General features: G+C 44.1%; 5 protein-coding genes and 1 pseudogene across 10 annotated transcripts; 3 read left to right on the forward strand and 3 right to left on the reverse strand.

Moving 5' to 3' along the window:
* The first annotated feature begins 17,832 nt into the window (after positions 1 to 17,832).
* Positions 17,833 to 40,917, forward strand: UBL4A (ubiquitin like 4A). The gene is made up of 4 exons (XM_073600398.1): positions 17,833 to 18,011; positions 23,965 to 24,070; positions 32,590 to 32,765; positions 40,725 to 40,917. The coding sequence occupies exons 1-4, from the start codon at positions 17,964 to 17,966 to the stop codon at positions 40,833 to 40,835; spliced, it is 441 nt and encodes a 146-aa protein (XP_073456499.1). The 5' UTR covers positions 17,833 to 17,963; the 3' UTR covers positions 40,836 to 40,917.
* A 5,697-nt stretch (positions 40,918 to 46,614) lies between these two features.
* On the reverse strand, positions 46,615 to 50,464 carry INVS (inversin). Its single transcript, XM_073600389.1, has one exon. It carries the CDS (start codon positions 50,106 to 50,108, stop codon positions 47,154 to 47,156), a length of 2,955 nt encoding a protein of 984 aa, XP_073456490.1. The 5' UTR covers positions 50,109 to 50,464; the 3' UTR covers positions 46,615 to 47,153.
* Positions 50,465 to 50,610: 146 nt separating this feature from the next.
* Positions 50,611 to 69,028, forward strand: LOC141108621 (selenide, water dikinase 2-like). Its single transcript, XM_073600397.1, has 8 exons — positions 50,611 to 50,894; positions 57,762 to 57,865; positions 59,830 to 59,937; positions 61,959 to 62,113; positions 64,736 to 64,826; positions 64,911 to 65,010; positions 65,888 to 66,100; positions 68,371 to 69,028. The coding sequence occupies exons 1-8, from the start codon at positions 50,681 to 50,683 to the stop codon at positions 68,592 to 68,594; spliced, it is 1,209 nt and encodes a 402-aa protein (XP_073456498.1). The 5' UTR covers positions 50,611 to 50,680; the 3' UTR covers positions 68,595 to 69,028.
* A 2,095-nt stretch (positions 69,029 to 71,123) lies between these two features.
* IKBKG (inhibitor of nuclear factor kappa B kinase regulatory subunit gamma) lies at positions 71,124 to 179,099 on the reverse strand. Of its 3 annotated transcripts, none has more exons than XM_073600391.1 (16): positions 178,947 to 179,099; positions 168,099 to 168,206; positions 147,961 to 148,139; positions 111,050 to 111,339; positions 105,170 to 105,283; positions 100,511 to 100,570; positions 100,361 to 100,422; positions 88,577 to 88,630; positions 88,282 to 88,384; positions 81,396 to 81,514; positions 79,664 to 79,804; positions 74,128 to 74,224; positions 73,902 to 74,051; positions 72,208 to 72,314; positions 72,062 to 72,120; positions 71,124 to 71,978 (listed from the first exon to the last, which is right to left on the reverse strand). In XM_073600391.1, exons 3-16 carry the CDS (start codon positions 148,106 to 148,108, stop codon positions 71,833 to 71,835), a joined length of 1,650 nt encoding a protein of 549 aa, XP_073456492.1. In that variant the 5' UTR covers positions 148,109 to 148,139; positions 168,099 to 168,206; positions 178,947 to 179,099; the 3' UTR covers positions 71,124 to 71,832. The 3 variants fall into 3 exon arrangements, with proteins under 3 accessions (XP_073456492.1, XP_073456491.1, XP_073456493.1); XM_073600390.1 differs by having other exon boundaries at positions 100,499 to 100,570; XM_073600392.1 differs by lacking the exon at positions 105,170 to 105,283.
* LOC141109071 (U2 spliceosomal RNA) lies at positions 119,769 to 119,939 on the reverse strand (annotated as a pseudogene).
* A 65-nt stretch (positions 179,100 to 179,164) lies between the features above and the next one.
* Positions 179,165 to 234,772, forward strand: G6PD (glucose-6-phosphate dehydrogenase). 4 transcript variants are annotated; one of them, XM_073600393.1, is made up of 13 exons: positions 179,165 to 179,425; positions 207,932 to 208,068; positions 219,612 to 219,649; positions 220,846 to 220,954; positions 223,056 to 223,273; positions 225,130 to 225,288; positions 225,367 to 225,492; positions 225,575 to 225,668; positions 227,494 to 227,680; positions 228,033 to 228,268; positions 228,818 to 228,894; positions 228,976 to 229,068; positions 231,199 to 234,772. In XM_073600393.1, the coding sequence occupies exons 1-13, from the start codon at positions 179,404 to 179,406 to the stop codon at positions 231,287 to 231,289; spliced, it is 1,587 nt and encodes a 528-aa protein (XP_073456494.1). In that variant the 5' UTR covers positions 179,165 to 179,403; the 3' UTR covers positions 231,290 to 234,772. The 4 variants fall into 4 exon arrangements, with proteins under 4 accessions (XP_073456494.1, XP_073456497.1, XP_073456495.1 ...); XM_073600396.1 differs by having other exon boundaries at positions 179,166 to 179,393; XM_073600394.1 differs by lacking the exon at positions 179,165 to 179,425 and adding an exon at positions 196,510 to 196,667.
* Positions 234,773 to 288,358: the final 53,586 nt, after the last annotated feature.

Below are 288,358 nucleotides of genomic sequence, written 5' to 3' on the forward strand. Positions count from 1 at the left end.
TAGGACAACAATACCACCTGGAGAGGATTTTAAAGTTGCGCTCTTGTGCTTTAGTAGATATGGACGTCTTATAGTGGCAGGAGCTTTTAGAGGGAGGAAAAAAAACCCACTGCCAATGCATCCAGGAGCAGCAGAGTTTGGGCAGAAAAAAAACACTTGATGCTACTAAAAGCTGCTAAACGCACCTAAACACTAGTGCTTGAGCATTAATTTATTTCAATGGCCAGAAGAACCCAGCAGGTTGAACGAAAAGAAAACTGACAGCTCAGATCGAAGCCGCTGTACTAACAATCTGAGGTTAGTACAGCAATCTCCTCTGCTGATCAAGATAAAACCAATACCAGCACTGGGACAACAATGTATATATCAGGTAAAGCAGCTGTATGCCAATCCCTAAACCATGGGGATAAATCAGTGTTTTGTAAATCTATATACAGCGTTAAAAACTTCACTAGGTAGCAAGGTAGCATCCTCCTATGGCACATGTGTCAATACCCATCTTGCGGCTCCTATCAACATTTTTTTGCATAGCACTATGAAACTTTATTGATTGAACTTTCACTGATTAGTTGGATTTTTTCCTTTCTCATGATTTCTTTCTTTTTACATTTTGCACTTTAATAAGCACTTTTGTGTTGTACCAGTGAGGGTGAGGGAATTATAGGATTGTCTGCTACCTAGTGAAGTTTTAGGTCAGCGCTGTATATAGCTCTCCTCTGCTGAGCTATTGACAGGGGCACATCCCCCCCACCAGAACACTCCGGTCAGTGCTCTCAACCATTGGCAGCCAGTTGGCAGACCTTTTTCGGTCATAAATCGTTCAGCTGGCTTCTGTCGGACCAGCTGCCATACACATGGGCCAGTTTCTAATGAACCAGCCGATGCCGGCCGACATTCGGCTCATATGTACTAGGCTTAAAGATGAAGGTGCGAGGGGGCACTCCCTGGGGCCCCCTAGTAGCAGGTATGCGATGCACTCTCTCCACCGTAAAAAAATGGGGAAAACCAGGCATTAGGGAGCAATATGGTCAGGAGCTGCTCAGTAAAGGCTGTAGAATCAATACCCTCAGCACCTTCAGGGAGGCCCAGGATCCGTAGATTATTCCTCTGGTTGCGGTTCTCAGAATCCTCTGCCAGAGCCTCCAGGGATTTCACTTTAATTTTCAATATATGCAGGTCCATGCTGTGATCTCTGACAGTATCGTCCACAGTAGAAACCCGCTGCTCCACCTCAGTTACTCGACTGGAGAAAGAGTCTAAGTCATTACAGATGAACTCTTTATTCGTCTGCAGATGGTCGTATCTGGTCGTATCTGTTAGAGCGGTCTGGCAGGTAGCGATAGCCTGTATGACCGCTGCCAGGTTGCCTGCTGTGGGCAGGGACTGATCAGGCTCCTCTGCATGTGTTGCCATATGTACAGCAATGGCGCCAGGATCCACGTCTCCTGCCAGGTCTGAGGGGTCAGTCACCATGGCCGTATGGCGGGTTTGAGACTGTGACTTTGCCCTTGTCATATCCCGGGGGCAGCACTGAGGCAGAGGGGCCAAATCCAGGGTTGAAAGGACTTACCACACCTAGTAATCAGCAGGATAATAGTGCAGTCTCAGGGAGCTCCTTTACAGAGTGACCAATCCATTTAGGCACGTTTAGACGCGTTTAGGCATTTAGTTACAGTTGGATTATGTTCTTTCCACCACATGGTTCCTCTCAAGTGCTCACCTGCAGCCTGTCTCTGATCACACAGGCTTTTTCCTATACTTGCACTTCATTTCTTTCTTATCTTTCTTTTTTCCTCCCTCTTCCTGTTCACCTTTTTATTTTCACTCATGCTAGTATCTGGTATCTCCTTACCACATCTCCCTACAGTCCTTTTGTCCATGCCATTCCTGGCTCTAGTCTTATATTTACATATAGATTTGCAGTGGCGGCTGGTGAAGTTTTAGGATGGGGGGGCACCAAACCCCGCCCTTCCTTTTTGACCCCTCCCACTTGATGAAAATTGGCGTGGTTTCAGCAAAACAGTGGGCATGGTTTTAAGGTGGTGTGGTTAGCGTCTGAGATGAAAGAGGGATGGAGGGAGAGGGAGAGAAGGAAGGAGGGACAGTAGGCCCAGATCCTACACAACAATAGAAATATGTGTACTCTAGAAAGTTTAACAATCAGCAAATAAAGATATTCCAAACACCTGGTGTTAGCACTTCAATCATCCCGGCATCATGGTTGTTTTGCTGTCAGGATGATTGAAGCACATTATTTCTATTATTACATTGTAATATAAAATGAAATCATTCAACTCACCATAATGCCAAATCATTGGGAGTCCTGAGCGTGTTGCCTGCCACCAGATGCCATCAGGTGTCCCCAGCGGAGTCCCTCCTTACATGCCTGTGTCACACAAAATGCAGCCTGTGTCACATCAAATGCAGCCTGTGTCCCACCAAATGCAGCCTGTGTCCCACCAAATGCAGCCTGCCTGTGTCCCACCAAATGCAGCCTGCCTGTGTCCCACCAAATGCAGCCTGCTGTGTGTAGAACATCTTATGTAGGACATGCCATGAATTACATGTTGTACATAGCATGTCCTACACATAGCATAGCTTCTTCACATACAGTGGGGACGGAAAGTATTCAGACCCCCTTACATTTTTCACTCTTTGTTATATTGCAGCCATTTTCTAAAATCATTGTTGACATTTTGCAGATTTACTAAAAAAGAAAAACTGAAATATCACATGGTCCTAAGTATTCAGACCCTTTGCTTAGTATTTAGTAGAAGCACCCTTTTGATTTATTACAGCCATGAGTCTTTTTGGGAAAGATGCAACAAGTTTTTCACACCTGGATTTGGGGATCCTCTGCCATTCCTTCTTGCAGATCCTCTCCAGTTCTGTCAGGTTGGATGGTAAACGTTGGTGGACAGCCATTTTTAGGTCTCTCCAGAAATGCTCAATTGGGTTTAAGTCAGGGCTCTGGCTGGGCCATTCAAGAACAGTCACGGAGTTGTTGTGAGGCCACTCCTTATTATTATTTTAGCTGTGTGCTTAGGGTCATTGTCTTATTGGGAGGTAAACCTTCTGCCCAGTCTGAGGTCCTGAGCAATCTGGAGAAGGTCCAGGATATCCCTGTACTTGGCCGCATTCATCTTTCCCTCGATTACAACCAGTCGTCCTGTCCCTGCAGCTGAAAAACACCCCCACAGCATGATGCTGCCACCACCATGCTTCACTGTTGGGACTGTATTGGACAGGTGATGAGCAGTGCCTGGTTTTCTCCAAACATACCACTTAGAATTAAGGCCAAAAAATTCTATCTTGGTCTCATCAGACCAGAGAATCTTATTTCTCACCATCTTGGAGTCCTTCAGGTGTTTTTTTAGCAAGCTCCGTGCAGGCTTTCATGTGTCTTGCACTGAAGAGAGGCTTCCGTTGGGCCACTCTGCCATAAAGCCCTGACTGGTGGAGGGCTGCAGTGATGGTTAACTTTCTACAACTTTCTCCCATCTCCCGACTGCATCTCTGGAGCTCAGCCACAGTGATTTTTGGGTTCTTCTTTACCTCTCTCACCAAGGCTCTTCTCCCCCGATAGCTCAGTTTGGCAAGACGGCCAGCTCCAGGAAGAGTTCTGGTCGTCCCAAACGTCTTCCATTTAAGGATTATGGAGGCCACTGTGCTCTTAGGAACCTTAAGTGCAGCAGAAATTTTTTGTAACCTTGGCCAGATCTGTGCCTTGCCAAAATTCTGTCTCTGAGCTCTTCGGGCAGTTCCTTTGACCTTATGATTCTCATTTGCTCTGACATGCACTGTGAGCTGTTAGGTCTTATATAGACAGGTGTGTGGCTTTCCTAATCAAGTCCAATCAGTATAATCAAACACAGCTGGACTCAAATGAAGGTGTTTTTCTGTCAACATGGGGTGCTGTGTGTACATTAATGAGGAAAAAAAAATAACTTAAATGATTTTAGCAAATGGCTGCAATATAACAAAGAGTGAAAAATGTAAGGGGGTCTGAATACTTTCCGTCCCCACTGTAACATGACATGTACATAGCATGTCCTACACATAGCATGTTCTTCTACACATAGAATGACATACACATAACATGTCCTCCACATAACATGACATATACATAACATGTCCTCCACATAACATGACATAAACATAACATGACATGTCCTCCACATAACATGTCCTCCACATAACATGACATACACATAACATGCCCTCCACATAACATGACATACACATAATGCCCCGTACACACGGTCGGACTTTGTTCGGACATTCCGACAACAAAATCCTAGGATTTTTTCCGACGGATGTTGGCTCAAACTTGTCTTGCATACACACGGTCACACAAAGTTGTCGGAAAATCCGATCGTTCTAAACGCGGTGACGTAAAACACGTACGTCGGGACTATAAACGTGGCAGTGGCCAATAGCTTTCATCTCTTTATTTATTCTGAGCATGCGTGGCACTTTGTCCGTCGGATTTGTGTACACACGATCGGAATTTCCGACAACGGATTTTGTTGTCGGAAAATTTTATCTCCTGCTCTCCAACTTTGTGTGTCGGAAAATCCGATGGAAAATGTCCGATGGAGCCCACACACGGTCGGAATTTCCGACAACACGCTCCGATCGGACATTTTCCATCGGAAAATCCGACCGTGTGTACGGGGCATAACATGTCCTCCACATAACATGACATACACATAGCATGACCTATACATAGCACAACATACACCTAGCCTGACATATACATTGCATGTCCTCCACATAGCACAACATATATGAAGCATGACATATACATTGCGTGTCCTCCACATAACGTGTCCTACACATGACATACACATAGCATGTCCCACATATAGCACGTCCTGCACATAATGTCGCCCACATAACATGTCCTATGCCTACAATTTTTTACCCATAGCATATCGTCCACAAATCATGAGTTGCACAGCAAGTCCTCCACATAGCATGTCCCATACACAGCATGTTCTACATAGCATGCGCTGTACATAAAATGCCATATAACATGACATACACATTAAGCAGCCCAAACATATGTGTAGTCATGTGTAGAACATCATGCTGCAGACACCCACTCCTGGCCAGAGACAACACCTCGGATTGTAAGCACTTGTTGCGGTCATTATGGGATGGGGAGGGATTCTCATTAGGTGATCAGACCATCGCTGGAAGGAAGGACGGCTTTAATTTGAGTGGGGTGAGTGGGGGGTGGGGGGGGGGCATTAGAGCAACTGATAAAACTCCTCACCTTCCCTGGCCGGCCATCCTCATCATTCTCTGCGTCCTCTGTCATGCTGTTGGTGTGGATGGAGGGATTACTATGGAGGCTGGCACCCCAGATTCCAGTGCCCGGCGAGTCAGTCTTCTCCTCATACTTCCTGTTTCCTCTCACTCTTGGGCGCAATGGGAGAGAGAAAACAGGAAGTGACATCAAACTGAGATGTCAATCAAACCGCCCGGCCGTAGTAATATATACTACAAGCGCCTAGCGGAAGCTAGTCGGCGCTTGGAAAGCGCCGCAAGGTGGGCTAAACGCCCGCAAATGCAGCCCCACGTCTGCAATCTTGTGATTGCATAGATGTGACGCTTCCCATAAGTGCACTGTGTCCGGAGTCGCACTGTGTCCGGCGTTTGAACACAGTGCACTTAAGGACCTTTTTTGTATTTTTTTTATAGTTAAAGGGCCAGTATTATTATTTTTTTTTTTTTTAACATTTTTTTTTTGACTGCCTGGAGGGGGAGCGGTGCCCAGGCGCCCCCTATGGATGGGCCGCCACTGTAGATTTGTCTATGTCATTACTCTTGTATTTTACCTTCTACTCCAGATTATCTGACATACACCTTTATGTTTATAGCCAATACTTACCTTGGACATAATGAGACCAATAGGGGTACACATTTTCCATCCATGCGATGCTTTCCCTCCAATCTGCCCTGTGTAGGGTTCCTTCTGGCTCTGCCTCCTCAGCTCCCTGGCGTGACACCTGCTGCCACTGTCTGGAGGCTGCACACCCATTGGTTTGGCTATGTGTAGTGGTAAGTATGGGGCCTTTACTCATTAGTCCTCTCTTACCCTCTGCCTTAAAATACCAATATCATGCCATATACCCAGTCTGTATCCTTTCACCTTAGGTACAATTGATACACATCTACCCCTGAAGAGCGAGCTGGGACTCGCGAAACATGTCGGGTACACCTGATGTTTGTATGCTATGTGATTGTTCATACACAAATGTACCATTATTACTATCATTATTTTTATTCTACCTATTTATATGTACTCTGTATGAATTGGCTTTCTCTGATGATATTAATGCATGTATTACTTTTACTGAATAAATATATACTGTATTTACTGTTGTTACTTATATTGGCTTAGCAGTGCCCACCTCATGTAAAGTCCCAGGGTGAGATTTTTCCTTTTTTTCATATTTCAGGGATGGAGATGTGTCACTGGTGACCCCAGACCTTTCTCTTTTTTTTATTATGAGATGCGTATCTTGCAGCGATTGCAAGGAGTTATGATGAGATGCGTATCTTGCACCGATTGCAACTGAAAAAAAATGGATAGCAGAAATTGTATGTGTAGGAACGAACTGTGACCCTGACCGGTTGTAATTGTGTCTTCGACATGAATCATTGTGCCACTGATGCGACTGGACCCAAACGGAGCGTAGTAGGTGTACAATAAACCCATGATGACTTGGTTAGACACGTTAGTGGCGTAAATCGACAGAACCGGTGTGAGCCACAACCGATGCAAACCATTGTGCCGCTGATACGATTAGGTTCGATTGTGATGTGTACAAATATAAATGTGACACAAATCGGTTAGTAGAGAAGACATAAGTAACAAATTGTAGGTTTATGGTAGGAACAGCTACGAATTAGCGTGCAGCAGGGCTTTTTTTCTCGGAGAATAGCTGCAGGAACTCCCACCGTCTGAGTCACCCCTTGTATCTGCCTCCTACCAACCTCTGACCACCGTCCTTTGACTCCACCCCCTACCCACCTACCAGTACTGCCCCTTTTAGAGAATACAGAACCAAGTATTGTTTCATGGTGCTAAATCATTTGTATGGAACATGTTGATGATAAAAAGAAAAGCAGTAAAATAGATCCCTCGCAGCCAGTCGGCAACAATAGAATCCCAGCAATAGATCCCCACACAACAATAGACTCCCCCAGCAACAATGGATTCCACCCCAACAATAGATTTCCTACAGCAACTGTGAACTACCCACAACAAAATATCACATCCAGTAACAAAATATCCACCCAAGCAACATTAGAGCCCACCCCCCCAGCAGCAACAACAGATCTCCCATCAGCCAGCATCAATAGATCCTCCAGCAGCCAGTAAAAATAGACCTCTCCCTCAACAGTAGATCCCTTCCAGCAACATAAGACCCCTGAGCAACAATAGAATCCCCATCAGCAACAATATACCCTCACACAAAATCAGATCCCCACCAGTGACAATAGATCCCCCAACAGCCAACATCAATAGACCCTCCAGCACACCCACACCCCATGCTATTACATACATTAAGTGCTGGAGGTGCCGTAACAGCGTTCCCCTGCGTTCCCGCTGAAAAAAGCCCTGGCGTGCAGGACACCTGTGATGCGAACCGTTGTGCCGCCGGTGCAACTAGGTTCGGATTGGACTGTGATGCATGTAGCTTCCAATGCAATCCGAATCGGTCAGTAGAAATGATATGAATATGGAATCGTAGGGTATGGTAGGAACCGATGCGAAACGATGTGTGGGATACGACTGATGCGAATTGTTGTGCCGCCGAGGCGACTAGGCTCGAATCGGACTGATGCGTATGGCATGAAAGTGATATGAATCGGTAAGTAACATGACATAAGAACGAATCGTTTGTAGGGTATGAGAGTGAGAGGTATGAATCGGTGCAGGATGTATCCGATGCGAACTGTTGTGCCGCTGACGTGACTAGGTTTGAATCGGACTGTGGTAGTTATGCGACATATCTGACTAAAACCGGGACTGTTGCCAACTGTGTGCTAAGTACTAGTTAGAGGAGACTGGAAGCAGAATATGGGTTTCAATCACAAAGAAAACCCTTTTTGTCTATTATATATAGTAATCCTCTAAAGAGCTGAAATCCCCCAGACGTAGCATTTCACTTTAATACATATAGTGCTGTAAATGGTATAGACATTTAAGCTTCAGCTGGATATTATTAGTATACTGCAAGGGGATTGAGTTCACCGGAAATCAAACAAGGCCAATGCACAAATTCATAACAACTCAAATATACAGACTGAATGGCAGAGCCTATTCATTTTTATAATAGAGCAGGCTTGTGACAGTCAAAAGCATAGCCATTATATTAAACATGGTCCTGTAGACAATGTTCTGTGCATCCAAATCAACAAATGTCAACTTAACAAAAAAAAAAACAAAAAACACGTCAGCTTTTTTTTTGGTAAAAGATAAAAAACCCAGCAGTGATTAAATACCACCAACATTAGATAGGATTTTTAATACAGCTTACCTGTAAAATCCTTTTCTTTGAGTACATTACGGGACACAGAGCAGCCATAGTAATTACTATGTGGGTTATATGCCACCTATAGGTGAATGGACACTGGCACACAAAAAGACAGGAAGTCCCCCTCTATATAACCCCTCCCATACAGGAAGTACCTCAGTTTTGTAGCAAAGCAATGTATATCCCAACAAGAGGGGAGGGACCTCTGTGTCCCGTGATGTACTCCAAGATTTTACAGGTAAGCTGTATTAAATATTCTTTTTTTCTTTATCGTACATCACAGGACACAGGGCAACCATAGTAATTACTATGTAGGATGTCCCAAAGCAATGCCCCTGAGGGGAGGGAGACACATATCAAAGCAGGCCTCCATCAGACGTGAGGACCTATACTGCTGCCTGCAGTACACTGTGCCCAAAAGCAGCATCCTCCTGCCGCCTTACATCCATCTGGTAAAATTTAGAAAATGTATGTACTGACTAGGGATGAGCCCGATGTTCGAGTCGAACGTAAGTTCGCCTGTTCGCCGAATAGCGAACAATTTGGGGTGTTCGCAGCAAATTCAAAAGCCGCGGAACACCCTTTAAAAGTCGATGGCAGAAATCAAAAGTGCTCATTTTAAAGGCTTATATGCATGGTATTGTTACAAAAAAGTGTTTGGGGACCTGAGTGCTGCCCCAGGGGACATGTATCAATGCAAAAAAAAGTTTCAAAAATGGACGTTTTTTCGGGAGCAGTGATTTTAATAATGCTTAAAGTGAAACAATAAAAGTGAAATAGTCCTTTAAATTTCGTACCTGGGGGTGTCTATAGTATGCCTGTAAAGTGGTGCATGTTTCCCGTGTTTAGAACAGTCCGAGAGCAAAATGACATTTTTTAAAGGAAAAAAAGTCATTTAAAAGTACTCGTGGCTATAATGAATTGTCGGTCCCGGCAATACACATAAAAGTCATTGAAAAAAACGGCATGGGATTCCCCCACAGTCAATTAACAGACCCTTTGGGTCTGGTATGAATATTAAGGGGAACCCCAAACCAAAATTTAAAAAAAATATTGCGTGGGGGCCCCCCAAATTCCATACCAGGCCCTTCAGGTCTGGTATGGATATTAAGAGGAACCCCGCGCCAAAATTTTAAAAAAAAATGGCGTGGGGGTTCCCCTTCAGATAGATCCTGACAGCTCTCACCACATCGAGAGAGAATGCAACAATTTTTCTTCCGCAGAGTGAGGTTCTGGGAAAAAGGAAGGCAGGGAGACATCTTGGTTCAAGTGAAAACTAGACACTACCTTAGGCAGAAAGGTTGGGAGAGGGCGCAACACCACCTTGTCTTTATGAATAATTAAGTATGGCTCTTTACAAGAAAAAGCTGCCAATTCTGACACTCTCCTTGCTGAGGTTACTGCAACCAAAAAAAACCCTTCCTTGTCAAAAGGATCAAGGGAATATGGCGCATAGACTCAAAGGGTTGTCTTTGCAAGACTGAGAAAAAGACTGATTCAAATCGCATGGGCACCAGGAGCGGCCTGACTGGCGGAGTTATACGAGTTACCCCTTGTATAAAGGCCAAAGGATCAAATAAGTCCAAGCAAGCGGTCTTTGAAAAAATACTGACAAGGCCAAGATCTGACCCTTGATGGTACTCAAGGCTAGCTTCATTTCCACCCCCAATTGTAGGAAGGCAAGAATTCTTCCTATGACATACTTTCGAGGATGCCAACTTTTGGCTTCACACCAGGAAATATAGGACCTCTAGATTCTATAATAAATAACTCTGGAAGCCGGCTTCCTTGCATTAATCAGGGTAGTCACCACTGAGCCCGAAAGCCCCCAATCCTTTAAAATTTGGGCTTCAATAGCCAAACCGTTAAACTTAGCGATTGTAAGGCAGGATGGAACAACGGCCTTGCGAAAGCAAGACTGGACGGGATGGAAGAGTCCACGGTTTCCCTACTGCCAGCCTTATGATCTCTGCACACCAGGATCTTCTGGGCCACGCCGGGTTTATCAGTATCACCGGCTTCCCTTCCTCCTTGATCCTGCGTAGAAGCCGCGGTAGCAGCTGAAATGGGGGGAACGCATAAATCAGTGAACACTGATCCCAAGAAGTCACTAGCACATCTGTCCCAAATGTGAGCGGATCCCTTGTCCTTAACACAACGCTGTCCAACTTCTTGTTGAACCTGGACACCAACAGATCTATGTCCTATGTCCGGGGTACCCCTCTGGTAGCAACTGATACGCATCAATATGGTGAGTTCTTTATTAGTGCAGAGGGTATCTAATGATACACTATATATACATATTTAATATTGTCACTTTTATCATTATCCTTCATCTGTTACGATTGTACCAAACACTGTGATGTGTTACATAACCATCCGTTGTTTTTGTGCATGGTAGCAATGTCCAGGCATGCATTTTGATACACATCATTCTTCATTTATTTCCGACCCATTTGGACATTCACTAGCCACTGGGTTCATAAATGAATGGGATGGATGTATGGGCGGTTCACTGGGGTTTTTTACCCAAATTTGTGCTGCCCATTTCCATTGCTAATTTCTGGTTGTCTAAACACTGTGATATGCTACATAACCATCCCCTGCTTCTGTGTATGGAAGCAATGTCCAGGCATGTATTTTTATATACATCCTCTTTTCATTTATTGCTGACCCATTTGGACATTCACTAGCCACTGGGTTCATAAATGAATGGACACATGGATGGGTGGCAATATTGCGGTTCATTGTGTTTTTTTTTTTTTTACCCAAATCTATGCCGCTCATTTCCATTGCCCCTTTGTGGTTGTCTAAATATTGTGATGTGCTACACAACCATCCGCTGTTTCTGTGTATGAAAGCAATGTCCATACATGCATTTCGATACACATCCTTTCTCCAATTATTTCTGACCCATTTGGACATTCACTAGCCACAGGGCTATAAATAAAGGGACAGAAGGATGGGCGCTAATATTGCGGTTCACTGGAGTTTTTTTACCTAAATTTGTTCCGCCCATCCCCATTGTCCGTTTCTGGTTGTCTGTCCTACCAAATTCATGGTGTGCTATATGCCATGGTGCCCCATCTGTCTTTCACAGATGGGAGCCACATTGTACATGAATGGATTTTGCAATATACGGTATATTTGTGTGTCAATTGTCTTTTCTGTCTCTTTGACTAGCCACAGCAAGGTAAGTATAGTAACAAGTCCTAGTTGCAATCTCCGAACAGCCAATACTATGTGGCATGTTCACCAATGCCAGGAGCCTGGCGGAAAGATGGGAGAACTAAAGATACTGTTGTACGAGGAGGATTTGAATTTTGTGGGAATTTCAGAGACCTGGTTCAACAGCTCTCATGATCGGTTGGCAACCATTCAAGGGTATACCCTTTATCGCAAGGATAGAGAGGGTAAAAAAGGGGGAGGGGTATGCCTATATATCAAGAATAATGTACAAGTGAATGTGAGAGATGACATCACTAAGTGAGCTAGGGAGGAGGTGAAATCCTTATGGGTAGAGCTCCAAAGGGATGAAGCTAAGGGGAAAATAATGCTGGGAGTATGCTATAGGCCCCCTAACCTGAGGGAGGAAGTGGAGACGGATCTCCTATCACAATTTGGATTAGCAGAAAGGATGGGAAGTATTATCATAATGGGGGATTTTAACTATCCAGACATAGACTGGGCGGAGGGAACCATGCATTCATCTAAGACCCTTTTCACACGAGGGCGTTTTGCAGGCGCTATAGCGTTAAAAATAGCGCCTGCAATCCGCCCTCAAACAGCTGCAGCATTGTCTCCAGTGTGAAAGCCCGAGGGCTTTCACACCGGAGCACTGCACTGGCAGGACAGGAAAAAAAGTCCTGCCAGCAGCTTCTTTGGAGCGGTGAAGGAGCGGTGTGTTTACCGCTCCTCCACCGCTGCTCCCCATTGAAATCAATGGGGCAGCGGCAGGATACCGCCGGCAAAACGCCGCTATTGCGGGGTAAAAGCGCCCCGCTAGCGGCGGAAATGCTCCGCTAATCCGACGGTAAAATGCCGCTAAAAATAGCAGCGATTTACCGCCGACGCTATGGGCGGCCCGGTGTGAAAGGGCTCTTAGGCTCACCAGTTCCTTAATGTCTTTTATGGGTCAGATGGTAGACGCACCAACTAGAAATAAAGCGTTACTGGATCTACTGATTACCAACAATACAGACCTGATCACAGATGTGGAATTACGGGGCAATTTAGGTAACAGCGATCACAGGTCAATTAGTTTCAGTATAAATCACACAAATAGGAAACATAAAGGGAATACAAAGACACTGAATTTCAAAAGAGCCAATTTCCTTAAACTACGAACCTTGCTAGAAGGCATTAATTGGGATAAAATCTTAGGAACAAAGAACACGGAGGAGAGATGGGTTTGATTTAAGAGCATATTAAATAAGGGCATTAGCCAATGCATCCTATGTATACAAAAGATATGCTGCGCTAAGGTGAAAATATCAATCAGGAGATTATTAATGCATATGAGGTATACTGAAAATACCGCATAAGCGGCTTATTCAGCCACAGCAAGGCACAAAGGATATATATATATAAAAAAACAAGTGATTTTAAAGTGCAATGTGTAAATAATATACTAGATGTATACCATTAGAATGAGAGTAGCGATTACTCAACTACTACCTGTATATATAATAGATGAAAAAATTATTTATATAGTATGAAATTTACCGTGTAAAAAAAAAATATATATAAATATATAAATATATCACAGTGATAAGTGCAAAATACAACAAAGTGCCAAGTGCCACACAATGAGTGTGAATATCAAATCCAAGATGTGGTACCTGATTATTAAAGTCCGATATATGAAAGAAATGCACATAAAGTCCATAAAAACAGTTCATAAAAAATCCAACGTGCGTGCATTAATCTTAGTGCTTAGTGCTCAGAATTCCATGCTCAAGTGCCATCCAGTGACCCCCCCCCAGCTGTGAGACTGAGTCTAAACACGCTTATGTGCCATATCACGGCTCAGTGATGGAATCCAGATGCACAGTTTTCAGCAGCAACTCCACAGTTAGGGATAAAGGAAAAGAAAAACTGGATAGTGTGATATAGTTTATAAATATTTATTAGAATAAAAGCTCCCTACATTAGGGTACTCACATTTATAAGATGCGTGAGTTTGCCTGTCAGGAGGGATAAGCTGTGCATCACATCTCAGTGGAGTGAAAGGCTCCGTGCTCCGTCCTGGCACTTCCCCTACGCATGTCCGACACAGGGTCACGTGTCTTCATCAGGGAGATTTTCAATCAGCCAATGCATCCCATTGAGTAATAAATTTAAAAGAGCGAACAAAAGTCCTAGGTGGCTTAACTCCCATGTAAAAATGCATATAAAAGCAAAGGAGAAGGCCTTCAAAAAATGCAGGGTTGAGGGATCATCATCAGCATTCAGACTTTATAAAGAATGCAACAAGAAATGTAAGGGTGCAATAAGGATGGCTAAGATAGAACATGAAAGACACATAGCGGAGGAGAGCAAAAAAAATCCCAAGAAATTCTTTAAGTATGTAAACAGTAAAAAAGGTAGGACAGATCATATTGGCCCCATAAAGAATGAGGAAGAACATCTGGTTACAAAGGATGTGGAGATGGCGAAGGTATTGAATTTATTCTTCTCCTCAGTCTTCACGAGGGAATCGGGGGCTTCAGTAACCAAAGCTGCAGTGTTTATCCTCATGACACGTCACAGGATGCACCTCCATGGTTAACAGAGGACAGAGCCTAACATCAATAGTATGTAAGCTCTTGGAGGGGATGATAAGGGACTATATACAAGATTTTAGTAATGAGAACGGTATCATTAGCTGTAATCAGCATGGATTCATGAAGAATCTTTCTTGCCAAACCAATCTACTAACCTTCTATGAGGAGGTGAGTTGCCAGCTAGATAAAGGAAGGCCCATAGACGTGGTGTATCTGGATTTTGCAAAAGCATTTTACACAGTTCCTAATAAACGTTTACTGTACAAAATAAGGTCCGTTGGCATGGACCATAGGTCGAGTACATGGATTGAAAACTGGCTACAAGGGCGAGTTCAGAGGGTGGTGATAAATGGGAATACTCGGAATGGTCAGGGGTGGGTAGTGGAGCCCCCCAGGGTTCTGTGCTGGGACCAATCCTGTTTAATTTGTTCATAAACGACCTGGAGGATGGGGTAAACAGTTCAATCTTTGTATTTGCAGACGATACTAAGCTAAGCAGGGCAATAACTTCTCTGCAGGATGTGGAAACCTTGCAAAATGATCTGAACAAATTAATGGGGTGGGCAACTACACAGGAAATGATGTTCAATGTAGAAAAATGTAAAATAATGCATTTGGGTGGCAAAAATATGAATGCAATCTATACACTGGGGGGGGGGAGAACCTCTGGGGGAATCTAGGATGGAAAAGGACCTGGGGATCCTAGTAGATGATAGGCTCAGCAATTGCATGCAATGCCAAGCTGCTGCTAAAAAAGCAAACAGAATATTGGCATGTATTAAAAAGGGGATCAACTCCAGAGATAAAACGATAATTCTCCCTCTCTACAAGACTCTGGTCTGGCCACACCTAGAGTATGCTGTCCAGTTCTGGGTACCAGTCCTCAGGAAGGATGTACTGGAAATGGAGCGAGTACAAAGAAGGGCAACAAAGCTAATAAAGGGTCTGGAGGATCTTAGTTATGAGGAAAGGTTGCGAGCACTGAACTTATTCTCTCTGGAGAAGAGACGCTTGAGAGGGGATATGATTTCAATATACAAATACCGTACTGATGACACCACAATAGGAATAAAACTTTTTCACAGAAGAGAGTTTAACAAGACACGTGGCCACTCATTAAAATTAGAAGAAAAAAGGTTTAACCTTAAACTACGTAGAGAGTTCTTTACTGTAAGAGCGGCAAGGATGTGGAATTCCCTTCCACAGGCTGTGGTCTCAGCGGGGAGCATCGATAGTTTCAAGAAACTATTAGATAAGCCCCTGAACGACCACAACATACAGGGATATACAATGTAATACTGACATATAATCACACACATAGGTTGGACTTGATGGACTTGTGTCTTTTTTCAACCTTACCCACTATGTAACTATGTGTCTTGTGCTGTTTGTTTTTTTCCCGTTCCCATGTTAGGAGATCCCCCCCACCCATTGATATACATGTGCTTATATGTATTGATCGTTGTTTATATCAGGGTGGGAGAGGATACTGTCATCTATCGGTTAGTTGATTTAGAGTATAAGGTGACACAAGACTATATGGTGTTTTATAATAATGTTTTTATATATTCTTTATATTTAGGCTTTATAGAACAACACTTTGTCTTGTTAGAGCACGTATACATTTTTGATTATTTGTTTCTTTTGTTTATATGTGTTGTATATAATTAAATATTCATGAGTCTCTTTTAAAAAAAGGTAATGACTAAGCGCACGTGAAGTGTGCGAAATGCGTCTACCCAGCATTCTGATTCCTGTAGTTTTTGGGATGTCCAAATAAAAAGGATTTTGATCTACAGTGGTGTGCGGCCATTTTTTCTACATTCATTGTGTGCAGAGGCAAGCCGAGACAAGCACCTACTGAATCATTAGGCTTCCTGTCTCCTGGTGTGTCTTTTTCCATTGTATAAAGGCAGGCCTCCCAATACTTTTGCTAATATAGTGTATATATCTCGTAGCACCTTGATTTCTCCTGATGAAGCCATGTACTGAAACATGTTGAGATTGGCCCTCCATCCTATGGACATACATCATGCGAACAATGAAGATTCAGGACTTTTTGTCCTCATAAATAGAATAGTGTTTATTGAGGGGTGGAGTGTCGTACACAAGGTGTAATGTAACCAATGAGCCCTTGCTAATATACTGTATATCCACATCTTTTGGAGTGCATTCATTTATTTGCATTTAACTTTGCATGGGTACCACCTGCTCCCCCCCCCACCCCAAAAGCCACTCGTGGTACTGATTTGTGTTTATGGTATTGACAGTAGAAGGGTTAAAGCGCCACCTATTGATGATTTTGGCTATTGTAGTTTTTTGCTGTTTTGCGGGTACATGCTGATTTGAGACTTTACATATCCATTTACTCGATACAACCAAATCTTTTATTCAGTACAAAAAATTGTGAATTATATTGTGCTTGTGTGTGATAAAATTAATTCTACAATATTTTTCCCCCCTAAAACTGATAAACAGTTGTGCAAGTATCGCATGACACCAAAAATGTTATATTCTACACGGTCTCTACTTTCAGAAAATATATAAGGTTCTGGGGTCTGTAAGCCATTTTTTTAAACCAAAAAAATACTGATATTAACATGTGTGCAGAAAATGTATAAATCTCCCTGGAGGTGAAGAGGTTATAGACCTGTCTGTGAGCTCAGGGACACTTTAAATCCAGCAGCTCCCTCTGGTGTTCACGATCGGCAACTGCGCTATACAGAAGGGATGGGCTAGAGGTACAGCCAGTGCTGGAGCTTTGGAGCTTGCGTACGTTCGGCTCCGCCCACATTCATCTCCAGGAGCTGTGTTCCGTCAGATTAGGCGACCCGTCAGAATGTGTAATGGAAGTGACGTTCCGTCGCCACCATCTTGCTACACCCCGCACTCGTTTACAGGCGTTTTTTCATTTTTGGCTATTTTGAAAAAAAAAAAATATATATTCTTTTTTTAAAACGCTTCTAAATGCAAATGCGGCAAAACGCCACCAAACGCGGCATGCAAAAGCGGCAAAATGGTCGTTTTAAAACGTGGGTTACTAAATCGTTTAAGAGAGGTTGTAAAAACGTGTACATTAAGCCTAACAATACACGGAGAAGGGGGCAAGCGGACATCTTGTTACACCCACCGGAGTTTTACATTTCACAGTTTATTTTTAACAGGAAACGGAGCTTATAAGGTGAAATACAGTATTTGGAAATCCATCGGAGTGTTTACATCTTGAATTATAAAAGCAGCTAATGCTCACATTAGCAAACCTGTGAAATCAGCAGGTTTGCCGCTGTTTTTAAAATTAAACACCTAAAAAGTTCGTCGGATTTCTATACACTGTATTTCACCTTATAAGCTGAGTTTCCTGTTAAAAATAACTGTGCAATGCAAAACTACGGTGGGTGTAACAAGATGTCCGCTTGCCCCCTTCTCGATGTATCGTTAATTGTGGAGGTGTGAGGGGTGTAGTAAGATGGCGGCGACGGAACGTCACTTCCGTTACAAAATCTGACGAGTCGCCATATCTGACCGAACAGCGGCCGTAGCTCCACGTGACAGCACTGTCATCTTGGAGGACTTCAGCGGTGAGCTGTGAGAGCCGCTCTAGCTCGCTCGGCAGACTCTATGGTGATCCCGGCTGGACCCGGAGATGCAGCTCACAGTGAAAGCGTTAAAAGGCAAAGAGACGAATATTCAGGTGAGAGGGAGGGTCTTGTGCGGTATGTACTGCAACGGTGGGAGTGAGACTCCCCAGGTCTCTGTTATTCTTAATATGGGTGTTCAATAGGCATCAGCAGCAATGTACAAAGAGCACCTGTCCCTGCCCTCCCATACAGTGCCATTGGAGAGATGTGCCCAGGCCTGGTGATGAGGTCTGGAACATTCTAGTCCCTGTTCATGTCCTGGGCCTGGTCAGTGCTCTGGGTGTGTTTGTATACCGATGTCCTCCCATCCCCCACCCTGTGTGGAGCCCTATACTATGACGGAGACACCCACATTCAATGATAAGATGACAAAAATCACATTTATGTACTGCAGTTCCCTGTGACTTTGTGGGGGGGCAGCACTTCTTTTAGTGGCCATATTAGAGTCCCACGGTGTGTTACGCACCCGCGCGTTAGTTCCCACAGTGTGGAACGCATAGTTTGTCACGCAAGTGTTAGGTCCCATGGTGTGGAGCGCAGGCGTTAGGGCCCGCTGTGTCGCGCGCACGTGTAAGGTCCCACTTTGTGTCACGCAAGTGTTAAGTCCCGCTGTGTCGCACGCACGTGTAAGGTCCCATGGCGTTAGGTCCTGCTGTGTCGCACGCACGTGTTACGCATGGTGTGTCACGCAAGTGTTAGGTCCCACGGTGTGGCACGCAGGCATTAGGACCCACTGTGTCGCGCGCATGTTAGGTCCCACGATGTGTCACGCAAGTGTTAGTTCCCACGGTGTGGCACGCAGGCGTTAGGTCCTGCTGTGTCGCATGCAGATGTTAGGTCCTACTGTGTCGCACGCAGGCGTTAGGGCCCAGGGTGTGGAACGCATGGCGTGGCACGCAGGCGCTAGGGCTCACGGTGTGGCACGCAGGTGTTAGGTCCCATGGTGTGTCACGCACGGTGTGTCACGTACGTGTTAGGTCCCACGGTGTGGAACGCATGGTGTGGCACGCAGGCGCTAGGTTCCACAGTGTGTCACGCATGGTGTGTCATGCACGTGTTAAGTCCCACGCGCACGTTAGGTCCCACAGTGTGGAACGCATGGTGTGGCACGCAGGCGCTAGGGCTCATGGTGTGGCACGCAGGTGTTAGGTTCCATGGTGTGTCACGCACGGTGTGTCACGTACGTGTTAGGTCCCACAGTGTGGAACGCATGGTGTGGCATGCACGTGTTAGGTCCCACGATGTGTCACGCAAGTGTTAGATCCCACGGTGTGGCACGCAGGCTTTAGGTCCCACAGTGTCGAACGCACAGTGTGGCACACAGGTGTTAGGTCCCAGGGTGTGTCACGCATGGTGTGTCACGCACGTGTTGTGTCCCACTGTGTGGCACGCAGGCGTTAGGGCCCACAGTGTGGAACGCATGGTGTGGCACGCAGGCGTTAGGTCCCACGGTGTGGCACGCAGGCGTTAGGTCCCGCTGTGTCGCACGCATGCATTAGGTCCCACAGTGTGGGTCCCGCGGTGTGGCACGCAGGCGTAGGGTCCCGCGGTGTGGCACGCAGGCGTAGGGTCCCGCGGTGTGGCACGCAGGCGTATTGTCCCACGGTGTGGCACACAGATGTTAGGTCCTACTGTGTCGCACGCAGGTGTTAGGGCCCAGGGTGTGGAACGTACGGTGTGGCACGCAGGCGCTAGGGCTCACGGTGTGGCACGCAGGTGTTAGGTCCCATGGTGTGTCACGCACGGTGTGTCACGTACGTGTTAGGTCCCACGGCGTGGAACGCATGGTGTGGCACGCAGGCGCTAGGTTCCACAGTGTGCCACGCATGGTGTGTCACGCACGTGTTAAGTCCCACGCGCGCGTTAGGTCCCACAGTGTGGAACGCATGATGTGGCATGCAGGCGCTAGGGCTCACGGTGTGGCACGCAGGTGTTAGGTCCCACGGTGTGTCAAGTACGTGTTAGGTCCCACGCGCGCGTTAGGTCCCACAGTGTGGAACGCATGGTGTGGCACGCAGGCGCTAGGTTCCACAGTGTGTCACGCATGGTGTGGCACGCACGTGTTAAGTCCCACGGTGTCACACGCGCGCGTTGGGTCCCACAGTGTGGAACGCATGGTGTGGCATGCACGTGTTAGGTCCCATGGTGTGTCACGTACGTGTTAGGTCCCACGGTGTGGAACGCATGGTGTGGCACGCAGGCGCTAGGTTCCACAGTGTGTCACGCATGGTGTGGCACGCATGTGTTAAGTCCCACGGTGTCACACGCGCGCGTTGGGTCCCACAGTGTGGAACGCATGGTGTGGCATGCACGTGTTAGGTCCCACGTTGTGTCACGCAAGTGTTAGGTCCCGCGGTGTGGCACGCAGGCGTTGGGTCCCGCGGTGTGGCACGCAGGCGTTGGGTCCCGCGGTGTGGCACGCAGGCGTTGGGTCCCGCGGTGTGGCACGCAGGCGTTGGGTCCCGCGGTGTGGCACGCAGGCGTTGGGTCCCACGGTGTCACAAGCATCCCCATCCCTTTCTGTACATGCAGTTTCAGGACAGGGAATTCCCTGGGTGCTACTGATTGGGCCAATGGGGATGTGATCATGTGACAGCCTCTCACGGGTTGTGCCCAAGTTTGCACCACACCCTGCTTTATCCTGCTCAGGACCAGGGATGAGCCCAGAAGTGTCTGAACCCCCTTAGCGACCCCACCAGGAAGCTGACAAAGCGGACAGCCAATCATAGGCAGTGGAGGCTTTCCCCGCCCCTCAGCCACACATCTACAAAAGCATACATGTGGCTGTGGGGCAGTGCATGCCTCTGTCGCTTATATTTGGCTCAGTTTTAAGGTAGGTTTGGGCCTGGTTTCCAACGGGCACAAGTACACGCCTTGTATACGTGCAGCTGAGGGCCGAGTAAGCCTCCTCAGACACCTCTGATTGGCTGTCTGTTTTGATACTTTCCTGGTGAGATCGCTCAGGTAGGTTTGGACTCACCTCTGAATATCTGAGCTCAGTGACAAGTCTGCACCTACCTGAGCAAAGAGGTTATTGCGGACAGCCAATCACAAGCAAGGGAAGCATGCCCCGCCAGACGCATGCATGCTCACTTGTATATATGCATCTGAGGGGCGGAGGCAAACCTTTGCCCTCTATGATTGTCTGGCCCCTTTTTGACAGCTTCTGTTGGGATTGCTCAGGAAGGTTTGGACTTGTCACTGAAATCAGACGTGCGTCCAAACCTACCTGAATGATCCCACCAGAAACTGTCAAAGCAGACAGCCAATAACAGGCGGTGGAGACTTCCCCCGCCCCTCAGCTGCTTTCACACAATGGGTTTAATAGGGCACGTTGACCTGATAGATCCTGCCAGAAAGAGCCAATCATCTTTGCCCTTCCCTGCAGCCCCTTGTACAGTGGTGCTCATAAGTTTACATACCCTGGCAGAATTTATGATTTCTTGGCCATTTTTCAGAGACTATGAATGATTAACCCAAAAAAGCTTTTCTTTCACTCGTGGTTAGTGTTTGGCTGAAGTCATTTATTATCAATCAACTGTGTTTACTCTTTTTAAATCATAATGGTAACAGAAACTACCCAAATGACCCTGCTCAAAAGTATACATACCCCAGTTCTTAATACCGTGTATTGCCCCCTTTAGAATCAATGACATCAGCGATCAAAATAACCAGGGTATGTAAACTTTTGATCAGGGTCATTTGGGTAGTTTCTGTTGCCATTATGATTTAAAGAGTAAACACAGTTGATTGATAATAAATGGTTTCAGCCAAACACTGGCCATGAGTGAAAGAAAAGTTTTTGTGTTCTCATTCATATTTCCTGAAAAATGGCCAAGAAATCATAAATTCTGCCAGGGTATGTAAACTTATGAGCACAACTGTATATGCGGGACTTGTATATGTGCGGCTGTGGGTTGGCGAATGCCTCGGCTGCTTATGCCTGGCCCAGTACAGATAACAGTTTTCTGGCGGGATCACTCCATTCACACCTGAGGGTATCGATTTACTGATGTTTTTCAGCAGTTTTTGTTCAGCTTTTTTTTAGCCATCGTTCATAATGAACGTGAGTTTGAAATTACGCAAGTTCAGCTGAATTTGCACGATTTTAAACCCGCATTTCAGTGCGAGTTCAGGGGCGATTTGAAAGACATCTGTGTGGGTTCATGCACAGCTGTCTATTGAAATCACCCCCGAAGTCGCCAAAAGTAGTGCAGGAACTACTTTGGAAATCGGGGTGGCGCCGCAAAGTCCGTGTTGCACTGATTGGGACAGTGCCATTGCTGGCAATAGGCTGCGATGTGGCATGCGATTTGACACGTCAAATCACGCCGATGTGAATGGGGGCTTAAAGCGTTTTATAAACATATTACAAGTGTTTTATAGCTTCAGGCTTTTTTGTATAGCTAATAGAAAGCACTAGGGGGAGGAAATTGGGGAGAGCGGCAGTTTGAGCAGAAAAGGAGCGACAAAACACTTGTAAAACACCCAAGTCAGGTATTTCTATTGACGTCTATGGGGCCAAAAATGCCTGTAATCTGCCAAAAAGAAGCTCATTTACTTTTTTTTTTGAGCTTCAGGCATTTTGCTTCAGGTAACAGGACGCTCAGATGTGAACAGGTGCCATTGAAATTAATGGGATTTGGCTTGTTGAGCATTTTAGGCCCCATGCACACAAGACGCCGGTGCAAAGTCTGCTGAAAGCATGTTTTTAAAAGCTGAAACCGGCGTTTAGAAACACCCGTTTAGCCGCGTTTTACCGCGTTTGCGTCTAGAATCGTTTAGTTAAGATAACATCAAGACCCCCCCCAGCTCAAAAAACAGTATTATTTAACTCTTTCAACCATTTTGTGAGACCAGAGTGAGTAGCAGCAGCTGAGAGAGCAGCAGTGTACTTGTATTTAGCGTGTCACCTGCCACAAGTTGGGGATTGTCATTTGCCACGTCACCTGCCACAAGTTGTGGATTGTCATTTGCCACGTCACCTGCCACAAGTTGTGGATTGTCATTTGCCACGTCACCTGCCACAAGTTGTGGATTGTCCACTTGCCACATCATCCGCCACAAGTTGTAGATTGTCCACTTGCCACGTCACCCACCACAAGTTGTGGATTGTCCACTTGCCACATCATCCGCCACAAGTTGTAGATTGTCCACTTGCCACGTCACCCACCACAAGTTGTGGATTGTCCACTTGCCACAAGTTGTGGATTGTCCACTTGCCACAAGTTGTGGATTGTCCACTTGCCACAAGTTGTGGATTGTCCACTTGCCACAAGTTGTGGATTGCCCACCTGCCACGTCACTTGCCAGAAGTTGGATTGTCATTTGCCACGTCACCTGCCACAAGTTGGATTGTCATTTGCCACGTCACCTGCCACAAGTTGGATTGTCATTTGCCACGTCACCTGCCACAAGTTGGATTGTCATTTGCCACGTCACCTGCCACAAGTTGTGGATTGCCCACCTGCCACGTCACTTGCCACAAGTTGGATTGTCAGTTGCCACGTCACCTGCCACAAGTTGTGGATTGCCCACCTGCCACGTCACCTGCCACAAGTTGGATTGTCATTTGCCACGTCACCTGCCACAAGTTGTGTATTGTCCACTTGCCACGTCACCTGCCACAAGTTTCTTGTTCAAATCTAACAAACATATGGGTCAAATTCCAATTATACTTTGGATAACAACAATGCTAGTGGTGTGGTGTATTGGATTGGATCAAGGGCTCAGGAAAATTGTATTATGAAAGGAAGGGGACTGAATCACGTGCTCCCCCATATCTAGAAGCACTTGATTTGTCATAGGCATCATGTAGGCTAACCATGAGAGCATGGGCATGGTAAGTATCAGCAGTCAATGGGCTCAGCAATGGAGCAGATCTTTAATGTTGCCAGATCTGGGCAATACCTAGAACTGAACAGACTGTAATTGTGCTGTGTCTGCATAGAATCTACCAGAATTGTGCCATGATTACATTCAGTGGTTTCTCTGTTGTTTTTCCAGGTCTCTGAAAATGACACCATCCTTACAGTGAAAAGACTGGTAGAAGACAAGTTACAGGTACCAGTGTCCCAGCAGAGGCTGCTGTTTAGAGGCAAAGCCCTCTCAGGTATAGTGTAGATTGTTAATGTGCGTTAAGTGAACCTGTTGGAACAAATTAGACATCCTCATGTAATTTCCTGGAATAGTGCCCCCATCTGTTTTATAAGGTGGAACGTTGAGGGGGGGGGGGGGGGGGGGACTCAGCAGGAAGGTTGGTGTTGTTTTTTTTTTTTTTACTGCAGAAAAAGCATGCCAGGTCTTTTCTACAGTAAAGACTTATTAACATCCTGTTCACTCTCTGCTTCAGAGTTGCACATGTAGAGCTGTGTGCACAATAATGGCATCTGCTGGCTGCCAGGATGAATCGGTTCCCATGCACAGGAATTGCATCAAATCATGCTGACCAATTAAGATAGCAGAAGATGCTGAACTCATAAGAAGACCCAACAAAGGTGTTGGCACTGGTGAGTGAGTTTGCAGCTATTGCATTTGTGACTCAGAGGTAAGTATACTGGTGTTTAGTTCTGCTTTAAAGCATTTGTTACCCTAAAAAAAACACAACAAAAAAAAATATATCCTGCTCCTTTAACCACTTGCTTACTGGGCACTTAAACCCCCCTCCTATCCAGACCAATTTTCAGCTTTCAGTGCTGATGCACTTTGAATAACAATTGCGCGGTCATACAACACTGTACCCAAATTAAATTTTAATCATTTTTTTCCACACAAATATAGCTTTCTTTTGGTGGTATTTGATCACCTCTGTGGTTTTTATTTTTTGTTAAAAAAAATGTAAAAGAACTGAATTAAAAAAAAAAAAAAAAAATTTTTTTTAAATATTTTGTTATTTAAAACAGGTAATTTTTCTCCTTCATTGATGTACACTGATGAGGCGGCACCGATAGGCGGCAGTGATGGGCACTGATGGGTGGCAATAATGGGCACTATCAGTTACACTGATAGGCAGCACTGCTAGGTGGCACTGATTGGCACTACTGGTGGGCACTGATAGGTGGCACTGTGGGCACTGTTATGTGGGCACAGATGAGGCAGATGTGCCTCTTCCACTTCGGGACCGATGTCCCTCGCATCCGGGCCAGTGATCGGCTTTTTTTTCTACTCGCGCTGTCAGCGCGAGTAGAAAAAAAAGCCGATTAACGATCTTTTGTTTTGATCATGTGATCAGCTGTCATTGGCTGACAGCTAATCACATGGTAAGGGGCCGGGACCGGCCCCTTATTAGGATCGGTGATCACCTGAGTCTCAGTGACTCGGTGATCACAGCGCGCTCCCTGTAGGGCGCGTGCACAGGGGAGGCCGTCATATGATGGCCTCCCGGGAATTCAGGTCCGCGGTGTGGCTGTCATTCGTCCATAGCGCGGATATCAAGTGGTTAAAGCATGTTATACAGCACAGTGCTTGTGCTGTGTAATTTGCCCCCCTGTATCACCTGGAATACCTGGCTGATCCTGCCTGGTTCTACCCTCCCCCCCCCCCCCCCCTGTAAACTGACCATGGTTTATCATGGCTGCTGAGCCCTGACACCGTGGCCAGTTTACTTTCCTCCGTCATCCGCAGCTCTCTTCCGCCCTCTCTCCCCTCCCCGCATGTCAACTAGTGACAGCGCCTGCGCCTCCCCTCCTGCTGCTGAAATAACTTATACATTTTTATGCTATCCTCTCTGTCTCCTAATGCTGTGTGCTCTTGTGTGTGATTTATAAAAAAAAAAAAATGCCATCTATACCTGCTTTCAGGGCGGCGCACACGTGACCGGCCGCCTCTCTCCTCCGGACTGATGTCAGTGGGGGATTCTCTGCCACTCCTGCAGCTGTCAGACAGGGAGAGGAGAGAGGCGGCCGGTCACAGGAGCGCCAGGTGGTGATCTGAAAGCAGGTATAGACTGCATTTTTTTTTTATAAATCACAGACACAGGGGCACACAGCATTAGGGGACCGAGAGGATGGTATGAAGAGGGCAGAGTGGATTAACAACCACTTTAAGGGACACATTTAGTAAAGTTGTCTCCACAAGGGCAGTCCAGCTGGGATAACACTTTCTTCCTTGGTCCAGTGATCATCTTCTTGGCTGGTTCCTCTTCATATATGTGTACTTTGGTCCCATTTATTCCTATGGGTTAGCTGTAGTCATGCGCCCTTAGGGTTGCAGAACAGATTACTCTTAGCAAGGACTGAGGCTGTGGCGCACACATGTGATATATAGAGGAGCTGACCTGCACTGTGGGAGGAAGATAAATGCTAACTGCTAAGATTAAGGGGGGATATGATCAACTTGTACAAATGCATAAGGGGTCCATGTGACAGACTCACCCGGGACAGAGGCTTTTGGAGGGGACTGAATGCTAGCCTCTTGCCTACCGACTATGGGCCCTGGCATTTGAGGGAGCTATGAGCATTTAGGAAGATATTCTGTTATGTAATGCAAAATGACATTATTAAGAAGGCCATGATGGTCTCTGCCAGCTTGGGACTCAGTGGACAGATGTATGCGAAAGGAATGCTGATTAATGAGATCTGGAAAGCCTGGGTCTTTCACCCAATAGTTTATTATGCTCATTAACACACCTTTGTCTCCTAGAAAACTATTGGGGGATGTGTTTATACTTAGGTGTATTGTAAGTTGTGAGTGAGGAGACGGCAAGTCTACCCTGAAAGGTCATATCTCTGAGTCACCAAGTCTGGGTAAATGATTAGATAACTAGCTCATATTAATTTATGTTTATGATTACAGGTGTATTGTATATGAGCAGGAGGTGGGAACCTCCTCTTCAACTGTATACAAGACTGTATTCTTGTTTTAATAAACAGCCCATGTTCAGCAACCAAACGAGTATTGTCTTGTTTGTTGTTGTGAGCGGTTGGAATATCTGATATCTATATTCAGACTGGGAGGAAGCGGTATATGACGAAAGAACTCAACCGTTCTCCTAGATTGTAAGCTCTAATGAGCAGGGCCCTCTGATTCCTCCTGTATTGAATTGTATTGTCTGCCCTAATGTTGTAAAGCGCTGCGTAAACTGTCGGCGCTATATAAATCCTGTATAATAATAATAATAAAAATAATAATAATAATAACCGTAGTGTGGGACGTTTTGTTACTGTCCATATAGTGAACATACATAGTTGTAAAGGTTGAATAAAGACAACAGTCTATCCTGTGTCTGTGTGTGTGTGTGTCTGTGTGTGTAAAATAAAAAAAAAAAATCCCATATCCCCTTATATTGTTTTTGAATAACTTGGTATTGAGTTATTCACTTTAAGGTCATCAGAGGACAAGGGGGCACTCTTTACGTCTAGAGGAAAAGATATTTCATCTCCAAATACGGAAAGGTTTCTTCACAGTAAGAGCCCTTTCACACTGAGGCGGTTTTCAGGCGTTTTAGCGCTAGAAATAGCACCTGTAAAGTGGCTGAAAACTGACTCCCATTCATTTCAATGTGACTTTTCACACTCGGGCGGTGCGCTTGCGGGACGTTAGGAAAAGTCCTGCAAGCAGCAGCTTTGGGGCGGTTTGGGAGCTCTGTATACAGTGCTCTCAAAATGCCCTGCCTATTGAAATTAATGGGCAGCACTTCCAAAGCACCTGAAAAGCGATTCGGAAGCGCCACAACACAGGGTTTTTAACCTCTTTCTTTCACCGCTAGCAGCCGGTGGTTGCGATATCCTATCCGGACGTCATATGACGTGGTCAGGATAACAAGCCGGGGGAGCCCATCGCGGCGATCGTTGTTGCCACGTGATCAGCCGTGTCCAATCACGGCTCATCAAGATGTAAACAGGAAGAGCCGTTTATCGGCTTTTCCTCATTCGCGTCTGACAGATGTGAGTAGAGGAGAGCCGATTGGCTTCTCCTCTGACGGGGGGGGGGGGCTGCGCTGATAGTTTATCAGCGCAGCCCCCCTCGGATGCCCACCCAGGACCACCAGGGATGGCCAATGCCCACCACTGATGACCACCAGGATAGCAATGTGTGCCCACACATGATGCCAATCAGTGCCCACCAGCAATCCCTGCCAGTGCCTCCTAATCAGTGATACCAATCAGTGCCATCTATAAGTGTCAATCAGTGCCAACCATCAGTGCAGCCTTTTAGTGCCCACCTGTGCCGCTTATGAGTGCCCATCAGTGCTGCATATCAGTACTGCCTATCAGTGCCCATCAGTGTCGCATATCAGTGCCACCTCATCCGTGCTCTTCGGTGTCAACTTATCAGTGCCCGGCCGTGCAGCCTCATCAGTGCCCATCAGTGAAGTAGAAAACTTACTTATTTACAAACTTTTTTAACAGAAACGAAGAAAAACTTCTTTTTTTTTTTTTTTTTTTTTTTTTTTTTACAAAATTTTCATTCTTTTTTTTGTTTAGCAAAAAATGAAAACTGCAGAGGTGACCAAATACCACCAAAAGAAAGCTCTATTTGTGGGAAGAAAATGATGAACATTTTGTTTGGGTACAGTGTAGCATGACCGTGCAATTGTAATTTAAACAGCGACAGCGCTGAATGCTGAAAATGGGCTTGGGCGGGAGAGGGGGGGGGGGGGAGTGCCCTGTATTGAAGTGGTTAAACAGCGGTAAAGTGCCCCTAAAATGAGCAGCGCTTTACCGCTAACGGCTGGCACTTTCAGTGTAAAATCAGCCTAAAGGTCCTTTCACACGGGACGGATCCGGGATGATCCGCCCCGTGAACATCCGCTTGCTCAGCGGGGATCGCTCCGTCAATCCCCGCTGAGCAGGAAGATGACAGGTCTGTCTCTGCACACTGTGCAGCGACTGACCTGTCAGAGCGCCGCTCTCCCCTATGGGGGATCGGATGACGATGGACCGTAGAGTCCGTCGTCACCCGATCCGAAAACAGATGGAAAAGTAGGTTTTTCCTCCGTTACACGTTTTCGGATCGGAGCGGGTCGGATGTCAGCGGACATGTCACCGCTGACATCCGACGCTCCATAGAGCTCTATGGAGGGTCCGCCTAAAAAACTGACAGGCGGATCTGAACGGATCGTTCATGTTAAAGAGGCCTTAGACCTGTGAAAATGTGCAATAGACTCACTCCAGAGGTGGTTCTGGCCAGCTCAGTAGATTGCTTTAAGAAAGGCCTGGATACTGTCCTAAATGTACATAATATAAGTGGATACTAACATTTTATAGGTATAGTTGATCCAGGGAAAATCCGATTGCCTCTCGGGGGGATCAGGAAGGAATTTTTTTCCCCTGCTGTAGCAAATTGGATCATGCTTTGCTGGGGTTTTTTGCTTTCCTCTGGATCAACTGTGGGTGAAGGATATTTTTTATTTTTTTTAACTAGTTAGACTTATGTCTTTTTTCAACCTGACTATGTATCTATGTAACCAACTGAAAGAAGTGCACAAAGGGGTTTGGAGTTGTAGAGAGGACTGCAGATAAACGGGTACAACTTATGTAGAAGGATTTGTTCGAAGTGAAGGCCATACACTTCACTGGGTAATGAAAGGAAAATCCGGATGGCTGCACACCAAACTGAGATCCAAATGCCTTTATTCGCATAAAACCATGAAGAACATGAAGAGCGCTACTTGTACAAGCAAGCGAGGAACTTTAAAGCAGTAGTAAAGTTTGTTAAAAAAGAAAATAATAATAGTTTCACCCTGCAAGGCAATGTCCTATGTGCTAATACGTATCGCATACTAGCACATTATGAGAGACCTTGCCTTAAAACGAAGGCCTTCAGTGGCATACTGTTGTCACTGACAGGGTTTCCATTTTTGCCCGGTTTTCCTTCCAGGTCCGCGGGCACCATCTGTCTGAAATGATGCACAAGGGAGTTGTGGTTTACGGCACAGAAGTAACGGCATGGTGTCGTCACCGGCTGCTGCTCTGTGGAATATCTTTTAACACATTTAGGAGATATTCATTTTACCTTCAGGTAAGATTGATTATAAGCTTACCTGTAGGTAAAAGTACCAGAAACCACTTTTACTACCACTACGTGGGTTGTGTTAAAACATCCTGTTCATTTTGAATGGGCTGTCATCGCACCTTGGCCCTTTTAAAACTGGACCTGACCCTTTTTTGGAAATGTACTGCATAGCACCCCACTTTTTTTCTAACGACAGCTGTAAAATTTTGGATTTTTTTATTACTTTCTTTTAGGGTGGGGATAGTTAATACAGTGCACATGTTCTAACCCTTCTAACAAAAAAAAGTTTTAGCAATGTATTATACACTTTTAGGAAGTGAAGCAGGAACAAGGATTATGTACAGTACACCTACCTACTGCTTTCACTCTAACCTTCAGGCTGGGTTCACACCATTGCGAATTGGATGCCGTATCTCCGCATCCAATTCACATTAGCAGGAGATTTTGACTGGCTTTCTATGGAGCCGGTTCACATATCTCCGCAGCAGGTCTGGTGTGTTTTGTAGAAAAACGCTGTGCATCTTTTGGTCCATTTCAGGTGCAACTTCAGCCCAAAATTCAGGCTGAAATCAGACCTGAAACGGTGACCCTGCACGCACCGAGCCCCTGCTGGGAGCCGAGCCTTATTCTCCTACTGCCCTTTATGGCTGCTGGAGAAGAGAGACGTCCTGTGTAAGCTCCAAGGTTATCTGGAAGTTTACACAGGGTTAAAGTGATTGTAAACAATCCCCTTGTAAAACAACCCATTTAGTTTAAAGCATGGATCTTCCCAGTGAATGGCTGTGCGGGGGGGCTTGTCTGATCATTGGAGGACAGCAGGCTGAGTTTCCAGCATAGCTAGAGAACTGAGCACGCTTTGCTCTCCTGCTCAGTGTAGTCAGTTTTTCATGTGAAAGTAGAGGGACTGGCAGGAACACCAGGAATTTCACACAAAGGAAGCAATACAAAAAGAACAGGATACTATTCATACAAGTACATGGTGCAGCAACCACTAATCAGGAATATGAAATGCTGGGGTAACGAATGCTTTAAAGACTCTCTCAGCCATTTACATGACATCAGTCAGGCATTGCAATTCGCTACTTGGGCACCCAGCACTACATGGTGGTAGGAAAGAGGGAATTGTATGTTCCCTTATTCACAGAAGGTGTATCACTTTACTGCAGAAGGCAAACAAAATGGCTGGCATGCAAAGGCAAGGTAAGTATAACCCATGTCCAGTAAAGTAAATATTTGTATTTGATATGTTTATTACAAGTCTTCTGTCCACCCAGATTACGGAGCTCCAGGCTTCTTTTTGATAGTTTCTTTTGTCTTCTTACCATCTGCTGTAAAAAAAAAAAAAAAAAAAAAAACCCTGTTTACAGAGCTCAGTAGCCAAAAAAAATTTTGCACACAAGGGAATGAGTCAGAGAAGTGACTCTTGTCTTTCTTGTCTTTGTTTCATGCCCTATGTCCCAGTATGTCAGACAAAACAATGCTCTGGAATTTTTCATGCTCCTGTCCCATTCCCCCTCTCACCTCTCATTTTTGTTTAGTACTTTTTTCCTTTTTCTGCTGTTGATCACGTAATGTTCCAGTTCTCCTTAACACCAATTCTGTCAGACGGTGAATAGTCCTTTAGGTTGGGTTCACACTGCTGTACGGATCAGCTCACAGCAGGGGGTCCGGTGTGTCCCCGTTTACCGTTTCAGGTTTCGATTTCCGTCCAAATTTTTGGTTGAAAACAGAACAGAAGACACTCAGGACTCCTGTTCAATTCGCTCCGCAGCCGCCCCGGTCCTGTGTGAACCTGCTCTATTGAGAGCCGGTCACAGTCTCCTGTCATGCAAATTGAATGCAGAAACACCACATCCAATTCGCAATAGTGTGAACACAGCCTTATACTGCAGAAAACATTGCTTACATAGTGATTTTAACAAAGTTCTCTACAGAATATTTTCTGTTAGCCCAGGGCAGCTTAATGATATCTCACACCCAGGGGTGGGTCCTTGAGGCCTGGGGTTCATAAAAACGGGCATCATTCGACCCACAAGAGGACCGGTGGGGGACTGCAGTCTGTGAGAGACTGTGTTGGAGAGGTGGGAATGTTGCAGCCACAGTAGTTTAACAACATTTAAAATATTTCATTTTTAAGGTGGTTGTAAACTTCTGAAATGAAAAATGAACAAAGCCTATATCTCTAGTATGTACTAGCCTCAACCCAAAGCACCTAGATTGGTTCCTATCTGACCTCCCTTCCCTCTGGTGTCTGCATGAATCACTTTTGAGGGATGGTCAGATCCTTGCCTGCTGGAGCTGAGAAAAAGCCTTTTGATTTGTGTTTTAGGAGGCTGTAGCGATAAGAGTGCTTCAGATAAACAGATACAACTTATGTAGGAGGATTTGTTTCATCTCTGTGTATCACCTGATGCTAGTCACCTCAGTGGGTATATGTAAGGGTTTACACCCACTTTAAGTTTTAGTTGAAGCTGAAGTTGGTTTTTCAATGTTTATTTGTAAAACAAAAATTGTATACATGGTGGAAAAATAGGTAAAAGTGAATGTAACCCCAAACCATCCCCTCAAAAGGAGTTTAGCCGAGTATTGGTTTACGTGTTAGTTTTGTGATTTCTTACTGTTCTTATATACTTTCACTGCATTGTTCTAATAAAGCATTTTATGATTCCCATTCAGATGAACATAGCCTATCCTTTTACTGCATCGGACCTGACTCCAGACTCAACCTGATGGTGAAAGAGCGAGCGTCCCCGGAGGCGGGAGGAAACCCAGTATGGAAATCACTAGCTGTCATCCTAGGGAGGCATTTTAGCCCTTCTGATGCAGAGAGAATTCTGGAGTATGTGCAGAAGGTAAGGCTGTAACAAAGGAGCCAACCCAAAGGGAATGTAAAGGCAAACACGTAGTTCAACAGACAGCACTTCACAATAAAGCCTATCTCCATGTTTCATTTAACTTTACCAAGTCAGTGCAAACGAACTGTTTATTTCACTGACAGATGCAGTGGCTAAGTGCATTCTATAAACTGTGTGTGGTCTCCTCTACATTCAGTATACAAGTGCGATGTTCTGACAACTGGGCGGAAACTTCCCATTCCGCTACCAGCACAAATTTGAGATGGGCTGAGCGCTGCTCAGCCATTCACAGGGTGCTTTGTATTCTATGAATGATTACAGAGCTTCCTCTGATTGGCTGAGGCGGAGAGGCAGGTGGAAGATGTCACAATCTTCACCTCAGCCAATGGGAGGAAACGCTGTATTCTTTCATAGAATACAAAGCTCCCTGTGAATGTCAGCAGCGTTCAATGTGACTTAATCTTTTTTTTTTTTTTTTTGTTTTTTGTTTTTTTTTTTTTTTTTTCCGGGAGCACGATTGGACATTCTCAACCTGCTGCCTGGCACACAGCCAATCATTAGTAAGATCTCAACTGGAATATGCAGTTCAGTTTTGGGCATCAGTTCTCAAAAAGGATATGGGGGAACTGGAGAAATTGCAGAGAAGGGCAACCAAATTGATGAGGCATGGAGGAGCTCAGCTATGAGGAAAGATTAGAGGAACTGAATTTATTCTCTCTTGAGAGTAGGCGATTAAGGGGGGATATGATCAACATGTACAAATATATAAGGGGTCCATTAACCCCTTCCAGACCGGCTCACGACGATATACGTCGGCACTTTGAAGAGGGTTATCGTTGTTATAGCAGCAGCTAGATGCCATAACCCCGAGATCCTTTTCAGTGAGCGGTCCGGTTTCAGAAAAAAGTGGGCTCAGTGGCAGGTTCGCCGCGTGATGACTTTTATTGGCGGCGGGAGAGGGCTCCCCCCTCCCGTCGCTCTCCGGCAGCGGAGGAGGCGATCGGATCCTTCTCCCTGTTAGGTATGGAAATGAGTGAGGGGAAGATGGCCCCCACCCATCTCCATACCATTGCAGGGCGGAAGCGATGTCAAAACGTTACTTCCGCCCATACCTCTTAAAGGGACATTTTTCTTTTTCATACAGCATGGGGATACAGAGTCAGGCTAATTTTCATTACCTGCTGGGTTATACTCCATCATTAGGTGAATGGACACTGGTAGACCAAAGTTCTTCAGACAGGAAGTGATCCCCTATATAATCCCTCCCTATACAAAGTACTTTAGTTTTTTACCAGTGTCTGCAAGGTGGATGGCACAGTTTGTCTCTAGTCGCACAAATTATTAAAGGCTTCCTTTTCTTTGGCCAGTTCAGCTATTCAGCCAGCTGTTGCAGTAATTGGTATTTGTCAGTCTGTAAAGGATCAGGTCAAACGGCCAGATAGGCCTAACCAGGAGGATGATCTGCCTGAAAGTAAGACAGATATTCCTCGAGCACTGTGTTTTACTGTTGATGCTTTAACCACTTAAGGACTGAGCCTTTTTTTGAGATTTGTTGTTTACAAGTTAAAAAACGTTTTTTTTTTTTTGCTAGAAAATTACTTGGAACCCCCAAACATACATTTTTTTTTCTAACACCCTAGATAATAAAATGGCGGTCGTTGCAATACTTTCTGTCACATCATATTTGCACAGCGGTCTTACAAGCGCACTTTTTTGGAAAAAATGCACTTTTTTTTAAATTAAAAAATTAGACAACAGTAAAGTTAGCCCAATTTTTTTTTTATATTGCGAAAGATAATGTTACGCTGAGTTAATTGATACCCAACATGTCGTGCTTCAAAATTGCGCCCGCTCGTGTAATGGCAACAAACTTTTACCCAGGTATCTGGACGACCTCCTGCTCAGAGATTACTCAGTACAGGCTCTAGAACAGAGCATAATATATACAGTGCGGTATTTGAAAAGCTTAGGCTGGATCATAAAATACCAAAAAGTCAGCCTTGAGACCAGCTCAAAGTCTAGGTTATTTAGGTCTGATTCTAAACGCGGTCCAAGCAAGAGTATTCTTGCCATCTGTAAGGATCTGAGCACTGAAGGATCAGGTGCAGTGGCACCAGACAACCCTACATTCGGCTCTCTATGAGTGCCCAGTTCCATTCCAGGCCTTTACAACAAGTCATCTTGTTGGCTTGGAACAGAGGAAGAAAAGCCCTGGATTCTCCAATGTGCTTATCTTCTCAGGCATGCTTAAGCCTAAACTGGTGGTTGCAGGATCAGAACCTACGAAAGGGAAAATCCTTTCTCCCGGTAACTTGGAGAGTACGGACTACAGATGCCAGTCTCTCAGGCTGGGGAGCGACCCTAGACTGCCTCACAGCTCAGGGAAAATGGTCAGGGACAGAGCAGACCCTGCCCATCAACGTCCTAGAATTACGGGCAGTACGTCTGGCCCTGCGGTCCTGGACGATGGAGCTTCAGGACTGCCCCATCAGGGTTCAGTCCGACAATGCCACGGCAATGGCCTATATAAACCACCAAGGCGGTACCAGGAGTCGTTTAGCTCTGAAGGAGGTGAACTACATACTAGCCTGGGCAGAGGGAAATGTGCCAATGATATCGGCAGTCCATATCCCAGGAGTAGAGAACTGGAAGGCAGATTATCCCAGCCGCCAGCAGATCTGCCCGGGGGAATGGTCCCTACACCCGGAGGTGTTCCAGGAAATTTGACAATGTTGGGGATGGCCAGAGGTTGACTACTGGCATCCAGGTTCAACAACAAGCTACAGCAGTTTGTGTCTCGAACAAGAGATCCTCTGGCAATTGGAGCAATGCTCCCTGGTTTATGCTTTCCCTCCGATCCCTCTCCTTCCACATTTGTTGCGCAGGATTCATTCATTCTGGTGGCACCAGCCTGGCCTAGAAGGCCCTGGTTTCCCGAGATTGTGAGATAGACGGGCCAAGGACACTTCCACGTCGCCCTGATCTACTGTCTCAAGGTCCTATATTCCACTCTAATTTACACCCTCTAAATTTGACACCATGGCTATTGAAGCCAGGGTGTTAAAGGACCGTGGTGTCTACTCTAGTGAATGCTAGAAAAGCTGTCACAAGGAGGATTTATCATAAGGTCAGGAAGACTTTATATTGCTTGGTGTGAAGCCAGAAAATTGCTACCTCAGAAATATGTGATTGGGAGAATTCTCTCTTTTCTACAGTCAGCTGTGGAAATCAAATTGGTTTTGAGTACAATCAGTATTCTACCAAAGGCCTTTAGCCTCCCATACACTGATCCAAACCTTTATGCAAGGGGCAACTCGCTTGCTTCTCCCCATTAGGTCACCGTTGTGTCTTTGGGACTTGAACTTGGTGCTGTCTGTGTTACAGAAACAACCATTTGAACCTATGAGGGAAATGTCATTCCAGGAAAAGGCCTTCCTGATGGCTATCACCTCGGCTAGAAGGGTGTTGGAGTTGATGGCACTTTCATGTAGGGAACCATACTTGATCCTTCACCATGACAGTCGTGTTACGAACTGTTCCATCCTTTTTGACAAAAGTGGTGTCGCCTGTCATTTAAATCGGAACATTATTTTGCCTTCTTTTTTCTCTGAGCCTTGTTTGGTGGAAGAGAGACAGCTGTATTCTTTGGACGTTGTCCAGACAGTCAAGGTTTATTTGTCTAGATCTGTGGAGATCCGAGGATCAGATTTTTTTTTTTTTTTTTTAATACCAAGAGGACCCAAGAAGGGGCAGGCAGCTTCTAAAGCTTCTATTGCCAATTGGGTCCGTTTGGTCATTCAGGCCTATGGTCTGAAACATAAAGCTCCTCACTTTATGGTGAGAGCTCATTCTAGCAGGGGTGTAGGAACCTCCTAGGCTTTTAGCTGTCGGGCATCTGTGGCTCAGATTTGTAAGGCTGCTGCCTGGTCTTCAGTGCATACGTTCACAAAATTTTATCAAGTGGATGTTCAAGCAGCCGAGGATTCGGCTTTCGGCCGCAGTGTACTGTGGGCTGCCGTATAAGTTCTGATGGCTATTGTTTGGCAGGGTGTCTCCCTCCCCTCAAGGCTATTGCTCTGGGACGTCCCAGCAGGTAATGAATATTAATTAGCCTGGTTCTGTGCCCCATGGTGTATGAAAAAGAAAATAGGATTTTTACGTCATCCTTACCTGTCATGCTTTTTTTTTCTGTTACAAGGGATGCTTACATTCCTTGTAATAGGAATAAAAGTGACACAATATTTTTTTTAGAACAGTGTAAAAATAAATAAAATAAATAAGAAAAAAAATCTATATATTTTTTTTTTTTAACACGCCCCATCCCGCCGAGCTCGCGTGCAGAAGCGAATGCATTCGTGAGTAGCGCCCGCATATGAAAACAGTGTTCAAACCACACATGTGAGGTATCACCGCGATCGTTAGAGTGAGAGCAATAATTCTAGCCCTAGAACTCCTCGGTAACTCAAAACATGCAACCTGTAGAATTTTTTAAACATCGCCTATGCAGATTTTTAAGGGTAAAAGTTTGTCGCCATTCCACGAGCGGGCACAATTTTGAAGCGTGACATGTTGGCTATCAATTTACTCAGTGTAACATTATCTTTCACAATATAAAAAAAAAAATGGGTTAACTTTACTGTTTTTATTTTTTAATGCAAAAAAGTGTATTTTTTCCAAAAAAAGTGCACTCATATATTCTAAGTAATTTTCTAGCAAAAAAACATGTTAAATTGTAAACGCCAAATCTCAGAAAGAGAGGCTCGGTCCTTAAGGCTCGATTCACACCTATGCATGTTGCTTTTGGGCGTTTTTGGAGGTTTTTTTTTCATGCTTGCCACGTTTTTGCCGCGATTTGCGTTTTGCGTTTTTTTTTTTTTTTTTTTTTTTTTTTTTTTTACAGTCTAAAAAAAAAAAAAAAAAAAGGCAAAAACGCATCAAAAACGCTGCAAAAACGGTGCACTTGCGTTTTTGATGCTTGTCCATTGAAATCCATTACATGCAAAACGCTGCTTTTTGCATGAAAAAAAGTCCCCGACCCTTTCCAAAAATGCAGAGGAACAAAAAGGCATTGATGTGAACATGTTCCATAGGAACCCATGTTAAAAAATTCCCGTGCATTTCTGCAAAATGCAAAATGTATCAAAAAACGCGCTAGTGTGAATGGAGCCTAGGTGAACTTGAGTTATTCACTTTAAGGTCATCACAGAGGACAAGGGCACTCTTTACGTCTGGAGATAAGGACAGGTTTAATCTTCGGAAAGGCTTCTTCTTCTCTGTAACAGCTGTGACAAGGTGGAAATAGACTCATAAAGAGCTGGTTCTGGCCAGCTCAGCAGATTTCCTTAACCATAGGATTGTGTGTGTGTGTGTGTAATATAAATATATATATATATATATATATATATGTGTATATATGTGTGTGTGTGTATGTGTATATATATATATAAAAATATAAAAAATTAGGGCTGGGAAAAAAATCGATTTAAATCTTGAATCGAGTTGAGAGGTCAAATCGATTCAAAATTTAAGCAAATTGATTTTTTTAGATTTTTTTTTTTTTTTTTTTTTCACCGCGCCGGTCCCGAGACGCTGCGGGCATGAGTTTTTAGGCGAGGCCACGGCTTCGGCCTAGTCCGCGGCTACCGCCGGAGGCCGCGGACTAGGCCGAAGCCACGGCCTCGCCTAAAAGCTCATGCCCGCAGCGCCTCGGGACCGGCGCGGTTTCCAAAAAAAAAAAAAAAAAATTCGAATCGTGAATCGAAGATATTTTTTTTTTTTTAAAGAAAATCTCCCAGCCCTTATATTAAAAAAAAAAAATATATATATATATATCTATATCTATATCTATATCTATATCTATCTCATCTCCCCCTTTTTTGGTTGAACTAGATGGACTTGTGTCTTTTTTTTAACCAGACTAATTGTGTGACAGCCGCTGCATCTGCTAACAAATTAAATAGTTCAGTTGGAATAGTTTGGTTTAAAATTCATCAACTGATTAGCAACCGCCCACCGTAGATTTACTGTGGCAGGGTGGCCGCTCTGTGCCAGATCATGTGCCTGGTACGTGATCTGTCAGGTCTGGGGCGTGCACCGCCGGCTGCCCACTCCACTGTGATTGGACACAGCAGGTCCGGCGAACGCGATGTCTGACAGAACCCGCCAATTGTTCGTGAGAATGGCAGACCGCTGTTCTGTGAGAGGGGAATGTGCTGATCTTGTGTTCCTACTAAGCTCTTTACACCCCCCCCCCACACACACACACACACACACACACACACACACACACTCTTGGCAATCGCTCATAGGGAACACATTTAACCCTTTGATTGCCCCTGGTGTTAACCCCTTCCCAGCCAGTGTCATTAGTACAGTGACGGTGCATAATTTTAAGCACTGATCACTATTTGTGCCACTGGTCCCATAAAGGTGTCAGGTGTCTGATTTGTCCGCTGCAATATTGCAGTCCCACTATAAGTCGCTGATTGCCGCCATTACTAGTAAAAAAGAAAAATATACCATAGTTTGTAGACGCTATAACGTTTGTGCAAACCAATCAATATACATGTATTGGGATTTTTTATTACCAAAAATATGTAGCAGAATACATATTGGCCTAAATTGATGAAGTAAAAAATATTTTTCTTTTTTTTCAAAATTGTCAGAGGTGATCAAATACCTCCAAAAAAAGCTCTATTTGTTGGAGCGAAAAAAAAAACAACATACATTATTTTTTGGGTAGAGCGTTGCATGGCCGGGCAATTGTCAGTTACAGTAAGGCAGTGCCGTATGTCAAAAAATGGCCTGGTCATGAAGGGGGGGGGGTAAACCTTCTGGAGCTGAAGTGGTTAAAACTTAGCGATCAGCTTTAATGAGGTGAGTCTTTCTTTCTTTCTTTCTTTCTTTCTTTCTTTCTTTCTTTCTTTCTTTCTTTCTTTCTTTCTTTCTTTCTTTCTTTCTTTCTTTCTTTCTTTCTTTCTTTCTTTCTTTCTTTCTTTCTTTCTTTCTTTCTTTCTTTCTTTCTTTCTTTCTTTCTTTCTTTCCCTCCCATACCTGCTAATCCTACCATACATACCTCTTGATCCTGCCAGTTTCACTTCCAAGGGTTTCCTCCTATTCAAAGATGACAACACTCTTATGGGCTTTTTAAAAGATAGAAAGCCTTGCCACCCTCACTACGGCAGCCCCACCACTGAATTACTTTGTTGTGTAATGATGCAGAATTACCATTGTCATCCAGAGAAAAAGACGCTGATCACATTCTCATAATCATGCCCAGTACTGCCCCTCCTACTAGGGGAATGGCAGCAGCGGCCTCCTGATGTCTGACTTGGGTGGAAGATGCAGAGCACTGATCATTTCTGGCCCATGCAAATCACCCTCCTTAAAAAAAACAAAAAAAAAACAATGGCATTCACATGACTGCCATTAAGAAAAAAAGTATTTAGAACTTTATTGCATATGCTCTTGGCAGTGGAACTTGTAGGTTATGCAAACATTGTACTTTTTTTTTTTTTAAGGTTGCTTTAAAAATGTCTCAACCTAGACCGTAGATTTGAATTCCTTTCCATAAGATAGGATTCTCAAAAATGTTACTTTCACCTGTTGAGGGTGGCAGCGCTCACTCCTCCTCTGTATCTTTGGAGGAGCAGTGTAGCCACCCTTGGACAGCAGTGTTGGACTATTAGATTAGATCCAACTTTACATACATGAACAACAAACTGAAGCCTTCCTCTAGCTAACACTTTTTAAGTAGTTACAGCAAGAAATATTATTCCTTTTTGAATAAAGGTTTGACCCAAATGAACTAAAGCTGACTAACTTAAGCACCTCCTGAGAGTGTTAAATGGTTTGTCTAAATCCTCTAACCACTACAGTTGCTGCACATGTAATGTGTATGTTGCTTTCTTTTATGTAAAAATGTATCCCCTTTTTTTTTTTTTTGCTTTTCCTTAGGACTATGAACGCAGCCTGTCGCTACTCAGCCTGGATGACATTGAGCGCCTGGCGACACGAATTCTTCACCCACAGCTACCAGAAACCATAGACCTCGGATTCCTGGACTGACACCTCTTCCTTTCACAATGTACTTGTTTCCCAGTCCTGTACAGTACCCAAATTGCATCACTATTGCAATAAAACACAAAAATGAGCAGGTGCTTAGTCACTGAGTTTATTTCCAGAAACCGGTCTGTTCTGCCTTTCCAGCCAAAAGAGGAACAAGTGATTTTCTGTATACTGATGATCCTTTTTTTTTTTTTGTATCCATTATTTGGCACCTGAGCAAAGACATAGGGGTTTACTTATTAAAGTAAAGACTGATGTCAAAATCTCTAGTAACCAATCAGCTATCTTTGTTACTTCACAGCTGTTCCAAGGGTGAAATTTGATTGGCTACCACGGGTCCATGCACTTGGCACAGAATCTTGCTGCTTTTTGTGCTGGATTATTACATTGAATCACCTGCAAGGTGTTTTTTTTTTTTTTTATTATATGGAAAGGTTACCTGTCAGGTTTTAACTGCTAACAACTAATGAAAGCCAGTGCTTGGAAGGTCACAGCCAGAGGATTTACAAAAGTCCCACATCAAACCTCCAACATTTCGGAGACGCACACATCTACAAAACGTTAAGTTTGATCAGGAATTTCAATAAATTCTCTAGATGTGACCTTATATTGCTGGCATCCATGACTTGTTGGATTTACATAGTACCAGCAGGTGGCTGTGCACCTTACATGCCCATTAACTAGGAATCCAGTGTGGGGTTGTTTGTTTGCATCTCCCTTTTCAGAACTGTGAACACAACTTGTCTGGTTTTACCTGCTTTCTGTTGATTACTTGAAAGGGATTTTTTTATTCCTGTGACACTGGGGCAAGAAATGAAGGTAAGAGGGTCTCTGGCCCAAGAAGGTACAGACAGTAAGGGGGATACTGGCATAGAAAGGTGCAGACAGGAACAGAAAGAAGTACACAGCAAGAGGGTAACCACCACAGGAAGGTACAGGCAGAGGAAGGTGTACATAGCCAGGGGGTTACTGGCAAGTGGCTTACCACTGTGAGAAGATGCAGACCGCAAAGCATTGCCAACGTGGGAAGACTCGTGGCAAAGGGGTAACCGGCACAGGAAGATGCAGACAGCAAGGGGGTTATTGGCCTGCAAAGGCGTAGACCGTAAGGGTAATGTCAGCACAGGAAGGTGCAGACAGCAAGGGAGTTATAAGCATGGGAAGGTGCAGGCAGCAAGGGGGTTATACACATGGGAAGGTGCAGGCAGCAAGGGGGTTATACACATGGGAAGGTGCAGGCAGCAAGGGGGTTATACACATGGGAAGGTGCAGGCAGCAAGGGGATTATAAGCGTGGGTAGGTGCAGGCAGCAAATTGGTTTCTGACACAGGAAGGTGCAGCCAGCAAGGAGGTTACAGGAAGAAACCAATTAAAGCAGAGTAGCAGCTTTACCCCATGGCCTTTGACTGACATTGGTAAGGACTGAGATGGACACAAAGAAGCTACTCACTTTGCATTGCATGTACTGGCATAACCACAACACCTTCCATCAGACACCAATTGCCTACAAGTATATCCTTATGAAATCGCAGACAGTTGCATAGTTTTGACCAATGGTGTTATAACCTTCATGCTCCTGCAGTAAATCAAGGTTATAGCTGGGCACCCTGGACATCACTGCAGGCAACATTTTGTGGCCTTAGATACTCTCTAACCACATATAGGTATAAAAATACAATATGGGGTTGATTTACTAAAGGCAACTCCACTCTGTACTACAAGTGCACTTGGATCCGCAGTGACTGCACTTCCAAGGGGAAGATCTGAAATGAGGGGAATCTCTGCTGATTTTATCATCCAATCATGTAGAAGCAAAAATGCTGTTTTTCTTTTTCTTGCGTGTCCCCCTCAGATCTACAGCGACTGCACTTCCAGTACACTTGGAAGCGCACAGTGGATTTGCCTTTAGTAAATAACCCCCTATATGTCATGATAGTGGTCTTTAATTGGGATGTTGCACAGAACAGCAATGTGCAGGAACCAGGAGAATATTGGTTTTCATTAGTGTGCTCACTCTATGCTGCTGAAACCTGACTTTTTGATGAGTTGCCATTACTGTATACTACTTTTCTTTGCACCTTTTTATTTAATGACGCAAAATGTTTCCAAATTAGATCTTCCTATGGTAACACATTATGTCAATCAAATATGTTTATTCTATTTTGCATATATATCTGAAGGCACATTTGAAAAATACTTTTTGGTATATAACACATTATATCAATAAATATATATACATGTAAACAATATAGACATTTGCATACAATGTACTTCTAAAATCGAATATATAAATATGAGGCTTTTGGCATAAAAACGGGTCTTCAAGGACATCTTCAGAAAAGCATTAAAGTCCATCTCCAGCTAAAAAAATGGTTTTAATCTTGGATAGTGTGGGGGAGGGAGGGGGAGTTTCACAAGGGTAGGAACGCAAGGACAGGAATACCTTCCTAACAAAGTGGGGGAAATCTCTCCAATGGGGACACGCTAATATAAACCTGATTAAAGCTCATTCACACCTGTGTATTTTTGCCGGATGTTTTTTTTCATTAACACCAGTAGACATGTATCCAAGTGCAAGTTGCAGTGCACTCAATATCGCACATCATATTGTGCATTAATGTGACTGAGGTGCGTGTTTATCTATTTTTTTATGTATTTCTATTTATTCCATTGAAAAATGCATCTGCTCTATAGAGGTCCATGGCAGTGTCAAACATGAGTTTTAATGCACTTACAACAGGTATTAACAAGGCTTGGCCAATAGCTGTTAACCCTATCCACTCCCAATTCTTAATGTTAAAAGAGTATTGAAAACAAGTCAACCCATAAAGAATAATCACATTGATGCCACCACCTAACGCTACAAAAGAACGCTCCTATGCCCATGCATAGATCGAAATGGACTGAAAATGTTTAGATTTCCTATCACTTCCTGTGTTAGTAAAAATGGTCACCAGGACCCAAAGAGAGGGGGCCACTTCTACCTTTTGAGGATACAACCCGCAATAAAAACTTGACAAACCTTCCCAACTTCATCCAAAACTGAAAGAGAAGTCTTGGCTATACATACGCTTTTAAGATTGATGACTATGGCTGCACCCCCATTGGAGAATAGCTCAGCCCTTGGCTGCCTAACCTATGGAAGTAGATGGGCTAAGAGTTGCCCTTCACTGAAAAGCCCCCACCTGCAAACCTTGTACGATGTAAATAAGGGAATATTTGTACACCAGGGTCTTTTTTTTTTTTTTTTCTTCAGATGAGAAACTTTTTTTCTTTTTATCTTAAATTAAATAATATCATTTTATTTGAAAGGTCACGGTCATTAAAATTAGGTGTAGCAGCCCATCAGTGCTGATCTAACAGGAGTTGTGCTGTATCAGTATTGATGGACTTTGTCATGCAATGCAGTGTAGGAGGGAAGTGAGGTATGTGAACTCTCATTTTTGCTGCATAGGGCGGTCACAATTGTGTGTCTATAATACAGTTTTGTATTTACGAAAAATATATTTAAAATGCAACTAGTAGAAGCACTGAGTTTATCCTAATATCCTGTACAGCAACACTCAGACAAGGAGAGGGGGGGCATCAGGAGGAGCCACTCCAGGTCTGATATAGTGCATATGTGCTGACAAGTGAGCAGAAGGAAGACTTCATCAGTATGCAGCTGCCCTACTGTCCAATCAGCAAGCTGTGGGTGTGTTGACCAAGCTATCCTGCTGAACTGAATCTCAGTGACCTACCTGGTAGGGATATGGATTATAAAACTTTCTGCACAGAACATAAGTCTTTTGGCAAGTAAAACTGTTCCTATTTATGTGTTTGAGCTGTGTATTCCGCTGCTTATCTGGAGTTCTGTTTAAATGTATATGCACATTATTCTCTGCACTTATCTCCTGAACTTGGGCAGCCTTCCCATGAATTCTGTGGGCAGTGAATGGGGGGTTCTGGAGATGGAAGCCATTAGGACACTTCTAGGTAGCTGAGGGATATTTGCTTTTATTCGCAGCCGGAAAGCCTCAGGTAGTTGGGATTTACACAGGATTCCCTTTGCTTTTCTGATTTGACCTTGGTAGAAGTTTGGGCACCTCTTTTGAATCTTGCTGTCAGTTTATTCAGTATACTGCTATTACTTTAATGCCCATCGCTGGAGAAAGGAAAAATGCTCCCCTGCAGTGGAGTAATGCCCTCATAGGCTGATGGCACAAAAAGCCATTTTACTTACCCCACCCTTCACTACCACAGCAACTCTCTTCTGGCAGTTAACTGTCTCCTTGTATTCTCATATCTAGTGCAGGGCCATAGGCGCTGCAATGTACTTGACATCAGAGGACCTGCTGAAGCATAGGGTAGAAGAAGCTGTGGGCACCGGTCTAGCAGCGTAGAAGGGGCCTGCAGGATAGGAGGATCAGACATGAATATGCTTTTTGTAGAACCTTAGACCTAAACGAGCATTTAACCCTTGCGTTGTAAGGGCAGCACCACTGTACTGAAGCATTTTTTCTCTATCTTCAGCTTTACGAATTCTACAATCATAGAGGCCTGTGTCTATGAGAATGTAAAACCCACTTGAAGCTGGTCATCTGTACCTGTTAGTGAATTCTAAATGATCTCGGAAGTATCTCAACCTGATGCCATCACCAACCCATAGACACACTCTAAGGCCTGTTTCACTCTGGCTTCAGCTTGGATAAGACTGAGGTGGACAGCAAGCTTTAAAAAAGCATTTGCAGAACTTTCAGCAAGCTTTGTTGAAGCTTTTAAAGTACCATTCAGCTCCAGTTTGTAAACATTAAAACACAGATACTAATGGGATTGCTGATTGCCACTTTAAACAAACTGCTAGCAAACTGACAAGGGCCCTAATTCTGGTAAAGCCAGTTATGCGAGTTAGGCACATCTACTATGCAGGTGAGACACTTCCTTTCCCGCTTCATCCATACAGCTCTCAGTGTCACTTCATTGCATCTTGGACAGTGAGTGAGCATCATCACCTTTGTCTTAGGAGCAGGAACCTGGCCCCAGAAGTAAGTTCAAAGCTGTAATGCAAACCTGGAAGTAGCAGACTGACTGTCCTACAGGCAGAGGTGTGCGTATATCACAATATAACAGCTGGCCAAGATGACTCCTTTGGCCGATTAAAATACACCATATGTATTTAGGTGTTTGCATCTAATTCCACTTCATGTTTTAGGTGGAATCAAGTTGGTATTGCTGTGTATGTCCCCGATGGGAAATATCCCATCACTTCCTTTCTTGCTGACCGGACAGACAGTACCCATTGCAACTACCATGGAAACCCCTTAAAATAGCTCCAGAGATTCTGCTCACTTCTTGTCCTTGTGACAATACAGGAAGTGAGGAGAAATCTCCACAGCTGGGAAACAGAATAAAAACCTAGCAGGGGGGGGGGGGTTACCTTTTCCCCTGCTCAATCTAGTTTCAGGTACAAATTTAGTAACAGAGGTAAAATTTTAGGATATAGAGTTTCTGTTGTGCTGCTTGAAGATCCTTCCAGGACCTAGGCTCACCTACTGCACATGTAGTTCCCCCCCCCGGATTCTGCAAGGATGTCACACATACAGGGAAGATGTAGAACCCGATACAGTCCTTGGATGTGGATGCACTGGAACTTGATAAAGACCTATCTGTATTTAAATGTATGTACTCTGTACGTTACTCCTGATCCTGTAGCTGAGAGCGGAGATGCCCTTTAAGACTGACATACATAAATAACAATTACTGAAGGTCCCAGTGTAGAGAAAATAAACAGCTGCACAGATTTCAATTGTGACACAAGGTTTGATTTAAAGACTTAGTACACCCAAAACGAATATTTCATGAAGTTTCATTTCTCTTGCTGGAGGAAGGTGACACTTTAAGGTTGATTCACTAAAGGCAAATAGACTGTGCACTTTGCAAGTGAAGTTGCACTTATTTTCCCCAGAGCTTAACGAAACTCTGCTGATTTTTCTCATCCAATCATTTTCAGTTTTTTTTTTTTTCTTGCACCTGATTGGGTATTCTTTACAAAGTAAAACTTCAACACGTTCACTAAGCTCTGGGGAAAATAAGTGCAGCTGTACTTGCAGCGTGCACAGTCTATTTTCCTTTAGTAAATTAACCCCTTTCTCTTTCTGCTATATTCTATGAAATATAAAATTGATATCTCAAAGTGCTCTAGTAAAAGAAGTAGCTGAGGGGCAATTCCACCTCCTGGCTTTTATCAAAAACATAATAAAAGTTTTTGGTGCACTAACCCCTTCGCTTTTTGTAAACACTGTAAAAAGTTAACTAAGTGTCTGCTAGTATTGCTGGGAGTCAGAGAACATGCACTGAGTGAACAGTCCTTGCAATGCTCCCCCTCTTTTTGCTTCTGTGCTTTCTCCAGGCCCTCTGAATGAGGACTGCCGCTTGGTTCTTGCGTTGGAAAAGTTGTTTTCTGGCTTTCTCTCTTTCTACTAACTGTAGTCTCGCCTCTAAGGGAATCAGCTCAATGTCTAGCTGCTGCCATTGAGCAAGGCTGAGACCTGCTCTTAAACTGTCCCTTGGAATTGCTGACATTCTGCCGGCATTAATATGGCTTGTTGGGGAGCAGTTTACGCCTTTCCTCTCTATATCTGCTTGTTTGCTATGTCTGGAACGTGAACTTGAGGTTCTTTGTCTAGTCTTTCTTGACCGTCTTTCTTCCTCACATGTAGTCTGTCTTCCAGAGGCATTTTGCTGTCCTGCTCTGGCTGAGCTACTTTTTCTTTCTGAATGCCGTCTACCAGAGATTTCTTTGTCCTTTGAAGAATTGTCTCCATTACTTGTCACCTGGATTACTATACCATCAGGTTCTTTGTTTATCCTGGGCGAGCGAGGCTCTGTAATACTGCAGGTAGCCATTATCTGGGTAACCATGTCCGTATCAGTTTTCTTTTTTCTATGTATTTTAGATCCTTTCAGTGGCTTTTCCACAATCAGTTCTTTACTGGTGACCTTTTCTGCAGTGTCATTTTCCATTGCACATTGTCTAGTGTTACATTCAGCTTTTAAAGACAACTGGGAGCCTTCTTTAATCTCCTTGGGAGATATTCTATGATAGTCTTTCTGGCTTTGGCACCTTTCCTCGTGGACTTGAGTGCTACAGTGTTCCTTTCTATGCCTGGAGCTTCTTTTACATTTGTTATTTTGACTTTCCTCATCATACTCCTTTACAGACAGTTCTGTTGGACAGGACATTGCATGCGATATCCTACTAGGTGTTCTGCTAGGATCACAGACTTCTCCTTGTCTTGGAGATGCATGGCCAGCCCTGCTTTGGCGCTCTTTCATCTTTGTCCTACTTGCACTTTCTAATCTTTTTTCCTCCGTAGTACTTTTCTGTTGTACTTCACTGTGACTATTCTGCTCCCTCTGGTCTGTGAATCTCTCATAAGTGTTGGTCTGTTTGTCCCCATCCTGCCCACCTTCGCTAGGTTGGTTAACTTTGATTTTCCTTTTGCTTACACCCTCTCGCTTTTTGGCAGCTGCATCTTTTCTCAGCTGCTCGTGCTTCATCAACAAGTTCTTCCTCTCTCTAAAAGCCCTTCGTACTTTGTGTCCCTTGTACACAGCCTGAATTTTGGAGGCTGCGATGTCTTGGATTGCAGCAATAGAGAGGGCACCATGTTCCAGCATAAACTGTATAACCTCCTGATGCCCACCAAGCAGTGCATAGTCCAGAGGTGTATACCGCTCTTCAGTGCTTTCCATTTGGTTAGGAAATGCATTATAGTGTAGTAGAAGTTTTACTGCATCCAGGTACCCGTTGTTGCATGACCAATGCAAAGCTGTGCGGCCATTTTTATCCTGGATATTTGGATCAGCTTTGTTCTCCATTAATACCTCCATGCATCCGATGTAGCCTCCATAGGCTGCACACTGCAAAGGCGTCCTGCCTTCGTAGTCCTGGGCATTGGGGTTGATGTTATTTTCTATAAGTATCTGACATACGTTGGCATTGCCTCCTAATGCGGCCCAGTGAAGGGGGGAACGACCATCTTTGTCTACAAGATGAACTTTTGCTCCTCCTTTAATTAATGTATAGATGACTTCTCTGTGCCCCATCTCACAAGCCCTGAAAAGTGGGGTGTGCTTCATTACATCTGCAGCATCCACTTGGGCACCATTTTGCAGTAATATTCGTATGGTGCTGATGTGACCAGAAAGGGATGCTGCGTGGAGTGCTGTACCGCCATATTTGTCCGTTCTGTTGATCTCTAACTCAGAGTCTAGCTCAAGCATGACTTTTATGGTTTCGTCGCTGCCTTTCCCTGCTGCCCACATAAATGCAGTCCTTCCCTCTAAGTCAGCCTCATCTTTTACAGAGGGGTGGGCCAGCAGAACCCGGACGGTATCCGGGCAGTTTCCCTGAGCAGCATAATGAAGGGGGGTTGCTCCCTGACTGTCTGAAGGGATGTTGGGAGAGCGATTTCTTTCCAGAAGAAGATTTGCGATGGGCGTGTGACCCAATAACGCTGCCCAGTGCAAAGGGGTACGGAACAGATTGTCGTACGGCGTTACGTTACAGCCCCGATAGGAAGTCAGAAGCCGTACCACTTCTTGGTTCCCATCTCCCACAGCCAGGTGCAGAGGCGTGCGTCCTTCGTAATCTTGCCAGTTCAGTAAAGACTCAGTTGGAGCCGCTTCCAGCAAACAGCGAACCGTGAGTGCGGCTTCCGGGTCTTTATGTCCAGCTGCCCAGTGCAGAGGGATTTTCCCTTCCAAGTCGGGAATGCCAATGTTGGAGCCGTGCCGCACCAGCAGCCTGACGTGCCGGGGACGATTGTAATAGGCGCTCCAGTGCAGTGCGGTTTGCTTCCTCTGATCTTGAGCGTCCACCTGCCCCGGTGGGGTGTGCTTTAGGAGCAGGGCCAGGCAATGTGTGTCCTTGTGACGGGTGGACAGGTGCAGTGCGGTGATGTCACGCAGATCGCGATGGGTACAATCTGCTCTGCGGGACAGGAGAAGCTTCAAGAGGCGGTGATTGCCCGTCTGGGCGGCCAGATGGAGAGCGGTACGCCCGCTTCTATCGGAGCGATTCACCTGGGCCCCACAGCGCAGCAAAGCCTCTGCACATGCTCGGCGATCACCCAGCACGCTGTACATCAGAGGGCTTCTCCCCAGTTGGTCCTCCTGGTCTATCAGATCTGAGTTGGAGCCAATCAGGCGCAGCAGACTGGCCTTGTCCCCTGTCACAGCTGCTGCATGGATAGGAGAAGCCAAGGAGGAGCCCTGGGGAGGGCCGTTCATCTTCCTACAAGCTGAATTCCCCAGCACCGCGGTCAGCTTCTACCACAAAGAGGTCTCTATGGCACAGGAGCACCGCTCATTGTTGTCTCTATGGTAACAGACATTCTAACCATCAGCATCCTAGATCTTCTCTATGGTATAGGCAGTTCTATCTCGCGCCTCTCAGTTCTTCTTTATAGTACTGTGCACTCTATACCGCTCCGCTCAGCTCTTCTCTATGATAGCGGACGTTCCATTCCGCACACTTAGTTGTCTTATATGGTACAGGTAATACCAGGCGCTCTATCCCGTGCCGCTCGGCTCTTCTCTATGGTATCAGACGCTCTAGCCTGCTCAGCTCTTCTCTATGGTATTAGACGCTCTATCCCGCGCCGCACAGCTCTTCTCTATGGTATTAGGCGCTCTATCCTGCGCAGCTAAGCACATCTTCATGGTATAGAGCGCTCTATCCCACACGGCTCAACTCTGTGGTATCTCCGGAGGGCGGGGTCGAGCGTAGACAGGAGTGACGCGGTGGGCGTGTCAGCAGAGTTGGATTCCGACCTAGGAAGTGTCATCCACGAGCAGCTGTCATGGCGGCCGGTTCTCTGCAGCCTTCCATGGCGCCCTATTTCCCGGGCTACCGGCCCTTCGACCCGGAGTCTCTGGGGCTGGGGGCCGGCTTCCGGCTCACCTCATTCTCAGACATGAAGGGGTGAGGCTGTAAAGTCCCGCAGGAGACGCTGCTCAGACTTCTGACGGGACTGGAGGAGGGGGAGCCGGAGGACGTCGGGGTTCCCAGGCTAGGTGAGACCGCACACCCTCTTCTCATGATTTCCTTCTAAAGGGCCTGGGCCCCTGAGGGCCACAGGAGCGTGCAGGCATTAAAGAGACCCTGTCCCCTTCTTCTCCCCCCCCCTCTCTCTGTCCCCTTCTTTCCCCTCTTCTTCTCCCCCCCCCTCTGTGTCCCCCTTCTTCTCTCTGTGTCCCCTTCTTCCCCCTCCCCCTCTCTGTGTCCCCTTCTACTCCCCCCCCCCCCTCTGTGTCCCCTTCTACTCCCCCCCCCCTCTCTGTGTCCCCTTCTACTTCCCCCCCCCCCTTCTCTCTGTGTCCCCTTCTACATCCCCCTCCCCCTGTCTGTGTCCCCTTCTACTTCCCCCCCCTCTCTGTGTCCCCTTCTTCTCTCCCCCCCCCCTCTCTGTGTCCCCTTCTTCTCCCCCCCTCTCTGTGTCCCCTTCTTCTCTCCCCCCCTCTCTGTGTCCCCTTCTTCTCTCTCCCCCCCTCTCTGTGTCCCCTTCTTCTCTCCCCCCCCCTCTCTGTGTCCCCTTCTTCTCTCTCCCCCCCCCCTCTGTGTCCCCTTCTTCTCTCCCCCCCCTCTCTGTGTCCCCTTCTTCTCTCCCCCCCCCCTCTCTGTGTCCCCTTCTTCTCTCCCCCCCCTCTCTGTGTCCCCTTCTTCTCTCTCCCCCCCCCCCTCTGTGTCCCCTTCTTCTTCCCCCCCCCCCCTGTGTCCCCTTCTTCTCCCCCCCCCCCTCTCTGTGTCCCCTTCTTCTCCCCCCCCCTCTCTGTGTCCCCTTCTTCTCCCCCCCCTCTCTGTGTCCCCTTCTTCTCCCCCCCCTCTCTGTGTCCCCTTCTTCTCCCCCCCCCTCTCTGTGTCCCCTTCTTCTCCCCCCCCCCTCTGTGTCCCCTTCTTCTCCCCCCCCCTCTCTGTGTCCCCTTCTTCTCCCCCCCCCCTCTCTGTGTCCCCTTCTTCTCCCCCCCCCCTCTCTGTGTCCCCTTCTTCTCCCCCCCCCCTCTCTGTGTCCCCTTCTTCTCCCCCCCCCCTCTCTGTGTCCCCTTCTTCTCCCCCCCCTCTCTGTGTCCCCTTCTTCTCCCCCCCCCCTCTCTGTGTCCCCTTCTTCTCCCCCCCCCTCTCTGTGTCCCCTTCTTCTCCCCCCCCCTCTCTGTGTCCCCTTCTTCTCCCCCCCCCTCTCTGTGTCCCCTTCTTCTCCCCCCCCTCTCTGTGTCCCCTTCTTCTCCCCCCCCTCTCTGTGTCCCCTTCTTCTCCCCCCCCTCTCTGTGTCCCCTTCTTCTCCCCCCCCTCTCTGTGTCCCCTTCTTCTCCCCCCCCCCTCTCTGTGTCCCCTTCTTCTCCCCCCCCTCTCTGTGTCCCCTTCTTCTTCCCTCCCCCTCTTCTTCCCTCCCCCTCTCTGTCCCCCCCCCCCTTCTGTGCCCCCCCCCTTCTTCTTCTTCCCTCCCCCTCTCTGTGTCCCCCCCCCTTCTTCTTCTTCCCTCCCCCTCTCTGTGTCCCCCCCCTTCTTCTTCTTCCCTCCCCCTCTCTGTGTCCCCCCCCTTCTTCTTCTTCCCTCCCCCTCTCTGTGTCCCCCCCCTTCTTCTTCTTCCCTCCCCCTCTCTGTGTCCCCCCCCTTCTTCTTCTTCCCTCCCCCTCTCTGTGTCCCCCCCCTTCTTCTTCTTCCCTCCCCCTCTCTGTGTCCCCCCCCTTCTTCTTCCTTCCCCTTCTCTCTGTCCCCTTCTTCTTCCTTCCCCTTCTCTCTGTCCCCTTCTTCTTCTCACCGCCCCCCTTCTCTCTGTCCCCTTCTTCTTCTCACCGCCCCCCTTCTCTCTGTCCCCTTCTTCTTCTCACCGCCCCCCTTCTCTCTGTCCCCTTCTTCTTCTCACCGCCCCCCTTCTCTCTGTCCCCTTCTTCTTCTCACCGCCCCCCTTCTCTCTGTCCCCTTCTTCTTCTCACCGCCCCCCTTCTCTCTGTCCCCTTCTTCTTCTCACCGCCCCCCTTCTCTCTGTCCCCTTCTTCTTCTCACCGCCCCCCTTCTCTCTGTCCCCTTCTTCTTCTCACCGCCCCCCTTCTCTCTGTCCCCTTCTTCTTCTCACCGCCCCCCTTCTCTCTGTCCCCTTCTTCTTCCCAAGGAAGTCCAAGGAATTGTCCATAGTCCTCAGACAGGATTGTATGGAGGCACAGATCTGGGGAAGGGTACAGAAACATTTCTGCAGCATTGAAGGTCCCATTGAGCACAGTGGCCTCCATCATCTGTAAAAGGAAGAAATTTGGAACCACCAGGACTCTTCCTAGAGCGGGATGCCCGGCCAAACTGAGCAATCAGAGAGAAGGGCCTTAGTCAGGGAGGTGACCAAGAACCCGATGGTCACTCTGACAAGAGCTCCAGCGTTTCTCTGTGGAGAGAGGAGATCCTTCCAGAAGACCAACTATTTCTGCAGCACTCCCTAATCAGGCCTGTATGATAAAGTGGCCAGACGGAAGCCACTCCTCGGTAAAAGGCACACGACAGCCCGTCTGGAGTTTGCCAAAAGGCACCTGAAGGACTCTCCGACCATGAGAAACAAAATTCTCTGGTCTGATGAAACAAAGATTGAACTGTTTGGCCTGAAATGCAAGCGTCATGTCTGGAGGAAACCAGGCACCGCTCATCACCTGACCAATACCATCCCTACAGTGAAGCATGGTGGTGGCAGCATCATGCTGTGGGGATGTTTTTTTAGTGGCAGGAACTGGGAGACTAGTCAGGATTGAGGGAAAGATGAATGCAGCAATGTACAGACACATCCTTGATGAAAACCTGCCCCAGAGCGCTCTGGACCTCCGACTGCGGTGAAGGTTCATCTTCAAACAGGACAACGACCCTAAGCACACAGGCAAGATAAAGGAGTGGCTACGGGACAACTCTGAATGTCTTTGAGTGGCCCAGACTTGAACCTGATTGAACATCTCGGGAAAGATCTGAAAATGGCTGTGCACCAACGCTCACCATCCAAACTGATGGAGCTTGAGAGGTCCTGGAAAGAAGAATAGGAGAAACTGCCCATAAATAGATGTGCCAAGCTTGTAGCATCATACTCAAAAAGACTTGAGGCTGTAATTGGTGCCAAAGGTGCTTCAACAAAGTATTGAGCAAAGGCTGTGAAAACTTATGTACATTGGATTTTTTTTTTTTTTTTAAATTTGCAAAGATTTCAAACACCCTTCTTTCACGTTATCATTATGGTGTATTGTTTGTAGAATTTTGAGGAACATAATGACTAATCCATTTTGGAATAAGGCTGTAACAAAACAAAGTGTCGAAAAAAGTGAAGCGCTGTGAATACTTTCCAGATGCACTGTATATACCACTATATATATATTCAGGTTGTACAATTTTCTTTAGATCCACTATGTAATATAAGAGCAGCCTATGCTATCCTATGTATAGGCTTATCCTTCTATGATTTTGGTAAATGTAGATGAGATTGTACAGGGATGTGACAATCAGATTGTAGTGTGTACAACCACCCTAATGGAGGGGGGGGGGTTGCTTTTATTCGTTGACCTAACTCTTGTGTAACTGTTCATTGCTGCTTGTGGTGTAATATGGGGTGGTGCTCATAAGGGGAAGGCTGTTCTGGGAAAAGTGTGTATGCTGCAGTATACTTCTGCTTCCACCCTTGCTAGTTCCCAAACTGAATACTGAAAGTATTAAAGACTTTTGATCAGCATGAAATCCACCCAACTAACATTTACAAAAGGAGCTGTCAACCTTTGCAGCCTCTACAATTCTACAGCAGGCATCACAGAATGGTGGACCGCGGTCCAAGTGCCAATGTCCTTTTAGGATTGCCGCAGTCCTGCCAATTAGCAGCCGTTCTGCTCAGCAGCCGTCACCACTGCTGTCATTATCAAAGAGCCAACAGCGGGAGGCAGGACAGCTATGGGTGGGGGGGCTGCCGAGTTAACAAGTAGGTGATTGGTCGCTGGAATGCAGGGCCTGCCCTCTGTCCAGACCTGATGTGCCTCCCGCCCTCTGTCCAGACCTGATGTGCCTCCCGCCCTCTGTCCAGACCTGATGTGCCTCCCGCCCTCTGTCCAGACCTGATGTGCCTCCCGCCCTCTGTCCAGACCTGATGTGCCTCCCGCCCTCTGTCCAGACCTGATGTGCCTCCCGCCCTCTGTCCAGACCTGATGTGCCTCCCGCCCTCTGTCCAGACCTGATGTGCCTCCCGCCCTCTGTCCAGACCTGATGTGCCTCCCGCCCTCTGTCCAGACCTGATGTGCCTCCCGCCCTCTGTCCAGACCTGATGTGCCTCCCGCCCTCTGTCCAGACCTGATGTGCCTCCCGCCCTCTGTCCAGACCTGATGTGCCTCCTGCCCTCTGTCCAGACCTGATGTGCCTCCTGCCCTCTGTCCTGTGTTGTGTAAGGTAGGACAGGAGGGGGCTTAGGACAGTAATGTAGAGGTGAATACATGTGAAGGGGAGGGACTGAGAACGAAATCTGTGTTTGCATGCACACGTCACAGGTAGGGCACCCTATTCATTTTAATGGGCTGCCCCACCCGCGACGACAGACACAGAAAAAAGCCCCAACTGCGCGCCCCCCCCCCTTTTTTTTTTTTTTTTTTTTTTTTTTTTTTTTTTTATATCTCGTCGCATCAAGCCGTATGGCCAAAATGATTTGCCTTGGGGGTGCCAATTAGGAATTATTGGCACCCCCGCACATGCTGAATTGCAGCACATCCCTCTGCTGGTTGGGAACGCATACAATTTTGCGCATATTCTCAGTCACAGATATGTGAACCTAAAAAGAACTAAAATCAAAATAAATGCAGCGCTAAATACAAAGTATCCCCTGAGGGGATATATAATGCATTCAATAAATAATATATAAAGTGAAATCTGCAAATGTGTTCTTATATAAATCAAACAATATAATAAACGTTAAAGTATGTTTTCCATTTAGTGCCCTTATAAAAATCAATTGATGGTGAAAACCTGCCCCTGCCCCAATATGAGGTATTCATCCAGTGATTCTATACCCACGTAGGAGGAACAGATTCGTTTCATTAAAGGTGGAAGATTGGGACATTGATCCCTGGGCTATTCAGCTCTATAATAGTGCCTTTTTTGAATTACCTGGTTTCATCTCATAGTGGCTCATATTTGGAGCACTCTTTGAGAGACCACGCGGGTACCACCCATTCACACAATACACTAATTATTTTCAATTCTCACTAATGATGAGGCATGCAGTGTCAGTATAAACTCACTGGTTCTTTATACGGATCTTTGACACTGAATTACTACACCAGAATGTATTTTGAACACTAAACTATCTGAACCCTTGGCCCCTGAAGAAGGTATTGGAATATCTGATACCGGAAATGTGTCGGGCATTTGGGCAATTACATTTGTATGCGATTTCACAATATACATTGGTTTGTTTTATGTAGCACATGTTGTGCATTTTTTCATATATGCAATCTTTTGTATTTGCATTTTAATCTATTATATTAAAGATTAATTTTATTTAACCTTGGAGTTGGTGGTCCATTTAAAGTCCCATTTAGGGGGCATCTACTTCTATTTTGATTGAAAGGGATGGGACCACCATACTCTAGATGAGATGGGAGCCTCCTTCTTGTTTTTCTCTCTCTCCCTGACAATGCCCTGCCAATACTCTGCAATGCCCTGCCGATACCCTGCCGATACCCTGCTAATATATTATTACGTGTGGGAGATTGCAGATATTACAGTGGGGGAGATTTTTCTTTTGTTGATCCGAAAATGATCCGAACCGTGACTCCTGATCCGAGGAACGATCCGAACCGTGAGTTTTTTTGATCCGTTGCACCCCTAATTGCTCCTCACATTCACATGTTCCCAGGCACTTACTGACCTGTATGGACGGTGTACTGAGCTATATGTGAGCTGCACTGTATTTCCTGATATGTAAACAAATAATGAATTCTGTATGCAGGCCAACTAATCGGCTGGCCGATTAATCAACTATGAAAATCCTTGACAACTATTTTCATAATCGATTAGTTGTTTCAGCCCTATTTAGCGCTGCACTTATTTTGATTTTTGTTTGATTATTTACATGTTTAGGAAGTGTGTTTAGTGCTGGCAGCTTTAATTAAATAGGCAGTAAACCCCAATGGGTTTTACTCCCCGCAAGGCCTGCAAATGAAAAGCATAATGGGCTAGTATGCATCGCATACTAGCCCATTATATGACACTTACCTGCAAACAAAGCCTGCGCTGTCCCCTGTGCGTCCCTCTCTGCCCCTCTTCCTTCCGGGGGCCGCGGACTCTGGCTCTGTGACTGTCCGGTCACATGACGTCACTCCCGTGCAATGTGCGCGGGAGCAGTCAGTCGCGGCACATGCTGGGGAAGAATCGGCATGGTGGTTTCTTCACAGCGCATGCGCCGATGATGACATCGGCGCACTACAAGTGAAATATCTCCTAAACGGCGCACGTTTAGGAGATATTTCCACTACCTATAGAAGCCCTATTCTAGGCTTACCTATAGGTAGAAGTCACTTAAAAGGGTTTACAACCACTTTAACATAGCAGCTCAAAAGATTTTATAAATTTACTAACCTAAAAGAAGAGGGCCGTGATGGGAAGTCATCGCACAAACGTGCGATTCAGACCTATGCTGGAAGAATATTTTACTTTAATACCTCTGATCTGTAACATAAAATAAGAGAGAACGCAGGGGGAGCGAATGCAGGGAGAGAACACAGGGGTGCTGAAAAGCCTTCAAAATAATGAGGCCCATGAACTTGGTGCAGGACCAGCACAGATATCCCACCATTGGAACTTCAAAAAGAGTTCTAAGCAAATGACTGCTAGTTTAAGGTGTAAAGTTGCTCCGTTATTGATGGCTTCCTCTGCTCTTTCTCCAGGGATCGGGATGGACTCGTGTGTAATACCTCTTAGACATCGGGGACTGTCCCTGGTTCAGACCACAGACTTCTTTTATCCATCGGTGGAAGACCCCTACATGCAGGTGACTGTGACAGAGTTTAGGAGCACTAGAAAGAAAATCATTGTGTAGTGTAATCCTCTTAATGGCTCCCTTGTGACCGGTGTGTATATTCCATGCATAATTGCTGAGTCACCATGACAGTTCTTGTGTCTGCCTGAGGGGGAGGGGTGGGAAATATGTGTCTGATGCATATTCTGCTGGTCGTTATGTCATAATCAGTTCTGTTAATGTTTAAGAGTAGAACTGCCAGTGTGAACTTTCTTTGTTGAATCTGCTGTGTCTTCAGTAAATGAGTAACTACCCTACTTATCAGTAGAAGGGTGGGGTTTTTATTGCTGGTAAAGAGCTATACTATTTTCTATAATATAAAACCCCTAACAACTGGAACATTTTGAAAAGGTGGAAAGATCTTTCCACTATCACATTGGTAGGGGGCTCCTTAATGCATTGTATATAGAAAGTATAATAACGGGGCAGAGTCTGATTGGGTTTCTGTTTAATGCTCGGTCCTGTGTAGGACTACTACAGATTTGTTTAGGATATAGTTTGCTCTACACAGCCCAGCTCAGTCCCTGTGCAGAAGGATCTAGGTGTGCTTTTCAGTACGCCTTTTCTCCTGTAGTGTATTCAGACAGGTCAAGCATGTTTGAGGTACCTTCATTTCTCTTCCTTTATTTTTTTGTTCTTTCTTCTGCTTCACCCTGAAAACTGGGCATGGACACCTCAATATCAATGCTCAAATAAAATAATACAGAGCGACTCTTGTACAGCGATTCATAAAAATCATCATCCAGCACAATATACAGTGCACCAATGCAAAATATATTCAAAATATTGACATAAACATTGTTGAAAAAAAAAAATATTGCCTCTTTTATGTTTAGGTTTTGTTTGCATTAGTGGCAGCCCTTACTGCCCCTCTAAAAAGCAGTCTGTGATAAATCACTTTTCAGAGGGTAGCTGGGAGGCAATATGTTGCCTCCTCGGCACCTGTTTTAACCATTTAAAAGCCTGCACCACCAATGCGTGCCTTGCACAAGGTTGCGGAGTAGTGGTGGCATGGCTTCATTAACTTGAATGGGTCACGTTAGACAGCGGCTCTGCCTGTTGAAAGCAACAGGGGATCATTTTTACCATGACCACGTTTGTTTGCTTCATGCGTATAACCCTCTGTTGCCACTGTGTTGGGTTAAGGGGGCTGTAAAACCATCCCACCCCGGCCACAAGTGTGAAAAAAGCCCTAAGTGTGCTTAAAATACAGATGATCACTGGTAGCCTCATTGGTGCAGCTTTCTTTGATGAAATGGGCACTAACATGATCAGATTTCTGGAGACTGTCCTGCTGGGAATCCTGTGTCCTTGGATGTCGCTTTGTAAGGTTCTTGCAACCACAACTCCCAGAAAAGATGCCCCTTTCAAAGGGGATTTCCAGCTATTTGTGTTGCACTTTCTATACACAGCAATTCTGTGAGTACATCATATCCAATGGGGGTTCTTTCCCCGCTTTTGGCCTTTTTTCTAAAAGACAGCTATCTAAGGATTTGTATACTTTATTACAGATGTACACATGCTTGCTCCTGAAGAGTGGATAACATTCCATGAAACGCGTCAAGCTTTTGTACCTGTCATGTTTAAACTGATCATGTGCTTTTATTTCTTATTAGAGTCCTGTATCCTGTGTAAATAATATATGAATTTTGTGCTCATGTTGGTATTTATTTATTTCTAAAACTAATGGGAAGTTAAGAGGTGTTATACCCACAATCCTTCCCTATGGAAATGCCATTCATGCTTATTATGTATATAGATTAAATATTGCGATAATATACTATGTATTTATTCAAATCTGACACATAAAAATGCCAATCATTATTCATATTGACTCCGTACCTCATTTAAAGTCCCACTCTGCTCCTTTTCTCTTTTAAAATAACAATATTGAACCCGATGAATAATGAACTAAATACTGTTTTACCCATTCTCAGGGACGCATTGCATGTGCGAATGTGCTGAGTGACCTGTATGCCATGGGAATCACAGAGTGTGACAACATGCTGATGTTACTTAGTGTCAGTCAGAAGATGACAGAGGAGGTAAGTGACACCTTGTAAACTGAGGGTTGATGTAGTTTAGACACTTATCAATTGATGTCTGAGAGACGGGCCAGACCTACAGGATATCAGGGTTTTGAAGTAACAATATTTATCAGCCAATACTCATCTCATAGATGTAGTGTTCTATTTTTATGGCTACCTTTGTACTTCCATCTTTTTGAATCTTAGAAAAAAAAAAAAAACACATTTTCCCACATGTGCACATATTTAATATAGATTCATACTTTAGTCTTTGCATTTCCCCTTATCCTTTGCTTTGAATTTAAAATCTAACCTGCTTATACACTGTGTGCACAATTTATTAGGCAAGTGAGTATTTGAACAAAGCATGATTTTTATGCATATTGTCTCCAAGCTGTATAAACTTGAATGCTTATTGGATTTCAGCATATCAGGGAAGTTTCTTTTCCTCAGGCAAAATGAGCCAAAAAAGTTCAGCTGACTCTGAAAAGTCAAATTGTAAAAAGTCTTTGAGAGGAATGCAACACTCTTGAAATTGCTAAGATATTGGGGCGTGATCACAGAATCCGTTTATTTTTTCCAAAAAAAGTGCGCTTGTGAGACTGCTGCGCAAATACGGTGTGAAAAAAAGGATTGCAACGGCCGCTATTTTATTCTCTAGGGTGTTAGGGAAAAAAAATGTATAATGTTTGGGGGTTCTAAGTAATTTTCTAGCCCAAAAAAATGTTTTTATATTGTAAACAACAAATCTCAGAGGCTCGGTCCTTAGGTGGTTAAGCAGTGGTACAGGAAAAAGTCTACATCTTTCAAGAAGACCATGATATTTATGCAGGACAATTCTTCATCGCGTTCATCGAAGTACTCCACTGCGTGGTTAGCTGGTAAAGGCCTTAAAGATGAAAGAATAAAATGGCCCCCTTCCTCACCTGACCTAAACCCTATTGTGAACTTGTGGGCTCTTCTTAAATGGGAGCTTTACAGTGAATGAAAACGGTACGCCTCTCTGAACGGTGTCTGGGAGGCTGTGGTTGCTGCTGCACAAAAAGTTGATCGTCAACAGATCAAGAAACTGACTCCATGAATGGAAGGCTTATGACTTATTGAAGAGAAGGGTGGTTAAATTGGTCATTTTTTTTTTTTTTTTGTAATGTTTGTAATTTTAGAGTTTGTTTGTTTTCATCTTTTAAAGTGAGAATAATTAATAAACAAGTGTGATGGGAAAATGTTAAGTTTTCATTTAGTTGCATAATAATTCTGCACACTAATAGTTGCCCAATAATTGTGGACAGGTAGATTTTCTCCTAAGAAAGCCAAAACGCTCACTTCTACTTTAAGTATTCAGGTTTGAGGTTTATTAACATTTTGGATTGAACAAGAGCACTGTAGTTCAATAATGAAATGAATCCTCAAAAAAAAAAAACTATCCTAATTTGTGCACACAGTGTATAACAAAGTTCAGAAAAGGCACCTTTGCCCTCCCTCAACCAAGGAGCCTTCTGTATATTATCCCTGACTTGAGCTTCAGTTCAAAGGTCGGACTCCGTACCTACACTTCTAATAATAGCAATTCACAAGAAGCCTTGTATAGTCCCATGTGAGCAGCCTATGCTAACCCCCTTAATTATCTCCTAGTGTGCCCCCACATACCTAAAGTTGCCAGAAAGTTTATGAATGCTGCAGGCAGGGTAGTCTACACTTAGAATGTATTTCTGTAAACTTTGGGATACCAGAGTTGCATGCTTTGTAGACGTGTCAAGGTACAGATTCCACACTTGTCCTAATAGAGACCTTGTCACCAACTAAAACATTGCAGGTAACAGCACAGAAAAATCAAGTATTTTTATTGCCACACTGAGAGGTACTAGTGCTGAAATAGAAGCCTGATTTTTCCATTGTTACGAGTAGTAAATGCTGAAGTGTAAGCCTAAAGATGTTATGACCTCATATGTTATGTAATGTCATATCTTTTTTGTCTTGAAATACACCCTCCCTTTACTGAATGGTAGATATAAGTAGCATGCGTTGTTTGTTCCTCCCAGGAGAGAGAGAAGGTCACACCCCTCATGATTAAAGGCTTTAAAGATGCGGCTGAAGAAGGAGGTACATCTGTAACTGGCGGCCAGACTGTGGTTAATCCCTGGATTATCATTGGTGGAGTGGCTACAGTGGTCTGCCAGTCGAATGAATTCATCATGTAAGCTCCATTTTCTTATGTTCTATTTACATTTAACATTATCTTCACCTTAATGACTCGTGTTACTTTTATTCCATAAAATGATTAGTCTGTCCATGACTGATATTTCAGGTATAGGTTCATGTTGGTGGGTTGAACAATCCACTGGTAGGTTAGTCTGGGGCTTCCCTGTAATCAGTTACTCCACAGTGAATACAGAGAAGTCTCGCTTGTCCTGCCTTATTCTGCATGAAGTTGGATGGGGAAAAAAATAAAAATTTAGGCCACAACATCCAGGCAAACCCAGGAGGCCCAATACAAAGTTTTTGTTGCAATTCCAAAAAGTGATTGGCGTGTTTTTATATTTATGAGATGAGCTAAAATCTGAATTTTAGCTGTGCACAGAAGTCAGCAACCACATTAGAGTGCCACAGTCCCACAGGGAGAATTCTGTGAAACATCAGGAGGAGATCAGTCTTGTGTGTCCCGAGGCATCTTTCTGCTCTGCAAGATTTTTTTAGCCTGGCATATGGATAAGCAGAGAACTTTTTGTTGGTAGCCCATTGCAGGGTAAAACAGTAAAAGTTGCCCTATACTAGTTCTAGGCTCATGGATAAGGCCCCACCATCACTACCCCAGAAATAGTTTGGCCTATAAATAAGAGAATTAGTGCTTTTATCAGAGATTGACTACACAGGTGTTTTACTTTTATAAGCTAAGCCCAATGCTTATTTGAACCTGTTCTTTGCCCATGCAAGTTAGATCAAGAGCTGCCCTTTTAATCCCCCCTCCAGCAGAACAAACCCTCCTTTCCTTTACTCCCCTTTCTGTTCAGTTCAGCTGCCTGTGTGTGGCAGGAGTCACTGAGGTTACAGGTGAGTTATGGACTCTCCACATGTGACAGTACTGGTACGTGGTACTTCGTAACCACGTTTCAGGTAGTCTCCTCACTCTGGCTAAATGGATTGCTGGGGAACAAAGGAAGTGTATGTATGGGCAGAGTACAGTGTTACAAAGCCACAATTTTCTTTGTTTTGGGTAGAGTAGGGTAGGTCAAAACCCGTCGGTTTAGCTTTTGCTACCTCTCTGCATCTCAGAGTAAGTGAATAAACCCCCCCCCCCCCCGATTTTTTTTTTTTTAATTTTTTTTTTTTTTTTAATCTACCTCCTCTCTGAGATGCAATAGGACATGAGAGAAAATCTCTCCAAAGTGAAAATAATTTTTCGTTTTTACCAGATTAGATGTCCGAATTGGAAAAGTTCTGAGTTTGCATTTCCCAGTGAAATAAATCACCAAAACAGAGTTTGGTCCCAATTAATACAAATGGCATTAACCACTTCAATACCGGGCCTTCTCTCCTTCATGTAAAAATCATCATTTTTTTGCTAGAAAATTACTCAGAACCCCCAAACATTATACTTTTTTTTTTTTTTTTTAGCAGACACCCTAGGGAATAAAATGGCGGTCATTGCAACTTTTTAACTCACACGGTATTTGCGCAATCATTTTTCAAACGCCTTTTTTTTGGAGAAAAAATGATTTCATGAATTATAATAATAACAAAACAGTAGTTAGCCCAATTTTTTGTATAATGTGAAAGATGATGTTATGCCGAGTAAATAGATACCAAACATGTCACGCTTTAAAATTGAACACAATCATGGAATAGCGCCAAACTTCATTACTTAAAAATCTCCATAGGGGATGCTTTAAAATTTTTTACAGGTTACATGCTTAGAGTTAGAGGAGGTCTAGTGCTAGAATTGTTGCACATGCTCTAACGCACGCGGCAATACTTCATGTGTGGTTTGAGCGGTGTTTACATATGTGGGTAGGACTTGCGTGTGCGTTCACTTCAGAGCGCGAGCTACCGGGGACAGGGGCGTTTTTAATTTTTCTTAATTTTTTTTTTACACTTTTTTTTGACTTTTTTTTTTTTTTGATCACTTTTATTCCTATTACAAGGAATGTAAACATCCCTTGTAATAGGAATCTATGTGACCGGTCCTCTTTATGGAGAGCTGTGGGGTCAATAAGATCCCACATCTCTCCTCCAGGCTGGAAAGCATGAGGAAAAAAAAAATTCACCGATCTCATGCTGACATCGCGGCTTAGTTTTTTTCCGGGTACGTCACGCCCGGGCCTCTGATGGTCATAGAGATGACTGGTGACCATCTGATCACCGGAAATCTCTATCGTCCTCATCCGGCGCCGGACGATTCTTTCTCCGGGCCCCCCATGGCACGTGAGAGCCCGGAGAAGCACCGGATGAGGGAGGGGGGGAGACACTCCCATCGCCTATAAGAATGATCAAGCGGTGGAACTGCCGATATGATCGTTCTTATTGTGCACAGAATCGCCGGCTGCAATGATATCTGAATGATGCATCTAGCTGCAGGTATCATTCAGATATTCCCACCCCCAAAAGTCAAGGATGTAATTTTACTATGGCCGGGTATTGAAGTGGTTAAAGACCTGTCTGGGGTGCTGGTCCTAAAAATAAATTACATTTTTATATTCAAGAAAGAATTGTTGATTCCCTATGACAGATCTTAGCAGTTGTTTTTGCCTAGATGCATGTGTTCTATAGACTAGTAGCCATGATGGCCTTAGCTTAGCCAATGTAACTTGTTGTTCCCCAGGCCACACAACGCAGTTCCTGGGGATGTCCTCGTGCTGACGAAACCTCTAGGCACACAGGTGGCTGTGAATGCACATCAGTGGTTGGATAATGTAAGTGGTAAAAGAAAGATATAATAACAGACCAATTCTGTAATGATCCATAGTTACTTCCCTTTTATTTTTTTCTGTCATTAGCCTGAGCGCTGGAATAAGATCCGTCTAGTGGTAACCAGAGAAGATGTTGAGCTGGGATATCAGGAAGCCATGTTTAATATGGCTACCCTTAACCGTACAGGTATACCTCTGTCCCCTTCATTTGCACTTTGTCAGATTCATAGGAGGACCAAAGCTGAGCTTTCTGTCCGTGAGACCCTCCCAAGCTCAATTTACTTAGTCTAGTTACACATAGAGATCTGCAATAATTAAAGCAGAACTTCACCCAAAAGGGAAAGTTCTGCTTCAAGTCGGTCCCCTCCCTTGTCTAGGCAATCTGAGCAAAAGTTCAACCCCCCTCTTTTCACCCACAGCTTTGATTCTGGGACACATCACAGGTCCCAAAAAGCTAAGAGACCATTCACAAAGCGTAACCCAATCACAGCTGAGCATATGTAAACAAATGCCGGTTATTGGCATTTCCTTTTCTCAGCGCTATCAGTGTCTGAGAAAAGGAAAGGCGATTTAAATGGATTTCCAGTTACAGGGGACATTTACACTGATTATCAGTGCAGCCTCATTAGCGCACATCAGTGAAGAAGAAAAATTACTTATTTGCAAAATTGTATAACCGAAACAAAGAAAAAAAGTTTTTGGGGGTTTTTTTGTCAATTTTTGTTTAAGCAAAAAATAAAAAACCCAGTGGTGATTAAATACCACCAAAAGAAAGCTCTGTCTCAAAAAAATGATAAAAATTTTATATGGGTACAGTGTTGCATGACTGCACAATTGTCAAAGTGCGACAGTTTAAATTGGCCTGGGCAGGAAGGGGGGTGAAAGTGCCCAGTATTGTGGTTAATGCTTAACCCTTTTTGGGGGGGGGGGAGACATTTTTAGATTAAAAAGGAATGTAAAGATGTATACCAAGAAACCCAAGATCACTGTCAGCCACAGCAAATTATCTGAATTCAGGATTAAGAATTTATCTATTCTAATTCCTTGTTCATATGGTCTTTCAGCGGCAGCTTTGATGCACACGTTTAATGCCCATGCTGCCACCGATATCACTGGATTTGGGATCTTGGGCCATGCGCAGAACCTAGCACAACAACAGCAGAGCGAGGTCAGCTTTGTTATCCACAATTTGCCCATTATAGCCAAAATGACTGCCATCACAAAAGCCTGTGGAAACCGATTTAGTTTACTACAAGGAACATCAGCGGAGACATCTGGTGAGTGAATGTTTCCAAAGATTGATGATTTCAGAAATGCAAAACTGTGGCCTTGTATAAAGGTGGCGGACTCAACCACTGGAGGGGAAATCTTGCCATTGGAGTCTCTGGGAGATGAACCACAAGGAAGAAAATTGTGCAGTGACTCTGTCTTATATCTTATCAGCCACACAGGAAATGCATTTTTTTTTAAATTAGGTTGGCCAACTGCTAGACCTTTTTATTTTGGTAAGGAGCAGGAAAACGCAATCATTGAATAGTTGTGTAAAGCCGGATCAAAGCCTGCATGTGTAATGCTACATTTCTCTGCTTGGTAAAAAAATTCACATACTGCTTGCTGGCAGAAGGATCATGTGCAGTCAGCCCATCCCAGCAGCTGTTACTGTAATGGAGCCACTGTGATGGCACTGCAGGAAATTGATCTCTGTAAAGAACCCATATTAGTTAAAACATTCTTTTTGCTTTATGCAGAGTTGGTGAGAGGCTTTAGATCTTTGCCATGGAGATGAGTTTTACTTGGCCATACAGCCCCAGGCTTAAGGTGACTGTTGCTGTTAGCTACAGCTAGTTTATAGTGTAGACAATGCTGTCTGGCAGGGGTGTCTGCGTCAGACTACAGCTCCTTAGGCTAGGCAAGTGTAAAAACATTTTTGTACTTGGCATGAACTTTTTTCTCCATGGGGTTAAAGTGTAACTAAAGGAAAAACTTTATTCATTTTGTATAGGGTTGAGAAAGATTAGAACACCTATCAGGTTTTTTTTTTTTTTTTTTTTGCTAGCTGTGTTCCAGTTAGGGAGATTTCCCTCTTTATTTGTCCTGTTTACCATTATCATCAAAAGTAAATGAAAATTCCAAATTTTGACTTGACACCAGAACAGTAATAGAGAGGAAATCTTCCAATTGGGACACTAGTTCTGGTGGGATTTCCTCTCACTTCCTGTCTTGGTCATGGAACAAGAAGTGAAAGGAAACCTCCCAAATGGGACACAGATGGCAAAATCCTCCATAGTTCTATCCAGAAAACAAGTTCTGCCTTTAGTTTATATTACATTAATTCTGACGCAAGGTGGTTCTACTGCTACCTACAAAACATTGGACACTAGAAAACAGTCAAATAAAACCCCCCCTCCCATCATGCTGTTTTGTGGAAAAGCAGGAGTGGATCATAAAGATGGAGGGGAGTGTGACCCTGTTTTTTGGTAAGTACAAAAATCTGTTTCCTTTGTTTGGGAGGATACATAGTGAAAGTGTGTAAGGATACAGGGGAAGTTATATGGCCATCTGTGACCTAGTCATAGTAAGGCAGCAGGCTGGTCTCTGAAGAGAGGTGTGGCAGTAGTGGTGCAGACTTTGGATGGAGAATGGGAAAGGCTATGAATGCATGTGCGCAGTGTTAGGCGTAGCTACAGTGCATGCGCAATACAGGTGACAAACAGGGAGCCATGCAGGCTCAGTAAGGCAGGTGCCTAATTCACAAACAGCGCAACATAGGCCTCCTGCCTAGCTGGAAAACAGTGTGTCGCTAAAGCTCTGTGCATTAACCTTTTTTTGTGGACTTTATTAGTCTCATATTCACACACATATATACGGATTAACTTTCACTGATTTATCTGAATTTATTATTGTTTAGCGGAACATTTTGGCATACACTGAGCTTCAAAAGGGAAAAGTCCCGCAACTTACTGTAGCTTCTAAAGCTGGAGAGTGCCAGGGCAGAATCTAGGGAACATGCCCCCATTCAAGCAGTCTTCATCACCTCTGGTGAGCATATTACTGAAGTAGTCCACAGAGGCAAGTATACCACAACCCTGGACCTGTAAGGTGCTCTGCGGCTGACTCACAGTACATTGGGAGGCTGGAGAGTGTCCAAAGCAGAACACAGTGCCCTAGGATCACATTACAGGCTGGCCTTGTATCTTCAGCATGGTGGAGTCTGAGTGTACAGTCTGCAAGACTATGCTGAGGATCAGCTGATCTGAAAAAGTGAAAGAAATTGGCTCTCTGGCACTGTAGTAAGCATTGAAGCTCGACTTGAAGGAAAAAAAAAAAAGGGATCTTGATTAAAGTATACTATAAAAGGAAAGGGGTTTGCTAGGCTGAGAAGATCTGCATTCAACTAAGACACTAGCATAAAACTGAAATGTGTCCATTCTCCTGTAGGCAGCAGTATAAGCCTCTTGTCTCAAAATACACCCTGTGTCCCCTCGTTAACAAGAAAGTGAAAACCATTTTATGCATGTATTTTAATTTAAATTTTTCTGTCTCATAGGTGGCTTGCTCATTTGCCTTCCCCGAGAGCAGGCTGCTCGCTTCTGTGCAGAGATCAAATCACCAAAGTATGGAGAGGGACACCAAGCATGGATCATTGGCATAGTGGAAAAAGGAAACCGGTCAGCCCGAATTATTGAGAAACCACGAATCATTGAGGTGATCCCGAGAGGGGCCGGGAGTAGTGATAGCAGCACTACACAGAGCCTTGATGGACAATGTTAAATAAGCATGGTGCCTGTGATTGCTATAAAACTATAGCTTGACATTTTAATCGCTGTGGCAATGAGAAATCATGATGGGGGCGAAACAAACCTGGATCAGAAACTTGATTTTTTTGTAATTTTTTTTTTTTTTCTTCATAATGGAAACATTTCCAAAAGCCCAAAGACAATCTTTTTTTTTTTTTTTTTTTTTTTAAACCTTCACTCCTCAGCCCAGGCCTGAGCAGCTGGGTTTGTGTGATGTGAAGGATGGACAAAGCCCTGAGGACCCCTCATCTATATATGATGCCTGTTTCTGTTAAAACCCTTGAAGGGTTAGAAAAGGTTGAGAAACCCAGAAGAGGGGAAGACGGCTAAAAACATTGGCTTGGGCCTTCACAATGTTTTCAATAAACTTCATGTCAAACCAAATAAACCTCTTGTTCTTGATTCATACATTGGCTATACTTGCATTTCTTTTGTTTACAGAAACAGTTGTGTTTTCAGCTATTGTAACATTGATTGAAGGTCATTTGATGTGACATTCCCAAGTAGTACATATCTGCATCTGTTTAAAGTTGTAGTAAACTCCTGAAAGTGTTTTTTTTTATCTACAGGTACGCTTATAATAACTTACCTGTAGGTAAAATTAATATCTCCTAAAATGTGCACCATTTAGGAGATCTTCCAGTGAGCAGCAGCCAGTGACATCACCATGCATGCGCTCTGAAGACACGGCATATCCGAGCTTAGAGCTGCACGATTAGTCGTATATAGAATCTCCAGCCTGGACTGGAGGAGAAGCTGTCGGAACCAGTGTGGAATGCAAATGGGGCTGATATCAGGACTGACATCAGTCAGCAGAGAGCATAGTGCCCGGCCTGGACTGTGCAAGCGCAATCAACACGCTGCTCGCTCCCAATGCTCAGGGCTGGTTATTTATTTAATACAGCAAGGGGTGGATGCTTTTCTCAAAGGGACGGATGTATGGTTATACATTGAACACAATCAACACAATGCTCGGGGCTGGTTATTATAATGGGCAGATGCTTTTCTCAAAGGGGCCAATCCGCCCCTTTGAGAAAAGCATCCACCCATTATAATAACCAGCCAAAAATGGTACAGTTGGCAAGCCTACTAAATGGCTGCTGAGGTAAGATCAATAAAAAAAAAAAAAAAAAAAAAAAAAAAGGTTAAAAAAGAGCTAGGCAGCTTAAGTACCTTGTGAATGATATAGGGGGTGGAGGGAGATGCCACAGCCCACAACAGGATACCAGCCAGCTGACACACCCAGAAGTGTAATACTGATGTTGGTCAACATAGTTCTTCAAGATCACAAAGATCTGGGGCACGGGTAGCAGGATAGGTATGTGTTAATTTTCACAACAGCTGCTTTATTAGTCTGCACAACTTTAATGCTGAGCTCTAGGTTTCATGTCACTTTTTAATAGTTTGGACCAAGTTGATCCAAACTAACTATTTCCGACACAAAGTACTGTATGAACTGCATGTGGCTTCAACTGCATACTGTACACAGTGCTGGGTTCCAGCTGTGGGAGACTTCCCAGAAAAAACAGGGTCAGGGTAAGCGGCACTCTGCCAATCAGAGGAATCTTTGTGTTCATTCACAGAACACAAAGCTGCTCATGAACAGCTGAGTCAATGATTGTGAGATCCTCAGCTCATGAAAGAAAGCTTTGTATCCATTCAAAAAATACAAAGCTGCCTCTGAATGGCTGAGCACCGCTCAGACCATATCTGTTTTGTGCCAGGTGTGAGACGGAAAGTCTATCTCACAGCTGGAACCCAGCACTGTGTACTGTTTGTAGCTAAAGCTACATGCAGTACTTAGAGCCAATACAGCACTTAGTGAAGAAAATGGTTCATTTGGACCAGCTTGTTCCAAACAAGCTAGTTATAGTGACAGGAAACCTGGAGATTGGCTATACAACAAACTTATGTGCACTGCGAGAAAACCATAAAGCACAATCAATGTACTACATTGTTACATAGAGCCTGCACATGAAATACACTGTCCCTTATGTATGTCTATAAAACCTATACATAAAAAATACCAGATAATAAATGCTCAACTTGTGAACATTATTTGCTTGCTTGGTATGATCTGCATGTTTAGCCTAGCACACCTTTGCATTTCTCCGTGTCTGCATTTGCACTGGCATAGCAGCTCATTCATTTGAATGGGCTGCTGTACCTGCGGGAAACATAGGGAAAAGGTCCCTGACCCTTTTCTAAAACTGCAGCAGAACAGAAACCACATGGTGCTTTGGCACAATTTGTTTCTGCACATGGGAAAACATGCCACGTTTTCCAATGCGTGGAGGTGCTATTGAGAACTAATAGCACCACTGTGCATCTGGTAAACGGCATGTTTTTGCTTCGGTAGTGAAAACGCGTGCTTGTTACATGCCTACCTGTAATAGTATGAACATAGAAATATTGCTTGTAAGTAATGGCAGCTCCCATTTTTCTCATTAGAGGGGTACTTTAAGCTATTCCAAAACAAATCTGGATTCCTTTTAAAGCAAAATATTTTAAAAGCAGCTGTGTTTTATTGAGAGACAGGAAGACACCAGTATGCCAGAACCAAGTCTGATAACAGGACCCAGCCTATGAAAACAGAACTCTGTTGCTCATAGCACCAAGCAGATTCTGCCTGTGATTTATCTAGTGCTTGAAACAAAGAATCTGATTGGTTTCTAGTGGCCATCAGATGCTTCATCACTTCTGAGCCACAGTTTTTATGATGACTGTAAATCGCTTAACAAGTATACTTGATTTAACACTGTTGTATAACATTTTCAAATAGTGAACACTTACTAAGAAGTTTGAGCAAGCACTGTCCTTAGTCATCTTCCAGGGTGTCAGCAAAACTCCAATGTTCCAAAAACACCATCAACCTTTCTCTAAAATATATATTATATACATTCTTATGGTAGTAGAATATTTACAGTAATAAAAGGGGAGGGCCCCCAAACATAAGTAGCTGGAACAGCATATTTTGTTAATCATCCTTCAAGAATTAGGCTTGTAAGATTAGAGAACTCCAGTGCACACCACAACAGGCCAAGGAATCTTTCACAAAGCAAGATGCACCGTGGTGAGAAACAAATCCTGCCACAGATACTGTGCATTCATAATCGGGAGCAGATCTTTATTTCCAACGGGTGCTGTGATCTGCAGTTTTCAGCTCACTGGAGCCTAAGGCAGCAGGCTGAGCAGTCCTTAGCGTTGAGTGGTTATTGTATGCAATCCATGACATGGATCTGCAGTGTGTCCATATCTGGAGCTTTGTACTGACACTTGGGGCAGCGAAATTCCTGAGGTTCTACTACAGGATGGAAAGAAGGCGCCGGCACATTAGAGTACTGCGGAGGGTAGAGGGCTGTAAAGAAATTGCAAAACTTATTCATGTTCAAGTGGAAACAAATGACAGCAAAACACAGAGGATAAATTGGTGCTACTCACAAGGTTGGTTTGATCGTGCGTTATCGACATGCCTGTTCCTCATGTCTTCCATCCTCGACCTACAACAGACACACATTATCTATAATGCAATCAGTTGTATGTGGGGACAAAGACAGATCTGACTACCCCCAGACTTGTTCCTTTACCTTTCTTTCTTTAATTCCTCCAGTTGTTCTTGTAGCTGCTCCTTTTCTGCATGAAGCCGCTCCCTCGCCTGCCTTTCTGCCTGGAAGTCTGCGCAAAAAATATCAGCCTGGAGGGGTAAAGAAAAAAAAAAAAAATACTTATACACAAACTTTAAAGTAGTAAGTTGTTCACAAGATATTACCACTAGTTTTTGCTTTCCAGCTCTATACACAGACAACATGCTCACGGTAAGGGTTTGTCACACCTGCAGGCGTGCTGACTGCATGGCCCCTGGTGTTAGCTGGGGAGGGTTTATTTACTAAAGCTGGAGAGTTCAAAATCAGGCTCACTTCTGCAAAGTAACCAATCAGCTTCTAACCTCAGCTTGTTCAATTAAACATTTTTTCAATAAAACCTGGAAGCTGATTGGTTTCTATGCAGAAGTGAGCCTGATTTTGCACTCTCCAGCTTTAGTAAATGAACTCCACTGTGAAAGCAAGCAGATCCTGACATTTCATTAAAGCCTGGCATACGCTGGCTACAAATCAGCCGATTCAAGAGGAATGGACTTTTAGTCCATGTGTACTGGAAAACCAGCATTTGATCAGCACTTGCAGCCAAAAGGTGATCTGTGTATTCTGGCAGGGGGATGCAGTTTCTGTCACAACCTACTATGCTGCAGTACTTTTCAGTGCAAACCATCCCAATACAGTAGTGAAAACTGAGGCCAAAGGAAACCAGGCAGATTGCCTTGTCCTTGCATTGGAGCTGTGCTGGGCAAAGATGCAGGGCACCTGAATTTTCTGAAAAAAAAACAATGGTAGCCACCATATCTCCGTAGAATCGGTACACTCACATTTCATGTTAGTAATGTGGAAGCTGCCACAACAAACCTAAAGCTGGCCATATACTATTTGTTTCTTCATTCAGCCAGCCGGCTAAACAGATTCCTCCATCCACACTAACAAGGTGGATGGAAGAATCCCCCCACCCCCACCAACCAGGACATTGTCCTTCGGACACTGCTGATCACAGATTGAAGTAAAGAGCCAATCAGCGGCATTTTACCACGCAATCTGCTGTGTCCGATCACTTGATGTAAACAGAAGCCGGTTATTGGCATTCCTTTCCTCAGGCTGACAGCGTGAGAAGAGAGCCGATAACTGGCTTGTGTCAAAGAGACATGTGCAGTCCCATCAGTGCTGCTAATCAGTGCCCACCAGAGGAGAAGAAAAATTACCTTTTTGTTATAAAATTTTGTAAACTATGAAAGTTTTTCTATTTTCAGTCTTTATTTGTTTATTTAGGAAAAAAGAAAAAACCCAGTGTTGATTAAATGCCACCAAAAGAAATCTGTATTTGTGTGAAAAAAAAGATAAAAATTTCATTTGGGCACAGTGTGGCATGACCGTGCAATTGTCAAAATGCGACAGCTGAAAATAGGCCTGGGCAGGAATTGGGTAAGCCAAGTAAGTGCATATCAGTGTCAGACTCCTAATCTACATATGGCCTGTCCTGGGTCAGTCACTCGTTAAGTAGTGAAGGAAGAATAAATGGGACGACCTTGCAGATTGCACCTTCAGAAAAAGTTTTGACACGGCAGCATCCACTTTCAAATGCCATTTATTTGCTTTTGCCCCTTATTATTGAACACAACCTGTTGGCAACACTTGATGGGAACCGCTGTTAACATGACCACTGTAGACTGGTTTACCTGGGCTTTGAGCACACCAATTGTCTCTTTCAGGCTCTTCTGCTCATCCGTTTCAATCTTTAGTTTGTCTATGAGTTCTTGTTTGGCTACCAGAGCCTCTTCGGCCTCCTGCAGCTGTTGCTTTAGTTCTTGCAGCTGGAAATCCATGTTCTGTTTAAAGGAAATTCCATGTTAGTGAACCATTCTCAGAACTAACCACTCCAGCCATGGTTTGGATACTTCTCACCTTCACGAGTTTTTCTTGATGAAGGCCATTCTTGATGTGAGCATCATATTCTTGAAACAGCTTGTGGTATGCAGCCTGAAGTTGGGCCAGCTTCCTCCTATGGAAACAAAAAAAAAAAAAAAAGTTTCCTTTCAGTTGGTCTTACCTACTCAATATTGTTTATCCAAAACATTTTTCAATTTCACGTTAGAGGCTTCATTAGGTCTCTCTTTATACATTTATGGGTGATAAGCTGACTAAATACAACAACCAAAAAAAAAAAAAAAAAAACAGCATAAATACATGTATAAAGTCAGCTGGCTTTTGGTGCTTTAACCCTTGTGCCACCAGGAATAATATCCATCTGTTCACTCCTACCTAAGCCCTAGCATGCATTTGGGTGAGGAATTGTATGTGATGTGCTGGCGCATAATAAGAAGCACCCAGCATGTCACAAACCCTGCCACCCCATACTCCAACAGGGGCTCACAGATGGGAGAAGACTGGAGCCACTTCTGGGGTTCCTAGGGTGGACAACTCTACAGGCCAGCCAGTTCTAAACTGGCATTTCTGCTGTTCTCATACCTACTTTTGTCAGTAATTAGTTGGCCTACCCAACTGTCCCCCAAATAATGTCCACTTACTAACATGTTTGGCCTATTCACCTGCTCGAACCACTTGTGTCCTATATGATAAATTTGTTGTAACTTAGTAAAAGATCCCTTAGGCTCCTTTCACACTTTTGCGACTTAGGACCGCAAAGTCGCATGACAAGTCGTTTCCAATGATAACCATTCATATATGTGCCACTTCAAGTCGTGCCGACTTCAAAGTAGTCCCTGTACTACTTTGGTCCGACTTTCATGCGAGTTGAGGTCCATAGATCTCAAGTTTACGCAGGCATTCCCTGAAATCGCACAACTTTTAAGTCCTGGCAGTGTGAAAGGGGCATGAACCACTTCCCAGCTGGGCCAATTCTGGCACTTTGTTCCTACATGTAAAAATCATTTTTTTTCTAGAAAATTACTCAGAACCCCCAAACATTACATATACATATATTTAGCAGAAACCCTAGGGAATAAAATGGCAGCCATTGCAACTTTTTATGTCACACAGTATTTGCACATCAATTTTTCAAACGCTTTTTTTCTTTAAAAGAAAAGTTTAATGAATTAAAAAGAACAAAACAGTAAAGTTAGCCCATTTTTTTTGTATAACGTGAAAGATGATGTTACGCCGAGTAAACAGATACCTAACATGTCACACTTAAAAATTGCGCACACTCGTGGAATGGCGCCCAACATTGGTACTTAAAAGTCTCCATAGGCGACGCTTTAAACATTTTTACAGGTTACGTGTTTAGAGTTACAGAGGAGGTCTTGGGCTAGAATTGTTACTCCTGCTCTAATGTTTGGAGCGATACTGCACATGTGTGGTTTGAATGCAGTTTACATATGTGGGCGCGACTTACATATGCGTTCACTTCTGTGTGCGGGGATGGGGATGCTTTAAAAAAAATCTCTTTTTTTTCTTTATTTTATTCAAAATTTGTTTTATTTTTACACTTTTCCTTTAAAAAGATTATTTGATCACTTTTATTCCTATTACAAGGAATGTAAACATCCCTTGTAATAGGAATAGTGTGTGACATGTCCTCTTTATGGAGAGATGTGGGGTCTATAAGATGACATTGCACTAGCACTGTGCTATATAACATGGTACAGGATCTTTTTTTTTTTTTTTTTAAACGCTTCAATTCATAGAACATCTGTTACTTCCTGACATCACTCTGGTTGTTATTTATTTAAAAAAAAAAAAAAAAAGCTTTGAAAACAATTCTGATAATGTAATATTATAATTAGATTGCAGAACAGCCTGTAAGAAGGCTTACTGCAAATACCTATATTGCCTACGGAGTATCGCCAGTTGACTCAATGCTTCCACCTTGGGCACTTATTGCAGTTAAGACCTCATAACAGCTCTCATGAATGATAGCTCTTTTGTCACTGTATCCATTTAATTGAAACCAGGGAGATGCAGAAGTTCTATCAACTAAAGAGTTTGAGCAGGGCATGAGCCAGGATGATCCTACACAATCTGCAGGGCAGGTACAATGACAGGAAGACCAAACATCCCTGGAAAAACAGTATAGTGCAAACTGATTAAGCATAGCTAATATATTTCAAAGAAACCACTTCCCTCAATTCTTAAAAATACTAGTTACCTTGAATTATGCCAACCTTCTTGCTTCAATCATTTCCATGGCAATGACCCAGATGACCCAGAACAAGTACAGTTGAGCATGTCTGGTCTTATCTGCATACTTTCAAGGCATGTAATTTCCGACTAAAAGCAGAGGATCTGCATGACAGCCAGTCAACTAGCATTTTCAGAAGTAAAGGTAGTGGCAGACCCCATAATTTTCTAAAGGCTAGTTTATGTATATTAAGTTTTGTCTTTCTTATGCAAAAGAACTTCAAACTGTATTTCATCTAGGCAGTCAACTTACAAGGTATAATGGGCCTCAGATGTGGCCCTCTGGCACCAGGAATAAAGTTAAACTTTAAATGGTTTGTCACTGGATCCAAGGAACAGGACAGTTTTCATCTTTTGTTACTGAGAAATTTGGGCTTGATGTACACTTTTGTTGCATTTATAATGCTTAATACACAAGCCTTGACATCCATTTTTTAATGCTTTGCACGGATGCACGGTGTTTTGTAATCTGCCTTGCAGCAGACACTGCAACATGTTCCATTGTTCCTGTACTAAGCAATGTAGCCTAATGTGTGGTAAGGTGACCACTTCCCCTTTCTGGGTGTGCTCTCAGTAGCCCGGTTTGCTTTATAAGGTGGGAGGAGGCTCAATTCTGGGTATAGAGAACAGCAGGATGCAGGTCTGAAGTAGAAGCACTGTCCCTTTTGAGGGAAGGTGATACCATGAGGTTTATGGCATGGAGAAGACATTACCAAGAACTTTATTAAGTAAATGGTCACTACAGCGACCTCTCCTGAAGAGCATTATTGGGACTTTGAGAAGTTTATCCTAGTCATATTTTAGGAAGCAATGCCATGTTGTTGGAACAGTTACCACCACATGAGCTGGGACTCTAATGCCAAACCATTTCAGAATGTTCAGTAATGTTTATGAAAAGCCACTGCAATGGCTCATTATTGTTCATGTGTCCAAGTAATGTGCTCAAAATGTATTGTAATACACAGCTGAATGAAAAGTAAAGCACAGAGCTAAGGAAACACTTTAATTTGTAAAGTGCAAATCTGATCAGCCCAGGACCTGGTGGTTATTAGGGGAAGTGGTCGCCCTTCTAGTGGCGTAAGAAGAACTCCTCACTGTATCACATGGGAGGTGATTTTGGCCCCCAAGTCTTAGTGGCCTTAGGCATTTGCCTAGGTCTACAGCGCCCTAACTTTCCACCATGGCAAATTGTAAGACCCTGCATGAGAATTCTCCAGGCATGCAAGGATTTGACATGAATGTGGATCCGGGGATAGAGTGAAGAGGGTCAAGAACCTGCCATTGTGCACGTGTGCGGCTGACATTAGGGGTCTGATGAGCACCAGAATAGAAAACCAGTTCAGTGTCACATGTGGTTCTTTAACCCCTTCCTGCCTGCAATCAAGGTTTTCTGGCATGGTGCCCTGGGCCAAGGATACATTAATTTATGTTCTCCCCTTCAAGGACCAGCAGCCAGACTGCTGGCTTCCAATTGTCATTGACAGTCAGAGTCCCCACTACTGATCAAGAACTAAATCAGAGTTGTTCCTGAATATGTCATTACTATATCATCTGTGAGATAGTGATCACATACAGGCTGAAGGCTCAACCACAATAATGAAAGCCTTCAGCTTGTGGAAGAACACCGTCACATTCTGGCAGTATTGTTCATCTGCTATAACATGTATATAATAGGACAGTTGTCAGAGTCCTTTCACACAGCCGTTGATGGATGAAAAACGGGCAAATGGATGTAAACAAATGATCATCAATTTCCGTTCAGGAAATGGACCTAAACTGATACAAAATGGTCTGTTTTTGAATTGGTTGTTAGGAGCTGGCATCCGGCTATTTACAGATACTATAAATTAGTCCTAAATAAACGTGTACAAAAGTAAAAAATCATGCAAAGTGCAGTCAATCTCAAAAGAATCGTGACAATCCTTCCACCAGAAGTAGTAAACAATCTTAACGTGTATGTGCTCCTATCAGACCAACACCAGGGCAACAAATGGGTGTGTTCTCACCTTACAAAAATACCTTTAAAAAAATAAAGGTTGTAAAGTGTCTCTTCCCCTCTAACGCTCATACTGACAAGCTGATGATATTTTATTCAAGAATCCTCTCCAATGTAAACAAGGATCATGAAAAAGATACAAAAGGAAAACAAATAGTGCTCTTTATTTTTTAAACAATGTCATTCTTTATTCGAGCCAGGAATCACATTCACAAGCACACAGTATTAAAAGGTAAAACAACAAGGCTGCAGAGCGGAATGTATCCCATATCTCACCACTCTCCCTGACTTCAGTGCTGGCTGAACCCCCAATGCTCTGCCCTACGCGTTATCCCAGAATGGCTCTCTTTCCCCTAAAAAAGGCATTTTGGCGTAACATGTAGGGGGCGGAGCATTAGGAGCCATTCAGAGTGAGCCGTTTCCTCCTTTGGTGTTGTACGAGCAGCCTGAGTTTGTGTACTACTTCTGGAGGAAGGATTGTCACGATTCTTCTGAGATTGACTGCGCTGTGCATATATTTTTACATTTGCACATATTTAATTTTTGGTATTCTGTGGTTTTGCACAAAGGACTTTCACGTTTATTTCAATTTACCAATAATATATGTTGGGAGCACACCTCCCTATCGTGGACTAGTATCGCCTGTTGGGGATCAGCACCAATCTCTTCACCTACCTTGTGATTGGCTTCAGAGGTAGAGCGTGGTTTTGGGACTAAAGGAAGAGGTGAGGGGGTAGTGGGATTACAAGCGTTTCCGACAGGGAAGAAGTAGGAAGAGAAAGTACCACTGGAGGTAGAATACTCAGTGACAAAATGGAAGCTGGACTTCTTTTATTTGATAAAGGAAGGGTGTCTTTATTTTCAGCCACCTTGAAAAAAAGCCTATGCAACCAGTTACCAGCCTTATTCCTATGTCACGCTTCCACCCTGTGTGCACTGGGTCTGTTGGCTCTGTGGGTGGATACAAAGATTTACCTGGATGGAACTCATCATACTGGAGCAACAGGGGAGGTACAGATGATTCCTCCATTTCATAAAAAAACTTGCATCAATGATTCCACCTAGCCATTAGCAGTTGTGCCAATCCTAGGTGTATGTGCCCTTCAGAGCCCCACCATCAGATTCTGAACTCCAAGACTGCTGAATAATAATTCATATGAAACAGATTATATTAAGATAGGGCCCGAAACAATGACATTTTAGGTATTAAATACGATTTTAAACACTAGTGGGCACAGTATAAAAGGCTGACCACCTCAGGATAAAAGGATAGATCCACATCACTCTCATGCTAAATCTACTTACATCTCCTCACTGGCATTCTGCCGCTCCACCTTCAGTGCCGTCTCTAGGCTCTGCACCTGCATCCGCCGCTGGTCCAGCTGTGTCACATGCTGCTTCATCTGCATCTCCCACTCTCGCTGCTGCTCTCTCAATTTCCACAGGCTGCAGTAGAACACACACTAGAGTAAGATCACATCTACAGTCCTTTAAATGGTGGTATACACATTACAGCATGGCCAATTAAAACAGAGAATGAACACATCACTGTCAATTCTAAATGATCAGTTTTAGGTGGACTAACCCTTTGACACTTTTTTTATAACAGATTAATGAAGGACAAAAGTTTTCTATTAGTTTAGCATAGAATAGTAAGGGGTTAGGATCCCTCGGAGGTGTTCATTGTGGTCTGTGTCACTGCTGGGGAGATTTAGAGCTCTTTCAAACTGCTAGCACAGCCGCGTCAGTGGTAAAGTGCTGCTAGTTTTAGCGCCGTTTTACCGCTGTTATAGCGACATTTTTCGGCTGCTAGCGGGGCACTTTTAACCCCGCTAGCGGGCGAGGAAAGGATTTAAATCGCCCACAAAGTGCCGCTACCGAAGTGCTTTGAGGGCACTTCGGCAGCGCTGCCCATGGATTTCAATGGCAGGGGCGGGGCAGGAGCGGTGTATACACCTCTCCCGCACTGCCCCAAAGACACTGCTTGCAGCACTTTTTAATTTGGTCAGCCTTTTTTTCAGGCTTTCACACTGGGTCGGCTTGAGAAGCGCTTTTCAGGCGCTATTTTTAGCGTTAAAACATCTGAAAAGTGCCTTCAGTGTGAAAGGGGTCTTATTGTCTGTTTGTCCCTGGACTTAAAGCAGACCTTCACCATTTACATAACAACCTCCCATCAGTCTCCTCCCCATCCCTCTTATACAACCACAGAAAGATTTTTACCAAAACTGTAAATATTTCCCTCCCTCCTGCTTGGCACCATGTTACACTCTAAATACAGGTAAAACATGTAACATGGTGCAAAAGGTGGAGTTAACCTTTAAATAGAAGGAAACTCTAAAATGTTTAATTTGTCATCAGAACAGAGGAGTCTTCAAATCCAGTAACAACGATCAAAGAGGCGATTTCCTATCTACAACGGACGAATAACAAAGAGAACTGCCTAGTCTATTGCTATAAATATTTTTTCTTCCTCTTTACCAAACTCTCACCAATCCGGGTGCCACTAAAAAACAGTCTTGGCTCTTTAAGAGGCCTACAAAGGGGAACTGAAAACTTGCTGGCAAGGATTGACCATAGCTCTGTAAGGCTATGGTCAGATAATACAAAGAGATGTTACAAATCTCCAATTTCAAAGAAAAGTAGAAATCTCACTTGATATCTGTTTGAGTCATACTTATGTCCAGGACCATAGGCCAATAAATCATCATATATAGGAGGCTTGACACAAGAACAGGTCAGTTCAAGCTCTGATCCTTCAGATTTTATAATACATGCATGATTACCAACTATTACATTAACCCATCACACAACCTGTTCCTAAGTTTACTTCAGAAGGGATACTAGAAAGGTTTTATGGTGATTTTTAGTATTATTTGGTTTATATGTTTTACGCACTTTTGATCTTTTTATTGTTATATATAAACTCTTTAAATTTCCAAAAAAATGTTTTAGGTGTACCAGAAGCCACAGTACAGTGCAGATTACCATCCATATACCTTGTGACTGGTCATACTTGCCACGTATAGGCACCCCTTACCTCCCTTCCACCTTCTTCAGCTCCTGCTGCGAGGACTCCAGGCTCGTCTGACTCTCATGTAACTCTCCTAGTAAAGATGTCACCTGAGCCTTGACAGAAGCCTTCTCCTCAGCCAATAGCTACAAGGCAACAATGTAACAACAACATTACCAACATAAGCCGGTTAATATTTACAATCAATTTTAACAGATTTAAACATGGACTTCACTGGGCAAGCATAGTTGTAGCAATCGCACATTTTGAATCATTGTACAACTGATTTAAAAGCCAACACCTCCATCCTCAGCATCAGCCCTAGAGCATACCCGTACCTGTCCCCATAGACCTTCACCATGTGGCCCACTAGGAGCTGTACGGCCCCCTTGTGAAAATTGTCCCGGCTGGGCAATATGCATTAGAATCCCTATTCATTCCTATGAGAAGGCCATCCAACACAATTTCCAATGGTACATGGCCTTTTTTTTTTTTTTTTTAAATTGTTTTTATTTATCTTGATAGAAAATAATGTACAGGTTCATACATTGCAGAAGTATCCATAAACAAATCTCTTTTACAAAATAGAAAAGAAATTACAATAGCCCAACGGGGCCAACCGATATAGTTGTATATCTTATTTCAAGATTCCTCAACGGAGGAATAAACTTTTGCCAATAGGTATAAGAGGTTAATAAGTGTGAGCCACGTAGGGCCCAACTGCCATAGATCTTAGTGCAATAAACAGTGGGGATACATCTGTTCACACAACATTCACGCCACGCACACACACACACACACATCAACACTTTCACACAAAGAAACAAACTTAGTCCAGCCTCACCTCGCCCCCTCAACTGCGGTAACCAAAAGGCCAGCCAACCCTGAGGCAACGGCCTGTCATAGACACCAAAGCTTGTCCAGGGGAGACCATGGTCAGCTATGGTTGAGAGAGCAGAGTGTCCTTCCAAAAGGAGTCCGCTATATCAAGCCAGGGCTGCCAAATCTTTGTGAATCTTTTTGAGCAGGACCTGCCCTTATAGACCAATTTAAAAATTGTTATAAAACTTTATTCAACATACGGTACAATATTTGAACATCTGGAGCAGTTACAGTCTTCCATTGCATCAAAATTAACTTTCTAGCATAAAACAATATTATATGGACAAGAGTACGAGTATGAGTCCTGTGTATAAAGTAATTCAACACACCCAATAGTCCAACCTCTGGGGTGCGAGCCACCTGTATTTGTAGTGCGTTTTCAAAAAAGAAAATAGGTCCCTCCAAGAGGCGGACAGGACAGGGCAGGACCAAAACATATGCATATATCCAGCTTCAGAGAAGCCATATCTAATGCAGGAAGCAGCGGAATCATATCCCATATGGGCCAGCCTGGCAGGAGTATAACGCAACTGATGTATAAATTTAAATTGTACATATTGGTAATTTGATCCAATAAGGTCAAGGAAGCACACTTCTGAGGCCTCCTTCCATCCCTCCTCTGACAACCCAGGCATTTCCCTTTCCCATTTCCTCTGAGCAATCTGAAAGGGTTTGACCCCCGCAGCCTGCAGGCGGGAATATACAGTCGTGACCAGTTTTCTAATGTCCGGATAAGACATTAGCGCCTCCAGAGGTGATTCAGTGAGCTCCAGGGACAGACCAGAAAACTGAGCCTTGACGGCATGGCGTAATAAGAGGTACCTGAAATAAAATTTGTTTGTTACACCACACCTAGCCTTCAGATCTTCAAATGAGATAAATACATCATTGAAATAAATCTGAGAAATATGGGTAATACCAAGTCCTGTCCACCATTGAGAATCTGGGTGACCCATGAGCTCTAGGAAATTAGGATTATGCCATAAAGGAGCCTTGGGGGGACACCCCTCCTGGTTTTGTAATTACTTTATCTCCCTCGTGCCAGGCTAGCCAACCCACTTCAAATCGGTGAGCCCCTAGAGCAGCGTTTAGGCATTGACCTATGTAATGTATCAACAAGTGAGGCCCTGGGGCCATTAATTGCAGTCAACAGAGCGGTGGAGCAGGAAGAGGAGGCCTCAGGAAACCAGCCTTAAACATAAGCAAGTTGTGCTGTTATAAAATAGTGACGTAAATTAGGGCAAGCCAACCCACCATCCAGCTTTGCAGCCTGAAGTGAGGCCCTTGCAATTCTTGGGCTCGAACCATGGTACATGGCCTTTAACAGAAGTTAATGGATTAAATACAGTGCATGTTCAGCCCAGCCAGGATACTCTACACCCAGAGATAGGACAGCGAAGCACTGATCCTTTGTGCTTTATGGCTTGACAAAAAACAGGCCCTGCGGCATCTACCTCACTGTATTTGTAGCCCAAGGAACCAGCAGGACTGAGAAAGGAAGCCTATTCTCCAGTACCACAATGACTGGAAGCCACCCACCTCTCAGCAAACCCTGTGAACCCATTAAACCCACAATTAATGGGACCTAGGCAGATTAGGTGTCCTCTAAATACAAAACTACAGTGCATGTCGATGCAGTGGAGGTGAAGGAAGAAGCGTGTATTGGTGTAGTCGTGGAGAGTGAAGGAGTAAATCGTGTAGTGGCGGTAAAGGAAGGAGCGTGTGTTGGTGTAGTGGTGGAGAGTGAAGGAGTGAATGTCGGTGCAGTGGAGGTGAAGGAAGAAGCTTGTAGTGGTGGAGAGTGAAGGAGTGAATGTCGGTGTACTGGCGGTGAAGGAAGAAGCGTGTGTTGGTGTAGTGGTGGAGAGTGAAGGAGTGAATGTCAGTGCAGTGGAAGCGAAGGAAGAAGCGTGTGTTGGTGTAGTGGTGGAGAGTGATGGAGTGAATGTCAGTGCAGTGGAGGTGAAGGAAGAAGCTTGTAGTGGTGGAGAGTGAAGGAGTGAATGTCGGTGTACTGGCGGTGAAGGAAGAAGCGTGTGTTGGTGTAGTGGTGGAGAGTGAAGGAGTGAATGTCAGTGCAGTGGAGGTGAAGGAAGAAGCTTGTAGTGGTGGAGAGTGAAGGAGTGAATGTCGGTGCAGTGGTGAAGGAAGGAGCGTGTGTTGGTATAATGGTGGAGAGTGAAGGAGTGAATGTCAGTGCAGTGCAGGTGAAGGAAGAAGCGTGTAGTGGTGGAGAGTGAAGGAGTGCATGTCGGTGCAGTGGAAGCGAAGGAAGAAGCGTGTGTTGGTGTCGTGGTGGAGAGTGAAGGAGTGAATGTCGGTGTAGTGGCAGTGAAGGAAGAAGCGTGTGTTGGTGTAGTGGTGGAGAGTGAAGGAGTGAATGTCAGTGCAGTGGAGGTGAAGGAAGAAGCTTGTAGTGGTGGAGAGTGAAGGAGTGAATGTCGGTGCAGTGGTGAAGGAAGGAGCGTGTGTTGGTATAATGGTGGAGAGTGAAGGAGTGCATGTCGGTGCAGTGGAAGCGAAGGAAGAAGCGTGTGTTGGTGTAGTGGTGGAGAGTGAAGGAGTGAATGTCAGTGCAGTGGAGGTGAAGGAAGAAGCTTGTAGTGGTGGAGAGTGAAGGAGTGAATGTCGGTGTAGTGGCGGTGAAGGAAGAAGCGTGTGTTGGTGTAGTGGTGGAAAGTGAAGGAGTGAATGTCGGTGCAGTGGTGAAGGAAGGAGCGTGTGTTGGTGTAGTGGTGGAGAGTGAAGGAGTTAATGTCGGTGCAGTGGAGGTGAAGGAAGAAGCGTGTGTTGGTGTAGTGGTGGAGAGTGAAGGAGTGAATGTCAGTGCAGTGGAAGCGAAGGAAGAAGCGTGTGTTGGTGTAGTGGTGGAGAGTGATGGAGTGAATGTCAGTGCAGTGGAGGTGAAGGAAGAAGCTTGTAGTGGTGGAGAGTGAAGGAGTGAATGTCGGTGTACTGGCGGTGAAGGAAGAAGCGTGTGTTGGTGTAGTGGTGGAGAGTGAAGGAGTGAATGTCAGTGCAGTGGAGGTGAAGGAAGAAGCTTGTAGTGGTGGAGAGTGAAGGAGTGAATGTCGGTGCAGTGGTGAAGGAAGGAGCGTGTGTTGGTATAATGGTGGAGAGTGAAGGAGTGAATGTCAGTGCAGTGCAGGTGAAGGAAGAAGCGTGTAGTGGTGGAGAGTGAAGGAGTGCATGTCGGTGCAGTGGAAGCGAAGGAAGAAGCGTGTGTTGGTGTCGTGGTGGAGAGTGAAGGAGTGAATGTCGGTGTAGTGGCAGTGAAGGAAGAAGCGTGTGTTGGTGTAGTGGTGGAGAGTGAAGGAGTGAATGTCGGTGTACTGGCGGTGAAGGAAGAAGCGTGTGTTGGTGTAGTGGTGGAGAGTGAAGGAGTGAATGTCAGTGCAGTGGAGGTGAAGGAAGAAGCTTGTAGTGGTGGAGAGTGAAGGAGTGAATGTCGGTGCAGTGGTGAAGGAAGGAGCGTGTGTTGGTATAATGGTGGAGAGTGAAGGAGTGCATGTCGGTGCAGTGGAAGCGAAGGAAGAAGCGTGTGTTGGTGTAGTGGTGGAGAGTGAAGGAGTGAATGTCAGTGCAGTGGAGGTGAAGGAAGAAGCTTGTAGTGGTGGAGAGTGAAGGAGTGCATGTCGGTGTACTGGCGGTGAAGGAATAAGCGTGTGTTGGTGTAGTGGTGGAGAGTGAAGGAGTGAATGTCAGTGCAGTGGAGGTGAAGGAAGAAGCTTGTAGTGGTGGAGAGTGAAGGAGTGAATGTCGGTGTACTGGCAGTGAAGGAAGAAGCGTGTGTTGGTGTAATGGTGGAGAGTGAAGGAGTGCATGTCGGTGCAGTGGTGATGGAAGGAGCGTGTGTTGGTGTAGTGATGGAGAGTGAAGGAGTGAATGTCAGTGCAGTGCAGGTGAAGGAAGAAGCGTGTAGTGGTGGAGAGTGAAGGAGTGCATGTCGGTGCAGTGGAAGCGAAGGAAGAAGCGTGTGTTGGTGTCGTGGTGGAGAGTGAAGGAGTGAATGTCGGTGTAGTGGCAGTGAAGGAAGAAGCGTGTGTTGGTGTAGTGGTGGAGAGTGAAGGAGTGAATGTCGGTGTAGTGGCGGTGAAGGAAGAAGCGTGTGTTGGTGTAGTGGTGGAGAGTGAAGGAGTGAATGTCGGTGTAGTGGCGGTGAAGGAAGAAGCATGTGTTGGTGTAGTGGTGGAGAGTGAAGGAGTGAATGTCGGTGCATTGGTGAAGGAAGAAGCGTGTGTTGGTGTAGTGGTGGAGAGTGAAGGAGTGAATGTCGGTGCATTGGTGAAGGAAGAAGCGTGTGTTGGTGTAGTGGTGGAGAGTGAAGGAGTGAATGTCAGTGCAGTGGAGGTGAAGGAAGAAGCTTGTAGTGGTGGAGAGTGAAGGAGTGAATGTCGGTGTAGTGGCGGTGAAGGAAGAAGCGTGTGTTGGTGTAGTGGTGGAAAGTGAAGGAGTGAATGTCGGTGCAGTGGTGAAGGAAGGAGCGTGTGTTGGTGTAGTGGTGGAGAGTGAAGGAGTTAATGTCGGTGCAGTGGAGGTGAAGGAAGAAGCGTGTGTTGGTGTAGTGGTGGAGAGTGAAGGAGTGAATGTCGGTGCAGTGGAGGTGAAGGAAGAAGCGTGTGTTGGTGTAGTGGTGGAGAGTGAATGTTAGTGCAGTGGTGAAGGAAGAAGCGTGTGTTGGTGTAGTGGTGGAGAGTGAAGGAGTGCATGTCGGTGCAGTGGAGGTGAAGGAAGAAGCGTGTGTTGGTGTAGTGGTGGAGAGGGAAGGAGTGAATGTCGGTGCAGTGGAGGTGAAGGAAGAAGCGTGTGTTGGTGTAGTTGTGGAGAGTGAAGGAGTGCATGTTGTTGCAGCAGTGAAGGAAGGAGCGTGTGTTGGTGTAGTGGTGGAGAGTGAAGGAGTAAATGTCGGTGCAGGAATAAGCGTGTGTTGGTGTAGTGGTGGAGAGTGAAGGAGTGAATGTTGGTGCAGTGAAGGTGAAGGAAGAAGCGTGTAGTGGTGGAGAGTGAAGGAGTGAATTTCGGTGCAGTGGTGAAGGAAGGAGCGTGTGTTGATGTAGTGGTGGAGGGTGAAGGAGTGAATGTCGGTGCAGTGAAGGTGAAGGAAGAAGCGTGTAGTGGTGGAGAGTGAAGGAGTGAATGTCGGTGCAGTGGTGAAGAAAGGAGCGTGTGTTGATGTAGTGGTGGAGGGTGAAGGAGTGAATGTCGGTGCAGTGGAGGTGAAGGAAGAAGCGTGTAGTGGTGGAGAGTGAAGGAGTGTATGTTGGTGCAGTGGTGAAGGAAGGAGCGTGTGTTGGTGTAGTGGTGGAGAGTGAGGGAGTGAATGTCGGTGCAGTGGAGGTGAAGGAAGAAGCGTGTAGTGGTGGAGAGTGAAGGAGTGTATGTTGGTGCAATGGTGGAGGAAGGAGCGTGTGTTGGTGTAGTGGTGGAGAGTGAAGGAGTGTATGTTGGTGCAGTGGTGAAGGAAGGAGCGTGTGTTGGAGTAGTGGTGGAGAGTGAAGGAGTGAATGTTGGTGCAGTGGAGGTGAAAAGAGGAGCGTGTATTGGTGTAGTGGTAGAGAGTTAAAGCATGAATGTCGGCTCTAAACAGTAACATCACCCAAAACCAATAATTCAGGTCGGACTACATGCTGGCAGTCTGAATCACTGCCTGGATTCTTAAAGTTCTTGAATACTCTGGCAATGAAATCTCTGCACCGGGGTTCCTAACGTCACCTATCTAGCAAGGCATTACGTGGGGTCATGCCCTTTTTTAGATTTTGAAGCTGGAGATCATTTCTAAAAACACATTTGGAAGCATGTTTTGCTTCGGTATAGCTGAATTCACACCCAGATGTTCAGCGTCTAGGTGCATTCAGTCTAGCTGCGTTTACACAAACAGGAATGTTGTGCATCCCAGGGACATCTGCATGCAGGAGAAATGGATCTGGGAAGTATAAAGATTGTTTATTCTTCCCATATCAGTTTCTTTGGCATGGTCTTATAAGTCAGTCCGGTTTGATCATATAACATTGTAGTATGATAGGTGTTTAACCTGGAGCTGTCTTTGAGCTTCGACTCCTTTCTCTTTCAGCTGGTCCTTCAGGCCTGACACCTCCAGCTGCAGCTCCGTAATTTTTTCTTGCAGCTGAGCATTCCTGTTAAAAAAATAAAAAGAAATAAAATAAAAAGCAGACTCAGGGATCAGTTTATTAAACAAACTGGACCAATTCAAACATGTCTGTGTAGCCCTAGCAACCCATCAGCTCCCCCTGTGATGCCTGGGTTTTATGGACAAAACAACTTTCTCTACTTTATGTATACATCGTTAGTACTTATGAGACGCTCACCAGCTCTCTGTATCCTGGAGCTTCTTTTGCAGATCCTGCTCCTTTGCTGTACACCTAAAACAGACAGGCAGTTAGTGCTATGTATGATCAGCTGCACAGCTACAACAAACATAAGAAAGCCTCGGTGCTACCCTGTTTCCCCGAAAATAAGACCTAGCGTGATTGTCGGTGATGCCTGCAATATAAGCCCTACCCCCCAAATAAGCCCTACCCTGAAAATAAGACCTACAAGGACTTTAACTAGGGCTTATTTGGGGGGTAGGGCTTATATTGCAGCCATCACCGACAATCACGCTAGGTCTTATTTTCGGGGAAACAGGGTAATACTAAACAAAGACATCCTTGTATATTATGCAATAACTTTGCATGGTGCTGTTCAGGATTTTGGCTACTAGGGCATATAGTTTCAATAAGCATATTAGTGGTTCAAAGAATAGATATCTATGTAGAAAAGGGGATCTAATGGAAAGAGCAATTCACATTATTCTGCAGAGGATGTAATGTGAACACACTACTGCTAAACAAAGCAAGGATGCTTGTTTTACGTGGGTAACTGGCTGTTATACAGGCTCCCTCATTTTTATGGCCCGGCAGAGCTCATTATTGGGTTTGAGGGTTGTCTATATATTTGAACTTCAGGCACACCGGAAAGATTACACCTGTATTAGTAATGGCAAAACATAAACTTTTAAAGTGATTGCAAAGGTTTTTTTTTTTTTTTTTAACAACAAACATGTTATACTTACCTACTCTGTGCAGTGGTTTTGCACAGAGTGGCCCCGATCCTCCTCTTCTGGGGTTCCCCAGCGCCACTCCTCTTCATCGGTTGCCCCCACGGAGAGCCGCTTTCCCTGGGGGCACTCGACACAGCAGGACTCGGCCCCGGCCCCCTGCTGAACTGGATTTGATTGACAGCAGCGGGAGCCAATGGCTCCTGCTGCTATCAATCTATCCAATGAGGAAGGAGACAACGGCTGGAGCTGCAGGGCTCATGCTCGTCGCTGGAACAGACGGGTTCAGGTAAGAAAAAGGGGGGGGGGCTCTGGGGGCAGCTGCAGCACAGGTGGTTTTTCACCTTAATACATAGAATGCATTAAAGTGAAAGACCTTGAGACTTTACAACCCCTTTAAGCCTAGTACACACGGCCTGAATATCGGGTGGCATCGCCCAATTTAATAGAAACTGGCCAACATTCTGGCTGTGTGTACTGCAACCAGGCCGGCTTATCCTGAAGGGGCACAACTTAAAAAGGTCTGCCAATCAGCTCCGATCAGAGCTCTTAGCCAATGATGCAAAAGCTGCCATTACCCATGAGGCAGACAAAAACGTAACTTTGGAGCCAAATTCAAGCAGAGGAACAAAAAAAAAAATTTATTCACTAAACACAGTCAGTTACACTGCCAGATTATGTTTTTATATAGTTACACAGTCTGGTTGAAAAAAAAAAAACATAAGTCCATCTAGTACAACCACTAAAAGGGGAGAAAAAAAAATTATACAATCCTATAGACACAATCCTTTACCCACAGTTGATCCAGAGGAAGGCAAAAAAACACAGCAAAGCTTGTTTCAATTTGCTACAGCAGGGGAAAGAATTCCTTTCTGATCTCCCAAGAGTAAATCGGATATTCTCTGGATCAACTTTACCTATAAATGTTAGTATCCACTTATATTATGTACATTTAGGAAAGAATCCAGACCTGTTTTAAATCTACTGAGCTGGACAGAACCAACTCTATTCCACGTTTTGTATAGCTCTTACTGTGAAGAAGCCTTTCCGTATTTGGGGATTAAGTATCTGGAGGAAAAGAGTCCCCTTGTCCTCTGTGAGGACCTTAAAGTGAATAACTGAACACCAAGTTCAGTATATGGACCCCTTATGTATTTGTACGTGTTGATCATATCCCCCTTAATCTCTTCTCAAGTGAGAATACATTCAGTTCCTCTAATCTTTCCTCATAGCTGAGCTCCTCCATGCCTCTTATCAGTTTGGTTGCCCTTCTCTGCACTTTCTCCAGTTCCCTGATATCCTTTTTGTGAACTGCATATTCCAGATGAGGTCTTACTAATAATTTGAACAGGGGCAGAATGATATCTCTCTCTGCAGTCCATACCTCTCTTAATACAAGAAAGAACTTTGGCTTCAGGTGCTGCATGGGGCTTGGGGGGGATCCAGATGTGTGCCCCCCATCACTCAGCTCCCCAACTGCCCCCGCAACCCCTGTTCGAGCGGCATCCCTCCTTCCCCTCCGTCTGCCTGCAGCTTCTCCCTCCACTGCTCTCCGTGATCTGTCAGGCTGGGTAGCTCGGGGGGGGGGGGGTTGGAGAGCGGTGCGGGTAAAGTTGGGACTTGATAAACATGCGTTTACCAAACTCCCCCCTGTAGTAGAGAGGGCGCAGGCAGTGATCACTACAGATCGCTCCCAGACCTCCCTCTGACACTGACAGCTGATATAAAGTAACCGCGATTGTTAATATGTAACAGACTGTCATTTTATGAATAAATGAGGAATCTCTATACAGATTCCTTATTCATTCAAGTAAAGTGCTGCAAAGACTTTCTCTGTCTCAAAAAAAGAGATATGGGGTCTGTTTAGACAAAAGACCCTCCCAAAAAATAAAAAAAACGCAAAAAAAAAAGAGAAAAATTTAAAGAATATAATTGTAAAAGAATGTAAAAAGGAAAAACAAAACAAAAATTAAAATAGCGAGACCCAGTGACTTTTTTGGGGGACGGCAACCCCCCCTCCAAGTTTGCCCGCACAGTGACACCCCCCACCCCCTGCTCTCACCCCTCCACGGTGACAGTCTCCCCCCACACTCACCCCTTCTCGGCTTCCTCGGGAAAAGCCAGAAGAAAATAGCGAATATTAATTCACTATTGTCACAAGTGGGTGGGGGTCGGGTTCAATGCTCTGCGCCCCGAGCCCAACCTTTTTCAAGCCAATTAGAGCCTCAGGCTCCAATCATGTGGCTTGAAAAAAAAAAAACTCATACAAATGTATGAGTCTGGCATCCCTGCATCCCTAATGGAACGGCGGATGCTGGTAAGCCCCCTTTCACATGGAGCGGCCTGTCAAGCATATCTGCCTGCTCAGCGATGACAGGTCCGCTCCACTGATGCAAAGCGGACACAGCCCACTATTCTCCATAGGGCGGTCGGATGGAAACGGACCACCTGTCCAGTTCCATCAGATACCATCTGATCCGATCTGCTAGATGGATGGGGAATGGAATCCCCATCCCTCTGTTTTTAGCAGACTGGATCAGATGCGGGTGGGTGTAAACAGACACATGTCCATTTACATCAGTCTCTCCATAGATAACAATGGGTGGTACGATTGGGCCAGCCTAAAAAAGGCAGACCCGATCGGTGTGCTTGCGTGATAGGGGCCTAAGGCCTTGTTCACACCGGGCATACACAGCATACCTTTACAGGGATGCACAGGTGTTCCATGCATCTCTGTGCAGGCAGTCCCATTGATGTCATTTGGGATGTAGCACCTGCACGAACAGAGCCATTGCTCCCAATTTTACACCCATGTAGGTCCACATGCATGTCCCTGAGGTCACACTGTCTGCGTTCGGGGTTATGTATCCACAGGGATGTCAGATTGGGAACAGCAGCTATGCCTGTGCAGCCGTTGCATCCCAATTTACATAAATGGGACTGCCTGTACGGGGATGCATGGAACACCTGTGCATCCCTGTGAAGGTAAACATGGCCCCCCATGGGCGTACACTTTAGTATGCCACATGTGAACGATGCTTTAGTAGCAATTTAGCAGGAATTTTGTAAGTTATGTTGTGTTTATGTGGACCCTTACTGATTTTAGTGTATTCTTATATATATTCTTGTATTCGAAAATATTGTTTTGATAAACATTTGCGCAAATATCGTGCTGCCTTAAAAATTAGTAGCGCCTTCTTTTTATTCTACTTTGCCATGTGCTTTCAGAAAATGTATGGTTTGGGGGGTCTTTTACAAATTCTGAAAGCTGTAAGTGAAAAAGGAAAACCTCCAACTTTTGCGTACCCCTCATTTTCACTGTTTCTCAAAAATGCGCAATTTAAAATTTACAAATATTTGTCATTTATTAACTCAATACAGGTTAAGCTTTTATATTTAATAGGAATAGGAATTTAGCAAGAATTTTGTAAAATTTGCTGTGTTTGTATCTATAAAAATAATGATTTTAGCGTATTTTTAGTGAAAATATTGCTTTGGTAAACATTTGTGCAAATATTGTGGGGCCTTAAAAATCAATAGCATCTTTCTTTTACTTTACTGGTCCTATGCTTTCAGAAAATATATGGTTTGGGGTGTCTTTCACAAATTCTGAATACTGTAAGTGAAAAATTTAAATCTTCAGATTTTTAGAGAAAATTTTGGGTACGTTCGATTTTCACCATTTTGCAAAAAGGCGCAATTTAAAATTCACAAATATTTGTTATTTATTAACTCCATACAGGTAAAGCTTTTATATTTAGAATGGATCTAGCAGGAATTTTGGAAAATTAGCTGTGTTTTTATCTGCTAATAATGGTTTTAGTGTATTTTTTGCAAATATATATGCTTTCAGAAAATATATGGTTTTGGGGGTCTTTCACAAATTCCGGAAGCTGTAAGGGAAAAATGAAAACCTTCAGATTTGTAGAGAAATTTGGATATTTACACTTTTAAATTTTCACCATTTCCTAAAAAGGCGCAATTTAAAAGTTACAAATATTTGTTATTAACTCAATACAGGTCAAGCTTTTATATTGAGTATGAATTTTGGAAAATTTGCTTTTTTAATCTGCCAATAATGGTTTTAGTGTGTTTTTTGCAAATATATTGGTTTGATAAACATTTACGCAAGCCCCTTCTGTTTATTCAACTGATCATGTGCTTTCAGAAAATATATGGTTTGGGTGTCTTTTACAAACTCTGAAAGCTTTAAGTGAAAAATAAAAAAGCAAAGGAAAAAAAAAAAAAATCACAAAAATGGTCTGGCCACCTGAGTGTACAAAATGGAGTACAGGGCCTGGCAGCAAAAGGGTTAAGGTCAGCTTGTAAGTTGGAGACACCCTGTAAGGACTTTATTCCACTGCAAAGCTTGGTGTCATCCGCAAACACTGAAATGGTCATTTTAATCCCAGACCCTATATCATTTATAACTATATTAAAAATATATTATAAAGTAAGGGTCCCAACACTGAACCTTGGGGTACACCACTGATAACCTTAGAACATTCAGAGTAAGAATCATTAACCACTTCCCAACCGGCTCACAAACATATATGGTGGCAGGTTGGCTCTCCTGCATGAATCACTGTATATGTATGGCGGCTCCTTTAAGAGCCATAGCAGGCGATCGCGGGGTCGAGAGCCAGAACAGCGATTTGTGTGTGTAAACACATAAATCCCTGTTTTGACAGGGGAGGAGAGACAGATCATGTGTTCCTACTAAGTAGAAACAGCGATCTGGCTCCTCCTCTAGTCAGTCTCATGCCCTTACAGTTAGAAACACACCTAGGGAACACACTTGACCCCTTGATCGCCCCCTAGTGTTAACCCCTTCCCTGCCAGTGACATTTATACAGTAATCAGTGCATTTTTATAGCACTAATCGCTGTATAAATGTCAGTGGTCCCAAAAAAGTTTAAAAGTGTCCGATCTGTCAGCTGCAATGTTGCAGTCCCGCTAAAAATTGCAGATCGCCACCATTACTAGTAAAAAAAAAAAAAAAAAATATATATGTAAATAAAAATGCCATAGATCTATTCCCTATTTTGTAGACGCTATAACTTTTGCACAAACCAATCAATATATGCTTACTGCGATTTTTTTTTTACCAAAAATATGAAGAAGAATACACATTGTTCTAAACTGATGAAGAAATTCGTTTTTTAAATTTTTTTGGATATTTATTATAGTAAAAAGTAAAAAAGTTAGGTTTTTTTTTTTTTAATTGTCGCTCTTTTTTTGTTTATTGAGCAAAAAATAAAAACCGCAGAGGTGATCAAATACCACCAAAAGAAAGCTTTATTTGTGGGAAAAGGACGTCAATTTTGTTTGGGTACAACGTCGCACGGCCGCGCAATTGTCAGTTAAAGCGACGCAGTGCCGTATTGCAAAAAATGGCCTTGTCATTAGGGGGGCAAATCCTTCCGGGGCTGAAGTGGTTAACCACGACTCTCTGATATCTGTCTTTTAGCCAGTTTTCTATCCATTTACAAACTGATATTTCCAAGCCTGTAGACTTTACCTTACACATTAGCCGTCCAGGTATACCACGTCCACAGCCACCCCCCTGTCCAAGGTTTTACTTCCCTCCTCATAAAAATAAATCAGGTTTGTTTGACAACTTCTGTCTTTCACAAAACCAACTCTCCAGTATCTTCCAGACTATAGAAGTTAAACTAACAGGTCTATAGTTACTTGGTAAAGACTTTGATCCCTTTTTAAATATAGGCACCACATTGACCTTACAATAATCCAGTGGTACTATTCAAGTCATTAAAGTGTCCCTAACAATGGCTTTGAAATTACAGAGCTCAATACTTTTAGGATCCGTGGGTGGATGCCATCTGGTCCAGGTGCTTTATTCACCTTCATTCTGTCTAAATATTTCTGGACCATCTCACTTTTGAGTCATAGTGGATCATTTGGGGCTGTGTCAATACCATCCCCATTATGAACATGAGCTCAACCATGCTCCTGTATACACAGAGCTGAAGAAAGTATTTAACCACTTACAGACCAGAAGATCTTCCCTCTTAATGACCAGGCCATTTATTGCAATACGGCACTGCGTCGCCTTAACTGACAATTACACGTCGTGCGACGCTGTACCCAAAAAAAATGTACGTCCTTTTTTTCCCACAAATAGAGCTTTCGTTTGGTGGTAGTTAAACACCTCTGCAGTTTTTATTTTTTGCGCTACGAACAAAAAAAAGAGCGACAATTAAAAAAAAAACAAAACAAAAAAAAAAATATTTTTTACTTTTTGCTATTATAAATATGCCAAAAAATGTGTAAAAAAACAAATTTCTTCATCAGTTTAGGCAAATATATATTCTTTGGTTATAGTGTCTAGAAAACGGGATATATTTTATGGAATTTTTACTATTTTTTTTTTTTTACTAGGAATGGCAAAGATCTGCGATTTTTAGCGGGACTGCAACATTGCGGCGGACAGATCGAACACTTTTGACACTTTTTTGGGACCATTGACATTTATACAACAATCAGTGCTATAAAAATGCACTGATTACTGTGTAAATGTCACTGGCAGGGAAGGGGTTAACACTAGAGGTCGATCAAGGGGTTAAATGTGTCCTAGGGAGGTGTTTGTAACTGTGGGGGGATGGGACTGACTGGAGGAGGTTAGAGATAGCAGTTCCTAATCACTAGGAACAGCACATCTCTTTCCTCCAGTCAGAATGGGGATCTGTCTGTTTACATTGACAGATCCCTGTTCTGGCTCTCTTTTCAGAGAGGTGCCAGGTGGCTGGCGGAAATCGCGGCCGCTGGCCACATGTATCGGGTAACCCACCGCACATGCCTGCTATAGCTCTTAAAAGAGCTGACGTACAGCTCTGGCGATTCGCGGGAAGGAGCAGACCTGCCACAGTATAATGACGGTGGCTGGTCGGCAAGTGGTTAAAAAAATTTGCCTTCTCTTTGTCCTCAGTCACTCACTCCAGATTATTTTGTAAAGTGCCTACATGCTCAGACCTGACCTTTGTACTATTCATATATTTGAAGAATTTTTTGGTTTGTCCTATCTTTTGCAATCTGTTGTATGCTTTAAAATTTTTGCGGCATTAATTTCCTTTTTACATATTCTGTTATATTATTTGTAACAATTAAACGATGATAGTGTTCCTTTATTTTTATATTTTTTTAAAGCTCTTTTTCTATTATTTATAGCTTTTTAAACTTTGGCCACGAGCCACACAGGTTTTATTTTTTAGCCTTTAACCACTTCAATACCGGGCTAATTCTGACATTTCTCTCCTACATGTAAAAATCATCATTTTTTTGCTAGAAAATTACATAGAACCCCCAAACATTATATGTTTTTTTAGCAAAGACCCTAGAGAATACAATGGCGGTTGTTGCAACTTTTTATCTCACACAGTATTTGCGCAGGAATTTTTCGAACGCGTTTTTTTTGGGAAAAAAACTGTTTTGTGTTTTAAAAAAAAACAAAACAGTAAAATTAGCCCAATGTTTTTGCATTTTGTGAAAGATGAAGTTACGCCGAGTAAATAGATACCTAACATGTCACGCTTCAAAATTGCACACGCTCGTGGAATGGCGCTAATGTTCGGTACTTAAAAATCCCCATAGGCGACGTTTGAAATTTTTTTACTGGTTACATGTTTTGAGTTACAGAGGAGGTCTAGGGCCAAAATTATTGCTCTCGCTCCAACGTTCGTGGCGATACCTCACATGTATAGTTTGAACACCGTTTTCATATGTGGGCGGGACTTACGTATGCGTTCGCTACTGCGTGCGAGCACACGGGGACAGCGGCGCTTTAAAAAAATTTTTTTTTTTTATTGTTAATTATATTTTATTTTTTTTATTTTGACACTTTTTTGAAAAAAAAAAAAAAATTGATCACTTTTATTCCTATTACAAGGAATGTAAACATCCCTTGTAATAGAAATATGACATGTCAGGTGCTCTTAATAGTGAGATATGGGGTCAATAAGACCCCATATCTCACCACTAGGCTGGGAAGCCTGAAATAAAAAAATAAAAATAAAACGATCGCACCTTCCCAGCCGAAGCGGCGCCGTTTTTTTGAATGGTGAGGCCGGGCGTGACGTTATAACATCGCGCCCGGCCTCCGACGATCATAGAGACTCCGGAAATCTCTATGATGTACAAGCACCGGAGGGCGGCGGGAGACGTCCCCTCTCGCCTCCCATAGGAACGATCAAGCGGCGGAACGGCCGCTATGATCGTTCCTATGGTGTAGAGATTCGCCGGCTGAAACCGGCAATATCTGAATGATGTCTGTAACTACAGGCATCATTCAGATATACCCGCCCAAAGCACAGGATGTCATATGACGTCCGTGGGCTGGAAGTGGTTAAACTTATTGCCCATGGGAATATACTTTGCAGTGAGTTGACACACAGTCAACTCACTGCATACATTTCAATAAAGCCGCGGGAGAGGAGGAGAAGCGGCTGTCAGCTGCTTTATTGAAATGTATACAGGGAGATCGGTGATTGTAACTCCTCCCCAGCGCCGCACCGATCACCCCTGACTGTCCAGGTATCAAATCAAGCATTGGAGAATTTGCCCGAGTACAAAGTACTCGGGCAAATGCTCGGTATCGGGACAATCCTAGTAATAATCTCTGAATGGTTTGAGATTACCAGATCCAGCAGAGAATCATTAATAGTCAGTGCCTCTATGAACTGAACCATAAAATTGTCTTGTAGTAGGTTTATACATTTTTGCCCTTAAACTGTTCCTGCAGTGCAATTACTTCAATCAATTTCTGGGGTAGTTAAAATCTCCCATTATTCTCACTAGGGCTGCAACTAATAATTATTTTCAGAATCGATTAGCTGGCCGGATACAGTTTCAATTAATCGGTTAATAACCTTAAAAAAAAGTGTGGTGTATAATTTAGTTAATATGTAAAGTTTTAAAAAAAGGCAATTTATTCTTAAATATCTCGATGCAGTGGTAAATATAAATAACCAACTATATGGTTAGAGAGCAAAATATCTAATCCACTCTGAGAATAACAGACAGAAGAGATATACTATTAGAGGAGATATACTGTATATACTAGTAGAAGAGATATACTGTATATACTATTAGAAGAGATTTCATGTATATACTATTAGAAGAGATATACTGTATAAACTATTAGAGGAGAGATATACTGTATATACTATTAAAGGGTGAATCTGGTAATTATCAGACTCAGAGATCAAATTTTTTTATTTAAAAAAAAAAAAAATGTCTTCCTTCAAAAAAAAAAAAATTTCATTTTTCTAATCGTTAGTGGGGTCAAATCGACGTTTATTTTCAACCACAGTGACCGTAAAATTTGGAAATGGAAAACTTCTTGGTCAAAGGAATTTTCAGACAGTGTATGTGGTTTTCGTTCAGAAATGACATTAATTTTAATAACAAAATGTTAAAAACAAGTGAAAATTTCAAACAACATTCTTTCATTCAGCGAATGTACAAAGATTTTTCGTCTGAAAATTGATCCGTGTGGCCAGCATAAGGCTCAGTACACACCTATGTAGTTTGCTTTTGATCTGTTTCTGCAGTGCTTTTTGCTGTGTATTTTGATTTTTGCGCACGTGCTTTTGCTGCAATTTGCATTTTTGCTATTTTTTTTGGCCAATTTGTTTTGTTGTTGGGCAGGTTAAAAAACACAATTGTTGCAAAAACGCATTACATGCCTTTCTGCAGCTTCTCCACTGAAGTATATTGAACAAAAAAGCATCAAATTGCATTAAAAAAAGTCCCTGAACGTTTCCAAATACGCAGCAGCTGAAAAAAGCATAGATGTGAACGTGTCCCATAGGAAACCATGTAAATGAACTGTAGTGAGTTTCTGCAAAAAGCACCAAAAAACACATAGGTGTGAACCAGGTCTAAGACGTTTAGTAACATAATGGGGTTACGAAAAAAAAAACTAAAATTAGCTCTTTATAGTACAAAAAAAGCAGATAATCACTACTGTAAGGGGTTAATTTTTTACTGTAGAACTGTGAAAGTAATATTTACAGTAGCAATTATTTGCTCTTTTTGTACTATAAAGGGCTAATTTTAGTTTTTTTTAACCCCATTATGTTACTGGCTGATTAATTGATTATGAAAATAGTAATCGATTAATTTCATAATCGATTTTTTGTCAATTAATTTATTAGCTGTTTCAGCCCGAATTCTCACTGTCCCAGCCCTTGCAGCTCTTTCTATATGTGCAAGGAGATGAGTCTCCACCTCCTCATTAACACTGGGGGGCGGGTCTATAACAAACTCCAGTGATTAACTTTGTAGTATGCACACCCATGTGCAGTTCCACCCAAAATGCTTCAGCCTCATCACACTCCCCATCAACTGGGTCCTCTTTCACACAGATGCCACCACCCCTCCGTTTTATCCTGTCTTTGCAAAAGGGAGCATAGCCAGGAATATTAATAGCCCAGTCATGTGAAGAATGAAGCCAAGATTCTGCAATACCAATTAAATCAGTTCTCTTCATGCACCAAAGTTTCCAATTCACCTATTTTGCTTGGCAGACTTCTGACATTGGTGAACAAAAACTTGAATTCATGGTTACATTTTACACATTTTTTTTATTTTAGTACAAATAGTACCATTTCCAATGGTTGTTTGTAACATGGGAACCTGCTTATCACCTGGCATAACCCTCCCCCCCATCTTTCCCTATTCCACCCACCAATAGGGAGTGACACTTCTGACCTGTCTACCTAATGGTTTATGGTTGCTTAGCATTTTGTTTCCAGTGTCCCCTTAACAGTCTTGGTGACCAGAACCCACCTGGCTCACCCAAATATGTCAAGATCTGACCATTACTATAGCTACCTAAATCAGTGGGCAAAAAAAAAAAAAATCTACCTAGCTCAGCTGTCCACAAATAATTAGAATTTCATCTGTCAGATCGGGTAGGATTTCACACTCCAGAGCAGCTGGTGAATATTGTGGACTTAAAAGATCAAATTCATATTTGAAAGTGTGTGTCCCGCACACGCATAGTAGTTCTCCCCTCACCCTATCAACTCACCATTCATTTGTACCTTGCAGGACTTCTATTTCTGTAACCGCCTTCCGGACAGCGGGTTCCTCCTGCAAACAACACAAACAGTCAGTAAATATAAACAAGGAAAATGCTGAACAGCCCACTGATCTGCCAATCCCTCACCCGAATCCTGACCCAGTCTTTAGTTGGAAGCCCAAACAGTCGATTCTTTTCACTTTCCTTTAAGAGATCACCCTGTGACAAGAGAGGACAAAAAATAAACACGGTTACATAAAATGATATCGAATGCAAATGGTTAACAGAACAGTGACAAAACAGAAAGCAATGCAAAATTTACTTACATATTTTCACTATGCGCAGTAAAAAAAGAATCTTTAATAAAAAATAAAGTGAAATGTATGATTCTCTATACACCATGGAGTGCGATACAAAACCTTTTCCTTTCTGCTGCAACCGGGTTTCTGGGAAATATGCAGCAATTCTAGAATTTACCTGATGAATCTTTTAAAAAGAACCAATCGCCAAAGGGCTTATGCAAAATAAAGAAAAAAAAATCATGCGGTATATCTTTGCAACAAATACACATTTCTCCATGTACATGTATTGCAGGAATGTACTGAATTGGGGGTTTTATTTCCATACACTGTGCGCTGGCTACAGATATTAGAAGGAAGCCAACCATCTAAACTGAAGATCTTTCTACAAACATGCAAGAATGAATTAAAGAGCAAGTTCACCTTTAGCAACATTCCCCCTAGAAAAAATCCTATGCAATTTGATATCTTTTGAATAATACATACCAGCGCTCCTCCTGTTGCACATGCAGCTGTGGGGGGGCTCTCCACGAAAGCCGCTGGCCCTTTGATTCACCTCTGTCCTGCTTTTTGTAGGATGGGCGGGACACTTCAATTTTGCAACCCGCAGTGGTTGCTCAAACTGCGCATGTGCACAGTAAGCTCTCGCTCTTAGAGAAGGAGAGAACAGTCTGAATGGCTCAGAACGTTCACTACTATCTGAGCTCAGCCAGGGCAGCTAGAGAAGGACAGAGGTCGCTGCACTCGCACCCAGTTTATGTCCCAGCGGTCCAAATGGCCTCAACAATTTTTTTTCTCCTATTAATTAGGGAATTCTATTATTTGATGCTGTTATGCACACTTAGCAGCAAAATCAGGTATTTGTGAAAGCAGTACTGTTAAGCTGGCGATAGATGGATAGAATTTCAAACAAAACGTCTTAGAAAAAGTCTAAAGAAAATAAGAAATGCCTAAAGAAAATTTGTACATATTGAATGTTGTTCAAAAGATTGTGTTTTGCGTTCATCATTTGATTTTGGGATAAATCACATATAATGTTAGAAATCTGTTTGAGATAAGGTTTTCCATCCTGCGCATTTATTTTTTCTGGCCACTAATCGAAAACAAAACTTTCTTAGAACATTCTTTTCCTACGCATTTTTGTGGAACATTCTACCTATCTATGGCCATCTTTAGACCTTAAAGATAAGTTCCAGCTGTTTCTGTGTTTATTAAAAGTTAGCAGCTACAAAAAGTGTAGCTACTGACCGTTAATAAACACACACTCACCTGTCCCATGATCCAGCAATGCGGCCACCCGAACCCTCGATTCTCCCCCTCAGTTCTCTCCAGCATCACAATTGTGGGCACCCGGCTGTGAAGGGTCGACAGCTGGGGGCGCACTGCGCATGCGTGAGTCGCGCTGTGCCTCCTCAATGACCGGGCAATCTTCTGGGACCTGCGACGTGTCCCAGAAGACCGACATGCCAAATGTGGCATAGAAGGGGGTGTGGAGTCTTTTTAAAGCGGAAGTTCCACTTTTGGGTGGATCTCCGCTTTAAGAGGCCTCAACAAGCCTCTCACACAAATTTCAGGTGGAATAATAAGATTTGGACTTACCTCTAAAATTCTTTCCTTGGAGTACTGTACATGACACAAGATCTTTAGTCTTAGTGCCGGTTCACACAGGGGCGACTTGTCAGGCGACCTAGTCGCCTGACAAGTCGCCTCCCGTTCTGTGCTACGGAACCGTTCTAATAGGAGCGACGCAAGTCGCTCCGACTTAGAAAAAGGTTCCTGTACTACTTTGGGGGCGACTTGCATAGACTTCTATGCAGAAGTCGTTTTGCAAGTCGCCTCGGAAGTAGTTTGCAGGTCGCCTCGCTGAGGCGACCTGCAAGTCGTGCCGCCCCTGTGTGAACCGGGGCTTAGTCATGGATTATATGCAGCCTCCTTCAAGCAACTGGACACCCACGATGCTCCAGGGACATCACCTATATAACCCCCTACCACTTTCGGCAAGCCTCAGTTTTATAGCAAGCAATAGAGAGATAAAAAAAAAAAAAAAAAAAAGGAAGGGGGGGGAACCTGTGTCCTGTACTGTACTCCAAGAAAAGGATTAGCATTCAAATACCCAATTTTGATAATTGTACACAGGATCTCAGTCTTAACCATAGAATGTCTAAAAGCAATCCATCTGAGATATGGGCAACACAGTAAATAAACTACTCAAATCAAGGCAGGAACATTGGACTGGAGGCAGTGGTCAGGGCAACCAGTACTAGGGCCAATTGGAGAGAGATCCAAAAAGGACATACCCTCAAAGGGATCTTCAGGGACTGAGCTCCACTGCAGATGGACCACAACCCTGGACCTGTATAGCACCCTGCGGCTACCTCAATGATATGCACTACATGCCGAGGTCAGCACCCACGCAGGATCCAGAATACAATGCAACGTTACAGGCACGACAACATCTTCTTCCAGGCATGGTCTGGTCCCATCCCCCAAAGCTTATCCAAAAAGTTACCCTATCAGGAAAGCTGCAGAGATGGAGGAGTTAAAGCGGCCATACTGTAGCCAAGAATATTAATAGAAGATTCTTGAGGGAAAAAAAAAAAAAAAGGTAAGCGGCTCTCAGTAGACAGAAGACATCCATCACCCAAGGGCATAGGTCCGTCACCCAAGGGCAGTGTCCCATTGCAACTAGATGCCTTTTTTCATTGCTTTACTTAGAGAAAGATTAAAATTGATTGGTGGACATTTGCTATGACTTCCCTTTAACATATTAGTTACTTTTAGGTAACACTATAACTACATTTTACATGCAAGTAATGTAAGTACTAGTATTTGACTCGGTATCAGATTCTTGTAATGTCTTGAAAAACAGCACTTGAGACTGGAAGAAAGAGGGAAAGCACTAGAAGCCAAGCATGTGAGCTGCATGCACCGGTGCAGACAAGGAACATGCTGCAGCAGAGGGAATTTAGATCACCAGGGTGGCTGTGGTGTCTGGCAGGCTGCATAAATCTCAGAGCTTAATAGATGTAAATACAAATCCTTCTTTCCAATGCCATTACACAAATGATTACAACCTGTGTAAAGTGAATGCCCCCTTTGCCTCTATAAGAACCCTATGCTTGAATCTAGGAGTTAAAAAATGCCAAATGTGCACTTCAAACTAATTGCAGGAAAGGCTCTTGTGCATACCTTTGTCCTCTGTTTCTGAAGACCCCCTTCTCCCCAAACCAAGGAGCGAGCACTCCATATATTAATCCTAATTTGGGCTTTCACAAGGAGCCTTGTTTAGTTCAAAGCAAGTAGCATATACTAACCCCTTAATGATCTCTTGGCATCCCATATAGCACAACACATGTCACAGTGACTAACAAAGTGGAGCATGCATTCTATTGTGGGACTCAGAGGTGTGCTAGAGTTCTGGTTTGAGGCTTTCATTGAAGAGAATATACAAAGTATATCCTGTACATACAATACACGCAGGGTGTTGACTGGCATTACCTGTGCTGAATAGGCCAAGTTAGAGAAAACTGGAGGCTGCCACAATGCCACCCAATATTTTGGAAGTGCTAGTTTCCTACCATGTTTATCCTAGTGCTTCAATAATTTTGTCCATTACCTGGAACAAACATGCAAATAAGAAAGCCTAATTTGGGGTCAATCCACTAACGTATACCGCATGCGATAAGGGCATCATATTACTCATTTGCATAAATTATCGCATGCGGTAAATGAAGTCCAATTCATAACAAAAAGTATATATAACGATTATGCGGTATTTACTGGGAAAAAAAAAGTGCCGATAAATATCGCTTTAAAAACTGCTAAGTCCAATTCACAAACAGACCAGAGAGTAAAAAAGCATGCAATATTTACCACCAGGGTCTTGCTGGCGGCATCACATGTGATAATTGTCAAAAAACAGCGTGGGGGTTGAGGGGACCCCACGCTGTATTTTGCCAAATAGCTGGTTGCCAAGGAGTGGGCCGGGAAGCCGGCTGCCTCGTCCTTAACAAACCTGCTGACAGCTGAGCGTAAAAAAAAAGCCGACAATTAAAAATGATGAAAAAAAAAAAAACGCCAAAACTTTAACTTTAACGTTTTTTTTAAAGTATGCTTTAAAATGTGGACAACTTTCAGGGAAAGATGGCAAACGGGCTATTTATAAAAAAAAAAATAAATAATAATAATAAAAAAAACACTACTAAAGTAACAAACTCATCGTGCCACAGAGAGCAGAAAAGCCACTTATAAAAACTTCTGGTGTGTTTAAGCTGAGCAGATAATAAAAAGGACCTTCTTCCAGAGCAACAAACCGGGCTGTGCATCCCCAGATACGCATTTCTGGCAAGTGCTAAGCACTCCCTAGTGCAAAACATTGATAAAGGACAGGCGTTCAGTGAAGTGTTGATTTGGCATTGGGCTGTACTACAAGATAACAATATGATCTCTCCCTTTGAACACTCTTGCAATCTGTAGCACTTATAAGAGGCTTCACTTAGTAAAAGAAGGGAGCTCTCACCTGCTCAGCTCGGGGTGGCCCCTGGTGATGTCGTGCTGACTCTTTGATGGATTCACACATACTGGGGGTTAGCGTTTCACAGGAGGAGGACAGAGAGCTCCCAGGGCTGTTAGCCTAATGATATACAGCACAGCAGTCAAGCAGGGGCCAAGCCAAGGGGTCAGGCACAGGAAAGAATATGCAGGAGGCTCTAATGCAATAGAAAGGTGATTGTGTTGTGCTTAGCAACTGGATTCAAGCATTCGAATCTGTAGCAGAATTTTGGAAATCAAAAGCAGCTATATATAGATTGCAACACCAATGATATTCGCCAACAAGCCCAGCTATGCTTGGGGAACACAGACAGACCTATACTAAACAAACAGTCTAAATCTAAAAAGGCCCCAATGTGGAAATGAAAATTGCTTGCGTGTAGCAGCCAATCAGTGTTTAGAACGAAGCTAGAACTTCAGTGCAAACTTTGCTAAAGATGAAACCTGTTGTAAGAAAATTGGAGGCTGCATTGCTGGCATTTGCAGTCATGTTGGCCCTCTTGCTGCAAAACGGAGTCACTGACCAGAAGAGTTACTCAGATAAGGATTTCTCACACCACTCTGATTTTAATCTGCATACCGTACTTGTTTTGGGTGAGTGACTCAGTGTTAAAGCCAGCGGGTGACCAAACAGACAGGCAACTAGTCTCCGAGTCCACACTGGGGGGGATTCACTACAACTTCCTGTCTTGTCACTGATACAGCAATAAACATTTGGTAATCTAAACTTGGGAAAAAGTCACACGCTTCTATTGGGAATGTGGGTAATAGGGACACTTATTTACAAGTACTCGTCCACGAATGCTAGAACTACTAACTATATATAAATGTGAAAGCGGTAAAAAAAAGCATTAAAAGCAAATAGGCCGATTTAGAGAGGCCGCTGCAGGCATGAAAGAAAGCTTTAAGCCATTCCAGGAAATCAAGCATATTTTAAAGAGAACCTGTGATAACTGGGGGATATGTTAGAATGTATAGATTGGTTCTTCAAATGGTTAAATTTGTGCGAGCCTCCTCTATGAAAGATGTACATTTGCCTCTTATTTACACTTAACCACTTTAAAGAGGAATCCAAAGCTAAATGTCAGATTTGAGAGCTCCACCCACTTTGCACTGACAACCAATGTCCTGTCAGCCGTCTGACTAAAAGCACATAAAACATTTCATGTCCCACTACCTACAGTACTGTGCAAAGGTTTTAGCCAGGTGTGAAGAATGCTTTCAAAAATATATAATTTTAATGGTTTATTTTTATCAATTTACAAAATGCAGAGTGAGTGACCAGAAGAAAAATCAAAATCAATATTTGGTGTGAGTACCCTTTGTCTTTAAACCAGCATAAATTCTTACACTTGTAGAAAGTCAGGGATTTCACAGGATTAGAGACAAGTGTATAATTAACCAATTATACCAAGCAGATCATTAGACCATCAATTTCATATATATGTTAAAACACAGTCATTAACAGAAACACCTGTGTAGGGGGCTTAAAAAGTGGGTGAGGAACAGCCAAACTCTGCTACTAAGGTGAGGTTATGTAAGACAGTTTCGTGTCACAGGTCATACACCATGGCAAGATTGAACACTGAACTGCAACAGAAAGGTCCCTCCCATGAAAAGATTTCAAAGCAGACTGGGGTTTCCAGATGTGCTATTCAAGCTCTTTTGAAGAAGCACAGAGAAACAAACAAAGCTGAAGACCGTAGATGCAGTGGTCAACCAAGGAAACTTAATGCAGCAGATCATGCTTGCTTCCCTTTGATATCGGCAGATGTCCAGCAGTGCCATTTGCCCAGAACTGGTGAAAACCAGTGGGACTCAGAGACAAATGTCTACCATATGGTGATGTCTGTCCAGAAATGGTCTGCATGGAAGAATTGTAGCCAATACCTCCAGTGCAGAAACAAGGCTAAGCGACCCAAGTATGCACCAAACATAGGAACTGGGGTGCAGAAAAATGGCAGCAGGTGCTTGAAACTGATGAGTCAACATTTGAAATATTTGGCTGTGGCAGGAGGAAGTTTATTTATGAAGGGCTAGAGAGCATTAAAAAAATGAGTGTCTGGACCGTATTGATCGGCGTAAAACATGCACCACTTTAAGAGGGAAGTTTCAGAAGAAAAAAAAAACTTAAATTTTAAAATAAGGGTCAGTGCTCTGTAGTGTCACCGGTGCCCATCAATGCAGCCTGCTCTATGCCCATCTGCAGCCTTTAACATGCCCATTATTGCATCCTGTTTAGTGCCCATCTACAGCCTCTAGCAGGCTGTGTGTAATGCAGCTCGTCACTTCCTTCCACTCCGAGGCAGCAGAGATCGGCATATAACAGGCACACACGATTTCCCCCTGATTTTCAGGGGGAAAAGTGTGTGTTATACGCCAATAAATACGGTACTTATCCATCATGCCATACCATCAGGGTGGCATGTGATTGGCCCCAAATATATTCTGCAGTAGAACAACAACCCCAAACATACTGCCAAGGTCATTAAGAATTATCTTCAGAGTAAAGTACAAGGAGTCCTGGAAGTGATGGTTTGGCCCCCACAGAGCCCTGATCTCATCATCATCGAGTCTGTCTGGGATTACATGAAGAGACAGAAGGATTTGAAGCAGCCTACGTTCAGAGATGATCTGCGGTTAGATCTCCAAGATGTTTGGAACAACTTACCTGCCAACTTCCTTCAAAAACTGTGTGCAAGTGTACCAAGAAGAATTGATGCTAGTTTGAAAATTTTGATTTGATTTGGATTTCTCTTCTGTTCACTTTTTTTTAATGATTTTCTTAATTGATAAAGATAAACTATTCTATGTCTGAAAGCATTTTTCATTTACAGCATTTTTCACACCTGCTTAAAACAGTGTATGTGCACACCAAGTACCAAATACCTAAGCTCTGGAGTGGTGTTGATACAGCTATGCAGACTCAGGAGCTTGAGGTCAGACAACTGACTGAGCAGCAACAATCAGACCTTAGCTGTCAAATTAAGTAAAACCAAATAAATGGGGAAATATAAATCTTTCATAAGTCTGTGCAATTACAATAATTTAGGAATGAACATTCAGATTCTTGTCACAACATGAATGGTCCTTTTTAAAATAAAATTTATAGCAACCAATCATATCCTAGTTGACATTATTCATGTGAAAGGTGCAGGATTATATATAATAAAAGATGAACATACAGTTGGAGGCAAACCTCTTGCATTTCATTTTTGAAACTTTGCCGTTGATGTCTGCATGCCATATGAAGGCCACCTCCAAAAATCTCCATGAATTGTGGTTTCCCTAATGTCACTTTCCTAGTGTTTAGATACAGTGCCTTGAAAAAGTATTCATACTCCTTGAAATTTTCCACATTTTGTCATGTTACAACCAAAAACCTAAATGTATTTTATATGATAGATCAACACAAAGTGGCACATAATTGTGAAGTGGAAGGAAAATGATAAATGGTTTTACATTTTTTTTTTACAAATAAATATCTGAAAAGTGTTGCTTGCATTTGTATACAGCCCTCTTTACTCGGATACCCCTAACTACAATCTAGTGGAACCAATTTCCTTCAGAAGTTACCTAATTACTAAATAGAGTCCACCTGTGTGTAATTTAATCTCAGTATAAACACAGCTGTTCTGTGAAACCCTCAGAGGTTTGTTAGAGAACCTTAGTGAACAAACAGCATCATGAAGGCCAAAGTAACACACCAGATAGGTCAGGGATAAAAGTTGTAGAGAAGTTTAAAGCAGGGTTAGGTTTTAAAAAAATATCCCAAGCTTTGAACATCTCATGGAGCACTGTTCAATCCATCATCCAAAAATGGAAAGAGTATGGCACAACTGCAATCCTACCAAGATATGGTCATCCACCTAAATTGACAGGCCGGGCAAAGAGAGCATTAATCAGAGAAGCAGCCAAGAGGCCCATGGTAACTCTGGAGGAGCTTCAGAGATCCACAGCTCAGATAGGAGAATCTGTCCACAGGACAACTATTAGTCGTGCACTCCACAAATCTGGCCTTTATGGAAGAGTGGTAAGAAGAAAGCCATTGTTGAAAGAAAGCCATAGGAAGTCCAGTTTGCAAGAAGCCATGTGGGGGACACAACAAACATGTGGAAGATGGTGCTCTGGTCAGATGAACCAAAATTAAATGTTTTGGCCTTAAACCAAAAACGCTATGTGTGGCAGAAAACTAACACTGCACATCACCCTGAACACAACATCCCCACCGTGAAATATGGTGGTGGCAGCATCATGTTGTGGGGATGATTTTCTTCAGCGGGGACAGGGAAGCTGGTCAAAGTTGATGGGAAGATGGATGGAGCCAAATACAGGGCAATCCTAGAAGAAAACCTGTTGGAGTCTGCAAAAGACGAGACTGGGGCGGAGGTTCACCTTCCAGCAGGACGACGACCCTAAACATACAGCCAGAGTTACAAAGGAATGGTTTAGATCAAAGCATATTAAAGCGGGGTTCCACACAAATTTTGAACAATATCTGTATGTATTCTCTTCCTTGCCTAGATGCTGACATGCCATTTAAAAAAATTTAAATCGCCGTAATTACCTTTTATTTTTCTATTCTTCTTTGCACTTCCTGGTTCTCCTCCCGTGGGAGTAGGCGTGTTTCTAGCCTCTCCCAGACTCCTGGGAGCTAGTCTCAGGCTTCCCAGGATGCCACTGAGCATGTGCGGGAATGAGCGGTGAATGCTGGGAGCACAGCATTCACCACATCCAGGAAATAAATGCTTGTAGGCTTCAAATGCCCACAATGAAGATGGAAACCGCCTGCAGTGAATAATATAAGTTATTCTTTCCGACGAAATCTGACATAGGCAGACATATTACACACAATATGTGAGTATGTAATGCTGAGAAGAAAAGTTTGTGAATGAACTCAAAAAAAAAAAAAAACGATAGATAGGTGGACCCCCGCTTTAATGTGTTAGAATCGCCCAGTCAAAGTCCAGACCTAAATCCAATTGAGAATCTGTGGCAAGACTTGAAAATTGCTGTTCACAGATGCTCTCCATCCAATCTGTCAGAGCTTGAGCTATTTTGCAAAGAATGGGCAAAATATTCACTCTAAATGTTCAAAGCAGGTAGAGACATCCCCAAAAAAGACTTGCAACTGTAATTGCAGAGAAAGGTGGTTCTAGAGAATATTGACTCAGGGGGGCTGACTTTTTGTTGGTCTATCACTTTGTGTTGGTCTATCACATACAACCCCAATAACAACCCCACATACAACCCCAATAAAATACAATTCCGTTTTTGGCTGTAACATGACAAAATGTGGAAAATTTCAAGGGGTATGAATACTTTATCAAGGCACTCTACACATCTTTCAGACATCTTCCCTCTCACATCACCCCTCTCTTTATTCACAGAGAATTGTCATGAAGGAAGCATCTCAGAAGTGAATGTATGTCACCCTAGTGAAAGGACACCTTACCTCCATGCTTATGTAGACATCAGCGGCATTTACACAGTAAGGTTAATGGGGGAGGGGGTTTGGGATAGGTTCACACCTTTGCGTCTGCATTTTCCTGCTTTTTTGATGCATGATTTAACGAGCACTGATGTGCCTTTTTAGTGTGTTTTCATGTGTACGGTTTCTTTTGGACATGTAGTACTGGTTGCTAGGGGATGGGAGCTTTTTGTCATATGCAAAAATGAATGTTATATGCAACTTCATGCTCTGCCATTGAAGTCTAATATGCCAAAAACACACCTGTACTATTTTTCCCCCAAATACAGCAGTGCAGAGGTGTGAATGGGCTTTATAGAAAAGAATAGCAATCCACATGTGCCTTAAATCTAAGAGGTGCAAACAAGGCCTTAGTACCTCTTCAAAGACTATCTTCTGAGCAATCTGAGGACAGACTGATTCCTCCATAGCAGTTCCGTCAGTTGTCGCAATTTGTTCATCCCTAGATGTCACCTCAGCCAGCTGCTTTTTAGCTGCTTCAAGTTGAACTTGCAGAGAATCCCGTTGATTTGTCAGTCTTTGTACAAGGATTTTGGCCTCGTTGAACTTGTATGTAACGAATGCCCTCTCTCTCCTCTGCGTAGTCTGAAACTCAACCATCTCGCTGTGACTTTTCCGCAACATTGCATTACTCTGTTCCAAGGCAACTGGGGGAGAAAAAAAAGAAACTAATCAGAACATTTAAAAGGAAAATATATAGTGTATTTTTGTCATGTTTACTGTAAAGCAAATTTTTTATGCAACTTACAGGTTTTCTTTCATGTGCTTGTTCTTCCCTTATTATATATGTTATTTATAGAAATGTTGTTGATTAACCACTGGGGGATGCAAGCAGTCAATTTGCAATTACTCAGATTTCCTGGTCAATGAGACTCACTTTGTCCATCCAGGCCAATGTGAATATGGCTGTGTAAAGCCCATCCCCTTAACTACCCTATGGTTAGTCAGGGTCATACTGCCTGTGCAAATCAATGACAGGCTGAAGCAGTGGCTGTATGAGTATATATGCAATTTATATGGACCCTAAGCACAGAGGGCCTGCGCTTGGCAGTGTGCAAGTCCAAATACACATATAAACAGTGGTATTTGCTTATATACCTTTACAGCCACAGCCAGTCTGAAATTGACATGTATAGGTGTGCTGTATCCTATATGATCCACTGAAATGATGTAGCAAAAGCATGGTCCGATTTGTTCCAACATGGAGAAAACTGCTTCCTGATCCTCTAATGCCGCGTACACACGAGCTGACTTTTCGACCGGACTAGTCCGACAGACTTTCCTATCGAACTGACTTGCCTACACGATCACACTAAAGTCCAACGGATTCGTACGGGATGACGTACAACCAGACTAAAATAAGGAAGTTGATAGCCAGTAGCCAATAGCTGCCTTAGAGTTGGTTTTAGTCCATCGGACTAGCATACAGACGAGCGGATTTTTCGACCGGACTTGAGTCCGTCGGAAAGATTTGAAACATGTTTTATTTCTAGGTCCATCGGACTTTTGGGAAAAAAAAGTCTGCTGGAGCCCACACACGATCGAATTGTCCGACGGAGTCCAGTCCGCCGGACCCAGTCTGCCGGAAAGTCCGCTCGTGTGCATTAGGCAACCAGATAGTCCCTAGATCAATAATGTCTGGTATTGTTACTTTTATTACTGATGTGTTGTGTCACACCAATTATGTCATTTTGTGCTGATTTTCTACTACATACCAATGGTATGGTGTTTGCTATATGCTGTATTTGATTTCAGAATTTTCATGAATAAAGAATGTATTAAAAATTATCTTTAGCTTTCATTAGTATCATAGGTAAAGTTGAATAAAGACAATAGTCCATAGAGTTCAACCTGTGTAGGTGTACGTGTGTCAGTGTCTACAATTATTTCCCATATCCCTGTATGTTGTGTTCCTTAAGATGCACATCTAGGAATCTCTTAAAACTATCAATACTGCCCGCAGCCACCACCAACTGTGGAAGAAAGTGCCACATCCCTATGGCCCTGACAGTGAAAAATCCCCTTTGCAGTTTAAGGTTAAACCAATTCTCCTCCAATGTGTGGCCCCGTGTCCTCTTACACTCCTTGAGACTGAAAAGGTTTTTTCTAATGCTGGGATCACCATTGAGGTATTTGTAAATCGCTATCATGTCTCCTCTCAAGTGTCTTTTCTCCAGTGAGAATAAGTTTAGGGTTTGCAGTCTTTCCTCATAATTTAGATCCTCCAGTCCCCTTATTAGTTTTGTTGCCCTTCTTTGGACTCTCTCCAGTTCCAGCACATCCCTTCTGAGGACTGGTGACCAGAACTGGACGGAGTACTCCAGATGTGGTCTAACCAATGTTTTATAAAGTGACAGTATTATTGTTCCATCTCTGGAGTATATCCCTTTTTTTAATGCAGGCTAATATTCTCCTTGCTTTGGTAGCTGCAGCTTGACATTGCATGCTGTTGCTCAATCTGTCATCTACTAGGACCCCCAGATCCTTCTCTATCCTTGATTCCCCCATCAGTTCTCAACCTAGTGAGTAGTTTGCATTTGTGTTTTTTGCCCCCAAATTACTTTACGTTTCTCCACATTAAACCTTATTTGCCATGTAGTTGCCCACTCCAATATTTTATTCAGGTCTTTCTGCAAAATTTATATATATCTTGATGTGAAGTTATTGCTCTGTTTAATTTTGTGTTGTCCGCAAAAACTGAGTTTGAGCTACCGTATTTATCGGCGTATAACACACACAGGCGTATAACATGCACATTCATTTTAAGAGGGAAGTTTCAAGAAAAAAACGTACTTTTTAAATAAACAACTTTGAAGCAAATTGAGGGTCAGTGCCAATGAATGCAGCGTCCATCTGCAGCCTGATCAATGCCCATCCGCAGCCTGATCAATGCCCATCCGCAGCCTGATCAATGCCCATCCGCAGCCTGATCAATGCCCATCCGCAGCCTGATCAATGCCCATCCGCAGCCTGATCAATGTCCATCCTCAGCCTGATCAATGTCCATCTACAGCCTCAATGCAGCCTGATTAATGTCCATCTGCAGCCCATCTCCCATCAATGCAGCCTGATTAAAGCCGTTTCTTAGCCTCAATGCCCATCTGCAGCCTCACCATCTCTCATCAAAGGAGCCTGAACCATGCAGGAAATCACCGAGCCGTCATCTCCTGTTTACTCGGCTCTCACACACACAGTCCCACCTCCGCCATTGGCATTGGACCAGCTCCTGTGATAGACAGAATACTGGTCCAATGCCGGTGGCGGAGGCTAGACTGTGTGTGTGTGTGACGTGAGAGCTGAGTGGGAGAATAAACAGGAGAGGACGGCTCATGAATTCCGGCGACGCTCGTCCCCCTCCTTCCGCTCCAAGGTACACTATCGGCGTATAACACGCACCCGTGATTTGCCCCCTATTTTCAGGGGAAAAAAGTGCATGTTATACACTGATAATACTGTACTTATCCCATTCTTAATATCATTTCTGAATAAATTGAATAGAAATGGTCCCAAGACAGAACCCTGGGGCACCCCACTTACCACTCCAGACCAGTCTGAGTACATGTAATTTATCACCACCCTTTGGACGCGCCCCTGTAACCAGTTTTTAACCCAAGAACAAACCTTATGGTCCATGCCTGCAGACCTCAGCTTGTAGATTAAGCGTTTATGGGGGACTGCATCGAATGCTTTTGCAAAATCCAGGTAAACTAAATCCACGGGCCTTCCCCTGTCTAGATGGCAGCTCACTTCCTCGCAGAATTTTAGCATATTGGTCTGGCAAGAACAATCTTTTCGTAAACCCATGCTGATGACTACTTAAGATATTTGTTTCCTCAGTAAATTCTTAGATATAGTCCCTTAGCATCCCCTCCAATAATTTACCAACGATTGATGTTAGGCTAACTGGCCTGTAGTTCCCAGGGATTTGTCTCTGTCCTTTCTTGAATATTGGTACCACATTGGCTTTTCTCCAATCAGCTGGTACCAATCCTATCAGTATGCTGTCTGCAAAGATTAGGAACAATGGTCTGGCTATAACCTATTATCCACTGATTCTGCCACAATAGAATATGTACAGACACCGCCTGCATCGGGGTGAAAACATTCTGCCCCCATCTTCAAAATGTGCTTCAATGTCGTCACCCTGTTATGGTGCTCTTCTGATGGAGAACAAAAGCGGTTGTTCCGATTGTTTAGGATATACAGCACTTTAGAAAACTAATTATATACTTAGGATTTACATTCTTAGATGTGATGGCTGCTTTAGTTTTTTTTTTTTTTTAAGGCTCTTTTACCTGCTGATCTGGCCAGTAAGTCTGTTGTTTTTCAACAGAAAAAGCTGTCCTGCATGTTGCAGCAGTTGGAGGATTGAGTCAAACAATTAACCACTGAGAGGGGTAATTATAGTGAACTTATATTTATTCATGTAAAACCTTTATCCTAAAAAAAAGGAACAAAACTATTACTGCAATAATTTTAATAAAAGCGTCAGCTTCAATTTGTTAGTGTATCTAAATCTAAAAGTGCTTCCAATACTCCCCTCTCCCCAGACTTACAATGATGCTGTCTAAAAGGGGTCTCTGTTGCGCCTTCATCTAGAGTGGAGGCACTCTAATACAGGGAGGGAGTGTTACAGGCAAGATCACTAGGTAAAAGAGGGAAGGGAAAAACCCTAAAAAGTGTGTGTGTGCGTTTCATTGAGTGACCACGTGTCCTCTTAAACAAATTGAGACTGAACAGGTTCCTCCCTATGCTAGGATCACCAATAGGATATCTGCATATTGTGATCATATCCCCTCTTAAATGCCTGGTCTCTGGAGAGAACAAGCTTAAGGTTTTTTTAGTCGTTCCTCATCACAGAGGTCCTCCAGTCACCCAATCTCTCCAGAGGATTGGTGACCAGAACTGGACAGTATACTCAAGATGTGGCTGAACCGGAGTTTTGTAAAGTGGTAGAATTATAGTTTTCTCTCTTCAGTAGATACTTTTCAACCCCTAGGTGCCGACGGTATGCAAATATGTGGCCTCTCGATGGGAGGGCCTTGGCACCGAGGCCACATATTTGCATACCAATTTGCAGAGACAGCTGTGCCAAGAGTGCCCGCTCTGCATGCTCCCAGCATAGTTACCAACGGCTAATGGAAAGCTCCCGATCGCTTCTTGCGAGCAAAGACAGCCAATCACGGCAGTCTCATGATCATACACCCCGCCCCCAGCATCTGAAACCCCTTAAAAGGGATAGGAGGTGCCATCGCAAAGGCTAGTCTGCTAGCCTTGCTTGCTGCAGCTTGGAATTGCATGCTATTGCTGAGCCTGTTATCTACTACTGTTTGAACTAGTGTCTTTTTTCAACCAGACTAACCATGTAACTACTAGGACCCAGAGATCCTTTTCCATCCTTGATTCCCCCAGGAGTTCTTCCCCTAGCAAGTAACCTGCATTCGTATTTGTAGCCCTCGAGTGCATTACTTTACATTTATCAGAATTAGACCTTATTTGCCATGTAGTTGTCCAACCCTCTATTGTATTGAGGTCTTCCAGTAAACTTGCTATATGCTGTTGTGAAGTTATTACCCTACTTTTCTTCGTATCATCATCAAACACTGAGATTGAACAATTAATACCCACCTCCATAATTTATAAACAGGTTATAAAGAATTGGCTCCGGACCATTCTGAATCTAAGCCATTTATTACCACCCTGTGGACGTGTTGCTGTAACCAGTTTTCTATCCAGGTACATAAACTGTCATCAATGCTAACAGACTGCAAATTTGTAAATTAGGAGTTTGTGGGGAACTGTATCAAATGCATTGGTAAAATGCAGACACCGCATACACATATCTATCCAGATGATAGCTCATTTCCTCATAGAATGTTGATAGGTTGGTTTGGCACACACAATACTTCATAAATCCATGCTGGTTACTACTAATGATACAAATTTCATCAACAAATTCTTGAATAAAGTCCCTTTACAAACTTTTGATGTTAGGCTGACCTGTCTGTAGTTTTCAAGCATATATCTCTAACCTTTTTTGAATACTGGTACCAAGTTAGCTTTTCGCCAATCAGCCAGTATATTCCGGTCAGTAAGCGGTCCTTAACCACATGCCGACCAGCCGCCGCAGTTGTACTGCAGCAGAATAGCACGGCTGTGCGAAATGACGCTTCACCCTGTGGCCACTAGGGCGCGCGCCCCCCGCATCACTGCGAGTGCCCGGCAGTCTCAATCACCGCTGGGCTCCAGCGATCGCACGGGGCACACGGAGAACCCGGAACCGTGTGTGTAAACACACAGCTTCCGGTTCTCCGAGGGGAGAACTGACAGATCCTCTGTTCATACAGAGTATGAACAGAGGATCTGTTAGTTTCCCTGCACAGTCCACATCCCCCTTCAGTTAGAACACAAACTAGGACACACATTAACCCCTTCACTGCCAGTGACATTTTTACAGTAATCAATGCATTTTTAATCGCACTGATCGCTGTATTAATGCCAATGGTCCCAAAAATGTATCAAAATTGTCCGATGTGTCCGCCATGTCGCAGTCACGATAAAAATCGCTGATCGCCGCCATTACTAGTTAAAAAAAAAAAACAATTAATAACAATGCCATAAAACTATCCCCTATTTTGTAGACGCTATAACTTTTGCGCAAACCTATCAATATACACTTATTGCGAGTTTTTTTTAACAAAAATATGTAGAAGAATACATATCGGCCTAAACTGAGGAAAAAAATGTTTTTTTATATATTTTTTAGGGATATTTAATATAGCAAAAAGTAAAAAATAATGTGGTTTTTTTTCAAAATTGTCGCTCTTTTTTTGTTTATAGCGCAAAAAATAAAAACCGCAGAGGTGATCAAATACCACCAAAAGAGAGCTCTATTTGTGGGGAAAAAAAAGACGTCAATTTTGTTTGGGAGCCACGTCGCACGACCACGCATTTGTCAGTTAAAGCGACGCAGTGCCGAATCGCAAAAAGTGCTCTGGTCTTTGGCCAGCCAAATGGTCCAAGGCTTAAGTGGTTAAAGATTAAGAATAATGGTCTAGCAAAAACCTGGTTAAATTTTACTCTCCTCTGCTATGTGTCTCTCTTGGTCTATTATCGCTTTCGTGATCATACTCCTACATTTTTCCTATTGCATTCTTTGTAGTGTTGGTGACCCCTTGGCCTTATATTTTTTAATATGCGGTTTTATACTCAAATTAAGCCACCCAGATTAAACTTTTTATATATATTTTTTTTTTACAGTTTTCAAAAATACAGATAGGGATGTAGGCAAGATGTTATGCACGTCTATGGCGTGCATAACACACCCAAAAAACTTCACCCGGTGCCAAAAAAATGTGCACACACATAAAGAGTGGTTACAAAAAAGTGCAACGGGTACACAGACGTGCCAATTCCCTGATCTCCCGGGGCGTTAGGCTCCAGACGGGGACAAAGGTACTTTACAATGGTCTATCTGGCCGAAACAAGACAGACCCCATTCTCTGGAGGGCCTGCCGAAACAGAACCCACCCAAGTACTAGGTGGGGCTCCCCCGAAGGGAGACCCCATGAGAGAGGGCGAACTAAGCCAAAAGGCCATGTCCACCCCTTCCCAAGACTTTCAGGGCTGGCCCGAGGACCCGCATCCTTACTCGTCACACAGTGAGACAAACGTGTACAAAAACAAGACATGACAAACATAGGTTCCAATCAAAATAAATAAAAAGTGGGGGAAGGGATAGTGGAGAAGAGAGTGAAAAGGTGGCCATTGTGTAAAACAACGACCAGGCCCTCCGGCCAGGAATAAAAAATTCCTCTGGTCCCAGCCAAAAGGCCCGGCCCAAGAGGCAGGTGCTAAAAAACCGTGCAGTGACCATGGTGCCTCAAAATCAAAGTGACTGCCACTCACAGTGATTATTTGGCACCCCTGGACTGCCACTCCAGGGGCACATACTCCATAGGCTTTCAAGACCAACCCTGGCCCACAGCCTAGACCACAACAGCCCCCACCGCAGACAGAAAAGGCATGAGGTTCACGAAGCTTGGTGAGAGCCCTTGCCCCATAGGCTCCACCGTCACTCCCATCACCCCTTCCAATTTCACATTTGGGTAGATACTAACCACTCCCCCTCACCAGCAAAAGGTGAGTAAGCGTTCTCTTACCCAAATAACTGTCTATAGCTAGAGTTACCACAATCCAGGCCAGAAGGCCAGGGACCCAACCCTCCGGCCAGACCAAGATGCAGCACCCATCCTCACCAGGAGCACCCTTCCAGACGGCTCAGACCATTGGCCGGTCCCCAGTCTATCTGTTAGAGCTGCACGATTCTGGCTAAAATGAGAATCACGATTTTTTTGCTTGGAGGATAGATCACGATTCTCTCACGATTCTCGCGGCGTAACATCATCTTTCACATTAAAACAAAAAAAATTGTGCTAACTTTACTGTTTCGTTTTATTTTTTTATTTATTGAAGTGTATTTTTTCCCCAAAAATTGCATTTGAAAGACCGCTGGGCAAATACAGTGTGACATAAAATAACATAAAAGTGACATAAAATATTGCAGCAACTGCCATTTCATTCTCTAGGGTCTCTGCTAAAAAAAATAATAAATGAATAATAATAATAATTTATATATATATATATATATATATATATATATATATATATATATATATATATATATATATATATATATTTTCTGTAATGTTTGGGGGTTCCAAGTAATTTTTGTTTAGCAAAAAATATTGATTTTAACTTAAGAAAGAAGTCTCAGAAAAAGATTTAGACTTTAAGTGGTTAAACTTCCTGCATTTACACCTTGTTTAAAGCTTGGCAGACTGCTCAGGTTATTTGTTTACACAGAGAAGTTTATCCCTTTGATCTAAGAAGGAAGTTAGATACAATGTTTCAAGTTCTAAACTTGGCAGACTGCCTGGATGTTTTCTTTTGACAGCTGAGTGAACAGATAATCTCTCAACTTGTTTATATGAAAGAATCGGCAAACTCAGCAGGAGAGATCCTCAGGGGAGGTGAATCGAGATCACGATTTTTTAACGATTAATTGTGCAGCTCTACTATCTGTCAGGCAACTCAGCATAGTCCCTGCTGAGTACCGTCCTTCCAGGCACTATAACACCATTGGATTTGCTGGCCCTCCCCAACAAGAGAGTGACACAGCGCCTCCTCTGGAAACTGATAGGAACAGATACTACACTTGATCTTAGCCAAAAGGCCGAGAAGCGACAATGATACATTAAGCCAGTTAGCGGACATCTGCATGACAAAAGCTCATACAACTAATGACAACACACCCATTAACCACTTGCCGTCTGTATCTGTATAACTTATATGGAGGAAAGGTGGCACCGCTGCACTGGATCACGTACCCAGTACGTGATCTGAAACTTCTGGGTCTGTGGCGCGCATGCGCAAACCAATCAATATACGCTTATTGGGATTTTTTTTAACCAAAAATATGTAGCAGAATACACATCTGAAGAGATGAGTTTTCAGGGATCGCCTGAAGGTAGCAAGAGTAGGGGATAGCCCTGACTAGTGGAGGTAGCGAGTTCCAGAGGATGGGAGAGGCGCTGGAGAAATACTGGAGACGAGCATGGGAGGAGGAGATGAGAGAGCTTGAGAGTAGGAGGTCTTGAGAAGAGCGGAGAGGACGATTTGGGTGATATTTGGAGACAAGATTGGTGATGTAGCTCGGGGCAGAGTTGTGAATGGCTTTGTATGTTGTGGTTAGTATTTTGAACTTAATTGTCTGGGTGATTGGGAGCCAGTGTAGGGATTGGAGGAGAGGGTTGGCAGACACTGAGCAGTTGGTAAGGTGGATAAGTCTGGCAGCAGCATTCATGATAGACTGAAGAGGGGATAGCCTATGGAGAGGCAGGCCAATGAGAAGGGAGTTGCAATAGTCAAGGCGAGAGATAACAAGGGAGTGAATGAGGAGCTTGGTGGTTTCATTTGTTAAAAAGGGGCAAATTTTAGAGATGTTACGGAGGTGAATTCTACAAACTTTTGACGATTGGATTTGGGGCTGAAATGACAAGTCAGAGTCTAGGATTACACCTAGTACCCTGGCATGAGGAGAGGGATAAGATAAAAGTGGTCTCTGTGGCGGATTCACCGCGAGATCACTTTTATTGTTGGCGGGAGAAGGCCCCCCCCGCCGCGATCCGGTGCCCTCCGCCGCTTACTGGAGCCGTCGGTAGCGGCGGAGGCGATCGCGTCTGTCCTCTAGCTGTGCCTGGAGACGAGTGAGGGGAAGATGGCGCCCACTCGTCTCCATGACACTGCTGGGCGGAAGCGACGTCAAAACGTCACCTCCGCCCATACATCTTAAAGGCATATTTTTTTTCAATGTCATTTTTTTAAATGACTTTTTTTAATGGCATTTTAGTGTAAATATGAGATCTGAGGTCTTTTTGACTGCAGATCTTATATTTAAGAGGACCTGTCATGCTTTTTTCTATTACAAGGGATGTTTACATTCCTTGTAATAGGAATAAAATTGACACAATTTTTTTATATTTTTTTTTAAACAGTGTAAAAATAAATAAAATCATATAAAATAAATAAGAAAAATTAAAAAATTTTTTTTTTAAAACGCCCTGTCCCGACGAGCTCACGCTCAGAAGCGAACGCATACATGAGTAGGATTGAGTAGGATACATGAGTAGCAATTTTGAAGCGTGACATGTTGGGTATCAATTTACTCGGCGTAACATTATCTTTCACAATTAAAAAAAAAATTGGGCTAAATTTACTGTTGTCTTGTTTTTTTATTTAAAAAAGTGATTTTTTTCCCAAAAAAAGCGCGCTTGTAAGACCGCTGCGCAAATACGGTGTGAAAAAAAGTATTGCAATGACCGCCATTCTCTAGGGTGTTAGAAAAAAAACAATATATAATGTTTGGAGGTTCTAAGTAATTTTCTAGCAAAAAAAAACTGTTTTAAACATGTAAACACCTAAATTCCAAAACAAGGCTGGTCCTTAAGTGGTTAAGGAAGTGGTGCGACATACATTTTATTTGGGTACAGTGTCACACGACCGTGCAATTGTCAGTTAAAGCAACGCAGTGCCGTATTGAAAAAATTGCCTGGTCATGAAGGGGGGAAAATCTTGGAGGTCAACTGGTTAAAGTAGTCCGCTATGAATTACTATACCCAATATATACAGAGCATTCCTCCCACATCCCATCTGAGATTTTAAGACAGCAGAAACAGACCAGAAGAACTTACAGTTCCAGGTTTAACTTTAGTTCTTTTATATTTGTTGCCTTTCAGAATATACTGGCTAACAATAATTATGTTCTTAAAGCACTCTCATTTTTCCTTAGTGTTTGATTCTAGAATATATTCAGATTTAGGGGTAGATTTACTAAAGCTGGAGAGTGCAAAATCAGGCTCGCTTCTGCATTCCTACGCAGAAAACCAATTTATGACCAATCAGCTTCCAGGTTTTATTGCCAAAGCTTAAGCCAGCAAGCTAAGGTTAGAATATGATTGGTTTCTTTGCAGAAGTGAGCCTGATTTTGCACTCTCCAGCTTTAGTAAATAAATCTCTTAGTGTCTTGAAGCATGGAGTGTAGTTTAGTAAAGTTGGGACTCTCTTGAAATTCAACAGTCTTGTCTTACCCTCATGTCTCCATTTCCTGTGATTTACTGTGAACTTACTGTAATTACCATGTGATTGCCATTTCCCAGGTTCTCCCTCACTTCCACATCTGTGTTTGTAATTAGTAGCTCAAGCAGAGCCTTATTTCTAGGTGGGGCATCCACCAACTGACTCATGAAATGGTTCTACATTTAATACGCTTTAAGACTACAGGCCCGTACACAAAAACATAAAAACTGAAGTATAATTTCGTCCGCTAAACGATCTGTCGACATTCTGATCGTTAGTATGCTGCTTTTGACAGCCGATTACGAGACAAACTGGATGTGCGGGCTCAAATTTTTGTCTGATAAGACAACCACGTCCGATTTTCTTTTCATTAGTACAGTTTTCGGCCCAAAAAAAACACAAAAAACCTGAAGAGCAAGACTAGGCATGCTCAGAAATGAAAGAACACATACAAAACAATTCAACACATTATGTCACTTCTGATGTTGAATTCTGTTGTATGAAAATTTTCTGATGGCGAGTAACCTCTTCACTTTCGATTTTAGACTAGCATGCAACAAAAAACTGATGAAAATTTGTCCAACAATCTGATCGTATGTACAAGGCTTACAAGAGCTCAGGTTAACCTCCTTATTGAATTTAAGTATTCAAAAAAGACACCGAACGCTAGCAGACCTACATTTTTTTAAGAGGCTCTTCAGCTTATTGTGACAGCATTCCACCTATTCTGAGATAATACAAGTGCAAATGGCATTATTGCATTCAACGGGCTATGTGCTCACCCTTTAAAAAAAAAACAACAAAAAAAAAAAAACACACAAGGAGAGAGGCGCCTCTGGGTGTAGATATAGGGTGCGTTTAATAGACACTTAACATAGGCAACTCACATTTGAGAAGTCATAATCAGGCATTCGATTTATTTTATTTTACTGATTTCCTATAATCAAGTAATTAATTATATAGTCAAGTAATTAATTTATATAGATGGACAGATGTAGCAGAAGTATATACAGAAAATATACACATAGATGTATACATACATGTACTTATATACACAAGCATATCCATGATAGTCATGGTGTTGATAGATGATTAAACATGGGAATAAGGGAAGGGGGGGGGGTTAATTATTGAGAGGGAGAGAAAGAAGGGGGGGAATGATAAAGGGAAGTGAAAAATGGGAATGAGGATTAATTTTTAAAAGAATTAGCAGAAATAATTATAGTGTAAGCAATCATATTCTTCCTGGTCAATATTAGCATAGCCAATGCAAAATAGATGTTGATTAGGTGTAACACACTGCATATAAGCAATATGTACACAACCATACATATAGTTGTACATAGATCGTGACGGTATCGTGTTCACCTGGTAATAGAATAACAAAAATATTGATAAATATATATTGATGACTACAATTAAAGGGAGATGGGGGTCTAAGATTGAACGTGACCATACTTACGAATACCCGCCATCCCAGTATGTTTCTCTGGCACATGGTTTTTTGAATCTTTCAGCTGCAGAGAGGGATCTACTCGATGACCAATACTTTAAAGTCCAATGGTGGCTTTGTGATAAACCTCTGCAAAATGTCATGGAACACTATATGGGTCCTCACGTTCCTCGATAAACCACCTATGTTCGCCGAACTTCTGCTGTATGGCTCGGATTGTTAGGCCACAAGGACAAATGAGGCCATACACCACAAAGTCTGTTGAACAATTATAAAATTCTTTGAGTTGGTAGGTTTTACCTTTTGGTACAGAATGATTTTTGACCATGCTGTACAAACTTACATGTTTTGCAGTGCTTTACGACATTGGTACATACCTACCAATGGTATCAGTACAGGCACAGTTGGTGGAGCTATAGTACATTTAAAATTAGCTTGGAGCGATTTTATTTTGCAAATTTGAGGCCCTACAGTATGTAACCCTAGGGTGTGTGGGGAGAATGGTTTTCAGGTGCGGGTCTTGTATAATATCCCAATGGTTTGATAGTATGTTTTCCATCTTTTTATATTGTGAATGGAATGTAGTAACAAACCTACTACATTCCATTAACAATATAAAAAGATGGAAAATATACTATCAAACCATTGGGATATCATACAAGACCCGCACCTGAAAACCATTCTCCCCACACTCCCTAGGGTTACATACTGTAGGGCCTCAAATTTGCAAAAAAAAAAAAAAAAAAAATTGCTCCAAGCAAATTTAAATTTACTATAGCTCCACCAACTTTGCCTGTACTAATACCAATGGTAGGTATGTACCAATGTCGTAAAGCACCGTGCAAAACATGCAAGTTTGTACAGCATGGTCAAAAATCATTCTGTACCAAAAGGTAAAACCTACCAACTCAAAGAATTTTATAATTGTTCATCAGAATTTGTGGTGTATGGCCTCATTTGTCCTTGTGGTCTTATCTATGTTGGCCGAACAATCTGAGCCTTACGGCAGAGGTTTGGTGAACATAGGCGATTTATCGAGGGGGGTTGAGGACCCACATAGTGTCCTGCGACATTTTGCAAACGTCCATCACAAATCCATCACTGGACTAAAAGTATGGGTAATCGAGCAGATCCCTAGATCCCTCTCTGCAGCTGAAAGATTTAAAAAAAAACAGAAACATACTGGATCTATAATCTAGATGTTCTCTCACCAGCAGATATTAACGAAGGGATCGAGATAGCCACCATCCTTTAGTATGAGTTGTATATTGGTCTATAAAAAGGCAGACACGTTACCTGTGTTTGTATTTTATACCATCTATGCCATATACCTAATAACTTTATATCTATACTTTCTCCGGTTGGTCTTCCTTTTGGGGATGGCGGGTATTCTTAAGTATGGTCACGTTCAATCTTAGACCCCCATCTCCCTTTAATTGTAGTCATCAATATATATTTATCAATATTTTTGTTATTCTATTACCAGTTGAACACGATACCGTCACGATCTATGTACAACTATATGTATGGTTGTGTACATATTGCTTATATGCAGTGTTTTACACCTAATCAACATCTATTTTGCATTGGCTATGCCAATTCTGACCGGGAAGAATATGATTGCTTACATTATAATTACTTCTGCTAATTCCTTTAAAATTAATCCTCACTCCCATTTTTCAATTCCCTATATCCCCTCCCCCTTTCTCTCCCTTTCAATAATAAACTCCCCCCCCCACCCCTCCCTCCCTTCCTTGCCTTATTCCCATGTTGAATCATCTATCAACAGCATGATTATCATGGAAATGCTTGTGTATATAAGTACATGTATGTATACATCTGTGTATATATTCTGTATATACTTCTGCTACTAATAATGGCCCAACTGTCCATCTATATAAATTGATTACTTGATTATAGGAAAAATCAGTAAATAAATCTACCCCCCCCCCCCCCCCCATTTAATAACTAATTCTAAATCAATTAGGTAATAAAATAATTAAAATTAATACAAAATAACTGAATTATATTTTCTTGACTCCCCTATTTATTGTAACGTTTGCTGTATAATTATGCAGTTTTATAATCATGTTCCTATCATTCACGATTTATCATTTGTGATTTTTTATGAGTATTTATATGGTTTAGTCGTCGGTAATAATGTTGCTGCATGCTATATATTTGTCATGGTACATTATGTCTTTTTATTACCTTTTTTAAAGTCACTGTTTAAATGCTTTTAATTAGCCGGTATTAACCTCACCGCCCCTTGTTCGTTTAATAATTGCCATTATGTAGTGATGTCTCTTACCAAGATATAGAGTCAGCTATTGCCTCTGTGTGCTGCCAATCACTATGTACAGATTACACTGACCCCTCCCTCCTATGCACTTTATATTGCAGCGCCCCGAGTTCCACAAGTCAGCTTGAAAAAGGAGCGCGGCTGCCGTGTCATCCGCAGTGTGCATGCTCAAGAAACGCGTTGCTTTCCAGTGACATCCATCCTTGCCTGTCTACCAACTGCGCCTCAAGCCTCGTCCTGAGCTGTCTCCACCGCGGCCGGCTTCTTACAACTAGCAGTGCTGTAGCGAGCCTAGCGCTTCTCCCCCACAAGATTGGGCTGTCAACCGATGACCAGATCTCCCCCTTGCTGGGACTTCTCCATGCCTGATTAGGACTTCTCAAATGTGAGTTGCCTATGTTAAGTGTCTATTAAACTTGTCCTATAACTGCACCCAGAGGCGCCTCTCTCCTTGTGTTTTTTCAGTGCAACTGGAACATGGTTTCTGTTCCCATATGACAACAGCCCTGAGTGTTGGACCCTCCACTACCACCCTTTATGGTCATTGGACTGTTAAAACAGATTTAAAGATCATGGACTATTATCACCTTACATTTCCTACATAGATCACTATGCTTATTCATTTTTATGCCTATACAACACTGTGGGATATGTTGCTCTAGTTCCCTGTGCCTTTACTTGTATTATTGTGCTCACCCTTCAGCCCAACTAAGGCATGTAGCACATGTGTAAAGAAATGAGCTCTCACAAGTAACCAATAATGGACCACTGCGTTATTTTATGCAAAGGATCAGTTTCTAAGAGGTAGGAAGGTGTCTACCTGGTTCCTGGAATTTGCCGACAACTGCTGTATGTATTAATTTATGAATCTGCTACAGCTGGACAACCTCAGTTGTGCATAAAATATATATATAGATTTTATTATGTCACTACACACACAGGAAATTTTTGCATAACGTCAATTACAGTCTATTACCCAGTACGTCTTGTCCCAAATTACAACATAAGGAACTCTGATGTAGAACAGGTGGCTGCTTTTTTTTTTGCTTCCTCTTAGATTCCTATGTGACTGCTGTTATAGAATATGGTAGCCGTTATCTAGTTTTGTGGCCAATATATCCTGAACCACACTCGGCATGCAATTTCCACCATCAAAAATTTCTCACTTACTTCCTCACAGAATGAGAACAGGTTGGTCTGACTTTCATAAATTCATGCTGGTTATCACTTAGGATACCTTTATCACAGACAAATTTCTGTATTGAGTCCCTTAACATTTCCTTAATACCTTATATACTACTGATGTTAAGATAACTGGTTAGTTTCCTGGCATCTTGATCCTTTTTTGTAAACTGGTAGCACATTTGTTCTACCCCAATTAGTTGGTACCATTTCAGTCAGTAAGGTCTGTAAAAAGTAGAAATAGTGAAACATACCCAGGCCATCATCTATTTTATGTTCAGTGCAGCAAAATCGCTATAGCGACTGCCTGAAAGAAACTGGTAGTTGACTTGGCGGTAATGAAATGTACGCTGACTTGGATCATGCTACATAAAAAGCTGGTTAGTATACTGAAAGACAGATCTGCTAGGTTTGGTTATGTTTGGGACCTTTGGCCTAAATACCTCTAACCTTTGGACACTTGAAGAGTGCGAGACGGGGCATTGGGTTCTCTGACAGACCTCTTGGGTAGCTTTCCCTGGCTTTTTCTTTTCTCTCCTCCTTTCTCTTTTCTTCTTTAGATTTCTATGGTTTTCATATCTGCGATATGGTATGTAGTACTTGAAAGCGATTGTGATCCATGTTGGCTGGCCAGTGGGTTATGGAAATGCTGAGCTATGTCTGTTTTCTGTTTCTTGTGCGGACTTCTTGGGAGCCCTGGTAAGGTGGTTTATCTCTGTGTGACAGACGAGCTCTTGTGGTTGTTGATGATTGAAGTTAATATTACGATACGCTATTTTGCAGGTTACATTTGTCATTGATATACTGATATCACCCACCAGTGCTGTGGGACCATATCGTCTCTCTATTTTGATACTACCGTTTGTGTACAAGTTGTATACTCTCCCTTTTTTTCATAAATACTTAATAAAAAAATATTGAAAGAAAAAAAAAAAAGTGGCTTGCCTAGAACTGAGCCAAGTTCCTTAAAGTGGTTTTAGAGGCACAACGTTTTTTACCTTTGTGCATTCTATGCATGAAGGTAAAAAACCTGTGTGCAGAAGCCCCCCTAATACTTACCTCAGCCCCCTATTGAACCAGTGAGGTCCACGAGAGCCTTGCCTCTCCGAGGACTCGCACTCCCGATTGGCTTTTGGCAGCAGCATTAGCCATCGACTCCTGCCGCTGTCAATCACAACCAGTGAGCCAATCAGGAGACGGAAGGGGTGGGGCCGAGCCACGGCTCTGTGTGAATGGACAAACAGAGCCGTGGGTCGGGAGTGCACCTGCTTTGGTCCCCGTACACCAAGCTGCTTGCTGTGGGGGCACCCGGCAGAAGGGAGGAGCCAGGACACCAGCAGGGGACACAAGAATTGGAGGATCTGGGCTGCTCTGTGCAAAGCCATTGCACAGAGCAGGTAAGTATAAACATGTTTGTTATTTTAAAAAAAAAAAAGCTTTAATTTCACTTTAAAGCATTGTACACACGATTGGATTTTCCGCAGACAAAGCATCAGACTTTTGTCCGAAGGGCGTGTGCCGTGAACTTGTCTTGCATACAAACGGTACACAACTGTCTACCAACAAACACGAAGGTAGTGACGTACTAGATGTACTACGAGTCGATAAAGCGGAAGTTCAATTGTCAGGCGCCACCCTTTGGGCGCCTTCTGCTAATTTCATGTTAGTAGAAGTTTGGTGAGTGTTGATTCGCGCTTTTCATTTTGCGCTTTTCAGTTCGTTTTTGAACATCCGTTTGTCAACCAGCCATGTTGCGGAACCGGAGGAGATAACGTTATTTATTATTGGCCTTGGGAGTTATTGCTTTAACCCAAGTCCAGTCCAGGAACAGGAGGAGGAGGATTTCTTGGACCAAAAATTGGTTGCTTTATTAATCGTGACCAATTATGTCATATGCCATTGCTGCGGGAGTTTTAGGAGAATAATCCAGATGATTTTCAGAATATTCTCCAGATTACGGGCCCCTGCTTTCACCAACTCTTGGCATTGTTGACCCCCTATATTAGGAAGCAGGACACATGCATGAGGCTTTTATTTTATTTTTTGGTTGAATAATGATTTGATTAGGTATATTTTCTATATTTTTGGATGCATAGAATTCACTTTTTGGTTAAGTTCTATTGGCAGATAGCATGTCTAATTTTATTTGTTTTCTTTTTTTAATGCACAATAAAAAAAATTGTGGAGAATAATACTTGGCTATGTGTTTTACTTCAAATGACAGTTTTTTTTAAATGTAACTGCCTACTCCCAATGTAAAATTAACAAGGAACACCAACATAGTTGTATCTTTGATCTTAAAAACTACGCTATAATGGTGTTGTGGGAACTTGCCCGAAAAAAAAAAACAAAAAAAAAAAAAAAACACAACACACACACCCACACACACACACCACAAGCATAATAATATTATTTTTCATATCACTAGAAAATAAAAGCCTTTTAAAAATATGTTTGGCAGAACTCCTCCATCAGTATCACCAGCAAAGCAGCTTCATTATTATCCCATTAAAGAAGAAGAGAATGTGCGCTGCATTGAGAGATTTCATAATTTGCCGTGTCACAAATTCTCCATTACGAACGCTAGTTTACAAGACCGACCGCTTCTGGCTTGTCCTTGCTTTTGAGCATGCAGGTTTGTACTTTTGTCTGACAGACTTGTGTACACACGATCGAAAAATCCGACAACAGACACTTGTCCGCGGAAAATTTATAAGCCTGTCATCCAACATTTGTCCACGGAAAATCGGACAATTGTTGTCAGATGGAGCGTACAAACGGACGGATTTTAGGCCAACAGTCTGTCAACACACAATTCCCGTAGGAAAATCCGATCGTGTGCTTTAGGATACATGGGAGTAAGCTATCTGGACCTGGTTATTTGTTTACATTAAGGTTCTCTTGTCTCTTTTGTACCCAGTTTTCAGTCACCCACAGAGGTACCTTCAGTGAAACATCACATTGTCTGTGAGATGGTTTGGCCATAACATTTCTTTTGACTGGATCAAAAGGATAAGTTCACTCTTTGTTACAGGTAAAAAAAGAAAAAAGTGCATTTACTTATTTATTTTCTAAGGAGCATGCAGAGTATTGTACCCCTGATTAGCAGATCGCGGGTGCAATGTCAGGCTTCTGCAGACTAGCCAAAGGATAGCTGTCTGCCCATACCTTCTAAAAGGTTAAGCATTTACTCAAGAGCAGAAAGATCAATAAACTACAAGAGCACTCATCACCAAGTTGTCAGCCGCTAAGACTGATGGTACTTGTAGCCTACCCAGTCACAGGAAACAGAATGAATGATGTGACCGTGTGGGGGCGGAGCGTCATTTTGTATTTGAACTATGGCAGTGGGTACGTGGAGAGGAAAAGGGGGGGTTTGGGGAGAATCGGGGGTGCATGCTGATATGTTACATCCTAAAAAATGGGTGTAACACGCTCAGAAAGATGAACTAAGCCTTTAAATTGATGCTGGGTAACACATTATCCAATATACAGATGAACTTTCGATCTTTTATAAATGAAAGATCCACTTTGTATGGCGAGCACTTTAGTGTTTAGATGGCAGTGAAATCTACCAATACATGAAAATACACAGCATTTGGAGAACATTATCTCTTTGCTATGATAGCAAAGAAAAATAAAATATAATTTATACAAAAATATCTATACTGGTACCTATTAAAGTCCCAAATTAATTATTTGCAATTGTGTCTTGTGACAGGGATGATGGTACTCGTCCCAAAAGGATTTCTCATACCCCTCAAAATTTGTTCAATATCGGTTTATTATCTTCTGTTATGGACTCACCATTTTTGTAAATATTTTATTATATATTTTTATGTGGCAACAATGAAGAAATGACACTTTGCTACAATGTAAAGTAGTGAGTTTACAGCTTGTATAACAGTGTAAATTTGCTGTCCCCACAAAATAACTCAACTGTCTCCTTTAAAGGAGTGAAAGGCCACTTCAACAGCCATGAATGGCAGGGGGATTGGCAATACCAAATTTTTCTCATTATTTTTTGGTGGGTTTTTGCACACAGGTGGTTGACACAACCAGGAGGATGAGGCTGCTATTGTGGGTTCATAGAAGGCACTATCCCACCTGGTATTTAGAGGGTGTAGAGCTCCATATCCCCTTCCAGTGTTCATGCGTACTACTGTCCAAGTATGCGAGGTGACTAGGACAGGTGGTGTCCCCCAATTTGCTGCTATAGAAAAACCCTCAGCTGCCCCATTTTTATTCCTATGCGGACCCAATAGTTTGGACAAAGTTTGGGGGAAAAAAAAAAAACAGTTGGAGCTGTGGTTAGGAATGGGGTGCTGTTACAATTTAATCCCTTAAAATCCCAACACCAGTTACCCAATTCCCACCTCTTTCAACATCTACAGTTTCGACATGCCTTCTGCACCAAGTTTGGCTCTTCCAGTTCACGTGTGCGGGTTGGAGATTTGGAGGCTCTACTGAGATATGGTGATATGAGCAAAGCCTTATCCACTATATATAAACACTTACTGATACATCTAAGGTTCTTCTATCTTACCTTAACACCTGATTAACAGATTTCCCTTAATTATATGGTGATGACTGGGATGATATGTGGGGGCCCTCCTTCACTAGACTTGTATCAATGAGAGATCACCTCATACAATTTAAGTTCCTCCATAGAATCTACCTCACCCCTGCCAGACTGGTGACAATTTTCCCCACACATAATCGTCCGATTGTTGGAGGTGTGCTTTCCCCCAGGCCAACTTCATTTATATATCGTGGCATTGCACTGCTATTCAACAATTCTGGTTGGAGGTGGTGCAATGTATACAGTCTGTTATGACAATCGTTCTGTTAAAGTTTGTCTATTAGGTCTGATTGACCCACTAGCTCCCACGAAGGCGATACATACCCTACTCACTCTACTTTTTTATTATGCCAGAAAAATAATTATTCTTTTGTGGAAAAAAAAAAATCACGGTCCCCTCCATGAAGACCTGGAAGGTATTAATAAATAAAGCAGTACCCCTACACAAAAAGCAACATATGCAAATAGAGGAGTACCAGTCAAATTAGATAAAATGTTGGAAGGTTGAGTGAGTCATATTTATTGAGTGCCTATTATTTAGAATGTGCTGGAAGTTTGCCTGGAAATTTGTGGAGCCATTATATTGCTGTTCATGTGATTTTAGCGATGAGGTGGGAGGTTTTTTTTCCCCCCCATGTGCTTACAGTTTGCTGTGAAGCTTTATCCTTGTATGCGACACTTAATGTATTCGATGGGAGACTGCTGGCGCTGTTGCATTGTAGTGATTGTTTGTTTTTTGTTGTATTTTATGTTTTATACTTGTGTACTAAAACCAAAAAAAAAAAAAAAGAAGAAGAAGAAGGAGTTAAAAAGGACAAATAACCGCTCCAATGATCAATGGAAAAATGTCCAGAATTTATAAAAAGGACTCCCATTCTAAGATTCTCAAAATTTTTAACGATTATCCTTTCCTTTCTTCGCACCCAGCCAGGTCTGGCCTTTTATAGTTGATGCCCAAGATGATCCTGAGTCTATGGTACCCTCCCTTCTTTCTTGCTTTACCCTCTTAGGTTCTTTGTACGCTCTCTGGTTGCAACCATTACTGGGAAGCTTGCTTTTGTGAAACTTGCCAAATTATGCATTTTTTGGTATTTGAATCAGTCTTCCTGTACAGTCAATGTAATCTTACAGTGTTTATGATTTATTGGATTACAATGTAGATTTGATATTCTGTGTAATCTCATAGCCCCCTGCATGGGTGAACTTTTTTTTTTTTTTTTTTTAGCTTTCCAAAACATAACAAGGAGAAAGACAGCACAGCCAGCCTGGTGACCAAACTTGTCCCTATTGCACATAGCTAGGTCACCTTCCTTTCTCAGCCTGTGATATGAAATTGAAGAAGCAGCAGGAAACTGATGAGTCTTCCCTCTGCTCTCTACACCGCTCAGTATGTTCCCAATCAGCTCTTGTGTATGCACGGGACCCGACTGGCTCCTAGTGCAGCATTTAAAGTGAGAGTAAACTCCCATGGATGATTTTTACCTGTTGGTAAGCCAATTAGTAAGGCTTAAATATAAAAGTAAATGGTGCACTTGTTCCACAATTAAATAGTGTGTAACAAATGTGTTTCAAAAATGTATCAGTATCACCAGGATAAAATTTAGAATAGTGCACTTAACTTGTGTATAATGACCACATTTAGTGAATCCCTACAAAAATGTGCAAATATATATTGACCAAAAAATCCCTTATATTGCACAAACATATAACGTCCACATCAAATGTGATAACCAAAAATATAAAACAGAAAAAACTAAGTAAAAAAATGTATTGATCTCACAATGAGTGAAGGTGCTCTATCAGTAGACTCTTGTCTTCTATTTATTTTTGTGCCAAATTAAACAAATATCCGCCACCAGTGAGTGAAGTGGCCGCTCACCTTAGAATGGGGGGTCAGCAACCGGTAGATCGCGGTCTGGATTTGCTGACCCACCATTCCAGAGCATCAAACCGAGTGCAATGCAGAGGAACTACTTGTAAAGTTGGAGCAAGAGCCACATAAGCCGATGCCTCCTCTGTAGTGCTAGTTCCTATCCCATGCAGAGTGATACCAACTGCACTTCATCTCTTATCCCAGCTAGTGGACTCTCTCTAGTGAAGCAATAAACTGGGCAGAATAGTATAGGATGGCTTTCACACTGATGTGCTGCAGTTTATATACACACCGTGGGTGCAGTGTACTTGCAGCTTGACTACGCCTAGCCATAGACGTCTATTATATCCTGCTGTTTTACTACCCCCTAACTTTAGGTGTGAACGAGCACAAGTGCTACTCCTCTGAAAAGCAATCAGAGTGTGTGTTGATAGGCGGTGAGGAGACGATAGGTTTCCTTTTCACCACCTAATTTGCAATACGGTAGTCCTGCAATTAGAAGTTTAAATCAGGTGTGAGGAGGCAACACTGTGACCGGTGATCTTTGACTACTCCCGTGTTGTTCAGGTAGATCTCCACCTCTGGAAGGTTGCCTACCCCTGCCTTAAAATATGACCATAAAAAGGTCAAAAAACACCCTTGGATCTCAATAGGGTCTCCAGGTCCTGTATAATTCCACGTGCTACGATCCATTTCGCCAGGGATCCCTTTGCTAGGACAAGCTGGATCTACTCCTCCATTATATGTTCAAATACAAACAGAAGCTCATAGCACAATATTGCTAATGATACCACTTTTATTTAACATATCGATTTGCACTCACACAAAGCATTTTAAACCAGCATAAGTATCAGGGTTAAAAGCTCGGCTGATCGCCTCTTCGCCACCTTCTGGGTATGCGAGATTCCGGAATTGACGTCACTGCATATATAAGGGATTTTTTTTGTCAATATATATTATATATTTGTTTGCAAATTTTTGTAGGGATTCACTAAATGTGGTCATTATGTGCAAGTTAGGTGCACTAGTCTAAATTTTATCCTGGTGATACGAATACATTTTTGATACACATTTTATACACACTATTTAATTGTGGAACAAGTGTACCATTTACTTATATTTATCATTTGTTTGCAGAGTTCACTCATTAAATGGTTACAGCTGTTCATTGGGAGAATAAGGGCAATTGAGCACATAGTAACGCATAAGTATTTCTATACTATCTATAGTAAGGCTTACCTACGGTACAGTAAATATTTACATGTGAAGCTGCTCGTGATATCACCAGTGCATGCACTCTGCAGAAATGGCATACTGTTGGTTCCTTCAGAGCCCTGTGCCCTAAACAGCGGCTCCCGTGCACATGCGTGGGAGCGACATCATAGTGGCTCGTCCAAAGGACCAGAGCCCGCCAGCCCGGAAGGAAGATCTGGTGAAAATGGAAGTCCTGTCAGCGGTGACAGCGTGCCATTTTAGGGCTTTGTTTTAAGGCAAGTTTCACATAATGTGCTAGAATGGGATGCATACAGGCACATTATAAAAACTTTGCCTTGCAGATTTAAAAAACAAAAAAATTAAATAAATAAACAAACCACACATGCCAGTTTACTACCCCTGAATGATTTTTCTTTTACATACATAACTGCATTCATTGGTTATTTCCTACATTTTACTAAAAGGAAAGAAAAATGAACAAGTGACACAGTCACATCTGGTTTATTAGAACGGTTTAGTCGGTAAGCTAAGCAGGTACAATAGAAAGTGCTGTTAGAGTGAAGTCAGACTTCCACATAAACGTGAAACATCCCCTGAACCTTCCTAAATGTGCTGATGTCATGCTGAGCCTGGCTCAACCTATGAAGCCACACCTGGTCATTGATATGTTGTGGCTGGTGCACAAAGCCACACTGCCATTTCATTGTGCAAGGTAAATGTGTGAGATAATGGCTTATACAGGACCCACATCATTCTTGATTTAAAAAAATAAATAAATAAAAATCTGCTCCTCAGCTCCCCTAGGCAAAGAATATAAGGTATTTGCCTAGAAGCATTGTGAGCGTTTCTATATCAGACATGTCTCTTACACACACACACGTGCGCACACACACGTGCGCACACACACACGCGCGCACACACACGTGCGCACACACACGCGCGCACACACACGCGCGCGCGCACGCACACACACGCGCGCGCGCACACACACACGCGCACACACGCGCACACACACACACGCGCGCACACACACACGCGCGCACACACACACGCGCGCGCACACACACACACACACACACACACACACACACATGCACAAACGCATGCTACAAGTTTAAGCCTGGTTCACACCATAGAAATGCATTTTTTCCCCCTTCTGTTTTTCTTCAACTTAACTAAAAAAAGGACATGCACATTCTGGTGCATTTTACCACATTACAGTACAGTTCAGTGCAGAAAAAAAAAAAAAAGCAGGATGTTCTACTTTTTTTTGGAACTGGCCGCACTGGTGTGAACATAAGGGGGCGGGGTCACTGGGTGATGTTGACTACGCCCCCTAAAACGTCACAGTCCCAGCATGCCCAGAGACTGTGACGGCATAAGGGGGCTGGGTCACCGCCTATATAAGTCACATCGGAGCGCTCAGAGAGCATACCAACCGGAGAGAGCGTTGTGTCAACATTGGAAGAAGAGAAGAAGGCAGAAGGAAGAAGTACAGGCCCCTGCTATCAAAAGAGCGCCAAAAGAGCAGAAGATAGCGGAGGAGCCCCGCAGAAGGCACGGAGAAGAACCGGAGAAACCCCCGAAGCCAGAAGACCCCCGGAGCTGAAAAAATAAATTACTTTAAAAACCTGTGCAGTGTGTTTTTTTTATTGACACTTTTTCCCTAGGTGAATGGGTAGGGGTACCATGTACCCCATACTCATTCACATAGGGTGGGGGGCTGGGATCTGGGGGTCCTCTTATTAAAGGGGGCTCCCAGATTCCGTGTGTGGGCAAGTCCGTTCATTCTGAAAGTCCGCCGTGAAGACCGGCGGACCTAATCTGCCGGAAAGTCCAGTCGTGTGTAGGCAAGTCCGTCCGTTCAGAAAGGCCGGCGGTACTCCGCCGGAAGTCCAGCGGGAAGAACGTTAGACCTAGTTTCCCAGAAAGTCTGGTCGTGTGTACGAGGCATAAGATTCCTTGTTCTTCAATTTAGGTTGTTAATTTATAAAAACTTTTAATTTCAGCATTTCTTTAAAAAAACATCTTCACTTTACATCATTTTTTCATAAGTACCTAAAATACAGTACTACATACAGAAAAGGTTTAGACTCCGAACCAACATTAGCAGCCCTGCCGGACTACAGAATTCTGCCTATCTGCACCCCTCTCCATATGCATACTATAACTTAGACTAGGTTCACATCTATGCCATTGAGGTCCATGTGTTTTTCCGGTGTGTGTTGCATTTTTGAACACACGTATTTGATGTATTTTTGTTTTTGTTCCTTCTTCTCCTTAAAATTGTAAATAGCCAGTTAAGGAGCGGGTAACTGTAAAAAAAGAATTGCCGGCAAAAGAAACAAAAAAAATTGAGAAAAACAGCCCCCCCCCCACAACATTTTTTAAAAACTTTTGGAGCCCCCCCGCCCCCAAATCCATACCAGACCCTTATCCAAGAGTACAGCCCAGCAGGCAAGGAAAAGGGGGGGGGGGTTACAAGCCGTCAGGATGCTTATAGGAATCTGGAAGCCCCCAGGTCCCGCCCCCCATGTGAATCAGTATGGGGAACAAATAACCCCTCCATGTTGAGGGCATGTGGCCTTGTATGATTCAGAAGGGGGCACTCGCGCCCCCCCCCCCCCTTTCCTGGCCTGCCGGGCTGCATGCTTGGATAAGAGTCTGGTATGGATTTTGGGAGGCTCCCCCCCCCCACAGCATTTTTTTTTGGAGTGGGGTTCCCCTCAAAATCTGTACCAGACCCAAATGGCCTGGTATGAATCGGGGGGGACCCCACGCCATTTTTTCCTTTGCCCACAATTTTTTTTTTTACATTCAGCTGTCAGCGCGGGGAACCCCCCGTAACCAGCTGATGAGTCAGTAGGTAAGGACGCAGCAGCTGCCCGCTCCTTAAAGTGTTACTAAACCCACAACAGTAAAATCAGTCTGTATATGCAGCATAGCATGCTTGGTATACTATACACTGTGGAACTTAAGGGGTTAATCCTCTGCATTGTGTAAAAAGGCAGTTATATTCTGTATGCACAGATACTTCCCTCCTGCACTATCTGGGGTAGGCCAGCTAACACAGGCAGGGTAGCCAACCTGCACATGCTCAGTTGTGTCTTTTATGCAGGAGAGAACATTTCCTTGTTCTCAGAACTAGCAAGGTCACAGGATGTTGACATCACATGTGGGCGTGTATACAGTCTGTTGTGGAAATCTCCTCCTACCTGAACACACAGCTCTGGACAAACACTACAGTTTATCATGCAATTGTGGTCTACAGATCATCCAAAAAAGGCATATAGTGGCAATATTTTAATGTAAAAAGAAGATTTATAAGCTGTGGGCACTGTGGGTGGTCAGATGAACTATTTTCAGATCACTTTAACAACGGCTATTCAGTTTATTAGGGAGATGCACCAAAAACGCAACGTTTTTGGTGCAGGTCCATTAAAGTCTATTATGTGCAAAATGCAATCTGCTGTGGGAAAAAAGTCCCTGACCCTTTCTAAAAATGCAGCGGCTGAAAAACGCATAGATGTGAACGTGTCAGATAGAAAACCTTATTAAAATGGACTGTAGTGCCTTTCTACAAACCGCACTAAAAAACTCATAGGTGTGAACCTAGCATTAAACGTATTTTTACTATAGGAGTAGTTGATGCTTGGAACAGACATCCAGCAAAGGTAGCAAGTTAGACATCAGTAAATTAAACGTGCTTGGGACAAAACACAGATTTAAACTATACTCAAACGGGGGGGCGTGGCCAGGCAGCGTATGTAGCAGGACACACTTCTCCTCAGCTCCGCCGAAAATCCTGGTAATCATCCTCCAGATCACTCATCCAACCCGCTGATACCTCCGATTGGAACCGCACACTATCCGGCCCACAGCAGACCCAACCACCCGACCGATCTACAGCAGAAAAACATGCCAAAACGGGACAAGAATGGTGGCGGCCGGCCCGCAGTGCAGGCCCAAGATGGCGCTCTGCCACAGCGATCTCAAAAGGAAAAATATAAGGAAGCAGCCCAGAAACTCCTGTTTGGTAATAAGTCATCAAAAGAAATACCATCACCCACATCTGACCTCAGTGAGGAAGAAGCAAACCAGCTGGAGATGGATAATACTATGCCACTGGAGGATGGCGCTGGATCCCCATCTGACTGGGCCACAGTGAGTACAGTTTCACATCCCTATCAAGGCACTCAGACACTAAATATCCCCCTGGATGGCCCTGAACCCACTCTCAGAGATATCCTTTCTGCAGTGACTATATGCAATAGATCCATCTCAACCCTGACTGATGAAGTGAAAGGTGTTAAAGCTGAAATATCCTATGTGAGACAGGACATGCAAAAGCTGAGAGAGCGCACAGCTGCAGTGGAGAGTAGAGTCAGTGTTATTGAAGATGACTTAGTGCCTATGCAGAGAGATTTAAAGTATAACTGCCATCTTGCTGATCAGCATGCTGCGCGTTTAGATGATTTGGAAAATCGCATGCGCCGCAACAATGTCCGCGCCTTAGGATTCCCAGAAAGGATAGAGGGTAAAGACCCTGTCGCTTTTATCGAACAATGGCTCCTCACTACATTTGGAAAAGAAGCATTCTCTCCGCTATTTGCGGTGGAGAGAGCGCATAGAGTGCCATCTCGTCCACTACCCCCTGGCAATCACCCGCGTGCTTTTCTGTTTAAGCTTTTAAACTACAAGGACAGAGATGTCATTCTTGCTAAAGCCAGAACCATGGGCAGTAAGTTATCCATTGAAAAGTCCAAAATCTCCCTGTTTCCGGACTTTTCAGCTGAACTCCAGAAGCAGCGAGCAAAGTTTATGGATGTCAAACGAAGATTAAGGGATCTTAACTTGCCATATGCGATGCTATATCCTGCCCGCCTTAGGGTAGTCGCTCTCGGAGAAACCCGCTTCTTTGAACGCCCGGACATGGCGGCCCAATGGCTGGATCGTGAGGATAGGGCCCTTAAAGCTGCTAGACCGCAAAGAGATATCCCTGCTTAAGAGATAAGTCCTGGATATGCAATGACCTGGCAAGACCAGGTCTATTTTTGTTGGGATAAATCCCTGGGCCATGAAGAGGCCTTAAGATTCAAAATAATTGTTGTCTATGGAGGACAGTTTTTACTCTCACATCCGATGTTCAGGCGGCCGAGGAGAACTGTTTGTATGTATCACCCTCCTCCCCACAGGATTTTCTTTTCCCCCTTTTTTTTTCTATTTTTTATCCTTTTGATCCCCTTTTCTGTCCCCATTTTTGCCTGCAAATAACGAAGCAATACATGCCTACCGTAGCTGTGAAACCCCTATGGAAACTAGCCTACTGGTTGTCTAGGAGTTTTCAAGGCTTTTACCCCCCCCACACCTGTTGTGTAGGAAAAATTAACGCTGCAGCCAAGTGGCTGTGTAAACTGTTGACCTTTAGATTCTTGCCATGCAGAGTAACATGCATTAACCCAATAATTTACTGTCTTCTGTACCTATGTACTAACCTAATAATGTATTTCTCCCTGCCTTGCAATATGATTCCATGTCTACAAATACCTACATGTTCTCTGAAAGGAGAAAACAAACATAATTTGGAGAAAAGGGGCCTATCCCCCCTTCCAGATAACATGTCACGGTATAACCCGGGAGTCTTGTCGAGAATTATGCCGGCCTGGTCAATGATTCTGAAACAAAATGGAGATGACTAAATTGTCCATTGTGACTTGGAATGTCAGAGGACTGGGAAATCCAGTTAAAAGGGGGGCGGTCCTTAGACATCTCAAGTCGCTGAATGCGGGGGTAGTCTGCCTACAGGAGACCCATTTCTCTGCAGACCCTCCTCCAAGTCTCTGCCCACGACTGTATACTAACCAGTTTCATGCAACCCACTCCACTTACTCAAGGGGAGCAAGTATACTGTTCAGAAAAGATGTTCAGTTCAACTGCATTAGAAAACGCATTGACCCGGCTGGCAGATATGTCTTTCTTTTATGCTCAATTACAGGCCTCAAATGTATCCTTGCTAGCATCTATATACCCCCACCGTATAACTCAGAGGTTATCCGACACCTAACAGGTTTTATGGCCCAATACCCAGAAGTACCCTTACTGGCAATGGGGGACTACAAAAATCTCTTAAATCCTCTCAAGGATAAATTTCCTGTACCTACTGCTGGCACATCTCAGATGAAAAGTGGTACCCCCTTTGCCAGATTACTTGAAGAAACAGGGCTGATAGATGTCTGGAGATCCAAACACCCAAATGATAAAAAATACTCCTGCCACTCAGCTTCACATGACGGGTTATCCAGAATAGATTTGGGCCTTGGGAATGACAAGATGCTACATTTAATAGTGGAATCTGACTATGCAGACAGGCACATATCTGATCACTCGGCACTTTGTGTAACCATTTCATTACCAAGTAGGTACAAACGTGGAAACTTAATCCTTTTTGGCTCTCGTTGTTTGCCGAGCCAGATCCTATAGCCAGAGCACTCACACTGTTTCTGAGAGATAATATTGGCACGGCTGGGCTGGGGCTGGTTTGGGATACAGCGAAAGCCTTTTTGAGAGGACAACTTATCAAAACAATATCACAGATTAAAACTGACACCAAGGCTTGGGAACTATTGATAAGAAATAGAGTCACCGAGACTGAAAACGATTATATTAACAATCCCACAGGAGACAACAAGAGGGCATGGTTGAGTGCACAGACAATGTCTGGACAACTGGCGTTGCAGCTGGCGGAGAACAAACGTTTTTTTCTCCAACAGTCACATTTTGAGCAGGGGGAGACGACAGGTCATATGCTTGCAGTACTGGCGCGGTCTCAACAGTCGACCTCTCTCATCTCCGCCATATGTGACGCACAGGGTGCTCTGAAATGCTCTACTCCTGATATCCTGAAGGTCTTTGGTGATTTCTATGCTGATCTCTATACGTCTAAAGTTACGCCCACTGATAGTGCAATAACACGCTTCTTAGATAGCTGTGAACTCCCCAGTCTCTCACTAGAGGATAGGGTCATGCTCAATGCCCCTTTAACTGCAGAAGAACTGGATATTGCCCTATCTCAAACTAAAAACAATAAAGCACCAGGTATAGATGGCCTCCCTGCAGAGATATACAAACGCTATGCAGACTCCATGCTCCCCACACTGCTGAAAGTATACAATGAAGCATTTAAGGAGGGTTCATTGCCAAGCTCAATGAATGAGGCAATCATTATTGTTATATTAAAACCGGGTAAAGATGTGAATTCCCCAGGATCTTACAGACCCATCTCACTACTCACATCTGATATCAAGTTGCTGGCCCGGATGTTAGCAAACAGATTGGCCAAGGTAATTCATAAAATAGTGCATAGAGACCAATCCGGGTTTATCCCCACGAGATCCACGGCCCAAAATATAAGAAGACTATTCCTGAACTTACAGCTCCCAGTGGACAACACAGGCAATAGAGCAATTTTTTCGCTGGACGCAGCTAAGGCTTTCGACAGTGTCGAGTGGCCTTATCTGTGGAAAACATTACAAAATATGGGATTGGGAGATACCTTTATTCGATGGATACAGCTTTTGTATGCTGCGCCCACGGCCAGAATACGGATTAATGGGGAACTTTCAGAACCCTTTCCTTTGTTTAGAGGCACCAGACAGGGGTGCCCACTGTCGCCCCTGCTGTTTGCCTTGGCCCTGGAACCTCTGGGAGCAAAAATCAGAGGAGACTCTAGAATAGCGGGATTCCAAAGAGGTATGAACAAAGATGTAGTGTCCATGTACGCGGATGATACCCTGCTCTACCTAGGAGACACAAAAGACTCATTAGAAACGGTTATGTCCCTCATCAAGGACTTCGGGGAGCTATCGGGCTTCTCCATTAACTGGGACAAGTCAGTGCTGATGCCGCTTGACCCCCTGAACACTCCATTACCACTAGGTGCAGAGATGATACAACAAGTAGGCTCATTCCGCTACCTAGGGATCCAGGTGACCCCTAACCCAGCCACTTATGTTGAACAGAACCTAACACCCTTATTAACCAAATTCCGCGAAAAAAGCAGGGCCTGGTGTAAACTGCCCCTGTCTGTTGTTGGTAGAATTAACCTTATTAAAATGGTCTGGGCACCACAACTGCTTTATATTTTTAACAATTCCCCAGTTTGGATACCAAAAAAATGGTTCGATAGATTAGAGACCCAATTCAGAGAGCTCATATGGAGAAAAAAAATAGCGAGGATAAAATTATCAACGTTACAATACGGCAAAGAGGAGGGAGGACTTGCAGTCCCTCATCCTAGGATGTATTATCTCGCCTCCCAACTACAACAACTAGGAGGATGGGGCCTGCTGGACCCGAAAGACCCGATCCGTAAACTTGTGGTGCTGGAAGACAATAATTATTCAGCACTGACAACTTTGGAGGCGGGATTCTTACACTTAGACCCGGAAGCTCCTACAGTTAAATTACTAAACTCACTTTGGGCCTATGTCAAAAAACGAATGGGCATCACGGGCTTTCTGTCCAGCACGCCTCTCTGGCGAAATAGACAACTAAAAGAAATACAAAAACTAAAAGACTTCAAGGGCTGGGAGGACGCAGGCATCAAATATATCTCACAGTTATATCAGGGCAATACTCTCAAATCATTCCAACAGATCCACACAGAGTTTGGGATCCCACATAATAATTTTTATAAATACCTCCAATTGCGTCATGCCTTACAAACCCAGAATAGAAATGTTAGAATCCAACCGACAGAACATCCGATTATACAAGATGTATTTATGGATGAAGTTAAAAAGGGCATGATATCTAGATGTTATAATACACTTATAGCACGAATACAAGACCCCTCTAGACTACCAGCCAGACAGCGGTGGGAGGAAGATATAGGAGCAATAGATGGAGACACCTGGGAGATATGCCTTATGAATGCCCCCTTGGTGTCACTTTCTGCATCACAGAAACTTTCACATCTTTACCTTCTACATAGGGCGTACAGAACCCCTCTTCAACTCTATAAGTGGGGAATTAGAGACTCACCCCTGTGCCCAAAATGTGAACGGGATCATGGAAATCTACTCCACATGATCTGGAAATGCCCCAAGCTATTCAGATATTGGAAGGAAGTGCTGGACACGATTTCAGAAGTATATATGGTACCTCTTGAGAGAACTCCGGTGGTTTGTGTACTGGGGGGAATAGACGAAGAATTTGCACCTCCACCTACACGTATAGCGCTTCTTCGTTTACTATACATAGCAAAGAAATTAATTGCCCAGTGGTGGATTACCCCGCGAGTTCCCACCAGGGGGCAATGGATAGACAGCGTGAATAGGATCCTAATAAGAGAAAAAATAACCTACCAACGTAGAAAGGCTCCACAAAAGTTCCTCTCCATATGGCAGGCGTGGTTGGACGTCCCTGGTTTGGCCCCGCATCAACTAGTTAGGGATAGGTTACTCTTGGGTTGATGTAGACTTGACTACTGTATAGTAACTATGCGCATGCAAGGAAACGTAAAAATTTAAAAAAAAAAAAAAAAAAAAAAAAAAAAAAAGACACCCCCTGGGGAATATGAAACAGTATGTACGATGAGGTACTGCATGGCAAGGCTTTACTCCGTTTTGTTTCTATCCCTTTTTTTTTCTGTTTTTCCCTTCTATTATATTCCCTTACTTTAAAAATGAATATAATATTGAACTAAACATAACGAATCAAGTTAAGGTTGTCGGAATTATAATACAGTGAGAGTTGATTCTGATATTGCTGCTGAATGAACAACAGGTTCACTATTTTTATACTCTAATATGATTGGAAATCATTAGAGCGTTCAGCATATAAGGGTACTATTATTATAGCTGGTATTTGCTTAAATCTGTACCTTGTATGGAGTCATACTCCCTGCGAAATATATTATATGTTAGACCTAGTATAATTAAAAGACATGGATAAGACAGGTGATGCTCCTGGTAACATATCATTGGAACAGTCTACAATAATCTAAGGTAGTTGATAACTGCTCCTGTGACATGCTTTATGAGAATCCCGAAATTTGTACATGTTATATACGAGTATCTGTATGCTACCTGTATTTGTTTCTCTATGCAAAATAAAAACCTGACTAAAAAAACTATACTCAAACAAAAAAAGGTAAAATCAAAAAAAAGGGCAAGACTTGACAGATCACTAGGTCTTTTTCTGCCATCACTTGTTTCTATGACTTCTTTTCCAGAAAATTAATTCTTCTGCCTTGACTCCTAAGAGCTACCCACAGACTGTGTAGGAAATAGACTCTTGGGAGACATATAGTATGTCACATGCCCAATTTGGACATTTTGACTTAGGGGTGTACTCACTTTTGTTGCCAGCGGTTTAGACATTAAAGTGGGGTTCCCATTTAAAAAAAACAAAAAAAAATTAAAAGTCAGCAGCTACAAATACTGCAGCTGCTGACTTTTAATTGGACACTTACCTGTCCCAGGGTCCAGCGATGCGGGGGATCGAAGCCCCGCTCGTCCCCCCCTCCGCGGCGCCGGCATTCTAACTGTGGGCGCCCGGCTGTGGCTTCACCGCGCGCTGTCACTGGCCCCGCAATCATCTGGGACCGGTCACGTGTCCCAAATGATTGACAAGAGGGAGGGGAGAGAGGCGATCTCCCTTCCTGCGCCGAGGAAAGTGACGTCAGGAGCCCAGGCACCGAAGGAGGCAGACTACGAGGGACCCCCTAGCAACAGGCATTTAGAGGTGAGTAAAAAAAATAAATAAATAAAAAAAAAATTTCTCCAAATGTTTTTTTTTTAAAACACATTACTAATTTTTTTTTTTGGGTTGGAACTCCACTTCACTGGCTGTGTGTTGAGTTATTTTGAGGGGACAGCAAATTTACACTGTTATACAAGCTGTACACTCACTACTTTACATTTTAGCAAAGTGTCATTTCTTCAGTGTTGTCACATGAAAAGATATAGTAAAATATTTACAAAAATGTGAGGGGTGTACTCACTTTAGTGAGATACTGTAGTTCTGAGGAACCACATCAATAGGAACTCAGCAGCTGGCCTTGCAAACATTTTACAAGCTTTGTGATGTCATAGGGAGCAACAAAAGCCATTTCTCACTACATGAAAAAAAAATTAATAATAATAATGTTGGGTAATGCTTGGTAGAGCAAAATTGAGGAGGCAAATTTAGGTATAACCTGGATGTATGTACACATACAAAGCGTGTTCCCTTCATCAGGTGACTGTAACCTGACAAAAGGGAGCCTATGTGGCCCCAAAATGCCATGTCATATATTGGTTGTGACTTAATAGGGTTACGCATTTTTGCAAGAAAAAAAAATACAAAAGTAAACCACCATCAGTGGATTACGGGTGCAATGTCAGACTCCTGCAGATACCTACACCAGTTTTTTTGCCCACACCACTCTATGGGCCTTTACTTAGAAAGCTAGATGTGTCAGTGGACCAGGAGGTTGCTAATTAGCACCCTCACAGTCCACTGAGAACTACAACCCGTCTGCAGCAGTTGGGACTTGTAGTTTCTTTATTCACAAATTCCCACAAGTTTTAAAATGTGACAGTGGGTGCAGGGAGAAGAACCCCTCCCCATTGTCAGAGGGAGAGGGGGAAGAGGGAGAGGGGGCTCTTTAAAATATGGGTGTAAAATGTTACAAAAGGTGAACTTATTCTTAAGGTCCCTTTCACACATGCAGACCATTTGTTGCATCAGTTCAGTCAAGTATTTTCGAAGAAAATGGGCGGCACAGTGGTGTAGTGGTGCACTACCTGCCTGGAGTTTGCATATTCTCCCTGTGTCTGCGTGGGTTTCCTCCGGGTACTCCGGTTTCCTCCCAAACTCCAAAGACATGCTGGTAGGTTAATTGGATCCTGTCTAAATTGGCCCTAGTATATGAATGTGAGTTAGGGACCTTAGATTGTAAGCTCCTTGAGGGTGTAGGGACTGATGTGAATGTATAATGTATATGTAAAGCGCTGCGTAAATTGACGGCGCTATATAAGTACCTGAAATAAATAAAATAAATAAAAATAAATAACGTTTTTATCTGTCTGTCATCAGTTTTTCATCCGTATTTCATCCATATTAACATCAGTTTTTCACATCTTCCAGCTAGAGTCCTTAACCACTTGAGTCCCGAAACAGTTTTTTTCATGCAAAAAAAAAAACAAAAAAAAAAAAAACACAGACACTTTGTCTGTTTATATCCGTTTTTCGTCTGATTAGTTTTTTAACGAAAGAAAAATAGGGGTTTGATCCGTTCCAAAAAAACTGACGTTAACAGAAGCGGATGTAATTGGGTGTACATGGATGACCATCCATTTACATCCATTTTATCATAGAGATGCATTGATATGCGTTTTTCATCCATCAATGAATGGATGAAAAACAAACAGCCTGCAAGTGTGAAAGGGGCCTTTGACTGTAAAGGTTGTTTAAAAAACAAAAAATACAAAACAAACAAAACAAAAAAAAAAAACACAAAACACATGTTATACTTACCTCTCCTCTGTGCACCTCCTTTTCTGGAGTCTCCTGGTGGCGCTCCTGGCTCCTCCTCTGCATCGAGTGCCCCCACGGAGAGATGGGGGCACTCGTACAGGCACGCTCCTGAGTCCTGCTGCTGCGTCAAATGACACAGACAGCAGGACACGGCCCTGCCCCCCATGTCACTGGATTTGACTGACAGCAGCGGGGGCCAATGGCTCCTGCTGCTATCAATTTATCCAGTGAGGACCCGAGACAGTGGCTGGAGCTGCTGGGCTCATTCGCGTCACTGGAAAGATTGGATTCAGGTAAGTAAAAGGGGGGCTCTGTGGGGCAGCTGTACTACAGAAGGATTTTCACTTTAATGCATAGAATGCATTAGGGCGAAAAACCTTGAGACTTTTCAACTCCTTTAAGTTGAAGCAGGGTTTACATTATACACGAGTAACTATGAGATCTCTCACTAAAAAATAGATAACGTGGTAAATGAAACCATTTAATGTTCTTAACTACTCACTTCTCAAGTCCTGGTTTTCAATCCATAATCGCTGATAGGCCTCAGGACTGGATACTTCAGGCGGGAGAGTGTCCGTTTTTCCCAGAGACCCATCCTCAGGGCCATCCTTTGTTTGAACCATTTCCCCCGTCTGCCCTCGGGCGCTCATTCACTGCACACAGTTCCTTCAGGTTACCAAGCTGCACAAAGAGTGGTCAGAGAAAAAAAAAAAAAAAAAGAAGAAGCTGGTCATGAAATCCTTCTTTAGATACAGCAAATATCCTTCATTAAAATTTCAAGTCAGTATCTCCAGTTATTGATTATGACCCAGTGACGTGGAGTACATCTGGTGATGGTGTAAAGACCTTTCTAAAGTCTGATTCACTCAGCACAAGTGAACTCTAGAAGCTTTTCCCCTGTTCAGATGTCCTTTCCTCAGTTACACAGCAGAAGGCCTGACAACAAGAACTCATAAATCATCTGATGTAAAAGCAATAAGGGCAGCAGCCATTGTTCTTTCAGTTGCAAATGATGCAATGAGAAGACAATTCAGCAGCCAGGGGCTGTGTGCCATCCCAATCCTCCATTCAGCAGTGTGCCAGTCTTTCTAATCTGCCGCTTTCACTTTTATTTCTCAGCTCTAGCTGACAGCTGACTTCCTTTTAAATTCCCAGGTCATATGATGTGGAGAAATGCCAAAGACAATAAAATTTAGTGGTGATAACAGAATAGTCACCATAAAGGCACTTGATGGCATTATAAAACAGTAATCATAGGCAAGTCACAGGATAAGGACAGATAACAAACACTTACTGAGAAACACACACACAGCTTGGCACAATATTGCATGAAATCTGCTCCTGATTCATGCAGTAATTCTGTGCGTTTGCAGTGAGCACACGTAATACAGAATAGATAAACATGTAAATGACGGAAAGCTGTGCTGCGTTCACCACATTGAGATCCAGTTGTAGGGCCCCCCCAAGGGGCTTGTTTCATGAGTAAACAATAGTCACCTCCTTCATTGGTGGCCATTCTCCTAAAAAGAAATACAATCAACTTGGAGACATTGGGATAGATTTACTAAAACTGGAGCACTCAGAATCTGGTGCAACTGTGCATGGTAGCCAATCAGCTTCTTACTTCAGCTTGTTCATTCAAGCTTTGACAATAAAACCTGGAAGCTGATTGGTTTCTATGCAGCGCTGCACCAGATTTTGCACTCTCAAGCTTTAGTAAACAACCCCCATTGTCACTCTCCTTTAGTTACATAGTTACATAGTAGGTGAGGTTGAAAAAAGACACAAGTCCATCAAGTCCAACCTATGTGTGTGATTATGTGTCAGTATTGCATTGTATATCCCTGTATGTTGTGGTCATTCAGGTGCTTATCTAATAGTTTCTTGAAGCTATCAATGCTCCCCGCTGAGACCACCGCCTGTGGAAGGGAATTCCACATCCTTGCCGCTCTTACAGTAAAGAACCCTCTACGTAGTTTAAGATTAAACCTCTTTTCTTCTAATTTTAATGAGTGGCCACGAGTCTTGGTAAACTCTCTTCTGCGAAAAAGTTTTATCCCTATTGAGGGGTCACCAGTCCGGTATTTGTAAATTGAAATCATATCCCCTCTCAAGCGTCTCTTCTCCAGAGAGGATAAGTTCAGTGCTCACAACCTTTCCTCATAACTAATATCCTCCAGACCCTTTATTAGCTTTGTTGCCCTTCTTTGTACTCGCTCCATTTCCAGTACATCCTTCCTGAGGACTGGTGCCCAGAACTGGACAGCATACTCCAGGTGTGGCCAGACCAGAGTCTTGTAGAGCGGGAGAATTATCGTTTTATCTCTGGAGTTGATCCCCCTTTTAATGCATGCCAATATTCTGTTTGCTTTGTTAGCAGCAGCTTGGCATTGCCTGCCATTGCTGAGCCTATCATCTACTAGGACCCCCAGGTCCTTTTCCATCCTAGATTCCCCCTCTCCTTTAAAAGGCAAACTGGGGGAAATTACTAAAAACAGATGCGGACAGAGTCTGGAGCAGCTGTTCATTGTAACCAGATTCTATCTTTAGCTGGTTCAGTTAACCACTTGCCGACCGGCTCCTGTACATATACGTCGGCAGTTTAAAGATGGATATCTCGGTAATGGCAGCAGCTGCTGCCACAACCAAGGTATCCATCTTTTGAGCCGGCGGTCCTGTTTACGATAATGGTGGTCTCTGTGGTGGATCCGCCACGAGATCACCGTTATCGGAGGCGGGAGAGGGGCCACCCCCCTCCCGCCGCTCCCCGCCTCTTACCAGAGCCGTCAGCATCGGCGGAGGTGATCGGACCTGTCCGTGGCCGGGTATGTAGATGAGTGAGGGGAAGATGGCCCCCACCCGTCTCCATACTATAGCAGGGTGGAAGTGATGTCAAAACGTCACTTCCGCCCATACATCTTAAAAGGCATATTTTTCTGTTGTCATTTTTTCCAAATGACAACATTTTTTTTTATTGCATTTTAGTCCAAATATGAAATCTGAGGAATTTTTGACCCCATATCTCATATTTAAGAGGATCTGTCATGCTCTTTTTCTATTACAAGGGATTTTTACATTCCTTGTAATAGGAATAAAAGTGACCCTTTTTTTTTTTTTTTTTTTTTTTTTAAACAGTGAAAAAATAAATAAAATCAAGTAAAACAAATAAGAAAAAAAAAAAAAAATTTTAAAGCGCCCCGTCCCGACGAACTCACGCGCAGAAGCGAATGCATAAGAAAAACGGTGGTCAAACCACATATGTGAAGTATCGCCGCAATCGCGAGAGCAATAATTCTAGCCCTAGATCTCCTCTGTAACTCAAAACATGCAACCTGTAGAATTTTTTAAACTTCGCATATGGAGATTTTAAAGGGTAAAAGTTTGACTCCATTCCACGAGCGAGCGCAATTTTTAAGCGTGACATGTTGGGTATCAATTTACTCAGCGTAACATTATCTTTCACATTATAAAAAAAAATTGGGCTAACTTTACTGTGGTCTTATTTTTTTATTCAAAAAAAGTGCACTTGTAAGACCGCTGCGCAAATACGGTGTGACAAAAAGTATTGCAATGACTGTCATTTTATTCTCTAGGGTGTTAGAAATAAAAAAAATGTATAATGTTTGGGGGTTCCAAGTAATTTTCTAGCAAAAAAAACTTGTTTTTAACTTGTAAACACCGAGTCTGAAAAAGAGGCTCGGTCTTTAAGTGGTTAAAAGCGGGAGTAAACTCAATACTTACCTTTGCTTCAACGGTCCGACACCAGTGAGGTCCCTCGCCGACATCTTCTTTCCAACTTCTTCCAGGTACAAGGCTTTGTCACAGGAAGACACCACTCCCATGCAGGGACAGGAGTCATCCCAGCACAGGCACTGTGCCAGGATGTAAGCTGAACATGCACAGCTCAGGGTACATGCTACAGAAGACTGAGTAGGCAGTAAGGTTTATTTGATTGCAGAAGAGACATTGCAAGCCTCTTCTGCAAAAAAAAAAAAATAAAAAAAATAAAAAAAAAAAAAATCTGCCTGCTCACAGTTTAATATTAAAAGAGAAGTATGGGTTTTACAGAAACAAACATTTATACTCACCCAGGTAGATGCAGCATTGATCCGATGATGCATCTGTCCCCCACCATCTCTGCACTGAGAACTGAGTGATCAAAGTCCACTAATTGCTCAGTTCTCCCCTTCGCTCTGAACAGAGCTGGTGTCTCACTGGAGCACCGTGCTGTGCAAGGGGAGGGAGCGGCTGGCTCAATGTCTCCATGGCTCGGTGAGAGGCTAAGCCAGCTGGCGGTCCAGGCATCTGGGTGGATCCTGACTGTAAAGCCGGGATTGATCCAGAGCCTGGACTGAGTGAGTGATGTCAGCCGACAGCGGCCTTTAGCCCATTGACAGCTGAAAAGGGGTCACAGGAGTGCAGAACGAACTGCACTCTTGTGATCTATAGGAGAAATATAGCCAAAAAAGCTCTGGCTGTATTCTCCTTTAAACTTTAGTACACCTTTAAGCTTTCAAAGCTTAAAAAAAAGCTAGAAACAGGCTGATCGCCATGCACAGCTGATCCAGGTTCTGGCTGCTCCAGCCTCTGTAAATTCCTATTATAAATTCCCCATTGAGAAGGTCTCTTCCCACTACCTGCTGTGGTGACATGTCCACAATCGAGAGGAAGTCTCTGTAAGGCCAGGTTCACACTGGTGCGACACGACAGCCGTCCTACTTTGGATCCGACTGCCCCGTGACTTGAAGCCGACATACGTCTGACTTTCAATGAACGGGGATCCGACTTGGCAAGAAAAAATGGCGTGGGGGTCCCCCCAAAATCCATACCAGACCCTTATCCGAGCACACAGGCCGGCTGGTCAGGAAAGGGGTTGGGGACGAGCGAGCGCGCCCCCCCTCCTGAACCGAACCAGGCCGCATGGGTGCTTTGGGGCGGGAGGGGGGGTGCCCTGCGGCCCCCCACCCCAAAGCACCTTGTCCCCATGTTGATGAGGACAAGGGCCTCTTCCCGACGTACCCCTACCCATTCACCTAGGGAGAAAAGTGTCAAAAAAAAAAAAACACACACTAGACAGGTTTTTAAAGTAATTCATTAGGCAGCTCCGGGGGTCTTCTTCCGACTCCTCCGCGCTCTCCGGCCTCTTCTCCCGCTCTCTGGTTCTTCTGTCGGGCTCCTCCGCTATCTTCTGCTCTTTTGCTAGCGGTGGCCGGTCTTCTCCGCCGCCTTCTTCCCTCCGGTCTTCTTCTGATGTTGACACGACGCTCTCTCCCGCTGTAATGCCGTGTGCGAGGTGCGCAACGACTTATATAGGTATTGGGCGTGGTCACTGCGTGATGTCATTCGGTGTCTCTGCCCATTATGACGTCATAATGGGCGGAGTCACCGGATGACATCACCCGGTGACCACGCCCCATCCCTATATAATTTGTTGCGCACAGTGCACACACCATTACAGCGGGAGAGAGAGCGTTGCGTCAATATCGGAAGAAGAGAAGAGGGAAGAAGACGGCGGAGAAGACCGTGCAACCGCTAGCAAAAGAGCAGAAGATAGCGGAGGAGCCTGGCAGAAGATACTGGAGAGCGGGAGAAGAACCGGAGAAGAGGCCGGAGAGCGCAGAGAAGAAGGAAGAGACTGCGGAGAAGGAAGAGACCCCTGAAGTCGGAAGAAGACTCCCGGAGCCGCCTAATAAATTACTTTAAAAACCTGTCCAGTGTGTTTTTTATTGACACTTTTTCTTAGCTGAATGGGTAGGGGGCCGGGATCTGGGGGCCCCCTTATTAATGGGGGCTCCCAGATTCCAATAAGCCCCCCGCCCGCAGACCCCGACAACCAACGGCCAGAGTTGTCGGGAAGAGGCCCTTGTCCTCATCAACATGGGGACAAGGTACTTTGGGGTGGGGGGGCTGCAGGGCGCCCCCAAGTTGAGGGCATGCGGCCTGGTACGGTTTAGGAGGGGGGGGGCGCTCGCTCGTCCCCACCCCCTTTCCTGACCGGCCGGGCTGCGTGCTCGCATAAGGGTCTGGTATGGATCTGGGGGGGACCCCCACACCGTTGTTTTTCGGCGTAGGGGGTTCCCCTTAAATCTATACCAGACCCAAGGGCCTGGTATGCTCTTGGAGGGGGAGCCCATGCCGGTTTTTTATTTAAAATTTGGCGCAGAGTTCCCCCTCAAGATCATCTAAGCACAAGTCGCATGCCAAAGTCGGATCATGCAAGACGGCGATCCGACTTCAATGATAGTCAATGGGCTGAAGTAGGATCAAAGTCGGACCAAAGTAGTACAGGGAGCATTTTCAAAGTTGGACCAACTTGTGTCGCACCAGTTAGGACGGCTCCCATAGGGAAACATTGATTTCACACGTCATGCGACATGAGCTCCCAATGTCGGAGCGTTTGTCGCACTAGTGTGAACCCGGCCTAAAGTGATGAGAAGTTCCACCTTTGACAGTTGTTAGCAGAAGTGTTCAGAAGTGAAATCAGAGGATTTCCCCTCACCTGCTGTTCCACTGACAACTCTCATCAGGACAGAAAGTGATAAGGGATCTCCCAATAGGCATACAGACAGCAGTAAAAACCAGAGAGGTTCCAACCCTTACCTGCGCACAGATTTAGGGGGGTTCATTTTAAAGGCAAATTTTTTTTGGACAGGTTACATTTAATATGCTAAATTTTAGCATCAATCGATCAATTTTAGGAACACTAAAGAATTTGGTTGAAGTGTATGCCATATACTGTACATCTCAAACACATCCTGTGCGGTTTTACCCCCTTCTAAAATGCTGCACACAGATAAAAATGGCCACTGTTCTGCCAGAAACCCATTGTGCTTCTAACTTCCCGTTTGGGCTGACAACAGTGCTATCTCCATCCCTCTCACTCCACGTGCATGGGAAGAGGCTCTTGGGATATGTAGTTGTGGGAGTGAGCCTACATCGATAAGAACTAAGCTCCCAGCTGCTGTCCCTACAAGGGTGATGGTAACAGGGAGTAATAAAAGCCATGTTCCTCTGCACAAATTGGGACATGGTATAGGGGAGAACAGGAAGGTTTGGGGGTTAGGTCAAGTAAAGCTTTGCCATACATGGTTAGGGGCCAGAGACACTGTATGAGTAAACACTAATTTTAGTATTAATGCCAAAAAAAAAACAGTTCCAAAAGCTAACGTACCACATTTTTGTGCTTTTTTTTTTTTCAGTAAAGGAAAGACTAAAATATTACTGCTGCCCTCAGATCTCAAGAACCCCCACTTCGTAACAGCTATACAGTCCCGCCTTATAAATAGGTTAGCAGGACACAAACATCAAAAGCCAAACACAGTTCAATTGGATGAACTTTTGTAATGGGGCAGCTCTCAGTGTTAGTATTATGGGGGGGGGGGGGTACTGGTCAACCGATTCACCAATGTGACAGCCGTAGTCAAAGTCTGTTCAGCCCCCAATGTTGGTCTGCACCCTGTAGTGTCATTATAGAGCCATCCATCTGGCTGGTTGGGAGGTCCTTCTCTTTAAAGCCCGGTACACACTGCAAGCTTTTGTCGTTCATTCTGCCGGGTTGAACAACAAAAAAACCTGACAGATTGCTGTACCAACAACACAAGCGATGTTAGTGCCATCCCTAAGCAGCCCAACCAAGTGGAGGAGGGGTGGTAGCTCCTCAATTTTCTGCTTGCCAGTTTCAGTGGGATGAGGTTCTGCTCTCCCGACCCCCCCTTTGTGAGTGGGGGGGGGGGGGGGTCAGGACAGCCGATTACCAAGGGGATGAAGTGGTGTTGGGGCAAAGCTGAGGCACAGGGATGAGGCTGCACCTGTGCAGAACTAAACAGCAGGAGAGAGGTGGTAGCAGGGCAGAACTGAGGAACGGAGGTAAGGTGGTGCTAGGTCAGCATGGCAGGAGATGAGCAGAGGTGGGAGTGGCTCCTGTCCCAACTGTGTCTCCTGCAGCATGGCACCTGAGGTGGATGCCTATTCTGCTTCCGCCTGAACCCAGCCTTGTTAACAAGAAGCTATAAAAGCACACACTGCACTGCCTACATGCAAATTCTCTTGTTCTCTAGACATCTCCTCAACGCGATAGGAACAGGTCTCCATACATCAAGCATACATTTTTTTGGAAGGGTAGAGGGGTATAGCATTACAATAGAACTTCAGCCAAAACCCCCTATTTTTTTTTTTTTTTTTTAAACCAAGCATCATACTTGCTTTAATAAGTGGAATGTTCCTCTATGACATATTGTAATGGCGAACTAAGGTCAGAAAATTTCACTTGGAAATATGGGGAAAACCCACATGGCAAACCCAGGTTATAGATGATACAGAAGGTGGTTTCCCTCTGTAAATATTTCATCGGGTCAATGATGACAGCTCCATCTGATTATTCGTTCCTTGTAAACTCTGCAACAAAGGTGCTCACAGCTTTAGAACTTCTGCATACTGATTCTGCAAACATTTGCCATCACATGCGATCTCTCACTTATAGAGATACTAAGCTAGCTTAGGACTGATTACTATGTGGAAAAACTATCTTTACCTTTGTACTTGCTGTTTGTACTAAGCGTTGCTCTATGCTTTCTATTCTATACAAGGCCTGTACCAAGTCTTTACATCACCAGGCAGAGATGGTTAACAGAGCAACCACACCACGATATGTACTTGGCACCAGTGGCGGTGCGTCCATTAAGGCCGCACAGGTGCCGCCCCCTCTCTCAAGCCACCCCCCTCTGTGTATAATAGATAGATTCATGCATTGCATGAATCTATCAATGGCCTCTGCCGCCACTCCCTATTCAGGCATCCGGCCCCTTTTCTGACGCTGGGCATCTGAATTACATTGGCGGGGGTGTATTTTTGAAGCACCCGATTAGAGCCATAGGCTCTAATGGGCTTTAAAAAAGGTGAACTCGGAGTGCAAAGCATTACGCTCGGAGTCCACCCAGGTTTGTTAGCAAAGGGAATGAATATTCGCTTTTCTAACACTGAACTGCCTCTCCGCCAATCAGGAAGCGTGGGTCTGCTACCCGTCACCTAATTGGCTGAAAGGACACGCGCTGTGATTGGACGCCTATCAGGAGGAGACACATAGAGGACACAGCTTGCCACTGTCTGACCCGCTGCAAGGTCCCACAGCTTGCCTGACCCGCCACCGAGACAGGGAAGTGCCGGGCAGACGGTGAGCAGGCGAGTGGGGCACAGTGACTGCCATTGATGGGTTTTTTTCAGAATTTTTCAGCTTGTTTGTGCCCAATCCCCCCCCCCCCCCCAAAAAAAAATTTTGAGCACCAGCCACGACTGCTTGCCACACATGCTCAACATGCACATATTACAGTAATAAAAACATATTCCCAGCTTAAAAACAACACTGTAGTCTGAATTTTAAAAAATATAAGCTTTTATAATAGCTATGACACATTTCATCTTTTTCAGCGCTGTCAGTGCTCGGACCCATCAATCCCCCATGTAATATGGCTGCCTAAAAGAGTGTCTCAACCCAAGAACACATGTAATATATATAGCAGATTACCAGTCCTTAAATATGGTGACTGAATTTCTTTTTTTTTTTTTTTCCCAGGCTTTTTTCTTTTTTTTTATCTGGTTATAATGCAAGTGACGCGATTACTTAGGGCAGTGATGGCGAACCTTGGCACCCTAGATGTTTTGGAACTCCACTGCAGAGTGCATGATCATCATGGGAAATGTAGTTCCAAAACATCTGGGGTGCCAAGGTTCACCATCACTGACTTAGGGTGACAACCCTCACCATACTGGATCAATGGAAGAGACGTTTTGTTGGCCCAGAGGAGAGAACACCTCCACTGTCCCTCACTGCACAGGGAGTGGTGTTCTGTATATCACAAAAATTCTTTTACATTTAGCGCACAGATATGATAAGTCAAAGGCAAAGTCAGAAGACTAAAGGAGTAAATAAGTGAAGTTCATTGTTGAGACTCATTCACACAGGGACTGAAGCCTGTAGAGTATATGTTTAGGCAGCCGGGAGTGACAGATATCAAGGACAGAAGCAGTTGTATGGATCTTACTGCATATCAGGGCATTTACATCCGTACAGAACAGATGAATGGTCCTGGATACGCTCTGTCTGCATCCAGAGTTGTGCACCTGTCCCTGAACGGATGTAAATGCTCTGATGTACAGGAACATACATACAGCTGCTCCTGTCATTGATTTTTAACAGGCTGCAGGGAACATCTGTCACAGTTTTGTGGGAATATCTGTACAGCCACTGCGTCTGTCAGCAGGTCATTGATTTTTTACAAGGCTGCTAGTAACAGTTGCAATAAACACCCGTTAATCCTTCTTGCATAAACACATGCTGTACAGGCCTCTGAGCCTGTGTGAATTAGTCCATACACTAAAACCTGAAAGTGGACGCTCCAGTTTTCTCCAGAGAAGAGACATTGGAGTATACTCACCAAAGCTGTAAAGCTGAACGTGTGTGAGAGGTTTCTAATGCTCTTCTCTTTGTATACAGTGTACTTTACAGTATACAGGAAGGATTTTGTCCTGTGTACTGGAGAGGCCATCTCACAGCATTCATATACACAATGAAGTGTGGGGTGTGCTGGGGGCAGGATATACAGAGAAAGCAATAAGTGTGCTGGGAGAGGGAACCCACTGAAGCCAGAATCCCCTTGTAAAAATGACACTAAGGCATAGTTCACCTTTTAAACTGTGTTTCATCTTACACTTCCACCCCCTTTCCTGATTCATGAGGTGCACCCTTCAGGGAATCCCGTTTTCTTTAAATTCAACATTGCTGCGCATGCCTCTGCCTGAACAGCCACAAGATCCAATAATTAAAATAAAAAGTAAATGGTGTAGCGCTAAAAAAAGTTCATTAATAATATAAATTTGCTGTAGTAATCACAACAGTTGCTCCTGACCCCTCCACAGCTCAGAGCTCCAGTGGAAGGGCACAGCACAGAGCCGCTGGCTGAGAGTCAACAGCTCTCTGCTTACTGAAGACCGAGAGTGATCAACGGTCTGATCGCTCAGTTCTCAGCGTAAAGGCGGCAGGGGACAGACTGGATCGATGCTGCATCCACCTAGGCGAGTATAAAGGTTTTGTTTTTTGTATAAAGCAGTGTTTTCTGAATGGCGGCCATGCCAAGCAAGCAACCTCCTGTGTTCAAGAAGCAGCAGGGTAGACACTTGGCATCGGACCTGGAAGCTAGTGGAGATCGCTGGAGTAGCAGTGTCGATCAGGGGTTTCCAGCTTCCAAAGGATCTGCCAGGTATGAGACATACATACTAACATCGGTCCAAGTTGGACCAATGCAACTATGCAAAACTGTTCTCATCTCCCACTTCAGCAACAGTAGTGACTAGGACAAAGAGGGCCGAATCTGGTCAGAGAGGTCACAGACCACAAATGGAAAAAAACAAAAAAGCTTGTTGATCTTTTAAGAAATTCAGAGCTATCCTGTGTCTCAGAATTTCCGGTGTTATCTTAACGTGATTGTAAAGGTTTGCTTTATTTTTAAATAAAAATAACAAACATGTTATACTTACCTGTTCTGTGCAATCATTTTGCACAGAGCAGTCATGATCCTCCTCTTCTGGGGTGTCCCACCAGTGGTCCCGGCTCCTCCCCTTCATCAGGTGCCCCCACAGAAAACAGCTTTCCCGAGTCCCGCTGCTGCGTCCATTGACACAGACAGTGGGACTTGCCCGCCCCCCCACTCCTGTGTCACTGGATTTGATTGAAAGCAGAGGGAGCCAGTGGCTCCCCAATGAGGACAGACAGCAGCTGGAGCCACTGTGCTCATCGCTGAATCGGATGGGCTCAGGTATGAAAAAAGGGGGCTCTAGGGGCAACTGCAGCAAAGAAGGTTGAGACTTTACAATCATCGTAAGGTGTCCATGTATGCAGAGCATACACGGACACAGCCCACTGTTCTCTATGGGGCTGTCGGATGGAAACAGACAGCAGGTTTGTTTCCATCTGATCAGATGGATGGGGAACGTATCCTTATCTGTCTGTTTTAGCAGAACGGATCGGATCAGATGCCTGTGACAGCGGACACATGTCCACTGACATCCGCCAACCCAATAGAGAACGAGGAGCCCAAGAAGAGGCTCCCCAGTTATTATCTTGAGACCACAAAACAATTAGTCTTTATGTTGTAAATTATGATTGGGGGGGCTTGCGAAGTTTAGCGGAAGAAAGCTAGGAAGGACATCACTTAAAAGCAGTAAAAATAAATAAAATAAATAGTGGCAGGTACTCAGGATTCTGCATAAAAAAGGGACCATTGTTCCAACATTGCCTATACACATATATGTGTACAATTAGCTGGTTAGGTTATTCCCTAACAAAGTGCCGCCAACTATAGGTGGCAACACTGATCATTGTATTCTGATGGTGGTGAAGGCTCCCCACTGTCAGAATACAATACCACGTGTGGATGGGGGAAACAAGGGATTTTCTTTCTTTCTTTCAACCCGCTGGTTAAACAAAAAAGAAAAAATGCATAACGTGTGGGCTGCCTTAGTGACACTTTATTTATAAGTCATTCACTAGGCAGCGGCGGCAGGCGCAGGATGACTTCAGCCTACAGTCAATCATGATAAGAGACTAGCAACACGATTCTGGCTAAAATGAGAATCAGAATTTGTTTGCTTAGAATAAAGATCATGATTTTCTCACAATTCTCGTGGCGCAACATCATCTTTCACATTATACAAAAACAATTGGGCTAACTTTACTGTTTAGTTTTTTTTTTTTTATTCATTGAAGTGTATTTTTTACCAAAAAATTGCGTTTCAAAGACCGCTGAGCAAATACAGTGTGACATAAAATATTGCAACAATCGCCATTTTATTCCCTAGGGCAGTGATGGCAAACCTTGCACCCCAGATGTTTTGGAACCACATTTCTCATCGCTACAGTGTTATATTGCAGCCATTTGCTAAAATCATTTAAGTTCATTTTTTTTACTCATCAATGTACACACAGCACCCCATATTGACAGAAAAACAGAATTGTTGACATTTTAGCAGATTTATTAAAAAAAAAACCTTAGTTAGACTTACCAGTGACGGTATTTCTACGAGCCTTTCAGGACAGCACCTTGGAGAGAGCGCAGCTTCACCTCTTAGACAGGAAACACTGCGTGACAACACCCCTTTAAAAAGCAGCTGCTTCCACCATGCCGTCAGTTGTTACCGAGAAATCCTCCGACATGCTGGAAAATATAATCAGACAATTACCAGGTCCTATAATTATACTTTACATATGATAACCAAGGGAGGGAAGTAGGCTGCTGTCCTGAAAGGCTCGTAGAAATACCGTCACCGGTAAGTCTAACTAAGGTTTTCTCCCTTCGCCTTTCAGGACAGCACCTTGGAGAGGATAACCGAGAAACTTACTTCAGGGTGGGACTACTGCCTGCAAAACCTTCCTACCAAATGATTGGTCCGAGGCTGATAGTAGATCCAAGCGGTAGTTCCTTATGAAGGTCGAAAAACTGGACCATGTGGCAGCCTTGCAGATTTGCTCAGGAGATGCCCCGGCCCTTTCTGCCCATGATGCCGCCACTGCTCGAGTAGAATGAGGCAATACCCCTTCCGGAGGTTCCAGACCCAAAGATTTGTATGCCTCTTTAATGGCCTGCTTTAACCATCTTCCAAGGGTGCTCTTGGAAGCTTTACCTCCTTTGTGAGAACCTTCCATTAAAACAAAGAGTGAAGATGACTTTCTGATTTCCTTTGTTCTTTCCAGATATTTAAGCAGACACCTCCTGACATCAAGGGTATGTAAAATAGTCTTTAACGTCAAGAAACTTAATGATGCTTCTTCTATGGGTTCAAACGGTGCCTTAGTTAGTCCCTGAAGAACTAAAGATAAATCCCATTTGAGAAAACTAACAACAGGTCTAGGCTTTACTTTTGCCATTGCCCTAAAAAATCTGATTATTAAAAGGTTCCCCTGACAGGGTTCTTTCCAAAAAAACTGATAAAGCAGCTACCTGCGTCTTGAGCGTACTTGCTGCCAACCCCTTCTCCAATCCCTCTTGAAGAAATTCCAAAACTGAAAATGTGATACGAAAATCAAAATTTTTACTGGAACACCAAGAATTATAGATCTTCCAGACTTTAAAGTAAATGTCTCTCGTCACTTTTTTTCTACTTGCAAGAAGGGTAGAAATTAGCTTCTCTGATAAACCCTTCTGTCTTAAGATTTGTTCTTCAGAAACCAAGCTGTTAGTTTGAGATAAGCTGGATCTGGATGGAGAATTTGGCCCTGACTTAACAGGTCTGCCCTGATTGGTAATCTCCAAGCAGGTTTCACTGAGAGGTTCATCAAGGTTGAAAACCAGGGTCTTTTTGGCCAATAAGGAGCTATTAATATTAGCTCCGTGGACTCCAATCTGAATTTGGCTAACACCTTTGGTATCAGTTGAAACGGGGGAAAAGTGTAGGACTAGGGTTATCCCGATACCGATACTAGTATCGGTATCAGCACTGATACCGAGCATTTGCCCAAGTACTTGTACTCGGGCAAATGCTCCCGATGCTTCCCCCGATACCTAGAGGACAGCAGTGATCGGCGCGTGGGGGAGTTACAAGATTCTCCCCCAGCGGCTTTCAGCTGTTTTAGTGACATACAGCGGTGATCGCTCACCGCTGACTGTCACTGCATCCTCCTTTCCTCTGTCCCCCTCCGCTGTCCCCCTCCGTTCCTCTCTCCTTCTCTGTGCCTCTCCTGTCCCCTCCGTTCCTCTCTCCTTTTCTGTCCCCCTCAGCTGTCCCCGCCGTTCTGCTGTGCCTCTCCGCTGTCCCCTCCGTTGTCCCCTCCGTTCTCCCCCTCCGTTCCCCTCTCCTTCTGTCCCTCCGTTCTCCCCCTCTCCTTCTGTCCCCCTCCGTTCTCCCCCTCCGTCCTTTGTGTATGGACAGAGTCAGCTGACTCTGTCCATTCACATAACTGAAACATTGTAATCTCCTGTGATTACGATGTGTCAGTTTATGAATGGAGAGGAGCCGCTGTCTTCTCTCCATTCATTCTCAGTGCAGCTGACGCTGCAGAGAAAGGGACTGGGGAATCTCTATCCTCGGTCTCTTTCTCTGTCTCAAGGGGGAGATATGAGAGGTCTGTTAAGACCCCTGATATCTCACCAAAGCCCCCCAACAGAGCTGATTAAAAAAAAAAAAAAAAAAAAAAAAAAAAAAAAAAAAACCACACACACATACAACGTTCACCCCCTCCCCCTCAAAAAAAAAAAACCAAAACACTGTCACGTGACATTAAAAAAAAAAAGTATCGGTAATCAGTATCGACGAGTACTTGAAAAAAAAGTATCGGTACTTGTACTCGGTCCTAAAAAAGTGGTATCGGGACAACCCTATGTAGGACAGATGGAAGTCCCACTTGTGAGCTAACGCATCTACTCCGAGAGCTTGATCCTGTCTCTGAAGAAAGAAGACGACTGGTATTTTTGCATTTTCCTGTTTTGGTCCCCAAGAGGTCCACTTGGGGATAACCCCAACTCTTGGAAATTGTTTTGAATAATTCCTGATTGAGAGACCACTCTGCTTCCCTTATTTCTTTCCTGCTGAGGAGATCTGCTAAGGTGTCTTCTGTCTCCTTCAGATGGACTGCTGATAGAGAGGCCACATTGTTCTCTGCCCATCTTAGGATCTGATGAGCTAGACCCATTAAGGTTTTGCTTTTTGTGCCCCCTTGCTTTGTTAAATATAATACTGTCGTCATATTGTCTGACAATATTTGGACATGTTGATTCACTAGAAATTCCCGGAGGGAGAGGAGGCTTAGGTGAACAGTCTTTAACTCTCTCCAATTTGAAGATCTTCTCGCTTCTGGTTTGGTCCAAACTCCCTGAATCGTTTTTTCTTCCAGATGAGCTCCCCATCCCCATGCGCTGGCATCTGTAGTCAGCCTTCTGGTTACCGGAAAGACCCAAGGAAGCCCTTTTGAAATGTTTCCTAGGTTCCTCCACCACCAGAGCGATCTTTTTGCTCTTGCCCCCATGTTGAATTTCTTCTCCAGAGGTTCCTGGTATGACCAATTCATCAGAATATCCGATTGCAGAGGACGGGCATGCAACCTGGCCCACTGTACCGAAGGAATTGCCGCTGTCCACAGTCCCAGAACGGACATGGCTTGTCTTACAGAGATCTCTGCGTTGGATTGAAGTGTTTTCAGGGTCAACTGCATCTTCTCTATTTTCTCCTGGGGTAGAAAAATTCTCTGTTCTATCGAGTCTATTTCGTACCCCAGAGACCTTACCCTTTGAGATGGAATTAAGTTTCACTTCTGAAGATTGAGAAGCCATCCCAAACCTCTTAGATGTGTTTGAACTGTCTGTAGGTTGACCTCTACTTGACCCTTTGAGTCTGCAAACAGTAGCAGGTCGTCCAAATAGGGTACTATTGAAATCCCCTTCAGCCTGAGGGGCTCCAAAGATTCCGCCATCACTTTTGTGAATACCCTGGGAGAAGAGGAAAGACCGAAAGGCAGAGCCCGAAACGGCAGGTGCCAAATCTCCCCCCCCCCCCCCCGATTGACTGCGAGACGCAGGAACCTTTGTGATGGGGGCGCTATTGGTATATGGAGATAGGCATCTCTCAAATCGATGGAAGCCATATGACATTTGGGGGTTAGCAAGTTCCTCACTGAGAAAATCGTATCCATCCTGAATTTTTTGTATTTTATTTCTTCTTCCACCTCCTCCTCCTCCTCAGAATCAATGGTTGAGGGTGGAATGCTTTCCCTTTCCACCTGTCTGGAAGTGGACTGAGGGAAACTGGAGTGAGAACTCTGTTCTTGGCTGGAACTCTGGCCGTGTTTCACAAGGGAACGCACTGTCCCTAGGGCCTCTGTTAATTCCTTCCTCACAGAAGATAAGAGTTCTTTGCACTCTTGTGAGGATTCTTCTTTTACTAAATCCACAATGCAGGATTTGCACAGTGGTTTGGGCCAAGAGTCCCTTAAAGGATTTTTGCATAAGGGGCACTTTCTCCCTGTTCTCTCTGATTTGGCAGTAGCTTTCTGAAACAGAGAAACAAGAAAAAGCCAGGTCCTTAGAACTAAGGCTTCAGAGAAAAGTAGTACCTCCAGCCAACACCCTAAGTGCCCAGAGTCTCACTCCTTTGCTGAACTGCTAATGGAAACTGTTACCCCATAGCAGACAGCAGCAGGTTTTGAATAACCACATAAAAGATAAAACACCCAGTGATATAAAAGGAAACAGGTGCCACCGCACCTCTCCTACCTGGGCCTGGCCGGGAACCTGGGCGCCTGCATCCGCCATTGCTGCTGACGATTCCGCTGTCTCCATAGTGAAATCCGCAGCTGCTGCACTGCGTACTAGGCTCCAAGTGCCAAACAAAAGGAAGTCCCAGCCAGAGGACCCGCCCCTTCCTCCTGCGTTCCAGCAGCAGGAACCAAACGCTGCTACGCCCCACCGAAAGTCTCCTCCCACCGGAACTGGCGTCATCCGCTGTCTGGGATTCGGCGCCGCCATGCAGAGGCCTGGCATGGACGCTCTTACTGAGCACAACCGCGCCCCCCCCCGAACACCCCGGGTGGAAAAACTTCCAGCAGACCATTACTCCTGTGAGCCGGAGAAGGAAGGGACACCGGAGCACCCCCCTCAGGTGCGGGAAGGAGCTGGGCTGGTCTGAGTACCCAAACGTGGAGGTCCTGCCAAAACCCTCTCCTTGGAGAGAGCGCAGCCCCTCTGGTTCCCCAAGCAGTGCTTCCACCATGGCGGAGGCAACACTAAAACTGACGGCATGGTGGAAGCAGCTGCTTTTTAAAGGGGCGTTGTCACGCAGTGTTTCCTGTCTAAGAGGTGGAGCTGCGCTCTCTCCAAGGTGCTGTCCTGAAAGGCGAAGGGAGAAAACTGAAATATCACATGGTCCTAAGTATTCAGACCCTTTGCTGTGACACTCATATTTAACTCAGGTTCTGTCCATTTCTTCTGATCCTTGAGATGGTTCTACAGCTTCATTTGAGTCCAGCTGTGTTTGATTATACTGATTGGACTGGATTAGGAAAGCCACACACCTATCTATAGAAGGCCTTACAGCTCACAGTGCATGTCAGAGCAAATGAGGATCATGAGGTCAAAAGGAACTGCCCGAAGAGCTCAGAGACAGAATTGTGGCAAGGCACAGATCTGGCCAAGGTTACAAAAAAAATTCTGCTGCAGTTAAGGTTCCTAAGAGCACAGTGGCCTCCATAATCCTTAAATGGAAGACGTTTGGGATGACCAGAACCCTTCCTAGAGCTGGCCATCCGGCCAAACTGAGCTATCGGGGGAGAAGAGCCTTGGTGAGAGATGTAAAGAAGAACCCAAAGATCACTGTGGCTGAGCTCCAGAGATGCAGTAGATGGGAGAAAGTTGTAGAAAGTCAACAATCACTGTAGCCCTCCACCAGTTGGGGCTTTATGGCAGACTGGCCCAACGGAAGCCTCTCCTCAGTGCAAGACACATGAAAGCCCGCATGGAGTTTGCTAAAAAAACATCTGAAGGACTCCAAGATGGTGAGAAATAAGATTCTCTGGTCTGAGGAGACCAAGATAGAACTTTTTGGCCTTAATTCTAAGCGGTATGTGTGGAGAAAAACAGGCACTGCTCATCACCTGTCCAATACAGTCCCAACAGTGAAGCATGGTGGTGGCAGCATCATGCTGTGGGGGTGTTTTTCAGCTGCAGGGACAGGACGACTAGTTGCAATCGAGGGAAAGATGAATGCGGCCAAGTACAGGGATATCCTGGACGAAAACCTTCTCCAGAGTGCTCAGGACCTCAGACTGGGCCGAAGGTTTACCTTCCAACAAGACAATGACCCTAAGCACACAGCTAAAATAACGAAGGAGTGGCTTCACAACAACTCTGACTGTTCTTGAATGGCCCAGCCAGAGCCCTGATTTAAACTCAATTGAGCATCTCTGGAGAGACCTAAAAATGGCTGTCCACCAACGTTTACCATCCAACCTGACAGAACTGTAAAAGATCTGCAAGGAGGAATGGCAGAGGATCCCCAAATCCAGGTGTGAAAAACTTGTTGCATCTTTCCCAAAAAGAAAGATGCAACAGGTCTGAGCAAAAGGTCTGAATACTTAGGACCATGTGATATTTCAGTTTTTCTTTTTTAATAAATCTGCAAAAATGTCAACAATTCTGTGTTTTTCTGTGGATATGGGGTGCTGTGTGTACATTAATGAGGAAAAAAATAAACTTAAATGATTTTAGAAAATGGCTGCAATATAACAAAGAGTGAAAAATTTAAGGGGGTCTGAATACCTTCCGTCCCCACTGTGTGTATGTGTAAATATATATATATATGTTCCAAGTCCATTTTCTAGCAAAAAATATTGATTTTAACTTTTTAAGAAACAAGTAGTTGCAATGTTTATTGTTGGCAGGCTGCTTTTTTTTTTTCTTTTGACAGCTAAGTGAGCAGAGAACTCTACACCTGTTACATGAATGAATCGGGAAATTTTGCATAGAGATCATGAGGGGGGGTTGAATTGAGATCACAATTTTGTGTGAACTTTGGTGCGACGGAATGGTGTACACACGATCGGACTTTCCGACAACAAGTTTTGTTGGCGGAAAATTTGAGAACCTGCTCTAACACATTTGTGTGTGGAAATTCCGACAGCAAATGTTTGATGGAGCATACACACGGTCGGACTTTCCGACAACGAGCTCACATCGAACATTTCCCGTCGGAAAATCCGACTGTGTGTACGTGGCATTTGATTTGCAGTTGCTAAGGTGCTGCACATGTGATCAGTTAGGACACAAGCCATTTGATGGCTTGACAATTGGTTGAGAGCACAAGCAGCTGTGACAGTTATCATTCACATCAGGCCTTGAATATCCCAGTTTTGGGAAACAGATCAATGGGTTTAGTTCCACTTTAAGAGTTTTTTTGTTTATGGCTGCATTTTAATTGGTTGGACAGTTATACGGAAGGTTTCTTTATTGGCACTTGGATTACTTTGTGCTATTTAACTGTAAAGTGTGACCAAGGTCACCACACATAAAAAAAATAAATTGGAAAAAAAGAAAGTAATGGCAGTAATAACGGAACAAACATTCTAAACAAAGAAACTGTACACACATATACAGAAAAGTCCTTCCTATAAAGCACCTCAGTTAAAGCGGTTGTATCCTCCTCTCGCACATTTTTACCTACAGGTAAGCCTATAAAAAGGCTTACTTGTAGGTAAAATGATTACCTCCTAAACCTGTACAGTTTAGGAGATATTCACCTTGAATGCAACCGCTGATGTCAGCGGCGCATGCACTCTGAAGGTCCGACGGATGCTGCTGGAAATCAGAGCTCCTTGCCGCAACAGAGGACTCCCACGCATGTGCAGGAGTGAAGTCATTGCGGCTCCGGCCACTCACAGCGCCGGAGCAGCGAAACCCGGAAGAAACACTGAGGCAAAATGTCAGCTCCCTCAGCGGTGACTGGGATGAGATGCAGGGACCTCGTTCTAAAGGTAAGTATTTCATAATGAGCTAGTATGCGGTGCTCATTATGCCTTTGCCTTACAGGTTTTTTTTTTTTTTTTGGTCAGGGTATACAAGGTAACTATCAAAGGTAAACTGCAATAACATAACACAACATCGCACTTACCTGATAAAAAAAAATAAAGATGAATTTGGTGTGTGGTTGTCAGATTATCACAGATCAGTCATATCTTAGGGGACGCTCTTTGCTTCTGTCCAGTGCAATGGAATTCAGCTAAAGTACAAGACAAGCAGCTGTTAGTCTGGCATACCATCAGCAGGGCTATGCTTACCACAGAAACTCAACTGTAAAGAGACCCTGTCGGGCCTCTAAGGCATCAAACCATTAGGTGTCCCAGGAACAAAAGACACTATACTCCTAGCCTGGCCTTCCACCCTCCACTGTTTCCAGTGTTGCAACCTCCATCATTGTCCGTGACATTAGACACTTCAGTCAGGGACACACAACGGGGGAGATTTCTGAAACCTGGTGCACACAGAATCTGGTGCATCTGTACATAGTGACCAATCAGCTTCTAGGTTTTGTCAATGCTTAGCTAGGGTTCACACTATTGCGATGCGGGAACCAGCGAGATTCCAGTGCCAGTTCCCACATCGCATCTCCCCCCCGCAGGGTTTCAATACAAAGTTAATGACACCCCCAGATGGGATCACAGTGCGAACTGTGAATTAGGACAGGAATCGGATCACATGGGTGTGAACACCCTTGCGATCCGATTCCAGTGCTGGGGAAAAAAAAAAAAAAAAGGTTCCTGCACTTTTTTTGTGCAAATCCAATGAGAGTTCAGCCATACAACTGTATGGCTGAATTCACATTGTACAGACATCGCATGTGATCTGCAGAGCAGTACAGTGCGAATCACATGTGATGTCTGTGTTTGCATATGTGTGAACCCAGGCTCAAAGCGATAGTAAACTTAGTAAACAAAAAAATATATATAATTCACCCTGCGAGGCAATATCATAATGAGAGATGGCACACTGTCACAGCTGACTGGGCTTCCATCTTCACCCAGTCTTCCTTCCGGGTTGGAGGACTCCGGCTGTCAGACTGCCTGAGCTGCGATGACGTCACTCCTGTGCATTAGCGCTGCACGATTAATCGTTAAAAAAATAAATAATCGTGATCTCTATGCAGAATTTCCCAATTCAATGTAACAAGTGCAGAGTTCTCTGCTCACTCAGCCAGCAAAAGAAAAAAAAAAAAAAAAAAAAAAAAAAACGGGCAGCCTGCCAAGTTTTACACAACACTGTCTGCTCTGGTAGAGAACTATAAAGATTGTAACTTTTTGTTCTTAGATCAAAGGAATGAACTTCGGTCTGTAATAGAGGGTAGTATAAAGCGGACCTTCAGTCATTTTTTCAACTTTCCATGAATTTTACATGTCTTCTGCCCTTGTTGTTTTAACTTTGGATAGTAAAACATTTTTTTTCTGCCAGTAAATACCTCATACAGCCCACTTCCTGTTTGTCTGGCAAAAACCATAAGCTTATGATATCATGCACAGCTCCCTCAACAGGAGTGGGGGGGGGGGGGGAGAGAGTCATAAGAGGGCCAATGAGAGCTTTAGGTCCTCAGAGCTGGAGATGTGCCTCTGTGCAAATCCAGGAAGTGAACAGGCAGCAGCTTCAGCTGCCCACAGTTAAAATGGATGCAGCCAGAGCCAGTGGAGGGAGATTTCTGCAGCATATTTAGCAAGTGCAGAATCACAGTATATATAAAATAATATGCACAGTGGTTGGAGGGAAGCTTCAGAATGGCAAAGAAGTTTTAATTACAAATTATGTGAGCAGACTGCAGTTCCTCTTTAACCACTTAAAGCGGAGGTGTGCTGAAAAAAAAAAATATTAAAAGCCAGCAGCTACAAATACTGCAGCTGCTGACTTTTAATATATGGACACTTACCTGTCCAGGGAGCCCGCGGTGTCGGCAGCCGAAGCCGATCCGTCCTTCGGCTGCTGCCGCCGCCGCCATCCTCGGTGAGGGAATAAGGAAGTATAAGACAGGTATCTGCTCCCTCCTCCCCCCTGAAAGGTGCCAAATGTGACACCGGAGGGGGGGGGGGGGGATCCAAAAAGTGGAACTTCCATTTTTGGCTGGAACTCCACTTTAAAGACTAAACCTTTTTCTGACACTTGTTTCTTACAAAGTTATAATCAGTATTTTTTGCTAGAAAATTACTTGGAACCCCAAAACATATACATACATATACACATATTAATATATATATATTAATATATATATATATATATATATTTTTTTTTTTTTTTTTTTTTTTAGCAGAAACCCTTGGGAATAATATGGCGATTGTTGCAAAATTTTATGTCACACTGTATTTGCGCAGCAGTCTTTGAAACACAATTTTTTGGGAAAAACTACACTTCAATGAATTTAAAAAAAAAAAAAAAAAAAAAAAAAAACAGTATTTAGCCCAATTTTTTGGTATAATGTGAAAGATGTTACGTCACGAGAATCATGAGAGAATCGTAATCTTTATTCTAAGCAAAAGAATCGTGATTCTCAATTTAGCCAGAATCGTGCCGCTCTACTGTGCATGCGCATGGGAGTCACTGTTTACAGCACGGTATGCCGCTCCTTCAGAGCACATGCGCCGATGATATCACAAGCTGCTGCTCTGTGGAATATCTCCTAAGCGGTGCACGTTTAGGAGAGATTCAGTTTACCTACAAGTAGGCTTTATTTAAGCTTACCTGTAGGTAAAAATGGCTGAAACTACTTTACTACCGCAAGCTGAAGTTAGAATCTGAATGGTTAACTACGCACAGCTGCACCAGGTTTATTAAATTTCCCCCAATGACTATACTTTCACAACATCTGTCTGCAAGCAGCTCCTGCCAGATTCAACTATATAGGTCATAAATACATAAGTGCCGGTTAAGGTGTACGTAAAGTCAGAACTTGCTTTGGCAGCAATGGATCCTCTGTCAGGTTTTTACTGGTGTGGACAGATCCATCCAGCACCAAACCCTAACCGCCACAATGACAGAGTGCATGGCCAATGGTGATACTGTATATAAAAACTTACATGAAGAAAATGCCAGCACCACAGAGTAAACCTCAAAACCATTTTAAGGAGGTCATCATCCAAAGGTTCCAAAAAGCAGAAGGAAGCATAATACAACAAATTCTTTGCTTCCACTTTTCATAACCTTTGGACAATGATCTCATAAGAGTCAATGAAAAGGTTACTCTGCTGGCTTCTTCTTCTTCATGCAAGATTTTCATTGCTCTCTGTGGTAGGTTTATCTCCCCATTGGTTCTGATGGCTATTGCCACTTTAGAAGAAAATTAGTTACCAAGGGCCCATTCACACCAGAAACTGCACGTAACTGCGTGTTTTTTTCTTTGTACCTATGCATGCAATTTCTTTGCATTTTACCTGCAGCTGACACACATTTTTCTATCTGAATTTGTCTTGTGAGGTCACTTCCTTCTTGTTCCTTTCCTTGGGCTTCTATGGGTTGCAGTGCGTTTACATGCATTTGTAGTGCAGAAACATGCAGCATGCTGTACTTTTCTGCACTGCAATGATGTGAACTATGCCCATAGGGTAGCCTGGATTTTGGACTGTCTATGCAGATGGAGTGCAGTCCAAAATGCATCCAACTGTTAGGTATGAAAGGGGTCTAAGACCCCTTTCACACTGAGGTGTTTTTCATGCGCTACAGCACTAACAATAGCGCCTGTAAAGCGCCTGAAAAAAGCCTCAGCTGCAAACCCAGTGTGAAAGCAGGAGTGCTTTCACACTGGAGCGCTGCGCTGGCAGGGCGTCACAAAAAGTCCTGGCAGCAGCTTCTTTGCAGCGGTGAATACACCGCTCCTCCCCATTGAAAACAATGGGGCAGCGCTGCTATAGCGCCTGCAAAGCGCCGCTGCAGCAGCATTTTGCGGGCGGATTTAACCCCTTTTTGGCCGCTAGTGGGGGGTTAAAACCACCACGCTATCAGCCGAATAGCACCGCTAAAACGCTGGTAAAGCGGCGCTAAAAATAGCGGCACTTTACCGCTGACACCCGGGGCAGCTCAGTGTGAAAGAGGTCTAAATGTAAAAAAGTTACAGTAGCAGGAAGTGAGGGTAAATCTTCCAATGGTGACAGCAGTTCTTAGGAGGAGCAATCCTCTCTATATGTTGGAATCTCTTCTTACTATCTGCTGTGTCTCTGGGACCAGAAGAGAAGGTAAAATCATTGTAAGGGGGTACAGACAGCTAACATTGAAAAAAAATGTTTGAACAAAGAGCTGACAGGCAGGGAGGGGAGGGGGTAGAGGACAGAGGAGAACATGGATGAAGGAGGCACGTAAACTGACCACGGTGTCAGGGCTCAGCAGCCATGTTATATCATGGTCAGTTTACAAAGGGGAGGGCAGAAACAGACAGGATCAGCCAGGTATTTCCCGTGTTATAGGGGGCAAAATGACACAGCACAAGCACTGTGTTGTATAACATGCTTTAAAGGAACAGAATCTTTTTTTTTTTAGGTTAACAAACACTTTAAAGGGTATTTTTTTTTACCAAATGCATTCTCTGCATTAAGGTTAAAAACCTTCCATTATCTGATGGCCTTCATCCCTAAACACCTGAGTTCTCAATCCAGCGCTGTCCCAGCTGTAGCACCATTGCTCTCGCTTCCTGCTCTCAAAAGGAGGCTCCGAGAGCAGCAGGAGCCATAGGTTGTCATCAAATCCTGTGCGGAGAGAGTGAGGGGTGTGTCCGAGCCACGCTGTGTGCGTTTAGGGGTGAACACAGCTCAGCTCGAAAGCACGCCCGCACTGGTGTCCCTTCAGCACACAGCTTGCTGATGGGACACCCGCAGGAAAGAAGCAGTGGACAGGCAGAAGAGTCCATAAGAGTAGGTAAAGGACTGCTCTGTGCAATACCACTGGAATTTTAATAAAAAGAACAAAAAAACCTTTACAGCCACTTCAATTTTTCCCAAGTGGGCCACATGACCAACTGAGACTGCTGTGGAGGATCAAACCTAAGTTTAGTGCATAGTAAAAAAAAAAATATTTATTAAACCAGCAGCCTTAGGTGAATACTGGACTGAGAAGGTCTGCAATTTAACATACATATAGAAAACAAAAGAGCTGTCAGTGGGAACAATAGGTACAACTGCTCATAAAATAGTGTGCATGATCACGATTATCACAAGCGAGTGACTGGCAGGCTCAGAGAGAGAACTGACAGAGCTGCAAACACTGGGACTGGAAGGAGAGAGCCTGAGATTGGTACAGCGGGGATTTCTGCAGATCCTGGCGTGGAATGAAGAAGAGGTGCATAGCGCCTGGGGTTTGCAGCATGACTTGGGTGGGTAGGAGTGTCGGAATGTCTCCTAGGCAATGCTCTTGTGCCAGAACAGAGCCATACCAATCAGCTCCTCAGGCTCTCTCCTTTGAATAGGTTCACACCTCGAGTCCGTACCTGTTCCCACAGCCACAACCACCCGCACAGTGAAAACGCAGGAGATGCGTGCGGGTGCCATTAGTTCTAATAGCATGCCGAATGCACTGGAAATAGCACTGCACTTGTGGTTCCCGTGTGGGCTGCGATTTCTAAAATGCTACAGGGACCTTTTTCCTGCGTCTCAGGAAGCACGGCAGGCCCATTCAAACGAAAGGGCAGCTGTGCCTGTGCAAAACATGTGTGAGAACCAGGGTGGATAAAAATCAATGATAAAAGAAAAAAATAAAAATAAATTATGGATTTTTTTGATTTTTGTCAAATTTATTTTAATAAAATGCTTTTGGAAGTCAAAATCTAACAATAGTTGTCCATTTAGGATACATTAATTATTTAGTTTATTCAGCTTGGAATGGAGCTTAGTCATTTCAGATCCATTACGGCAGCGCCTGTTAGCGGACATCCACTCACCTGCTGCCACCACGTCCCTCCCCTTGTTGTGTCACTGCCACATCACCAGCCGTCCCATTAAAGTGAATGGGACTGTCAGTGAGTCAACAGCGGGTCAGAGGAGGAGCTGCTGGACAACAGAGATGACAGTTGCTCTCCAAAAATTATGATTGAGTTGATTTAAATCAAATCCACCCTGGTGAGAACCTTCCAGTTCTTGCAGCTTTCCACACAGACATCTGTCAGCATGCCTCTCTGGGTCGGCTCAAACAGGCATGCTGACAGCAGAGGCATTGCAGGCCAGACAAGGACAGCCAAAGAGCCAGATGAGGCCCTGGGGGGCCACAATTAGCCCACATCTTATCTGGGGCAATGCAAACACAGGCTGCTTAAGAACATCCACTTCTCCAGACTGACATCCACCAATCAGGGCATTCTGATATTTAGAGAGGATATAATGTCTGCACTTGGTATAACTACCTGAAAAGAAAATGGCAGCGGCAACCACAATATCCACAAACAATAATAGTAAATAAGTGCTGCGCTATCGCTTTAAATATACAGCCAACAAATTTTAGCTCAATCCTGGGTGTTAATACATGTGCAGTATAATACAAGTGTGCAAAATGAATAGAATAGAGGAACAAGTTTAGAGCAGGTTAAACCCACAACTGAAATATGTTGCAGCTTACCACTCATTAGACTTGGCGGCTGCATTTGTTTTCTTTAAGAGCCCTTTCACACTGGGGCGGTTTGCAGGCGCTATTGCGCTAATAATAGCGCCTGCAAACCGATCCGAAAGTGCCGCTGCTGTGTATCCAGTGTGAAAGCCCCGAGGGCTTTCACACTGGAGCGATGCGCTGGCAGGACTGTAAAAAAAGTGCACAGGACTCCTATGAGACGAAACGCGTCGGGAGGACTCCACTGCCGCCGTTTTTTATTACTTACAAGCGCTTGATTTCTTCTTAAATGTAAGTGTGTTTCTTTTTTAATAAAATTCACATTTTTACGGAATAACACTATATGGCCCCTTTCTTTCCTATGTGGGGTTTGTCCAAGGACGTCTCTATCCTCCATATGGAGAAGGCATCCCGGTGAAGCACCCCTAGGATTTCTTCTCCAGTGTACCATTAGGATCTCCTCATCTTTGCCAGGGGGCAACTTTTAAGTCTGTTTGACTCATACAGCATACGCTGTCTTGGGTCCCAACCTTTCGGTAAGCCTCCATTCATATGGGTGGTGGTATCTGCACAATCTTTATTTTTTCACATCAAACCCCTGAGAAGGCCTCCAAGACGATTTATACCTGTATATTTTCTTCTGACCTACACTTTTGCTATTGGACATTAAAGGCATGTCTAGACCTATATAACATCATCTATTTTTAGGTCCAATATCCATGATACGCCTTCATTACTTTGGGGATTATTTTGACCAATGTTTTCACTATTTATCCACGTGGTGACTATAATTGTTTCACAATCAAGATGGACTGTTTTACTAATAAGGGACATTTATCATTTTTATGTTGATACTCACAATTTGTCACTTCACTTTTGAATAATTTACAGCGCTGCACGTATCTTATATATCTTATGGTTTTCAGCAAAAAATTCTATTTGCAGTGTCAGCGGCTTACACGTTTTGAGTGAGCGCAAGGTAATTTAGTTTTTTCCAATCATTGTAAACACCCCTGTCAGTGGTAAATGGTTTGTCTCACCACTAACTAATACATCTGCAGGAGAGCTTGTTCTGTTGAAAAACAACAGACTTACTAGCAGGATCTCCAGGCGAATAGAAGTAAGCCTAAAAAAAGGAAACTAATGCAGCCATCACATCTAAGAATTGGTATGCTGCAATATAATAAATGTTTGAGTTTAATACTGCTTGAAAACAAGAGAAACGGCCCTGCTGCTCAGTGTGTACGCACGATGACGTCAGATCACAAGCTCTTGTTTTAAAGTATAACTAAAGGCAAAACTTTTTTTTTTTTTTAAATAGAGGAGAGGGAATAGAACATCTATTAGGTTTTTATTGTTGTCTGTGCCTGTTAAGGAGATTCACCCTCTCTTTGTCTGGTTTATCATCATCAATGAAAGTGAAAGTAAAAGAAAATCCCAAATTTTGGGTTATCCCCAGAACAGGAATAATGGGGAAATCTTCCAATGGAGCAACCTGGGATTCCATCACTTTAGAGAGATTTTTCTCTCACTTGTTTGGCTATGGGACAGGAAGTGATGGAAAATCTCCCCAATGGGACACAGATGGCGATAATAAAATTGACAGCGATTATAACCCTCCTTTACTCTATTCAAAATGAAGAATAACGTTTTGCCTTCTGTTCTGCTTTAAGCTTGTTCATCTCTCTGTTTTTATGGGAATTATTTTATCATAAATCTTGTGAGCTTTTACTGTATTACCCTATGTGGGTCTCCTTTCTATGTAATAAGGATGGTGCTGAGGAGTATACTGGGTGGGTCGGTCATCATACTGTCCCAATATGTTAGGGAAGAGCACAGTGACCTCCGATCACAGGGGTGGCATGGTCTGGTAAGCAGCCTATGGGTTATGTTGGTGGAGGAGAGGATCCCCGGCTGCACCATACACAACGTTTGCTGAGGATTGGACTTTTACTATTATTCACCATTCTGTTTTACTGCATAGGTAATAACACTCTGGATTGACAGTGCAGCGCTTTGTTACCTACCATTCTGATATTTGTAGAATCTACACAAAAAACCCCTAGCAACTAGATTAAAGACTTTAACTGTACCAAAAATATATCAATTGTTTATTTTACAAAGGCTAAAAAACATGTAACCACTGGAAGGACTCGTACACTGATATTGATATACCCATATAGAAAACAGATCACACTGCTGTAGTTGGGTGGTGGGCTGCTTGCTGTGACTGCGACGCGTTTCACACGTTGAGTTTTTCACCCTTCATCAGGGATTTGGCCCGCTAGACTTCTCTCCCTGCTGGGCTCCCTGTCACCACACACTTTCTTATGGATATATTCCTCACCATTCAGTGACACTAAATACTTCCCAAGACAATTCTGTCCGATCGGCTGTGGAAACAACTGGTCATAACTGTGGAGTATTCACCTTTGTATTTTATTTGTTTTAAATATATGGATAGAGCTTGGCTGTAGTTTTTCTTCCTGATGAAGCTGGCTGGAAACCTGTGAAACGCGTCAATCACAGCAAGCAACTACAGCAGGGATGATGAGGAAACAACCAAACAGTATGATATGTTTATCGATATCAGTGTACGAGTCCTTCCAGCGGTTACATGTTTTTTAACCTTTGGGTTAAAATATATCAAATGTTTATTGTACAAAGGCTAAAAAACCTGTAACCACTGGAAGGACTCGTACACGGATATCGATATACCCATATAGAAAACATGTGATACTGTTTGCTTATTTCCTCATCATCCCTACTGTAGTTGCTTGCTGTGACTGACGCGTTTCACGGGTTTCCAGCCAGCTTCATCAGAAAGAACAACTACAGCCAAGCTCTATCCTATATTTAAAAATAAAATAAATAATAATAATACAAAAAGTTGAATACTCCACAGTTACGACTAGTTGTTGTCAGTTTCCCCAGCCGATAGGACAGAATTGTCTTGGGAAGTATTTAGTGTCACTGAATGGTGAGGAATATATCCATAAGAAAGTGTGTGGTGACAGGGAGCCCAGCGGGGAGAGGGGTCAAGCGGCCAAATCCCTTGTCTCTCATGTGTGAGAAACACGAAACGTGCGAAATGCGTCACAGTAAGCAGCCCACCACCCAACTACAGCAGGGATAATAATGAGGAAACAACCAAGCGGTATGATCTGTTTTCTATATGGGTATATCGATATCCGTGTACGAGTCCTTCCAGTGGTTACATGTTTTTTAGCCTTTGTACAATAAACATTTGATATATTTTAACCCATTTTTTTGGTACTGTTAAAGTCCTTAATCTAGTGTCTGGGGGAGTTTTTTTGTGTAGATTCTTCCATAAGATGTGGTACCGGACACATCATGTCTTACATTTAGAAGGTCATTGTGGGTATTCCTTCCTCACATCCAGTGGCGGTCCGTCCATTAGTGGTGTAGCCCCCCTAATCCATGCGCCCGGCCTCTACATGCAGGGCAGCCGGATGTATGGATTTCAATGTGGACTTTTTTTTTTTTGAAGAACGAGATTAGAGCTGGAGGCTCTGATAGACTTCAAAAAGGGTGGACTCGGGGGCGGAGAGCACTGCCCCCCCCCTCCCCCCGAGCCCACCCACTTATGTGACATTAGCGGATATTCGATAAAGTCTTCCTGCTTCTCCTCCCAGCCAATCAGTAAGCGGGTCCTGAGAGCCCATTGGCCGGGAGTCGGAGGAATCTCAGCCAATCGGGTCTCAGGACCCCTGTCCTGTGCAGCCGGGAGGAGAAGCAATGGCCCCGGCAGCAACAGCCTCTTCCAGGAGCTCTACCCTGAATTCAGCACCTCGTCCTCCTCCCCGCACCTCCACCGGGGGGGGGGGTTGTGGCGGTAGTACGAGTGGATTGCTGCCTATCAAGCACCGAGGGGACGGGGGGTGCTGTAGTGCGAGTACGCCACTTAGATCGATCGAGAGCCCCGCGGGGGGGGGGGGTGATTGAAAGCCGCCCCCCCCCTCCAAAATACTGACAACCAGACACCACTGCACACATCTATCTTTTTTCCCAAATGTGATATTTGTAGAACTCCACCGATCTGCTTATATCAGGGCTGAGCGCTCCTGAGAGGAGTACTGAGGCAGTGGGGGGGCTGGGATGTTTCCAGGAAGCCATGTACAGCACCCTGCCAGCCCCTCCTATCAGCCATGATCTGCATGCAGTGCATAGAGAAGCACAGAGTCCTGTGATGATGTCACTGGGTCTAAAATAAAAAGGGTGAAAAAAATGGAAGAGTTTTTTTTTTACAAATGTTATGGATGTGTTGCTGGGAGGAGGAATGTAATCTCTAATACCCCATTGTGTGGTGTATACAGTCCTAGTGCTGGGACATGTAGTTCTGTGCCCCCCTCACACCTCCTGAGTCCTGCCCCACACTCACCTCCTGGGTGAAGTCTGCTCTGTGTACCTGGCACACCACTCAGGCTCCTCACAACCTCCCCTCAGATGTTTTCTCTCGCTCTTCCGGGTTACTTCCTAACTACATGACGTAGTCACTAAGGGACTTTTTCTGGGCGGTGAGTAAAAAAAAAAAAAAAAAAATTAAACAAACACCGGAAATGGGGCAGGACTCGGCCCCCACCAGCAGACGGAAGTGGGGCTGGTTAGTAAACGCCAACTTCCGGTACATGATGTGTGTGTGGCTCTCCTGATACCTGAGATGTTTTCTCGTGATTGGTTGCGCGCCTTTAGGGTGTGTGTTGATTGGTCTAAGCAGGAGGTGCGATCTCTGCTCCATCACCTGTCGCCTTTAGCAGCCCGCCCACCAGCTTCAGAAGCAGCCTGTGATAGGACAAGAGGATTGAACTGGATGGGAGGAGCAGAGCAGGTGGGCAGAAATGGGGAGCAGAGCCAGTGTGGGTGAGTGCGAGGGGAGGATCCTCACACTCCTCCTCCTCCTCCTTCCTATTGTAGATGTAGAAACGTCCAGACCGAGTCTGTGTGCTGTGATCTGCTACAGGGGAACCCTCCTCCAACATAGTCTTGTCATCCCTGGGGGGGGGACCAAACGACTGCCATGTGCCAGATCCCCTATATACCTACTATAGAGTCTTAGATCCCCTATACAAGTACTATACAGTCCTAGATCCCCTATATACCTACCATAGAGTCTTAGATCCCCTATACAAGTACTATACAGTCCTAGATCCCCTATATACCTACCATAGAGTCTTAGATCCCCTATACAAGTACTATACAGTCCTAGATCCCCTATATACCTACCATAGAGTCTTAGATCCCCTATACAAGTACTATACAGTCCTAGATCCCCTATCTACCTACCATAGAGTCTTAGATCCCCTATCCAAGTACTATAGAGTCCTATATACCTACCATAGAGTCCTAGATCCCCCTATATGCCTACCATAGAGTCCTAGAGCTCCTATATACCTACCATAGAGTCTTAGATCCCCTATACAAGTACTATACAGTCCTAGATCCCCTATCTACCTACCATAGAGTCTTAGATCCCCTATCCAAGTACTATAGAGTCCTATATACCTACCATAGAGTCCTAGATCCCCCTATATGCCTACCATAGAGTCCTAGAGCTCCTATATACCTACCATAGAGTCTTAGATCCCCTATACAAGTACTATACAGTCCTAGATCCCCTATATACCTACCATAGAGTCCTAGATCCCCCTATATACCTACCATAGAGTCCCAGATCCCCTATATACCTACCATAGAGTCTTAGATCCCCTATACAAGTACTATACAGTCCTATATACCTACCATAGAGTCCTAGATCCCCCTATATGCCTACCATAGAGTCCTAGAGCTCCTATATACCGACCATAGAGTCTTAGATCCCCTATACAGTCCTAGATCCCCTATATACCCACCATAGGGTCACCTATATACTTACCATAGAGTCCTAGATCTCCTATATACGTACCATAGGGTCTTCTATGTACCTACCGTAGAGTCCTAGATCTCCTATATACCTTCCATAGTCTTAGATCCCATATACATCTACCAGAGTCCCAGATTCCCTATATACCCTCTATAGAGTCCCATATCTCTTGTATAGCCACCATAGGATCACAATGTACCCAGGTAGATTTCCTACCAACAATAGTGTCACATATATACCTACCATCATGTGCCTATGCTCAGATTATATCCCATATCTCATGTATACCCTCTATAGTGTCCCAGATCACCTATATAACCACCATAGAGCCATCTGTATACCTACAATAGAGTTCCAAATCTCCTGTATACCTACCATAGAATCACCTACCTTATACCTATCATAGTAGCCCAGATCTCCTTTATCTCTGATTCCTACTGTATTAAATTGTATTGCAATTGTACTGTTTGCCCCCCCCCCCCCCGTGTTGTAATCGCCGCACAAACTGTTGGCGTTATATAAATTCTGTATAATAATAATAATATAGCCACCATAGTGTCACCTATTGTGTATACCTACCATAGAGTGCTTAATCTCCTATATACCCTCTATAGCAGCCTCTCAACCTTTCCAACACAGAGGAACCCTTGAAATAACTTCCCGGTCTCAGGGAACCTCTGCTAAAATACTATATCTACAATTTCTAATACAGTGCATCCGGAAAGTACTCACAGCGCTTCACTTTTTCCACATTTTGTTATGGTTACAGCCTTATCTCAAAATGGGTCAAATTCATTATTTTCCTCAAAATTTTACAAACAATACCCCATAATGACAGAGTGAAAGAAGTTTGTTTGAAATCTTTGCACATTTATTAAAAATAAAAAGTTCCATGTACATAAGTTCTCACAGCCTTTGCTCGTTGAAGCACCTTTGGCACCAATTACAGCCTAAAGTCTTTTTGAGTATGATGCTACAAGCTTGGCACACCTATTTATGGGCAGTTTCTCCCATTCTTCTCTGCAGGACCTCTCAAGCTCCATCAGGTTGAATGAATGCACAGCCATTTTCAGATCTTCAGAGATGGTCAAGTCTGAGCTCTGGTTGGGCCACTCAAGGACATTCACAGAGTTGTTCCATAGCCAATCCTTTGGTATCTTGGATGTGTGCTTAGGGTCATTGTCCTGTTGGAAAATGAGCCATCGCCCCATTCTCAGGTCCACAGGAGCAGGTTTTCCTTAAGGATGTCTTTGCACATTGCTGCATTTATCTTTCCCTCAATCCTGACTAGTCTCCCAGTGCCTGCCGCGGAAAAACATCCCCACAGCATGATGCTGCCACCACCATGCTTCACTGTAGGGACCGTATAGGCCAGGTGATGAGCAGTGCCTGGTTTCCCTTAGACATACGCTTGCCAAAGAGTTCAATCTCTGTTTCATCAGACCAGAGAATTTCTCTTCTCATGGTCCGAGAGTCCTTCAGGTACCTTTTGGCAAACTCCAGGCGGGCTGTCATGTGCTTTTTACTGAGGAGTGGCTTCCATCTGGCCACTCTGCCATACAGGCCTGATTGGTGGAGTGCTGCAGAGATGGTTGTTCTGGAAGGTTCTCCTTTCTCCACACAGAAACGCTGGAGCTCTTGTCAGAGTGACCATCGGGTTCTTGGTCACCTCCCTGACTAAGGCCCTTCTCCCCTGATTGCTCAGTTTGGCCAGGTGGCCCTCTCTAGGAAGAGTTCTGGTGGTTCCAGACTTCTTCCATTTACGAATAATAGAGGTCACGGTGCTCGTTGGGACCTTCAATGCTGCAGATATGTTTCTGTACCCTTCCCCAGATCTGTTCCTCAATACAATCCTGTCTTGGAGGTCTATGGACAATTCCTTGGACTTCATGGCTTGGTTTGTGCTCTGACATGTACTGTAAACTGTGGGACCTCATACAGAGAGGTGTGTGTCTTTCCAAATCATGTCCAATCAACTGTATTTACCACAGGTGGACTCCAATCAAGTTGTAGAACAGTCTCAAGGATGATCAGTGGAAACAGGAGGCACCTGAGCTCAATTTTTAGTGTCATGGCAAAGGCTGTGAATACTTATGTACATGTGATTTTTTTTTCGTTTTTTATTTTTAATAAATGTGCAAAGATTTAAAAAAACTTCTTTCACATTGTCATTATGGGGTTTTGTTTGTAGAATTTTGAGAAAAATAATGAATTTAATCCTTTGTGGAATAAGGCTGTAACATAACAAAATGTGGAAAAAGTGAAGTGCTGTAAAATACTTTCCAGATGCACTGTACATCAATTAGTGTGATGGTCAGGGTGTAGAATGCTCCTCACACTTGTGGTCATTGGAAAGAACATGGATGGCTAAAAAGATCATTGGTGTCAGTGGGAACTTATCTAAGAGACAGAAGTTACTCAAGGAACCCCTAGCACCCTCTGGAGGAACCCTAGGGTTCCATGATCCCTGCTTAAGAAACCCTGCTCTATAGTGTCCCAAATCTCTTATATACCTACCATGGAGTCACAGAGCTCCTATATACTTACCATGGCATCACATATACAGTGCATCTGGAAAGTATTCACAGCGCTTCACTTTTTTCACATTTTGTTATGTTACAGCCTTATTTCAAAATGGATTAAATTCAATATTTTCCTCAAAATTCTACAAATAATACCCCATAATGACAACGTGAAAGAAGTTTTTTTATTAATACATTTGCAAAGATTTTAAACAATGAAGTCCAAGGAATTGTCTGTAGACCTCAGAGACAGGATACTGGTCTTAAAAAGTTCAGTGCATACAAATAATTTTACCCTTTTAAGCCCTCTTTCACATGACTGGTCAGGGGACAGTAAAAACTAGAGGAGGCTACTCAGATGCAATCGTTGTGGCACTTTGCATCACAGCCACAAAAAAAATTACCATGGCATTCTGAGTCGACCATCAACCAAATCAGCCATTAAAGTTAAGGGGGCCATACCACAACTGCAAGCCAAACACTTGGCTCATGGTTGTGGTGCATTAGCCTCTCCTCCCAAGCCGAGCTGACCTACCCCCAGCCCGAGCCAGCTGGCCCACCTCTCCTCCCAAGCGGACCACCCTCGCGCCCAAGCCAGCTGGCCTGCCTCTCCTCCTGAGCTGAGCAGACCCACCCCCTGCCCAAGCCAGCTGGCCCGCCTCTCCTCCCAAGCCAAGCGGACCCACCCCCAGCCCAAGCCAGCTGGCCCACCTCTCCTCCCAAGCGGACCACCCTCACGCCCAAGCCAGCTGGCCTGCCTCTCCTTCTGAGCTGAGCAGACCCACCCCCTGCCCAAGCCAGCTGGCCCGCCTCTCCTCCCAAGCCAAGCGGACCCACCCCCAGCCCAAGCCAGCTGGCCCACCTCTCCTCCCAAGCGGACCACCCTCACGCCCAAGCCAGCTGGCCTGCCTCTCCTTCTGAGCTGAGCAGACCCACCCCCTGCCCAAGCCAGCTGGCCCACCTCTCCTCCCAAGCGGACCACCCTCGCGCCCAAGCCAGCTGGCCTGCCTCTCCTCCTGAGCTGAGCAGACCCACCCCCTGCCCAAGCCAGCTGGCCCGCTTCTCCTCCCAAGCCAAGTGGACCCACCCCCAGCCCAAGCCAGCTGGCCCACCTCTCCTCCCAAGCGGACCACCCTCACGCCCAAGCCAGCTGGCCTGCCTCTCCTCCTGAGCAGAGCGGACCCACCCCCCGCCCGAGCCAGCTGGCCCGCCTCTCCTCCTGAGCTGAGCAGACCCACCCCCTGCCCAAGCCAGCTGGCCCGCCTCTCCTCCCAAGCCAAGCGGACCCACCCCCTGCCCAAGCCAGCTGGCCCGCCTCTCCTCCCAAGCCAAGCGGACCCACCCCCAGCCCAAGCCAGCTGGCCCACCTCTCCTCCCAAGCGGACCACCCTCACGCCCAAGCCAGCTGGCCTGCCTCTCCTCCTCAGCTGAGCAGACCCACCCCCTGCCCAAGCCAGCTGGCCCACCTCTCCTCCCAAGCGGACCACCCTCGCGCCCAAGCCAGCTGGCCTGCCTCTCCTTCTGAGCTGAGCAGACCCACCCCCTGCCCAAGCCAGCTGGCACGCTTCTCCTCCCAAGCCAAGCGGACCCACCCCCAGCCCAAGCCAGCTGGCCCACCTCTCCTCCCAAGCGGACCACCCTCACGCCCAAGCCAGCTGGCCTGCCTCTCCTCCTGAGCAGAGCGGACCCACCCCCCGCCCGAGCCAGCTGGCCCGCCTCTCCTCCAGAGCCGAGTGGACGCGCCCCCCCCACCTGAGCTGAGTCGGTATGACCCCCCCTGCCCGAGCCAGGCTTGGCCAGAGCCGCACCGCACAAGATGTAGACAGTACACAGAGTTTTTTTTACTAACAAAACTCTGCTTTCGGGGGGGGTTGAGCCCTCTGAATCCCCCCCCTGCTTATCTACATCCCTGGCCCTGTGAAAGGTCTTAGTCACATTTACCAGTACTGTAATGCCGAAGGTGTTTTGTAGCATCTCCATGTGACTTCTTCAGTTATAATGAGCGCCAGAAAACTACCCAGCATTTATATCCAAGCTGGTAGCACCAACACCTTGATCCAATCACTATGGAATATGTAGATGTTCTTGTCCAAGAACAGGATGGGAGGTGTGAAAATTGTAGAATCTACCTTGTTCTAGTCACGTAAATCCATCCTTGGAGTCAGGAAGGGGAGGGTAGACCTTAAAGGACCCTACAAAAAAGGAGACAAGAACATGGATTTTTTTCTTTAAAGCATTATTAAAAATGAAATGAAATACTTAAAGTGGGCGCTCTCCCCCCCAGCCACCCCTAATACTTATCTGAGCTCCATCTCTATCCAGCGATGTGCATGAGAGCAGCGGCTCTCCTGGGTCTCTCTCTCTCATTGGCTCACACAGCAGAGCGAGCCTGCTTGAGTGCCCTCATAGCAAGAGGCTTGCTTATGGGGGTACTCGGGGGGGGGGGGCAGGACTGCTTTTGGGGGGACCCAAAAAGAAGAGGATCGAAGGCTGCTCTGTACAAAATCATTGCCCAGAGCAGGTAAGTCTAACATGTTTGTTTTTTGTTTTTCTTTATCTTTAGAATCACTTTAATTAGACATATGATAGCTCTCTAGGACTTTCAATATACACTCACTGGCCACTTTATTAGGTACACCTGTTCAATTGCTTGGTAACAAATTGCTAATCAGCCAATCACATGGCTGCAACTCAATGCATTTAGGCATCTAGATGTGGTGAAGACAACTTGCTAAAGTTCAAACCGAGCATCAAAATGGGGAAGATTGGAGATTTAAGTGACTTTGAACGATGGCTGTTGGTGCTAGACAGGCTCGTCTGAGTATTTAAAAAAACTGCTGCTCTACTGGGATTTTTATGCAGAATCATCTCTAGGGTTTACAGAGAATTGTCTGGAAAAAAGAAAATATCCAGTGAGCGGCAGTTGTGCAGATGAAAATGCCTTGTTGATGTCAGAGGAGAATGGGCAGACTGGTTTGAGATGATAGAAAGGCAACAGTAACTCAAATAACCACTCGTTACAACCAAGGTATGCAGGATACCATCTCTGAACACACATCTGAACACATGGAACCTTGAAGCAGATGGGCTACAGCAGCAGAAGACCACACTGTGTGCCACTCCTGTCAGCTAACAGGAAACGAAGGCTACAGTTCACACAGGCTCACCAAAATTGGACAATAGAAGATCGGAAAAACGTGGCCTGGTCTGATGAGTGTCAATTTCAGCTGCAACATTCAGATGGTGGGGTCAGAATTTGGTGTAAACAATGTGAAAGTATAGATCCATCCTGCCTTGTATCAACGGTTCAGGCTGGTGGTGGTGCAATAATGTGGGGGATATTTTCTTGGCACACTTTGGGCTCCTTAATACCAATTGAGCATCATTTAAATGCCAGAGCCCTTGTGAGTATTGTCACTGACCATGTCCATTCCTTTATGACTACAGAGTCCCCATCTTCTGATGGCTCCTTCCAGCAGGATAATGCACCACAAAGCTCCAATCATCTCACCACTGGACAATGAGGTCCCTGTACTCCAATGGCCTCCACACTCACCAGATCTCATCCAATAGAGCACCTTTGGGATCTGGTGGAATGGGAGATTCACATCATGGATGTGCAGCCGACAAATCTGCAGCAACTGCGTGATGTTATCATTGTCAATATGGAGCAAAATCTCTGAGGAATGTTTCCAACACCTTGTTGAATCTATACCACGAAGATATGAGGCAAAAGGGGGACCAACCTGATACTAGCAAGGTGTACCTAATAAAGTGGCCAGAGATTTTTATATATATATATTTTATGGGAAAAAAAAAAAAAAAAAGGACTGTTGTAATGCTATTTTTCAGCTATACCACAGATATCCATACATGTTGAGGTTTCCCTGGTTCAGCCTGTAAGGCCTTTTCACACAGGTGATCCAATCTGATCGGAAGGTCCATGCATTCCTATGGCCAGACAGGTGTAAACGGACTTGTGTCCATTTACACCCACTCCACATCCAGGTTCGATTAAGTCCCCTAAAAAGAAAAAAAAAAAAAGGGAAGGTGATCAAGTCGGAGGGTAGTCGCGAGGAATGGATCGAGTCGGAGGGTAGTCGCGAGAAATAGATCGAGTCGGAGGGTAGTCGCGAGAAATAGATCGAGTCGGAGGGTAGTCACGAGAAATAGATCGAGTCGGAGGGTAGTCACGAGGAATGGATCGAGTCGGAGGGTAGTCGCGAGAAATAGATCGAGTCGGAGGGTAGTCGCGAGAAATAGATCGAGTCGGAGGGTAGTCGCGAGGAATAGATCGAGTCGGAGGGTAGTCACGAGGAATGGATCGAGTCGGAGGGTAGCCGTGAGGAATAGATCAAGTCGGAGGGTAGCCGCGAGAAATGGATCGAGTCGGAGGGTAGCCGTGAGGAATGGATGGAGTCGGAGGGTAGTCACGAGGAATGGATCGAGTCGGAGGGTAGTCGCGAGGAATGGATCGAGTCGGAGGGTAGTCGCGAGGAATGGATCGAGTCGGAGGGTAGTCACGAGGAATGGATCGAGTCGGAGGGTAGCCGTGAGGAATGGATCGAGTTGGAGGGTAGTCACGAGGAATGGATCGAGTCGGAGGGTAGCCGTGAGGAATGGATGGAGTCGGAGGGTAGTCGCGAGGAATGGATCGAGTCGGAGGGTAGCCGCGAGAAATGGATCGAGTCGGAGGGTAGCCGTGAGAAATGGATCGAGTCGGAGGGTAGCCGTGAGGAATGGATCGAGTTGGAGGGTAGTCACGAGGAATGGATCGAGTCGGAGGGTAGCCGTGAGGAATGGATGGAGTCGGAGGGTAGTCACGAGGAATGGATCGAGTCGGAGGGTAGTCGTGAGAAATAGATCGAGTCGGAGGGTAGCCGCGAGAAATGGATCGAGTCGGAGGGTAGCCGTGAGGAATGGATCGAGTCGGAGGGTAGTCATGAGGAATGGATCGAGTCGGAGGGTAGTCGCGAGGAATGGATCGAGTCGGAGGGTAGTCATGAGGAATGGATCGAGTCGGAGGGTAGTCGCGAGGAATGGATCGAGTCGGAGGGTAGTCACGAGGAATGGATCGAGTCGGAGGGTAGCCGTGAGGAATGGATCGAGTCGGAGGGTAGCCGTGAGGAATGGATCGAGTCGGAGGGTAGTCATGAGGAATGGATCGAGTCGGAGGGTAGTCATGAGGAATGGATCGAGTCGGAGGGTAGTCATGAGGAATGGATCGAGTCGGAGGGTAGTCACGAGTACATGGACAGCGGAGTCCGTTTACCCCCCGCGACCTATAGAGCATTAACACAGATCTGCCCGCTCTGCTCCAATCAGAAGGGGACCTCTGAGCTGATCCCCCACTAATCGAAATGGAATCCACCGGATGTGAAAGGGGCTTAAGGCTGAACCAGAGAAATCTTAACATGTAGGATTCAATCAATAGATTCTCCAATCCATGCTAAGCTTGCCTAATAACTTGAGGCCTTCCTATATGACAGGATCTCTGGTTACCTGTACTGCCAAATGTTCCCTCTGCTCCTCAGAGAAAGGAAAACTACACATACCTGTGTTGTGTTTGAGGGCAAGTTCACACCGCAAGTTGTGCAGTCCGGATGCATTTCTACATGCGTGTTTACACTCGTTTTTGATGCATTCCAGTAAGTTTTTGATGCTGTACATTCCAGTGCGTTTTCAGTGCATTTGGCCACATTCCAGATGTGTTTTATACAGACAAAATGCAGTATGTTCTGCTTTTGTTGCCTGCGCTGTAACGCACTGCACTGGTGTGTATTAGAGCCATTGAAATACATGGAAAACACTGTTCATGCATTTTTGATGCACATTAAAAATGCACTGAACTCCATGTGGTGTGAACATGTCTACTCACCCAGGCTTATAGCAACACCCGATCAATCCTTCTCTTCAACACCAATTTAATAAGTCCTTAAAAAGTGTTTGTTACCCCAGCATTTCACATTGCTGATAAGTGCCTGCTTTACCATGTACTTCTATGAAAAGTATCCTGTTCTCTTTGTATTACTTCCTTTGTGTGAAATCCCTGGTGTTCCTGCCAGTCCCTGTGCTTTCCTATTAGAAACTGACCACACTAAGTAGAACAACACACCGTGGTCAGTTCTCTAGCTATGCTGGGAACTCAGCCTGCTCTCGTCCATTTTTTGGGGGGATGGGGGGGCATCAAACAAACCAAACCATACCGGCCTTCGGTCCGTCAGTCAAACCCTCTACCCCCCCCCCCCCCCTCCCCGTCACTCGCCCCTCCATCCTCCAGCCCAACACTTACCCCTTTTAGGTCGCAGCGCAGCTTCCCCCCCTGCGTCTCCTCCTCGGCGGCCAATACGATCACTTCTCCTCTCAGCCAATCGGGTCTCAGGACCCACTTCCTGAATATTAATTCGCTATTGTCACACAACTGGGTGGGCTCAGAGCACAGTATAGCGCCCTGAGCCCACCCTTTTTTGAAGCCAATCAGATCCTCAGGCTCAGAGGATCATGTGCTTCAAAAAAAAAAAAGAACCACCATTGAAATCAATGTGTCCGGCGCCCTGCATGTAGATTAGGGGGCCAGCGCCCCTAATGGAGCAGCCGCCACTGCTCTCCTCCAATGATCAGACTTGTTCTGACAGTTCAGTGTACTGCTGCTCCCCCCCCCCCCCCCAGAACTTATGCAGCTGAAAACAGATTATGTGATCACTTATAAAAAGGAAAAAAAAAAAAAAAAAAGGTGTTTACAAAGTTTTTTTTTTTTTTTTATGTCTATACACAAATGTTTTGTCTTTCATTTCAGTTTTAAACTGAATAGGTTGTTTTACATGGTGAATGATTACAATCACTTTAAAAGTGGTTGTAATTCCTAACACACCACTTGTACCTATAGGGAAGCCTAAGGCTTATCTGTAGGTACCGTGAATATCTCCTAAACCTACACCGTTTGGGAGATATTCACTGTATCAACATGTGCTGACGTCATCGGCACATGCACCCTGAAGAAACAGCCCATTCATGCTGTTTCTTCAGCTTCTGTGCTGTTACCGGCGGCTCCCGCGCGCATGCGCGGGGGGTGACATAATCGCGGCTCCGGCCAATCACAGCGCCAGAGCCCGCGAACCCGGAAATAACTCTGGCAGACATGTCGCCAGTCACAGCGGTGTAGGAGGACGGCTGCGGGGGCTTCAATCTAAGCATTTCATAATGAGCTAGTATGCTATGCATTTGCCTTGCAGGTTTTTTTCTTTCCTTGGGTTTACAACCACTTAAAGTCCCAGGTAAAAAAAAGTGTTATAGAAATAATATTATCACCATCATGGCAGAACCTGCAAAAGGGAAGTCTTTTAGTACCAACTCTTTTTTTGGTTCTGATGCTGGAAGAAGTAAAAAGGAAATGTCACATTAATCCATATCCTTTGGTAACGCCCACCTTTTATCATTCCCTCCACCAGTTGTGGCAGCATGGCACACTTTAGGCTGGGTCCACACCTATGCGGGTTTCCCTGTGCATCTTTTGGTCCGTTTCAGGTCCGAGTTCAGCCAAACATTGGAATCGGACCTGAAACTGTGAACGGAGACGCACCGGAACCCCCTGCTGTGAGCCACTGCGATCTATAGTGTGAACCCAGCCTCAATCAGCCTAACCATTTTTCCTTGGGTTTACAACCACTTAAAGTCTCCAGGTATAAAAAAGTGTTATAGAAATAATAGAAATAATATTATCACCATCATGGCAGAACCTGCAAAAGGGAAGTCTTTTAGTACCAACTCTTTTTTTGGCTCTGATGCTGGAAGAAGTAAAAAGGAAATGTCACATTAATCCATATCCTTTGGTAACGCCCACCTTTTATCATTCCCTCCACCAGTTGTGGCAGCATGGCACACATTAGGCTGGGTCCACACCTATGCGGGTTTCCCTGTGCATCTTTTGGTCCATTTCAGGTCTGAATTCAGCCAAACATTGAAATCGGACCTGAAACTGTGAATGGAGACGCACCGGACCCCCTGCTGTGAGCCACTGCGATCTATAGTGTGAACCCAGCCTCAATCAGCCTAAACATGAAAGAACCAGTTGGTTGTGTTTGCCCCCTGGCCAATGGTTTCCAGGCCTTGGCTGGGAGTTGCGTACATCACGGGTGTCAGACTCTGAGTGACAACTCTGACATTTGTCATGGAAGGATGGAGGATCAGATCGCAGGTAAGAAACTCTCTTATATATCTGAAAAAAATTAAGATAAAAAAAAATAAAATTATGAAAAAATACTTTAGTGCAGCCCATAAATATTCAGTAAAGCCTATATGTATTCAGCAATGTAGTGATGACTCAACAGTTTCAGCAAAGTTCAGAAGAGTTCAGTCCAATCATTTGTGCAATAATTGAGTGAAACACCAGGAGTCGGGATAAGGCGATTTATTTCTGGCAAAATTAGTCATTTCACTGAAGTGAAAACTCACTGGGGTTGAGTTACAAAAGGCAAATAGACCATGCACTTTGCAAGTACAGTTGCACCCATTTTCCCCAGGGGCTTAGTGCATATGGTGAAGCCTCGCTTTGTAAAGAATTCCCAATCAGGTGCAAAGAAAACCGAAAACAGCATTTTTTGCTTGCACACAATTGGATGATGGAAATCAGCTGAGCTTCACCACATTCACTAAGTTCTGGAAAAAATGAGTGCAACTGTACTTGTAAAGTGCTCAGTCTATTTGCCTTTAGTAAATCAACCTCATTGAGTTGCTTAGGTAAAATGTTCTTGAAAAAATATGTAGTTTGTTTCTCCTTTTTTTAGGGTTTTTTTTCTTGGGGGGGGGGGTATTTAAAGGATAAGTTCACCTTTTGTAACATGTTATACCCATATCCACAATGCAACATGTTACAGACCAGCCCCTGCATCCCCTGGGATGTATGGACAAGCAGATACACCGGCTCTGCTGGAGACCTGCATGGCATCAGCGATCCGCTGGTGCAATGCTTTACATACAGGGTCCAAAATAAATAAATGCACATTTTTTTTTTTTTACCTGCAAAAAAAAAAGTACATTTATTATTTTTTTTGTTAAAAATTGAACTCCTTTACAGTGATGATAAAGGCTTGGCTTTTATGGTTTAAAAATAACAAACATGTTATACTTACCTGCTCTGGGCAGTGATTTTTGCATAGATCAGCCCCGATCCTCCTCTTCTCGGGTCCCCCCCACCGATGCTCCTGGCCCCTCCCTCCTGCCAAGTGCCCCCAGAGCAAGCAGCTTGATCTGGGGGCACCCGCGCAGGATCACTCCCAATGAGCCACCCTTAGGGTTCGTTTGCACTAGCCCATAGAATAAAATGTAGTGTTTGACCATACAGGCTACTGTCTGTGTGAAGTCTGGCAAGGGACTGTGAAATGCGTTTTTCAGTGTATTGCACTATTTACATTTCTCCCTTTCTTAACTTAAAGTGGAGGTCAGCCCGCCCCTTTAAAAATTAAAAGTCAGCAGCTACATATACTATACACTTACCTGTCCTGGAGTCCAGCGATGTCGGCACCGCAGGGGATGTTTCCATCTGCTGTGGGGTGCTGCTGCCGCCGCCATTGCCGGTAAGGGAAGCCGGCAGTGTAGCCTTTTTGGCTTCACAGGCGGGTCCCTACTGCGCATGCGCGCTGCTCTTTCACTGGCCCGGCAGAAGGGGAGGGAGGAGGAGGGGGACAGAGCTGCTGACGTACTTCGCTGTGGCCCAGTCTCCCGGAAGTGGGGACAGGGTACCTGTCAAATAAATTTTTGGCTGGAACTCCACTTTAATTTGAGTGTCACATAGGGGGTGGATTTTAGACGTGCACCACTGAAAAATTTGTTAGTTTTCGTTTCATTCGTGTTTTTTTTTTTTGTGTCATTCGTTATGATCGCAATTCGGAAACTGGAGAAAATTTGGAAATTTGAAAACTAAAACTAATAACAAACTATTGCTAGCTATTAAATGCTAGGTATTGGAATTTCCTTTCAAATTTGTCTGTTAGTGAATGTAACTAATACAAATTTATCCAAAGTTACAAATTATGCGAAATAACGAATGCTGTATCTAAACAAATGGAACGGAACAAATTAATAATAAAAAATGTTTTTATTATTACTGTAATTTATTATTAATTCGTTATGTCCCATTCGTTTAGATATGGCATTTGTAATTTTGGATAAGTTTGTATTCGTTGCGTTCACTAACAGCCAAATTTGAAAGGAAATTCCAATACCTATAATTTATTAGCTAGTAATAGTCAAGTTATTATCAGTTACTTTTTTCAGAATTTTCAAAATTTTTTTTTTTTTTTTTTTTTCGAACTTATGAATTTTTTTTCGAATTCACAAATTTTCGGAAAAGTTCGTTAAACGTGTTTTTACTTAATTCTGATATTTCCGAATTAACAAATTTTGTCGAAATTCGCTAAAAAAACGAATTCGGAAGGAAACCAAAATCACACAGGTCTAGTGGATGTACTAAAACTGGAGCACTCAGAATTCGGTGCAGCTGTGCATGGGAGCCAATCAGCGTCTAACTTCAGCTTGTTTAGATAGGCTTTGGCAGCAAAACCTGGAAGCCGATTGGTTTCTATGCAGAAGCGAGCCTGATTTTGCACTCTCCAGCTTTAGTAAATAAGCCCCATAATGACACTTCTTGCATGTCACCACAGAGGAGCGCTGTGCAATGCATTGTGGTGAGATGCAGTACCATTTGGTGCGCACCACACACTGGATAGTACATCACAACCACTGTGTGGTGTGATCAATTGTTTTCTATGTGTCTAGCGGTAATCTGTGCTTTTCTTGTGCATATGTAGAAAAAAAAAAAAAACTTAAAGGATCACTAAAGATTTTTTTTTTTTTTTTTTCAAAATAACAAACATGTTATACTTACCTCCACTGTGCAGCTCGTTCAGCTAAAAACGGTAAAACTGCACCAAAATCTTCCAGTTTGTGCGGAAAATGTTGGGAAATTAAACCGCCCGATTTCACTAAGCCCCTTGCAGGGAAGGTAAAAATCTCCCTGTGTGATAAGATGGGATTTACTAAAACTGACGCATTCAGAATCTGGTACAGCTGTGCACGGTAGCCAATCAGCTTCTAGCTTCAGCTTGTTCAATTAAGTTTTAAATAATAAGCCCTGGTTCACACCAGTGCGGCGTGACAGTTCAAAGTTGCATGACAAGTCGCACCCCATTTGTGGCAATAGAACCATTCAAGTTGCTGCAACTCTGAAAAGGGTCCTTGCACGATTCATGTGCGATTTCAGTGCGACTTACATTGACATCTGTTAAATAAAAGTTGCACAGATATCAGCAAGCTGCATACGCTCGGTTGGCCAACAATCGTATCGTTTTTTCGAGGCTTTTGACCCCATACACACTATACAACTTTTGGTGTCAGATTTCCTTTAGATTTACCAAAACCCATGTAGTGCATGATTGGATACAAATTGAAACTCTAAAACCTCGTACACGCGCTACGATTGTTGGGCAACCGGGCGACTGATTTTTGTCAAAAGGACGTGTGCCAGGATCTTATCTTGGATACTAACGGCACACAATTGTCGTGCCACAAACACGATCGTAGTGACGTACTATGAGGAATTGCAGCTCTTGAGCGCCACCCTTTGGGCCCCTTCTGCTAATTTCGTGTCTGGTGAGCGTTGATTCCGAGTATGCGTGTTTGTACTTTCGACTTTTGTGTGATGGATTTGTGTACTCACCATACGTTATCTGCTGAAAATTTACTAGTCTGTCATTTGTTGGCCGAGAATTGGATAACAATTGTCAAAAGGAGCGTACTAACGGTAAGATTTTAGGGCAACAGACAATCCCCTGCCAACAATCGAGCTGTGTGTACGAGGCTTTAGAGCCTTTTCACACTGGGGCGGTGAGGGCGGTAGCGGTAAAGCGGCGCTAGTTTTAGCACGCTTTGGCGCCGCTATTTGGCCGAGAGCGGGGTGCTTTTAGTCCCCTAGGAAAGGTTAAAAATGGGTTAAAAGCACTCATGTAGTGCTGCTGCTGAAGTACTTTGCAGGCACTTCGGCAGCGCTGCCCATGTATTTCAGTGGGCATGGGCAGTGAAGGAGTGGCGTATACACCGCCCACAAACCGCCCCAAAGATGCTGCTTGCAGGTTTTTTTCTAACGTCCTGCAAGCGCACCGCTCCAGTGTGAAAACACTCGGGCTCTCACACTGGGACTGCAGATGAGGCATTTTTCAGGCACTATTTTTAGCGCTAAAGCACCTGAAAAACGCCTCCAGTGTGAAAGGGGTCTTAAGATTTGACCCCATATTATATGGTTTTGGTAAATCTGAAGGGAAAAAAATCTACAGAAAGTTGTACAGTGTGTATCCAGCTTTAGGCTTAATTTTCTTATTCGATTTTCTTTAGATTTACCTTCAACTATGTAGTACATGCACATTGAAAAAGTTTAGGTTTGACCTCATATTATATGGTTTTGGTAAATCTAAATGAAAATTGAATAAGAAAATTGTATAATGTATGGCCAGCCTTAGATCACTTTCACACAGCAGCGCCTGTGCCGTTAGCGCTAAAGCGTCTCTCGTTTTTACTGCGCTTTGGAGCTGTTTTAGCGGCGCAGTTTTTACCTTAAAAAACAAGGTTAAAAAAAGTCCAGTTTTGCTGCACTTCCGAAACGCTTTTCAGGCGCTTTGGAAGCGCTGCCCATTCTTTGCAATAGGCACAGCGTTTTGGGAGTGCTAAATACAGCGCTCCCAAACCACCCCAAAGATGCTGCTTGCAGGACTTGTCCCAAGGTCCCACAAGTGCACCGCCCCAGTGTGAGAAGACACACTGCAATGAATGGGAGGCGCTCTTCAGAGGCTATTTCTAGGACTAAAGCGCCTGAAAACCACTTCAGTGTGAAAGAGGTGTTAGACATCAAATTGCCTATTGAGGCGTTACCCATAACAAAATCAACCAATTTGTTTTCAGTTTACATGGTGCTGGTAAATATTTGGGGGTTTTTTGTTGGAAAATTTTTTTTTTGTTTTTGGGGTTTTTTTTTTTTTTAAATTATTTATTACAGTTGCATACCCCAGTAAAAAAAAAAAAAAAGTGTGTGTGTGTGTATATATATATATTTTTTTTTTATTTTTATTTTTATTTTTATTTTTTTTTTTAATTGGGGTATGCAAATATATATGTAATTTTTTTTTATTGGGGTATGCAAATATATATTATATATATATATATATTATTTTTTTAATTGGGGTATGCAACTATAAAATATAATTATATATATATATTATAGTTGCATATCCTAAAATTATATATATATATTTTTTTATATATGCACAGTAGCTGTATCTTTTTTTTTTTTCTTTTCCTAGTGGAAATCATCACAACCGGTGATAACCCAGCTGCGGACATTTCTGCCAGAACAGGTTAATAGAGGTTGTAGTGATTTGTGGGTGACACCTCCTCCTCCTCCTCCTCCTCCAGCACTGTGCATTGTGTAGGAGTGATCAGGCTCTGCTGGGAGGAGGAGAGAGGAAGCAGTGGGCGGGGCAGACAGTGGGGGAATGCAATCTTTGGGGTGTGTTTTATGGGGAGGGAGATGTCATCCTTCTCTTCCAGCTCCGCCCCCTCCCCCTGGTCTCATATACACAGGGCTCCCAGCATCCAGAGATCACAGTGACAGCACACCGCCCACCCCTGATAAATCTCAGGACCAGCTGAACCTGTAGAAGAGCCATCATCCACAGTGAGTACCCGATGTCTGCACTATAGATCTGATCTGTCTGTGTGTGTGCTCTGCTGAGTTTACACAAAGTACACTCGCACTTCCTTTAATCGTTCCCCAGGGCCCCTTCCTTGTGAATCCACACAAGCTCTGTACAGACAGAGCTTCATAGCCAACATCTGAGCTTCTTCAGAATCTACACAAAAGAGAAGATTGTGCCCTGCAGTGTGAGGCAGCATTGTCTGTACTTACCGCCCCCCAATACTCCAGAATTGTGTCTGTTTTGTAGATCTGAGTCGATAAAACGCCTTTTTGATTTGATTGAAAAGTTTAATGCAATACTGGCAGCCCAGAACATGTTATAACCTGGCTTATACCCGTGTACATGTGTGTGTGTGTGTACATGTGTGTGTGTACGTGTGTGTGTGTGTGTGTACATGTGTGTGTGTGTGTGTGTGTACGTGTGTGCGTGTGTGTGTGTGTACATGTGTGTGTGTGTACATGTGTGTGTGTGTGTGTGTGTGTGTGTACACGTGCGTGTAGATATGTTTGCATAAAAGTTTACTGTAAGTATTTAAAGGAGAACTCTACAAAATTTGGATCAGGGTGAAGTGAGTAGCTATTCAGGGATTCACACATGGCACCACACTGCAGCACAGCAAAAATTATCCCCCCCCCCCCCCCGTTCTGATCGGTGGGCAGTACATGACCCATTTAAGTGAATGGGTAACAGTGAAACAAGCTTTTAGGCGTTAGAATGGTCATTGAGGAGGCGACATTTCACCTTCTTACCGCTTGTCAAATGCCCTTTGAAAAGCGATCCACCACAGATCGCTCTTCAGACAGCTAACGTGTAAATTAGCTCTTTTAGCAGGACTAAACTCTCAAATACTCACCTCCACTTTTTGGCGATACGGCATTCTCACCCCCCCCCCCCCCCCCCCCAAGCCACTTCTGGAAAGTGAAGTGAAATAGGTTGGACTTGAGTCTTTTTTCGACCTCACCTACTATGTTACATAGTTACATGTGTGTGATTATATGTCAGCATTACATTGTATATCCCTGTATGTTGCGGTCGTTCAGGTGCTTATCTAATATTTTTTTTTTAATTATCGATGCTCCCCGCTGAGACCACCTGCTGTGGAAGGGAATTCCACATCCTTGCCGCTCTTTCAGTAAAGAACCCTCTATGTAGTTTAAGGTTAAACCTCTTTTCTTCTAATTTTTAATGAGTGGCCACGAGTCTTGGTAAACTCCCTTCCGCGAAAAAGTTTTATCCCTATTGTGGAGTCACCAGTACAGTATTTGTAAATTGAAATCATATCCCCTCTCAAGTGTCTCTTCTCCAGAGAGAATAAGTTCAGTGCTCGCAACCTTTCCTCATAACTAAAATCCTCCAGACCCTTTATTAGCTTTGTCGCCCTTCTTTGTACTCGCTCCATTTCCAGTACATCCTTCCTGAGGACTAGTACCCAGAACTGGACAGCATACTCCAGGTGAGGCCGGACCAGAGTCTTGTAGAGCGGGAGAATTATCGTTTTATCTCTGGAGTTGATCCCCTTTTTAATGCATGCCAATATTCGGTTTGCTTTATTAGCAGCAGCTTGGCATTGCATGCCATTGGTGAGCCTTTCATCTACTAGGACCCCAATCCCCATACTCCAATCCCACATTAATATTCAGTTCTACTTTAAAAGATTAAACCAGTCATTAAAATCTCATACTTTTTAGCATGCCAATAAAATTTTGGAAGTAATCTCCAATATTTTTAAATGTGCAGCTTTTAGAAAAATAAATAGCCGGTGATCCTGCCATAAAGATCATTGTTCAGGTACTTACTGTTGTTGTTACTCTGATTGAAAAAAGACACAAGTCCATCTAGTTTAACCAATAAAAAGGGGGGGGGGCTTTTCCCATGTCTCCTAATTGTGTGTCATCATTGTCACCCTAAAGCAGGGGTCTTTAAAAACTGACGCCCCTCCAGCTGTTGCGAAACTACAAGTCCCATCATGCCTCTGCCTGTGGGAGTCATGCTTATAACTGTAAGCCATGCAATGCCTCATGGGACTTGTAGTTTTGCAACAGCTGGAGGGCCGCCAGTTTGGGACCTCTGCCCTAAAGCATGGGCTTCCCATGCAGTCTAGAGGTGGCCATGTCCGTACTCATTAGGTAGACATGGTCCACTGTTGTCACCATCAGTGGAGGACATGTAGATGGGATGTGGCTGAGACCAGCATTCCATTAGTATATTACGGTTATGCCTGCCAACTATGCTATATGAGCAAGGTCTCATTCCCTTCTTGACCTCCCGTCTCCAAATATTTGAACAGCAGTGGCTGTGGAGTATGTGTCTGCATTCTGTCCAGGCCAACAACCCACCAAACCCTCAACCTGAAATAGAAACACCTTCAACCATTGACCTTACAGAAGACCGTTCTGTATGCGCTATGAGGTGCATTTTGCGGGGTGATGGGTATAGCTCATAACTCACATTTGCTTGAAGACTGTTGAGACGTGCTATTTGTGCCGCCATGTTGGTAAAAAGATGATCAAGAAGAGGGAAGCTTTTGGTGACTCAGGTGCCTTATACCATATCCGTTATGCATCAGTCCATGCACATCCCCGCAACCATAATTGTTAATCAAGCAGTGCTGAGATTGGTTGGTCAGTCTGGTGCAGTGTTTCTCAACTCCAGTCCTCAAGGCGCACCAACAGGTCAGATTTTCAGGATTTCCACTATTTTGCACAGGTGATTTGATCAGTTTTCACTGCCTTAGTACTTACCACAGCCGTTTCATCTGAGGGAAATCCTAAAAACATGACCTGTTGGTGCGCCTTGAGGACTGGAGTTGAGAAACACTGGTCTGGTGGACCTGTCAGTGACAACAGGTGAGCGCAATAGACCATAGGCCTGCTTCTAGAGTGCTGATCCCTTGGTGGCCGATATGGTGCAGCATGTTGCTGACCAGCAAAGGAGTGACAATGGAGAATCAGGTGAATGGTTGTCTTTGCTCACCTAGGAATCCTGTTGCAGCTAGAGATGATACCCATTGTTATAGGGCAGTGGTTCTACACCTCAGTCCTCGAGTACCCCCAACACACCACGTGTGCAGTTTTGCTTTATCTAGCACAGGTGCTTTAAATCAGAGTCAATGGCTTGGTATTTTGGACAGCTATTTTATCTAAGAAAAATTCCCAAAACATGGCCTGTTGGGGGTACTCAAGGACAGGGTTGAGAACCACTGCTATAGGGGAACATGCAACCTCCTCCAACGTGACAGTGCTTAGGTCTAGCAGCCAATCACTAGGCCCAAGCACTGGCACATGACCGAGCGAGTTCCGGTGTTTCGTCACATATGGCGACCCATCACATTTGGCTACGGAAGTGCTGATCCGCTGAGACATTTCGCACTGCACATGCGTAACTTGCCGATATGCGTTCCAAAAGTTTTTACGACAATACGGAGCAGTGAAACCGTCAGATAATGTAACGGAAGTGATGTTACAGACAAGCTCTTCTGTATAATTATTGACTGTAAGACACCACTTTGCAACAGGGCCACTCGCCACGCTTCGGGCATGGCCTCGCTTCGTTCGGCATAATTATAATGATACTCTATGTCCACTTGGATGGTGGGGCTTGAACCTGGACTTAGGGGTGGAGCCACATAACTGCGCAAGCGCAGTTCACTGTCACACTATCTGACGGTTTTAGAGTGCTGTTTTAGTGTTGGAACACATATGGCGTCGTCGTGCACTCCAGCGGGTAGCCAAATGTGATGCGTCGCCATGTGACGATACACCGGCACCACTTCACCAGCATGCAACTCTGCCAAGTTTAGCACCAGCTGTGTTGGAAGAAGGAGCGCTGGCAAGGTGAGTATCAGTTGGTCAGGAGGGTCCCTGCCTAGGATGGACTAGGTGATGGTATCTCTTTAAAGGAAAATGCCATTTACCTGGCTGTCTCATGCATCAATCGTTTTCTAAAACACTGAACCAACACAAGCATGCAGTTAGCAAAGTCAGAATTCTCAGCTTCCATATTATTGAAGTCATCAGGACATTCAGACATAAGGAGAGGTCAGGATGAGTAGCCCACATACATTCCAATCATGTGTTGCAGTTAAAGTGTATGTTAGGCCAGAAACTTTTTTCTAGTTTTGGAAAGAGTGAGGAAGGATTAGAACCTCTGTCTGGTCTTTACTGCGGCATCATTGGAGAAATTTCATGTCACGTACTCTCATGGTGACAACTAGAGATGGGCTCAGGCGTGTTCGGGATCCTAGTCCCAACCCACCTGCCCGGTCCCGCTAGGAAGCCAACCTTGCATACTGCTAGTTATAGGCAGTGAGGGAGCTGCACTGACCGGGAAATGTCTCACTGCCTATGATTAGCGGTATGCAGTATCGGCTTCCAGGCGGGATCGGGCAGGTGGGTTGGGACTAGGATCCCGAACACGCCTGAACCCATCCCTAGTGGCAACTAGGGTTGCCACCTCATCCCTTTAAACCGGAACATACATGAATTACACAGGTTCTGAGGCTAATTTAATGCAGATAAGGTACCAAGTGATTTTTAATTACCGCCTTAATTAGCCACAGAACCTGAGTTATTCATATGTGTTCGGTTTTAAAGGAATGAGGTGACAACACTTACCAGACAGGAATTGGCAGAAAATCAATTGGGATATGGGGGGGGGGATTGGTTGAGGATGAAGTTTTTACTCCTGTCTGTGTTACTGTTTGAGAGTTCTCACTTCCTGTGTCTGGATAAATGTTGTCATCAGGACAGGAAGTGAGGGGAAACAGTCTCTAACAGAGCCCCATATAGTAGTAAAAACCTGATGGGGATTCTAACCCTTACTCAATCTGTCCAAACTAAGTACAAAAGTTTTGGCTGGCCATACACTTTAAGTGCTAAAGCCAGAAGACATTACTGCTTTCCTTGATTTGGAATACCATATTGCTCAGTGGAAAAGGTTGATGGGGCAGGGATTTAATGGGCAAGCTGTGGCATGTTGGAACTTGTAGTTCTCCAGTAGCTGGGCGTTGCCTAACCTGGCTCAAACATGCCAACGCCAGGCTTTGCTGTGCAGTTTGTTCTGTTCATGGCTTGTTCTCCACAATCTTGCACAGTAGAATCATAGCGAAGGGTTAATCTTTACTTTGCGGAACAGGCAGGAGTTAAAGGGCACAGGCAAGCAGCTTGTCATACGGCGTACAGCTTGCAGCACTGGGGTTGCATAACAAAGCAGTTACACAAAGGCGTTTGCACAATGTGTCTCTGAAACAATCCGTGGACAGATCGCCCTCTCTAATCCAGCACAGAAAGGGTTAGTGGCTATATCTCTACCTGCTGGTGGCAGAGAGAGGTGTATAGAGGGTGTGTGTGGGTGGGTGAAGGCGTTTGCTGTATCATGATGACTTTGCTTTGCCTCTGTGTATGTGTTTTAGGCTTTTCCTAGGCTGTGTATGTACCTTGGCAGTGCGATTGCCCCTTCAGACAATGCTGGGGCCACACCTGGCACCCTGATCTGCCAGGGCTTGCCTTGTATATCAGCAACAGGCTGTGTGGATACTGCTTCTAATGTAGACACAATGGATTACCTCCATTCCTGCAAGTCATAGGAGGAGAGTCACGTCTGCTCTTCGTAATCATTTCTGATCATCTTCACGTAAAATGCAATAGCTATTGGATATATTTATGCTGGCCATAAACCTGAAATGGCAGAGACAATCCCATATTAGCCATGTTGTAAGGACCTCCTTTTCAACCTTATTACCTCCAGAGGAACCCTGGAAACAATTTCTGGTCTTGGGGAACCTCTGCTAGGAAAATGCCCCTTAGACTGGTGGTCATTCGGAAGAAGGCCTCCCTTACAGACAGCTAAAAAGATCATTGGTGTCATGCTACTGGCCCTTCAAGTGGAAATCTGGAGGTACCATCAGACAGGAGCTCAATTGGCCACAGCTCAAGGAACTCCCAGCAACCTCTGGAAGAGCCCTAGTTGAGAATGGCTGAGTTAAAGGGGTAGTAAAGTCATATATATATATTTTTTTTTAACTTGTACCTACAGGTAATCCTATAATGAGGCTTACCTGTAGGTGCAGTGAATTGCTCCTAAACTTGCAGTGTTTAGGAGATATTCATGCTGGATACAGCCATTGACGTCACCGTGAGTGCGCTCTGAAGGTCCGGCATACCGTGCCGGACCTTCAGAACTCTATGACACAGCCGAGGGCTCCCGTGCGCATGTGACGTCATCATGGGCCGGGCCACTCGTACAGCCGGAGCCTGAGAACGTGGAAGGAAGAACCGGGGAAGATGGAAGCCCTGTCAGTGGTGCCAGCGCACTGCTGGAGGGCTTCAATCTAGGGAAGGCATTTCATAATGTGCTAATATGCAATGCATACTAGCACATTGTGCCATTGCCTTGCAGGTTTTTTTTTTTCATTATATGCTGCAGTTTACTACCACTCTAAAAGGTTTATGTATAAATGTTTCTTTGTATGGACTGTTTGTGCATTAGCTCTCACTCGCACCTGAACGATCTGAAGCACGTTTCCAGAAGTGTTTCACTGCTTAACACCAAATTTCCATGTTCTTATATTGCAGTGGCCTGCAAACTTCACCCTGGGGGCCAGATGTGGCCCTTGCTAGTTTTTATCTGGCCTTTGGGGCACTATGACACCAATGATGGGGCACCATTCCCCCTACTGACAGCATCAACGGGGCATTATTCCTCCCATTAAACCAATGATGGGGCATTTTCTACTCCCACTGCCCACAGTCCGGCCTCCCTTAAAGCCTGAAGGACAGTAAACTGACCTTTTGATTAGAAAGTCCATCGATGGGCAGGCTGGTTGTACTGAAGTCACTAAATTGACCGACTTCAGTACATTCAACCTGGCAGTTTTTTTTCTTTTTTTTTTTGCCCGATCACTCCCGGTGGCTATAGCAGCCAGAAGTGATCATTGTATTCTGCCATTGAGAAAGCCTCACCGCCAGCAGAACACAATAGCTCAGTGGGAGGGATTCCCCCATCAACATGGACTGTGCTGATAGGGGAATTGAGCAATTTTCTTTCCTTCAACCCGTGATTGAAGGAAAGCAAAATGCTTAAAGCGGACCTTCAGTCATAAATTTTTTTTTTTTTTTTTTTTTTAACTTTCCATCTATTAAATCTTCTGCCCTTGTTGTTTTAACTGCAAGTAAATACCTTATACAGCCCACTTCCTGTTTCTTGTCTGGTAAAAAGCCTAGGCTTATGACATCATGCACAGCTCTCCCTCTCTTGTGAGATTTTGCCTGGAAGGGGGGGGGGATGAGTCATAAGGGGGCCAATGAGAACTGCAGAGCTGGAGATGTGCCTCTGTGTAAATCCAGGAAGTAAACAGGCAGCAGCTTCAACTGCCCACAGTTAAAATGGCTGCAGCCAGACAGTGGAGGGAGATTTCTGCAGCATATTTGGCAAGTACAGAATCACAGTATATATAAAATAATATGCAAAGTGGTTGGAGGGACGCTTCAGAATGGCAAAGATGTTTTTATTAGAAATTATGTGAGCAGACTGCAGTTCCTCTTTAAGCTTTGCGGATGATTTTAAGCTGCTGGAGGGCCCCAGGTTGCCTACCCCTGGAGATTTTTAGTAGCTCAATCTTGCCATTAAAATGAATAGCAATGGAGTAGAAAATGATGGCTAAATAGAAGGAACAAATGGCTTTCAATGGAGGAAGCAACACAAGTAATGTAGCACAGCATAGCAGTTCATCTGACCGGATCTCCTGTTGCTCTAATCATCACCAATTTACTATTAGAATATGCAACTTGTAAAGCTTACTCATTGGGATCCATCTGCTTAGCAATCAATGGCTTCCCCTGGTAATCACCAACACTACTAAACAATCTGCTGTGTATCTGTGGCCCATTGGGGTGATTGGCAGCAAATAGTTACACGATTGTATACGTGCGCCTGCAGGTCGGGAATCCCTTGGCCGGTTATGATTGGTGCAGGTAAAGATTCAGGCTAGGTTCACACTGCTGCGAATTCTATTGCGAATTTGAGCCGTTGCGATCGCTCAAATTCGCAAGTCATTTAAATTACATAGATTAACATTAGTGCCGTTCACATCGACGCGTTGCGAATATAACCTGCGTGAAAAAAAGGTCCTGTGCGAGTTTACTGCGTTGCGTTGCGAATTTAGTCTCCATAGACATCAATGTAAAACGTTCTTGAATCGCATTGATGGTTCACATATGTGCGAATTCCACCACACTACTCTCCACAAAAACCAGGAAGTACACAGGAAGTTAAGACCCTTTTTTTACAATATGATTCCATTGGCTAGACTATCAATCGCAGCTATATCCAACTCCTGAAGTTCGCGGTAAAATCGCGGTAAATTCGCACCAAAAAACGGAACAAAATCACAAAGCATCAGTGTGAACCGGGCCTTAGGTTGAATTCAGGTGGGTTCAGACTAGGATCTGCACATACTTGGGCTCATCCCTAGACCTTCATCTCTCAGCTCTAGCCTTTAGGTTGGGTCCACACTGGAGATCCCAGCGGCTCACAGCAGAGGTCCGGTGCATCTCCATTCAGCATTTCAGGTCCGATTTCATATATATATATATATATATATATATATATATATATATATATATATATATATATATATATATATATATATATATATATATATATATATATATATATATATATATATATATATATATATATATATATATATATATATATATATATATATATATATATATATATATATATATATATATATATTTATTTTTTTTTTTTTTTTTTGGCTGAATTCGGACCTGAAACGGACCAAAAGACGCACAGGACTCCTGTACAATTCACACTGGAGCCATCCCGGAGATGTGTGAACCGGCTCCATTGAGAGACTGTCACAGTCTCCTGACATGCGAATTGGATGCAGTAAAACCCACATCCAACTTGCACTGGTGTGAACCCAGCCTGAAGTGGCAAACTTTTTTTACATAAAAAAAAAATATATGTACCCTTTTGGCTGATCTGTATACCACGGTCAGTGATAAACTGCACAGTTTCTCCAGTGCTGAACATGGAACATGTTCCCAAAGGTGAACTTATCCTTTAACCACTTCAGCTCCGGAAGGTTTACCCCCCTTTATGACCAGGCCATTCTTTGCGATATATAGCACTGCGTTACTTTAACTGAGACTTGTGCAGTCGTGCAACGCTGTACCCAAATAACATTTTTATTTCCCCCAACCCCCACCCCCCACAAATAGAGCTTTCTTTCGGTGGCATTTGATCACCTCTGCGCTTTTTATTTTTTGCGCTATAAACAAAAATTTAAAAAAAGGCAATTTTGAAAAAAATTTAAATAAATATATATATTGGATGCTACAAAAAAAAAACATCCCAAAAAAATGCAAAAAATCTAATTTCTTCAGAAATTTAGGCCAATATGTATTCTACTACTTATTCTTGGTAAAAAAAAAAAAATCCCAATAAGCGTATATTGATTGGTTTGCACAAAAGTTATAGGGCCTACAAAATAGGGGATATTTTTATTGAAGTTTTTTTTATAAATATTTTTACTAGTAATGTCGGTGATCAGCGACTTATCGTAGGACTGCGATATTGCGGCAGATAAATCTGACACTAAGTGACACACTTTTTTTGGGGGGGGGGGGGAGACCTGTGACACTAAGGCAGTGATCAGTGCTACAGATATGTACTGTCACTGTACTAATGACCCTGGCTGGGAAGGGGTTAACATCAGGGGCAATGAAGGGGTTAGCTGTGTCACTAACCTGTGCTTGGTTACTGTGTGGGATGGGATGTGTTTGTACTATGGGAAGGCAATGAAACACAGCATCAATACTTTCCCTACTGACAGAACGGTAGTCCCCCGAACAATCGTTGGGTCCCGGCGGACATCGAGTCTGCCGGACTCGCTGATTGGCTCCCGCTGTGTCCAATCACAGTGGGAGCAGGTCGCCGGCAGCAAGTGTGCGTGTTCCAGACATGGAAGTGCAGGTCATGTATCATGTACAGAAACTACTTTTTGGAATCTGTGCTAACTATATATATATATATTATGCGGTTAAAGTGGAACTAAACTATCTTTTATTCATTTTCAATACTTCTTTAAGGTACTTGTATAGGGCCATCAATTTATGCAGCGTTTTACATATATATTGTACATTCACATCAGTATTCAAAGCAAACTCGCCAATCAACCCATGGGGGGAGATTTACTAAAATTGGAGCTCTCAGAAGCTGTGCATGGTAACCAATCAGCTTCTAACTTTTAGCAGCTGGACAATAAAACCTGGCACCTGATTGGTTTCTATGCAGAGCTGCACCAGATTTTGCGCTCTCCAGTTTTAGTAAATCAACCGCACTGTGTTGTCCTAATACAAGCCCACTTGTCCAGTATTTCAGATGGATAACCCTAATTGCAGAAAGCAGATTGACTCTGCAGATGTCCCACTCTTGTGCAGCATATGAAGCCACACCAATATATACACATCACGTGTTCACCGCTCTAATTAGAAATTTTACAGTCCAGTTGCAGAGCATAATACATGGTAACCTCAATGACTTTGTTGGATGTGAAGGGAATGGCTCTGGGAGGGGTGTGGGGTATCTGTACAATTCAGTGCTTATCATCAATGTTTGTGATCATCCCAGACTGCTTTTGTTATTGACTGTAAGCCCAGGTTCACACTGACAGCGGGAATGAAATTGCGCGAGTTCAGCTGAACGCACACAATTTCATTCCTGCATGTCAGTCCCAACTTCGGGGGCGATTTCAGAGACATCTGTGCGGGTTCCTGCACAGATGTCTAAGGAAATCGCACCCCGACGATGGTGCATGCAATTTGACATGTCCAGTCGCATGCCAAATTGCTGCAATGTGAACCAGGGCTAAGGGTTTAATTAAAGTGACACTAAACTTTGCATAAAAAAAGTGTGGTTGATCTAGATGGTCTTTTTAGAATCTTACTTTGTATTCTTAACTCAAGAAAACTCTCTTCCATTTTTCTCAGCCTCCACCAAATTCCTTTCTTTCAAGGCCATAAGTTGTGAACGTAAGGATTAAATTTTGGAGAATAAGGATATCATTTAGTGTCACTTCAAAGCTTGTTCCCTAGAGCTTACATACTCTGCCATCACAGTCTTTCTTTATGTGTATAAGATTTCATGAATGTGTAGTTGGTGACATTTATCACCCTTCTCGGATGTGCATCACCTCTCCTTTCCTCCCCTACAGAGCCCAAGATGAGTGCAGTGCAGGAGCATGTGCACCTGAGCAGGTCGGAGATGTGTGGTATAATGAGGGAAGAGCTGTATAGTGAAGAGGATTTCCAACAGACACAGACCCACATCTTCATTGTAGTTGGTGCTTCGGTAAGTCACCCTTATTTTTTCTGCTGCAACCCTAAACTGCAGCCCTGGGCACCATTCTCTAATGATGGTATGATTACTGGTAATGCCAACCCTGGGCACCATTCTCTAATGATGGTATGATTACTGGTAATGTCCTCTAATGGTGGTGCTGAGTACTGGTAATCTTTACCCTGGGACCTCATCTAATGATGGTACTGGTAATCTTACCCCAGGGCACATCCTCTGATGGTACTGGTAATCTTAACCCAGGGCACACCCACTAATGATGGTACTGTATGAGTACCAGCAATCCCAATCCTGGACACATCCTCCTAATAAGTTCAAGGTGTGGGTGGCACTTTGTTCGTTAAAACTTTAGCATCATTCATCCTGGAGAGTACTGTAAGCACTGAACTTCCGATACTGAAAGGTATAGCTCTGGCAATCGTACAATGATTATAGCAGGTCACTCTCTCTCCACATTGTCCAATCCTAAAATGTTTTTTTTTTTTTAAATTCAAAGAATACCAAGGCATTCTGTGATTGGATGAGGGGAAATTTTTGATGTTTATCCACCCTTTTCTCCTGTCCCATCTATTCACAGAAGCCTTATATTCTGGGACAGGATGTTTTAGGAGTGGATGAGGTATTGACCGAGCAACCCACTTTCCTCACTGTACTATCTCTGGAACTTTAAGTTTCAGCACCACAAGTTTGTTTTTACAGTAATCTCCAGGATGAATAAAAGTAAGAGTTTTTACCAACACAGCACCACCTACATATAGTACACCCAACTTCGGAACAGATTTTCTTTTTTTTCTTTTTTCTTTCCATTATACATCATGGGGTAGTGCCCATTCAGGCAACCCCCTCGCCCACTAATACCGTCACCTTACCTTGGGAGCCCTAACCCTGTGTCGGATTGTTTGTGATCCTAAAGCTCAACTCCGGGAATCGGACAAACTCTACCATTGCAGAGATGAGGTGTAATACTTGGGCCTTGTTCACATGGGCGTACTACAGCATAGTAATTTTAAATAAGAATAACAGTTTACACTTCATGCCCACAGGTACAATCATTACTTCCCTCTTTCAACCCCACCACTCTAGACGAAGTTGCGAAACTACTTGCTAACATCCACCTTACCACCTGCCCTGTGGACCCTGTTCCCTTGCAAATGCTATGTTCACCCTCCAGCTCAATGCTACACTCTCTAACCCACATCTTCAATCTCTCCCTCTCTTCTGGCATCTTCCCCAAATCTCTAACACATGCACTTGTCAGACCCATACTTAAAAAGCCCTCATTGGACCCATCCAATCTTAACAACCTACGCCCCATCTCCTTGCTCCCCTTCTTATCCAAACTCCTTGAATGCCTGGTTTACAACCGACTGAGCGTCCACCTCGCTGATAATAGCCTTCTTGATCCCCTTCAGTCTGGATTTCGTCTTCAACACTCCACAGAAACTGCTCTCCTAAAACTAACAAACGATCTACTAACGGCCAAAACCAATGGAGACTATTATGTACTCCTACTCCTGGACCTCTCTGCTGCCTTTTGATACTGTTGACCACCCCCTCCTCCTCAGAAAAACTCCACGTCTTTGGTCTACGTGACTGTACTCTTCACTGGTTCTCTTCCTACTTATCCAACTGCACTTTTAGCATTTCTTACAACTAGGGTTGTCCCGATACCGATACTAGTATCGGTATCGGCACCGATACCGAGCATTTGCCCGAGTACTTGTACTCGGGTAAATGCTCCCGATGCTTCCCCCGATACCTAGAGGACAGCAGTGATCGGCGCGTGGGGGAGTTACAAGATTCTCCCCCGCGGCTTTCACCAGCTTTAGTGACATACAGCGGTGATTGGTCACCGCTGTATGTCACTGCATCCTCCTCCATGCCCCCTCCGTTCCTCTGTGCCTCTCCGCTGTCCCCTGCATTCCTCTATCCTTATCTGTCCCCCTCCGTTCCTCTCTCCTTATCTGTCCCCCTCCGTTCCTCTCTCCTTATCTGTCCCCCTCCGTTCTCCCCCTCCGTTCCTCTCTCCTTATCTGTCCCCCTCCGTTCTCCCCCTCCGTTCCTCTCTCCTTATCTGTCCCCTCCGTTCTCCCCCTCAGTTCCGCCGTCCTCCTCCTTCCTTTGTGTATGGATAGAGTCAGCTGACACTTCACATAACTGAAACATTGTAATCTCCTGTGCTTACGATGTGTCAGTTTATGAATGGAGAGGAGCCGCTGTCTTCTCTCCATTCATTCTCAGTGCAGCTGACGCTGCAGAGAAAGGGACTGGGGAATCTCTATCCTCTGTCTCTTTCTCTGTCTCAAGGGGGAGATATCAGAGGTCTGACCCCTGATATCTCACCAAAGCCCCCCAAAAGGGCTGATTAAAAAAAAAAAAAAAAACAATAAAGAATAAAAAAATATTATTGTAAAAAATAAAAATTGTAAAAAAAAAAAAAAAAAAAAACACACACACATACAACATTCACCCCCCCCCCCAAAAAAAATAGCAAAAAAAAAAAACTGTCACGTGACATTCAAAAAAAAGTATCGGTAATCGGTATCGGCGAGTACTTGAAAAAAAGTATCGGTACTTGTACTCGGTCCTAAAAAAGTGGTATCGGGACAACCCTACTTACAACTCTATTTCCTCCTTTCCTCTTCCTTTCTCTGTTGGGGTCCCCCAAGGTTCTGTTCTTGGACCTCCGTTTTCAATCTACACCTCCTTCCTGGGTCAGCTGATAGCCTCCCATGGCTTCCAATACCACCTCTACGCTGACAACACCCAAATCTATTTCCCTACCCCTCAGTTCACTCCCTCTGTCTCCTCACGTATCACTAATTTACTATCAGATATATCAGTCTGGATGTCACACCACTTCCTCAAACTCAATCTATCCAAAACCGAACTTATCATTTTTCCTCCCCCATATGCCCCTTTCCCTTCCCCTGATCTGTCAAAATCGATGGCACAACTATAATCCCATCCCCACATGTCAAGGTTCTAGGTGTAGTCCTGGACTCTGAACTCTCCTTTAAGCACCACGTCCAATCCCTGTCCAAATCCTGCCGCCTCAACCTCCGCAACATCTCCAAAATACGCCCCTTTCTAACCAATGACACAACAAAGCTCTTAATTCACTCTCTGGTCATCTCTCGCCTCCACTACTGCAACTCCCTTCTCATTGGCTTATCTCTACATGGTCTATCACCTCTTCAATCCATTATGAATGCTGCTGCCAGACTCATCCACCTTACCAATCGCTCTGTGTCTGCTACTCCTCTGTCAATCCCTCCACTGGCTACCACTCACCTAAAGAATTAAATTCAAAATACTAGCTACTTACAAAGCCATCCACAATTTAGCCCCCAGCTACATCACTAGCCTAGTCTCTAAATACCAACCTACTCGTTCTCTTCGTTCCTCTCAAGACCTCCTGCTCTCTAACTCCCTCGTCACCTCCTCCCATGCTCGCCTCCAGGACTTTTCCAAAGCCTCTCCAATCCTATGTAATGCCTTACCCCAATCTGTCCGCTTATCTCCTACTTAGCTTTTAGACGATCCCTGAAAACCCTTCTCTTCAGAGAAGCCTGCCCTACTCACACCTAACAACTGTAATTTCATTTTCTCCATCAGCTCACCCCCCCACAGTTATTACCTTTTTGTTCCAATTGACCCTCCCTTCTAGATTGTAAGATCTAATGAGCAGGGCCCTCTGATCCCTCCTGTATTGATTTGTATTGTAAGTGCACTGTCTGCCCTAATGTTGTAAAGTGCTGCGCAAACTGTTGGCACTATATAAAACCTTGATAATAATAATAGACAACAAAGCTATTTAACTTGTAGGACGAGACCCCCTTATAGGTATGTATTATATTAAAATAGGACTTAACCACTTGATAGAAAAATAATGTTCTTAATAATAACCAAAATTAGTGTGCACTGTAAATTGCCTCCAGCATTGTTTCCTTTTTGCTGGTGGCTGCCATTTTACTGAAGCCCAGAGCCCCTGAGCAGCAGTAAATCTTTAGGCTGTCAGCAGATCGGCCTCTAGTGGCTCTGATTTTTGGCAAAGTGCAAAAAAATAGAGAGCAACTAAGTACATGCAGAGCAGGGTGAGGCAGTGTATTACTGGATTTTAAACAGTATAGGGACTTATTTGTAATGTTTTACATGGCTATACCTGCAAAAGGGGCCAGCCTAAAGTGATCTTGCAGGAATAATGCCTAGTACACACAATGAGAAAATCGGACGAAGAATACCGCTTTCAGAGCAATCGCCTAATAATCTGATCATTAGTACACAGCTTTCGAGAGCTGATCACACACAGTTCATGAGAAATCATCAGAAGGGACAAGCATGAAAATGTTTCTTGTGCGATAACAAAACAAATTATTTTCATTTAATCAATACAGTATTCATCTGTAAAAAAAAAAAAGTTAACAAGTGTGCACAGAAACAAAAGAATACAATACATTACATCATCACAGGCAGTTGTATTGTTTTACAAAAAAAATTGAAACCGATTGGTTTTCAATATGAAACTAGCATGCAAAAAAACAAAAACGGACAGTCGTCCAATATTCTCATTGTGTGTACGAGGCATAAGACTGGGTACACCCAGGAGCCAATTACAATCACACTTGGCCAAACATAAAAGGTGGATCACTGAAGGTCTGTATTATTATTCTAAAACGAGTAATAAAACGTGATGACTTCAGCAGTAACTAGCCCAGTACATTATTGGATTTCATGTTCTAATGGTGGTAAATTCACTGATTAAATCTGACCATTATGGGCAACAGCTTCCAATTTTTATTTCAGGTTTTAGAAATCTCATCCTGGATACTGTGCTAAAAATTAAAAAACAAAACTGGATTTTGCTCAGAAATGGCTCTCACTACCTAAACAAGTAGAAGGGAACAAGTGAAATGTCATGTAAGCTTGGATGGTTTTTGCAAGGCAATGATGTCCCCCAGTTCAGGTCACCAGCATTGTCACACACAACTGCTGAATTGTGTCATTTTGTGTGCACACTGTGTAACATAATAGAGGAAGACAATCCCTTGCTTAATTACCATTAGGCAAACACGTTGGGTTGCTGTGAAGCCTCTAATTTACAGTGATTTCTACACCATATCCTGTTGATTGCTGTAAGAACGTGACATACACAGCCATCAAGGTGTATTACATGTACAGTGCCTTGAAAAAGTATTCACACCCCTTGAAATTGTCCACATTTTGTCATGTTACAACCAGAAATGTAAATGTATTTTACGTGATAGACCAACACAAAGTGGCACATAATTGTGAAATTGAAGGAAAATGATAAATTATTTTTAAAATGTTTTACAAATAAATATGTGAAAAGTGTGACGTGCATTTGTAGAACCTCCTTTCACTGCAATTACAGCTGCAAGTCTTTTTGGGGATGTCTCTACCAGCTTTTCACATCTAGAGAGGACATTTTTTGCCCATTCTTCTTTGCAAAATATCTCAAGCTCTGTCAGATTGGATGGAGAGCGTCTGTGAACAGCAATTTTCAAGTCTTGTCACAGATTCTAAATTGGATTTAGGTCTGGACTTTGACTGGGACATTCTAACACATGAATATGCTTTGATCTATTCTAAAGCATTCCATTGTAGCTCTAGCTGTATGTTTAGGGTTGTTGCCCTGCTGGAAGGTGAACCTCCGCTCCAGTCAAGTCTTTTGCAGACTCTTACAGGGTTTCTTCTAAGATTGCCCTGTATTTGGCTCTATTAATCTTCCCATCAACTCTGTCCAGCTTCGCTGCTCTTGCTAAAGAAAAGCATCCCTACAACATGATGCTGCCACCACCATGTTTTATGGTGGAGATGGTGTGTTCAGGGTGATGTGCAGTGTTTGTTTTCCGCCAGACATAGCGTCTTGCTTTAAGGTCAAAAAGTTCAATTTTGGTTTCATCTGACCAGAGCACCTTCTTCCTCATGTTTGCTGTGTCCCCCACATAGCTTCTCACAAACGGGACTTCTTATGGCTTTCAACAATGGCTTTCTACTTGCCACTCTTCCATAAAGGCCAGATTTGTGGCTTTCACGACTAATAGTTGTCTTAAGGACAGATTCTCCCACCTGAGCTGTGGATCCCTGCAGCTCCTCCAGAGTCACTAAGTCACCATGGGCCTCTTGGCTGCTTCTCTGATTAATGTTCTCCTTGCCTGGCCTGTTAGTTTAGGTGGACAAGACATGTCTTGGTAGGTTTGCAGTTGTCCCATACTCTTTCAATTTTCGGATGATGGATTGAACAGTGCTCTGAGATGTTCAAAGCTTGGGATGTTTTTTTTATAATCTAACCCTGCTTTAAATGTCTCCACAACTTTATCCCTGACCTGTCTGGCGTGTTCCTTGGCCTTCATGATGCTGTTTGTTCACTAGGGTTCTCGAACGTACCTCCTGAGGGCTTCACAGAACAGCTGTATTTATACTGAGATTAAATTGCACACAGGTGGGCTCTATTTACTAATTAGGTGACTTCTGAAGGCAATTGGTTCCACTAGATTTTAGTTGGGGATATTATAGTAAAGGGGGCTGAATACAAATGCACCCCACACTTTTCAGATATTTTATTTGTAAAAAAAATTTGAAAACCATTTCTCTTCCTTTCACTTCACAATTATGTGCCGCATTATGTTGGTCTATCACATAACATCCCAATAAAATACATTTGTTTTTTGGCTGTAACATGACAAAATGTGGACATTTTTCAAGGGATATGAATACTTTTTTTAAGGAACTGTAAGTATCTTTGTGCTTAACATTTTTGCCTATTATCAGTTTGGTAGTGGGTTTGATTCCAGCTAGCACACAGTCTTTGTGCTTTCCACTTGTTTGAGTGGACTTCATCCAGGCAATTCAGATTGCCAGCCCTAAAAGCTATAGGTAGGTTAATTAACTTCCATACTCATTGCCAAATGATGTGCATAACTGTAGTAGCCAAAGAACCCATTATGCAAAGGTTTGGGGAAAAAAATTACAAGCACTGGTAAAGGGAGTCTTTTGGACAAGCTCACTACCACCTCTCTACCATGTTGGTAACCAAGGAATGCACTGCTTCTTGACAGTGAAATGTAGACTCTCCCAAAATGGCTAATGAGCTGAGCTCACAGTCATGACCATTTGGTGTCCAATTTGTGGTTCTGAAGGTTATTACCTCACCAGCGCAGTGCCCTGTTTGATCCAGCCTTGGGGAATGTACTGTTTTAGTTTAAAAAGCCTTCCCCAGAATGGCCACCAAAGACCACACTAAAAAGTAGCAGAAAGGTATTTTTGTAGTAAAGTAAATCATGTAGGGAGCTGGAACCGAAGGAATCTCAAGGGATAAACATTTCCTCCACTTTAGTGACCCAGAGTGAATACAGAGGACTTGAATGGTTGCTTGCTTAGCAGTCCTGAGAGTGGTCCTGAATAGGACTGAGGAGCAGAATCTAAGATACCGCCTGGTCTTCACCAGAGCTCCTAGTGATGGAGATGATGCTCTACAGGCGGTATTCAGGTTGCAGTCCTCCAGCTCACCCAAAAGTAGGTGGGAGACTCTTGCAGCACCAGGGTGCTGGAGGCACAAGACCGCACGGTACAAAAGGAAAAAAGAGAACACCGGGATACACTGAGAAATAAACAAGAGACATGGAATAGAAGTACCCAGGTGCCGATAAGGCAGGGGAATCGGGCTGGTCCAGAGGAACAAATAATAGAGCTACGGAGGTGACAGGAAACGGAGTGCCTGTAGGAGTGTGAGTTGACAAAGCAGGACACGGGCAGGGGGACACGGGGCTGGGAGCTGACTGGGGCACACTGTGAATAAGGCAAGAATCAAGCTGGTAGACCCTAGGAGCAAGGCAGGAAACAAGTTGAGGAATACAAACACTGGGGATCACAAAAAACACAGAAACTAGTAGCACAAGGATCATAGAGAGAACACACGAAGACTGCTGGGGGGGGTCTGGTTGGTAGTGTGAGGATGCGTTGCTTTAACACTTAGCAATCCACAACCCGCAGTATGGATTAGATAATATACATACGTTTACCCAACTTCTGTACTTCAGTGGGTGATATCCTGGAAACACTTGTGCAGTGCAGGAACAACTTGTGAGATTTGGGCTACTCTACATTCTCTGGGATCTGGCAATATCACCCTCTCCTAGGCACTGAAGGAGAAAGTCAGGTAAAGGTGAGTATATTATCTAACTTTTCCTCCCACAGTTTGTTTTTTGTTTTTGTTGGGTTTTTGCACTTTCATCCAGCATTTTGGGGGTAGGAGGCACCTTTTGAATAAGAGAAATTCATCACAGAGGTACAAGGTCTGCAATAAGACCATTCAAATATTTAGTGTCCATAATCTGGTAGTAGGTGCCCTTTAAATTGACATCCTAGCTCTTGTATGCAGCCCTCAGGTCTGCAGCACTCCGTGCTCAGTATAAACACACTCAGCTGATTGTTGTACTGCAATTATTATCACAGTCTTTGTTTGTTTTTAGGCTCCTAGATCTACTTGGCTGTGTCAGAGTTACTCAGCAGATTATCCAGAAATTCCCTCTGCCTGAGTCCCACCCTTCCATTCCCTGGTGTCCTGCCACTCCCTACCCGCTATGTTGAGAATGTTCATTCATGTATATAACTTATATCTACACTCCACTCCTGATCACATCCCATCACCTGTTGATGTGTAAATAGAGGCACAATGATTTCCCCCATTTTTTTTTTTTTTCCTGTCTTAAACCTTTAGAAGGGCTTTGCAAACCAGCTGACATTAACCAATTGTCTACTGGGGCAATTTTTTTCCTTTTTTGCACACATGTTAAAATCTGCAATTTTTTGCTAGAAAATACTGTAAAGTACAGTATATATTTTCTGGAAGCAGAGTCCCTGGAGAACAAAAATGGTCATAGTTTTAAATTTTTCTTTTATGCTGCATGAAATTTATTGCGCAGTTATTTATCAAATGCATATTTTCAGGAAAAATACACCAAAATGAATCTTGGTGTAAACATAATATTATACCCATTTTTTTGGTAGAGTATAAAAAATAGGGTTGTGGCGAAATGGATACCAAACACGTCAAGTCTTAAAATTGCTTATATCTGTGGAATCACAAAAAACAATGGTACCCAAAGTTCTCCATAGCCGACCCTTTAACGACAAGTCTTTCTAGGCAATAAGTTTGGAGTTAACGTGAACTGTGGCCCTAGAATTATTGTTGTCACTCTGCCGTGCCTGACGATACCTTGCATGCGTGGCGTAATTTGATATTTACATGCATGCGCTCGCCTTACACTGTGCTTTTATGTAGGGTGGGTAGGGTGACGGGGGTCTTTCTATTTTATTATTTTTACACTTTAATTTTTTTTTATTTTTTATTTTTTTATTTTATTGCTATCACAAGGGGGCTAAGCATTTGCAGGTGACAGGTACACATTGGCAAGTAGATACATCCCACAAGAGCTGTAAGTTTTGGACTTGTCCTAAATCAGTGGTTTAGCCCTTGTAAAGGTCGCTCCAAAGCCTTGCGCTTTTGTATTTATTTTTATTATATATTATATAATTTTTTTATTTTTTTTTTTTACTGATTTCAACACAACAACTTCATGTTCACTTGCTGCGCCTAATATATCCCATCCACTTTCAGATGCCATTGTAACAAGATAATCAATGATATTCACCTTACCTGTCAGTGGTCATAATGTTATGGCTGATCTGTGTACATTAAATAGGGTAGCTGTAAAATCAGGAGCCCCAATGCTAGCATCAGGTGAAGCCTTTTCCCTGACCTGCACCCTCCTCCTTCTCACTTTGTCCCCTGTGAACACTTTTGCAGAGCATGTTAAGTGGACAGTTGATGGTCACATCCCCTACGGCCGCCATGGTGAGTCGTTCCAATGCTTTCCCCCACTCTTGCCTGGGTTTTGTTACAGATCACATGACACTATCCAATCAGAGTGCTCAATAAATATATGCATGATGTCAGGGCAGTTAAAAAGTGGTGAGCCCTCTCCAACAAGGATGCAGGTGTGGTTGCTAACCCCTCCTATGCCAATGCTTTTACCAGTAGGCCCCCTTTACCAATAGACCCCTTCCATATGGTCCTTCTTGCAGTCCATGTTTGACCTGTGATTACACAGATTAAAACTGGACTACAATGTATTCCTATGGGTGGGTCTGTCTTTATCCCACCCACATCAGGTTGTCGGACTGAAAACAAGAAGTGTGCATCTAGATCCGCTTTTATTGACTTGGCCGGATGTGAATGGATATAGGCAGACGCACATTTGATTACATTCAGCCACCTTTTAGATATTACATAACTAGATGGAGGAAAGATCGGAAAGGACATGGATGTCACATATGAGACATCGGTTTCCATTCTGATCTGACTTGGCAGAGGATCAGTCTAATATCTCCTGCTGAGACATGAAGGAGGCCGCCCTCAGGGCAGCCATCAGACATTTTTAGGCCCTTTACACAGCTTTAGGCCTGGGCCTGACCATCAACATTCATAGCTGTCCCATGGAATCCGACATCCCCCATATATTCTGCAAAAAGAAAGCCCAATCCAACAAAGATAATGTTACAGCACAGGCCCATATCCAGCAACATTGTCAAATAATTTACTAAAAAAATGATTTCTAACAACTTGTCTCCAGTTCAGTGAACAGTCAGCCAGGCTACAGGCAACACAGCTCTTCCACATGGCTGAGCTGTGACTGCAGGGAGAGGCGGAGTGCAGATGATATCACTCCGCCTTCCCCTATCTCTGGCTGCAGTCAGAACTAAGTGAGCTGCATCGGCTCTCTGCAGCTGCCCTGCTAAAGCAATAGTATATAGAGTGCTTCTCCCTCACTATCTCTGGTGGAGGTGCTGAAACACCGTTCCAGCACGTTCCGCCAGAAAAAAAGCCCTGGCTGTAACTATGCAGTAAGGTAACAACTTGTTGGTTTGGGGGCCCGGGTCCGTACCAGCAAGCTGTATTTGCTACTAAAGAGCAGCAAAAACTCGGTTGGGGCCTGGGCCCCCTACATGTGTATGGGCTGTCCCCCCTCTGACAGCGGCCTTGGGTGCCTTTAAAGTAGATGCAAACCCCTAAAATCTATTGAATCTTAACCTGTTGATGTAGCTTTTAAGTGATTTTAAATTGGCAACTTTCATTTAAAATAACTGTTTGATCCTGAAATCCCATGCAGCCTTCACTGGAGTACATGTAGATAGACAGTTCCTGCAGAGGATCAGCAGCAATGAGAAAAAAAAACAGAAGCAGTATTTTGGAAAAATGGCAATTATTTATTTATTTATTTTTTTTAATATGCAGTACTTTTAGCAAATGTTATGGTTTACATCTAGCTTTAACAAATTGCATTGTGTTTTATGTTAAGCGGTCTGTTCAGATTCAAACCGTAGGGGTGTGTGTGTATGTATGTATGTATGTGTGTGTGTGTGTATATATATATATAAACATTACACACACATACACAATGACAGCTAAGACATCATAAAATATATTGATGTTCTGCTTTTGTGTTCTACAGGGTGATTTAGCCAAGAAGAAGATCTATCCAACCTTATGGTAAGAGGAGTAACATTTAATCAGATTTTAGTATACGATTCTGTTTATAAAGCAGTCTCTACATTTCATCCTCCTTCCCCTTTTTATTTATTTTTGTATAAAAAGAACTTTATGATAGTAAAACACTGTTATCTGCCCGGCATCTTTATTCAATTTAGAGCTGCTTCTGGCTCCCTTGCAGGGCAAAGCAACAGGTTCTCTTTTTTAAAGTGGACGCAAACTCTTTCTAAACTTTTCCCTACCCTACCAGGAAGTCATGAATGGGTCCTGGACTGGAGGTACTGTATGTGTCCCTATTCGGGTTGTGATCCCTTTTAAGGGGGACCACTCAGTACTCAGGGGTTCTGAGTACTGGAGTACTTAGGGGTTCTCACCTGTGCAGGGTGGGGGAGTTCCGCGGTGATCCTGTAGAGGGAAAACTGATTTGCAGTTCTCCCAGGATTAGGTCCTGATATGGGTATTGGAATTCAAAGGCTCGGAGAGATCTTGGGTGGGGAAAGAACCTCCAGTCCTGACTATAGGTACTGTGGCCCTGAAGGGGTTAACCCACCTGCAAGAGAGGGATGAAAAGGGAAGCAAACAGCCACCAGGTGCCCATGAGTTCTTGTATGGAACAGGGCACAGTTGAGAGGGCAGTGATCTGTTGCTGGACTTCTGGGACCTTTGCCTGGACTCCTGAAGTAGTTGGGAATTTTGAATCTTGTTGTGGGTCAAGTTTATGATGGAGGTCTTGTGATTCACACATTTGCTATACTCCTTTGCACGGCCAGGAACATCACTCTACAAATTCCTGGTTCATTTTTATGTTTCCTGGGGGTTAACTTCCTGCCACTTGAACAGAAGTAACGATATTCAACCACTGTCCAATGAGCAGGCTGGAGGCAGCATAGGCAATACCAGTTTCCAGATAAGTATTTGGCGGTTTACCTGGTGTGCCACCTTTTTTAATGAAGGTCTATAAAAATTCAGTTTACTAGTCCAATACAGTGATGTGTAAATTGTGGTAAACCATAACAATCGGATCTCATAATTTTATGATTATCACATTGGCTGCTGCAAGTTAATGCCCGTTTTTTATATTTGCTTTCAAGCCTGGTTGCACCTTTTTCAGTAATGGTACTTCCAGGAAGAAATGCTAAGCACTATGTTGTGGTGGATGTGCTGGAATGAGATATTTTACTGTTACTGTATTGCAGGTGGTTGTATAATGATGGACTGCTCCCAGAGGATACCTATATTGTGGGTTTTGCCCGTTCAAAACTCAATGTACAGGACATCAGGAAACAGAGTGAATCATACTTTAAGGTAATGATTTTATGAACGGTGGGTAGGTGCAGAGTGGCGCTACACATCATAGAATGAAACTTCCAATGGAAATGGACCAAATTGGCCAAATAAAAGGGTGTCCATAGAAACAGATGATGGTTGGGTGTGCACTACGTTTTGGGGTGCACAAAGATTCCTGTTTTGGGCCTGTGTCGATTCGGCTTTGGGCTTGTGTCAATGTTATCAGTTGGAGATGCTTCTGAGATCATTAAGAATTCATTGACAGGTGCAGTGGACCTCCTTAGTCTACCTTTTTTTTAAAGTGGCAGATCTGTACCATGTCTAGAATCTGCTGCAGCAATAATTGCTTTTATAAAGCCAAAAAAAAACACATTTTCCCCAGCAAGCTGCCTTTATTTTGCTCAGCAACAGCTGGGGAGCCAGTGTGAATGATTAGAGATTTTTTGGATACATTCTGGTGTCACTTTGACTTTGTATAGAAGTAAGGGGTGCGTAAAAATTGGTCTTCGGGTGTCGGTGGCGCTTTCCCACCATAACCCTATAGAAGTAATCTTGATGAAAGCAAGAATTGGCCTTGCTGTAAAAAAATTGCACCTGTCAAACAGGTTCAAAAAAATTACTCTTTTGGGTGTCGAGGGCGCCTTCTCACCATAACCCTATAGAGGTGCTCTTGATGAAGGCAAAAAAAATTGCCATGATATGCTTATGATTGGTGTTTTTTGCCACGCTGATGTGCCTGAGACAGTTTTCAGATGGCAACAGTGCAATCTGCTGCAGATGTGCTGAAAAAGGCCCAGACAGCTAAGCTTTGGAGAGTGGGCTGGGAGATAACGGCTGCAGAATGTGGTGGAATAGGGTGGCTGCTCTCTAATCTCTTGATGTTGGCTTCCTTGGGGTTGTGCCGCCTCACCTTCAGTTTCCTCCTCTGCTCTATTTGGCACCCAAGTCGCATCAGTGACTTCATCTTCCTCCTTCCTCTTCCACTGGAGACAACTTGGCAATACGCTGCGGCTTGGGGGAACATGAATGCCAATTTGTCTACCAGTGTTCCTCCGATCCTCAACACCAACATCTGAATCCAGTAATGGCTGGGTATCATCAAGGAGCAAGTGTCTGACGCTGTGGTCAAAACTCAGCTGACTCCTCAATGGCTGATGTTGGGGGTATGGCAGGAATAGATGTGGACAAGGAGGCAGGTTTATCCACTCTGGCAACTGCAGGGGACTGCACACTTGTCTCTGCTTGCGTGTTGGAGGATAAGGAAGGTTTAGTAAGCCAGTCCACCACCTCTGCATGCTGTGGCTGGATAGCATGAGCAAACTCACTAAACAGAGGAAATGATGCCCTGCCTGAGGAGTTACCACCACGTCCACCCATGCCTGTGGACACATTTGTTGCTGGCCCCCTTACAGTGCCAAGGGAACGTCTACCTCTCCTTGCTGTCCTCCCAGACATTATACACTACAGTGAAACTATCTGAGCTGTCCCTACTCTAGCTGCACACTATGCAAAGCTGAATGATGGTCCTCCTCACTACACTCACACTATCCCTAGACTGACACTAACCGAATATTCTACACTGACAATTGAAGCAAAATAGCGCAGTATAGCACACTAACTAACTAATGGCACTGAACAGAGCCCTGTTCTATCTCTCTCCACGCTGAAATCACACTAAAAATGACTGCCATTGAAAGAATACTTTTATACTGTGGGGCGGGAATGAGCCATGATTGGATAAAGTCATAAGTGTCCAATCATGCCTTTGAGAGTGCACTGTGCCCTGACTGGCTGAAGCTTTCACTGCTTCAGCCAATCAAGGCTTGCAATGCACTGTTCAGCGCCACAATGCATTGTGGCTGGTTTGGGGGGGGGGGGGGTTGGGGGGCGTTTGTTCAGCGAAAGTTCTGCCCGAATTTATGCTCAGCCTGAACCATTCGCCCATCCCTAGTTATCAAAGCAAAGATTTCCTCTAACGTGCCTGTTCTGCATTTTGAGTGGATATCCTACCTCAGGATTTATAACGAGCTCTACTTTGATGCAAAGACTGACGTCACCACCATGTGGAATACCCATGTTACTACTTCTAAATGTCTGACTGTTTTGTATTGTGCCATAGGCCACAGCAAGTGATGCACAGAAATTGGACTCATTCTTTAAGCGGAATTCCTATGTATCTGGACAGTACTCCGATGAAGCTTCTTTCAAAGCACTTAACCAGCATTTGCAGTCACTGCCTAATGGGAGCAAAGCTAACCGCTTATTCTATTTGGCAGTACCACCGAGCGTGTATCATGATGTCACTCGGAACATCAAGTTAACCTGCATGAGTGCAATGTAAGCATGATATTCCCTTGTTTTTAGTGTTGGAGCATTATATACCGGTGTATATATATATATTTTTTTTTTTATAGGACATGGGTCACATGCTCAGATGTGTGCTAAAACTATGCTATGCAGGCTGCATTCTTCTGCTTTAAAGTGGTATTAAATTCAAATAAAAAAAGAAAAAATACAGGAAATGTTTTTATGACAGAGACCCAATTGGTCTGTCATAAATGCTTCCCCTGTCAGTCAGTGGTAATGTACACTGAGCCACGCATGCACAGCTCACAGATTATGTCACCAGCTCTGTGCTGTGATGACGTGACTCGCATGCTCATGTGCAGGAGTGACACCATCATAGCCGGGCCATTCAACCAGCTGAACCGTGCAAACCCAGAAGGAAGACTGGGAGAAGATCCAAGCGCTGACAGCGCAGTGCTGGAGGCTTCCCTTGACAGGTGCAGTGCATATTATGGGTAGAATCTCCTGGGGGGTGTTTAGAAAATGGGTTTTTAGCAGAGTTTAATTCCGCTTTAAGCTTGCTTTAGACATCAAAATATCCTCACAGGAGTTTGACAGCAATTGGTGGGGCTTATGGCTGCCCTCAGTGTCCCCTGAGAGAGCAGTGGTGCTGGAGCGGTGACAGGAGCCAGGTAAGTGTTTACAGATGGGGGTAGAACACGTAGTGGGACGTGTTTACCTTTAAAGTGGATGTAAACCCAATGTCATCCTTTCTAAACTACTGCCATAGGGGTTATCTATAAGGATATACATGCCTCCTGCATGTATCTTTACCTGTCAAATGTCTCCCCTCTGTCTGTTATGAGAACCCAAAAACTGCATATTCTGTGGGCGGGTCTGTTGTCTGGAGCTCGGTGGGTGGAGTCATGATGTCAGTAGACTCCCCGCCCACCTCTACACTCCCCTTGTCAATATGCATTTTCTCCTGTGTATTTCTTACACTGAACTTCTGCTATGATCTCTAACATCCAATGAAAAGACAGGAAAGTAACCACATGACTTCAGCATGCCAAATCATGCTGAGGTGTGAAACAGCCAATCCTTGCAGAGCTGCTGAAGAAAGGAGTGGGGGTGGGAATTAAAAAAAATAATGCATGTCTTAGACCCCTTTCACACTGGCGCGGTTTGCAGGCGCTATTGCTCTAAAAATTGTGCCTGCAAACCGACCCGAAAAACAGCCGCTGCTGTCCCTCGGGGCTTTCACACTGGAGCGGTGCGCTGGCAGGACAGAAAAAAAGTCCTGCTAGCAGCATCTTCGGAGCGGTGTATACACCGTGTATGGGCTCCTGCCCATTGAAATCAATAGGACAGCGCGGCTATACCGCTGGCAAAGTGCCTCTGCAGAGGCGCTTTGCTGTGGTTTTTAACCCTTTCTCGGCCGCTAGCGGGGGGGTAAAACCGCCCCACTGGCGGACGAATACTGACGGTAAAGTGCCGCTAACAATAGCGGTGCTTTACCGCCGACACCGCCCCCACCCCAGTGTGAAAGGGGCGTTAGGCTAGTGCATGGATTGCTCAGAGCTGGATTAACACTTTGTGGCAAGACTGGGCTCAAATGATAGGAAATCTTATACTCTACATTATGACATAAAAAAAAAAAAAAATTCGTGTTTACATCTACTTTAATACAGGGAATGCATTGAGGTAAAAAAAGTTTTGACTTTAGAACCACTTTAATAATTACACTTTAACATAATAAAGTTACAGAATCACCATACATTATTTTGTTGAATGGATGAACAGCCCATGCACTGGCAGAATTATGATTGTGTTGTCCTGGGAGCATTTTTCTAACCATCAGCAAATTTTTTTTTTTTGTTTTTTTTGTTCCTCCCCTTATTATGAAGTGGCTGGAATCGGGTGATTGTGGAGAAACCCTTTGGGAAGGATTTGGAAAGTTCAAACAAGTTATCTGAGCACATCTCTTCACTCTACCAGGAGAACCAGATTTATCGTATTGACCATTATTTGGGCAAGGAAATGGTACAGAACTTCATGGTGCTCAGGTTAGATCAATGGACAGTCCTTTTACTTGCATAATGCCTGCCTCTAATATTTTACTGACCATCCCTTGACGTATTTAGATTTGCCAACCGGATATTCGGGCCGCTGTGGAACCGGGATCACATCGCTTCAGTGGTGTTGACCTTCAAGGAACCATTTGGCACTCAGGGTCGTGGAGGATACTTTGATGAATTTGGAATTATCAGGTAATATTACCAGTGTAACAGGTATATCTGTTGGTCACCCCTAGGGATGTTATCTCATTCTTTGTGTATCTCTGTTCTCTAGAGATGTGATGCAGAATCACTTGCTGCAAATGATGTGCTTGGTAGCCATGGAGAAACCGGTGTCTACCAGCTCTGATGATGTGCGCGACGAGAAGGTAATGGGCCAATTGTATTTTGTAATTGTGCCTTCTGATACATGAAGCAAATCTCATTTTACCAGTTCCTACACAAGCTATAGTTACAAAGTTAGTCAGGTTGAAAAAAAAAAAAAAAAAAGACAGTTCAACCAATTTAAAAAAAAAAAAAAGAGAATCTATAATCCCATATACACAATACTTCACCCACAGTTCATTCAGAGGAAGGTGAAAAATCCCAGCAAAGCATGATCCAATTTGCTACAGCAGGGTAAAAAAATCCTTCCTAGATTTTTATTTTTTATTTTTTTTAGAACCACCTCTGTAGGGAGTTTATAAGCTACCCATAGAAAGCCAGCCAACCTAATAACCCAGGTTGGACTTATGTCTGAGCTCTGGCTTGACCTCCAGTCAGTAACAACTGACTGGACAAGCTAGAAAACCTACCCCATTGATTCGTTTTATTCTTCTCTGTGTTAGGCAGTAATGGGAGAACAAATGCCTGTAGCTCCCCCTCCCATTAGCCATGAATGTTTTGCTGAACCCTCCGATCCTACCTAGGCGCATGTAACCTGAAAGTGCGATTGGCATCCACTACCAGTCATGTGATCACCATGGCTAACCATGTTGATCACAGAGAGCACACATCACAGAGCATTCTAGAACTGTATTTTTTTTTCAAATTTTTGTCCATTTTCTTTTCATATAAATATATTCAGGATATTTAAAAAAAAAAGTGCTAAAGATACCATGTGAAAATGGTATGCAGTTTAATTTAAAAATTATTGCTAATGTGTACCAAAGCTTCAAAGATCTAGTTGGACATATAACGTTAATAGATTAGTTCTTGAGAGCAGGACTGGTTTCCCATTTGCTCCAAGTTATGTTCTGTGCATGGTTCTTGTGTGTTCACCGGAGTGCTATGTGCATTAAGGCATTTCTAGCAGGTATACCATGCCCAGAAGTTATTAAATACTGCTGAACAAGGATAACAAACTTTCTATTTCAAGTCCCCTCCCACACCTCCTTATACTTACCTGAACCCAATCTCAATCCAGCGCTGTGTACGAGAACCGTGGCCTTCTCCACTTTCTCCCTCCTCCGAGACAGCAGCGGCACCCAATGGCTCACAGCCAAACCGAACTGTGCTCTGTGTGTCTATGGATACACCGAGCCAGCTTGGGAGTGAGCGGCTTGCTATGGTGGACACTCGGCAGGGGGAGGAGCCAAGATCTTTGGCAGGGGACTCCAGAAGAGGAGGATCGGGGCTGCTATGTGCAAAGCCACTGCACAAAGCAGGTAAGTATAGCAGGCTTGTTATTTAAAAAAAAATGGCTGGCCCAGACAATCTATTTGCATCACTAACAGATACGGCTCCTGGGAGAGCTGTATAAACTGTATGTAGCCTTGGCTGTGTTTTGGCAATGATATGGGGACTTTCAATAACGTTCCCAGAACAAAATTAAGTCTGGCTGAGTGATGCTCAGCCATTTTACAGGAAGTATTGTATTTTATCAATCAATACAGGGCTTCCTCTGATTGGCTGAGGTGGAGATTGCGACATCTTCCGGCTTATGTACCTCATTCATTCGTTGAGGAAATACAATGCTTTCTGTGAATGGCTGAGCAGTACTCATCCCGACTCTATTTTGTTCAGGGAATTGGACGGGAAGTCTCCATTCCCCTGCCAGAACACAGCACTGTATACAGCATCAGCTACAGTTTATACAGCACTACCAACAGGTGCATCTGCTAGTGAAGCAAACCGTTTGTGTGGACCAGACAAACTATTTAAAGTCACAAGAAACCCGGAGTTAGGCTTTAAATAAGTTTGATCTCCTTACAGGTGAAAGTACTGAAGTGTATTCCTGAGCTGACCCTTCCCAATATTGTTTTGGGACAATACGTTGGAAATCCAGAAGGAAAAGGTGAAGAGCAAAAGGGCTATCTGGACGATCCCACAGTACCTAAAGGATCTCTCACCCCAACATTTGCCACTGCTGTGCTGTATGTACAGAATGAACGATGGGATGGTAAGAGGTCATTCCGTCCTGTCTCTGCTCTCATTCTCAGTATATCTATTTCATATTGCAGCTTGAGGCCTACAGCTGGCTGACGTCTATATTGGCATTTTTAGATTCTGCTCATGTTTACATATGCAGTAAGATGGCCCCTATAAGGGGCATCAGGTCATTCTTAAACCGTAAATAACTAGAATACAAAGACAGCTGATTGGTTGAAGTGCAGAGCTGATTGGGTGAAGTAGGACACCTTGCACAGTTGATTGGTTGACACGAGACATATTTGCTCTTTGTAACTTTTATTTTAAATATCACAAGCTGCGTTCAGAGGTGAAGCACTCAGGTGTGATTGTCGTACCTCCAGGTGTCCCGTTCATCATGCGTTGTGGGAAGGCTCTGAATGAGAGGAAGGCCGAGGTGAGGCTGCAGTTCCGAGATGTTCCAGGTGACATTTTCCAAGGACAGTCTAAGAGGAACGAGCTGGTGATACGAGTGCAGCCCAATGAAGCCGTTTACACCAAGATGATGACCAAGAAGCCAGGGATGTTCTTTAATCCTGAGGAGTCTGAGCTGGACCTTACATATGGGAATAGATACAAGGTATCTGCAACACATGTAGAGAACAGGTCATGGGATGTGGGGTTCATACTTAGAGGGGCTCCTTGATAAAATAAAAAATTGCACAATAGTTATGTTGCGCATAGCTACATTTTATTTCTGTATCTCTGTCTAGCTACTACTATATGCAGACACAGTGGGGTTGATTTTACTAAAACTGGATAGTGAAAAATCTGGGTTCTATGCAGAGCTGCGCCAATCGGCTTCCAGGTTCTCTCATCAAAGCTTAATTGAACAAGCTAAAGTTAAAAGCTGATTGGCTACTATGCACAGCTGCATCAGATTTTGCACTCTCCGGATTTAGTAAATCGACCCCAATGGGAGTTGAGTTTTTACCTCGACAATGACATGCTAGCTCAATAAGCCATAGACCTCATGAGGAATATCTGAAGACATTGACCCCAAATTTTATATTATCAGTTTTGTACCTGAAGGACCTAATTAGCAGTTACATACATAAGAATGACATGTTACTATGTCATTGCGTTTAGTGGCATTGTCGCTTATTGTTTGTCTCTGGTGCTCTTACAGGATGTGAAGCTGCCAGATGCTTACGAGAGGCTAATCCTGGATGTGTTCTGTGGGAGTCAGATGCACTTTGTGCGCAGGTAGGTCCCTGTCCGTATGACCGAGAGGTAGGTGGATGTCTCCAGTCCTGTATCTGTAATTGTTTTGTCTCTTTATTCTAGTGATGAGCTGAGGGAAGCCTGGAGAATCTTTACTCCTATTCTGCACAAATTGGAGCAAGAGAAGATCAAACCCCTGCCTTACAAATATGGGAGGTGAGTAAGCCAATCACATGAGAGAGAACATATTGGCTATTTAAAAAGGAAAAGTTTTACCACTTTTCTGTTTAAAGTGTATGTAAAGGCAGAATGTTTAATGTTAGATGGAGTAGGGAAGGTTTTGACTCTTTGGCAGGATTCACCCTCTCTATTTGTCCCGCTGACTACTGTTACCAAGGCACAAAGAGAGTGGAATACCATACTTTCAGAGTTGTCACTAGAGCAAGAAGTGGGGGAAAAATCCTCCAGTGGGGACACCCGTTCCTATGACAACTCACTAAGATGGGAATTCCATTCACTTTTGAGAGATTTCCTCTCATTTCCTGATGCATCTTTGGGACAAAGTGAAGGGAAATCTTTCCAGCAGCACGCAGACAAATCACCTGATGGGGGGGGGGGGGGGGTTAACTCTTCAACATACTTTCCTAAAAAAAAAAAAAAAAAAAAAAATAACCATAAAAAGGTTTTGGCTTTAAAAAAAGCTAATGCCTCATCCACAGCAAACTCCTGTTTGCTGAAAAGCCTCCTTAAAAATTAAAAGAAAAAAAAAAGGGGGGGGGGGGGGCTTTTGTTTTAGGGGCAATATTTAGGGATTTTCATTTATCTTTGGGTTATATTGTAGAGCAGAAAAGGAGACAATACCCCTAATAGTCTCCAGTAGGGAAGGAAAAATGGACTAACTCTGTGCCCTAAGCACAAGTACGCATGAAGTAAAATATATCATTTTTTTAAATTTATACAAAGATCTAAAAAGGACAATGTATTCACATACAAAGAAAGCAAGAAAAAGAAAACAGCAATTTTGATTGACATTAAGTGTCAGTGCAATGTTACTGTATAAGAGAAGACCTGCATGGTGCTGGATCAAATTGGACCCAGGTAAGTATAAGGGGGGAATGCTGTCACCTAAACATTTTACCTTAATGCAAGGAATGCATTAAGGTAAAAAATGTTTAGGCTTTACAACCACTTTAAGGCCCGGTTCACACTGGTGCGATGCGAGAACACCGGGTTCCCGCATCTCACCGACTCGCATGTCAGTTCACACTGCCATATGCGAATCGCTGGGGAGTGTCAATACATTGTTAACGAGACCCCCAGTTCAGCTTGCATATCGCACTGCGAACTGACAGTTCGGACATGAATCGGATCGCATATGTGTGAACACACGTGCGATCCGATTCTGGTCCGAACAGAAAAAAGGGTCCTGTGCATGTTTGCACTGAATGCGGTGCGATATCAGCCATACTATCTATATGGCTGCTATCGCACTGCACAGACATCGCATGTAATGTGAACGGCAGTGCGCTGCGAATTACATGCGATGTCTGGCATCGCACAAGTGTGAACCGGGCCTAAGGCATCCCGAAGTATGTCACATGGAGGATTTATGTATATTCAATGTTGTCCCCTAAAGCCTCATGAGAAGACCCTCTACCTGCTTAATGGTATTTTTGCAGTACACGAAGTTTTGACTTTGATGCACGTCACCCATAGCAGTGCACATCTTCTAATGCCCCCACCACCACCACCACCACCATTTACAGTAGTTTGAATATTGTTCCTTTTATTCTTCCCTTAAACAAAATCCTGCATGACGGTGGGCACATAACTTGTGTCCAGCATTTGTAACATCCTGAATATGGGTGTAACGTGTTACAAAAGGTGAACTTATCCTTTTACACCCCGATTTGCGACATTGACATTGTGCTACTTCACTTGAAGTAGCACAATTTCAAAGTAGCAGTTCAGTGCTACTTCAGGTTCAACTTGGAAGACATCTGTGTGGCTTCATGCACAGATGTCTATGCAAGTCGCACCCGAACTAGAAAAAAGTGGTCGCACAGATTTGACCCCCATTCAGTACAGACAATAGGGTGCAACTTGCTATGCAATTTTAAACTGTCAAATTGCACGACAAGTCGCGCTGGTGTGACTGGGGGGCCTAATTAAACAAGCTGAAGTTAGAAACTGATTAGGTACCATGCACAGCTTCACCGGATTCTGAGTGCTCCAGTTTTAGTAAATTTCCCCCTATATATCCTTAGAACTCCACTGCAGCACTTTTAGATATGGCTTCCTTCCACCATGTCTCTCCTCTCTGATTCTGACTTTGTTCTGTTTCAGCCGGGGCCCTGCAGAGAGTGACGTGTTAATGCAGAATGCTGGCTTCCGGTATGAAGGAACTTACAAATGGGTGAATCCACACAAACTGTGACCACCTCCCTGAAGACTTCAGAGCCTGAAACAATCTGAAGACTTGCCAGCACAATAGACCACAACCTCGGGAATCCCAGGGGACCAAAGCACAACTTCTCCTGTGCTGACTTCTCGGCTTGCACCCCACTTTTCATACATTGCAAACTGTCACTATTCAGTGATACAAAGTAGCTGTGCTTAAACAAGTTTACATTTCATCAGTGTCGCAATTTCTTCTCCTAAAATTGTATGCATAGACAATTTTTTTTTTTTTTTTTGGGATAGAGGAAAGCTTAGAACCCCCTTTCCAAGTTTTTTATTGCTGTTTGTAGTTTTTTATTGCTGTTTGTATCTCTGCAGCGTTGATTCACATTGACCATTGTCCACAAAATAGAAAATGCCAGATTTTTACAGCCCTCACCAGAACAGGAAGTGAGGGGAAATCTTCCCATGAGCACACCTGTTCTACTTGATATTGTCTAAAAGGGGAATTCACCTCTGACTTCCTGTTGCATCTAAGGAAGTGAAAGTAAATGTCCTTAATGAGTCACAGACAGCAAAAAATAAACTGATAGGGGTTTAACATTTCCCTGCCCTATACTGAAAAGAAAAGTTTTGACTATACATAAACTTAAAGTGTAAGGTCACCTTTAGCAGCATTTTACAAAAAGTCCCCAATGCAATGCCAGATCCCCTGAATGGTACATACTACTCATTTTCAAATGTTGCACCTGCTTTCCACTGCATATGCAGATGTAGGGAGGCTCTCTGCAGAAACTGCTGGACCCTTCAATCCCCTCTGTGTTCTGATGTTTGCAGGACAGGCTGGATGCAACCCTAACCCTAGCGGCTGCCTGGGCCCATTAAAACTGTGCGCATCTGCAATGAGCTCGCTCCTTCTCTAGCTGTAGCAACTATGTTCTGTTCTGGGGATCTGGAACTGCATAGGGGGGGCTTTTTGTGAAATGTTGCAAAAAGTTGAACTTACACTTTAATGGCCCATTCACACAGATACAGCGTGACATACGGAAAGCTTATGTCCATGTTTCATGTCATTGTAAAAAGTTTGTTTGGACTAAGCTGGTCCAAATGAACGATTTGCTTCACTAAGTGCTGCAGTGCCTCTAAGCACTCTATGTACTGCATGTAACTTCAGCTACATACAGTACTGGATTCCGGCTGTGAGACAGACTCCCGTCTCCTGGAACAAAACAGTCTGGCTGAGCAGCGCTTAGCAATTCATAGGCAGCTTTGTATTCTGTGAATGAATACAAATCTTCTTCTGATTGGCAGAGTCAGAGAGCGTGATGTTACTCAATCAGAGGAAGCTTTGTATTCATTCACAGAATACAGAACTGCCTATGAATGGCTGGGAGCGGCTCAGCCAGACTCTGTTTTTTTCCGAATGTGAGACGGGAAGTCTGTCTCACAGCCGGAATCCAGCACTGTATACTGTATGTAGCTAAAGCTACATGTAGTACATGAAGTGCTTAGAGACACTGCAGTACTTAGTGAAGCAAATAGTTTGTTTGGTCCAGTTTGGTCCACACCAACTATATAAAGTGACAGGAAACATGGACATCAGCTTTAGGAAGCACTGGCAGCATTAGGGCCTGATTTGACAAGCTTTTGTCGGCTTTAAATGGATTTTTAGTTCCCATTCAAGTCTATAGAAATGTATAACCTGTTTTGAAACCGGTCAGGAGAAGATGAAATGCATCTGTCATTGACTTCTAATTGATCTCAGAAGCATCTCCTGTGGTCAAATTGATGCTCTTGACATAAGCCCAAAGAATATAGACATAGGTCCTTAGCGTGTATGCAAATTCTACCAACTCAACTGTATTGTGTACAAGGAACGGTCATTCACATGCAGTTCAGAAGACTTGGGTGGATACAGGAAGCCCCTCCCCAGCAGACTGTCAACTCAACTGGGGCTGTAACACTAAACCTCATTCACATCAGATTTATGTGCCAGTGGCAGCAAGAATACAGTGTATTCCTGCAGCTGAATTCACAGGCAGATGCCATGCTGCACAACCTGTTCAAAGCAACGGCAGGCTGACAGCAGTCACATCTGCCTGTGTGTTCGGATGTAAATTGCACATGACGTGATTACCCATGGTTGGGTGCAGATGATCGCACCTGGATGCAAACGGCTTGAGCCTACATTCATATTGTGCCGATTTGGCATGCGATTTGACATGTCAAATCGCATGCCAAATCGGCAGCTATTACTGTCCGAATCTGTGGGACGCCAACTTTGCAGCACCGCACCGATTCCCAAAAGTAGTTCCTGTACTACTTTTGGCATCTTCGGGGGCGATTTGAATAGACATCTGTGCATGAACTCACAAATGTCTGTCAAATCGCCCCTGATGTCAGACTGCATTGCCGGTTTGAAATTGTGCGAATTCAGCGTTTTCAAACCCGCATCTGTGTGAACCTGGGCTGAATGTGAATGGAGGTCTAAGTCACACTGTTTAACACTTCAGGTACCCATCCCTGCAGCAGCTCTCCATATTCTTACTATGCAGCGGGGAAGGTCTACTAAAATGGGAGAGTGCAAAATCTGGCGCAGCTATTCCTAGAAACCAATCGGCTTTCAGGTTTTATTGTCAACGCCTAATTGAACAAGCTAAACTTAGAAGCTGATTGGCTACCATGCACAGTTGCACTGGATTCTGAGTGCTCCAGTTTCAGTAAATCTCTCCAGATTCTCCTTAATAGCATGACTTCACATGCTTCGCCTGAGCGCCAGGCAGTCATAATTGGGCAAAACTTCACCACTTGCTTGTCCGCCCCTTCTACACATTCCTAGTGGCCAGAGAGGCAACCCGTCATACTGATGGGCCAATAGAAGTGTGGTGTACTGGCGAGCTCTGACCCTCCTACCCATCAATTTTGGAGCTTTACTTGATTCTAACTGTCCAGAATTCAGGTGGAGCTGAGGTTACGAAAAGCTTCTGCACTTTTGGATAATTGCTCTTTAAATCTGTCCACAGCTTTTACTATTCCGTATAAAGTTTTTGCGAGGTACATGCACCATAGGGGTGTATAAGGATGTATGCATCTGCTAATGCCCAATAGCGCTGTCAGTCTTTTGGGGCATCAAGCTGTAGCTGTGTCTGGTCCCTAACACTCTGGGGGGATTCACTAAAACTGGTGCACACAGAATCTAGTGCAGCTGTACATGGTAACCAATCAGATTCCATCAGCTTGTTCAATTATGCTTTGACAATAAAACCTGGAAGATGATTGGTTTCTATGCAGAGCTGCAACAGATTGTGTGTGCACCAGTTTTAGTAAATCTTCCTCCGTCTCATTCCTACCCAGACCTGGTACCACAAGTAATGCTGTTTTAGAATTGTGCTTGCATATTAGCAGCCTCATTTACAGGTTTAGATGGTTACAGGATTGTTGCAATGTTTATGTGCTTATTTTACCTTTTTTTTTTTTTTTTTTATTTTGATATTTCTGAATTAGTAAATACTTTAATGCATACAGGTTTTTGTCTTTTCTTTTTTCCCTAAAGTGCACCTCTACCTTAGGGAATGTATAATGGTCTGCTACATATTTATTGTGTTCAGAGCAGAATTTCTATAATATTGTATTTATTTTTTGATCTGACTGATCTAAAATATTTTATAATCTAGTGGTTGTCAACTTATGAGATAAGTGGCCTCAAATGCAGTCCTTTACATCACCAAAGGTCCAAACATAATGTTTAATATATGTAATGCTTGAGAGAAATGTCAAACTGCAGACCTAATAGTATAAATGAGGGTCAGAGACTGGGGACATGCTACATTTTTGGCTGGAGATATCCTGCAGAAGACAATACGAAAATGGGAAACTTGTTACATGAGGCTAGTAGAGATCAATGCTATTACTCTAATCCAGTGGTCTTCAAACTGTGGCCCTTTGCTTGCCTTTATTTTGCCCTTGAGGCATTATTCCTGCCACCAACACCAACTATTTCTCCCTCTCTCTAATACTAAAGGTCAGGCATAATTTATTTCCACTGGGCACAGTCCGGCCCCCCTAAAGTTTGCAGGGCAGTAAACTGACCTTTTCTTTCAAAAGTTTGGAGACCCTTGCCCTAATCAATGTTCCAACTACAGGCTGCTGAAGTCCAAGAGCCATAAATCATATGGCCCGCAGGCCACAGGTCGGGCACCGGGGGTATAAATATTTGATTATTATTATTATATATTATTGATATTTGGAGGATGGGATAAACAGTTCAATCTCTGTATTTGCAGACGATACTAAGCTAAGTAGGGCAATAACTTCTCCGCAGGATGTGGAAACCTTGCAAAAAGACCTGAACAAATTAATGGGGTGGGCGACTACATGGCAAATGAGGTTCAATGTAGAAAAATGTAAAATAATGCATTTGGGTGGCAAAAATATGAATGCAATCTATACACTGGGGGGAGAACCTCTGGGGAAATCTAGGATGGAAAATGACCTGGGGGTCCTAGTAGATGATAGGCTCAGCAATGGCATGCAATGCCAAGCTGCTGCTAATAAGGCAAACAGAATATTGGCATGTATTAAAAGGGGGATCAACTCCAGAGATAAAACGATAATTCTCCCACTCTACAAGACTCTGGTCCGGCCGCACCTGGAGTATGCTGTCCAGTTCTGGGCACCAGTCCTCAGGAGGGACGTACTGGAAATGGAGCGAGTACAAAGAAGGGCAACAAAGCTAATAAAGGGTCTGGAGGATCTTAGTTATGAGGAAAGGTTGCGAGCACTGAACTTATTCTCTCTGGAGAAGAGACGCTTGAGAGGGGATATGATTTCAATTTACAAATACTGTACTGGTGACCCCACAATAGGGATAAAACTTTTTTGCAGAAGAGAGTTTAATAAGACTCGGGGCCACTCATTACAATTAGAAGAAAAGAGGTTTAACCTTAAACTACGTAGAGGGTTCTTTACTGTAAGAGCGGTAAGGATGTGGAATTCCCTTCCACAGGCGGTGGTCTCAGCGGGGAGCATTGATAGCTTCAAGAAACTATTAGATAATCACCTGAATGACCGCAACATACAGGGATATGTAAGGTAATACTGACACATAATCACACACATAGGTTGGACTTGATGGGCGTGTGTCTTTTTTCAACCTCACCTACTATGTAATTATGCAGTTGCCTATACAGCTAAAGCATTTTTTACATAATTCAGTGAATTGCCAGAAGAGTGACTCCTCCTTTTATCAGACCACTGAGTTTGAGGTTTCAGTTAAACAAAGAGCTGCAAAAGCAAGCTCATTATTATACAATATTTATATAGCGCCAATAGTTTGCGCAGCGCTTTACATCATGAGGTCAGACAGTACAGTTGCAATACAATTTAATCGGAGGGCCCTGCTCAGAGCTTAAAATCTGAAAGGGAGAGTCAAGTGATACAAAAGTAATAACTACGGGGCTGAGCTAATGGAGAAAGTGGAAATACAGTAGTTAGGTGGAGGTGGGATAGGCTTCTCTGAAGAGGTAGGGTTTTTAGGGATCACCTAAAAGTGGACAGAGTAAAAGACAGTCTGACGGATTGGGGTAGGGAGTTCCATAGGATGGGAGAGCCTCTGGAGAAGTCCTGCCGGAGACAAGGGAGCTAGAGAGAAGGAGGTCTTGGGAGGAATGAAGAGAACGATTTGGTTGGTATTGTGAGACTAGGTAAGTGATGTACCTGGGAGCTAAGTTGTGGATGGCTTTGTAAGTTGTTAGTATTTTGAATTTAATTAGTTGAGTGAGTGGAAGCCAATGGAGGGAATGGCAGAAAGGAGTAGACACTGAGCAGTTGGTAAGGTGGAGGAGTCTAGCAGTGCTGAGGGTCAAATCCAGACTGAAGGGGATCACAAAGGTTATTCTTAATGAGGTGGTTCTCGGTTGTAGACCAAGCGTTCAAGGAGTTTGGAGGAAAAGGGGAGCAAGGAGATGGGGCGTAGGTTAAGATGTTGTTGGGGTCCAAGGAAGGCTTTAAGTATGGGGGTGACTAAAGCATGTTTTAGAGAGAGTTGGAAAAGATGCCAGAAGAGATTGAAGATGTGAGGTAGAGAGAGTGTAAAATAGAGCCAGAGGGTGACCGTAGTATTTGAGAGGGGACAGGTGGTGAGGTGGGCATTAGAAAAAAAAAGTTTAGCAACCTAGTCCTAGTCTATAGTTGAATAAGGGAAGTGAGTGTACCTGCGGACAATGGGTGTTAAGTGTGGGAGATATCTGTACAGTGGAGATTTCATCACAAAAATTGTATCAAACTCCTGGGCAGTGAGTGAGTTAGTGGGTGGAGGACGAAGTAGAGAGTTAAGGCCTATACACACGATCAGAAAATCGGAAGTTAAATTTCATCCAATGAACAATCTGTCGATTTTCTGATCGTTAGTATGGTGCTTTTGACAGCCAATTACGATTTTTCAGACGACAAAAACTGAATGTGCAGGCTCAAATTTTTGTCTGATATGAACAAAACGTCAGATTTTTTTCATTTGCATTAGTATGGTTTTCGGCTGAAAAAAAAAAAAAATAATCATAAGAGCAAGACTAGGCATGCTCAGAAACAAAAGAACACATACAAAACAATTCAACGCATTACATCACTTCTGATGTTGAATTGAAATCTGTTGTACGAAAATTTTCTTATGGCGAGTAACCTCTTCACTTTCGATATGAGACTACCATGCAACAAAAAACTGACGAAAATGTGTCCAATAATCTGATCGTATGTACAAGGCTTTAGAGGTAGAGAAGAGTTGATGGGGACTGGATGAAAAGGTGGTAATGAGAGTGATAAAATAGCTTTGCTTGGCTGTGAGGAGGCAGAAATTGTATTTTTGGAGGACAGATTTATATTGGTTGAAGTTTGAGACTTGTTTTACGCCACAGATGCATTTTTTTGGACACTATAAGATATTGGCGTATCCAGGCGAAATTAATATCCTACCAGGAAGGAGCTTTCTTACTGAAGTATCAGGAGTGGAACATCGCAGCTGATTTATATCATAACAAGTGTGTGAGATCACTATCATCTGGATTCCATTACTTCTGGTAAGATGCGCAGAATTCCCTGAGTGTTGGAGAGAGCACCTTTTTAAGCACAGAAGTCTACAAACTCACACAAAGAGCACCTTTTTGGACACATTTGTTTATTATAAGATTTTAATCACATCTTCAAGTGTGGACTTTTCTTTTTGCTGAGCTTTTTAGCACTGTCATAATAGGTTGCGCACTTATTTGATATATATATATATATATATATATATATATATATATATATTAAAGTTAAGTATTTAGACTTTAAGTTGCAGCACCTTCATATGCACATTTCAACTGGTTTTTGGGTAAGTGTGAGATATCTACTTTATACATAAGAAAGCTCCTTGCCATTGAGCAGGCGTAGAGGTGCAGCCCAACTCATCTTCCTATGCTAGAAAGGTAGAGGACTTGGTAAAACTGCACTTATCTCCTACTACAATGTAGATAAGGGAAATACCACCCTTCACAGCTCCAGGATTTTGAAAAAAATATAGCTAGGAAGCTGACATGATGGGCTGGAACATCACCTCAGGAGGGAAATCATCTGCAAGTAACTATAGTATTCCCTGTCAGGTAGATTAAATTCATTCTTCAGAGTGAGGAAGTGTTTAAGCATGCCTGAAGAGTACATATTTTGCACCCATAACACACCTTTTTGCAGCCATTCTTTATAATTGAAATTAGGAATAGCTAATTGACAGATTTCAAGGGAAATTGGTATAGAGTTTTTTGTTTGCAATAGGTTTTTATTCAAAAGTTGAACAAATTTCTTAGGATACAAATATATCAGTACCGAAAGATCCATGCACTCTCAAAAGATGACTAAGTGTCTGAACCTTTACAACCCCTTTAAAGTGGAGTTCCACCCACTTTTACAACTCTTCAGCATTCCTCACTAAACTGTGCACTGCAAACGAATTGGATATTTTAAAAAAAAATTTCTCAGCACTTACTGTATATCTGCTGTATTAATTTTTCACTTCCTCCTCCCTGGCCGCGGCCCATCGCATCATTTCCTGTTTGCAATGCCTTCTGGGAAGGGGCGGCAACTTCCTCTGACACTGCCGTTGCTATGGAAACCTGACCTGAAACCTATTACACTGCTTGTGCTGCACTGAGCATGTGCGAGATCTGCAAGGATGAGATCCAGGAAGAAATACAGTCTGGCTTCAGATGCCCAGACTTAAGATGGCCACGGCCTGCTGTAAGTTTATAAAATAACAAACTACTGCTATAAACTAACAAAATAGACCTTAGTTTACAGACTAACTTTACTAGAATACATTAAGCTTGTGTATTATAGGGATATTTTTATTTAAAAAGTATAATTTCGGCCGGAACACCACTTTAAGTGAGGCCCCTTTCACACGGGCTTTCCGATCAGGTCTGCCTGTCAGTTTTTCAGGCGGACCTGATCGGACGTTCCATTCACCTCTATGGGGCGGCGATTGTCGGCAGTGACATGTTCGCTGACACCTGCTGTTATCCGATCCCATCCGGTCTGTGAAATCCAGACCAATGGAAACCCTATTTTCCATCCGTCTGGTGGATCAGATGAAAGCGGACCATTTTCATTCCGATCTCCCCGCAGAGCAAAGTGGAGCTCTGACAGGTCCATCTCAGCAGAATGAGCAGAGACAGACCTGTCATCTGCCTGCTCAGCGGCTCAATTCACCGCTGAGCAAAATGGAGTCTGCCAGGTGGACCGCCCGTGTGAAAAAGGACCCTAAGGCCCCTTTCACACTGGGGCATCGGCGGTAAAGTGCCGCTATTTTTAGTGAGGCTTTACCATCGTTTTTGCGGGGGGTTTCAGCCGCTAGCAGGGCGGTTTTAACCCCCGCTCACTACCGAAAGAGGGTTAAAACGACCCGCAAAGCGGCGCTTTGCCGGCGGTTCGGCAGCGGTGCCCATTCAGTTCAATGGGCAGGTACACCGCTCCTTCACCGCTCCAAAGATGCTGCTTGCAGGAGTTTTTTTAACATCCTGCAAGCGCACCGACACAGAAGAGACTCTTTACAGGCGCTATGCAGGCGCCTGTAAAGCGCCTCAGTGTGAAAGGGGTCTAACAGTTGCGGTAAATCATTCTGATAAACACACCTGCTAATTAGATGACTGGTCAACAAAAATGACAATACCGGTCAATAAAACCATCAAATTATATGTAAACTGTGTTTAGCTGTTAGCCTGACACTACTGTGGTGGCGATTTGATTCTCATTGTGATTATGTAGTGAAACTTGGCTGCGTTTTGACCATGGGGCCTTTTGCTGGAATTACACCAAAGTAGCACAGGACCCTTTTCCAAAATCATGCCGTGTTGCATTGATGTGAATGTGCACCACTGAAAAAGTGATTTCCATTGTCATGCGATTCTGTGCAACTCAGGCTGCATCTGAATTCGCACTAGTGTGAGCCAGGCTGTAGACTAGAGTTCCAATTTAAAGTGGATGTTAAATTTCAGCAGCACTCACAGCGCTTGATCAAACAACTAACATTTATTATATTACAAAAAGAAAGGGTGCCAAATACTGGTTTCTTCTATTTTAGTGGTGGTCATGTGACTACTATGCTACTCCTACCTCCCTGATTTCCGAGTAGTGGAGATGGAGACTGCATCACACATGAAGATTACGATACTCACAAACCAATGCAAAAAATGTACAAACATCTCCAATAACAATTGAAGATGCAACATTCAAAAAAAAAAAAGGCCTATATTTAAAGAATAATTATATTTTGGGACCTATCCTCACAGTGACCTGCTGCTCTCATTTAGGCATGTTTTAGTGCATTTTCAGTTTTGCAGAAACACACTACAGTCCATTTAACATGGTTTCCTATGGACATAGTTCACATCTGTGCATTTTATGGAATGGGCCAAGGATTTTTTTTTCCATAGATTGAATAGATCAGAAGCGTGTATTGAAAAGCGCAGAATGCACCTGGAATATGCAAACTGCATAGGTGTGAATCAGGCCTTAAAGCGGTTGTATACCTATTATTTAAACTTTTACCTACAGGTAAGCCTATAATAAGGCTTACCTGTAGGTAAAAAAAAAAATCTCTCCTAAACCTGTACGGTTTAGGAGATATTCCCCTCGCAATGAACCGCTGACTGCAGCGGCGCATGCGCAAAGGGGATTCTCGGCTGAAAGCCCGGCAGCCGCCGGACCTTGCCGGAAAAAAGTCTCCCGCGCTCCGGCCACTCACAGCGCCGGAGCCGCGATACCCGGAAAACACGCCGAGGGGAAATGTCAGCTCCCTCGGCGTGGACCGGGTAAGATGCCGGCGCCTCGTTCTAAGGTAAGTATGTCATAATGAGCTAGTATGCGGTGCATAGCATACTAGCTCATTATGCCTTTTCCCTTACAGGTGTAGGGAAAAAAAAAAGTCAGCGGGTTTACTACCACTTTAAGAAGGTCGTGTGCATGTTAAACAATGCTATGATGGGTCTGAACACACAGTTGGCATTGCTAGGAGGCAGGGCGGTATAAAGGAAACTGGCAGGATCACCCATTTTTTCCCACTTCATTGCCTGGCACAAAATATAGAAGAGCATGAATTATGAAGTATACAGTTAATCATATCCATAATTTCTCCTCAGGCAAAACACAAACTATTACTACACGTTTAAGTGTTCTATCTGCATCTTAACATCTGTTTGGAGTCTGAAACATAATCCCTAATGGCTCATAGCACTTGTACAATCTGCTTGGGTAAGAGAACAGGCAGCCATGTGCGACACATTACATTACTTCTCTAAGACACACTCCTATCCTGCAAGCTTAATCAGTAAAGAAGGTTAAAAAAAAAAAAATTATATATATATATTTTACACACAATAATGTATTAACCAATGAAAGGGACATGGGACATAGCTAGGACCCACAGCAAAATGTAGATGGGGTCCCAGTCAGTGGCAGATGGTTTATAATGCACACCCCCATCAAATCATTCCCTGCATCTATTACCTTTTATACCACCAACCCCTCCCTTTAGAATGTGACCTCCTGTCCCTTCTGTATTGAACTATTGTGCTCCCCCCCCCTACATTGTAAAGTGCTGCGTAAACTGTTGGTGCTATATAAATCGTATATAATAATAATTAAAATTTACACCCCCTTACATGACGTAGGCAGGTGATAAGGAGTAGGTGTATGTAGGACTGCAACGTGGCTTACCTTTCTTCCTTTACGAAAAAATTTTTTTGTGCATGTCCGATTGGATAATATGGGGTGAACTGTCGTGATCGGCTCTCGAAAGCTCTGTACTAACGATTAGATTATCGTATTTTCCGTACGATTTTCGGATCGTGTGTACGGGGCTTAACAAGCATGACAATTGCTTGCAATATGATAAACGCCTGCTCTAAGGCTGGCCATACATTGTATAACTTTCTTTTAGATTTACCAAAACCATGTAATAGGAGGTCAAACCTAAACACTTCCAGTTTGTATGCAATCAGGAGGGCCCTTGCACTACATAGTTGAAGGTAAACCTAAAGGAAATTGAATAAAAAAAAAACTGTATAATGTATGGCCAGCTTTAGGACTCGTTGAGGCTCCATTCACACCTATGCATTTTTTGTGCTTTTTGCATTTTGCAGATTTGCACTACTGATCGTGTTCCATAGGAAACAATGTTAAATGGACTGTAGTGCAAATCTGCAAAATGCAAAAAGCACTAAAACTGCATAGGTGTGAATCCAGCCTTACACTGGATGCAGGCCAGGTGCATTTTTAAAAACATGTAATTCAACAAGCCTAGTTTACACCATTGCAGTGCTTTTATTGTTTATTTTTTCTTAAAGTACTGCTGCATATTTCTGCACCAGAATGAACTGTAAACACACAAATGCACAGAAATGCACTGCAAAGACAGGTAAATGCAGAAAAAATGCTCAACGTATCAAAAACACATGTAAATGCACTGCAAATGCATGTCAATATATCAAAAATGCAAAAAAAAATTTAAAAAAATTTCAATCAATGAAAACATTGTTCCATAGAACACACACTTAAATGCACATTCAGAAATGCAGTGCGAACACAGATATTGTTTGTACCACAAACTCTGAACCATGATCCTTATCTCCATAGACAGAGCCATGGCCACAGCTCACAGGAACGGTTGTTATATATGGAAATGTCCATTTCAGAGTGTTTGCGATCAATAAAATTGGCGTCCTCGGTAACTGCGTAGAGAACGCATACATCAGATCAAAAAGTTGAGTAGTAAACAAGGGATGGATGGATTGGCTTCTACAATTGGAATGTATGGAGCAGCCCAGAGGCCATAGACTTTCCACAGCTCCATCTTAGGCCTCTTTCACACTTGTGCGACCTGAAAGTGATGCGACTTGAAGAAATGCCTGTGTAAACCTTGAGGTCTATGGAGCTCAAGTCGCATCAAAGTAGTGCAGGGACAACTTTGAAGCCGCACAGATATGAATGGTACTCATTGGAAATCATGAGGTACGACTTGTCATGTGACTTTGCAGTCCCAAGTCGCATGCCTTTATGCTCCTTTATTTGCGTAAGGGGTGGAGACTGATTATCACTGCACCAAAGATTGTGGCTCCTCCCAGTCCTGTCCCAAGTTCTCTTCTAATTCAAAAACAAGTGGCTGATAGAACAGGAGGCAATGAGCAACACATATTTACATGCATTATAATAAATGTCTGCTTATAGGGCCAGATCACACCACATGCAGTCCAGTGGGGGGTTTTTTGCATCAAAAATACACGGACAGTGGGTTATATAGTTTACAATAGCATAGTTCACACTAGTTGCAGTTCCAGAAAAAGTAGAACATGCTGAATTTTTCCTGCACTGTCTGGAACGCTGTAAAACGCATCAAAAATGCACTGGAACACCTATGTCCTTATTTAGGGCCAGTTCACGCTATAAAAATACAGTCCAGATGCGTTCCAGATGTTTTTCTGCATGCACATTCGACGCATTTTTTATGCGCTTTTGGTGCATTTTTGATGCAGTCCAGTGCAGTCCTATTTTCTTAACCTTAAATAAGGACATGTGTGTTCCAGTGAGTTTTGTGCATGCAGAAAAGCATCTGGAAGACATCTGGACTGTGTTTCTATGGTGTGAACTGGCACTAAATAAGGTGCGTTTTCCAATGCATTTTTGATGCGTTTTACAGCATTCCAGTATGTTCCAGTGCTGGAAAAATGCAGCATGTTCCACTTTTCTTGCTAGAACTGCAAGCACTGGTGTGAACTATGCCATTGAAAACCACATAACCTACTTTCCGTGCGTTTTAAATGCAGAAAAAAAAAACGCACTGGACTGCATGTGGTGTAAACTGGCCCCTGAGGTTAAAATAGAGGGGGGGGGGGGATGCACTGTACTGCATCAAAAACGCACCGGAACACATCAAAAACTATGCAGAAATGCATCTGGAACGCATCCGGACTGCGTTTCTATGGTGTTTACTGGCCCTTAGGGTTTATTTACAGCAGATGCAGTCAGGTGCGCTTTTAAAACACAGCAAAAACGCACATGCAAGAAAAATGAATGGTTCTCCAATAAGCCTAGTTTACACTTTTTTTTTTTCTTTTTTTTAAATGAACATAAAAACACTGCAGAGTTCAGCAGCATGCTGCATTTTTCTGAATCAGAATGCACTGCGAGCAAGAATAAATGCACATCAATATCTCAAAACTGAACATGAATGCACGTAAATGCATGCAAACATATCAAAAAACGCACAGGAATGCAAGCCAATGCATGTAAACACATAGTAAAACATTTTAAGAAATTAAAAATAATTTTAAAAAATGCATTGCAAATGCATTTAAATGCACTGAAAACACACCAAAATGCATGTAAATGCAGAAATGCACAGTGAACACAGATTGATGTATAAATAAAGTTAGAAGAAAAAAAAAAAAAAAAAAAAAAAAACGGCTCCTTCCCACCTTACTATGACATCACACTTCGTCTCACTGTGTCTAAGTCTAGTGCAGTGAAGGCAGAGCATCAGATAACACGAGTGGTTTGAGGAGTGTGGATGTGTTTATCTTTGTCTCTTACAAGACTAACAAAACGACAATGACAAATAAAATGTTATTATTTCTATTTGCGTTGGCCATGCCAATTGCATTGATCAGCGGATTTCCGATACCAAGAAGAGGTAATATTAATACTATTAGATTTGTAGTTTTCTTAGGAATAAGGAGGCACATTATACACATTGCACTCAATTCCCATCACTTTAATACAAGGAGCTTTGCTTTATCATCTAACAAATACATCATCATCACAAAATAAATTCATAATAAATGACAATATAGAGATAATAAAGTCCATAGATTTAAAACGTTTTTTCGGCGCAGCTTTGACTTAATCCGATGTGCAAAATGTAAATTGCCGAAACAAATAACAGCGCAATGCGCGCCCCCCTCTCACTGGTGTGCAGACGTTATGAGGACTGCTGGGCTCTGTAGTCCCACACTGCAATCGCTGTTGTCCTCGACAAACCTCCCAGGGATGGGTACAAAAGAGAGCTACAGAGCGTAAATCAGCGTGTTTATTGCATTAAATCTAAACATTTCCGGGTATTCCACTCACATTAAAAACAGTGTAGAACCGGAACCAGCCGAACGGCTTGCGTCTCACCGTCCGGAAATTACATCATCACCACCCCTGTTCCTTTAGATTAGGCAGACCCCTCGAAATTGGTAACGGCAGTGACGTTTTGTCGCCGCCATTTTGCTACACCCCACACTTCTCCACACCGAGAAGGGGGCAAGCGGACATCTTGTTGCACCCACCGGAGTTTTGCATTTTTCACTTATTTTTAACAGTAAAGTGAGTTTATATAGTGAAATACAGTACTTAGAACTCAGTCTGACGGGTTAGATGTTGAATTTTTAAAGCAGCGAACTTCCGTCAGATTAGCAAACCTGTGAAATCAGCAGGGTTGCCGCTGCTTTAAAAAATTCAACATCTATCCAGTCAGACTGAGTTCTAAGTACTGTATTTCACTATATAAACTAACTTTACTGTTAAAAATAAGTGTAAAATGCAAAGCTCCGGTGGCTGCAACAAGATGTCCGCTTTCCCCCTTTCTCAGTGTAGCCTTACTATGGAGGAGTGCGGGGGTGTAGCAAGATGGCGGCGACGGACCGTCACTTCCGTTACACATTCTGACGGGACACCACCTGTGGTCAGGTGACACATTTTGTCCCGCCCACGGGTCGTTTTCCAAAGGATACCCCCCTCCTACGGGTGGTGTGGTGCGTCAATATGATAAGGTTTAACTCCTCCCACCCCCGCCTTTTATGAATCACATGATGGTTGAGAGTGACATCACATCCTCTTCCTGTGTTGGGTTTAGAGGTGTCGCCCGCTTCACTTTCACTAAATCATCCATATTGGTACACCAAAAAAAACAAACATGGGACTTGAATATAAGTTTGTAACTGTATGAGGAATATCTAAATCTAATTACTTGAGGCGGGAAATATTACAAGTCTATACATATATTATGTGAATGTATTCCATAAATTATTAAATTTTAGAACTAATGAAGTATGCAGTCAGGAAATCCAATACATTTAATTATGATTGCAAACTGGCGCCATCTAGTGGGCACATCGAAATGTTAATATTATTATTATGTTAATACAATTCCATCTTCTATATACAAAGGTGTATAAGATCTAGAATGAATTAGTAACGTGGACCTTGTGTCCATACATGAAATAAATATGTTAGATACATTTTGTTACTGTCCAAACAATTCAAGATCCCAACCAAAAACAATCCCATCATCACCAGGCTCCAAATAATTCATCACTGATGTCTCATATGTACTCCCTTTTAAATCTAAATATCTGAACGCACCCATAGGTCTTCATCCCATCTCTTATGTACTGATTCTATGATAATTGAATTTGATGTTTGGAGTTGAATGGAAAGTAAATGAAATAATGATAACTAATAATTGGATATAAAAAAGTTTTTTATATATCTTTATGCATATGGCATAAGGGAATAGAAGCCATAGAGATACATCCTATACACAGTATATGAGACATGGGAATTCCAATGGACATTACAGGTTCTTTACAATTAAATAGATTTTGTCACCTGTGTGAGAAGGCTGTACTGGAAGTAACCATCCCCTAACTCAGAAGGCAACATACTAGTTCCAGGGCAAGTTAGACCCCTTTCACACCGAGGGCGTTTTGCAGGCACTATAGCAATAAAAATAGCGCCTGCAATCCGCCCTCAAACAGCTGCAGCATTGTCTCCAGTGTGAAAGCCCGAGGGCTTTCACACCGGAGCGGTGCGCTGGCAGGATGTCAGGAAAATGCCTGTCAGCAGCTTCTTTGGAGCAGTGAAGGAGCGGTGTGTTTTCCGCTGTTAACCGGTAAAAGCGCCCCGCTAGCGGCCGAAATGCGCCGCAAATCCGACATTAAACCGCCGCTAAAAATGGCAGCGTTTTACCGCCGACGCTATAAGCGGCTCGGTGTGAAAGGGGTCTTAGTGAATGAGATTTCGACTCATCGCCCTAAAAATAGTATTCAGTAAATGGGTCAGGGAACGGCTACTAGACATACAATAACTGAATAGAATATAATATATTAGGATTGTACTTATCTTTCTTAGATAATATAAAACTGAGAAATTAATATTTTTATTTCTTTTCTCTTCTGTGATTATAGATCTGAATGAATTTTATAGAACTGCTGTGTACGAGCCGCCAGGCGATGACTACAAGGTAGAGATATTTGCACCTACGGCGTTTGAGCCAATTGGTGAAGATACCAAAGATGATGAGAAGGATTTACCTGCGGAGTCCAAGCACAAAGCGGGCGTGCTAAATGCACCTGAAGACTCAAAGCTCGCACCTGAACAACACGAAGCGGGCGTGCTATATGCACCTGAAGAGTCAGAGCTCGCACCTGAGCAACACGAAGCAGGCCTGCTATATGCACCTGAAGACTCAGAGCTCGCACCTGAACAACACGAAGCGGGCGTGCTATATGCACCTGAAGACTCAGAGCTCGCACCTGAGCAACACGAAGCGGGCGTGCTGTATGCACCTGAAGACTCAAAGCTCGCACCTGAACAACACGAAGCGGGCGTGCTATATGCACCTGAAGAGTCAGAGCTCGCACCTGAGCAACACGAAGCAGGCCTGCTATATGCACCTGAAGACTCAGAGCTCGCACCTGAACAACACGAAGCGGGCGTGCTATATGCACCTGAAGAGTCAGAGCTTGCACCTGAACAACACAAAGCGGGGCGTGCTATATGCACCTGAAGACTCAGAGCTCGCACCTGAACAACACAAAGCGGGCGTGCTATATGCACCTGAAGACTCAGAGCTCGCACCTGAGCAACACGAAGCGGGCGTGCTATATGCACCTGAAGAGTCAGAGCTCGCACCTGAGCAACACGAAGCGGGCGTGCTATATGCACCTGAAGACTCAGAGCTCGCACCTGAACAACACGAAGCGGGCGTGCTATATGCACCTGAAGAGTCAGAGCTCGCACCTGAACAACACGAAGCGGACGTGCTATATGCACCTGAAGAGTCAGAGCTCGCACCTGAGCAACACGAAGCGGGCGTGCTATATGCACCTGAAGACTCAGAGCTCGCACCTGAACAACACGAAGCGGGCGTGCTATATGCACCTGAAGAGTCAGAGCTCGCACCTGAGCAACACAAAGCGGGCGTGCTATATGCACCTGAAGACTCAGAGCTCGCACCTGAACAACACGAAGCGGGCGTGCTATATGCACCTGAAGAGTCAGAGCTCACACCTGAGCAACACGAAGCGGGCGTGCTATATGCACCTGAAGAGTCAGAGCTCGCACCTGAACAACTCAAAGCGGGCGTGCTATATGCACCTGAAGACTCAGAGCTCGCACCTGAACAACACGAAGCGGGCGTGCTATATGCACCTGAAGAGTCAGAGCTCGCACCTGAGCAACACGAAGCGGGCGTGCTATATGCACCTGAAGACTCAGAGCTCGCACCTGAACAACACGAAGCGGGCGTGCTATATGCACCTGAAGAGTCAGAGCTCACACCTGAGCAACACGAAGCGGGCGTGCTATATGCACCTGAAGACTCAGAGCTCGCACCTGAACAACACGAAGCGGGCGTGCTATATGCACCTGAAGAGTCAGAGCTCGCACCTGAACAACACGAAGCGGACGTGCTATATGCACCTGAAGAGTCAGAGCTCGCACCTGAGCAACACGAAGCGGGCGTGCTATATGCACCTGAAGACTCAGAGCTCGCACCTGAGCAACACGAAGCGGGCGTGCTATATGCACCTGAAGAGTCAGAGCTCGCACCTGAACAACACAAAGCGGGCGTGCTATATGCACCTGAGGAGTCAGAGCTCGCACCTGAGCAACACGAAGCGGGCGTGCTATATGCACCTGAAGACTCAGAGCTCGCACCTGAGCAACACGAAGCGGGGCGTGCTATATGCACCTGAAGACTCAGAGCTCGCACCTGAACAACACGAAGCGGGCGTGCTATATGCACCTGAAGAGTCAGAGCTCGCACCTGAACAACACGAAGCGGGCGTGCTATATGCACCTGAAGAGTCAGAGCTCGCACCTGAGCAACACGAAGCGGGCGTGCTATATGCACCTGAAGACTCAGAGCTCGCACCTGAACAACACGAAGCGGGCGTGCTATATGCACCTGAAGACTCAGAGCTCGCACCTGAAGACTCAGAGCTCGCACCTGAACAACACGAAGCAGGCGTGCTATATGCACCTGAAGAGTCAGAGCTCGCACCTGAGCAACACGAAGCGGGCGTGCTATATGCACCTGAAGAGTCAGAGCTCGCACCTGAACAACTCAAAGCGGGCGTGCTATATGCACCTGAAGAGTCAGAGCTCGCACCTGAACAACAGGAAGCGGGCGTGCTATATGCACCTGAAGAGTCAGAGCTCGCGCCTGAACAACACAAAGCGGGCGTGCTATATGCACCTGAAGAGTCAGAGCTCGCACCTGAGCAACACGAAACGGGCGTGCTATATGCACCTGAAGACTCAGAGCTCGCACCTGAACAACACGAAGCGGGCGTGCTATATGCACCTGAAGACTCAGAGCTCGCACCTGAACAACACAAAGCGGGCGTGCTATATGCACCTGAAGAGTCAGAGCTCGCACCTGAGCAACACGAAGCGGGCGTGCTATATGCACCTGAAGACTCAGAGCTCGCACCTGAGCAACACGAAGCGGGCGTGCTATATGCACCTGAAGACTCAGAGCTCGCACCTGAACAACACGAAGCGGGCGTGCTATATGCACCTGAAGACTCAGAGCTCGCACCTGAACAACACGAAGCGGGCGTGCTATATGCACCTGAAGAGTCAGAGCTCGCACCTGAACAACACGAAGCGGGCGTGCTATATGCACCTGAAGAGTCAGAGCTCGCACCTGAACAACACGAAGCGGGCGTGCTATATGCACCTGAAGAGTCCGAGCTCGCACCTGAGCAACACGAAGCGGGCGTGCTATATGCACCTGAAGAGTCCGAGCTCGCACCTGAGCAACACGAAGCGGGCATGCTATATGCACCTGAAGAGTCCGAGCTCGCACCTGAACAACACGAAGCGGGGCGTGCTATATGCACCTGACGAGTCCGAGCTCGCACCTGAACAACACGAAGCGGGCGTGCTATATGCACCTGACGAGTCCGAGCTCGCACCTGAACAACACGAAGCGGGCTGGCTTATATGCACCTGAAGAGTCCGAGCTCGCACCTGAGCAACACGAAGCGGGCGTGCTATATGCACCTGAAGAGTCCGAGCTCGCACCTGAGCAACACGAAGCGGGCGTGCTATATGCACCTGAAGACTCAGAGCTCGCACCTGAGCAACACGAAGCGGGCGTGCTATATGCACCTGAAGAGTCAGAGCTCGCACCTGAACAACACGAAGCGGGCGTGGTATATGCACCTGAAGACTCAGAGCTCGCACCTGAGCAACACGAAGCGGGCGTGCTATATGCACCTGAAGACTCAGAGCTCGCACCTGAGCAACACGAAGCGGGCGTGCTATATGCACCTGAAGACTCAGAGCTCGCACCTGAGCAACACGAAGCGGGCGTGCTATATGCACCTGAAGACTCAGAGCTCGCACCTGAGCAACACGAAGCGGGCGTGCTATATGCACCTGAAGAGTCAGAGCTCGCACCTGAACAACACGAAGCGGGCATGCTATATGCACCTGAAGACTCAGAGCTCGCACCTGAGCAACACGAAGCGGGCGTGCTATATGCACCTGAAGAGTCAGAGCTCGCACCTGAGGCAACACGAAGCGGGCGTGCTATATGCACCTGAAGAGTCTGAGCTCGCACCTGAACACCACAAAGCGGGCGTGCTATATGCACCTGAAGACTCAGAGCTTGCACCTGAACACGAAGCGGGCGTGCTGTATGCACCTGAAGAGTCAGAGCTCGCACCTGAGCAGCACGAAGCGGGCGTGCTATATGCACCTGAAGACTCAGAGCTCGCACCTGAGCAACACGAAGCGGGCGTGCTATATGCACCTGAAGAGTCAGAGCTCGCACCTGAACAACACGAAGCGGGCGTGCTATATGCACCTGAAGAGTCAGAGCTCGCACCTGAACAACACGAAGCGGGCGTGCTATATGCACCTGAAGACTCAGAGCTCGCACCTGAGCAACACGAAGCGGGCGTGCTATATGCACCTGAAGACTCAGAGCTCGCACCTGAACAACACGAAGCGGGCGTGCTATATGCACCCGAAGAGTCAGAGCTCACACCTGAGCAACACGAAGCGGGCGTGCTATATGCACCCGAAGAGTCAGAGCTCACACCTGAGCAACACGAAGCGGGCGTGCTATATGCACCCGAAGACTCAGAGCTCGCACCTGAACAACACGAAGCGGGCGTGCTATATGCACCCGAAGAGTCAGAGCTCACACCTGAGCAACACGAAGCGGGCGTGCTATATGCACCCGAAGACTCAGAGCTCGCACCTGAACAACACGAAGCGGGCGTGCTATATGCACCTGAAGACTCAGAGCTCGCACCTGAGCAACACGAAGCGGGCGTGCTATATGCACCTGAAGACTCAGAGCTCGCACCTGAACAACACGAAGCGGGCGTGCTATATGCACCTGAAGAGTCAGAGCTCGCACCTGAACAACACAAAGCGGGCGTGCTATATGCACCTGAAGAGTCAGAGCTCGCACCTGAACAACACAAAGCGGGCGTGCTATATGCACCTGAAGACTCAGAGCTCGCACCTGAACAACACGAAGTGGGCGTGCTATATGCACCCGAAGAGTCAGAGCTCACACCTGAGCAACACGAAGCGGGCGTGCTATATGCACCCGAAGAGTCAGAGCTCACACCTGAGCAACACGAAGCGGGCGTGCTGTATGCACCTGAAGAGTCAGAGCTCGCACCTGAACAACACGAAGCGGGCGTGCTATATGCACCTGAAGACTCAGAGCTCGCACCTGAGCAGCACAACGCGGGCGTGCTTAATACACCTGAAGAGCACAAAGCGTATGTGCTACATGCACCTGAAAATAAAACTGATAAATTAAGATTTGTATTTCTTTTCAATCCTGTGATTACAAATCTGAATGAACGTTATGTACCTGAAGAGTCTGAGCTTGCACCTGAGGAGCACCAAGCGGAGGTGCTATATGCACCTGAAGAGCCCAATCTCACACCTGAGGAGCACAAAGCGGACGTGCTATATGCACCTGAAGAGTCCAACCTTGCACCTGAGGAGCACAAAGCAGACGTGCTATATGCACCTGAAGAGTCTGACCTCGCACCTGAGGAGCACAAAGCAGACGTGCTATATGCACCTGAAGAGTCTGAGTTCACAGGTAGATTGCGACAGATGGCAGATGAGGATTCAGCTACAGAGTCCAATCTGTCAGCTGAAGATACCAAATCAGATATAATTGTACCTTCAAAGTCTGAGTTCACAGGTAAATATACCGAAGCAGACGAGATGGATGTACCTCCGGAGTCCAAGTTCACAGGTGAAGATACGAAGGCAGATGTGACGTCTCAGCCCCCAGACACCCAGGATACAGGTAAGAGAATATAACGTGATGATTTGAAGTCAGTGCTCTAACCAATCACTTCAATTTTGTCTAATTCCTGCTGAAATGGCCACAATTCAAGCCACGGGTGGCTCTGCAAGCACCACCCATCCCTACAAAAGTCAGGGGGTAAATTATTGGGCAAACAGTGACGGCATCCTATCAGTTGTAATCATTGTTTAGCAGCTCCAGCAGCCATGGCTGCCTGAATATGATAGAGATTCCTCTATCCACGCTGCTATTAGGGAAGACTTACACAGTGTGCAGGAAAACTATTTGAGGGGTTTGAAAACTTAGGTGACTTCCTAGGAATTGAATTCCATGCACATCCTGTCCTATCTCCCAAATCCTTGGCTATTCTGTGGACCGACTAGCTGCAGAGTCCGTACTTTTATAGATGCTCGCCCAGTCTTTCTTTTATTTTTTGGTAGTTCTAGGGGACTTCCATACACCCCTCCTGGTGCCATCCCTGCATGTATATTTCATGAATGTCCAATAGTCAAAGCAATTATGGAATTTGGGGAAGGGCCATTATCAGTTCTAAGCAAATACACATTCTTTGTCATGAAGCAAAGAGAAGGCTCTAATGGAAGTAACCATCCCCCGATTTAGGAACCACACACTTATGTCAATTCAGTGCCCCGGCGAATAGGTTCTGTCCCACTGCCCCAGAACTAGCATGCAGAACATGAGCCAGGGAATATCTGCTTCACGCCAACAGGGCTTTCTCACACTCATTTTATCACAGCCACAATCAGAACGGTCCAAGGCAAGCTGGAATCTGATTGCTCGCTGTGGGGAAATAATAGCGTTCTTATGCAGACAATTAATTCTCTAGAAAACCCAAAGGACTTTTCAACTCTAATATTTTTAATGTATAAATAACATTCATGATTTTGTATCCTCATAGATAATGTAAACCAAGGATGTACCTGAGAAATTTATATCTTTTATCTTTTTTCTGTGATTCTAGGACTAGATCATGAGTATATTGCTTTGCTGGGTAGCGACTATCAGTATATTCCAGCCCTGGGAAAAGATCATCAATACGTGAGCGTTTTGACGGCTGGTCAGAGGACGCTGGATGAACCCGGAGACCAAGATTCAGAAGATGTCCGGGCTTGGTATCACATCCAGGTGCAAGGTAAGTGAAATGTTCTGAAATAATAATAGTCCTAATGCAGCTAGTGTAATATTAATTATGATTTAAAGCAAAGCTCCAGCCAAAACGTTCCTCTTTTTGGGAAGATATGGTGTGGGGAGGAGTTGGGAAGATTTCTTCTTACTTCCTGTGTGCTCTCCAGGACACAAGGAGAGGAAATCTCCCCAATTGAGGAGACATAAAATTTGTTCTCAATTTCCCCACCTGGAGTTCCACATGATTCATTTTACCCAGCTATGTTATCATCCAGATACATTTAGAAGTGCTTACATGTGCTCTTATCAGTGAAAATAACGTCTTCTTTCCTTCTTTTGTAGAAGTCCCTGCTTGGTTCCTGGCTCTCATGTTGGTGACAGTCAGTGGGATTTTTTTCATGTTGATCGTCCTCTGCATCTGCGTAACACCGACTCTGTAAGTATCCACAATTTATACTATTCAAGATATTGTGTTTTTTTTTTTTTTGCCATAATCTTACATATAAACAGCAAAGGCTGGAGCAGGGCAGTGCTGTAATAGCATATAGGCCTGGCCTGATCCAGTACTTGGCACGTGCCGGTGACAACCTGTGCTATGACATGGGCCATTGATCCTGTACTTCCAGGCATGTGCAGGTGGCTACCTGTGGTATGACATGGGCCATTGATCCTGTACTTCCAGGCATGTGCCGGTGACAACCTGTGCTATGACATGGGCCATTGATCCTATACTTCCAGGCATGTGCCGGTGACAACCCGTGCTATGACATGGGCCATTGATCCTGTACTTCCAGGCATGTGCAGGTGGCTACCTGTGGTATGACATGGGCCACTGATCCAATACTTCTAGGTCTGTGCTGGTGACAGCCTATGGTCCCACGTAGGCCCCAATCCAGCATTTCTTGGTCTGTGCCTGTGACAACCTGTCATACCACAGATCTATAATCCAGTACTTTCAGGCCTGTCTTGGTGACAACCTGTGATACCATGTGGGCCCCTGATACAGCGTTTCCAGGCTGATTGTGCTGTTTACCTCCGACTGTATTTGTTGTTGCCCATTTTTTGTATTGTCCACTAAACTTTTTTTCTTCTTTTTGCAGGCGGAAACAAAAAGCAAAAGTGAATGATGTAGAGTCACTAATAAACGTCGTTGTTAACAAAAACAATAGACTATACAAGGAAAGGAAGTTCTTTACCAAACCAACAGGTGAGGAAATGGAACGAATTCTCAAGGACGTGATACTGGAAATGGAAAGTGAAGGGAGTATTGCCCCCATTTAGAATACAACAATTGGCGCTGCCAGCTATAACCTGCGGGCGGCGCTGATCAAGTGGGGAAAACCTGATGGGGTGGTTTTACAACAGTCAGTGCTAGGACAAGGGGTGGGTAGGAGGGGAGGCTGCCCTGGGCACTGTGGTATTATGTGGGGTGGGGGGGGGCACCACAATTAGATTAAGGGGAGGGGATTTGTGTTAGATGGGGAAATTTGGGGGTGGTAGGGGTTAAGAATTGTTCTAGCAGGGCAGATTTGGAGAGGTGTGCTAGGAATGCTAATTTGGGGGGGAGTTGTGTTGAGAGGGGGAATGGGGGATTAGGGGGGTTTGTGCTATAAGAGTAATATGTTATAGGGGATTTTTTTGGGGGGTGGGGGGTGGGGGGTTGTGCTAGTAGGAGTGATTGGGGGGTATTTGTGCTAGGAGGGGAAATTTGTGGGGGGAGATTTGTGCTAGGATAGGGGGTTGGGGGAGGGGAATTTGTGCTGGGGGGGGGGGGGGGTTAGAGTGTGTGTGTGGGGGGGGGGGGGGGGGATTGTGCTTGGAGGGGAAAGTTGAGGGGTAGAGGATTTGTGCTAGGAGGGGGAATATTTTTTGGGGAGGGGTATTTGTGCTGTGGGAATATGGGGAGAGAGATAATTTGAGCTGGGTGGTGAGCATGCAGATTAGCGATCAATTTTTTTTTTTGGGGGGTGGGGGGGGGGGGGGGGGTTGTGCTAGTAGGAGTGATTGGGGGGTATTTGTGCTAGGAGGGGAAATTTGTGGGGGGAGATTTGTGCTAGGATAGGGGGTTGGGGGAGGGGAATTTGTGCTGGGGGGGGGGGGTTAGAGTGTGTGTGTGGGGGAGGGGGGGGATTGTGTTTGGAGGGGAAAGTTGAGGGGTAGAGGATTTGTGCTAGGAGGGGGAATATTTTTTGGGGAGGGGTATTTGTGCTGTGGGAATATGGGGAGAGAGATCATTTGAGCTGGGTGGTGAGCATGCAGATTAGCGATCAATTTTTTTTTTTGGGGGGGGGTGGGAGGTGCAGAGGGCTCTGGTGTGTGTGTGTGTATGTATAGGGTGTGTGTGTGTGTGTGTGTGTGTGTGTGTGTGGGGTGGGGGGGGGGTGGGAGGTGCAGAGGGCTCTGGTGTGTGTGTGTGTATGTATAGGGTGGGTACAGAGGACACTGGTGTATGTAGTATACACACACACACACACACACCAGAGCCCTCTGCACCTCCCACCCCCCCCACCCCACACACACACACACACACACACACACACACACACGTGTCCTCTGCACCCCCCCCATACCCATACTACATACACCAGTGACCTCTGTACCCCCCCCCCATACTACATACACCAGTGTCCTCTGTACCCCCCCCCCACACACACACACACACATACCAGTGTCCTCTGCACCCCCCCCCCCCCCCCAGTACACACACACACACACCAGTGCCCTCTGCACCACACACACACACACACACACACACACACACACACACACACACGTGTCCTCTGCACCCCCCCCCCCATACCCATACTACATACACCAGTGTCCTCTGTACCCACCCTATACATACACACACACACACACCAGAGCCCTCTGCACCTCCCACCCCCCCCACCCCACACACACACACACACACGTGTCCTCTGCACCCCCCCCATACCCATACTACATACACCAGTGACCTCTGTACCCCCCCCATACTAGATACACCAGTGTCTTCTGTACCCCCCCCCCCCCCACACACACACACACCAGTGTCCTCTGCACCCCCCCCCCCCCCCCCAGTACCGGCCCTAGTGAAGATAGTGTCTTCTGACCCTTGCCCAACAGTAGTCTCCTGCCACCCCCCCCCCAAAGGGCTCTGGTGTGTGTGTGTGTGTGTGTGTGTGTGTATGTATAGGGTGGGTACAGAGGACACTGGTGTATGTAGTATGGGTATGGGGGGGGGGGGGGTGCAGAGGACACGTGTGTGTGTGTGTGTGTGTGTGTGTGTGTGTGTGTGTGTGTGGTGCAGAGGGCACTGGTGTGTGTGTGTGTGTGTACTGGGGGGGGGGGGGTGCAGAGGACACGTGTGTGTGTGTGTGTGTGTGTGTGTGTGTGTGTGTGGTGCAGAGGGCACTGGTGTGTGTGTGTGTGTGTACTGGGGGGGGGGGGGTGCAGAGGACACTGGTATGTGTGTGTGTGTGTGGGGGGGGGGGTACAGAGGACACTGGTGTATGTAGTATGGGGGGGGGGGGTACAGAGGTCACTGGTGTATGTAGTATGGGTATGGGGGGGTGCAGAGGACACGTGTGTGTGTATGTATAGGGTGGGTACAGAGGACACGTGTGTGTGTGTGTGTGTGTTGGGGGGGGGTGCAGAGGACACTGCTATGGGGGGGCAGAGGGCACTACAATGGAGTGGGATGGCAAAGAACACAGCTTTGGGGGGGGTGGCAGGAGACTACTGTTGGGCAAGGGTCAGAAGACACTATCTTCACTAGGGCCGGTACTTTGCCGGCCTTTTGGTTCCCACTGCCACCATCTTGACTGTGTGCTGGTAGGTTAACCACTTCTGGACTGCCCCACGTACATAAACTTCAGCAGGGTGGCCCGGCTGCACAAAATCACTTACAGGTACGTGATTCACTCCCGCGGCTAGGGGGCCTGCGTGCCCACCGTCCCCGCCGCGATCGGATTTGATTCAGAACCGATCAGTCAGCAGGTCCAGGCCAAAGATTTATGGCCTGGACTTGCTGATCAGTTCTGACCAATGGCAAAATGTCCTGTGCCTGTTTAATGTAAACATGTAAACACAGACACAGGAAACTATGTAATCTCCTATCCTGGAGCCCTTTTCGGTTCCAGCGTGAGAGGAGTACACAAGCACTACACTGACACCAGTTCACATAGGCACACATTTAACCCCCTGATAACCCCCCCCCCCAGTTAACCCTTTCACTCCGTGTCACCAAGTACGGTGTACAGATTTTTTACTGATCACTCTGTATTGGTGTCACCTGTGAAGCTAAATAGCATTAGGGGCAGTTAGCGTCAGGGTCGGTTCACACTACAACGACTTGGGATCCGACTTGTAAGCCCTCAAGTCGCCCCAAGTCGCTTTACTTTGAGATTTGCATTATAGTCAATGAGAGCGTCTTAATTTACACTACTGAAGTCGCTCCGACTTCAGAAAAGGTTCCTGTACTACTTCAATCCGACTTCTAGGCGACCTGTACCCATAGAATTCAATGGAAGTCGCCTCCAAATCAGATCTCCATCTATATTGAAGCAACTTTACAGGAAAAGAAATTCGTTTACCCAGGCAAACCCCTCCCTCCCAGAGAGCTGATTATTCTGTGATTGGCCACAGCCAAAGTCACCTGTCCTGGAGGCGACTTGAAGTCGCGTTGTAAGCTGCTTAAAGTCGCGTTGAAGTCGCCTTGCAAAGTCGCGCTGAAGTCGTGTTGCCCCTGTGTGAATCGAGGCTCAGTCCCAGATAGGTTCAGGGTACCCGCCATATATTCCCTGAGACCCCTTTCACACCGAGGGCGTTTTGCAGGCTCTATAGCCTTAAAAATAGCGCCTGCAATCCGCCCTCTAACAGCTGCAGCATTGTCTCCAGTGTGAAAGCCCTCGGGCTTTCACACCAGAGCGCTGCGCTGGCAGGACGTCAGGAAAAGTCCTGTCAGCAGCTTCTTTGGAGCGGTGAAGGAGCGGTGTGTTTACCGATCCTCCACCGCTGCTCCCCATTGAAATCAATGGGGAAGCGCTGGGATACCGCCGGCAAAACGCTGCTATTGCGGCGAATTGCAGGCGGTTTTAACCCTTCCTCGGCCGATAGCGGGGGGTAAAAGCGGCCGAAATGCACCGCAAATCCGACGGTAAAACGCCGCTATAAATAGCGGCGTTTTACCACTGATGCTATAGGCGGCTCGGTGTGAAAGGGGTCTTATAAAGATTTAGCCCCCTGATCACCCACAGTTAACCCTTTCACGCCCTGTCTCAGTATCATTAGTACAGTGTACAGATTTTTTTTTTCTGATCACTGTATTAGTGTCATGGGTGACACTAGTTAGCATCAGTGTCAGTCTTATATAGGTTCAGGGTCCCGCCATATATTCCCTAATTAAGATTTAGCCCCCTGATTGCCCCCCCCCAGTTAACCCTTTCACTCACGGTCACAGTGTCATTAGTACAGTGTACAGATCTCTTTTTCTGATCACTGTATTAGTGTCATGGGTGACGCCAGACAGTGGCAGATTTTAACCCTTTGATTGGCAGTAACACTAACACACACTATACATCTCCATTACTAGTATAGTGTCTGAATGGATCAATATATTTGATCTGATCAGAACTATACTAGCGTCCCCAATATAGTGTTCCAAAAAACGTGGCATTAGCAGGATCAGCCCTGACGCCTGCCAGCACCTGCATTTAGCCCCTCTGCCCACTCCCCAAACAAGTGCAGAAATCAGTAGATCACTTTCTTGTTAAAAAAAAAAAAAGAAAGAAATCGGTAGATCACTGTCACTTCCTGTACACAAAACCACAGCATTAGCAGAGTCAGGCCTGATCTCTGCTAGCAGTTACATATTTTTTGTATGTGGTTCAAACAGTCCTTAGCAACCTGGTGCTTTTTTACCTGTAAATCACACTAGGTACCTATAAATTTATTGGTCAAAAATGTCAAAGGAAATGTACTCAAATGAAGAGACCTACAGGATACTGAGCATGACAGATGAGAGCGATGGGGAGTCCTTACTGTCAGATTCAGGCTCAGTATTCAAACCTGTAGAGAGCAGCGGCACCCTGAAAGATAATTCTGACTACAGAGTAGAGGTCCCTGCTAAGGTCAGATGTACCCAACCCCGTTCCTCTGTTGCTGAGGTGCTACAATCGCATGATTCTTGTATGCAGCAGAGTGTCGGTACTAGTGGCGTTCTACTTTCTGGTGAACTGGTGAGCACCAGCTGCCTAATACAGCCTGTTCGTAGACAAAGCAGCACTGCAGTAACACACTTGGTGACGTCACACAACTGCAGCTCAAGCTGAAGCGGTGGCTAGCACAAGTAGTGTCCTACAGCCACGAAGAATTTGAACACAGGCCTGTAGAGCCCATAGTGCTCTTCCTGATGCGCTTGCAAATCCTGATTGGCAGCCCACAGATTCTGCAGCGCCTGTACTTCCCCCCCATTCACTGGCCAACCTGGAATTCAGGTGGAAACAGCAGATTTAATGCCCCTTGGTTTTTTTTTAGCCATTTTTCACAGAAGATCTGTAAGGATCTATTGTGGACCAAAATTTGACCCTTGCCAGACAATTTAGTTGGAGACCTTTAACAGTTCCCGAATTTAAGACCTTTCTGGGCCTATCCCTCAACATGGGCATTACTAAAAAGAATGAGTTGCAGTCATATTGGTCCACTGACCCAATTCATCATATACCCGTGTTCTCTGCGGCCCATGGTCATGGCCATGGCAAGATACGAGAAAATATTGCGGTTTATGCAATCCAATGACAATGAACTCTGTCATCCTCAGGGTGACCCTGGATATATGATCGGTTTCACAAAATTCGGCTCCTTGTCAACCACTTCAACCAAAAATTTGCGGCCTTGTATATACATAAACAAGAGGTCTCCGTTCATGAGACCCTCACTACAGCAAGCATGCTAGATATGGGGTCAAAATGTATAAGCTCTGTGACAGGGCAACACCAGTGGCGGCTGGTGCTCCAGCCAGGGGGGGCAGAAACAAACCACCCGACCTCCCCTCGCAGGTGGTACTCACGCAGTCGGGCTCTCAATCGGTGCTGATGCAGAGCACTGAGAGATCACTCTGGGCAGCCATCTCCCGATGGCTTACGCATGTGTTTGCAAATGCGTGTGGACTAAAACCCTGTTTTTAACGCATACTGTTAGACAGGTTAATTTGGTTGTCTGCGAGCTGGTGGTAAGTAGGCTTGGAATTTTTTCCTGGGCATTCCCCAGGCCTTGTTTGTAACTGTTTGTAGCCCTCCAATGCCGCTTACTGCGATAGCCAGATATAAATGAGGGTGGTGGCAAATTTTTGAGATCACCTTGGTGTGTGTATTGGTCCAGCAATGCACCAGCACCTTTGCAGCCATAGTGCTATTTACTGGGTGTCTGGTGTGCTCCTGTACCTTTAAGAAGGGATAGGCTGCCCTTCAGTCCACCTGTTCTGATTTATCCATCAGAATGCATGTGCCTCCACTGTGGGGACACTCATATTTTAGTGTTAGGACCACAGATATCAGTGTGCCGTGACGAGGCTCTGTGGCTTACGAATGCGTTTGCAAATGCGTGCGGACTAAACCCCTGTTTTTAACGCATACTGTTAGACAGGTTAATTTGGTTGTCTGCGAGCTGGTGGTAAGTAGGCTTGGAATTTTTTCCTGGGCATTCCCCAGGCCTTGTTTGCATCCCCCGAGTCCCAGATCTTCCTGTACATCTTCCCCCCTGTCTGGCCAATACAATCGCTTCTCCTCTCGGCCAGTCATGCTCCTCCCGCTTTGATTGAAGCAGGAAGACAATAGCGAATATTAATTCGCGCCCCAAGCCTACCCCTTTTTTTTTTTTTTTTTAAGCCACGGGCTCTACAGTGCTCCACAGTGCTTCAAAAAAAAAAACCCCATCGGAATGCATGCGTCCAATGCCCTGCATGTAGATTAGGGGCCAGGTGCATATATTAGGGGAGATGGCGCCCCTGCTCCTTGTATGGAGCAGCCGCCACTGGGCAACAGGCTATACATGGTGTTTCCTGGTTTACGAGGGAAAAGATAGCAGTGTGGAGCCCCCCCGATTGCCCAGACTACATAGGGAGCGGTGGCAAGATTGTTTGGGACTTTGTGTCACCCTTGTTCCAAAAAGGGTACGTGGACAATTTTTATACAAACGTGCCACTTTCACACCTCTTTCAACTTGCAATTGGCGCATGTGGAACTGTGCGATCTAATCACCGGGGCTTCCCACAACGGTTTGTAAATGCCCCACTTAGACAGGGGGAGAAAACCTGCTTGAGGTGCAATGAATTGCTTGCAGTCAGATGGTTTTGCGTTCTGTCTTCCATTAGCACAGATACGGAAGTCCAAATTACAATGGCGACTGGTGTTGTTGAGAAACCCCTCCTGTGTCCACGATTGCAACCGTAAAATTGGAGGGGTGGACTTCAACGACCAGATGATGGGGCCTTACTTAGTTGCCGTAAGGCCAGATGCTGGTACAAAAAAGTGTCTGTATACTTATTCCAATTGGCTCTGTTCAACGCTTATTATTATACAGGATTCATATAGCGCCAACAGTTTATGCAACGCTTATGTACTATACAATGCGTGAGGAAGAAGTGGATCCTTCCTAAAATTCCAGGAAGAGATCATCACAGCCCTTTTGTATACAGAAGGTGCTATGGCCCAATTTTTCAATCAAGATGCAGCGAGCCCGCTTATGAGAGGCATTTTCCAAATGTCCTCCCTGGTACCCCTACCGAAAGAGCACCCCAAAAAAGATGCCATGTCTGTAGCAAGCTCGGATACAGGCGTGACACCTGTTATTTTTGTCCCTCCTGGCGATCCCGGTCTCTGCATTGGGGACTGTTTCCATCGCTACCACACACTAGTGGATAGGGTACATGTCAGGGCTGGGCTCAGCCCTTCCTTCTCTGAGCTGGCCGCTCAGCTGTCGGCTAATTGCCAGCTCCTTTCTCTCCACAGTGACTCAGCTGTTGATGATCAGCTTATCAGTCCTGCCTACTTAAAGCTGTCCAGCTCACTTCATTGCTGCCTTCGCCTTTGGTCACATCTCAGAGACTTTCTCCTGCGTTCCTGTTGAAGACTTGCTCGGTTGACGTCCCTTCTCGCTCCTGATCCTGCTTGCTGTACTACTATGTTGATCTCTGGCTCTCTGACATTGGCATTGGCTGACTACCCGATCTGGTTACTGAACTCTGGCTATGTATTGACTAGGCTTACTCTGTTTACCTTTTTATTATTAAACAAGTGTGATTAACTGTTCTTCTGTCTCGGTCTGATTCATGGTTTCTGACAGTACAACAGGGCACAGTCTAGGGCACACTTTCAAACAGGGTCTCGAAAGATGTTGGATGACTATCACAGTTTGAAAGACCCTAACCTGGAATATTTATAGTTACAATAAAAGTGTAAACAAAAAGGAAAAAAACATAAAAAATTTAAATAAGTAAAAAAGCCAAAAATAGTTGTTTTACTGTATTTTATACCATACTGCAATGTTTAATGCCCCGTACACACGGTCGGATTTTCCGATGGAAAATGTCCGATCGGAGCGTGTTGTCGGAAATTCCGACCCTGTGTGGGCTCCATCGGACATTTTCCATCGGATTTTCCGACACACAAAGTTTGAGAGCAGGATATAAAATTTTCCGACAACAAAATCCGTTGTCGGAAATTCCGATCGTGTGTACACAAATCCGACGGACAAAGTGCCACGCATGCTCAGAATAAATAAAGAAATTAAAGCTATTGGCCACTGCCCCGTTTATAGTCCCGACGTACGTGTTTTACGTCACCGCGTTCAGAATGATCGGATTTTCAGACAACTTTGTGTGACCGTGTGTATGCAAGACAAATTTGAGCCAACATTTGTCGGAAAAAATCCTAGGATTTTGTTGTCGGAATGTTCGAACAAAGTCCGACCGTGTGTACGGGGCATTATTGTTACTGTGTTTTATTGTTAAACATTGTTTGCTTTGCAGGTGCGCCATTCAGCTGCAGCACTGATTTGTTTATTTTGACAGCAACAGGGTTTGCTCTCACAATATGTAAAATCAGCGACTCCAACGATGTAGCGGGTGATTTCACCACCGCAGTTAACAAAAAAAAGCATATATGCTGAAGCATAGGGGCTGGGGTGGACAGAGGGTGGATTGCCCCTATGGTTCGGCATATATTTTAATTCACTTTTCTTGGCAGAGATTTCTTCATACACATTGATCAATGTAAATGAAGTAATCTAGAGATTCTTTTTTTTTCGTTCTGCCCTTGGGCTGAGTGGGGGAAAAAAAAAAAAAATTGCGTGTATGCCCTTTATTAGAAGTGGGTGGATGTAGGACGGTATTCTCATGATGGGCATAGCATGCGCTTTTTTGATTTCACATCGATCGATGTGAATAGTGGAATCTGTTAGGTTCTCTTTTTTCATGCATGAAAAAAAAGAACATTACAATATATGCCCAACAAGGACCAGCAACATACTGGTATGTTGCTGGACTTTGAGTGGTTATACCGGAATGATGCCTGCAGGTTTAGGCATTATCTTGTTATCTTTTTTTTTTTTTTTTTAAAGTAGACACCTCAAGCTATTTACTGAGAGGCATGTTGAGTCCATGTAATATTTAATATTTTGCCACAAGTTTCGGGAAAATTACATTTTTTTTTTATTTTTTACACAAAGTTGTCACCAAATGATATACAGTGGGACCTTGGATTATGAGCATAATCCGTTCCTGGAGAATGCTTATAATCCAAAGCACTCGCATATCAAAGCAAGTTTTCCCATAGAAGTCAATGGCAACGAAGATAATTTGTTCCACATTGAATTCTATTGCATGCAATACCGCATGTGGCCAGAGGTGGGGGGGCGCCAGAGAGACTCGGAAATACTCTGAGACCACTCAGCTGCAACGGAGTATTTCCGAGTACTTTCGAATAACTCTGAGTGTCACCAGCGCCCCCACACCTATGGCCAAATGCGGTACTGCACACCACAGAGGCTTGAATCCTGCTCGTTTTGTGAGACAACACTTGCAAACCGAGTCAGGATTGAAAAAAAAAAATTGCTCATATTGCGAAACGCTCATTAACCGCGTTACTCACAATCTGAGGTTCCACTGTATTGCTCACACATGCCATGGCATGGGTATATGTGGAATTACACCCCAAAATACATTCTGCTGCTTCTCCTGAGTACGGGGATACCACATGTGTAAGACTTAGCCTAGCAGCGTGCAGGACCCTAAAAACCAATCACCATCTTCAGGCTTTCTAAGAGTGTAAAATGCTCATTTTACTTCCTCACTACCTATCAAAGTTTCGGAGCCCCTGAAATGTCAAGATAGCACAACCACAACACACACACACACACACATGACCTGTAGCACTGTCCCCGTAGGCCTTGCTGTGTGTTGACTTTTTAGGCCTCTGATTACCTGCAGACAGTTGCTGGGGTTTTTCACATATCCCTCCTTAATCCCATTTGCTTGTTACTCAATAAACAGTCCAGGGTATTTGTTTTGTTAATATTTATTGTGGAACTTGGATGAAGAAAGGAATAGTGGGATACCCCAACTGAACTAACTATTCACAGTAGATGAGGACAATTCTCACTTGGCCTCACCGGATTACTTGTGGAAGCAGACACACTGCTTTTACCATACTGCCACTCGTATGGAAGAATTAAGTCTTCTTGGTCTCTCTAGCAACAGACTTGAAGCTACTTTATCTTCAGGATACTCTCTAGCATCCCCTTTAACATCACCTGTCCTCTGACTCTTCTAACTGAAGGGTTGGCCCTCACAGGACAGGCCCCATGACACAGATCTGTACTCACAATAGGCAGAATCAGATCCTTCCTGGTGTCTCCCTTGCAGTTAGCTCTGCAGGACCTCTGGGTTCAGTTCGTCCAACTGAGGCCACATGGCAGCTTTTACAGAGGAGGGGCAGCCGCCCCCTCCCTTTGGGACCCCGCTCTCCAGCTGAAGACCCCAAGCACATTTGCCCCTGGCTTTTAAACAGTCACCCAGCATGCAATGAGGCACTTTCCTCTGCAAATAGCCAGGGCTGTAATAATGCCTGTGCCCTCACTTGTTAGGTTTCCTTCCACTGTCCAATATGGCTCCCTATTGGACCAGTGTGAAACCTTCAGACAAGCTGACCTGCACCTGAGCACCATGAGCAGACTTCGCCAATAGATCCTGCTCCCTGGTAGGCAGAGAGCATTGTAAATTTGCCTAACGTTCCTCCTGTTAGGCAGAAAGACCCTAAACTACCCTCTCTTCTAGCACTTACCTAGGAGGGTTCTACAGACCCCAATTTTGAATGTAGACACCACAAGCTATTTTCTGAGAGGCATGTTAAGCAGGGGCGTAACTAGAAATCACAGGGCCCCATAGCAAAATGTTGTATGGGGCCCCCCCTGCAAACAGCCCCTCTACAAAAAAAATGAACTTTACATATGGTATTATTATATTAACTGTTATAAAGTGTTACATGTAACATACACCTAGTGGAATAATTGTAAATGTAGTGCACGAATAGGCCAGCAGCAGGGACTCCATAGAGCTCAGTATGCATGTTGTTCTCATAGAATAGTGAGCACACACCTACTAATACATTACAAACCTGGAAGTTGGCTGGGGGGCCCTCCCTCAGGCACTCGGGTGGCTCGGGTCGCATCCCTCGCGGGAGGAGGAGAGAAGTCTGGCTGCGGGCAATGCACTGCAGGCAGCGGGAGTCGGCCCCTGGGACAGGCTGGCACTGGGCACAGGCTGCCGTGGATCTGCACCAAAGAATGCCGCTGGAGGAGAAGATACAGACGCTCACTCTGGACTGGGTTCTGGCTGCTGCTCTCTCTGTGCCGCTGCTGCGGCCGGAGGCAGAGAAGGAGAGGAGGTGGGTGGACTCAGAGCGCTGCGCAGGGCAGCTCTGGGTAAGGCAGCCCTCGCGACGCTCAGCCTCTGACTAACTCTGCCAATGACGTCACTGGTTGCTAGACGCAAGGCGGGGCGGCCCTAGCAACCAGTTTGGCAGTGTTTATCAGGGTGGCTATGTGTCCTTATATCATTCCGGGACACTATATTGTCCCGGAATGAAGGTGCCCAGGACACGGGACACAAATCTAAATTGAGGGACAATGCCGGGAAATCCGGGACACGTGGGCACCCTACTGCGGGCCCAGGGCCGATCCTAGGTTCACAGACGTCTGGGTGCAGAAATATTTCTGGTGTCCCCACATGGGCGTGGTCATCTTACCAACCTCTCCCCTTTACAAATGTTTGTATGGCAACGACTCAAACACCGAGATGCTCCCCCAAGAAGTCTTCGTTACCCTGGGATCCTCCCATGATCTGTTAACAAAAAAGAAAATACAGGAAGAGCGTACACTAATGAGACCTGGAGGGGAGTCTCTCTGATGCACACAGAGAGGGCTTCTGTTAGAGAGTCTGTTAGAAAGAGCCCCCAGACATAGTACAGGAGACGGTCAAAGACTGCAGACATGATACAGGAGATGATCAGAGACTGCAGACATAATACAGGAGATGATCAGAGACCGCAGACATAATACAGGAGATTATCAGAGACTGCAGACACAGTATAGGAGATGATCGGAAACTGCAGACATAGTACAGTAGATGATCAGAGACTGCAGACATGATACAAGAGATGGTCAGAGACTGTAGACATAATACAGGAGATGATCAGAGACGGCAGACATACAGTATCTCACAAATATGAGTACACCCCTCACATTTTTGTAAATATTTTATTATATCTTTTAATGTGACAACACTGAAGAAATGACACTTTGTTACAATGTAAAGTAGTGAGTGTACAGCTTGTATAACAGTGTGAGTTTGCTGTCCCCTCAAAATAACTCAACACACAGCCATTAATGTCTAAACCGCTGGCAACAAAAGTGAGTACACCCCTAAGTAAAAATGTCCAAGTTGGGCCCAAAGTGTCAATATTTTGTGTGGCCACCATTATTTTCCAGCACTGCCTTAACCCTCTTGGGCATTGAGTTCACCAGAGCTTCACAGTTTGCCACTGGAGTCCTCTTCCACTCCTCCATGATGACATCACGGAGCTGGTGGATGTTAGAGACCTTGTGCTCCTCCACCTTCCGTTTGAGGATGCCCCATAGATGCACAATAGGGTTTAGGTCTGGAGATATGCTTGGCCAGTCCATCACCTTTACCCTCAGCTTCTTTAGCAAGGCAGTGGTCATCTTGGAGGTGTGTTTGGGGTCACTATCCTGTTGGAATACTGCCCTGCGGCCCAGTCTCCGAAGGGAGGGGATCATGCTCTGTTTCAGTAGGTCACAGTACATGTTGGCATTCATGGTTCCCTTAATGAACTGTAGCTCCCCAGTGCTGGCAGCACTCATGCAGCCCCAGACCATGACACTCCCACCACCATGCTTGACTGTAGGCAAGACACACTTCTCTTTGTACTCCTCACCTGGTTGCTGCCACACATGCTTGACACCATCTGAACCAAATAAGTTTATCTTGGTCTCATCAGACCACAGGTCATGGTTCCAGTAATCCATGTCCTTAGTCTGCTTGTCTTCAGCAAACTGTTTGCGGGCTTTCTTGTGCATCATCTTTAGAAGAGGCTTCCTTCTGGGACGACAGCCATGCAGACCAATTTGATGCAGTGTGCGGCATATGGTCTGAGCACTCACACGCTGACCCCCCCCACCCCTTCAAACTCAGCAGCAATGCTGGCAGCACTCATACGTCTATTTCCCAAAGACAACCTCTGGATATGATGCTGAGCATGTGCACTCAACTTCTTTGGTCGACCATTGCAAGGCCTGTTCTGAGTGGAACCTGTTCTGTTAAACCTCTGTATGTGCTGCAGCTCAGTTTCAGGGTCTTGGCAATCTTCTTATAGCCTATGCCAGTGGCGTAGCGTGGGTTGTCAGCACCCGGGGCAACGCAAGTAATTTGCGCCCCCCCCCCAACCTGCGGACTTTTATCACTCCCCGAGTCCCTTCAAATACAATAGTACTGACCTACCTGATTCCTATACTGACCATTACACACTACACTGACCACTATTATAATATACTGTCCACTACACTAAGAACTACACTGACCACTACACTACACTGACCACTATACTGTCCACTACACTGACCACTACACTATACTGTCCACTACACTAAGAACTACACTGACCACTATACTGTCCACTACACTACACTGACCACTATACTGTCCACTATACTGACCACTACACTGAGAACTACACTGTCCACCACACTATACTATACTGACCACTATACTACACTGAGAACTACACTACGGTGACTATTAAACTGTCCACTACACTACACCGACCACTATACTACACTGACCACTACACTAACCACTATACTGTCCACTATACTGACCACTACACTGAGAACTACACTGTCCACTACACTATACTATACTGACCACTATACTACACTGAGAACTACACTACAGTGACTATTAAACTGTCCACTACACTACACTGACCACTATACTACACTGACCACTACACTAACCACTATACTGTCCACTATACTGACCACTACACTATACTGTCCACTATACTGACCACTACACTGAGAACTACACTACACTGACCACTATACTGTCCACTACACTGACCACTACACTGACCACTATACTACACTGTCTACTACACTACACTGACCACTACACTATACAGACCACAATACTACACTGTCCACTACACTACACTGTCCACTGAAGTAGAATAGTAAAGTATCGAACCAGGCAGAACTTAAGCAATGCAGGTTTATTAACAGCTGATAACATACAGGTTTATGTTCAAAATATTACAATATACAGGTCTAATTTATACAGTTTCTTACAATGCAAGCATATTAGATATAAATATTCTTATCCTCTACCCCAATTGATACAATTGTGAATTGTTCTTACCTTGAACCAGAATGGGTCTTTACTGCCAATTCTTGGGAACCTCTCACCTGATAGGGACCAGCCAATTGGCCGGTGGTCTGGTCTCCTCACAGAGTTCTGGGTTCCAGCTCAACCAAGTTTGTGAGGGAAATTCACCTGAGACCACACTCCGGAACAAGTTAAGAAGTCTTCTCTGACTCGTACGAGGAGACAAGTTAGGACAGATACTTGCCCATTGGTTCTGACCTCTATGACCCGTGCAATAGGGCAGCATACATAGAGTTCAGCCTTATGAGCTCCTATCTGACTTGTCCGAGGGGACAAGTTAGGACAGATACTTGCCCATTGGTTCTGACCTCTATGACCCGTGCAATAGGGCAGCATACATAGAGTTCAGCCTTATGAGCACCTATCTGACTTGTCTGTCTAACAATTGCAGAGCTTGCATTTATATACTCTTTTACAAGTCTTATCTTAACATATCTCTTACATATGATTGGTCGCTAAGATCTACATCAAAGTAACCAACCATAAATCTGACACCTGTTCTACAACCAGATAAACTTAATTATTCCCAAAATTCCTATATGTTCATTAAAGTGATTTATAACTGTTTTTGTCCAATTAAAAACACCTGTATAGAGACAGTCTGGCACCCAGCTGTGTTATCAGACTCTCCTTATCTTGATACTAGCTTCAAGGATGACAGATTTATGACATTTGGAAAATGAACTTTCAATAACCCCACCAGATGTGTTATATGTTTCACTATATGTATGTATTTTAACAGTTTTAATGAGGGCACAAGCAGACCTTTGTTTGACCTTGTCAAACTTAATTTAATGTTCTGTACATAACTTTCCTGTATTCCACCTAATTATTTTAACCACCTGTTTTGTTATCTGTCTGAGACCATTCTACATAACTTGAATCTATTCTAATGAACTTTCATCCAGTAGACTATCTTAATACATTTTCGAGAACACCTGTTTACAAGTACTTGTCATAAAGCAGAGGTCATTTAAAGTTCAATACTTATAAATGAAGACTTTCTAAATCTATGGAAAACACAGTATACATTATTAAAAGATTAATAATTGTTGCTTTACTTATTGAATAATAATATTGATAAAACCACTACTATATAATAATATGAATAATAATAATAATAATTATTATCAATAAAATATATGCAAATCAATATATACAATATGAAATACATTGGCTAATATGAGATTCCACAACATTTCCCCCCTGTTGAGGCTTCACACAAGCCTCACAGCAATTACAATACAGATCACCCACCATGCCCTTCAGAGACCCCATACACCCGACACTTATCACAAATTGTCCAAAAGATAAAAACAAATCAGTCCAAAAAATAAAAATAAATAAATAAATCAGTCCAAAAAATAAAAATAAATAAATAAATCAGTCCAATCAAAAACACTGCATCTTCTTCTGTAGCTGCAAAGTCCTTCTCTATATGTGGCACGGAAAACATAGTTGTCAGTCTCAGTGGCATCGTGATCATTCTTGCCACAAACTTCTTGCAACAGGCAACAGTTACTCAGCAACATCACATCAAGGATAACAGGGAAGAGGAACAATCCGTTCAGCTAGTGAATGAATGCCAAGTATGTGGTCCCAAGGAGCATTCAGCAGACTCAGTCCCATAAGGCTCTGCCTTTTCCTGCAAGGTCTTTTCAGCTTAGCCAAGTGCTTGATGTGTCTGGAGAGATCTCCTTCATCATCATTTGCTGGTCCAGTATCATAGCATAAGCTGCTTTGGATGCTGTAAGACACAAGTTCAGTGCATACCTGTTCTGCAAGGATACAAGTCTCAGATGTTTCAGTTCCTCCTTTTATGCATGAAATCCTTCCTTTGTAGCAATTAACATTTGTAACAAGTTGCATCATGTCTTCTGCGATCACCCGATATTTGTCTGAATATAAAATACACTTCAAAAATATAGTTATAAAAAATAAAAATAAAAATAAAGTCAGTGTCAGGATACAATAGGTCTCTAGCAAGCACTTCAGGGCAACCTACAAAGCAATGGCTCCTACACTCTTATTTTATTTTATAACTTAATTTAGTGTGTTCCTTTTATTTCTACAACATCCGCTAAAATAATATACATGTATCTATATAGTTTTATCATAATACAATACTCTTACAATATTAATAATATTTGTTAGTATAAATCCCTTGAAGTACATGTTTTCACTACAAAGTATTTTATATAGACTATTCTTTTACATTTCCCAACCTATACTATTTCCCATACAATAATTGTAAAATTCTTATCATTTCTTAACCTTGACTCCACCTATCAGTCACTATTACCCTGGTCATGTCATACTGTCAATATAGTCAGTCCAGATAGAGTTCATTTAGATCTTTTGGAGAAACATATTCTTTGTCAAGGATGTGTCAATTAACCGTTGAAGGAGTCCTCGGACACAGGGAATGCAACAGCAACCACACAGGGTCAGTACTGTGGCTGCCATCACTATTGAAATTAACATATTTCTCACCAGTTCACCCCATTTACCAAACCATGTTTCAAAGAGTCCAGCTAGAGGATTTTCCACACCAGAGTTTTCCGCCAATTCTTCGGACAGCATCTGCAATCCTTGCAAGGCCTTTGTTATGCTGCCATCGGGGGCTGTATTGTTAGGAATGAAAGTGCAACAAAAGGTTCCGAACATCTTGCACACCCCTCCCTTCTCTGCCAACAGCATATCAAGAGCAATACGATTCTGCCAAGCTGTCAATGAGGTGGCATCCAGTTGACTGGCTACTCCTTTAAGGGCATCTCTTGTATAGTTCACAAACCTTTGCTGGTTATAGTAGATGTAGTTTATCCAATCGACATTCTTGTTAGGTTGAATCCACAAAAAGATGGAGGTCAATCCGGTGGATATCTGGTCTTGTGCTTTGAATTCATTAGGGACTCCTCGCGGTACTCCGATGGAATCAATGTAGACTCGATTGTCAAACGATCCTTGTGGTGCATTCCTTTTCATTCAGAAATGTTGTTTCTTCAACTGTGGCAACTTTATCTCATCACCTACAGGTATCATATAAAAGGGGAGAAGCAAATGGGTTAAAGCACAGCTCCCTTTCCATTTAGGAGGGAGTTTGGTCCTAAGTTTCATATCCCCGCACATCCACCACACATCAGCTAATTGTTTCTTTTGGTTTTGAAACCAATCCCGCTGGTATGGTGGGTCACTAGTTGATATATTTTGTATGCAGTACGTCGGGGGTAAGTCTCCTACCTGCTGTCCACTATCCTCAGTGCTGACAAAGCAGGTGAAATTCCCTGGGACCGCTCTAACTGAGGGGGGTATACTTCGCATCTTGGTGGTTGAATATAATTTCTGCTCTTTTGTACATTCAGTATTTGTGACATTTTCCTTGAACATTCTTATTATACATGTCAGGTTTGTTTCGTCAGTTAGGAAAGGAACAGTCGCTAGCTGGGGTCGTGAGTTGGCACATGAGATACAATTCCCCAGCCCCTTGGTCTTGGTTGTCCATCTTACCCATTCTATCCACTCATTTTTATCTCCAAACCCCGTTTCTATACTTAACTGTTCTTTATAGGTGAAGTCAGCTTTGAACAGGTCTGGTCGTGGCTTTATTAGTGGCATGCTGGTGACTGAGGGCACAACAAGTCCTTTCCTGAGTACTTGAATCCGTACGGTCCCCACTGCATCTTTTCCCAGGGGTATATGTATTCCTAGCCCATAGGTTCCCGAATCCTCCCTGTTTGCATTTCTCAAGATTAATAACAGTTGGTTTTGACCCTTCCCCTGTGGTGCTAATATATGCAGACTTAAACGGTGGGCTAGACTCCTCTTTTGCTCGGGAACCTGGGCTGAGGAGGTTAGGTAACCATCAGAATCTGTAGTCCACCATACCTCAGACCACGAAGAACAGGTGGCAGTTGCACACATATACTTTTCGTAATCACTATATGCAAGTTCCCAGTTACGTGGGCATTCTATTACCTGACAAACATCAAATCTGACTGCTGTGATGGGTCCTTCGTTTATGGTGATAACTAGGTCACCGTTGGGCATTTTTGTCAGCTCTCTCTTATGTACTGGTTTATCCTGTTTTTGGGCCTTAGTGTTTAGATCCAAGAATATTAGTACCAATGTTACAATGCTTCCCACTGCCATTATCCCTATTAGAAATCTGCCTGTCCATGTTTTGGTAAAGTACCCGGGCTCTAACAGTTGTCTTTCCCTGAACTGTTTTTCCGCCCCTATGAGTTTGTTTTGTGCCATTTGTTCTTCACCGGGTTTGAGACGAGTGGTCCCTATTGGAGTCACCCCCCTTTGTAGTCGGGCTTTGCACTCAACACTCTGTGGGCGTTCCCTGGTCTGGCCCTAGACTTTTTACCTTTTTGCAATGTGAGAGGTGTATCCAGGACACTCTTTCTGCTATTTTAACTGCTGTGGGTGTAGACAATAGTACCTGGTATGGCCCTTCCCACCTTGGATCTGACCATTGCTTTCTCTTGATTATTTTGATCCAAACCCAATCCCTTGGTTGGACTAGCGTGTCCTGTTTTGTTGGTGTATCTTGACCTGTAAGAGAGTTTGGAAACAAAACCTCCTTAAACATTAATAGTTTTCTCACATAGTTTGCAAATTCACAATCCATTTCCACATCTTCCCTAGCAAATGGCTTAAGCTGTGGAATATAGTAAGGTCTCCCATATAGTATCTCATAAGGTGTCAACCCTTTTGCTGTGGGGGTTATTCTTATGCTCAGCAAAGCTATTGACGGACACTGAACCCAGTTTCCTCCATTAGCTTCCTCAGTTTACTTTTATAGTACCATTATGCCTTTTCCACAGTACCTACAGACTGTGTGGTAAACACAATTACCAGGCAATACTTCTTATTTTCACACTTGTTTAGTTCAATGAAATCCATACATATTGTGTGAAAGGGGCAGGGAGGCCCAGGAAATTGGCAACTCAGTGCCCCTTGCACATGACAAGACAAAAATTTTTTTTTTTTTTTTTTTTTTAAATCCATACGTTGTAAACACTTCATTAAACAGCTCTACAAGCTGTCCAATAAAGTGTTGATTTTTTCATTTCTATTAACCATGTTTCATCTATCACGCTCTGTATTTCTGCTGGTTTCGCAAGATAGGAATGTACTTATAGCAATAACAGAAAATACCCTGTTCTCAGGCTGGAGGTCGTTCAGGAGGACATAGGGGGTCAGGCACTACTGCCACATCTTTCTTGTAAGTCCTGAACGAGTCTCCAGCCTCCTTGTACAACAATGTATTATACTTAATTAATTGGTTGCAGATTTACATTGCATGCTATTACTGCGTATTATCCCCAAAAATCCCAATATTAATATAATGTTATTCAGGAGAGCCCCTCCTAAAATATGTCTCATGTATATTGCAGCCATAGCTTCCAGGTCTTTCAAAATGTTATTAGTCAACTAGAGTTTCCTTAAGAATAATTATATACACATTTTATTGTTAATTAGCTCATATTAATGCAGAGTGACCCTAATCAAAAAACTGACTTTGCCACCTGCAGTAGCATAACTAGGAACTTGAATAATAAAAAAAATCAAAAGGAGCGAAATTTTACAAAGTATAACTTTACATGTGAAAATGTGCTGGTTGCTCCTGGAGTAAAGAAACAAATTATTTCTTTAGGCAAACTAATAATCAGCCTGATGATTACTAAATATTGTAATCAGGTAGGACAAAATAAGTTATAGCCAATACCAATAAGGGACCTTGCTCACCAGAGCTTATAAGCTAAGATTAAAAATTAAGACTTTAATTATCTAATTCACCCCCCTGTATGTGCTACATATAGCACATATAATAAGATGGTAGCACTGTTACCATGCATCACTCTTCACTATTCTTTTTAGAAAATAATAAACAAATATAAATTTGGAGTTCCCTTGTACCAAATAAATAAATCCCATTACTATCTTTGTGATTACTAAGTAGGCAAATATATAAAGATGACAGTATACATAATACTGTACAATAAGATAGGGACATGACAAACTAAACAACAAAAGCTACAAGGGAGAATAAGCACCCTACTTACAAGAGTGATACACTAAAAATAAAATGCACCTTGAACTACTGCAGTCCATAATATAAAAGACAGAATACCTATTATAACCTACAGTTTATATTCTAATAAAAAATCAACAAATGTTTGAGAATAAGAACGTATTCTGAGATTTTATTTATTTTCTGGTCAGCTCATCCAGTTTCTGTTTAAAGGCACCGAAACGTGCCCCTTTATCTCAGTACAGAGCACTGAGATTAGCTGTCACAAAAAGTGATTTAATGTAGTTGTTGCATGTACGTGCAGACAGCTATTTCTAAAATGGTGACTATACTTTTCTGCTCTCCTACACTCATACTGAAAGAAATACATTATCTTGCTTAACATGTAAAACCTACAACTGTAAAATGTTTTTAAGCATGACATTAATTACATTAGCAACATTGAATTTATCTACAGATATTTTCTTTCTAGAAGCAGCATGCTGGATACAAAAAAATATGGGTGAACTTTGTGTCGTAAATTACTTAAAACAAACAACTTTCTTTTTTCTACAGTTTAAATAACTTCTAACTCCCTCAGCTCATTCATGGCGCTATCTAGCTGAGGTACATATTTAAAGAATATAAAAAAAAAAAAATAATGAATCGTGCCTTCAACACACACACTCACTCACTGCCAATAACATTTAGAACTTTGATGCTAAAGTCAGTCAGTCACCATAGATGTATCAATCCCTAGCCTCTCCACGAAAGACACATACAATCATTCACTTAGGGATTCATTTCACACCTCATACAAAAAAAATCACACACACACACACATTTAACTCATATAAATATAAATCCTCCTATCAAATACTAATAACAAGTGTCACGAAATCAAATATGTGACAGAGAAAGTTCTAATTGCATTTGTATGGAGGATACATACCATTTCCCTATTCATCATACACTATGCAGAATTCAGCATCAGTTACATACTTCTTACAATTCACTCACAGAACTAACACACAGGGTCCTTTCACACCAACGTTTTTACAACCACTACAGAATTATTCTAACCTAATTTGGGAGTTGATCAGTCTCCCTCACACATACAATATTCCCTAACAGTCTACAAAGATTACAAAGAAATTAACTTACACTTGTGAACATTCATTAACAAAATGTCATTATCTTCTGTTTTCTATATAGCAATACATAGTCACTCCACCTAGCAAAGTATGCATACACATGAACACAAATTTCTGACTATATATAAATATACAAACATTCACAAAATTATTAAAACTGACAGGTTAGTTAGTAATTATTTATGGACAGCAGTGCTCAGAGTAAAGCCAATAGGCACCGTACGCGCATACGTCTCCTTACCAAAATGCTTGTCTCAAGACATGAAAAACCGCCAAGCCCTGCTTGCCACGGCGATCAGGAATGTCTCAACCTGATCTTAACTCAGTTAGTACACAGACCGTTATAACAGATACATATAAACACATACACTTATAGCACAAAGACAATACATACCTTTTAACTTTGTTAACAAATGGAGCTCCAAAACCTTTACCTCATTTACCTGTCAGGACTTACCTCTCCTGACATTTCTAAACTCATGAGTATTATTTTACACCACAATTATTATGTTCAATAATATACAAAACAAAGGTACCTTTTTCTACTAGTAGCTACATATCAGTACTGTTTTTGTTTTTTCCAGGGGTCTGATAACCCCAAAGCCTCCTCCAGATTGATTGCCAATCCAGGATACCAACATGCATGTAAATTTAGGCAACTCAAGAACCTCTTCCAAACTGGACTTACCAGTCTAAGATACCAATTCTTCCAGAACTCTTGTAGGGCTAGCATACCAATCGAAAGTAAACCTCTTCTAGACCGATTTACTCGGTCTAGGATACCAACATGCATGTTAAAGGTAGGTTCTCCAGGGGTCAAACCATTTACCCCAGAACCTCATCCAGACCTCTTGTAGGTCTAGGATACCAATCAAAATATACCTCTTCTAGACTGATTTATTCAGTCTAGGATACCAACATGCATGTTAAAGGTAGGTTCTCCAGGGGTCAAAACATTTACCCCAAAACCTCGTCCAGACCTTTTGTAGGTCTAGGATACCAATCAAAATATACCTCTTCTAAACTGATTTACTCAGTCTAGGATACCAACATGCATGTTAAAGGTAGGTTCTCCAGGGGTCAAAACATTTACCCCAAAACCTCGTCCAGACCTCTTGTAGGTCTAGGATACCAATCAAAATATACCTCTTCTAGACCGATTTACTCAGTCTAGGATACCAACATGCATGTTAAAGGTAGGTTCTCCAGGGGTCAAAACATTTACCCCAAAACCTCGTCCAGACCTCTTGTAGGTCTAGGATACCAATCAAAATATACCTCTTCTAGACTGATTTACTCAGTCTAGGATACCAACATGCATGTTAAAGGTAGGTTCTCCAGGGGTCAAAACATTTACCCCAAAACCTCGTCCAGACCTTTTATAGGTCTAGGATACCAATCAAAATATACCTCTTCTAGACTGATTTATTCAGTCTAGGATACCAACATGCATGTTAAAGGTAGGTTCTCCATGGGTCAAAACATTTACCCCAAAACCTCGTCCAGACCTTTTGTAGGTCTAGGATACCAATCAAAATATACCTCTTCTAGACTGATTTATTCAGTCTAGGATACCAACATGCATGTTAAAGGTAGGTTCTCCAGGGGTCAAAACATTTACCCCAAAACCTCGTCCAGACCTTTTGTAGGTCTAGGATACCAATCAAAATATACCTCTTCTAGACTGATTTATTCAGTCTAGGATACCAACATGCATGTTAAAGGTAGGTTCACACAGAGAGTAGCTAGCCTTCTACAGGGGTACCCCTCTGGAAAAATTTTTCCATCTTTTTTTTTTTTTTTTTTTTACCCAGGGTATTTCATCCTGTACAATACATTTTAAGGCATTCACAGTTGAGAAAACCCAACCTACCATCACAAAGATCTGCCTGGTGGACAGCGATACCCCAACAACAACCACCTGCCCCTCCTAGCGCTAGCAAAACACGGCACAACACAATGCAGAACTAATAATAGGTGTCTGCTAACCTGATATATTGCGCAATATTGTGTTGAGCTCAGTGCCTCACCAGCATGGAGTTAGGCAAGATCGGAGTTGAGGTTATGCTGTCCCCGTACGGGCCACCAAATGAAGTAGAATAGTAAAGTATCGAACCAGGCAGAACTTAAGCAATGCAGGTTTATTAACAGCTGATAACATACAGGTTTATGTTCAAAATATTACAATATACGGGTCTAATTTATACAGTTTCTTACAATGCAAGCATATTAGATATAAATATTCTTATCCTCTACCCCAATTGATACAATTGTGAATTGTTCTTACCTTGAACCAGAATGGGTCTTTACTGCCAATTCTTGGGAACCTCTCACCTGATAGGGACCAGCCAATTGGCCGGTGGTCTGGTCTCCTCACAGAGTTCTGGGTTCCAGCTCAACCAAGTTTGTGAGGGAAATTCACCTGAGACCACACTCCGGAACAAGTTAAGAAGTCTTCTCTGACTCGTACGAGGAGACAAGTTAGGACAGATACTTGCCCATTGGTTCTGACCTCTATGACCCGTGCAATAGGGCAGCATACATAGAGTTCAGCCTTATGAGCTCCTATCTGACTTGTCCGAGGGGACAAGTTAGGACAGATACTTGCCCATTGGTTCTGACCTCTATGACCCGTGCAATAGGGCAGCATACATAGAGTTCAGCCTTATGAGCTCCTATCTGACTTGTCTGTCTAACAATTGCAGAGCTTGCATTTATATACTCTTTTACAAGTCTTATCTTAACATATCTCTTACATATGATTGGTCGCTAAGATCTACATCAAAGTAACCAACCATAAATCTGACACCTGTTCTACAACCAGATAAACTTAATTATTCCCAAAATTCCTATATGTTCATTAAAGTGATTTATAACTGTTTTTGTCCAATTAAAAACACCTGTATAGAGACAGTCTGGCACCCAGCTGTGTTATCAGACTCTCCTTATCTTGATACTAGCTTCAAGGATGACAGATTTATGACATTTGGAAAATGAACTTTCAATAACCCCACCAGATGTGTTATATGTTTCACTATATGTATGTATTTTAACAGTTTTAATGAGGGCACAAGCAGACCTTTGTTTGACCTTGTCAAACTTAATTTAATGTTCTGTACATAACTTTCCTGTATTCCACCTAATTATTTTAACCACCTGTTTTGTTATCTGTCTGAGACCATTCTACATAACTTGAATCTATTCTAATGAACTTTCATCCAGTAGACTATCTTAATACATTTTCGAGAACACCTGTTTACAAGTACTTGTCATAAAGCAGAGGTCATTTAGGCTCGGTTCACACTGGGGCGACTTGTCAGGCGACCTAGTCGCCTGACAAGTCGCCTCCCGTTCTGTGCTATGGAACCGTTCTAATCGGAGCGACGCAAGTCGCTCCGACTTAGAAAAAGGTTCCTGTATTACTTTGGGGGCGACTTGGGGCGACTTGCATAGACTTCTATGCAGAAGTCGTCTCGCAAGTCGCCCCGGCAGTCGTTTGCAGGTCGCCTCGCTGAGGCGACCTGCAAGTCGTGCCGCCCATGTGTGAACCGAGCCTTAAAGTTCAATACTTATAAATGAAGACTTTCTAAATCTATGGAAAACACAGTATACATTATTAAAAGATTAATAATTGTTGCTTTACTTATTGAATAATAATATTGATAAAACCACTACTATATAATAATATGAATAATAATAATAATAATAATTATTATCAATAAAATATATGCAAATCAATATATACAATATGAAATACATTGGCTAATATGAGATTCCACAACACCACTACATTATACTGACCACAATACTACACTGTCCACTACACTACACTGACCACTACACTGTCCACTACACTACACTGACCACTACACTATACTGACTACAATACTACACTGACCACTACACTACACTGTCCACTACACTATACTGACCACTACACTGTCCACTATACTACACTGACCACTACACTATACAGACCACAATACTACACTGACCACTACACTGTCCACTACACTATACAGACTACAATACTACACTACACTGTCCACTACACTACATTGACCACTACACTACACTGTCCACTACACCGACCACTACACTGTCCACTACACTACGCTGTCCACTACACTGTCCACTACACTACACTGACCACTATACTACACTGTCCACTACACTATACTGACCACTACACTACACTGTCTACTACACTTCACTGCCCACTACACTACACTGTCCACTATACTACACTGACCACTACACTACACTGACCACTACACTGTCCACTACACTACACTGACCACTATACTACACTGTCCACTACACTACACTGTCCACTACACTATACTGACCACTACACTACACTGTCTACTACACTACACTGTCCACTATACTACACTGTCCACTATACTACACTGACCACTACACTATACTGACCACTACACTATACTGACCACTATACTGTCCACTACACTACACTGACCATATACTACACTGTCTACTACACTACACTGTCCACTACACTACACTGACCACTACACTACACTGACCACTATACTACACTGTCCACTACACTACACTGACCACTACACTATACTGACCACTACACTGACCACTACACTACACTGACCACTACACTATACTGACCACTAAACTATACACTATACTGACCACTACACTGAGAACTACACTACACTGACCACTATACTGTCCACTACACTACACTGACCACTATACTACACTACACTACACTGACCACTATACTACACTGTCCACTACACTACACTGACCACTACACTATACTAACCACTACACTATACACTACACTATACACTATACTGACCACTACACTGAGAACTACACTACACTGATCACTATACTGTCCACTACACTACACTGACCACTATACTACACTGTCTACTACACTACACTGACCACTACACTACACTGACCACTATACTGACCACTACACTATACAGACCACAATACTACACTGTCCACTACACTACACTGACCACTACACTACACTGTCCCCTACATTATACTGACCACTACACTATACTGAGCACAATACTACACTGTCCACTACACTACACTGACCACTACACTGTCCACTACACTATACTGACTACAATACTACACTGACCACTAGACTACACTGTCCACTACACTATACTGACCACTACACTGTCCACTATACTACACTGACCACTACACTGACCACCACACTATACAGACCACAATACTACACTGACCACTACACTACACTGTCCACTACACTATACAGACTACAATACTACACTGTCCACTACACTACACTGTCCACTACACTATACTGACCACAATACTACACTGACCACTACACTACACTGACCACAATACTACACTGACCACTATACTACACTGTCCACTACACTATACTGACCACAATACTACACTGACCACTACACTACACTGTCCACTACACTGTACTGACCACTATACTACACTGTCCACTACACTGTCCACTACACTACACTGACCACTACACTACACTGTCCACTACACTGTACTGACCACTATACTACACTGTCCACTACACTGTACTGACCACTATACTACACTGTCCACTACACTGTACTGACCACTATACTACACTGTCCACTACACTGTACTGTCCACTATACTACACTGTCCACTACACTGTACTGACCACAATACTACACTGTCCACTATACTATACTGACCACTACACTACACTGTCCACTACACTATACTGACCACTATACTACACTGTCCACTACACTATACTGACCACTACACTACACTGTCCACTACACTATACTGACCACTACACTACACTGTCCACTACACTATACTGACCACAATACTACACTGTCCACTACACTACACTGTCCACTACACTATACTGACCACTATACTACACTGTACACTATACTGTCCTGCCTAGTCTTCTTATACTAACACTACATATACGGCGCCTGTCTCCTCTCTCCCCCCCCCGTGTTTATCTATTTCTCACCTTATTGTCTTGCATCGGTCTGGAGGATAGGAGGAGGAGAAGACAGCTGCCCCGGCGGCTCACACTCTCCAGTGCTCGTCTCCCCTGCGCTCCGGCCGCCATATTCATTTTTCCCGGCGCACTGTGATTGGGCGTATGGGGGTCACGTGCGGAGGTGGGACTTCAGGAGCAACTGTGATCGCGGATAGGCCAGCCCCACGCCGCACATGACCCCCATACGCCCAATCACAGGGCGCCAAACACTAGACATGGCGGCAGAGCGCGGGGGACACAGGAAAATAAATTAGGAGGAGGCAGCCAGTAGTGACACTACTGGCACGAAATTGCGCCCCCCTAAATGTCGCGCCTGGGGCCACGGCACCCCCCGCACCCCCAGGCTACGCCACTGGCCTATGCCATCTTTATGTAGAGCAACAATTCTTTATTTCAGATCCTCAGGGAGTTCTTTGCCATGAGGTGCCATGTTGAACTTCCAGTGACCAGTATGAGAGAGTGAGAGTAATAACACTAAATTTAACACACCTGCTCCCCATTCGCACCTGAGACCTTTTAAAACTAACGAGTCACATGACAGCGGGGAGGGAAAATGGCTAAGTGGACCCAATTTGGACATTTTCACTTAGGGATGTACTTACTTTTGTTGTCAGAGGTTTAGACATTAATGGCTGTGTGTTGAGTTATTTTGAGGGGACAGCAAATTTACACTGTTATACAAGCTGTACACTCACTACTTTACATTGTAGCAAAGTTTCATTTCTTCAGTGTTGTCACATGAAAACATGTAATAAAATATTTACAAAAATGTGAGGGGTGTACTCACTTTTGTGAGATACTGTAATACAGGAGATGATCAGAGACTGCAGACACAGTACAGGAGATGATCAGAGACTGCAGACATAGTACAGGAGATGGTCAGAGACTGCAGACATGATACAAGAGATGGTCAGAGACTGTAGACATGATACAAGAGGCGGTCAGACTGCAATCATAGTACAGGAGATGGTCAGAGACTGCAGACATGGTACAGGAGATGGTCAGAGACTGCAGACATAATACAGGAGATGGTCAGAGACTGCAGACATAGTACAGGAGATGGTCAGAGACTGCAGACATAATAAAGGAGATGGTCAGAGACTGCAGACATGATACAATAGATGGTCAGAGACTGTAGACACAATACAAGAGACGGTCAGTGACTGCAGACATGATACAAGAGACGGTCAGAGACTGCAGACATAGTACAAGAGATGGTCAGAGACGTAAGTAGATAATGGCCGATTGGCCCTCTCATCTGATCCAGCGATACAGCAACGATTCCTCTGATCAGGAGTCAGCTCACTCTCAGTTGCCCATGCAGTATTCTGGCAATGACTCCATTCCTTTCTCCGCCAGGGATGGCGCTAGGCTGTGTGGCTTTCCCTCTGGTGACGCAGGGCAGCAGGGTTCTCTCTCTGATGGTGTTCTCTCAGCACTGTCCTCTCCCTCTGCAGTCCTGGGTGTACTTTCCTGAAAACTTCCCCAGGCTACTGGCTCTCTCTCTCTCCCATTTAGCTGAGCATGCTGTGTGGGCTGCAGTTTCCATGTTACAGTGGGGCTGCCAGTCCTGGGGACTACATGTCCCACAATCCTCTTTTCTCCTTTCTGCTCCTTTTTCTATTCTATTTCTTCCCTGGCTGCGCGCGCAAGGAGGAGAGGGAGGGGGGAAAAAAGAGCACGCAGCTGCAGTGGCGTCACTAGGGTTGATGTCACCAGGTGCGGTAAAACATGGTATCACCCCCCCTACCAACTATAGTTGCCCCTCAGTACAGACCCCCTTCTCTAAGTATAGACCCCCCTCCGTCAGTGCAGACCCCTCACTAAGTATAAACCCCTCCCTCAGTACAGACCTTCCTCAGTACAGACGTATAGCCCCCCCCCAGGACAAACCACCCTCCTCCATTAGTATAGACCCCCAGGACAAACCACCCCCTCTATTAGTACAGACCCCCCAGGACAATCCCCCCTCCACTAGGTTTGGTGTTACCAGGTGCGGTAAAACATGGTATCACCCCCCCCCCACCAACTATAGTTGCCCCTCAGTACAGACCCCCCTTCTCTAAGTATATAACCCCCTCCATCAGTGCAGACCAATCACTAAGTATAAACCCCTCCCTCAGTACAGACCTTCCTCAGTACAGACGTATAGACCCCCCCAGGACAAACCACCCTCCTCCATTAGTATAGACCCCCCAGGACAAACCACCCCCTCCTTTAGTACAGACCCCCCAGGACAATCCCCCCTCCATTATTACAGACCCCCCCACCAGGACAAACCCTCCTTCATTATTACAGACTCCCCAGGACAAACCCCTCTCCATTATTACAGACTCCCCCACCAGGACAACCCCCCTCCATTATTACAGCCCCCCCAGGACAAACCCCCCCATCATTATTACAGCCCCCCCAGGATAAACCCCTCTCCATTATTACAGACCCCCCCACCATAGCAAACCCCCCTCCATTATTACAGACCCCCCAGGACAAACCCCCCTCCATTATTACAGACCCCCCACCAGAACAAACCCCTCCCTCCATTGGCGGTGACGGGTGGAGAGAGTTGACTCTGGACAAGGAGGAGGAGGGAGGGGAGCACTTTGGCGCTTCAGCACCCCCACCTCTCTGGCACCCGGGTGCACTGCGCCTTGTGCACCCACCTGGGATCGGCCCTGTGCCGGCCCCACTCAACAGCGGGCCCCACTCGGCTGCGGGCCCCATAGCGCCCGCGTGGGTCCCTATGGCGGTAGTTCCGCCACTGATGTTGAGTGCATGGAATATTTTATATTTTCCCACAAGTTTTGAGAAAATGACACACATTCACACATGTGGTATCCCCGTACTAAGGAGAAGCAGCAGAATGTTTTTTGGGGTATAATTCCACATATACTCATGGCATATGTGAGCAATATATCATTTCAGTGACAACTTTGTTTAAAATTGTAATTTTTTTTGTTATCATTTTTCAGTCACTTTTTTTAAAAAAATTAAATATTCAATGGGCTCAACGGGCCTCTCAGCAAAAGTGTCTACTTTTCAAAAATGGGAAATTGGGGGGGGGGGGGGGATTGTACTTCCCTACCATTTTAGCACCTCAAGAAATGAGACAGTCATTAACGAAAAGCTGCGTAAATTCCACTAAATATACCATAGTTTGTAGACGTTATAACTTTTGCGCAAACCAATAAATATACGCTTATTGAAAATTTTTTTGCCCAAGACATGTGGCCGAATAAATTTTGGCCTAAATGTATGACAAAAATTGAGTTTATTGGATTTTTATTTATAACAAAAATAGAAAATATAATTTTTTTTTCCAAATTTTTGGTCTTTTTTCGTTTATATCGCAAAAAATAAAAATCTCAGTGTTGATCAAATACCACCAAAAGAAAGCTCTATTTGTGTGGAAAAAAGAGGCAAATTTAGTTTGGGTACAACATTGCATGACCGCGCAATTACCAGTTAAAGCAGCGCAGTGCCAAATTGCAAAATGTGCTCTGGTCAAGAAGGGGGTAAAACCTTGAGGAACTAAAGTGGTTAGAAAAGCGTCCGATATCCAATTAGAAGCAAAATGAAGGTTAATATGTCATCGTTTTATTGAAAGTTGCAAAACATGATAAAGCCAACGTGTTTTGGGGGAACAAAGACTCCCCCTTCTTTAGGGCTGCTGCTGTATGTTAACGGTAAGGATGTAACCCAACTGGTGTATCTGTGACACCAAAAAATAGAAATTTGCTGTGTTACTCCGGCGGTGGCAGCATGCCACAAGTTCTTGTGGAAACGACCTTGAGTCCGTACCCAGAGGTAGCAGCCCATGCCCCTCAAAAGGGCTCACTGTCATCGTTCTATCCAGTCAGGCCGGATTCATCGGGAACGAACTCTCCCAACCAGCCCCCACCGTCATCCACTCGGACTCTCAACTGAGCAAGTCAGTCCAGCGCGATCTTCAACCTTTAAAAACTACCACCTTGACTGTGGGAAGCCAGTTGTAACTTTCCACTGCTTCATAGTCAGCTCCCCACTGTGAGAAGGGGACACATTTCTGCTTTTCTCACCTAGGTCAGAAGAGCGGAAGTGGGAGTGGCTACCTATCATAACTAGGCATCTACTCACAAAAAAAAATAATAATGTTCCAATACAGGCAGAAGGAGGGGAGGAGGAGGATCAGTGGAACTTCCTTTTTTAAGCAAAGTTTCACTTTAAAAGCTAAATTCACCTTTTTGTAAAATAAATTAACATGTATTTGCAGGTCAAAAAATTTGCATTTATACATTTTTTTTTTACTCTGGAACCTGTCAAGTATTGAACCCTCGTTTAATGGATTGTGGAAGCAATGTCAGGCTTCTTCAGACACTGCCTACAGATTTTTTCCTGTACCTGTGTATGGGCTTTCTGTTTGATAGCTGTAGGAAGTGTCAATGAACTATGAGATTGCTCATCATCGCCCTTGTAGTCCATTGAAAATAACGAGAGTAGCTGATGGTGTGCCAACATCCCTATCTTATTGTCAGGGCTGGACTCAGCACTTCCTTCTCTGAGCTGGTTCCTGACAGTAGGCGAAGGCCCTGAATTCAAAAGATACAGTCAATCCACT

This window comes from Aquarana catesbeiana, linkage group LG09 (assembly GCF_042186555.1).
Source record: "Aquarana catesbeiana isolate 2022-GZ linkage group LG09, ASM4218655v1, whole genome shotgun sequence".
Lineage (NCBI taxonomy): Eukaryota > Metazoa > Chordata > Amphibia > Anura > Ranidae > Aquarana > Aquarana catesbeiana.

Excerpts from the sequence above, each read along its gene's own strand:
- UBL4A (XM_073600398.1), top strand. The coding sequence starts at position 17,964 with ATGCAGCTCACAGTGAAAGCGTTAAAAGGCAAAGAGACGAATATTCAG. Across the intron at positions 18,012-23,964 it reads GCAAAGAGACGAATATTCAG|GTCTCTGAAAATGACACCAT; the intron begins GTGAGAGGGAGG and ends TTGTTTTTCCAG. Across the intron at positions 24,071-32,589 it reads TAGAGGCAAAGCCCTCTCAG|ATGAACATAGCCTATCCTTT; the intron begins GTATAGTGTAGA and ends ATTCCCATTCAG.
- INVS (XM_073600389.1), bottom strand. The coding sequence starts at position 50,108 with ATGAACGGCCCTCCCCAGGGCTCCTCCTTGGCTTCTCCTATCCATGCA.
- IKBKG (XM_073600390.1), bottom strand. The coding sequence starts at position 148,108 with ATGAGCGCCCGAGGGCAGACGGGGGAAATGGTTCAAACAAAGGATGGC. Across the intron at positions 111,340-147,960 it reads TGAAAACCAGGACTTGAGAA|TTGCCTTGGAACAGAGTAAT; the intron begins GTGAGTAGTTAA and ends TTTCTCCCCCAG. Across the intron at positions 100,423-100,498 it reads AAGACTGGGTCAGGATTCGG|GAGGAACCCGCTGTCCGGAA; the intron begins GTGAGGGATTGG and ends TGTTGTTTGCAG.
- G6PD (XM_073600393.1), top strand. The coding sequence starts at position 179,404 with ATGGGGAGCAGAGCCAGTGTGG. Across the intron at positions 220,955-223,055 it reads AGAGTGAATCATACTTTAAG|GCCACAGCAAGTGATGCACA; the intron begins GTAATGATTTTA and ends ATTGTGCCATAG. Across the intron at positions 225,289-225,366 it reads CAGAACTTCATGGTGCTCAG|ATTTGCCAACCGGATATTCG; the intron begins GTTAGATCAATG and ends TGACGTATTTAG.